General features: G+C 36.9%; 17 protein-coding genes across 21 annotated transcripts; 8 read left to right on the top strand and 9 right to left on the bottom strand.

Moving 5' to 3' along the window:
* Positions 1 to 14025: 14025 nt before the first annotated feature.
* nudt14 (nudix (nucleoside diphosphate linked moiety X)-type motif 14) lies at positions 14026 to 37185 on the bottom strand. Its single transcript, XM_014975160.2, has 5 exons — positions 37016 to 37185; positions 30254 to 30297; positions 24733 to 24797; positions 24175 to 24463; positions 14026 to 21691 (listed from the first exon to the last, which is right to left on the bottom strand). Exons 1-5 carry the CDS (start codon positions 37094 to 37096, stop codon positions 21442 to 21444), a joined length of 729 nt encoding a protein of 242 aa, XP_014830646.1. The 5' UTR covers positions 37097 to 37185; the 3' UTR covers positions 14026 to 21441.
* Positions 37186 to 50690: 13505 nt separating this feature from the next.
* On the bottom strand, positions 50691 to 52782 carry knstrn (kinetochore localized astrin (SPAG5) binding protein). Its single transcript, XM_014977011.2, has 9 exons — positions 52558 to 52782; positions 51961 to 52029; positions 51788 to 51866; positions 51680 to 51709; positions 51484 to 51583; positions 51296 to 51410; positions 51150 to 51211; positions 50977 to 51051; positions 50691 to 50893 (listed from the first exon to the last, which is right to left on the bottom strand). Exons 1-9 carry the CDS (start codon positions 52628 to 52630, stop codon positions 50765 to 50767), a joined length of 732 nt encoding a protein of 243 aa, XP_014832497.2. The 5' UTR covers positions 52631 to 52782; the 3' UTR covers positions 50691 to 50764.
* Positions 52783 to 52863: 81 nt separating this feature from the next.
* Positions 52864 to 70479, top strand: knl1 (kinetochore scaffold 1). Its single transcript, XM_014975156.2, has 32 exons — positions 52864 to 53006; positions 53732 to 53766; positions 54075 to 54111; positions 54388 to 54447; positions 54582 to 54664; positions 54743 to 54798; positions 54878 to 54899; positions 54977 to 55020; positions 55097 to 55149; positions 56255 to 56939; positions 57784 to 57836; positions 57961 to 58339; positions 59450 to 59499; positions 60293 to 60821; positions 61028 to 61074; positions 61172 to 63859; positions 64608 to 64716; positions 64810 to 64868; positions 64946 to 65044; positions 65132 to 65247; positions 65343 to 65433; positions 66008 to 66124; positions 66208 to 66295; positions 66516 to 66578; positions 66663 to 66702; positions 66814 to 66918; positions 66993 to 67102; positions 67850 to 67915; positions 68028 to 68137; positions 69229 to 69350; positions 69657 to 69782; positions 70263 to 70479. Exons 2-32 carry the CDS (start codon positions 53738 to 53740, stop codon positions 70357 to 70359), a joined length of 6333 nt encoding a protein of 2110 aa, XP_014830642.2. The 5' UTR covers positions 52864 to 53006; positions 53732 to 53737; the 3' UTR covers positions 70360 to 70479.
* A 1233-nt stretch (positions 70480 to 71712) lies between these two features.
* Positions 71713 to 83734, bottom strand: LOC106908899 (adhesion G protein-coupled receptor G5-like). Its single transcript, XM_088002150.1, has 17 exons — positions 83650 to 83734; positions 82871 to 82954; positions 82496 to 82561; positions 82081 to 82128; positions 81856 to 81981; positions 81629 to 81712; positions 80163 to 80313; positions 79736 to 79898; positions 79369 to 79503; positions 78594 to 78704; positions 78442 to 78481; positions 77847 to 77947; positions 77516 to 77637; positions 75442 to 75710; positions 74531 to 74624; positions 74168 to 74451; positions 71713 to 72559 (listed from the first exon to the last, which is right to left on the bottom strand). The coding sequence occupies exons 1-17, from the start codon at positions 83684 to 83686 to the stop codon at positions 72393 to 72395; spliced, it is 2082 nt and encodes a 693-aa protein (XP_087858276.1). The 5' UTR covers positions 83687 to 83734; the 3' UTR covers positions 71713 to 72392.
* Positions 83735 to 90703: 6969 nt separating this feature from the next.
* Positions 90704 to 94727, top strand: mtif3 (mitochondrial translational initiation factor 3). Its single transcript, XM_014975574.2, has 4 exons — positions 90704 to 90801; positions 91628 to 92093; positions 92393 to 92544; positions 93789 to 94727. The coding sequence occupies exons 2-4, from the start codon at positions 91631 to 91633 to the stop codon at positions 94014 to 94016; spliced, it is 843 nt and encodes a 280-aa protein (XP_014831060.2). The 5' UTR covers positions 90704 to 90801; positions 91628 to 91630; the 3' UTR covers positions 94017 to 94727.
* On the bottom strand, positions 94654 to 106048 carry heca (HECA ribonucleoprotein granule regulator). The gene is made up of 5 exons (XM_014975573.2): positions 105617 to 106048; positions 101069 to 102074; positions 99389 to 99555; positions 96323 to 96477; positions 94654 to 95105 (listed from the first exon to the last, which is right to left on the bottom strand). The coding sequence occupies exons 1-5, from the start codon at positions 105771 to 105773 to the stop codon at positions 94941 to 94943; spliced, it is 1650 nt and encodes a 549-aa protein (XP_014831059.1). The 5' UTR covers positions 105774 to 106048; the 3' UTR covers positions 94654 to 94940.
* A 566-nt stretch (positions 106049 to 106614) lies between these two features.
* On the bottom strand, positions 106615 to 113998 carry abracl (ABRA C-terminal like). Its single transcript, XM_014975572.2, has 3 exons — positions 113841 to 113998; positions 113253 to 113318; positions 106615 to 108314 (listed from the first exon to the last, which is right to left on the bottom strand). Exons 2-3 carry the CDS (start codon positions 113311 to 113313, stop codon positions 108130 to 108132), a joined length of 246 nt encoding a protein of 81 aa, XP_014831058.1. The 5' UTR covers positions 113314 to 113318; positions 113841 to 113998; the 3' UTR covers positions 106615 to 108129.
* A 2352-nt stretch (positions 113999 to 116350) lies between these two features.
* reps1 (RALBP1 associated Eps domain containing 1) lies at positions 116351 to 139077 on the top strand. Of its 3 annotated transcripts, none has more exons than XM_088001916.1 (19): positions 116351 to 117018; positions 121253 to 121376; positions 124670 to 124899; positions 126254 to 126416; positions 126521 to 126660; positions 128102 to 128264; positions 129075 to 129138; positions 129229 to 129383; positions 130989 to 131107; positions 131404 to 131484; positions 131793 to 131880; positions 132488 to 132589; positions 133614 to 133674; positions 133955 to 134153; positions 134250 to 134444; positions 134568 to 134657; positions 134942 to 135096; positions 135182 to 135287; positions 135875 to 139077. In XM_088001916.1, exons 1-19 carry the CDS (start codon positions 116866 to 116868, stop codon positions 135941 to 135943), a joined length of 2457 nt encoding a protein of 818 aa, XP_087858042.1. In that variant the 5' UTR covers positions 116351 to 116865; the 3' UTR covers positions 135944 to 139077. The 3 variants fall into 3 exon arrangements, with proteins under 3 accessions (XP_087858042.1, XP_014831055.1, XP_014831057.1); XM_014975569.2 differs by having other exon boundaries at positions 130986 to 131107; XM_014975571.2 differs by lacking the exon at positions 131404 to 131484 and having other exon boundaries at positions 130986 to 131107.
* Positions 139078 to 139943: 866 nt separating this feature from the next.
* clu (clusterin) lies at positions 139944 to 152364 on the bottom strand. Of its 2 annotated transcripts, XM_014977232.2 has the most exons (10): positions 152211 to 152364; positions 147868 to 148036; positions 147222 to 147370; positions 145949 to 146119; positions 145689 to 145859; positions 144210 to 144417; positions 143190 to 143330; positions 142080 to 142300; positions 140864 to 141054; positions 139944 to 140764 (listed from the first exon to the last, which is right to left on the bottom strand). In XM_014977232.2, the coding sequence occupies exons 2-10, from the start codon at positions 147986 to 147988 to the stop codon at positions 140752 to 140754; spliced, it is 1386 nt and encodes a 461-aa protein (XP_014832718.2). In that variant the 5' UTR covers positions 147989 to 148036; positions 152211 to 152364; the 3' UTR covers positions 139944 to 140751. The 2 variants fall into 2 exon arrangements, with proteins under 2 accessions (XP_014832718.2, XP_087858045.1); XM_088001919.1 differs by lacking the exon at positions 139944 to 140764 and having other exon boundaries at positions 140860 to 141054.
* Positions 149755 to 181480, top strand: scara3 (scavenger receptor class A, member 3). Of its 2 annotated transcripts, XM_088001918.1 has the most exons (13): positions 149755 to 149842; positions 161495 to 161547; positions 170353 to 170388; positions 171678 to 171722; positions 173082 to 173201; positions 174389 to 174469; positions 174695 to 174813; positions 174979 to 175223; positions 176301 to 176520; positions 177588 to 177676; positions 178188 to 178380; positions 179435 to 179612; positions 180313 to 181480. In XM_088001918.1, the coding sequence occupies exons 2-13, from the start codon at positions 161541 to 161543 to the stop codon at positions 180792 to 180794; spliced, it is 1815 nt and encodes a 604-aa protein (XP_087858044.1). In that variant the 5' UTR covers positions 149755 to 149842; positions 161495 to 161540; the 3' UTR covers positions 180795 to 181480. The 2 variants fall into 2 exon arrangements, with proteins under 2 accessions (XP_087858044.1, XP_087858043.1); XM_088001917.1 differs by lacking the exon at positions 149755 to 149842 and having other exon boundaries at positions 161175 to 161547.
* An 11679-nt stretch (positions 181481 to 193159) lies between these two features.
* Positions 193160 to 200573, bottom strand: LOC106907929 (adenylate kinase 7-like). Its single transcript, XM_014973846.2, has 18 exons — positions 200484 to 200573; positions 200257 to 200403; positions 199525 to 199639; positions 199319 to 199413; positions 199115 to 199225; positions 198905 to 198988; positions 198328 to 198416; positions 198149 to 198239; positions 197969 to 198046; positions 197646 to 197795; positions 197377 to 197505; positions 195520 to 195628; positions 194523 to 194651; positions 194359 to 194430; positions 194068 to 194265; positions 193692 to 193909; positions 193458 to 193616; positions 193160 to 193374 (listed from the first exon to the last, which is right to left on the bottom strand). The coding sequence occupies exons 1-18, from the start codon at positions 200571 to 200573 to the stop codon at positions 193339 to 193341; spliced, it is 2100 nt and encodes a 699-aa protein (XP_014829332.2). The 3' UTR covers positions 193160 to 193338.
* Positions 200574 to 205139: 4566 nt separating this feature from the next.
* On the top strand, positions 205140 to 210746 carry actc1a (actin alpha cardiac muscle 1a). Its single transcript, XM_014973854.2, has 8 exons — positions 205140 to 205237; positions 206245 to 206396; positions 207246 to 207374; positions 207454 to 207649; positions 207738 to 207899; positions 208852 to 209043; positions 210218 to 210399; positions 210481 to 210746. The coding sequence occupies exons 2-8, from the start codon at positions 206268 to 206270 to the stop codon at positions 210622 to 210624; spliced, it is 1134 nt and encodes a 377-aa protein (XP_014829340.1). The 5' UTR covers positions 205140 to 205237; positions 206245 to 206267; the 3' UTR covers positions 210625 to 210746.
* Positions 210747 to 212231: 1485 nt separating this feature from the next.
* LOC106907932 (inactive Rho GTPase-activating protein 11B) lies at positions 212232 to 215044 on the top strand. Its single transcript, XM_014973848.2, has 7 exons — positions 212232 to 212505; positions 212579 to 212675; positions 212793 to 213049; positions 214199 to 214350; positions 214430 to 214534; positions 214605 to 214778; positions 214849 to 215044. The coding sequence occupies exons 1-7, from the start codon at positions 212330 to 212332 to the stop codon at positions 214941 to 214943; spliced, it is 1056 nt and encodes a 351-aa protein (XP_014829334.2). The 5' UTR covers positions 212232 to 212329; the 3' UTR covers positions 214944 to 215044.
* Positions 215045 to 215920: 876 nt separating this feature from the next.
* scg5 (secretogranin V) lies at positions 215921 to 220108 on the top strand. Its single transcript, XM_014973849.2, has 6 exons — positions 215921 to 215977; positions 216324 to 216552; positions 216761 to 216910; positions 217454 to 217566; positions 217876 to 217929; positions 218722 to 220108. Exons 2-6 carry the CDS (start codon positions 216324 to 216326, stop codon positions 218842 to 218844), a joined length of 669 nt encoding a protein of 222 aa, XP_014829335.2. The 5' UTR covers positions 215921 to 215977; the 3' UTR covers positions 218845 to 220108.
* Positions 220109 to 220171: 63 nt separating this feature from the next.
* LOC106907935 (gremlin-1-like) lies at positions 220172 to 222619 on the top strand. Its single transcript, XM_014973851.2, has 2 exons — positions 220172 to 220281; positions 220805 to 222619. Exon 2 carries the CDS (start codon positions 220813 to 220815, stop codon positions 221329 to 221331), a length of 519 nt encoding a protein of 172 aa, XP_014829337.2. The 5' UTR covers positions 220172 to 220281; positions 220805 to 220812; the 3' UTR covers positions 221332 to 222619.
* Position 222620: 1 nt separating this feature from the next.
* On the bottom strand, positions 222621 to 242160 carry fmn1 (formin 1). Its single transcript, XM_088001903.1, has 17 exons — positions 240292 to 242160; positions 240013 to 240121; positions 238492 to 238553; positions 236873 to 237531; positions 235684 to 235819; positions 235223 to 235310; positions 234170 to 234231; positions 234003 to 234091; positions 233340 to 233469; positions 233114 to 233260; positions 232462 to 232521; positions 232095 to 232215; positions 224825 to 224917; positions 224096 to 224147; positions 223252 to 223401; positions 222990 to 223071; positions 222621 to 222909 (listed from the first exon to the last, which is right to left on the bottom strand). Exons 1-17 carry the CDS (start codon positions 241495 to 241497, stop codon positions 222865 to 222867), a joined length of 3291 nt encoding a protein of 1096 aa, XP_087858029.1. The 5' UTR covers positions 241498 to 242160; the 3' UTR covers positions 222621 to 222864.
* LOC148153075 (uncharacterized) lies at positions 241845 to 248595 on the bottom strand. Its single transcript, XM_088002274.1, has 3 exons — positions 247341 to 248595; positions 244600 to 244748; positions 241845 to 241877 (listed from the first exon to the last, which is right to left on the bottom strand). Exons 1-3 carry the CDS (start codon positions 248593 to 248595, stop codon positions 241845 to 241847), a joined length of 1437 nt encoding a protein of 478 aa, XP_087858400.1.
* Between the last annotated feature and the right edge of the window lie 4206 nt (positions 248596 to 252801).

Here is a 252801-nt window from a genome sequence, read left to right as displayed (position 1 = left end):
TAGTAGCAGTTTTTGTCCCCAGTGGGTTAATTCACACGCATATGTCCTTTGAAAGGGGCTGAATATTTAACAATATTTGCTTCTGACCTCTAAAATTCACTCACAAAATTTAATAAAGTTTTTCTGGTGCAAATATCTTAGTTTGCAAGAAATAAGTCAAAACTAATTCACAAGCAACTTTCCGGCAAGATACAGGAGCTTCTTAATTCCTTAAACTTAGTTTATAAATCACGGATTAAACAGCGACAACAGAACAGGAATCGAACATGGAGAACCAACACTTAGCTTCATGTTGTAAAATCTAGAACTTTACCGGAGAAATGGCTGAAATTCCAGGTGAAGCACTTTGGGGAGATGAAAACTGAACAACTGGAACCAACATTTAGTTTTATAATCAAACATAGAGAACCAACCAACATTTATACTTTTAACACTGGAGACCTGAAGAAACCCGTTAGTTTACAAATCTACAACAAATTTACCATCTACTTAACAACCAGAACAAGAATCAAACATGGAGAACCATATATGTTCCACTAAGAATTAATCTATTTTTGATCTTTAATTATGTATTTAAACATGTATGTAAACTTTCAATATCAAAAATAAACATACAAACCAAAATCTGAACATAGTTCTGATTCCCAAAGCCAAGCAAATAGTGCAGTCCTCAACTTCCAAAAGCTGTCAACCGAGTTCCTAACTTACCAAATATGCTGGAATATGAAACAAAACATGGATTAAAAATATGACAGAAAGAAGAGGCTTGATGCTAACGGAGCATCAAGTCCTTCTTGTTTCCTACATTCTTTTTCTGAATATTGCCATGTATCGGGATCAGGGCTGTGGAAATCACATTGCAACATTTTATGTTACTTTTGCCCTGATGTTGCTGTCTCCTTTTATTTTTACAGTTTTTTTCTATGTAAGTCAGAAATTAGCATCTAGAAATGAAATTTTATGGCTCTACAATTGCCTTCAAGTGGTCAAATAATGATTTGTGAAAAAAAATCAGAAAATATGATAATGCGGTCAGTTCCACTTTCAGATTGAGGAAAATGTATAAATGTCTGAATCAAACCACAAATTACTGCCAAAGCATAATCGAACTATTGTGATTTAAACATTTCAGTGAAACGGTTAAGAATGAGTACATGAATGAAAATAGTGCAAAGAGAAAAACATCAGCTGGATAAACTGAGTCCAAATCAACTTTCATGTTTTTATTTCTTCTTCTATCTTCACCTCAAGCTTTATTGCATTGGATTTTTAGATAAATTTACTTTACACATCTTTATTAGAGGGTGTCAGTGATGGTGGGGGTAAAAACTTTTAAATATTTATCATGATTTAACCTGAAAACATTTGATCAGACATTATAATCAGTAGGTTGTTGGTTGACTGCCAGCTCTAGCCTCTCACAGTGTTAAATATTACTTTAGTACTGCTGCATTATGTTGCATTTCCATTGGTTTATTTGGAGGTATAAGAGGTAAATTTATGATTTAACTGATAACTTCTGATTTATTTAACAAGCAACTCCGGTAATCTGCAAATGCAGATAAAAAACAGAAGTCATTCTGGCTTTATCCTCCTCTATGACCTCTGAAAAGAAAAAATGTATTGTAGCAACAACTGTTGGTCTAAGTTCAAAGAAACTCTTAATGAACGGTTTTAGAGCTTGGCGATAAAAAGCCAAGGTGTGCACCGTACCTGACAGCTGAGGAATGCAGCTTTTCCAGCACGGCTGCGGATAAACAACCCTGTCGACGCAAAGGTTGTTGGCCGGTCGCAACGATTCAGCGTGTTGTGGAGAAAGTGAACGCAGAAGAAGAGTTTTCCTGCAGCAGGTCTAATTAGCGCAACACGATGCGAGGAAGCCATGAAATTACAGTGATGATTACAGTTAACCCACGTTGTTTTAAATTTAATCTGTTTTCCATTATTACACATCAGCCATTTAAAATCTGGATCAGGTGTTAGATTTGCACATAGTAAAATCGCTAGGACAACTGAGATGTGATATTCTAAAGACCGGTTGGCAATGAATTATATTTAAGTGTTTATGAAAAGCTCGGATCCGACATAATGGGTGCGTTCACACTGCAGCCTGAAGTGACCCAATTCTGATTTTTTTGACGTAATGCGACCTGTATCCGATCTTTTCATGGCAGTGTGAACAGCACAGATCAGATTCTTTTTCGAATCTGACCCATATCCGATACGTATCTGATTCAAATGCGACCTAACATTCAGGCCGCATTCATCCAAACTGAACGTCACTGATCCTCAACAAATCTGACTATTCTGCGTCCTGATAAGCGCAAGTGGGAAGAAAAACAACAACCATGACGGATAATATGAGGATTAAGTTGTTAATATGCTGCTCCGGCCGGATAACAACTTCAAATATGTAAGCTAAGCTCCACCGTTAGCCTCCATGTTTACTTCCGCAAACACTGAGCACTTCTTCTTTTTATGGCGGTTGGCAGAACACTGAGAACGCTGACGCTATGGCGCCCTCTGCTGCGCATGCGGGACACTTTCAGGTCGTTTGCCCGTTTACACTGCAAACGGGCAAACGTTTGCAGTGTTTGCCCGTAAACACTGCAAACGTGTGTTTGCAGTGCAAACGTGCAGTGTGAACGGCCCAGGCAAAAAAATCGGAATTGCCAAAAAATCGGAATTGGGTCACTTCAGGCTGCAGTGTGAACGCACCCAATGAGTGTCGGTCCATTCTGACCCAATGGCAACTCAGGCTTTTGAACTTTAAATGACGCCACGGCACAATGGCTGCTTCCTTCCAACTGTTATCCGTTTGTTTTCACCTTGTTGACGTTTCATGCTCACATTATCAAACTGATGGTTTAACCGTTCTCTAATCTACTCAAAATCATCTGCAAAGAAATGTACAGGAGAGGATTAGGGCCAAAGAAGAAGAAGATGACTTTTACTCTGAGTTCAGACTGAGATCTCCTGAAATTAAAGTCAGATTTTTAAGATTAAATGTAGAAATTTTGAGGAAAAAGTCAAGAATTCTGAGAAAAAAAATTCAGAATTAAAGACAGCTTTTTTTCAGTGCTCTTGATCCTCTTCTGTAGAAAAGCGGTTGTGACAACCAGCAGAGTTTGAGGTTTTACCGAAATGCTTTTTCAGGCTCAAACATAAGGACTAGAATCCTGATGATAACAGGAGTTTACAGGATAACGTACAACTAAATTACAATAATTAAAATTTGAATTAAATTTACCAAAGTGATGCATCATCCTTCCACTGATCCCTCATATTCAGTTAACATGAATATGAGGGAAACAACTTATTGGTGCTAAAATTCAATGTTATGTCTGTAAAACATTTGGGTGCATTTGGGAATCATGTGTCAGAATCCAGATCAGGTTGTGTGAGGAAAGGCCGTTTCCGCCGTGTGAGACGTGCAGCCAACACAAACCCCTGTTTTACCCTCATGTTCTGCTCCGCTGGAAACACCGCGCGCGTTTTTGTCTCTGCTCAAGCTCAGACTTGGCCCAGTTCAAGCTGCTGCCGCTGCGACGAAAGAGAAAACTGAAAGACGTTTACAAACCGACTGGAAATGAGTCGCTGGGCTCTAGGAAACCTGAACCTCATCCTGTAACCACACACACAATTATTCATAAGAAAGGACAGAAATAAAGCAGAGTGGAGGTGTTAACCGGTAGGATGAGTTATTGACATTTTAAAGTGATGGTCTTGATTTTCCTGTTTAGGTTTGGGAACCTTTAGCCTTGCAGATAGCAAAGGAAAAATGACGAGTTCTCTGAAAATCACTGAGTTTAAGAGGGTATGGATATTTATGCATGTAAACGACATGAAAAGAAAATAAATGACTAAGATGCTTTGAGATTAAAAATACATTTTGAGAAAAAATTCAGAATTCTGAGAAAAAAATTCTGAATTTTGAGAAAAGAATCAGAAATCTGGGGAAAAAAGTCAGAATTATCAGATGAAAGACAGAATTTAATCCGACTTTAATTTCATAAATTTGACAGATTTCATATTGAATCTTTCAATTCCACTGATCTGGAAAAAAAACTCCAAAACAGCTGAAACACTGACTTTCTTTAAATGGAGGCTAAAATCTCCACCTGTTCAGTTAGTTTTGAACCATAATAATGTAAAACTGATCAACATATTTGACGTGTACTGATGGTTTTAGCGACAAAATGGAGTGACTGTCACTGGTTTTCACAGTTGTTGACTGTTTGGTGTATTTGTGATGTTTGTATGTCATCATAAAAATGTGAATAAACTTGATTTGACTTTTAAAAAATCCCTTTTGGCAAAAAAAGGCCAATATTTTAGGAAGGTTAACTAGTTGCCATATGTAAAAGCATATAAACCACATATGTTGATAAAGACATCCCAGGTTAAAACGCGCAGCCTCTTGCCTTGTGTTTAGGATCTGATTTGCATACAGATGGCGTGTGGCCGCTGGAATCGTCCCGGCTTTGTGCTTCTCGCTGCAAAGGTAGTTATTGGATCTTGACTTGAGCATCAAAGGGGCAGCAGGTTTTAGGCCCCACCTGTGAATGGAGCGCATTCAGAAGGAGAGGCCTGGTAATCCATCTGCTGCAGAGACACACTCACACACATCCAGATGGTCTCTGGAGGCCTCGGCCATCCCGTGTGTCCAGTTACAACATGAAAGCAGCGGAGAGGCAATTTAAAGAAAGACCCATCCGCCCATGTCCGCCGCCCACACAGGAACGACGCAAACTGTTGATCACCTCAGGGATGAGCCTCATTAGAGATGTAACAGAGTAAATGACCGGCTCTGCTTCGGAAATCAAACTCCATCCTGATGTTTGCTCTCTCTCTGAAATGCTCACCTTAAATCTGCTGCGATAAATATCTTCATGTTGGATCAGATGTGTTGCATGAAAGGCAGGCTGCAGTTTCATTCAGCTCCAAGGAGCGTATTAGTTTCAGCTCATTGATCACCAGCTGCCCTGCAGCAGCAAGAAGCAGGAAGGTAGCAGCAGAGCGGAGCGGAGCGCGGCGGCTGCCGCTCACCAGACAGATGAAGCCCTGAGGTGAACCATCCAGAGTTAGCTTTCACTCGTTCACACGAGAATACGACGGCGGGTTAAGGGGATGAGTTATGATACAAAAAACCAGGAGGACATATCCGCCAAAACATCCAATTAAAATTAAATAAAAAATCTCATTTTTCTGAGTGTGAAAAGTCAAACATTTGCTAGAAAAAGCAAATTTTCCACAAACAAAACATGGAAATTTCAGAGTTTGAAAAGTCAAAATGTTTTCAATTTTTGAAGCTCAGACAATTTCCAAAAGTAAATTTTTTTTCTACAACATTTCTGAGGTCAATCTCAAAATTTCTGAGTACATTTTTGGTAAATTTTCAACTTTTCAAATTGAAAAATTTTCCAAGTTTTTATTGAAAATTTCTGAAATTAATCTCCATTTTTTAAATTTTTATTAGCAAATGTTCAACTTTTTAGACGCAGAATTTTACGAGTTTGTTCTTGAAAATTTCTGAAATTAATCCAATTTTTTATTTTTTTCAATAAATTTTTCAACTTTTCAAACTCAGAAATGTCCAAGATTTTTCTGCAGTCATGCATGACCTCATACGCTGCTGTATGAGAACAACCTCATCATATCAAAGTATTTTATTTCCAGTCTTGCATGTAGAGAAAGCAGTAACAGCAATTATTATCTTCTCATGTGCACAAAAATAAAATATCTAAAAAATAAAACTTAATATTGAAGATAAAATTAAGTTTTAACTTCTTTTTTACACCAACTGGAGTAAATAATTGGTGTGAATTTCAACATCTTTCTTGTAATTTTTTAAATTATGATTATTTTTTAAGTAAAAAAAAACAAAAAACGCTCCAACTTTAGCCCGAACCTGTTGTTCCTGTTCACTTCTCGTCTTATTGACGATCAGTGGTGATGAGTTCAAAAGCTTCACGTGAACATAAAATAAAAACCTGCCATCTTGTCTGTTGTGTTTCGTCAAGTGTAGCATGACCAGCAAAACAAGTTTAGAAGTAGAAGAACGTTTATGCATGACCTTATCACTGTCAGGGCGTTGGGACTGCATGGAGGTGGTACATTTTAAAAGAGGTAGCTCAGAAAATCTTTTTTTATACTGGGAGAACAGGAAAAGTTGATAAACCTGGGCGTTTACATGCATTATTCAAGATTTTTCCACATTATTTTTTTAGATTATTGTGCAAGAAACTACAAAATATACATGCATCTACAGATATAAGCTTCATAATGCAATGTCAAAAATACTGCATTAACATGATGTAGGAATATTGCTGTCAATTTTCTGTACAGATTTCAATTCCAATGAGAAGAACTGAGGATAAAATGCACACGATCTTGGTGTTTTCCTGAATAATTGCTATAATTGTGTTTCCACAGGTGCAGATCTTGCTCTGCAAGTTGGTGGAGGCAAATCTGCATCAACAGGGAGGTAAAAGTTTTTTAGACAATGGCCGTTGAACAAGTAGGGCGGCTAAGAAAACATCTTGAGTTAAAAAAAACAACAAAACATCAAGGAAGGAATCTTCACACAGTTAAAGGACTGGACAAAGCAAGAGATAATGAAATGTATCCCTTCAAAAGTCTAAGCTGCACTAACAACTTCAACTTAGTTTTCTAAAAATTAATGAATGAGCAACAAATCGACACATTTTGGTTGAATTAAAGCTCCAGTGAGACAAGAAAGCGCCACCATCAGTTAGGATTTGGCCCAGATTGTGGCTTGTATCTTGTGCCAGAGTTATGAGGAAGAAAGATGAACAAAGACTTTTCTCATCAGTTTAGTTAATTAAAAGATAAAACCACAAAATGTTTGTGTAGCTGTCTAAACCTAAGTGAGTGCCGTGCCTTGCAAAAGTACTTTTCCTCATTTTGTCAAGTAAAACTAACACATTTTACAGTATTTACTTAAGGTTTTATGTGGCAAAGCAAAAAAATGCAAACTTGCTTGAAAAGTGTGCTGTAAATTTATTATGAAGTCATTTTAGTACTCTTAGAGAACAAAAAGCATCATGAACGTCATAAAGAAAAAAATATCTAATTATAATGCATTATAATCTAATTATTATTGTAAAGTTCAATCTATTATCTGGAAATGAAAATAACATGGCATAACTGCAAACCTACCAAGACGTGTTGGTCCATCTAACTGGAAGAAACATACGGCAAAAAGCTGTTATACAAAAAATTGACTGAAGTAAACACTCTCAACATTTTACGATCTTCGTTTGCTAAACATTCAGACCATAGACATAAATACGTAGACGCCTCATGGAGCGGCCCGGTGCTGCGATACGTCACAGCGTCCGCCATATTGAATGTGGAATATGTGCCAGTAAGCTAATACAGGTAATGGACCGAACTTCACAAAGTGCCGTTCTACAAAGTATTTTAAATTAATTCCTGTCATTGACACATTTTCTCACACACATTAATATATTTGGCAATCAAAGAAATTACTAAAGACAGAGTTTATAACTTTTGATGTAATTATTTAATTGTTTTGGGGCATTTCTGAAGAAAGAGCGCAATGTTTTTATTTGATAGAAATTATCCTGATAATTTTTATATCAACATTGATGAACAGACACACTGTTACAGGGTTTAATTAAAGAACATATTTACATAAATGAGCTTCCAAACGGAACAAATGGAACGCAACATTAGATTCCTTTGTTATTGGAAATCTCACATCTTCAACAAATAATTATGGTCTGTATTTTGTTGCTAAAAAACAAAGTAAAGTTGTTCAAGTTACGGTGAAAGAGAACGGCGTAGCAGCAAAAGCAGTGAGATCGCGAAATTGATGCAAAGTTTGGATACCGGAGCGATCGGTGGCATCCACTTGATTTGTTTTCAGCTTAGTGGTTTCGGTTCTGTATATAAAGGATTATGTGAAGAATGAACGCGCAGCAGGCAGCTCTGCTTTGAGTCGGAAGACGAAAAGCAGTCTGCGGGTTTCATTTTTCACTTTTCGGGCTCATTCAGTGAATGTTTTGTGACCAGGAAATGCTTGAATGCTATATGACGTCCATTTTTTTCGATTTCCTCAAATGTACCACATTTCTAAAACAGCCAATGAAAAGATGTCGGTATGTTTTGGGGGAGAGAGGAGACCTGTGGTGCGAGACGGGAAGAGACCGGAGCGCAGTGACGCTTTGGATTTTACTAGGAGTGTTTCGGATGAGTTTTTTAGATGATAAGTGTGTTAGTTGAAGTTTGAGTGTGTGTGCAGTGTTTGTAGTAGTTTTGTTGGTCTGTGTGTCAAAATAAGCCATCGCTACATGGCTGCAGAGCGAGCTCTGATGCACGGAAGAGGAGCAGGCAGGCTGCGGCCCTGTGTGCCAGTAAAATGGTCCCACAAGGCATCAAATACAGAACACACTCCCACACACAGTGGCTTTGATGTACCAGTGATGTCACTCATGCTCTATGACATCACTGATGACTTCCTTTAATTCCAACTCAGTTGCTGTACATATCAGAAGAAGAAAACTTGCTTTCAGTGAAGACTGCTAAGAAAAAGATTTGCAAAAAAGATGGAGAGAACACTGGAGAAAGAAAACCTGGAGCTCAAGCAGACCGTCGAAAACCTACGGAGTAAAATCGAGGAGTTAAAGTCTCGGCCTTGCAGGCCCAGTCGCCTGAAAGCTCAATATGACCTACTGGAAACCCAGAACAACGCTCTCCGTGGGCAGCTGGTGTCAGTTTATGAAGAGCTGGATCAGAAAGAGCACCGATATGAGGATGACTTAAAAGAAGTGCAGGCGTTAGAACATGTCCAAGGATTTCTGAGAGGAGAAGCCCAGGAGCTTCGGACGGAGCTGAAAACGGCAGAGGAGAAGGTGGATCATCAGGCCAGAGAGCTGGACGATCTTTGGGGACAGCTGGACAATCTGCGCAGCCAACAGCGCAGCAAAAGGCAAAAAATCAAGAAGCTGTCCAAGCAGAACGCAGAGCTGATGAACGAAAATGCTCTGCTTCAAGAAAGGCTGGCAGAACAGGAGAACCAGGAGCCAGGATCAGTTCTCAGAGAAGTCGGTACATGGGCAGGAACAGTTTTACGGACCATGTACCAGTCGGGAACTCTGAGATATTTTCTGCCATCATGGATGTTCTAGTTCCACTGGGTTGGTCTGTAAAACTGGTGCTTGCTCCAACTGCTGACTCGAGAGTCAACTGATGACTCAAGAGCAGTTGACTCTCGAGTCTGTAAAACTGGTGCTTGCTCCAACTGCTGACTCTCGAGTCAACTGCTGACTCTCGAGTCAACTGCTGACTCTCGAGTCAACTGCTGACTCTCGAGTCAACTGCTGACTCTCGAGCAGTTGACTCTCGAGTCTGTAAAACTAGTGCTTGCTCCAACTGCTGACTCGAGAGTCAACTGCTGACTCGAGAGCAGTTGACTCGAGAGTCTGTAAAACTGGTGCTTGCTCCAACTGCTGACTCGAGAGTCAACTGCTGACTCTCGTGTCAACTGCTGACTCGAGAGCAGTTGACTCTCGAGTCTGTAAAAGTGGTGCTTGCTCCAACTGCTGACTCTCGAGTCAACTGCTGACTCTCGAGCAGTTGACTCTCGAGTCTGTAAAACTAGTGCTTGCTCCAACTGCTGACTCGAGTCAACTGCTGACTCGAGAGCAGTTGACTCTCGAGTCTGTAAAACTGGTGCTTGCTCCAACTGCTGACTCGAGAGTCAACTGCTGACTCTCGTGTCAACTGCTGACTCGAGAGCAGTTGACTCTCGAGTCTGTAAAAGTGGTGCTTGCTCCAACTGCTGACTCTCGAGTCAACTGCTGACTCTCGAGTCAACTGCTGACTCTCGAGCAGTTGACTCTCGAGTCTGTAAAACTGGTGCTTGCTCCAACTGCTGACTCTAGAGTCAGCAGTTGACTCTCGAGTCTGTAAAACTGGTGCTTGCTCCAACTGCTGACTCTCGAGCAGTTGACTCTCGAGTCTGTAAAAGTGGCGCTTGCTCCAACTGCTGACTCTCGAGTCAACTGCTGACTCGAGAGCAGTTGACTCTCGAGTCTGTAAAACTGGTGCTTGCTCCAACTGCTGACTCTCGAGCAGTTGACTCTCGAGTCTGTAAAACTGGTGCTTGCTCCAACTGCTGACTCTCGAGCAGTTGACTCTCGAGTCTGTAAAAGTGGCGCTTGCTCCAACTGCTGACTCTCGAGTCTGTAAAACTGGTGCTTGCTCCAACTGCTGACTCTCGAGCAGTTGACTCTCGAGTCTGTAAAACTGGTGCTTACTCCAACTGCTGACTCAAGAGTCAACTGCTGACTCGAGAGCAGTTGACTCTCGAGTCAACTGCTCGAGAGTCTGTAAAACTGGTGCTTGCTCCAACTGCTGACTCGAGAGTCAACTGCTGACTCGAGAGTCTGTAAAAGTGGTGCTTGCTCCAACTGCTGACTCGAGAGTCAGCAGTTGACTCGAGAGTCTGTAAAAGTGGTGCTTGCTCCAACTGCTGACTCTCGAGTCAACTGCTGACTCGAGAGCAGTTGACTCGAGAGTCTGTAAAAGTGGTGCTTGCTCCAACTGCTGACTCGAGAGTCCGTAGTTTAATCCATAGTTTTCTGTTTATTTTGAGATTTTCTGTGTTTAGTCCTGTTTCCCTGAGTCTCTGTGTTGTCCTGTTAGCCCTTGATTGTTCCGAGGGGTGTCTCGTTCCCTTGATTACCCCGTGTGTATTTATGTCCACCTGTTGTCTCTGTCTCTTGTCGGGTCCTTGTCTAATGTCTGTTTGTTCGTCTGCCGGCACAGTTGAACTGTGAAGTCCTGTGTCGGCATTAGCTCATCGTGTCAGTCCTTGTTGTCAGTGCTACCAGGTTTTAGCTGTGTGCTAACTTCTCTGCTGTGCCGCCTGTTTTTGGACTGTTTGAGCATCTTTATCATTAAACTCTTCATCATCTTCATAATTATCTGGGTTTCTGCATCACTCCTCACCACCACCTACCACCCTTTATGACAAACTGGAGCTTAAAGTAGCGAACTTTCCAGATTACAGAATAGTTTTTAGTGAATTAAAAAAAACATTTTGGTGAATAAAGTGGAGTGGACTTGCTACTTGTCAGATGACAGAAAACGCTGAAGTATCGTTTACGCTTCAGCACGGAGTAGCGGTTTAAGCAGAGAGGTAATGAAATACAACAGACACTGACAGGCCTCTGCGTCTGCCTTTCTCTGAAGAACTACTGAACGGGAGGAGACAGCCAGGTGAGGAAAAACTGTTCTTATCTATCGATTCGGTATTTTTATCATACAGACATTAGGCTGTTGTTGTTGTGCTATTAGCTAGCTGCTAGCTAACGACTTTGCTTGCAAAGCTAGATAACTAAAAAGCTTCTTCCCTGTATCGTTAATGATATCAGTCATTCTTCAGTATCACTTATGCAATAGGGGCACATCGCCCGTTCAAAACATATCATTTCCTTTGCTGCATAATGTACATTGTATTTATTCTGGTGTTAGGTAAATGTATCTTGAAGGAGAATAGCACTTAAATAAAAGTCCAACAAGGATATTCATTTAGAATTAAAAATAACTCACCCTGAACTACCATGATAGATAAAATGTATGTACTAAAAGTGTCATTAATGAAGGGGAAAAACTCAATCCAGACTTTAAGTTTAGGGTCTGGTTCACAGAGTATGCAGTTAATTTTTTCCCCAATTCAATAAAAAAAAAAAAAGGAAAAGAAAAACTAACCTAAAATAAAATTGTAATCAAAACTTTTGGAATTGTAATGATTTCTTTTTTAAAAACAAAATGTTTTGTTTAAATAACTTTTTTCTAATTTAAATAACTAATTTTTGTCTCATGAACTTAAAAAGTTATTTGCCAAACATAAACTTTTATTTACACACATCAGAAATCTTTTGTTGCGAATTTGGGCCGGGCCCACGACGTCATGTGAGAGAAAAGTTTTTTAAGCAAAACTCAGTAGGCTTTTCTCATGGTGACATGCATTAACAATTACATTTTTATTTTTTTCGTTTTTCTGCAGTTCTACATTAAAGTTTGATGCAGATCTGCTTTCCTGAATGGACCATCTTCACCTCCACTGCAGTAGGAAACAGGCAGCTCTTTTTTATAGATTACAGTCCACTAAAAGGTTGCATTGTGCCCTTGTTTACATTTTAAATAGTGTAATTCTGTAAAGACAAATATGTCCGGTGGTCTAGCTCTGATTTACATATTTTGCTAAATTGCGGGTTTGAATATTGCAATACTTTCTTATAACAAAATAGACCTGCAGAAAGAAATTACTAATAAAATATCTTGCATATGCATAGTTGTATACTCTATATAGAGATTTACCTTAGCTTTGATTGTATATCTCACAATTTTATTTATCATTGTTTATTAAACTCTGAAAACTGTGTGGCTTTATTAATAATCTGTCCTAAAATGCGGTTAGATGTGCCCCTTTTTTTTTAGCACTTGCCCCTATAGTGGTCTCTGCACGGCCCTGGCAGGCTGCTTTGCTCCTCAAGCACAAAATGACCAAATTTCTGTCAAGTAAGCGACTGAAGGAACCATCCAGCAGCCTAGCTATGTAGCTCTCTGCTGCAAAAAAACCCCCTAAAAACTACTGGCTGACTAAATCAGAAGGCATGAGGCAATATTTTTGCTAACACATAAATATTGCGTAACAGTATTTAAAAAAGTGAGTAACAAACATTGTGCAATGGGGTTCCCCGGCCAGAAGCTAATGCTACATGCTAACTGTACCAACTTGAAAACATTTCATGTTGAACTCATAAATAAACTGTCCCTTTTTCCTGATCATGTTCTCAGAACATGATAGTCTTTTCTTGTGTTTGCTACAACGATGAGACTGATAACATTCTTCCAGACTAAATCCCCCTCTGGCCATATGAGTGAATCCCACTTTCAATTCTGGGAAAGTTATCAAGATGACTATCAAGACCTGGTTTTGCAGAACTTAAACTTGCACTGCCTTATCTTCGCGGTGGGATTCTTTGAGCGATTGAGTCGTCCCGTTTTTCCGATACACATCTTGCTTTTATCTGATCAGGTTGTTTCTTTAAGACACTTTCAGTGCCAACAGAGAAACCGCTGAAAGATGTATGTCAAAGCAGTGATGTGTTGAAGATCTTAACCACAGAAACCTCCAACTATCTTGTTCTCTTAGATGTTTATCTCTTTGATTCACATTTAGAGCTACACATCTTTTCCAGGATTCAAGCTGTATAATTGATTAGAAATTAGTTATAAGAAGGGAGTTTATTGGTTAAAATTGTTGTATTAATGTCACTTAATGCTAATTTTCACCACTTTTATATTTAGCTACTGAAAAAGAGTTACCATTGAATAATACACATTAGTCTTCAAAGGTTGTCCAATTTGGACGTTCAGGTAAGAGAGAAGAATTCAGGTCTTTTGTTTGTCCTTTAAAATACATTTTAAGATGGAGGTTTAAGTGGCTAGAGACAGATTTATTTTTTTTGTATTTAAAAGGCATTTATCGTATCGTTTATCATTTATCTCGATAAGAATTCTGATTTATTGTTGCCATGATAATTCCTAATTTTAAAAAAACAACAAATCCGTCCGTATTGTTAGTTGTAGTATTTTTTTTCCCACTGTTTATTCAACGACAGTATCAATAAATATCGATAAATGCAGTCAGTGTGATCAGTATAGTGATAAAAGTCATATTAATTTTTGGGACTGGGATCTTAAGAAGCGTATAACTAATGGGAATATTTTTCAACAGTATTTGTGGGGCTATGACTGCTGCGCCAATAAAAAAACTTAATAGTTCTTATTGTCATTTTTATTGTTATCACGATAGTACCACAAAATATCGGGATAAAAGTTTAAGTCCAAATCGCCCACCTCTAACACATGGAGTTCTTTCTCTTAGAAAAACAGAATATTCAGTGTTTGAAAACAATATCGAGACTTTCAGTAAATTATAAATAATGACAGGGCACACGGACATTTTGGGCATCAAACACATTTTATTTGAACTTATGCAGCTTATTTCAACACAGTTAGTGCACATGCAATGTTTAAATTATCACTATATGTTTGTACCAAGTTTTTTGTTTTATTTTGTTTTTTTATTTGAAATGTAAATATTTCAACATTTAGGTAATAAATTAACAAACGTAAGCATTACCAGAAACACCGCCCACAATGTGTGTACACTTTCAACAAAGCATAAAATTACAGAAATTAATAAATCAGCAATGTTTTGTATTTATAGCTTTTTTTTATGAAAATGTTTTTTCTTAAAAACACAAATTCAGTGAGACACCAGAAAAATGAGAAAAAAAAATAAAATCACATTTGACTCATGTTTACAATAAGACAAAAATCCAAACAGGTCTTTCACTTAAAGGTATTGTGTGTAGGATTTTTCGCTGGACATTATTTTACCAAACAGATTAACAAGTGCTACAACATGAAGTCACAATGAGCCACTTTAGAGTCGTTTTCTGGAAATTTGGCTTCCAGACAGCAAGAAAAGAGGCAAACGTGACCAACTTTGCACACTTCGTCCAACAATCAAAGTGCATTTTTCAGGATTCCTCAGCAAAGCCAGAACCATTGTTTTGTCTAATGACCAGAGGTAATTAACCACTGCTCAGGCCTGAACAGTGGTTTTATTTAAGACCAACACATATTCTCTTAGAGGATACTACACATAGCACCTTTAACATTTTTCCACCTCAAAACATCAGAAACACAGTAAGAAGTTGTGAAGAAAATGCACAAATCCTTAAAAACGCATCACAGATAAAGAAGCAAACAGAGCATGTACATTTATGAATGTATTGATGATTTTATTTTGTGACCACTGAGAACCACTGAGTGTCGACTTGTTATACGTGTGGTGGAGCATTAAGATGCAAAATAATGCCTTAAAAAACAAAAAAGGAAAACTTTAGTTGTGGGCCTGAGAGATGGAGGTAGAAACGCAGGGAAAGTGGCTAAAATCCAGCTCATACATGATTTATTTAGTATTAAGTACTGTATGTTTCAGTAGCGTAGATATATATGGCTTTCCTCTCTCTAAGCTGTCCAAAGTGCATTTAATGCCGTCATTAAGTAGGAAACGTAGGCGTCTGAAGGTGATATATGTCTTAGGAAGTAGATTTATTTGTTTTCTTGCCAAATGAGTCAACTATGTTCTTTATGCTGCACAAAAAACTGGGCAAATTTACAAGCATTCCTAAATTTATGTACTTAGTTTACGTCTGGTAAACCAAACTAGCAAAGAAAAAAAAGCAAATAAATTAAGATTACTCCTCAAAAGTTGCCAATTTTAGACAAATTTTGTGATTTTTTGACAGCTGACAAAATTTTCTTTGAAAATCAGCAAATGGTTTACATTTTTTGGTATTTATTATGTTTTAAGATTTACTTAAAGTCTAACTAACCCCCAAATCAATGGGCTTTTTTAACTGATAAACTGCCTATGTAGGTTGTTTAAAGTGCTATCTTTATTTTTCTTTGCAAATTTCGACATTTTTGTGTACATTTGTTTAGTTTTGTGTTACTTTGCCTACAACCATGTCAGCTGTAATCTGGCCATTGCTTTCCTTTACTTTTCCAGTCTTGCTTAACGAACCAAAGCGTAATTTGGTTCGTTGAAAACGGTGAAAATTTACAACCATTTCCAAATTTTACGTGAATAGTAAAATGTACCAGCAGGGAAAATAGTAAATATATAAATAAATAAAACACCCCCCAAAAGTTGTCAGTTGGACTGATTTTGTGAATTTTTGACAAAAACTGGAATTTTTTTTTTTTACACTTTTAACCCCCAAATCACCTTTAAAAAAAAATTGATAAATTGCCTAAATTGATTATATAGTGTTCTATTGTTATTTCTGTGCAAATTTAGACATTTTCATGTAAGTTTGTATAGTTTTGCCTAATACCATCTCGGTGCGCCTTTGCCATTGCTTTTCTACGCTGTTAAACTCGAAGCGAAGTGCAGCGAAGAACAACGGCTAATTTTTACCTGACTGCTGCTCAGATCCATTATTATACAAAAAACACCGTGAAAATTTCCACACACATTGATTTTAGATAGTTTACATCTGATAAACTGTTCCAGCAAAGACAGAAGTGCAAAAAAAAAAAAAACTAGAAAAGTTTTCAGTTAGACCAGTTTAGTGACTGTTTAACAAACCGACGATGCATTGGTTTTCATTAAATTGAAAGGAAAAATATGCTTTACACTTTTTTGTATTTATCATTTTTACAACTCCACATTTTATTTAAATAGCTTTCGTTTCCACTGGTTCTGCAAAACTATAATCCTGAAATACAGCCAAACATTTCGCTCAGATGCATAACTGCCTTCTTGGTGAATCAGGCTCAACCAGGCGAACCTGAAGTGCCACCATAATGCTCAAACGCCTTTTTCGAAATCTCATTCTTGCCAACAATTGACTCTCAGTTACATAACCTTCACACTGCAGATGCTTTGTCCTTTGATGATTGGATTATTTTTTAAACCGTCAGTACATCCGAACGCAGCTTTAAATCAACTTGAGTTCTGGTCATTATTTGCTGTATATCTATTTATAATCTGAACATATAAGTTTTTTAAAAGATGCACAAACTCGTCTTTTGGCTGTTCTGTTCTGCAAGCAAATCCACATTTCTTTGAATTGTGTTCACAAGATTTTCTATTAATATTTAAAAGTTGTTTTGAACTTAGCTGGTGTTTAGCTCTCACAGCATTAAAAACACATCCATAAAAATAATATCAACTTTGTCCACATTTGATAGGCACATTTAGTTACAGACTGGCCTTTGAATGGCTTTTATATGACTAGATTCTCAGCGTTAAACCAGAAGTAAACTTGCACTTTGAGGTGAATACTATTAAAATATTTTTCTTCTAATGGTTTATGGCTCTAGCTTTTCTTATTTATGTATTTTAATACGCTGCATAATTTTTCTAAAGTAAATTTTAGGTGAGATAAATATTTTGCTGGTTATAATGTAAAGTGAAGTAAAATTCACAGCTGCCTTGCGATTGTGACATCTTTGAACGCGTCGTGTTGTGGATTCTGATTGTGAAGTTTCTACAACATGTATCAGAAAGTTTGACTTATTAGTTGATCTGGCTTAAGAGTTTTAATTTTAAAGTTATTTTTAAAATCCTTTTTTAGAGAACATGAACAAACAAGTCATCAATTAAGAAAATTTATGCAAAATAATATCCTGATGGAAGCTCAGCGACTCAACGTATGGCTTTAAATGTAAATCCATGTATTTGCACAGTTTGGGAAGAAAATAAATCACTAACTGACGCTAGGAACTAATCAAACGTATAATTGCTATTGAGAAAAAAGTAAGACTTCAGGGCGGAGAAGCACTGCTATGTCTGTTAATAAGGCTAAACCAACGAGAATCTGAAAAAAAATTATGCAAAGCAAACATTTTGAAATCTGATGTCTGTTTTTCCCCATCCTACCAATGAGTTGGTAGTCCACTGGTCCGACAAATCAGAAACGCTTCTCTGTTGGCTTACAACTTGAGAGTGGACCAACTACAACTAAAACCACTTAGGCTGAGTTGGGAGTCGTTTGCTTGCAGTTAAAATGTAAAATCTATTCGTTGTAATCATCAATGTGAAGAGGATGAGAAAAAGTGCAAGCAGCTGCCTATGAGGTTGATAAACCTTTGTACGATAACCGGATCACAGCTTCTAAATAACAGTCAGCATTCAGAGTTATTGTGTGATCCGCTCAGCATGATTGGGAAAGAAAACAGATTTTGAGCACGAAATCCTGATTGGCAGTGTCGCTTTTGCTCGTCCAGAATATCAATCTACCTGCATCAATGCTGATAAGCCAACGATCCTGACGGAGTTTGCTCCTCCTCTTTGGGTCTGAAACTGATGGTGGAGGTGCGGAAACGTCCCACTTACAGCAAACACGCACGCAACCTGACTGCAGCAAGAGCCGGACAGCCTTTAAACTCACTGGTTTCCAAGGTACCTGCAATTATCTTGCCGTTTTAACATTAGCTAGCATGTTGTCAGCACACTACAAAGTTTTGCTACCAAATTTACATTAGTGAATGAGATGCGTCTTAAGGAGCCATAAGCATTAAATGCAGGTGAGGCGATAAATGGCGAGAGAAAACGGGACAAACGTCGGACATTACGATGACTACCATTGGTTTTAGCTGTTACGTTGTCAAAATAAGTGCTAAATCTTAAATGTATGCCTGATATATAAAAGAAAAAGGGACGCAGTGCTTTGCTACCAATTATCAACACTACAACAACTAGATAACAATGTTAGGAAAAAGTTTTAATCCCGAAAAAATGAGCGAAGGAGAAGCTAGCATAACTATTTCAGTTATGCTAGCTTGAGTTTGACGATCTTAATATGTGGATCCGACGCCAGACATCTGTGCGTTTTGGCTCAGTTACAAAATATTTTACAAAATAAAAAAGTGACATATCACAATAAAAACATAAAACTGTAACAGACTGAATGCTGTGTGTGAAATATTTGCGTGTTTTTTGGTGTTAAATTCTGAAACGTAAGGTGCCGTTGTTGTCGGTTGCTATGGCAAGAAAAAAAAGTGGTTCTGAGTTGTTCAACGGTTTTTCTGCATTATTTTCCCTTTGCTGTGGCGCACTACACCAAGTTAATAATACCCACATCGTCAGGTTTCATTTTCTTCTACCGCACCAACAATGGCATGTAAAAAAATCAATTTTTCGCCGTTAAGCGTTGGATGTAAACATACAAGGGGAAGTTAAGCACGCTGTTAAATTACATCCGAATGCCGAATGCTCAAAGTGATGAGACGACCAAGAAAGCAGCGGTAAAAAGCCAAAGCGGTTTTAATCCTGTGAAAATGGAGCCTAAACTTTATTTTTAAGTAGGGTTTAGTGGTCTGCTTTTCTAATTAATTGTGGACTCAGCTATCCTTTTATGTAAATAAAGAGAAATTTGTGCTGCATCAGCTGTTGCTAAAAAGCTGGAAACTCAATAAACAAAGCAGAAAAATATTTTAAAAAAACAATTGTTGAATTAAAATCAACATTAGGCTTAGCTAATGTTGATCTTGTTTTTGTGTACAACATCCTAGAAACACATTCACCAAATAAATGATTTCTAATGTGTTTTTAACGTTGCACTTCACACAGCCTTATATCTCCCAAGGCATTCTTGTGGCACCGTATTTAACAACATATCAGTTACTTGATTTTGCCTTTTTCCTCGTTTCGAGACGCGTCATCTGCTCTACACGAACATCGCTGTGTTGCACAAACACTATGGCCGTAGTTTCAGATCTTGCATATTATTTTAACACTTCTGTGTGGGAGTTATTTTGTTTTTACACATGAAATAATTAATGAAGTACCAGCCCTTCTTTAATGAAAATACAGAGGACACTCGGATGTCTCCGGATACACAAGCTGGAAGTGATTCTGAAATGGGATGCTTCAGGATTATAAATAATGACATGCTGGTCATTGTCACATTCAAAGGTTTGTTAAAAGTATAAGGTTGAAATAGTTGGACCTGAGATTTAGCAATTTGCTGATGTTCAGAGATTAGCTGTGTATTTATGAGAGTTTGAGGTTTTTCTTGTAACTTGTGAGTAGAAAGAATGTTCTTTTTGGAAATGCTAATTAATGTCTTCCTAAAGTTCACATGGAAAAGAAAAACGCTCCATTCATCTTACTAATCATCTACAAGGGTGGGTAACTTTTAAAACAAAGATGCTAAGAGTGGATCTGAGTGTTAATGAGCCTAATTTTATTAGAGCTTAAACTGCGTGTCATCAGCAAAGAAGGAAAGAAAAATACATATATAGCTTTTATTTTATTCAAAAAATTCTGCTGTACATAATTTTCTAGCATGATTGTGCTTCCGTACCCTCAGAGTAAAGTTGGGTGTGATATCCCTGTGTGATTGAGGGTTGATTAGATCTCAACTGGCACCAATTTCAAGGTCAATAAAAGGTTTTTCAGCATTGGGTAGTAGAACAGCTATTGCTTAAAGGACGGGGATCGAAGGAATTACATATGGCTTGCCTGAACGCCTCGGTGTTTTTGCATAACTGGGTGATTCTCTGCTGTCCGGTTCAGATTCAGGGTGAATGCCGGGTAAATGTGGCCTAAATTCATTGTTAAAATGTTGCTTTTTAGGTACTTATGAATGGGAAAGTGTTTCTAAATGGTGAGTCTTTGCATTATTGAGATGTTTAACTGCCTTCTACTGTAGGCATGGGCCAGTTATTGTTACCGTAATCCAAGGTTACACCATTTTTTCAGCAGAGGTTGAGCTAATGCAGCACTTCCCCTCCCCTACATGTTGCTAAAACACTGACAGTTAGCTTGACTTTTCTTCACATGCAACAAAATGTGGAAATGTTTCCAGTCGTGAAAAATAAACAGTTATTTTATGTATAAGAATCATCACTGTAATATTCAGTGTCATTTAAGAAGTTGTAACAGCCGTTGGTGTTTTTCAGTTTCAAGCGGAAGCAGTAAGATTTCTTTATACATTTTTGCTTTCAGTTTTGGCGAAAATACCATAAAACTGGTGGGAATCTCAAACCAGCCCATGCCTAACTTACAAAGGTGTTTAAAGTAGGCCTGTTGCAATAAATCAATGAATCACAAGACACAGTAAAGTGAGATCAATCATTTCCATTTTTATGGTTTATTGATCTTTCGACTAAATATTGGATGACAAAAGTATCGAGTCTGGTCTCAACTAATCTTTTTGTTGAAAAACAAGAGACTTTATAATTGATTTTATTTGGTATTTCAGTTTATTTATTTTGGATATTTAAAATATTTTCCATTTCTAGTGTTAAATGTTCATACAAAATTAAAGCTTAATGATATTTGCCATTATATTACTTGAAAATGGTCTCAAAAAACAATATTATCGTTTATCGCAATAACTTGTGGGGCGATTTATCGTCCAGCAAAATTTGTTATTGTGACAGGCCTAATTAAAATACCTTAAAAATGGCTACAATGATGTAAAATAGAAAACATCCAAAAGCGCCAGAGCCTTCCTTTAATTGTGCAGGCAAATATGAAGAGTGATATGAAGCCATAAACAAGAGATGGCACATGAAAAATAAATAATTAGCATATAAAAATTTGAATTTAAGAGAAGATGCACCAGCGCCAAACTGGTTCTTCACAGGAGAATTATTAAAATACATAAAAAATAATTTAAAAAAAATAAGTGATGAGGACAAAACAAGGAGCCCACCCTGCTTTGTGTACCAATAAGCAGAAAAGGCAACACAGGATGATGAGCAGTGAGGGAGCAGAGGGTGTGCCGGACCAGTGTGTTTGACTTTAATATGCAGTAAATGATAGAAATAGTGGCTAACGTACGTTAGTTACACATTGGTGGATATCTTGTACTTGGGAGACATGTTATTATGGAACCAGATGAAACTAAAAATGAGGCCCAGGGATTTGGGTATACGTTCGTCGTAGGCAAACGTCATGGCCTCGTGCAGCGGGACTTTGACGACCTCGATGAGTTCCCCCTCGCGCGGGTCGCCTCCGCCAGCGCTCACGCAGTTGTCGTCGGAAACCTCGGCGTAAAACATGGTCTGCTTTGAACCTATTACACCCACACTTGATCTGCAGAGGAAAAAACAAACTTGAAAATCAGTAGTTTGGAAAAACCCTTGAACTTTCCCACATTTCCTCAAAACTTAATGTGAATGAATGCTTTTCTACTTATTTTTTCATGCATAAAACTGTTAAAATTGGCTGGGCGTTTGTATTAAAGCCTCTTCGGCCTGGTGTAATATTTCTACAGGATTTCCCCAACAGAAAAACAATAATGTGATGAGAATTGAAACTGTGGCAAATACTTTTTCTTCCTCTTATTATTTTTCACAAATATGGAAAATACATCTTCACTTTTTCTATATGAAAACCTTATGTTATTTTCTTGGTCCTAAAACATAAAAGAAGAAATTAAATTAGCAAAGGAAAAATTAGCAAAAAGCAGAAGAAGGTGCTCTGCTTAGAAGAGAATGAAAGTTAGCTCGTTTTTTTGCTTGTTTATATGGAACATGCTTTAAAAACGGCCACTGCCTTTTTAAAACACGGTGGTGGCAGCATCATGTATTCTACTGTTTAGCTTGTCTGCAAATTAATAAGCTAAAATTTGCATGTATGCATGCGTTAAGTTAGTGCCAAGACATGCCCCAATTTTCAGATTTTTATTTCAAAATTTATGAAAATTTTTAAAAATATTATCTATTTAAAATTTTTTGTAAAAAGTATTGTTTATTTAAAAAATCAAATAAAATTATGTCTGGTTATGTCTGAGCTGCTCCAATTTTCAGATTTTTATGTAAAAAAAAAACCCCTATGCTCCAATTTTCTTTCAATTTAGTAATTAAGCTTGTTGCAATAAGCAATAAATCACATGATGAATTAAAATCATCTTAAAATGTGTGATTGTTTTTCTCTCTACCAAAAACTGGATGACATAAAACTTCGGTATCTATTTTATTTGCTTCATTTTGGAATTATAAAGTCTTCCAGTTCAAACGATAAACATGCATTAGAAATGAATGTTTGATGATCTTTGAAAAGGCTCTCAAAACAACAATATTATCATCACAACAAATCCATTTAAGCCAAATACAACAATGAATACTTTTCCAAGGAGCTGTAGAGTAAAATCCCATTAAGTATTGTTTGGGGATTTCCATTTCCTGAGCCGTGTTGCGTTTTTGTGCATGTTTGCCAAATGGAAAGAAGAAAAGAAAAAAAAAAAAGACCCTTATGGGCTTCATGTGGGTTAAGACGACACCATCCTACACAATGGAAGCCGCCCGCACATAACAATGGACCCAGACGACACCGACTCAGCTGCAGGAGGTTTTCAAGTCAAATCAAAAACATATTTTCGTTAGCGTTCAGTCACGCCTGTCCAGGTTTTACTGTCGGATATGGGGCTGCTCACATCCTGGCAGCGCCGGGCGGCCAACATGTTGACAGTGATGAATGGTTTCCCCTGATGTTTCCCCCCAACTCACTCACACTGCTTATTATTTTAAGAAGCTCCAGCAGATATTAGTTGGGTTTCATTTCAGAGGTTCCCCTGAAAACGGCTAGCATTAATATTTTATCTCGTTACACTTCCTCCTGTTTTACACTTCCCTCAGATTAGGGGAAAAAATTATTCCAAATACTAAAACTAAGAAAAATACTTACACCAAGAATAAAATCACCAAGTATTAAAAATAAAATGCTTCATTTCTCGTCTATTTTTGCACATTAAAATCATATTTTACACATATTAAATTTTAAGCTACAAAATGAACTAAATTGTTTATTTAGAATAATTTTTTCTTTTATGTATTTTTTTTACTAGCTTAAATGTGACCTGTGATGCTTCTTTGAATATGTTAGGCTAGCTCAGTGGGCGATAAAAACATTTTCATTACATTTTTTGCACCAAATCATACATGCTGGAGCTCAGCCTGGGTTGCTAGGTAACGGGCTGGGCTTCACTGGGGTTGCTAGGTAACGGCGCAGTGCCTGCTGATTTGTGACGTTCCGAAGCATTTACTGCCAAAAACAGGCTAGATGTCAAAATAAATGTACAGAAACGTGAATTTTGCATAACAGAGCCTCTTTAGATAGAAACTAGAGAAATGTTTTATTTGATTAGCACAATCGATAAGATGAATCGACTACTAACATAATAATTTACAACAGCTCTAATGATAGCTGATATATTGGTTAAATATTGTTTTACATCTTCCTATATATTCTGAGACACTTACAGAACCTGAACAATAGTCCAGCTGTTATTTAAAGTCTATAACTCTGCCTAGTTCAGAAGAATGGAAAGTCTATTTTTACGGCGTATAAAACTGTTTTTCCTTACACCAGGAAGCGACTCCTGAGCCATGAACAGGGGAATTGTTTTCCACTTTATTCACACGGCCTCCAACTTCTGGGTTGCATTTGTTAGGCTTGTCACCGTCTTTCACTCCGACGCGTCTTTGATGGCCAGCAGATTTACGGGAGGAGCTCGGAGGAAGCCGCAGGTGATTCCAAACCCTTATTTCTGAGGAAACGTCTAAAGCGGCGCTAACCTGAATGAAGTAATCCTCTTCAGCTTGGAGGCTGGTATATCATAGCCACACTCCTCCAGCACTTCCTGCCGGGCGATCTCCTCCAGCGACAGGTCCGGTTTGTCCACCAGGCCGGCGCAGAGCTCGTAGGTGACCCCCGCCGAGGCCGGGGGCCACGGGGACGAAGGAGAGCTCTCCTCGGCTGGGGCCGACTGGCCCTCTTGAGATTCGGAGGCGTCGCCCTCTTCGGCCTTCTCGGCGCCCTGAGAAGTCTTCGTCTTGGCCTTTTCCCACTCACACATGTAAACAGCTGCGAGACAGCAGAAGATTGATGGATATGAATTCATCAAACTGTGTTATATTTAAGGTTAGAAATGTAACCGTGTTCTCGGTTGTGGTTGTTTTTATCTAAACGAGATAAAAAGAGGGGATAAGTCACGGCCCAGACTTCCTTGAATTTAAAGCGCTGCTGCGATTTCTGATAAAAAAGCCGATTAAACATGTCGTTTTAAAAGCGAAAGTGCACACCGGATGCTCAAAAGTCCAAATTTAGATCATTGACAAAGAAATAAAAGGTACCTGGACGGAACTGCTTGACGAGGACAAAACAGTGAGAGGTGGTGTTGAAGAGCAGCACAGATACACTGCAAAGTACAGGAAAAGTCATCGTTAAACATGCCAACATTTCATTTCAGGAGCAGGGATTCATTATAAAAGCCAAAAGCATCTTATGTTATAACATCCCTTCAAAAACAGCTCAGCATTTCAGGCTTTTTCTTTGCAGTTTTTAGGGTTTAAATGTCATCTAAAGCCAAGTTTCCCACATATTTTGCATTTTCTTGTTGAATCTATTTGTTTACATCTGATTCCACGTTGGAAGCTCAAATTTTTGCAGCTGTAAGTCAGACTGAGGAGTTTTTTCTTTTCAGGATAACGATATTTAACCTGTCATGTCAAACCAACATGCAGGGATCATCAGATTTCAGGCTTGATTTTATCACACCGTACTTTATTCTCTTAAAGCAAGTTGTAGCCATTACAACTCCCTTTTAAAATGTAAATTTTAACATCAGGGGTGTCCAAGTAAGTAATAACTTGTTTTTAATCAATAATTTATTAATATTGTTGAATTTTTTTCTAGTTCCACTAGCAGATTATTTCACTTTTAATAAATTTTCCCCATGTTTTAAGCTAAATTATTGACTTAAAACAAGCTCCTATTTCTTCCTGAATGCAGTAGTTTTGACTGATTTCAAACGCACCAATATATTTGCATTAGAAACTAAACCAAGATGTAAGATTTAGTGCTTTCCAGTGTAAGATTGAATCCCAGAACTGGTATTTAAAAATAAAACAACTTGCATAAAACACTGCTCAGACAACAAACTTTATAAACGTCTTCATTAAGCTCCATCAGATGACAAAGGTTTCCAAATTTATCTTCATATTGGAGTTTTCCTGTTCTAAACTCCTAAAAATAAAAGCGATACTAAAATAAATGTCATTAGCCGGACTAACAATACTAAAATAAGAATCGGAATCTGGAGAGCAGCAGGTCACATCGCTGGGATTTCAACTCGTCGCAACCAGGATATGGAAATAAAACTAGAGCGAGGGTCAACGGTCACTGCCGTGTCTGTCTGTCTGTCTGTCCGTGTGTGTGTGTGTGTGTGTGTGTGTGTGTGTGTGTCGGTGAAAACTTGAAGCCTAGGGTCGGCGTTGGGAAAGCGGATGCGTCTGAGGTGGCAGGAAACCCTGCCCCGTCTTTCCCATGCTCAAAGGGAAACCAGGAGATTGCAGTGAAAAGTTTAACAATTCCTGAGACGATGATGAACTTCTCTTTGCATTTTTAAATTTCAGATGATGAAAAACACGTTTCGCGCTCAGTGCTCGCCAAAAATATACCTCATGTCAGCTAGATGTTTGTCTACAGGACAGATGGGTCTGCAGTTTGTGACACTGCCGTGGATAAGACAACAAAAAAGCGAGTGGGGGACTGCTGTGACTGAACAGACACTCAAACAGTCAGGAGATAATCTGCATTTTTATCTATACTAACTGAAACATGTGGAGACGTGTTTTAAAGTCCCAAAACAGACATGAAGAATAGCAGGTAATACTTGAACTATAAAGCTGTTTCCCTGCAGGTTTGTTTGCATCATGTTTGTCGCTTCACTGCAAAAACACAAAATCTAACCAAATACCTGTATCTAGTTTCTACTGGGAATATTTTAGTTCATTTAATATAAGACAAAACTAACTTAAAAGTACATTTTTAGCAAGACAAAAAAATCTTGTTTTAATTCAATAATTTCTTAATATTGTTGAAAAAGTACCAGATTATTTCACTCAAGACATTTTTACTGTATTATAAGTGAAATAATTTGCCAGTGGAACTAGAACTGGGTTGCTAGGTGACCAGCTGGGCCTGGCTGGCGTTGCTAGGTAACGGCACCAGTGGAACTCAAACTTTTTCATCAATATTAAGAACTTATTGAACTAAAACAAGCTCCTATTTCTTCAATTCAAATAAATTCAAATTCAAAAATAGTTATCAATTCCAAACAGAAATTAAATAATGATAATTTTCTTGCTGAATATCTACTTTTAAGTTAGTTCTGTTTTATTTCAAGTGTACCAAGATATGAGCACTAGAAACTGGACCAAAATATGTCTTTGCAGTGCATATCCATGTGTTTCAAATATCTCAATAAATGAAGACCTGAAAATAATAGTCGTCATGAAGAAAAAAGAAATAAATATAATTATGTTAGACAATAGATGATATTAGACAACATTCCGGTTCGGCCTGGACAGTTTTTACAGAATAGAAAAGGAAAACTTTGTCTCTGCTGATAATTGCGAAGCTTTTGATCCTTTTTAAAAGGGTTTCACACCAGCAGCTTCAGAAACTCGGCTTCTTGCTGCTCCACTTCCTCTCTCAATCACTTCTTTCCTCTCTGCCACCTCGCTGAAAGCACAGAAACACAAACAACCTTTTCCACTTTGCTGGCTTCCCAGAAGAACATGAGAGAGCTGCACATGTGACCAACGTTTTAGTTTTCTCTTCATAAAAATGTCGCTCGCTGATGGGAAGCAGCCAGAGAAACCCTTAAACTAACTTCCAAAAACACAACATATTGGAAAAATGTTATTGTTTTTATTAATATTTTGTTACATTGTAAACACAAACATCAATACATTTTCTTGGTATTTTTTAATTTTGTTTTACTGACATCATTGTGTTGCTTTTTCCTGAAGCTAATCAGAAATTTCTGGCCAGTTTCAGTTCAAACAGCAACCCGACGCACCACTCAGATCGCAGCTTCAGTGTTTCTCCTTGACTGAATAAAGGGCAACACTGGTGGTTGCCATGGTGATGCTCTACCCCTGACTGGGCCGGGATTGGATTTCTCAGATCAATATTTCCTCATTGATCTAATCGATTAGCCAAATATAGACACTGACAGACAGATGGACCATCTAGTCGCTTTAAAGTCTTTGTAGCTCAGATTTAGACTTTTATAAACGGGAGGTGCCGTCGCATAACTTATAAATTTTAACTTTAATTAGTTATTGATTAACTTTGGGCTCTGATGTCGTCTCCAATATATCCAAAGACTTTCTGCTTCAGCTTAAACGTGATTTAGGCAAATTTAATGCTTAATTTGGCCTAAACAAAGCACAGCTCTTGGACTTAATAGGAACTCAGCAAACAATTTGTTCAACTTAAAAAGAGAAATCTTTTATGATTAAGATAAAAATACATTTTTGTAAATCTCTTCAGTAACAGAAGAACGTGGGTCCATGTTTATTTTACTTATTAGGCCAAAAAGATGGAAAAAAGAAACCAAAGTCGACTCCAGGACCTGGAGAGTTTTGGATACATTTCCATTTTGCAAGTTTATCTAATTTATCCTGCAAAGATCTTCGTTTTGCAAGCCAAAACATTTCCAATGTTCCCTGCATCATGAGGTGACTTACTTTAAATGTCACATGTGTCACCTAAAGGTCAGTACAAGGACTGCAAGTAAATATTACACTGTCTTCATTTCTCCTAAAGCTTCACATATTGTATTAAATGATGCAAAATTCTGGAAAGGAAACTATTTTTAAAACCTTTACTTGCATAAACAGAGCTTTTATAATGAAAGTACACAAACAGGGAGCAATAGTTGTAACCAACATCTCCTTAAATAACAACCTGACATCACAGTTTAAAAAAAATACATGAAATAATGATTATGATCATATTTTTTAATTAAAAAAAAACACAAAGGTGTGACTCTGGTTGCTCTGGAAAACTAATAAGAATAAAGTCAAAATTTAAACATGTTGTAGTTTGATTGCAGGGGAACTAAAGCGTCTAAAACTGGGGTGTCCAAATTGCGGCTCGGGGGCCATTTGTGGTCGTTGGATTAATTTTGTGTGGCCCTGGTCTGCAATTCAATAATGGCACAAATTTGGCACTCCAACACTTATTGTAATTATTTTAGGATGAGATTTTCTGTTTCATGTTTATAAGTTCTTAAATACAACACAAATAATTTTTCTATTTTACATTTTTACTCAAAAACAGACCCATCCAGTACATTTGGCTGAAGAAAAGTCTTACTAAAAACATCTTATAGAGACTTAAGAAACGGAAATTAAAAATCCCAAAAAGGTAAATCACTGGAAATATTTAGGAAAACGTAAAATAGACAGAAATCATTTCTAATGGAAGAAAAAAAAAAGTAAAATTTTGGCCTCTGAATACTTTCAGTTTGGGGATTTCTACAAAATTTAAATACACAACTTTTAAATGCTTCTTCCTTTGAAAAAGACATTCCAGCACTGCAAACATAAATCAAACTCAATTCAACAGAAATCCAGAAACAATCCCAGGTTCCTTTCCCTGCAACAACCCGGCAGGATTTCCTCTTTGTGAATAGCTACCTGTCGCCAGGGGAAATCTTTTGTTAGAAACACAGGTTCGACATTTACCGCCTTTCTCTCAGGGGTGCCGTTTCTTTAACAACAATCTCTGTTTGGGGTCAGTAGTGCAGGAAAGAGGCTAGAAATGACCTGAGAGTGACCTCAGGGCATCACTGGGGCTTTGGCACCCAAGTGTCAGATTTCTGTTACAGTTTAGAGTTTTATTACCATTTTATTTCATGTAAAAAACACAAAAAAGCAGGTGCAACGTCCCCTGAAAACAACCATCTTTAACTCAACCATTCAGCCATAAAGGAGTAAAAATACCAGATTTATTAAAGTTGCATTTCAAAGAGAATCAGGATTTAAAAATGTTTTATTTAATAAACGGTGTAGCAGAAAAACTTTCTAAAATTAATCTAAACTAACAGGTATGTTTATTTCCAGATTACAGAGAGTTACATGGGGTTCCCAAAGTGAAGGCCGGGGGCCGTTTATGGCCCTGGCAGTGATTTGGCGCGGTCCACCAACTGCAATTCAGATATGATACAAATTTATAATTTGGGTAAATTTATATCGGGCGTGATTTTCTTATAACAGAAAGTGTTCATCTTTTTATAACTAAGCTTTTATAATAAGAAGAACCAAGTTCATCCAAAGACTTTTACTAGAAAAACCAACGTTCCTGCACACAAATCAGCTTTTATCTAAACTTGCCTAAATATAGCAAACGTTTTGAAAGAAAATGAACAAAATCCTGTTTTAATAACAGTGAATTTAATAATTTCAGCTAAAAGTCTTTTAATACAAAAACGTGCAAAATCCTGTTTAAATTTTGGATTTGGAATAAATAACACCCGTTTCCTACAAAAAAAAAAAATTATTTGCTTGATTTAATTTTGCTTTTGTACATTTTCTTAGCCTGTAAGTAGTTTAGACTATTATTTTTGATAAAAAAGTTTGAACACACTGTTTTAAAGTGAAGCTTGAAGAGCTTCTTTTAATTAATGTTTCTTAATTAAAAGAACAAGCATGTTTTAGAGCTTTACAAGCACCGACAGTGACATTTTCAGCACAATATTTAAACGGGACTCCAGCTTAGTCCCAAACATGGCCGACTCATTTCCATCTTTGCGAACCGAGGCAGCGTTGAGCATTCGACAGGAGAAAATTCAGATTTTACCTGTCGTGACTCTGCATAAAGTCCCAGGATTTCTTTGTGCCATTCTGTGAAGAAAGAAAAAAAAAAAACAAGAATTAAAGTTTATGAAGCAAAATAACAGATTTCTGAATTCAGCTCTTCATGGTCTTTTCTGCTTGTTTTATTGTTTGTAGTGAGTAACAGGATAGTTGTGGAAAAAGGAAGACTTGACGTTCAGATTGAGGTTAATTTCATTTTTCTGAGCGTAAATTAGAAATTCCTTGGAAAGTGAAACTTTTCATGTCTGGAAGTGGAAATGATAAATTCCTCATGACTGAAACGTGACGCGTCTCTTCCTGCCTGCAGCGACGGAGACATCAGCTTCTGTTTTAATAGTTTACAGTCACATCATCATCATCAAATCACAAGGCTGAAAGCAAACACTTATTTCTGTTGATTTCCAAGATGGCGCCTGCAAACTAAATATAAATGACGGAAAAACTATTTTATAAAACTATTATAGTTGTTTATATTTACAATTTTTGTCACTTTAACCACAAATTCAAGCAGCTTATCAATTAATACTATATGTAAGAAATGACTATAAAATAGAATTAGACAGTATCCACTTTTTGATACCATTAAAGCTCATTAAACTTAGTAACACTGGGGTTTACGGTATTACAATCTGCTTAGACATGTAGAATATGGGTTTTTACTAGTCCACATATTCAACTCAATATGATTATCCATTTCTAAATTTGTCTTAAGGCAAAAAGCCATCAAAAGTGTAAAATTCTGCAGTTTAACTTTGAGCAGTCCAGGTAACCCAGATTTTAAACTAGAGACGAAATAATTCATTAAAAGAGTCACAAAAAACAGAGAAACAGCCCTTTAGTTTAGCAAATGTAGGACACTAACCTAATCCTAACGTTAGCAGCTATTGGTACCAACAGTTCTAACTTGTTAGCATTGTTAAAAGCTATCGTTAGCATTTTTAGCAGCATCATTAGCATCTATTATTAGTAGTTATAATTAGCATTGTTAGCAGCTATAATTAGCATCGTTAGCAGATATTGTTGTTTCTCCATGTAAAACGAGGCATACTGCTACACAGCAGGCGTCAACAGGAAGTACTTTCTTGAATGTAAAGTATTTAATTTACCTACATACGTCTTACATCAGAGGTTTTTAATGATACAATTTGAAGCAACTGTGCTGCTATTTTTGGATTTCCTTCAAACACATTTAACATCAGACTGAAGGTGTTTGTACAATCTGCCACCTACACTGAATATTTAATATCAAGGAATATCATTAATTTATTTTCAGATTTAAAAAAACAAAATGGAAAAAAAACCTTTGTATTTGAAAATGCAATTAGCACAAACCACAGAGAGTTTACCTTTAAATATATGATGCATTAATAACCCTGTAGCTCCTGTAAATTCAACACTAATTTAGCCGATGTTGCTCTTTCCACATTGCATGCCATCATAAAAAGGGTAAGTTAGCCTACATTTTCAATGCCTAAGGAAATATGACCTTGATTCATATTTAGGCTACACCTCCTCTCCTCCCACAAGCTCAGTGAGACGCAGCGAAGAACGTTTTACCAGAGCAACACGAGACCCGGTGTGAGGCTGTGGTTCAGCGACACCTGAGAAAACGGCGCGAGTCGAGCTGAACGAGGCCAGAGTCGGATTTCTGCAGAGAATCAGCCTTCAAGGCTTCCAACAATGACTGAATCACATGAAGACGACGACACAGGACAAGCAGAGAGAGCAGTGAGCCCTCACTCCCAGCCATTAATCCAAGGACAAGACTGGAGTCTTAGCAGAACTACGGACTACCTACGTAATTACAATCCTAAAAATCCTGTCATGTCAAGAAGATGGTCCAATTCCTGCAGAGAACGTGAAGCCAAACCTCAGAAACCTGACATCAAAATGGATCTGAACCAAAACCATCAAGCATTTCAATGCATGAGTAACATGAGGTACATTGATACCAACAGAAGGAGTTTCATCCATCAAGCAAAACAACACACACACTCCAATTTAATGGCATTTTCAGAGATATTTGGGGGTCAGGAGTCAAACTCAAAAATAATTTACTTTCCCAGCATTTACTTAATTCAAATATGCTCAAGCTAATTTCACTTTTTTGTTTAAAAAAAAAGTTTTAGTTGTAAACTACATTTTTAATACAAAAATTATGACAACTTGACCAAAACTGCCAAGATATGAAATATTGAAGTGGCAAATGCACTTGCTACAAATTCCAGGTCTTCGTTGTCTTGAATATATTTTTTTATAACTCGGACTGCAGCTGAAAAAGTCCAACACAAACGAGTCGGAATCAAACCAAGTCAAGTTGATTAGTAAAGAAAATGTGATGAAAAATGACCAGAAATAGAAATTCAACTTGAACGGGTCAAATCCTTGTTTATACTGTTAAAAGAATCAGTTTTCCAATTAACTGATCAATCAAGTCCAAACACGTGTTTTTATCAGGTTTGTCAGTTTTCTGGTAAATCTTGTGGCTTGTTTTGGTATGCAGGAAATTGAAGCTTTATTTTATTTTTTTAGTAAAATGGTTTTCTACTAGTGAAAACGTTATAATAAATTATGTCTCTGATCTTTATAAAAACCCAGAGCCTTGGTAGTGTTTACTGCAGTATGAAAATAGCAGAGCTTACATTTTTCAGTTTTCGTTAAATTAGCCGTTTGTGTCAAACATTGATGCACAGATGGGAGTTTTGTTTCTCAGCATGGTGAGATTTCAAGACGTGAAGTCGACAGGATTGTAGAAATCTCCAACCAATCCAAATAATATCAATTGATCAGAATAAATCTAATAAGTGTGACTACATGTCTATTCCCAGGCAGGGTGTGAGGTGAAACCAACCCATTTCCTCTTCTTTCTCTGGTTTGCAGAGCACACAGATGGCGGGGTTTCCCTCATTACTTGGGCCACTTGCTGAGAGAGGAAGGGCGGGAAGAGCGCGAACGGCCCAGGGGAGACCGAGAGCCACGGCCGACATGGATTACGACAGAGAGATTAGCCCGTGGGGAGAGACGGAGGGAGAGACGGAGGGAGAGACGGAGGGAGAGACGGAGGGAGGACAGGCAGCATACATGGAAATAATGCAGCCTCTGAAAGGCACCTGTGAGAACGGCCACTGCAGGGAGGGATGCACAGGCTTGATCTTTAGGTACTTAAAGTTTAATTACCGTCTCAAACTCACCCACACACTCCTGACAGCCGTGGCAGAGAAAAACCCGAATGCTGTCCTCGAATACAACAGCACTTTAAATTTCTCCTCTCGTGTTTCGGCTTCAGTCTCATAAAAAGCTGTTGTAGATATATTTAAAAAATAAAAAGAGGAGTAAGTTTTTGCCAAAAAATCTCAGAGATATTCTAGATTTCTGATGTCAAAACTGACATCTGAAACTGAGAAATTTCAATTTCAATCAAAAGTTTTGATTTTAGCAGAATTTTGACATTTCAAACTCTGAAATTTTCAAGTTTTTTCAGAAAATTTCTGAGTTTTTTTTCTTGAATTTTTTTTTACTTCTCAAGGTCAGGCATTTCCTTGTTTTTGTAGAAAATGTCTTAGATTAATGTAAAAATTTCAGATTTTTTTCTTTTTTTGTGCAAAATTTCAACTTTTTAAACTCAGAAAATTTCAAGTTTTTCCAGAATATTGTTGAGGTTAATCTCAACATTTTTTAGATTTTTTTCTAACATTTTTTTTACTTAGCAAGTTCAGAAATGTCCTTGATTTTTCTATGCAATTTCTGGGATTATTCTGAAAAATGTCTGATTATATTTTTCAACTTTTGAAATATTTTAAGTTTTTTTCCCCAGAAATTTTCTGAAATTGATCTCAAAAAAATGTTCTAGCAACTTTTTTTTACTTCTCAACCTCAGAAATTTCCTTATTTTATTTAGAAAACCTCTGACTTTTTTTGGTGAAAATGACCTTTTTTAATCACAATGGCCCTGATATATACCATCATATTTATCACAGAATAGTTTTATCACTAGAGCTGCCTCACATAAACATCTACTTTTGTCTGAATACATCACTTTAGTTAAAAACTGATCACACATTCTCTGAAACAGACACACTATACCAGTTTTGTGCAGAACCTGTGCGTAGACAAACAGTTTCAGATGAATCACCGAAATCATTATGATGAATAAACTGGGGGCAATTATGCAGCTCTAAGTAGCAACTTGTGATTCTGCGACAGTGCCGGGTAAGACGGATAAGAGGGGTTTCCCGGAGTCAACGAGGGACAATCACCTGCTTTGTAGAGGGAGATGAGACAAAACACCTCTAGACATCAATGAATCAGAGAGCCTCTTGCACAAAGCATTACCCACTTCCACGGTTTGCGTGGAAGCGGGAGCAGATTTGGTCACCGGCTCAGCTGCAGATGTACAGGCGACGAGCATAAAAAGATTGGAGGACACACTCTGTAAAGGAGACAGAAAAGCGTTTGTCTCTGAACAGCTCTTCCTGAGCTCCAATGGGAAAACAATGAAGATGAAACGTTGGTAACAAGAGAGCCCAGCATCATCTCTCTGTTATCCAACTGCTGTCTTCTCATCATATTCAACCCTTACATCCTCTGTTTTAGCTCATCAAACTAAATATCTCCTCAAAAACCCTTTGCTTTGTGCATCAGTGACACAAAAAGACTTAAATCATCCCTGCTGAAGGCTACCAACTTAAACTTAACTGCCCTAAGCAGCTTTTTTTTGGGGGGGGGGCCAGACCAACATGTCATGATTTATCATTCCTAAGCTACTCACCTACAATCATTAGCATCATTTGTAATTAGCATGCAGCATGCCAGTGAAATTATGGCTATTGATTTTAATCTTACAGGAGTAACAAAGTAAAACAAAATCATTTAGATTTTGAAATGCAGAGTGGTATCTAATCGTTTCATTTCATTTTAACTATTTGAAAGTAACATTAGCTGATGACACTAAATTTAATATCTTATGTTTCCCCAACAGTGGCAGCAGCCATCAACAGGAACAGATGAATCATTATTATTTTATTATTTATCAAAACAATACAGAAATTGTTTTCCTATGTGTAGTAGCACTGAGTTTGTAATATTCAATGTTATTTAAAATGTATGTATATTTGTCTATCATGCTAGTTTGGTGCTCTTGGGGGCCCCTGGTGGCCCTGCCCCTCAATCACTCGAGGAAGATTTTTCTCAGCAGATTTTTTGTTGATGTGGTGAACACATTAAATAAATTAGGTTTTCAGATGGTCACCTCCAAATTAGATCTAATCGACTTGGTTTTTAGTGTGTAACCAACCAAACACCAAATGCAAGGACAATCCTGTTTCACTTTGGGCGCATGTCCCACATGGACATTTCAAAAAGCCACATGTTAGACTGCAGAGCTCAGCAAGTACGATTAGCCATCATTACTAACTACTTTAGTGTTACTTCATTTATCTCTTCATGCTTGCAAAGCAAAAACAGGGTTTCCCCCAGTGTATCATAAGCCTGGTGTGCCACCAGGCTTTTCCTGTGCCTCCACCAGGCTAAGCATTACTTATTTATTTAAGTCTTTTTAAAATGTTTGCATTTTTTAAGACTTCATAATTGGTGTTCAGGTGTAAGTCTTCCAATCTCTGAATAAGACATGATTATCAAGTGATATTTTCCAAGTCAACTTTAAACATTTTTAACTCAAAAGCACGATGGGCGCTGGATGAATGACTGCACTAGCACCCAACCACTGGGCTTAGCAAGTTTTATGGGGGGAACCCTGCAAAACTTTAGCATTCCTTCAGCCAGCTGACCGGCAGTAAGCAGCAACAGGAAGGGAATGACCAAAACTCTATTTTTCTATGCTTTATGTATTTGGAAATTTGAAAACTTAACCCTAAAGCCTTAATATGGACCTTGATGGACTCCCATCAATTCTTGTCCACAACCAAGATTTTTAAACTACAAAGAAATGAGAAATCCCCCGAGCTCAAAAGCAGAAAATTAGCTAACTTAATTTGTGACTTAAAAACAGATTTATCCTGGACAGCAGCCTGTGTTTGTGTTTGTCTACTTCTCGCTTTGTTTGAGACCATACGGACACACAGACTTGAACTTGGCTTTCTTTCAGTGAGAGCATTCATTATTATACTGTACTCTGCTGTAATCCAGTGGCATTAAACTAACACAACATACTTCACTGATGCTTTATTATGCATAAAGAGGGTAAAAACAAAAGGCAGGCTATCTGTAAACACTCAAAATACATGATAATCAAGTGAAAAAACGTGGAAAGTATTTGAGTTTTCAAACAAGACTGAGTTAGTTTGACATCTGAGATCAACAAGTCTCACCTGCGTCGAAATCCACATTTAAAACATTAAAAACAGCATCTGCTGCCGCATTAAACTGCAAAAACACTGAATTCAGCCAACTAATGTATAATGTAAAGCATGCGCTGCCGTTAACGTGATGCCTGGAAATTAAACAGCCCTCTGTGGGCTACCGTTAGCAATTAGCCTGTTAGCTTAACAGTCGCCAGTTTAAATCAAACAAACAAAAGGTGACAACTGAATCAACGCGAGTGCAACACTGAACAAAGGAGGTTGGATTTCCCCGGCCTTTTAATTTAATTTAATGAGAATGAGCAGAGATGCCAAAGGTCGGGTTTTTAGCCTTCCTCGTCTTAGCTTTGCTGTAGCTGCTAAATGAATGGGGGGTTGGGCTAGCCTCCAGCATCCTCCATCCTCCAACAAGACAACAGATAACTCACCTGATTGTAGAGCACCCGGAACGGCTTCAGGTATTCGGACTCTGTGCACGGAACGACTTCAACGTTATTAATCTCTTCCATAATGTACAGCTGGAGCAGGATTTGGGGGTTTACCGAAGCCGTCTCCGCACACTGACAGTGAAGGAATGCCTACGGAATCCGGGAAAGGACACACGAGCTCTGATTCGAGTAATCTAATTAAATCAAGTCAATTAGGTTGTCCTTGGATTATTGTTGATATTTTGGAAAGCGAGACGGTATTTAATTAGTTTTAGAAGTTATTAAGAAGAGGAAAACAAAAAACAATCGATCAAAATGTGTGAATTAAGCAGAATAATATGAAGCACATAATTTAATCCAGCTTGTAGCAGTTTGGTGGTTCGGTTATGTTTAATTTAGAACTGTTTGCCTGATAGCAGCATTTCTAAAATATATATATATATATATATATATATATATATATATATATATATATATATATATATATACATATATATTCTCCAAAAGCACCTTTATCTTTTATTTGTGGGTAAAAGTTTTCTTCATTTTATACATTAATTGAAAAATCCCAGTTTTTTGTGCAGAGACATAATTCAGTTTGCTCTAAATGTTCTCTGTCTTTGTATATAAAATGTCTGTATGGAAGCATTGGTGCCTCGCAACGAGAAGGTCGTGAGTTTGAATCCCAGCCAGGAGTCTGTCTGCTCTCCATGTGCTCCCACTGGGTCTCTCTTGGTACTCCAGTTCCTCCCACAGTTAAAAAAAACAACACAACAGCTTCATTAATTAGTCTATTCAAAATACTCTTAGGTGTGTGTGTGTATTGTTGTTTGTTTCTAAAATACAAGTACTTTGGTCCTGGTTGTTATCACACAGGTTTTCCTTTTTTTCCAGTAAATATTTACATCATTTTCCTCGTTTTTGTAACTTTGTGATTAAATTAAAAATATTTTCAAATCTTAAGAAGATCTGATTATTTTTTTATAAAACCTTATATATACAGCATGCTCTTTATTAGCATAGCTAATAATATCCATCCGTAAGTCTTACTAACATTGCCTGCAAAGGAAATATCTGTAAATATGTTTGAGAAAGGGGCATAATCAAAGCATGCCACTTAATTTGTAAACATGTCTTGTGTACGAAAAAAAAAAAAGAAAAGAAAAAATGAAACTTGTTAAATGTGTGTTTACAATGCACTTGTTTACCTGTAGAAATGACAGCTAGCAAACAACCAAACAGTTGAAGCTGCTGCATGTCACCATTGTGCTTCAGTGTATTCCCAAAGCATAAGTGAGTTTACAGGTCAAATTAAACAAGCACAACAATGACAAACAGTCCCAGGTGGCCTTTGTACTATTTATAGGCCACAATATTTCTGGTATGTGCAAGTGAAGATAAAGTAAAACTTACATGTCCGTAAGGAGAGGTTTTGTCTCCAGACAGGAGTCACATCAGGTTCAAACAACATGTCAAATAAATAAAAGAATAAAGCACAAACAATGAGATATTTGATAACAAAGTCCAATATTTAAAAACAGATCTCAGTATTTTACATGAGAAGTTGAAGGTGAAAGGTTAAGTTTTTCCAAGCATTTCTGTTTTGTTGCAAATTAAAAGAATTTTAGTATTGATCTGCAAATCTTCTGACTGTTACCAACCTGTGTGTACAACTGAATGTAATTTGAACAAAAAAAGTTTAAAGATATTATTAAAAGACTGAGAAACATCTGTTAGTTAAAGAATATAAAACAAAAATAATAATGGGCCAAGTACTGAGCCTTGTGGAACTCCAGGGGTTAAAAACAAAATTTTACTAAGAAACGTCTAAACAGGACGAACACCTGCCCAATCTACAGCCAGAAAATGTAATTTTTTTGCTTTTTTTTGTGAAAAAAAGCAAAATCAAGAGATGTTTTTACAAGTTAAAGGTGAAAGGTCATCTGTTTTTTCGATAGCTTTTTTCTGATTTACTGGACATTAAAATAATTGAATTAAGAATCTTCTACTTCTGCGGAGCTGATACGATTTAAGATAGATGTACAACTGAATGTGATACGAATATAAATGCTTAAATGTGAAAATGTTAGTGAAAGCATCAAAACGAAAATAATAATGGGCCAATTATTGAGGCCTGTGGAACTCCAGGGGTTAAAAATAGCTTTCACAGAAATGTACTTATCAAATTTTACTACGAAACGTCTAAAGAGCCCGAAATGTCAGCCAGATGAACCAGTCGGTAAGAAAACAACGTGCTCAGTGGTATTAAATGTCGGGTTAAGTGTCTTTCCTTAACATTTGAGGGATGTTAAAACTTAAAACTCAGGTCTTCTTGATGAAATTAGTTAACAAGCTGCTGTGATTTAGCAAATTTAAATCTCCTCCGTGACATTTCAGTGACCCCTCAAATCAAAGTCTCTCGTTAGATGAAACACGAACATAATTTCTGTCTCCCCGGTGTTAAATAATGAATAAGAGCTGGGTGTGGGACTTGTTTCTCACAAACCCAACCTTACGGGTGAGGCTACATGATGTCATCCTCTCATATCAATAACAGCCTGGAAAACAATCTTCAGAAACTCCAATCTCAATGGAGTGGACTTCCTCCAGCCCAGTACCAGCCCAGTCCGCCGCCCACTGCACAAGGACAGGACGTAACACTTTCGCAAACTGATTTACATCGAAATAAATAAAGGCCAAGACCAAACAATGTGCAGACCCAAAGGAGGAACCGGCGTCTCTCCGCTCAATCTATATCAGCCAATCCGGGCAAGCTGCAGGGCACGATAAGACGGGAGGGACCGCTGAGTCGAGGCATTGTGCTGCGGGTCGCCTCCTCTGGCTTGCTGGCACACTCTGAGGGGAACACAAAGAAACGGCAGCAGACCGAAAGGCAGATGAAGCAACAAGAAGTTATAAATACATGAGCGGAGACGAACAATCACCATTCTCAAATCAGGCATGGATTCGTCAGAAACGACTCTGAAGGTTCTGATGAAGATTGTTCTTCTGTTTGTTTGTTTTGTGAAAAAGTAACGTAAGCTTTCCTGAACTTTTCCATTTCGTCACCTTCCTGAAATAATGGCCTAAGGTCAGATTTTCCAAATATTACATAGGCAAAAAGAAACAAAATAAAAATAAAAATAAATGAAATGTCTTTTGAAACAAAAGAAGTTTTAGGCAATAATTTAAATTATTGTTTTAAATGAAGAAATGAAGAGCCAACTGCACTGAACCCGTTGAAAACCTCATGTGAACATCACCTACAAAGAGTTTTTTCCATGAGTTATCAGCCCTCAGTGAGAAACCGCGGCGCCCGTAACGTGCTAATCCCGTCCATGCGGGCGGCGGGTCCACAGCGGTCAGAACCAATTAGTGCTTCCACTCAGACGATGCAGCGCAGACGTCCATGGGATTCATCCAACGCCAAACCTGGAGCCTCTAAAAGCCACTTTATCTGTATTTTTGTCTTTCCTCAAAGTTTCTATTTATTCAATAGTCTAAATTATTGTAGCTTTAAAATGATTTTAAATGCTTTTAAAGTTAAAAACATAAAAATAAACAGCAGAAACTAATGTTTTTACATTTTCTCTGTAAAGATACTGTCAATTGTTTGTTTTTAGTATGTACTTTAAATGTTAGAACACAAAAGCTAAAACAATGATCTATAATTAAAGTATTAGTACTAATTTTAAAAATACATGTGTGAAACCTCAGAGTAGTAACTAGTTACATTTACTTGAGTAACGTTTTGCAAAAAATGTACTTTTACTGCGTTGTAGTAACTTTATTATGAAGTATCGCTTCTCTTTCTTGAGTACAATTTCTGGATACTCTACCCCAGGGGTGTCCAAAGTGCGGCCCGGGGGCCATTTGTGGCCCTTGGACTGAGTTTGTGTGGCCCCCAACAGCAGTTTGGCCCAATACAGTTTGAAGAAACCAACCAATCACAGACAGGAGGCGGGTCTTAGCGCTGCCAATCAATCTCATGAACATGCTGTTAAATGTGCTAATGGCGGAGAAACAATTTACATTAAAGAAAATGGTTTATCTCCCGTCATCGGTGGTCATGCTAACTAACTTTAGCATTCACAACAGGATCTGCTGATGAGGAAAAGCAGCATACACATGAGCATGATTGACAGCGATAAAACTCTTCTGGTTCTGAGTCACTGTTTCTAATTAGGAAGACAGAGAGAGAGGAGACAGAGGAGTTTGATTTTTTTCACAGATTATCTCAAGACAGTGACACTTTCAACAAAAATATTAAAATATACATATTTTTAATAAAAGTTACATACTGCAGCTTTAAATGAGGTTTTTCTACTAAATAGAAGAAATTTACCACAAAATATTTTGAATTTCCTCAGTTTACAGAAAATTCCAGCTTAATACTTGAAGTGTAAGGATGATCAAGCATGCTGTATTTCCCTACATCACCAAATTTGACAATGACCCAATCTGAATCTTCTGATCCCAGAACACAATAGTGCCGTAAAACCCATACAGCTAGTTTTAGAGGTGAAAACGCCTGCTGTGGTCTATCCATAGCAAAGTTTATCAGTCAGGGTCAAGCAGGGATTTAGGCCTGGGCTTTGGGGAATGCACTTAACCAAGGTGGCAGCTGCGTCTCTGTTAGCGGGCCCAGGGTGTGGGTCAAGGTGGCCGCTTTCCGCTCACCCAGCAGTCTGGACGCTCAGCCGCCTTGGGTCTTGTCCAGGAGATGCTCCTAAGTCCTAAATCCCACCACCAGCGCTTGGACTTCAAAATAGCACCCCACATCTACAGGGTGCTTGATAAGATCGCACAGATATGTGCACTTTGTGTCTTTGAGGTGTGTTGGGAGGTGATTGAGAAGCCGACATAGGCTATGCTCACACTGCAGCCTGAAGTGACCCAAATCCGATTTTTTGTGAAATCAGATTTTTTTTTGCGTGGTCGCTCACACTTCCAAAAAATTAGGAGACGACTTAAAATGCTCAATTTCTCTTATTTTACTTTTCATAAGTGTATGTTTGAGTAAAATGAACATTGTTCTTTTATTCTATGAACTACTGACATGTCTCCAAAATTACAAGCAAACATTTAGTATTTATTTGCAGAAAATGAGAAATGGTCAAAATTAGGAAAAAGATGCAGAGCTTTCAGACCTAAAATAATGCTAAGGCAACAAGTTCATATTCATTTATAAACAATACTAATGTTTTAACTCAGGAAGAGTTCAGGAATCAATGTTTGGTGGAATAACCAGGAGGTTTTCAATGGATTCCAATGAAGTGGGCTCTTTATTTTTTCCAGAGCTGTATCTGTTATCCAGTGTGAACTCCAAACAACCTGAAAGTGTCACGCATGCGCAGTGGAGGGCCCAATAGCGTCACACTTAGCGTGCTCAGTGTTTTGCCAACATCCCAAAAACCGGAAGAAGAAGAAGAAATACTCAGTGTTTGCGGAAGTAAACATAGATGCTAACGTTGGAGCATATTTTACGATTTTAACGTTGTTGTCCGACCGCAGCCAGCACAGTAACAATTTAATCCTCATTACCGTGTCCGCCTGGTGGTTGTTTTTCTCATAGACATCATATACGTAGACGCCTCATGGAGCGCTGAGTCGTACGTAAAAGCGTCCTCCATCTTCTATGTGGCAGCAGAGCGATCGGAGCTCCTTAAGTCCTGTGCTGTGTGGACATATTTCAACCGTTTTACGAAACAAACTGGATTCATTGCCATTACCTCTCACAGGTAAGGATGAAAGATCAGAATTACTTGACTTTGCAGCCAGAAATTCGCTTCTAAACAACCTAAAAATATTTCCTATGTAGTTTAATTGGCCTTAAGTAACTGCTGGTTGTTAGCGTAGCAGCTAACGTTTTCATACTGTTTTCTAATGAGAGACAGCTGATGAAAAACCACTTAGAGGAGAAGTTCATTAAAAACCAGAGGATTTAGTGAGGAAAGATCAGTCAGGATCAGAGCTGGAGCTGCTGTTCTTCAGTCTGTTTCCCAGCTCAGCTTCATCATGTCGGTATTTAGCTATAAAGATGCTACTTAATATTATTTTATTAAGTTAATAAAATAATAATTATTTTATTAACTTAAAATACTTTGTAGAACGGCACTTTATAAAGTTCGATCCATTCACTTGTATTAGCTTACTGGCACATATTCCACATTCAATATGGCGGACGCTGTTACGTATCACAGCAACGGGCCGACCCGCTCCATTTGAAAAGATCAGATACGTATCGGATATCCAAGTGTCCTGGGTCGCATTCGGAATAGAAATACAATCTTTGTTGTTCAGACTGTTATGAAAAGATCAGATACAGGTCGCATTAAGACAAAAAATAAAAAATCTTATTTGGGTCACTTCAGGCTTTAGTGTGATCGGAGCCTTAAAGGAGTGATGGCGACAGAACGGAGTTATTAACTGATCCACTGCAGGACTTTCTTGTCTTCAAATATATTACATTTAAAAACTAAATGTTGATTTAAACGAGCCAGCAGTTTTTTCACATCACTGGCTTTCTGTGAAAGTTGAAAACCTTCCATTTTGTACCCCTGTATTTTTAGAAAAAGCTGTTATTGTTTTCCTCTCCTGTGGCTTGCATGCCCCAGGATGTGTTCAAGGTCAGTATTCCTGTTTTGTCATCATTATTGTACAAGAGAATAGGCACCTCAGCCACAATGCTCAGGGTTTAGTGGGTTTCCTGGTACATGTTAGTCTTCTGCAGAAACAAACAGACCTGAGGGGGTTTCAGGGTGACGGAAAGTGAATGCTAAGGTGACTACAGATGTTTGAAATAACTCAAACTCAGCAGGAAGTTACAGTGAAGTAATCTACCTTAAAGATCTGAACCAAAATGGAGGTCAGCACTTGGTATGTTACAAAGTCTGGATGACAGCTTAAGTTTCTGTGGCGGTTGTTGGTCTTTTTATGGATAATCATTGAAAAATAAAATAATCTTGTTGATAAACTTACAAAAAACACAATAAGATTTTATCAACAAACCCCAATGAAAGAACCATCCATTAATTATATGTCTTATTTTTTCATTCCTTCTGTGTTACTATAACCATTATTAGTAGATTATTATTATTAAATGCCATTATTATCATAATTAGTTTTTAAATATATGTTTACTATATAACTAAGATCATGTAAGTACATTATATGGCATATACATTGGCAATAATGTATATATTATTGCCAATTTGGCAATTATATATTGGCAATAAGTTAATTATTTGCATGCCATATGTGCGATTGTTTTTTAACTATTAATATTATTATTATCACAATTATTATTCTTACTATTACTACTATTATGGGTCAGTAAATTTGATTGTCCTGCTATGAGACAGTTTGTAGTCATTTTGTTTGTTTTGTTGGTTCTATAGCACAGTAAATTAACTGGCATACGAATACCACAACATGTTTTTATTACATATTTCTGATCAATACCGATAATTAAATTGAGATAAGGGATAAGATTATATAAGTGTTCACTTCTTCCTGCTCTTTTTCAAACAGGAAAGTAGTTGTAAGCTTATTATTTTCAAAACGCTGCAACAATTTAAACAATTTGACTGAAAAGGTGCAGGCAGAAGCAAATGCCTTACATTAATGTCTCTCCTACTCATCAAACTGAACTAAATTATCCCTTTATCACTCATTACAATGTTTAAAAAAACCAAACATACCACTTCTTACATATGAATTACGAAACAGAGTCATAAAAGAAAACAATCCAAAACCAAAACAGATAAAAACAATATTTTTCTGTATTATTATTGTCTTTATATTTACACATTGCCCGTTTAGTGTTCAGATGGATATGGATGATTGATTGACGTTTAGTTTTTTATGGTATACCGATTTGACCTTTTCGTTCAAAACTTGTTTATGTCAATATGTAACATGCTCATTTTAAATTGTTAAATAATTAAATAAAGAAAACAAAACAAATAACAAACATTATATTTATAGGTTCATAGTAACTATCCTTATTTTTGTATAAGAACTATGTCATTTATTGTTGTTTTATGTGTGGATGTACAGTTATGTCACCCCACAGAGATTAAATAAAATCTTTTTGCGAGTGGAAGGCCTGTGTCGTTGTCTCTATCTTTGAAGTTTGACTCTCCGGGTCTCCCGCTGAGCAAAATCCTATTTTAACAAGTCAGAGCCGTTGTGTTTTACCTATAGGATGAGCAGAGAATGTGGCAACACACAGTCCTTAAATGTGTGTTGGAGAAATAGGGGCGAGTGGCGGGACGTGGACCCCCCACATCCACCCCTCTGGGAGCGCATGCCAGCAGAGCTAATTATCCGCCAGGGAAGTCCAATAATGACGCGCTCCAAAGCCCCCCGAACAGCATATACTCATTTACAGAGGACCTGAAGTACAGTTCAATATATTAGAGGTAGGGGTGATGGACACGATGGTAACAACAGTGAGGAGACATCGCTTCTGTTTAGCCACAAATATTCTAATTATATGGACCCCCTGCATGGTTACATCCGGAAATTTGACGCAGGCGCACAACGCTGGGGGTAAGAAGACGATTTTTCAACATGGCCTCCATAGCCGCGCTGCTGCGGTAACACAAACAGAAACCAGGAGCTGTAGTCATTATTAAATTAGTGCTAAAGAATAACTCAAAACCACTTTTTTTCTCTCGCTCTCCGTTTGTCTGTTTCGGCTACCCTACACGCAGGCTCGTTGTCATAGCAACTGACAACAACGCCACTTTGGTAGAGCTACCGCTGCTATTAGCTAAGCTAACAATGCGGTTGATTAGCTAATTTAAACTCTACTGAGGATCTGTCTTAGTCGGCCTTTTTTATTTTGTAACTGAACCGAAACACATACAATTTCACATCACATCTGCATGTTACTGTTGTCAAAGTCAACTGAGAATTACTAATGTACTTCCCAATCCCTCGCTATTTTTTTTCTTAAAAGTTTTTTCCTGACCTTGTTGTCAAAGCAGTATCACCTTCTTCTTTTATACAGCAGGCATACATCTTAAGATTTAGCGCTTTACATTGACAACTTACCAGCTAAAACCAATGGTAGTCATCGTCAGCCAACACCTTTTTGCCCTCCAACGTGGAGATGGGACGTGACGTCACGCTGCAAGGAGTCCATACTCTCCTATAACTGTAACCTCAGCAGTTAAATATAAAAGCAACGGTCAAAAATAAAAATAAATGGTCAGAGATCATTTCTATTTGTCATGATAAGGCATCAAATCATTTACACTTTATAAGATTGTTCTTAAAAATGTTCTCTCAAATTGTTTTAATTAATCAGAAATATTTATTTATTTAGTAGCAAACAATGTAAATATAACAGCTGAGCAAAAAATAAGTTAATGTTGAAAATCAAGTTAAGATTTGGTGAAAATAAAGTGAAGTTAAACCATAATCTGTGAATCTAACCCCCTTGGTAGCATCACACTTACTCTCATTTGGATATATTTTGATGGAAGAAGAGTCTAAAATGGAAATAGAGCAGGTATAAATTTAGAACCATGCCACTGATTACAAATTGACCTAGATGTTGGATGAGGATGAACTGATTAGCCCTTCTACGAGTTGCTTATCAGACTTTTTTTTGCCATCTTCTTACTCCTTTTACAATATGGTGATGCACAAATTATGCTTCATCATAAGGAAAACTATCTTCATAAGACTCAAATTTATACATGACTTATTTTCATTTTTTCCTATTATTTTAGCCATTTGGTACTATGATTGTTTTATTTAAGTCGTTTCCTTGCAGCCCAGCTTTGTTTGCACTGGACTGAAGCTGTCACAGTTGGACTGCAGCAGCACTCGGATAATTATCAGAAGACATGGATGAGTAGTTGGCTGGATGAATTACCTCACCAAGGTCAGAGCAGGAGACCTGAGGTGAATCACTGATCAGAGATATGCTAGGCACTCGTTACTGCAACAGGAGTGGTTGCAGTTTTATTCTAAATTAACGTTTCATGTAAAAGTGACAGTTTTTACATGAGGTTTGAAAACATTTACAATTTAAACTGTTTTTCTGTTGCGAATCACCTTCATTTTTGTGTGTTTTTTTTATCTCCATGTTGATTTAAATCATCAAACAAATAAAAAACTGTGTTGTTTTTGGTCATCCCAGTTTTAGATCCTCATTTCTTTTTGTTGTCAGCAGAAGACACTGATGTGGTTACTCAGGTGAAATACTGCACCTGGACAAGGATGTAAACAGATTTAAAACCTGTTTGCCGAAGGCTAAATGTCCCACTTTACAGGATTAAAGCTCTAAAGTGACAACATGCATGGCTAATTTACAAAAATAGTGATTTATTACACCTTACAAGACGTACAAAAACATATTACGTAGCACAAGAATAAACTTACTTTACATAATTAAGTCATATGAACATAAAATACATTTTTAAAGATCTGCTGTGGTTTGGATCAAACCTTTGCTACTCAGCACTTGACACAAAAATATTTCTTAATATTATGTTACAAGGGGTTGTTTTAGACCTAAATTACTTTAAAATTAAAATATAAAAAGGTTGATAGGAAGCAAAAATATCTCACTCCAAAAGAGATTTGAAGCATTTACAGCATGTGTGTCAAACTCAAGGCGCGCGGGACAAAACCGGCCCGCTATGGCTATTTCTGTGGCCCTCCAGAACCAAGAGAGACAGAAATAGAACTTCAATAGTTATGTGTTTAAATATTATTTTATCAGTCAAATTTAATTTGTTTTTGCTTGTAGAAACTACTTGACTGCTAAATATTAAATTTAGCATCCAAATGTAATCGAAATTTGATTAAAATTGCTACAACCATAGAGGGCTATAGTATTTTAAGTGTTTTAACTTTGTGTTTGTTTTATTCATAATAAATTATTAATAATTTCTACCTGAACCAACACTTTGAGTAGATTGGTGATGTGGCACAAAAATAAAGATAAGTTTGAGTTAAAGACTTCACGAGTCTTATTGTCTTTTTCTTAGCTAAGCTAAGTAAGTAAGATGCAACAGTATGCCAGAGATAATTGCTGCTAATTTTGAAAGGAAATTAAGCTGCTCTTTAAATTATTGGAACGTTTCTTGTTTATTCCATATGAAAACTTGAAATGAAGACACACTGCACCACAACCAGCTAATAGAGACGATGCTAATTCTTAATAGAAACACAGTTTTTCCAATATGTCTGCGATGAAAAACATTTAAAATGAAAATCAGACCGAATGAGTCTTTGAGCTGAAAAGGGTTTAACCTTGTTTGATTGACTCTGATGAAACAGAATCCATTAAACCCCCCGTATGGTTCTTACTAACAACTTGGCTGAAAATAATTGCTGCAGATCCTCAGTGATCTAATCTGGCCGTTTCAGTCTCTGTTTGCTGCTACTATGCGGGTCTTTCTTCTTCCATTTGCTCAAAAATCCCTGCAGAGCTTTAATGCATGGCTCGTGTTTTACTGCAGAGTGAAACACAGATCATAAAGCCGAGTTTGATCGAAAACAAAGAATAGAAATAAACACAATCAGAAATACTGACCAGATTTGCACCTGTTGATTTATAGTGATTTTATTGCACTTTAAAAGACATTTCCAACAAAACACTAATGCTAATTGGAAAACTGATCTTTTATGACTCTTGCAATGCAAATGCAAGTTTCACATTATTTGTGGAAGTCCCTTTAGCAAAGGATAATTATTGTATAGTTTCTCTTTATCAGGGAAAATATAATTATAAAAATTGTGATTTAACGTGGTAAACTTCAACTGATGATGTTTTCCAACCTCAAAAACTGAGTGCATGTCAGGAACTGTTAAACGTTTTTTCTACTGCTGGTTTCACGAGATCATCAATGAATATCAGAACATTTTGACCTTTTAATGACTGAGATTATCCTGTCCTGTTATTGTTTGGAGGTACAATTACACTATTTGATTATAGAAATATTTGTTTGGAAGAAGCCATTTGTGAAAGTGAAATAAAATAAAAATCATTTTAAAAAGCAGAATAAAAAAAAAATCAACATTTAGGGTTGCAGAAACTGGAGGTTTCCTTGGGGTAAGTATTTGATGAAGTAGATTTTGCCACTTTTGTTGTTACTTCATTAAATCTATATACAAAAAAAATAAGAATATTAATCTATTCTCTTATTCATCTATCATCCGTCTATTATTTTCACCTCATGTCAGCTGGTAATTGTGGTGGAGGATCTGTGATGCTGTGGGCCTTTTTCTCCACTAAATTTACTAAAATCCTATTTAAAGTGTCATTTTTTGTTTAATACCAGGAGACATTGATCTTTTTAGCAACTGTGAGTCAAGCGATACATTTCGTAATATCAAACTGTAGGTATGATGGAGTTATTTAACAAGAAATAAAGCAAAATACAGATAAGAGGTAAAAAGTTGTCTCTGTAATCGTGCTGTATTTAAATCAAACTGACATTTCAGCCACACTCTTCAATAAATGACAAATCTTTTCAGCTGATCGATTAAAATTAAATGGAGGTGACCTTATGAAGCTGCTGCTCTTCCATTTGGCAGCAGCCATTGTTCTCAGGAGAGGGAGGGATGAACGTGTCTCCCACAACGGCTCACTGGAGTGTGACGGTTTGGAAAGTGCACTTTGACCCCTGAGGCTGCAGCTCAGGGAGGGACCTTCACTGCCCACCCCCTGCCATCGTTTTTGGCTCCGTCCCTGTCAGACTGGTCCCGACTGGGATAAATCTCTTTGTGTCAATTAGTCTGGTCAGTCTGCTGCTATTTGATTGATAAGATAAATAAATTGTAAACTAGTTAATCTAAAAACAATGATAGTGGAGAGTGAGAGAATTAACTTCAAACTGAACTTTGTGCGCTAGAAACATGAATCTAAGTAATTTCTGCTTGACTGGATTTGATCTAAACAGAAATATGATGCAAGGTTTGCTGTTTGGGTTAATTATTCTTAAAAACAAAGCAAAGGAAAGTCAGTATGAGTTGTACGTCTTTCAGAAAAGGTAATGGATTAGTGATTTACAGCCTTATACTGCCCTCTAACGTTTAAACTCGGTATGACAAGCTGAGCAGAACTAATATGTGGCAGAGAAATGCAACAAACTGCTCGTCATTAAAGGAAATACAAAACGTGACATATGTGCAGAACTAAAAATAAAAGATATTTTAAAAAAAGAAATCTAAGGGAAAAATGAACAAAAAAATTTTAAAGATGCAATTATGTCAAAAAATTTAATAAACTGGAAGGCTGGAGACGCATTTTTGTTTTGATAAGTTAAAACAAATAATTTGAATGTTCACTCAGAATATTTAGTTTTAACAGAAACACTGAAATTATTTGACTTTCTAGCTTAGAAAGCAAACTATGCTCTTTTTATGTCATTAACGACGCCAACCTTTATATTTCATTACATTTTAGGAAAGATCTCTGTATGCTAGCCTGGCAGCTTTCTCCAAATCAATTTTGTTAGCATTTTATAATAATATTGTGATTTGGTTGGAATTGTTCCCTCCTGTTTGATTTTTATTTACATAGATGTGACATTTTGTACATTAAAAAAACCGACATTGTACAAACATCATTTTTGTTTTACGTTTTTGATGCTTTGAGGTTTAGAAACAGAAACATTTTAATGATCTGATCTTAAAGCAAAGTGAGTTACTGTAGACAAACATTAATCCTTTATTTCAACATAAAATCTCACATTAATATGTACAGATATATATTTTTAGTTATGCTAAGAGTTCTTCTGCCTCTTTTAGAGCTCTCTCCATTTCAGCAGCCTCCTGAGAGAAATTCTCTCTCTCTTGCTTCATAAGTTCTCGCGCTTTAGTGACGTCCTCCATTGTTGCTTGGATTTCCTAAAAATGACATTAAAACCTCAGCCGAGCTAAACAGAAACGTTGCAACAGGATCACAGAGGTGAGAGAAGACGATGACTTGCCTGTAGCTGAGTACGCTGTTGTGATGCAACGTCCCCAAAAGCCTTTAATTCCCTCAGCAGATCGGTGGAAACACTCTGAAATTTAAGCAGTTATGCGCCGTTGTGGGCATGTTGTCTTGTTTGTGAGACTACACACGCATAATAAAGTGAAAGGGAGATTAATAAAAACATACCATAACTTCTTTCCTTTCGTCTTCCTTCTGTCTCGCTGCATCTCCAACTCGTTCCCCTAAAACTAAAACATTAAACTCATGTTTATTACGACAGGCAACGTTACAAAGGGTAAAATTAAAGATTTAAACTGAAAGTTATCTTTCACCTGGGTCTATCTTGGCAGAAACTAGGAGCCTGTGACAGTCCTGCAGGTTTTTCTGAAACTCTACATTCTCCTTCTGAAGCTCGTCGAGTTGCAGCTCCAACTCTTCAACTCTTTGCTGTGATATAAAACGTATATTAAAAGAACACGAACTAATAGACGATGAATGTTTGTTTGGTTTATTTCTTTACCTGCTTCTCTGACAGGTTTTTCTGTAGCTCCTCCTTTGCAGCCACCAGGTTCTGATTTTGCTCCTTCAGCTCCACCTGTTGCCCATATCTGGTTGAAACTCTGCAGAAAAAAAGGGACATACAAATATGTTGAACACAATAAAAATCTCTAGTGTCTGCTGAACATTAATATAATGTAATATGATGCATCACTTACCCTTTGTGAACTTTAGGAGCAACGTTTTTCCTGAAACACAAAAGATTATCATAAATATGAAATGAAACTAACTGAATTTAGAGATTTTTTATTTAATTTTGATGTTACCTTGGGACATTTTCCCTTGAATTTTTCAGATTTGTGTCTGTTTTCTGAACGGTTCTTGCCTCTGGTGGTAAATGTGTGCCTGAAAATACGGATATCCATTAGCATTACTTCAACGAAAGCTAATTTAAACTTAAACATCAAAATATCCATGAAGAATATAATAAAAAGCTCACCTCTTGGAATTTTTGAAGACATTGCGTTTTCCTCACAGAGTGACTTAACGCCAGTGATAATAATAGCACCTGCATTAAGAGGCAACATAAAAATAAGCTTTAAAAAATTAGGATGATGGGAAAATATTTTTTTTTCTTTTGCTACTACCACACTTCAAAGAAAAAAACACAAATCCTAATTCTTAAAGGAATATCAGATTAGACAGACATTAAAAAAAAATACACTACCAATACAATTTCAAGATATTTCTGAGATACAGCAAAGATAGCCGTTAATACAAATAGTGCAGAAAAAAAGGACTCAACATACGTGTGCGGCACCAAAATAACACACTTTAATCCTCCAAAACGGCCATTTCTATCAGTTAAATATGTACCCTTTTACACTTTGCACAAATAATTTTATCCTAAAGTACACAATTAACGGCATGTTGCTCAAACCGAGTCAACTGACAGACATAAATGTAACATTTGCTGCTGCGATTTAAAAACGCCCGATCAGTTTACAGTTTGGCAGGTATAAAATAACCCTTAAACACTGTTAAAACATACAAAAACGTTCATTAACAAACAAAAAAAGAGACAATAAACAATTACCTGTTAGGAGACTCAGTAAGAGGCTTTCAACAACAGTCACGAATTTCAAATATGTCCCGCCCTCTATGATCATTTCCGATTTGGCAACAGTTTCCGGTGTAAATAAATTTCTTCAAGAGTTTTCTTTTTTCTTCTTCTTTTTTTTTAGAAATATTATTTCGGCTAAATAGTATGTGAACTTTTTTTTTAACATAATTTGCTATATTATATAATTTAAATATTTAAATTTAATAACTACAATAAAAAAAGAAGCCGCGAGACGAGCACTGTCAGAGCAAATGCGCATGCGTGGAGGCGGCTAAATTCAAAACTCTAGACGTTAGCTTTAGGTTGGAGAATCGCGCACTATCAAAAAACAAATGTCTCATAAAACTTTTTTACGATAGTTAGTAAGTATTAACACAGATGTATTTGGTGTAGAACGAAGAAGTTGATTTACAGTGAATAAGGTACGTGGCGTAATACTAGTTTGACGGGCAGTTTATCAATAGCTTGTTGACTTTAAAGCTAGTGACAACAACTGTTTCTGTTAATAATGTTAGCAATATTATGCATTCCTTTATGTATAAAAAATGAAGCCAAAGATTCTCCCAATGTTTTTCAGAAGGTCTATTTCATGTTTATGTTAATTATGTGTGATTCAACAATGACGCTAATGTTAGCATCCGACTCTTCAATTCAATGTTTTTAATGAATATACGTTATTTTGAAAGATCAATTTGATCTGAAGTTGATCTTTGGTTAGTAGGATGCTAACGTAGCTTAGCCTTTATACTGCGCTTCTATGTGAATAAAGACTGCACAAACTATAAGCGGTGTTTGGGAACATAATGTAATTTGAACCAGTTTTAAACAATCTGGGGAGTTTTAATAAAGCTAAATGATACAAACACTTAAAAACAGACTTCGTTGTATTTTCGCAAGGAGAGTAGGACTTTGCTAATCATAATCAAATAGTTCTCTTGTGAAGAATAACCTAGTCCAGGTGTGATCATTTGTAGCATTTCCTTAAAAGCTGTGAAATAACTTTATTAATGTACAGTAAAAGTCCCTTTTAAAATAAACGAGTTATCAGTTAATTTTTTTCTGGCCTTTTGTTCATGAACATGCCCATCCAAATCATTTAAATTTGTACATTTATGTTCTAGTTATTGATCTAATATTTTTTGTACAGGTGAAGATGGAACCTGTGGATCCAGGAAAGAATGTGTAAGTAAAAATATTATTGTTTAGAGTTTTATTTATGGTTGTTCCCTGAACTTTAAACAAGGTTCAAGATTTACAGTCTTTAAAAATACACACATGTAAAAGGAGTTCATTGATTGATTTTGTAAATAAGAATTTTTTTTATTTATTCGTCTACAATAAAAGATGAATCGAACATTTTAGCCATGATGTAGCTGCAGATTATCAAGCATATGTTGAATTTATTGTTTTTACATCACATTTTTCTGTACGAGTAAAGACTTAAATGGACAAAAACTGACCGAATAATAATTTGTGTTTTTTTGGTACAGTGAAGGCACCGGATGTTCCAAGCGACGCATTTCTTCTGTAAGTGTTACAAATAGTTTATTACAGAAAGTGCACATAATCCTTTTCAGGTTTTATTAGTTAAGACAAAAGAGAGAGTGTGAAACTTCCTGTTTCATCCATCTGACCTTTTATCCATTGATCTCTCAGTCATTCATCCATTTTTCCTGGTTCCTTGTTCACATCTTGACCACTGTAGAAATATCTGTAATAAGTTATGAGTGAACTCTTGTGTTTGTATTAAAAAAAAACATACATTTCACATATAAAATTAATTTCCTAAATTTAAACTTTCAGATTTTAAAGGCACCACGGAAATCATTATTACTGCGGGACTCAGAGCAACAAGAAAATGAGGTAATTGAAATGCTCAGGTTTTGTTTTTTCTGTTGCAACATGTTAAGTGGTTAAATGTCGTAAAATAATGATGATGCAAAGTGTTAAAAAAGACAGGTTTTGTTCAGTTATTTTTTATTTTTAATCTCCGCTAGGTGGAAACTGCCAAACCGGTTGAAAAGAGAAATTTGAGGAGAGTAAGTTTTGCTCCAGCCAACGACGTTCTGCTGTTTGCCAAGTGAGTGCAAGAAGAAAACTCCTCCTACGTTTCCAGTTGAAATCGTTTTTACCCAATCAGCTCGTTTGTTTTTAATAGGGATGCTAAGAATGCTTCGCCTGCACGTAACCCTCTTCAAGAGCTAATGGGACCAGGTAGGCAGGAAAATTATACATTATTCCCTTTTATTCACTTGAAGCATGTTTGTAATTGTTCTTCTGTTTTATATCACAGCCACTGCAACAACACAAAACAGGTAAAGAGACCAGTTTAATAATTATCAATTAATTTATTTGCGTCTGTTTGAGCGTACATTTTGTTGTTTTAATTAAGGGTTCAGGTGACGACAGCTGAGGACACAAGCCCACAGATCATGGGTAGGAATATTGTTTTATTTGTTAGTATTTTTTGTCTGTTTTTAGTATTTTTAGTAACTCAGCTCTCTGAATGTAGGCATAGACACCCTGCTGAATGCTCCTCTACATGCGTCTCAACAAAGAATAATGGTGAGTGTGAAATTCGGATGCTTAGTTTAGTTTGTAGTTTTGGTACTTCTAGAGATTTTTCATATCTCTCCTATCTACTCACAGTGTACTGTAAGGAAGTGAGGTAATGTAACTCCCGAGAAACATTATGAAGGCGATCGTAGTTGTTGTGATTCGATTAGGGGTTGTAATCTTTCTTTTTTTTTTTTTATTCAGTGAGTCGACTAGTTCGGGAAAAAAATGTCTTTTGTGTTCCCTTGCAATATTTACTGGTCTGTTTAGTATACAGACAAAACTTCACACATTTAAAGAGCCTCAGTGAAAATGTGTCTATTCTTAACTCTTAGGTCCAAAAAGCTGATTAAAAATCAAATTATTCTCTGCATGTTTATGTCTGTTTGTGTCAGGTTGAGAGGGAACGCCACATGAACACAAAAAGACACAATCAGTGCTGTCAGATATAACTTTAGTATCCTGTGAAAATAACTCAGAAATAGTCCAAATAGTTTGGATTTACTTTTTCTTCCTTTCCTTCTTATGGAAAGTTTCTGTTTCTATCTTAGAACATGGAAAGCGATGGAGAGCCCATGTTTGACCTGTTTTGCTTTTGCATTTTGCACGTAGGTTTGTGGTGCATTTCCATCATGGAAAAACCTCATGAAAACCTTATAATACAGCAGAAAATACCGTGGCCTCCGTAAGATGTTCAGTGTTCAATTATGCCACATGATCCTTTATTGCGAGAGAACACACAAAAAAAAGTGCTCCATGTCCCTTCTGGCGCTCCGTAGATTAGCATCAGAATTACACTATTTGTTTGATTTGAGGATTTTTGTTACTTTTTATCACCATAATTAATCAAAAAGTTATTTGAAGAAATAAGTTGATATGTACTTATTAATTACTTTGTGACAGAATAGTTTATTTGTTGATATGAAATGAATGAAGCTTAGGATGAACTAGAGGTTTGACTTGCTGTAATAAATTTGCTATTTTATTTTTGAAGCGGTATGTTTGCTACATTACAACAGCCACAAAATTGTTAAACTAAAAAACTAAATTTTTTCTTATTTTCTCATTTATTTTTGTTTAGTAATTATTCATTGAGTTAATTTGCTTTGACTAGGTCCACTTTGACAGCGGCAGTGGCATTGGGGAGAATACAGTCGTGTTTTCCACAGAGGACGCCGACATGGACATGACTCACAGTCACACCATAAACATCAACAGTGATGCAGATCTGCTTGGAGATCCAGACCATCAGAACTACGATCTGCTGCTCTCAGGAGGGGGGGACGAAGCTGATGTTTTCACAGAAGTGCCTCCCAGTCATTTTGCACAAGCAACAAATCAGGCGTCAGCATTACTGCTGGATAGAAAAACGGATTCAAGTGTGGAAACGAGAGCCGTTTCCACAGCTGCTCCTCTTTTGGATCCTGGCTTTAAAGACTTCCTCTCAAGCCTCTCCAAACTGAGTCCATCCAACACCGGGATGACACTTTTAACCTCCGACGACATAAAATCATCCCTGGCTGCAGATGTTGACAAAGAAAATCAGATGCCAAAATCTCTGAGCAGCAGCAGGAATACTGGAGAATCCTTTAATGGAAGTGGTTTCCGTCCAGACGATGATGTGAGCATGGACCTGACTGAAGCCCAGACCGGCTGTACTCTGGACGACAACGACGACGATCCTTTCCAGTGTCTCTTTCCAACTCAAGAGATGTACGAAAAGTCAGAAAGACAGTCGCAAGCCAGAGGAACGAACCAGCAACAGAGCTGTGAAAGCTTGGAGTCGAACGACCAAAAAGGTGAGAAATCTCACATCTCTGTCTTTCCAGAAGATTGACAATGAGTGTTTTTGCACATGATTGTGACAAAAAAACAAAATAGTAACAAACATGGGTCATTAGTCTGAATATAGAGCTCTGGAAAAGACTAAGAGCCCACTGCACTGAACCCCATTCAGAGGTCCAAATATTGACCTCTGAACTCTTCCTGAGTTAAAACATTAATATTGTTGTTTTTAAATGAATATGAACTTGTTTTCTTTGCATTATTTGAGCGCTGAAATCACTGCATCTTTTTGTTATTTTGACCATTTCTCATTTTCTGCACATAAATACTAATTTTTTGCTTGTAATTTCAGAGACATGCTGTCAGCAGTTCATAGAATAAAATAACAAAGTTCATTTTTCCCCAAACTTAAACCTATAAAGAGTAAAATCATTTTTAAATGGTCTCTCAAGTTTTTTCAGAGCTGCATATAGCTGGGCAAACATTATTTAAACTCATAGTTTCTTTATTTGTTTGTTTTTTTAAAACTATATTTCTTAATGTAAAAAGTTAGCCAAAGCTCATTTATGACCCCTATTGATGCTAGACTCAACATCCAACTTTAAAAGAGGAACAAATAACAGATATACATATCTACAATCGCCTAAAAATACAATTTTAAATTAAAATTACATAAAATTTAATAATAGACTCCACAGCTGGGAAAGATATTGCTGTTATGGTAAAATATAAATAACTATTTAAAAACATTTCAGTAAACTGAAAATGATACAAACAGTATCTACACTGTAAGTTGGTTAATCAGCTCAATAGTGGATTTCTAAACAGTTAATTTACTATTTTTATTTTCTTTTTCAGCCAAGAAATCTTTAATAAACCTTTCTGTGCTCACTCCTCTTGAAAGCCATGAGGTGAGTTTCAGAGATGCTCTCTGAAGTTTTTTTTTTTTAAAGAAGTTTAACATGTGGGTTTTTGGAAAGCAGTCTGACTTTAACATTTTGTCATTTCTGTGTTTTCTTGTTTAATTTTTTCCAGGTTTGCTCAGGTTTAAAAAACGACTTCAGAGAGAAAACGGTTGTGTTCACTGCAGATGATTTTATGGACATCACTCAGAATCTGACGGGAAGCATCGCCGGCGCCGACCGCTCCCTGCTGCAGCACAAAATCCCAACGAATGACGTCGGCCGAGAGAACTACCCAAACAGGAGCGGTGTCGACCCGGCAGCTCCTGTTAAACCTGGAGGGGATTTCATCACGAATATGACTGAAGCTCAAACAGCCCTGGGATCAGATGATGTTTTTCAGTTTCTCCTTCCTTCAGAAGAAATGCAGCCTCTCTGTCAAAGTCAGAAAAAGGAAATGTTTGCATTAGGACAGCAGCACAATGATGGAGCACAGTCATCCGATCATAAAGGTACAAAAAACCCTCTAATTTATTTTTAGTTTGGTTTTAGTATATATATATATATATATATATATATATATATATATATATACTATAACTTAAATTGTTGTGGTTGTAGTTGGGCCTGTCACAATAATCAATAAATCAATTATCACATGATAAATTAAAACAAACTCAATAATTTCCAATTTTATGATTTGCTGTTTCTCTCTTTCTACCAACAACTGGACGATAAACGTCTCCAGCTTGGAGTTTTGGTCTCAACTAAACGGTTTTTTGGAGGATAATCTTGTTTCCAGAGACTTAATAATTCATTTTATTAGTTGTTTCTGTTGTTTTGTTGATTTGTTTTGGATATTTAAATGTTTTCCAGTTCCAGTGTTTAAATGTTCAATAGAATTTAAAGTTTATTGATCTTTGTGAATGTTTTCTTGCATTATTATTCCATTATTATCATTATATTACTGACAAATTGTCTCAAAACAACAATATTATTGTTTATTGCGATAACTTCTGGGACGATTAATCGTCCAGAAACATTAGTTATTGTGACAGGCCTAGTTATACCATTAACTATACACTTCCTTAAAAATATAAACTAGTTTGTTTTAAAACAGTTGAAAAACTGTTTTTAATAAACAATATATTTTGACGAGTACCGTCAACGAAATCATACATATCAAATAAGTTGGTCAATGTTTCATTTATTTTGGTTCAAAAGCAACTAAACGGGATTTTAGTCTTGATTTAACTCAGAGTTTCAGCTGTTTTGTGGTTTTCTGGAAGTTTGTTCCAGATTTTTTAAATAAAATCTGAAACTTAAATAAAATTTTATCATTTTGGAAACCAGAAAGTTTAAACATTAAAATATCTCGATACTCATAACTGACAAATCTGGTAGAGATTAAACTTTAATGGGTTTTTTGATCCTCAAAATAGTTTTAAACATAAAACACTCTAAATGTTTATCATTTTAGTGCGTCTATTTCCGTCCTCTGCTGTTATACGTGGTTTTGCTGTTTATTTAATTGTACTTGTAGAAGAAGACGACGGTTGTCTCCCATTGTACATTCAGTGATAAAACAGATACAGTTGATGTGATTTATTTTACTTCTCCAGGTTTAAAAACCTCAAAGCTGAACATGGAGCCACAAAGGCATCAGTTGATGGTAAATAAGCTGATTTTTATTTTATTTGTCTAAATCCCAGAGTTTTAATTTGTATCTGTCAGCATAAAAGCTGTAACTTAAGGCAGAAATTCACTTTTTGAGAAAAACAGGTGTTTTGACATCTTGTATTTTCTCCGTAACCAGACTTTTATGCTGCCTGAATATTTCTGTTTTTTTAGCAAAATTAAGATTTATTGTGTTTTACGTCAGTAGTGATTTTAGAGGCACTACTTTATGTTCTCATGCATTTATAATTTGAATATTTATAAACAAATATTCACGAGTAACTGAATGAACACTCCACAAACACAAGATCTTACCAAGTCTACTTTCTAGTGCAAATATCTTAATACACTTGAAAGAAGGCAAAACTATCTTAACAGTAACTTAACATAGTTTTAATACTTGGGATATTTAATAAATGTATTTTATTTAATAAATCGTATTTTATAAGTCTTGTTACAAGTTAATTTGTCTTCCAATAGAACAAGTACTTTTCCATCAATATTAAGGAATTATTTACTTAAAACAAGCTGCTATATCTTACTAAAAAAGTTACTTTTCAGTTAGTTTTTAATTATTTCAAGTTCACTGAGATATTTTCACTAGAAACTAGACCAAATATATTTGGTAAGTTCTTGTGTTTTTGCAGTGCAGATATTTTTCAATAAATATTGTGTGATTAAAAAGCTGTAGTTGTACTGCTGGTATGCAAATTGTTAAATACTTCGATGTTTATGAGCTACAACTGTTAATATAAAATATCCATATTGCTGACTTTGCCTCTCTACAGGATAAAATTGCAGCTCCAGATGACTGCAGAGAAAAAACGTTGCCGTTTTCTGCTGATGACTGTTTGGACGTGACACAGAGTCGCACCGTACACATCTCCACTAACATCAAACCGAATCCGCTCCAAAACGTCAACATGGCGCCCTCATGCGAGGAGAAATCCATCAGATTCTATGCAGACGACGTCACAATGGATATGACTCAGTGCCTCACCACGAATATAGCCACAGATTTAGCATCAGACAAATTTACATCCTTACTCAGTTTATCAACACCAAACGATTGCGCCGCTGATTCAACAATGATGGCTGATGGATTTACAGTTTATCTGGAAGACAACATGGACATGACTGAAGCTCAGACAGGACGCATTTTGGAAGCTGAAGTGAACGAAGAAATGCTACATAAACACGAGTCCCTTCAGGCTGTTGTACCCACTGAAGCTACGCTCCGCCAAAGTGTTCATGGGAAGACAGAGAGGAACTTACATCAACAGCACAAAGAAGGATTCGGAGCATCAGATTATACAGGTGACGTAATGCAGACAGTTTTATATTTATTATTATTATTTGACCAAAACGTGTTTAGAACTAGCAAGTTCTAAAACATCTCCAGGCATATGAAATAACAAGGTAAACCACTAATTGTCAACATTAAAAGTGTTGACAATTAGTGGTGTAATCCAGTTTAATGTAAACTGGATTTCTGTTTAAATATTTTTTATGTTTACGTGCAGAAACTTCAACAAAGACCTCTCTCAAGACAATAATGCAAAGAAACCAGGTGAGATTAAAGTTTTAAGTAAAATATATTTGAGTGTCAACTTTTTTTAATGCAGTAATTTTCCATTAAAATTTAATGGAAAATTCTGTTTCCCCAGGTTGAGTTTGAGTCTAAAGATGACGGCAGAGAGAAAACCGTGAGATTTGACGCGGCTGATGTCTGCATGGATGTGACTCGATGCAACACAACGGACATTAGCAGTGATTTACCATTTCCAAACCAGGATTTGGCTGCAGATGAAGAGAAAACCGTAAGATTCGGTGCAAATGATGCAGAAATGGATGTGACCAAAAGCCTCACAGTAAATATTCTGAGCGATTTACCTCTGCAGTCTTTCACAAATGTGGCCTTACCGGCAAATGGCGAGAAAACGGTGAGGTTCAATGCAAATGACGCAGCAATGGATATAACGAGAAGTCACACGGTGGACATTGCTCATGATTTAAATGTGCTTGTACATAAAAAAGAGGATTTCTTACCTGCTGAAGGTGAGAGAACACAGAGGTTTGGTGCAAGTGATGCAGAAATGGATGTGACCAAATGCTACACGGTGAATATCATGAGGGATTTGCCTTTGCAGTCTTTCCCAAATGTGGCCATTCCTTCAAATGGAGAGAAAACGTTGAGGTTCAGTGCAAAGGATGCTGAAATGGATGTGACCAAAAGCCACACTGTAAATATTTTGAGGGATTTCCCAAATGTGGCCGTTCCTTCAAATGGAGAGAAAACTGAGCATTTCATTTCAAATGAAGCAGCAATGGATGTGACGAGAAGTCACACTGTCAAGATTTTCACCGATGCAAAAATGGCCTTAAACCAAAACGAGAACTTGCTGCCTGCTGGTGGAGACAAGACGGTGCGGTTCAATGCAAATGATGCAGCCATGGATATAACGAAAAGTCACACTGTGAACATCGTACACGATGTAGACCTGCTTCCACACCAAAACGTGGACGCTTTACCCGCTGATGGTGAGAGAACCGTAAGGTTTGGGGTAAACGACGCAGAAATGGACGTGACCAAAAGCCACACAGTAAATATTAGGAGGGATTTGACTCTGCGGTCTTTTCCAAATTTGACCATGCCTTCAAATGGAGAGAAAACGGTGCGGTTCAGTGCAAATGAGGCAGCCATGGATGTGACCAGAAGTCACACTGTGAACATCGTACACGATTTAGACCTGCTTCCACACCAAAACGTGGACGCTTTACCCGCTGATGGTGAGAGAACCGTAAGGTTTGGGGTAAACGACGTAGACATGGAATCGACAAAAAGTCTGACAGGGAAGGTTCTTGTGAATTCAAATGTGTTGTCAGACCAAATTGCTAACCCGCTGTCTGCTAAAGAAGAGAATCTGGCTTGGCTGGCAGCAAATGATGTTACTATGGATATTACCCGAAGCCACACTGTAAGCATCGTGACAGATTTCGACCAGATTACGGAGTCTTCTCCCACCGACACAGAGAGGATAAGCAACACCTTTGTGGATGAGACAGGAAGTGACACAAAAAGCATTTCGAAGAATTATAAGCTAGCGTCACGTCACAACGCCGAATTGTTGCCGAAATCAGGAGAGAAAACCACAAAATTCACAACAAATAATGCAACTTTGAATATGACTCACTGCCCTAGTGTAAATATTGTTAATAATCCCCTATTTCACCCTGTTATGTCAGATCAAAACTCTGAGAACATGAACGATACCCTCACTATAAAGGAAATGGACAGTGGGAACTGTGGTCTGGATTCAAATCCATCTCCATCAACACGTTCCGATCTGTTTCAGACGAGCTGTGCCCAGGTTGAGGCTAACAGAAACACACCATCATGTCCAGACTCAAGTCATTCCCTCCGTAAAACACAGGAACTTGACACTGGTCCTGAAAATGAATCCTCAAGCTTGGGCTCAGATGTGGACAAGCCGATAAATAAAACCAAAACCGACACTGAGGAAATCTGTGCAAGCGTGGATCAAACTGATCCGTTGGCGTCATCTACAGATGATCCACCTCAAGGTGTTTCTTCCGAACAAAACCCTCATTCAAAAAGTTTCAAGGAATCCGTGTCTGATGAACATCGACCTGGAGCAGAAACGCAGGCCGTATCACAGAAGATGGAAAGCTCACCCAGTAACGCAGATCAAAATGCCGTTGTTCCGTCTTCGCGGATGTCCAGACGAAAGAGTTTAGCCGATCTCCAGTCTAAAGTGAAACGCTTGAGCCAGTTGATAAATGCGGCTCCTGATCCTGCTGCTGTGGAAACCTGCACAGCTTCGTTGCTTCGTCCGGATCCCAATCTGGAAACAAATACCAATGATGCAGAAGCAGAACCACTTTCTGTTGCAACCAGTTCAACTCCTTTCAGCTTAAAGACGAAACAGCTGATGTCAAGGCTGTCAGTGGGAGGCTTTAAACCAAAACTCCCTAAAAGAAACACAGCGGATGAGTTGAATAAATCTGCTATTAAAGAACCTACAAAGACATTCACTGTCAGCGTTCCCAATCAGCTGAGCCAATTTGACAAATTCACTGATATTCACGATGAAGAACTGGTTGACTGCGAAGATTTTTCTGAAACGATTGACACAATGACTCCTGAGAAATTCTCTAAGAAGGACAACTCGTCCGATCAGTTCTCCACGTTTCAGCCTTTGGAGGAAGATTTTGCTTATATGGACGACTTCATGTCCAGCAGCCAGAGACAAAAGAGGTCTCTGCTGGAAAATGAAGACGAGACAGAGGAGGATGAGAAGAGGAAGAAGATGTGCACAGAGTTCACTGAACCGGTATGTCAGAAATAAATGAATATTTTTGTTTTTAGGTTCCTGAAATTGCCATTTAAATCTTTTAAGTTTTATATGTATATTATACTGTGCAACATTAATGAAGTCAAAGTGGCAATGAAAGCAAAATGCCTCAGAATATTTTCAGTTAAAATCTTAAATACTGTGAGGCTCCACAAAAGACTCAAAGTTCTTAAAGGGAACTGATTATGCTAGCAACCCAAGCAAATCTCCAGCACATTTGGTCAGCTGGTTTTACCACTGTATGCTGTACAATGGCTGCTGGAAAAGAGAAGTGTTTTGTTGTTTTAAAACAGAGAAACCTTGCTGGATTTTTGTTAGTTGTGAACGAGGCTCTACTTCTGCTTTTCAAAGTGCCTTTTTGCAGCCACTTTCAAGTGCGAGTGTAAATGTTGAGGGGGGCGTGGCCAGCAGCAGTTTTTTTTTTAATTTAAAGTGACAAGAGATCTTAGGAGGTCAAATAGGCAGAACTGAGCAGATGTGAGAACAATTTTGTACACAAAATGGAATGAACATGTTTTATATAGTCTCTAGACTGTTTAACAATGCATCCTTTGTAGAAATCAGATATTTTACCCTAGAAATCACCTCCAAAACAAGCATTTTCCCTACAAAAAAACAATGGTATTACAGGTTACAATAAAAAAAAGTCTTAGTCTGTTTTTCTTCTTCTACATCTTGTTGGTATAAAAATCACTTCTTGCTCGTTTCTTGTTTAATTTCTCTGCAGGCGTCTCAGTCTGATGTTGACGATGAAAGCAACATGGCCGCTGCTCGTACGCAGACCATCGGCTCCCCCAGCAACATAATTAGCAGATGTGAAATTGCATCAGAGTCAAGTAAGATGTCAGTTTAAAATGAAGGCATTGATATTCTTACTCATCTGTTGATTTTTTTTTTTTTGTAATTCTCACTTTTTAATGTTTTTCTAGCTTTCAAACACAGCCTGTTTGAATCCCAGCTTGAAGACTACAGCAGCGATGGACAAAAAGTATGTCCTTTAAGACAAATTCAAATTGAAAACGTGATTTGAAATCGTGTATACATCCGTTATTGTCTCGGTTTCAGAAACTCGAAGATGGCACAATTACAGTCTTGGAGTTCTTCAATCTCTTCAGCATAGATTTTGTCATCCATAATCCTCGGCAGAGCGTCCTTCCTGCCAGAGTACGGTTCATTTTTTTTGTATATTCACATTTACGTAATCCAAGCTAAATTTTGCTTTGATTGTTATTATTTATTTTGTTCTTGCAGCTTCTGGAAAACTCGGATGCAACGGCATTGGATTTATTAAAAGATAAACATATAAGCCGTCCTAAACAAACGGTTTATGAGGCAGATGTCAAGTCCCTCACAGAAAAAGTGGAAGGGTTTGTATTTTTATTATTATTATTTTTAATTTAGACAAAGTTAAACATACCACTTTGCTCAAGGTTCAATGTTTTTGTATTTGTCCCTTTTCCAGGCTGAAGTATCGAATGCAAGATTTAGGAAAACCTCTTAAGACTGTAAATAGATCTTTGTGGGAGGAAGTGAATCAATTCACAGAGAAAGAGGTATTAAAGAATGAATCTTATTTGTTTCATGGGTCCAATGGTGAACTTCCACAATTTAATCGTGTGTGTGCGTGTGTGTGTGCATGAAGGTTGACTTCATTACAGGTTCACTGTATTTATTTGAACAACAGAGGAAATCAAGTTATTGGTTAACGTCAGTCCAGCAGCTTCTGCCCCTAAACATTAAATAAAATATAATAAATAATCCTAAACAAACTACAAAACAATAGCTCTCAATAAGCAGTTAAGCTGTAAAATTTTAACTGTTAATAATGTTAACAGTTAAAACACAAAAATTTGCAAAATTACTCATGAAAAACACTACATATGATTGAATTTGTCTAAAATATATGCAAAAGACACAGAGCTGATCCTAATACTCAGCAGTTACAGAATGGCAACAGAAAGAGGGGGAGGAGCTAACACTTACCGGTTGCTACGGTAACCACTAACTGCCAAGAGCAGAACAGGGGAGGAGCTAACGCTTACCGGTTGCTACGGTAACCACTAACTGCCAAGCGCAGCCTAAAACCTTGTTCCATGTGTGACTTTTTTCCTTTGCTTTCGTCACCAGCTCAAATCTTTCGGCGCTAAGCTAAAGGAGAGAAACAACTTCTTCAGAAAAAACAGCAAAGTTCAGAGTCACGAAATGAAGGCGGAGCTCTACGCAAACCTTGTTCGAGTTAATCTGGTGAGGCTCTTTGCAACAATATCGTTAAGGTTGCGTGTTCAGAAGCTGTTTTTATTTTATTTCTTGTTTGTTTTTTTTTTCAGGAGGAACAGCAGAAACTGAGGGGAACAATCAGTCAGGCAGATGAGATGATTCAAACTCTGGACGGCTGCATCAGCGAACTGGAAGCAGGTACACATCTGAAAATAACAACCTGCAATTATTACGCTCCAAACAACATATTGTGAACTCTACTTAAATAATGAGAGTGTATTTAGTTTTTCACACACAGGTTTAGCTTTATTCTAGTAAAAATGAAATATTTAGTGTTTCATACACTGAAATTAGATAGACTATCAGGGAGAAAACAGCATTAGAAAGGACAGGTTGATGTGTTTTCCTTTTCCTACAGAACTGGATGCAGTTGTGGAAAAAGGCTCAGAAAACAAACCTAGTTTAAAATCACTACAGGAAGGTAATTTGTCATAAATCTCATCTACTTTACTTGTTTTTTTCTAATTTATTTGAACCTAAATAATGAAATTGTGTTTTCTTATAGAAATGTCAAAGGTCACTGAGACTTTGGCTGACCATGAAAGGTCAGTTAAGATTATTTTATTCCTCTTACCATGTTAGCTTCTTAGAAATTTTCTCATATTCAGTTTTAATGTTGTTTATTGAGTCTAACAAATACTTTTGGTTTGTTTTAGACAAACATCTGAACTGGATTTGGAGAAAAAGAAGAATTCCTGTGAACTAACGAAGCTGAAAGCTGAAGAGAGGAAGCTGGAAAACTACATCGACGCGCTGAACATGTCCGTTTGTTTTCAGGGGGGTTCATGCTTTTGTGTCAGAGAATATTGAAGATTAATTTGATTTATTTTATCAGGCTGAATGAATGGAGGCTTGAAGAGAAAGACGACAAGAAGGACAACTGTTCAGTTTTCACATTCCTCCATAAGACCTTGTTCCTGCGGTTGGTGTATGAAAAGACCAAAGGTGAGATTATTATTATTTTTTTTTTGTTATTTCATAGTCTGATGCGTAAATATTTAGTTAAATTATTACTAATTTGAAATGGGGTTACCATGACCAGTTGATAAAAATCTGTTGTTTGTTTTATTAAATGGATGGGTGTGAGAAAAGAAAACGAAGCTTGAAAATTTTGTAGGGCTGTAATATGCAAAATGTCACAAATTTGTGACAAACTGGGGGCCAAAACTGTTACGTTGAAAATAGTTGAGGGTTAGAATTTTTAATTCTAATTCTTCTTTTAATGAAAAATTAATTCTATTGGCAAAATTTCTTCTTTTTTCAGCTAAACACTAAACCAAATACACATTATGATACAACATTGTCTAACTTCAATAAATATATATATATATATATATATATATATATATATATATATATATATATATATATATATATATATATAAAATGAACTCTTGCTAACAAGATGTTTGTCATTCTTTCTTTAAAAAAATCTTTATTTAGCTAAATTTAACATAAATCTTCTTTTGATGTTTTGTCTTATTTACTGTCAGATTAAAGTAAAAGCAAACAAATGCTGAATAGCTTCTATTTTTAACATGAATTAAAATTAATTTTATCAATTTGTCCATCCATCTGATCATTCATACTTTCTTCCTCTTCTTTTCTTTACATTATTTGTATTTATTCTTACTAAAAACATTTTATTAGGAAGCTTCATCTAATATCTTTTTTTTTTTTTTTTTTTTTAAGGAAACGATGCTGACAGCAAATCTGAGAGGAAAATAACAAACATCAGCTTCAAGTTTAATCTCAGTGGTGAGAAAATAATCTTGTTTATCTCTAATCTGTCCCTGCATTAATTCAATCTGGCCATGATTGTGTTTGTTTCTAATTTTGTTTAAAGCTTTATTTTTTTCCCCCCTGCCAGATGAGAAGTCGCAGTGTCACGCTCGTCTAGTTCATAAACTAGTCTCACAGTTCATCGAGGGAGAGTCTGACTGGGTGGAGAAATATCCCAGCAGTGGGCACGTCCCAAAGGTTGGTGTGAAAACACACGTTTGTTTTTAAGAGTTACATTCAGCTGTTATAATTCCTGCTTAAACTTTAAGAACAGACTAAAGTAGGAAAAATCCGCTTTAGCTCACACTGTTCTGGTTATAGATGATTAGACTGATTAAAATAATAGCACATGAACCCCCTTGCATGATGGTGTGTATATCGGGAAATTTGGCGCATGCGCACAACGCTGAAGAAAAAAAAAAAGACGATTCTTTTACATGGACTTGGCCCAGTCCATTATCGTCGCGCTGCCGCGGTGGAACAAACTGAAACCTGGAGATGTAGGTATTATTAGTTTAGTGCAGTGCACCACAGGAAAAGAAATTAACGCAGAAAAACAACTCAAAACCACTTTTTTCTCTCGCTCTGTTTACTAAGTCGGCTACGCTATACGCAGACTCGTTGCCACAGCAACTGTCAACAACAACATTTTTCAGGATTCAGCACCGAAAACAAGAAACACTCAAACGTTTTCCGCACAAAGAACAGAACATTCAGTCCGTTACAGTACTATGTTTTCAGGCTTGATGCGATTAGCAATAAGTGAACTGTGGTAGATTAGCTATCGCTGCTGTTAGCTAAGCTAACACTGCGGTGTATGATTAGCTAAGCACGGAGATTGAGGGTGCGTTCACATTGCAGCCTGAAGTGACCCAATTCCGATTTTTTTGCCTGGGCCGTTCACATTGCCAGTAAATGCGACCTGTATGCGTTCTGCAGTCTGAACGGGCAAACGACCTGAAACGGCCCTCTACCGCATGCGCAGTAGAGGGCGCAATAGCGTCACAGTGTTTTGCCAACTGCCATAAAAAGAAGAAGTGCTCAGTGTTTGCGGAAGTAAACAAGGAGGCTAACGGTGGAGCTTAGCTTACATATTTGAAGTTGTTGTCCGACCGGAGCAGCATATTAACAACTTAATCCTCATATATTCCGTCATGGTTGTTGTTTTTCTTCCCACTTGTGCGTATCAGGACGCAAAATAGTGAGATTTGTTGAGAATCAGTGACGTTCAGTTCGGATGAAGGCGACCTAAAGTTGCAAGTTGACGTATTTTGTCCGTTTTCCTGCAGCTTCTCCAAGACGTCAGCTTGGTGGTGAGCCGCTGCCGCCTGGTTGGCGAGGAGCTGCGGCTCCTGAAGATGTGGGGAAATCTTCGCTTTGATATCCTCCACATCAGCTGCTCCCACACCCAGTAAGTCTCACCTCCATTACCAATCAGCATCAACCATTTAAACCCCAAGTTTACTGCAAACACCTACATGTATAGATTTCTTTTTTGTCGGACTGTAGAATTTGGCTATATGAAGAATTTTATTTTAAAAAAATGGACATGCTCAGTTTTACTTTATGCCATATTTTCTGTCTTGATGGATGAGTGTTTTGCATCATTTCAAAAGCAAAGTTGCGTTACATAATACCTCTAAACTTTGACCCGGTTCCTATACGTTCTGGAAACATCATCATAAACAGTTCTTTCTTTGTGTCTTTCTTCTTCTAGAATCCACGTTGTCTTCAGCAGTCTGAGAAAGCTTTCCAAGTTTGAGGTCGTCTTCGGTGTCAGGTTGACTGACCAGATCTGCGTCTTCCATGTGCAAAGCTTTAAAAACCTGATCGGAAACACAACGTAAGTGAAGCAGAGATGGAAATCAACAGGTCAAATTCAGTAAACTAGTAAAATGATGAAATAATTTATGGATAGAAATGACATTGAGAAAAGATTTTCAACCTGTGGCTTTTGTTCATTTTCCTTTTTCATCACAATTTTCCATTCCTTGGCTGGAAAAACAGTCTCATAGACTTTATTATTTAGAAAACTTCTTGATCAGAACTGATAAAAATGGTTATTGTCTCATCAATTAATTGTAAAGATTTGGTTATTCAAACATTTCAGTTAAAGTGCATTTATATTAAAAATCTAAATCAGAGCATTTTTTCAAGATTATTTCTTGCTTTAAAACTCCTGAATCTTCTCCACAACATTGATTCAGGTTTATTGAAGTAGGAAAAAACTTAAAATACAAATGATAACAACCCTTGATCTCACTGTAACATTTCAAACTCTGTCAGAACCAATTAATTTTTAATAATTGTGGTTTATTTGTAGGATCCAACAGATTGAGGAAGTTGTGGCTTCGCTCAGTCCAGGAAGGGACCTGTTTACCAGGATCATCAAGAAAATTCACGAAACTCTTCTTTCGTAACATCAAAATGTCTCAGATCGCATTTAGGTCCCAGGTTCTTGTAATCAAACATTGTAAATATAGAAATTAACGACATGATACTTTTGGCTACATTTTATAAATAAAGCAAATATAAATATGTTTCACTTACTTTTATTTCCACATTATCAAATAAGTCATAACTGTCTGTGTTTAAGTTTCTTTGTGAACAAAGCTTGGTGCATTGTGTTTAAAAATAATGTAAAAATTTGGCCGTTTCAGCACAAGCAGTGAAAACATGACATGTATTTTTAATGGTAGCATCTGAAAACTGTCAAGTATTATGAAAATTTAAAACAAAACTTAAAAATTATCCTAATAAAAATTGAGCTTTATTTAATTTTCCTTAGAGATTATACTTTGTTTCCACTTTCTCCTGTAGTCTGAAAACAGTCTAGTTTAGTTAGATGTTGAATATGTACATGTTACGCCTCTGCCAAAAAAACTCAGAAATTTTGAGATTAATTTCAAAAAATGTTCTGGGAAACAAACAAGGTAATGAGTTCAAAAAGTTAAAAATTTGCTAGAAAGAAACTCATAATTTGAGATTGTCAGAAATTTTCTAAGAAAAACGTGAAATTTCTAAGTTTGAGAAGTCTAAAGTTTGAAAAACTCAGATTTTGAGTCAGAATAAACTTGGAAATTTATAAGTTTCAAAAATGTTCAACTTTAAGATATTTTCTCAGTTTTAAAAGTTTAAAATTTTCATCAGTAATGGTAACCTTTTTTCTAGCAAATCTTTTGACTTTTCCTAGTGTCTGAAACCAGCTCTTAGTTTTACTGCATTTTGAGCTATAAGGAGCCTCCTGATGGAGGCAGGATAAAAATAACTACACATTAACATATTATTTACATGTTATTTCCTCTCAACAATGAAATATCCACTAAGAGTCACACGCAAGGGATTTCCTGGCTAATTTCCTTTGCTGATTCACATTTTGACTTCTGTTGGTTTCATTTGTGTGTCATAACTAGACCTGTTATTCAAAATTTATATTTTGCATGTTTATATACTTCCAATTGGTTTCCTACTACTTCTAAAAACAGCCGTAGCGTTTTAAAAAGAAAGGACAAAAAACAAGCAGTCCCAGCGGCACTCTGCCCGTTACCTAGCAACCCCCGAGGCGCTCTGCCGTCACCTAGCAACCCGAGCCAGAGCTCCTGCACGTTTGGACAGTTGTTTTTACCGTTGAACTGGAGCAAAACCTGACGGAACCGGATAAAGAAGCAAAGAAATGATATATAACTTTATATTTATAACTTTGATTGATTTCATGATTAATTTTTACAGGAAAGAGTTGGAGGATCTGCACAACAAACATGAGAGGAAAGAAGTTATGGAAGTATTTCTTTTATTATTTACACTGGAATATGCATAGAGTCACAGAAAGATTGAAACATACACTTATCCTAATACATATCTTAGCAATAATCTACACTACATTGCTCAGGATAAAAACAAAATTTTACTAAAAAAATACCATGAACCTTAGCTGCAACTTTCCCTATTAGGGTATCTGATGTTTCATTGCATTTTCAGAAAATTCAGAAAAGGCATTCTTACTGCAAAAGCATAAAAATAATATCCCATTTAAAATAAAAACTTTCTACATGTTGTTGGGCTTTAATACAGAGCCAGAGGTTCCTGGTTTTATTCAATTAAATTTCAAAAATACTTTATTGATCCCAAAGGGAAATTAAATATTGTTGTAGCTCAGTTTTTTCAAAGAGTTATTGTATATGGTGATTATGGCTGTTGGCAGGAAAGATCTCTTGTAGCAGTCTGTATTACAGCGAATCTGAGAAAGCCTCTGACTGAAGATACTGTTTTCCCAAGACAATGAAGAGGATGATTAAGATTAACCTGAAATCTTTAGAAATGTCTATCTTATCAAAATCTTTTTAATCCTAGTGTATAAAATCAGTATCAGGAGACAGAATTACAGTATTTTACATGGATACTCTGTACACGTTTTCTATTGGTTGCAGTTTTGATTTCTCTGTCCCACCACAGATCACATGCCTTTTTGTTTGTCAAAATTCACATACGGGTTCACAACACACTCCAGTCCAGTTTTAAGAGTACTGATACTGGTGTTGGAGCTTCCAGAGTTTCCCTTGGCCTTGGCGCTGCCTGGTCCGACTCGGGTTGTCTTGTAGTAGTAGATGAACAGGAAGAACCCTGGCAGACACAAAGACAGGACGATTCTCACCAAGTAAAAATATTAAGATGATCATGATACCTTTTATTTATAACCACCTTTTTAATACAAGTATGCTATCTCTGCAGGGCAAATTTAAAACAGTAGAAGTAAAATGATTGCATTTATGTGTTATGAAATTTGTCCAACTGAAGGGAGAAATCAAAAATATAAAGAAGCATTAAATTGCATAAAGCTATGCATGTAAACAGCAACATTTTTTCCAATTTCTTTTTCCTTGAGCTCTAGCTTCCCATGGACAACACAAGCAAACCTTCTGAATTTTGATTTAATAGAAAAGAAAGCTTCATTGCTTATTCCCTAACTTTGTCAGCTTTACTAAATTCATAGGTTGTTGAAATTTATACATTTTTATGCATTTATTAAAGTCAGCTTGTTCAGACCCAACAAACTGATAAATTTGTTGATGTTTCACCACTTTTTATTTTATCAATACTTTAAAAATCTGAGTAGTTTTTAATCTTTGGTTGTAAAATCCATTTTCTGCTTTATATTCTAAATGGAAACATTGAAACCAAACATGGGTTTCCAATCAAATATTCATTACATCTTCTGTAGATACCACTGTAGTGTTTATATTTAGCGAATACAACTTCCCCTTTATGTCTTGACAGTGTCGTAAAATGTTATCAAGTCCATAAATACCATTAAAAACTATAGTGGAACATATTAAATCCTTTTAGCTCTTCCCTATAGTTTAGAAAATATTTATTTCTCCACCACATTTTTAAAGGTCTGAAAAGGCTCCAAGTTCACCAACATGAAATTATTATTATTTTTTTTAAACTTCACATATTTTCTTCAATGTACTAGGGCTGGACAGTAAATCAATAACACTTTATATAGTGACAGACATATGATCAATATTAATAGATAATACGTCTCAATGAAATCCAATCCGATATCACGCAGCTTTCTGGGGGATTAAGTCAGAGAAAAGACCAAGATTGGTGGGAACTCACTCACTCTTTGGTTACCTAGCAACAACCTGTTGAGTAACTGCAACAGCAGCAGTTTAAGCTTTTGTCACTGTGCCTCATAACTGCTTAAAATAAAAACATTGAGTGGAAACTGTGAATAAAACAGGAAAAGACACACCACCAGTTTGATAATATGCGAAATATTTAAAACAAAAAACTAATGAATAATTATTGATATCGACTGATATGAAATTTTTACCATATACTTTTTTCAAATATATATGAAAATATGTCTTTCTCCTGCACATTTTTAAGGTATAAAACAACTTTAAGCTCTAACATTTGTAAGTTTATCTAATTAATTTATTTATTCTTCCATGTACCATTTACCACACACTCACCCGTTTTATGTACATTGTTAATTTTCCTATTTTAAATCTTAAAGTTTCTTTAAGTTCTATATTTTTCAAGTGTCAAGTGAATTTGTTTTACCAGTGAAAATAAAATAGTTAAAATTCTCCATTTACAGATAAAAAGACACATTTTACATATCTATCTTATAAAAGTGGCCGACTACCATTTTTATGAGCTAAAAATGTTGAATTTCATGCCCCGTGTAGAAATTAGCGACATGTTTCAGCTGAATACCTTGAAATGAGTTGAGGATTGTGAAAATGTAGGTGGCTATCATCTGAAAGGAACCGTAGGCGAAGAAGGCGAAGCCCCACGTGACGCCCAGCTGGCAGCACAGACCCAGAATGATCACTATTTTCCTGCCACTTCCTGTTTCCTGTTGGTTCGCTGCTTTGCTTCTCTTCATACAAAAGAGCCAGGATAACATGATGACGACTGTGGTGAAGGTGAAGAGGAAGACCACTGCATAGTAGCCAACGTTGACGATGTAATGGATGTTATTGTCGTTAATCCAGCACCTGTGAACAGTAAGATTAATCAGTTTGACATAATAATGTAAATAAGACTGTATGTCATTCAATGATGTTTTAGTCTCACATTGCCACGTCGTTTGCAGGATTATCAGTGTAGATGGTCTGTTTCCCATATTTCTTCAGGCTGCCGATGATAATCACCGCTATGCTTGGTAGAACTGGAAAAGCAGTCACATATAAAAATTAAGTAGCAAAATTCATCTCATAAATTGTGTATTTGGCTGTTTTACAAATAATCTTAAGTTATGACAAAGTGCTATATAATGATGCGATTGGTTTCCAGAAACTTTGATGGATCTTTCATAAATTTACCAAGTACTTTCCAGCAACTTTTCTGAAACTTACCAAGTACTTCAATGCGACTTTTATGAAACTTTACAAATATTTACCTTAAACTTACCAGGTACTTGTTAGGTTATAGCAAAGTTCTTGTAAAATAACCTCCAATTTGGACTGATTTGACATTCCCTAACCACAGTTGAAGAATTTGGCCTCCCAAATTGATTCAGATGGAAAATGTTAGGTACAACACAAAGTATTTATCTTTTAATAATGTTTTTTGCTTTCTTTTTGATTTCATAGTAAGTAGAACCACAAAAATCCATCAAATTTTACTCAAAATCCACCAAAAAAAGCCGCATTAAACTAATAAAAACTCAATACAACAAAGGTTTTCAAAGATAATAAGTAACAGTAAACAAGGTAATTTAAAAATAATAATAACTATAATTTGGTGAACCTTGACCTCTTTCGACATAACCATTTTGGCCCATGTGATAAAAAGTTTGGAGTTTGCTCAAACTACCATAACGGTAGCTGGTAAGTTTAATGGCAGATGAAGGAAAGTACCTGGTAAATTTAATCAAAGTTTCATGAAATCCATAAAAGTCCTAGAAAAGTAAAGCACATAATAATTCCTGTAGATTTCAGGTAAGTCCTGGAAGTTCAGGCTTTATTATCGAAGGATGAACTCACTCCAGGTGGTGACAGAAACTTTGAGCAGGTAGCGCTTTATTGCGATATTCCCTCCTCGGTACAGCTGCAGACAGAGGTGGAAGCCTTGTGCAGCAAACCAGCTGAAAGTGGCCAACATGGAGTAATGCATCACCGCTGCCATTATCTCACAACCCACATCGCTGTTCAGCTTCGCCACAAAGTGATTGATGACGAAGGTAAAATTCAGCAGGAACAAGGCACAAACCAGGTGGATGAGGATCTGTGTGGAAGTACTGGCCTTCGTCTTCCTGAAAAATTACCAAAAAATACAAGTGAGTGGTTATTTAAACTCCAGCTAAACAAGTGTAAATTACCTCCAAAAGTGGAACAAATAATATTATCTTGAAAAGGTTGTCCCTTGATGTCCAAATGTTTTGAAAGGGACTCAACAAGTCTTCACTTCACAAACCCTATTACAGTTTATTAGGTAAAATCTGAACCACTTCAATTCTAGTCTATAAAAGACAAAATGAAAGACGATTTTTGTTTAATTTGTACTTAATTTGTTTAAGTTGTCAATGACTTTGTGATAGTTTGATCTGGACAACATCAGTCTGACTGAAGTAAATTTGGTTTTACATGTTGTCACGTCGGCTTTGGACCAGCTGAATTGATTTACCATAATCTGGACAACAAATAAATTGTCTACATCTAACTTTTTACTTCTTGTTTTAGGTTGAACAATGTTATTTTGACTGAGTTTAGACAACAATAGACAGGACAAACTACACCAGACTTTTACTGCCATAATTAAAAATAGCTTGACTTTTGTCAATTTTTTAGTCTGACATTTCTTTTCCAACATTTTGATTAACACATAGGTTAAAAAAAGTCATGTTTTTCTTTTTCTGTCCTGAAGAGAGGAATAACATCCAGTGTTATGTTAAAAATATATATATTCTAAATTTTATAAGAAGCTTCAACATTTTTTCCAGGTGTACACACCGAAAGAAAAAATGCTTAAATGAGGTTATAACTGTGACTGTTTCATAAAATTGTTATTGTGTGGTGTTTCACAAAATATTAATTGCTGAAAGAGTACTTAAAATACATTTTTAAATAATGTAACAAACATTTGTATGTTTATATTTTTAGTCAGGCACAAAAGAGAAAACACAAAAATTGCAGTATAGAAAAATCTTGTAGATTAATATTAAATATGAATGTGTTAAATTTGGTTACAATGGACATTTATCTCCAGAAAGCCGATGTTTATAAATTTATAATTCTGCACAACACAAATTTAATGAAAATGTTGGTATAGTTTTGTTCGTAAATGGGACAAGAATTTATAACGTTACTTAGGAAAAAGAGAACATTCTTAAAACTTTAAGAACATATGACATTGATTTTTTTAAAATTGCTTTTAGTATGTGATGACCATTTTTGACGTGAATTATTTCAAAGTACTTTAAATGCATAAAAATAACTGTAAATATTCCTGAAAACGGGACAGACTTATAAAGAAGGTTGGTATATTTGCATGATATGCTGCTGCTGCTGTGCATACGGGAGTTTTCCGTTGGACTCCAACAACGCAGCCACTATTCAATATTTCCATGTGGCTGCTGTAAATAAGTCCGACTAGAACTCACTGCAGTGTTTTGCTAGCCTGAATGGCCGACTTATTTACATAAACTTTCCGTAAATCAACCGCAATGAAACAGCAACACTATTCAGCCAAATTCACGTAATTTGCCAGAATACTCTTATGGAGAAGTGTACTGATATCATTATGGGTAAATATTTAAGTTTCAGGTCAAACACAGTATGAGGAAATACAAAATGGAGTTTTAAGTGATTTCATTTGTAATTAGATAAATATTACCCAAATGAAAATGGGATATCTGGAAAGCAAATCACCCCAATTCTTGGAAATTAGGGTGCTAGCTACCTAGCTGGCAAACTTAAATTTTGCTAGCCAGCCAAACCACTTCAGAATAACAGAAAAGTCTGCCCTCATCGTGGGAAAGTAGATAAATGTGTTTTTATAAATGCATATTTTGCATTTTCATTGTAAATACCTACAAACAAAATTGTTTCTGACTCCTACCTTATCAGGCAGTACATGAAGAGGATTATGCCGAGGAAGAAAATGGACAATCCGCACCCAGCCTGCGTGATGATGGTGAGGATGTTCAGGTCAGAGCTGGAGATGGTTTCATTTATGGGAGTCTGTAAGTAGCAAAAAAAAAAAAAAAAAAAAACAGTGCTGCCTTTTTATAACATGATTTAGAAATGTTACAGGGATGATTTGTGTTATGACAACAAAAAGGAGATACTGTGAGGTGAGATGGTAACGATCACACAGAAACAACAGAGCGTTTTTCGGTCCAGATACTTACGATTGATTGATGAATAATGTAAAAATATAAAAAACGTACCAGTAAGACAGCAAAAAATGTCAAATGTGAACATTCACATCTGATGTTTTTTCCATCGACTATAGTTTCACATCCTTCATAAGTCCAGTTGGGTTTTTCTCCTGCAAGACAGGAACATGTAGCTTTATGGTTAGTAGAATAAAAACAAATATTACAAACATAGAATTTTTAATTTGTTAGTCATTTTTACACTATTTTATCAAAAGCAGTGCTTTTCTACAGTTTGTAGGGGAATGCCTAAAAAATATGCACACTATTAATGATTTAAATCAAGATTTTGTGTATGTGTCTGTGCAACTGACTGGAAAGCACATAGGATATTCTTTATTTGTCTCTGGAAAATGTTTTAAAGCGAGTTTTGTTTCAGAAATGATAAATGCTAATAAAATGTTTATTTATGGAGGGGAAGAAAGATCAGCAACAAATTGGTTTTATGCAGTAAAAGGATGAAAATTCAGGTTTTCAATACTTTTGCAAACTTTATTCCAAAAATAATGAATTATTGCTTTGTTGTTAGCCGCTGATGCTCCTCAGAATAGGCTGAATCTTTCAGGATAATTTAAATTTTATATATCAACTTATAGTAGGAAATTACCTTCACCGTTCCATGAGCTACAGTTTGGATAAAACTTTTTCTGAAAGTAAAAGAGAGCAACATTAAACATGTCTGTTGGAACAATAGAAGGGAATATCAAAAGATGCAAGAGATAATTAATTTAAAAATAAAATAAAATTATAAAAACTCACAAATTCTGCATTCTTGAAGTTGATGTTTATTTTGTCAGTGAGATTCTTGATCTCAACTCCCATCTCAACTGCAACAACCTCATCATAAAGAACAGTACTGTTCATCTCATCCTGGAGATAAAAACAGTAGCATTGACAACAAATGTTAACACATGTTTAAAGCTGCATTATGTAACTTTTATATTAAAAAATGTTTGTTACACATTTGTTGAAACTGTCACCAGACAGTGACAATATAATATGATACTGATAATTTGTGAAAAGATCAATCTCCTCCACTTCCCCCCTGAGGTATTATTGCTGTCTCAAGAAATGCACCTAGAACAACCAATCAGAACCAGGAGGAGGGTCTTACTGCTGCCAATCAATCTTGTGTACTCGCTGCTAAATGTGTTAATGGTGGAGAAACAATTCGGCGTTACAGGAAAACTGTTTATTCATCATTATTGTTGGCCATGCTAACTAGAATTAGCATGGTGGCCGGCTCTGCTAGCTGCAGCATAGCAGAGAGCAGGGAGAAGAGAAGGGGTGAGGGGTGTGCATGCAGCCATGATTGGCAACACTAAGGCCCACCTCCTGGTTCTGATTGGTTGTTTCTAGTTAGCACTGGGAGAAGGCAGAGGAGTTTGATTTTTTTTTTCCACAGATTGTCTCAGTGACAGTTTAAACAAATATGTAAAAATATATATATATTTTTTTTTTTTTCTAAAAGTTAAATTCTGCAGCTTTAAATGTAATGGAAAATGACAAAACATTTTTGGTTCCTTTTCCATACCCGAGTCAAGTTCAAAAACCGGAGAACAGCTGCGAATGGTAGAGAGGCGTTTGGACCAATGGCCTTTTCAAACGCTTCTTTAGACACGGAGACGGATCTCGAAAATGTTTGAAGAGCGCTAGAGTTTTCTATGATCTGTAGGTAGAAGAAAGGAACGGTTTTAGAGACTCTACAAAACACTAGAGATTCAGGGGAGTAAGATAAAATTGGCAGCTGGAAATAAGTAGAACTAAGATTACTTTAATGACAAAAGAAATCAGATGTGAGAAGTTTGGATATTAGTTTAACACGTAATCCTGCTCAATCTGACCTATAGAGCGAATGTGAGTTAAGTCAGAACATGTGAGAGGGAAATAAAAATACTCACTTTCAGCTTTTCAGTTGGAGTCTTGTAAGCAAAGGATATCTCATCCAGTTCTGCAGGATCGGTTTTTCTCACTATGACTCCCTCGATTCCTTTCGCCACTGACAGCTCAGCCGAAGTCCCATTCATTTTGGAGATTAAGTCTGCCATGCCACCCATAAACTCGCTGAAATATAAAGAATATCATGACCATAATCATGTAAAGCAATTGTTAATATTTTTCACCTAAAGATAGGATTTCACAAATCTCATCAAGCTTAATGTATTTTGCTCTACTGTAAAAGCGTAGAGTCGTACTTTTTGACAATTTAGCTGAACTAAAATAATCTCTTTTCAGTAAATCAACATGTATTGCCAGCTCAATTGTGATGCATCTGCAAGAAAGTCAAACATTTTCAAAAGCATTTATTTAATATTAAGCACGTCTTACGCAGCTTTGGTTGCATCAACTTCTCCTTCAACACTGTCAAAAGAAGTCGTGTTAATTTTAATAATCTCATCAGGCTCTTTTATTGGATTGTCGCAGTTGACACACTTGGGGACATTTCCTTGTATGTTTATTATGTACTTGTCTTTGTAGTCTGAAAGTCAATAAAATGGAGTGAATAAGTCATCAGTTCATTCATAATTATGTATACAAACAATTATCACAAAAATATCAATAGGCTATCGATTTCATGCATTTAACCTGTCAGTTTTTCCATTTTCCATACAACAACAAAATGTGAGCAATTTTTTTGACAAATCAGTATGGTGGCTCTTTACACTGTAAAAAGAAATTAGTTGAACCAACTTAATTGACTTGCTTCAATTGGTAACAAGTAATTCAATTAAGTTTTTCCAACTTGATTTATTAAGTTTAACAACATATCTATGAAAATCAATCTACCAAGCTTTTTTTTTAACTGAATTCATTAAATGTCTTTAAAATGACAAATTAAAGTCAGTTTTACTCAAATTATTTTAGTTTATGTCAAATAAAGAAGTAAGTATCTTTTTTAAAAGGGTGTTTTGGCTCAGGCTGCCTTTATTTGAGAGTAATTAGACAGGAAAGTGAGTAATGATAGAGAGGGACGACATGCAGCAGAGGTCATCAGGCCGGGAATCGAGCCTGCGACTGACGCGTCAAGGACTAAGGTCTCCTTATGAGTTGTACTTCCTCCCTGCACCACCACAGAACGCTGGTTGATGGCCATCACAGGTTCAATTCCCGGCCTGATGACTTTTGCTGCATATGTTCCCTCTTGTTTACCAAGTTAAACCAACTTATTACGTTAAGTGATTCAACTGAATTGAATTACTTGTTACCAATTGAAGCAATTCAATTAAGTTGGTTCTACTATATTATTTTTCTTTGAAAAACTAAGATAACATGTCAAAACATACATTTAAAATAATTTAAGTTATAGCTGTATTTTCAGTACAATGGATAATTTAGGATACTTTAGTAAAAAAAAATGTTTAAGTTAAATTAAGTTAGGTAGATTTGTAACCTTTAAGCTACTTGAAGACAAAAAGGTGAGTTGTCATCATTAAACCGAATGAATCAAGTGATATTAATGTAAATAAGTCCATAAAATGAACTTCAGCCAAAAACACTTTTTAGAGTGTAATGTCAATTTAGTAGTATAACTTATTTTGTCACGCCTTAATAAACAGTTGTGGTGCACTGACAACATGCTAGCTAATGTTAAAACAGCAGGATAAAGACGGTAACCATGGTAACCAGCGAGTTGCACGGCCATCTGCTGTGCTAACAGATAATCCCTAACTAGCAACTACTAACTAACCCTTTTAGCCATCACCAGGACACACTGCAGCCAAACTAAAGCAAATAATCAATAAAAGCTGAAATAATAGATACATAGTTATTAGATTGGTTTTAATCATACTCACCGCTGCTTTTGCAGGCGACTTCATTATATGCATCCGCTTTTGTACACACAGTATTTGTTGTCATATTCCCATATGTGCATGATTCTTATTGGTCCAGGCATTAATGAAAACCAAAAAGATTAAATGAAACATAACATTTGACAGCAATGCTTTTATCTTTAACTTCGATAATCTCTCATCAGCACCGACATGTACTGGGTAAAATAAAATCAAATTAAATTGTTTACCAGTTGAATTTAAGCATTTCTTTCCTTCCAGAGCACGAATTACCACAGGGTCCCTGGCAAGAGTTTTTGTAATGTATAGTGTAAAGTCTTGTATTTTCACTTGTGGCCACGTTTTCCACAATTTTTCTGCAAGTTAAAATAAACTCGTTTCAGCTTTTTACATTTATGATGTAAACTTTACTGCAAGATATAATTTGCAGGTCTGACATTCTAAGCTCAGCTTACTGTGTCTTGTTTCATTTTTCTGTAGGAATATCACGCAGTGCTGCCCTCCTATTAAAGACAATGCAAAAATGTTCTTTATTCAAGATTCAAGATACTTTATTGTCATTCACATCACGTATCACATGAGGTGGAACGAAATTGAGAGTCACAGCCCCAGTTACATCCAAATATAAAAATATAAATATAAAAATATAAAAATATAAAGTCGCTACAAGAGCACAATATTATAGGTAGGAAAAGTGTATAGCTAAGAGCAGTGTTTACTAACTTATGTTTACTAACATAAGTTAGTAAACACATAAAAAATTATGAATCTGTGCTTAAAACCTTCACCACATCATTTAAATGAAGTAAAATGAATACATCTACACTCATTAGTGATGTTTTTATAATAACTTTACCATGGTGTGCTTACCAGTTTCAGAAACAGTTGTGTTTATGGCCCAATTCAAAATATCAGTCATGTTGAAACTTTTCAAATCTGGTGACACATTACAAGAAAAAATGGTCAATCTCATTTTCTATTTTTTGGGAAAATACAAAAAAGGCAAAGCAAAGATTTAACAATTGGATATCATCATCATCATCATCCATCATCATCATCACCATCATCCCCCAGTTGATTCCACTGTTGGGGTCAAAAATTGTAATAAAGTGTAATAAAGCAGCAGCAATTTAAATAAAAACTTTAAGGAGCTTTCAGAAAACTTGAAGACGTATTAACATCAAAAGATCAAATGAAATGGAAAAAAATAAATTTACATTTTAATAATTGCATTTAGGATCTTACCAGAGTCCCCAGTGCTTGTGTTTAGAAATAGCTTGAACAGATCAGGAATATTCCCAAGTACACTTTGCACAACTCCATCATCGGCTGTGTGGTTAAAACCAAAAACAGAAAATTTAGGTTTGAAAACAGCATCTGCACCTCAGCATTTCTGTTCAGCTGTGTTTGATATTCTCACTCATCATCTAACATTCAAGACTATTCCCAAAATAATTTAGCTATTAGGTATTTTGGGGGAAATAACTCATTGCTGCTAGATGCCATAATCTGTCTGTCAGACTATTATCTCTTTTTAAATTGAGGGAAGCAACTTGTTTGTTTTGATGGTTGCAAGTTTTAATAAGATTTAGTAAGATTTAATTTAACATTGGTTATTTGTTAGGCGTTTTGTGTAAACACCACAACAGCTCATGGTGTCGGGATGATTTCTAGTTCGCATGGCTTCACAGACTAAGCAGCATTCATCTGAAAAAGGCCGAGTTTTGTAACAGTTAAAAAAATGATGAAAGACCTTCAGAGGATCTAAAGAGCGACAGATTTAGTTTTGAGTGGCTGGTTGCTTCGCAGCTGATTTTTAATGGAGCCTGATAATTTGTTAGCCATTTGGATTCCCAAGACAAATGATTAGCTCAATAATAAAAGTTAATTTGAGGTTAAAAACATATAATAAAAAAACTGACAAGACACTGTAGCTTCAAGTTATAACTAATTATATCTTAAACCTTAATACAGTGATAAAAACAACTTTACAGATAAAAATTCAGTATTGCATTTGTTCTTACCAGACTCCCAATTGGTCCTGTTTGTGAGTAGATCCATAAGAACAGGAACGCTCGCATGTAGAAAGTTAAAAACTGCCTGTTTTGGAGTTTCAGTTGCTTTAATTTGACAGAAAAAACCCCATTAACATTAACTCAACACATTTTTTTATATGAGCTGAAACTTTTACTGATTAAATATTTCATTAGACACAGTTAAGTGAACTGTGAAAAATGAAACAACATTCCTTTGAAAAAGATCGTGCACTGAACAGAAAAGGAAAGAAGAAGCAGCCACAGCTCTAAGGAAGCCTGAAGAAATCTTTTAAGGTATTATTGGCACTACTACGAGATTTATTCATTAGCAGATTGACAGGAAGAAGAACAGAGAGTTAAAGAGAGAACATGCAGTAAATGGCTCTGGGTTGGGAATCGAACCTTGCTCAGACGATTTTGTGGTTGTAGATTTTGGATTCCTGTCGAAGGCATCTTAAGCAAGACAACTTTTAATTATTACAAGAAGGTCTGAATGTGTTGAGATTTTTCATTGTACTATATGTTAGAAATGCATCACTTCCCCATGGTAACCCTCTGTTAGCCTACCTGTGCTTGTAGAATCAAGGTTTGTATTACAGAAAGCTACTGATATTGCATATCTGTGCTACTTTAAACAAATTATTTTTTAAACTTCCATACAGAAATTATATTATAATAATTTGTGACAAGCTTAAATGTTCTTACCAACGGCATTTCCGGAGTTTCTTATCTTTTCCAAAGACACGCCAAACTTATTACCGTTATTATCTTATAAAGAGAGCACAAAAGAGTTTCAAGCTACAAATTAAAATACAATACACACTACTGAAACTTAAAGAACAGTATTTCTGCTTAACAGGTAGTGAGAAACATTAGAAATTTCATGGCTCAACACAGCAATGAAATGCTTTAATACATTATAATACAAATTTATTACGTTGTAGTAATGTTCTTACCAAAGATTTTCTCATTTTTTTCCAGTATGTCTTTAACACCGTTAGATAATTGTTTCAGAAATGATGGCAGTTCCTCGGTGCCTGTTTTAATTTAAGAAAAGAAAAAAAAAGTTACACAGACAGACACTTTACCATAACATCAACATTTCATTTGGGCCCACAGACGGAAACTAACTGGAAACTTGCCTCATCTTAATTACTTGTCTGGGTTTGATGTAGGACATCTTGGGGTAAAAAGTTGGATTTATATATTTTGGCCAATTTCAACATATTCTCTTAATATTAACTGAACGAGATACCAGTCTGGCCTACATGAATGTTTCTAAAAGGATTTGGAGATTTGGGTTGTATTAAGTCAACCAAAGTGTGTCTGTTAAAAAAATTAGCTGGATCTGCTAAACATTCACATGTTGACTGAAAAATGTGCTATATGGATATAGATGTGTTATAGCTTATATACTATATACTGAATAGAGATTTAAAATTCAATTATTTGTCAGTTAAAGTCTTAGTAGACAATTTGAGACTGGTGATATTTGACCAAGGACTGGGTTAGCAGCTTAACCAAATTAATCAGCAGTTTACTCCACCGAGGAAAGTGAGAACATCTGTGTTGGTTTAAAATGCCAGAGAGGTGCATTTCAAATCTTAACTGAACAGTTAAATACAGTTTTACAGTGCATGACTCGTCTTACTGGTTGTCTTGTTGAGTTTCTTCAAGATCTCTTCAACAACTTTCGGTAACACGTCTGGAATTGGTCCATTCTTGCCTGTGATAATTTAACAGGAAATAAAACAATGTTTTGGTTTTTGTCTTTTCAAATATCACGTTTATCTTAACTTTTTGGTTCCAGTTTCTGTGGTTCATTTTCAGGCCCTAAATTTGCACAGTATGCGGTTTTAAGCATTAGCTTGATGCTTCTGAGTTTCACTGTGAATCAAACAAATCACAGCCCTAAGTTACGCATTTAAAAGTTTAAAGCATGGCAACAAAAGCCATTCAGCTAAATTTCTGTTTGACCACATTTAAGAAACACTGCAGGGATAAGCCCAAAATTATTCATACACCGTGTACATTTAGGTCTAAAGCAAGTCTGTCCTGGCTGACAGAAATATTTATATCATAGAGACCCAATTTGAATATATGGAAGAGGATTTGGGCCTCTGGAAAAAAGAAACATTTTCTGTGATTAAAAGTCAAAATTCTGCAAACAGAGACAAATTTTCATGGCTACAATCAAAATTAAAGTCAGAACTTTTTTTTTCTTTCCGGTGGCCCTAATCCTCTCCCGTAAGAAATACTAATGCGACTGTGAGTGAACTAAAGGTTAACACCAAATGAAGCTCTTAGAGAGAGCTGCTCCTCTAACGAAGGAAGCTGAAACTGTTTGGGCCGGTCTGGTGTCTGATCTTTAGCCAAGATAGATTGACAACAACGCAACTCAGACTGAAAAGCTTGTATTTGGTATGTTGTTGCTGCTGATAACATGCATAATATGACATCAAACAGGACGAGCTTTGAACTCACCTGAGAATTTAGCTGCAAAGTGATTTTCCGCACTGATGATACCGTAGAAGTTGTCAGCAACAACATAATTTATGTTTCCTTGGCTTAAGCAGTCTTTAAGTGTCTCCAATTGCTGAGAGCCAGGAAACGTAGTCCGTCTACCTGCTGTTGAAAGATTTTGTTGAGAGAAGACATTAAAATGATAGCAAATTAAATATCTGTGCCTCTCAATTTATCATAGCAGCAACTAGGATTCATATATTACATTAAAATAAACATTTTAAAACATTAAATACAGCTTTAGATTAAACCAATTTGAAATCCTTCACTGTAACTTTTTAAAAAAATTATGTTTACTTACAAACAGGAAAAATCCACAAAAAGCCGACGAGGAAAACCTGAATTATCCAACTTTGCCAAGGCATGTTGTTTTCCCGGCATTGAGTTTCAGTCTGGTTAAATGATCCGTTCTCAGCTACAGTTGATTTAAATAGCACAGACAGACCTGTATAATAATGATTAAAAATGCCCTGTAAGTTAATCAGTAGTTCTGGTTTTCACTCTTTGCTGATCAGAGTCAAGCAACCACAACCACCTGAGCCTTTTTGCCAAATGAAACTGCTAACAAACTTTGCATAGTTACCAGCGTCAAATATTTTGGCTTGCAAATTCTGAGACCCTCAATCTGTCATCAGCGGTGACTGTGCTGCTGTCCTATAAATGCAAAGTAGTAATAGGAAAAACATTTTTGCTTGAATAGCTCATTGATTCTTGAGACAAAAGTCTTTCCTCCAAACAGAACTTTATCATTATTGTTTACAATGTTTGCATTGCATGCATCAGAAATGTCAAAACAGAGATTAGGAAGTAAACACAACAGCTCCTAATCTTACAGACAAACTTTTAGAACTTTATTTTGTTATTTATTTCTTTTTTCAAGGTGAACTTGTAAGAAAACTACAAAGGCCCCCATTTTCATTCTCTGATAGATTTAAGGCACTGATTTACTAAAGGTGGGTACAATCGTATTCCTCAGTAAGACATTACTTGCATAAAAGATACTCCCAAAGTATTTTAAGTAAAAATATTTTGAAGTAGCAGTACGTTTTCATGCGTTTAATTTTTGGGTTCTCTGCCCACCTCTAAGTAATGTTTATCAGTGATTCTTGAGAATAGGGACAAAACAGGTCCTATGGATAAAGCATGAAATTTGAATAAAATATACACAAAATATATTTTTTTCAAATATCTAACTAAACTAACCTGGGTCATGTGAGCACAACAATGTATATTTTTCTTTTTTTTGCTGAATATTTTTTTATTTTAAACATTGTAGTCGGTGGATGATGCCTGTAAAAGCCCTTGTCCAGGAGCAGAACTCAACACATTCTTATAGTTTAAAACAATTAAAGAAATACTAAAATTATATATTATGACAATTAAGTATAAGTAGTCATATAAATAATTATAAAAGTATCGATAAATTGAATTAAAAATAATTTTTAGATATTTTCCAACTCCGTTGAAATTTGTCCTTAGTTTTTGTCAACACCGTCAGAAATGAAAAGAATGTAAAAAAATCAGGCATTATTGGGGGGCACCAGAACTTCTGAGGACCCCATGACGTTGTCTTTTCTCTTCCTTTGCTAGGAGGGCTAGTTAGCTCTGGTTAGCTTAAGTTATTCTTTAGTTTTTTCTTCTGTTTTATTCCTAAGTTGTTTGTCACAACCATGATGTGTCAACTCCATAACTGACAATTTACAAAACTTTGATGAAATTTTGAGAAATAAAAGCTTAATTTTGGTAAACTGTAAAGATTTCATGGACCTGACGAGCTACAATATGGCCTCCTTCAGAATAACATATAAATTGAGGTAGTTTGGCATTTCGTCAACTCCATCAGAGTTTTTCTGACTCTTTCAGTGAAATTGTTGTCAAATCTCACTTAATTGTGCAACTAATTCATTTTAATGTATTTTACATGAATTGCATTACTTCACATGTACCAAGTTTTTCATTTTACTCACTAGTTTGTCACCACCTTCAGTTCTGTGTCAACTCCGTCATGCACTGTCAACTCCATCAGATGGACTTTTTCTTGTTTTTTGTTTTAAATAATATTTATTTTATTTCTTGAGAAGCATTTGTCTGTAAATTGAGTAAAAATATCACTAATGGGGTATTTTAAAAATCATTTTAGATTTATTTTTGTCAGATGGTGATGACAAAGTTCTGGGTCAGGTCGCTTAAAAATGTAATTTTTTTTTAAAAAATTCGCAACTGGGAGCCTGTACCTTAGCATCTTCATGTTTTCTAAACATTATTTGTCATATTTGCATACATAAGGTTGAGAAATAATAAAAAAAAAATATGGGAAAATTAAAACCCATTTTGTCCCTATTCTCAAGAATCACTGTTATATTAAGAAAGAATGCAACTAAAGAAACTAAAGTTTATTGAAAGGAAAAGCAGAATAAATAATGATTCTGACTGAGGAAACCCAGTTTGCTTTGATCCTGTTTCCTTTAAGATACAAACATTTGGAATAACACCTGAAATCCAGTGGAAAATAAATAAATGACTAATTTTTGTTCTGGTCCAGGAAACGTGATCTTTTTTATTCTTTGTGTTATTTTTTGTAAGAACCAAAGCTCTTCTGGGTTCAGGTTCCTTTGAATTCTCTCAGTTATTCTCATTACCTCTTTATTATTTCACATAAACTCTATTTTATCTACTTAATTCATTAACTCCCCACCTCTGGATTTCTGATACTCTGAGTTCACTAATATCTGCATTACTCTAAATAGTTTCTGTTTAGAGTAAGTGTTAAAAACAGTTTTTAACACTTAAAAACTGTTTTTTTCAGTTTTTAAGTGTAAATTTGCTCTAAAAATATCAAATACCAGCTGGTGAAAAGGAAAATATGAATATATTGTTTTAGTCTAATGTATTTTCCCTGTAATAAACCATTTATTGTCATAAAATATAAGTTACAGAGTATAAATTCTGATGCCTAAGTTGTTTTTTTCCATCTTTCCAGCAGTTAAACTGGAACATAAAGTCCTCTTCTGTCAAACTTGAGGTATTTATAGTTCAGCCTGAGAGATGAAAATGTTTTCTAAAATATATTTCCACTTCATTCGTGGAGCTTTTTCCAGCCTCTCAACTGAACAGCATCATTTAAATCCACCATACATTTTCACTTTGCTGTTTCCTTTCTGGTTGCTGGTATCTACTGCTGTCTGTCCGTTTTCCAGGTAACAGTGTTGGATTCTCCGTCTGGTTTGCATGTGTTTATTTCTCAGATGCTAGCAGACGGAGCTGCTTTATCTCTGCTTAATTTGTTTATTTACAAGTTTTGTTTCTTTGACCGGACAGGTATGACAGAAAACCGGAGCTCTGACCTTTATTCCCATGAATTTTATTGACCTTTATTCCCAGGAATTTTCCTTCTGAGTGACATTAATGTATTTTGATTTACATGAGCTGATTGATATCTCACATAGAGGCACAAAATCAACTCTTTGTCTTTAAAGAGTCGTGGAAAATAAAAGGAAACTCCATTTAATTAGATATTTCAAGCAAGACTGCAACTTTTATTTCTATATTTTGAAACAGAAATGGAGCTAAAAACTACAATTCTTACGTCAGTATGGACAAAAAACAATCTTTTAATCTCATCTTATTTAATCAAATTATTATTTACTTTAAAAAGTTGGTGATATTTAAATAAATGCATTCAAAACAACAAACTGAAACAATGATTCTTAGCCAACTTTCTGTAATAAGAGACAAGAAACTAAACTGTTTCCTAAACCAGTCTTGATTTTAAAATACATTAGAAAATATCAAAGTTAAATAGCTATTTTTAAAATGTATTTTATTGTGATAATTCAAGGTAAAATATTTTATATTAAAAGTGTTGTAGTCATATTTGTGTTGGTAATACTTTAAAAACGAGCTAACTTCAGCTTTTGCACATCTGCTTGTAAATATTTGCATATTTCCAAGGATGATTTATAACATTTATTTTTATGAGGAAGCGTGGGCTTTTATTTGTGCAAAGGAGGAGTTTAACCCATTATAACATGTTTATTTTGCTTTAAAAACCCTCCAAAAATAAATAAATAAATAAAAATCAATTCACATTTGGTCCAGCCTTCAAGTTTCCAAAAGGAAACTAATTTTTAAAATATATTTTTAGTTTGGCTTTCATAAATGTGTATTAACTTCTGTAGTTGCACGTTGCAGTTAAAGTTGGAATAAAATATAAATATCTGCAAAAAATAAACATGAAGCTTTGTACTTTTTTTCTGTTTTAGCAACAAAGCTTATGTGTATGCTATTTAAACCCAGATCAAAACCAGTTAATCTCTTAAGGCAGCTTTTAAATGTGTCTCTGCTCTAACAAACCTGATTAAAATGGTAACATTCTTTATTCAGCAGTCTATTTTTGATCCACTTATTAAATCCTGAGCTGCTGAGGCAGGAAAACGTCTGAAACGTGCAGAACGTCCATCTGTTTTGCCAAGTTTGGATTCCGTTTCCGCGTCCTGACCGCCAGGGGGCAGCAGAGCGCTTTTATGACGCATGGTCCCGTGAAGTAGCACAAGGCGGAAGTAGACACAGTCACCCTGCAGCTGCTCACAGAGGACTGAAAAACAATCTACTAGTGAGGTAAAACGTGCAAATGTATTTAACAAACGGAGGGACGTAGTAGTAGTAGTAGTAGTTTATGTAAATTGGACAGATTATCCGCTTTTTAAACAGGGTTTGTTTGAAACGCTGTTTGTTATTTTTTCGAGGGTTTGCTGTAGGTCAATTTTAAGTGTTTGAGGACAATTAAAAAACAAAGTCTCCGTAAATAGACAGTTTTTATCATTTTGTTGACTATATATCGGTACAATTGCATTTAGAAATCAGACAGCTAATGTTAATTTTATAAAATTCAGTGGCGATTTTTATTTTTAAGTCAATTGGCGGATCAAACGATAAATAACTCGGTTAACCATCATAACCGGAACTGATAACTGGAAAAAATGTCCAAACCACTAAATCTGTCGCAATGAGCAGTTAATAACAAGGTAAATTAAAATGAGTCTAATGATTCATATTTTTTGAAGGGTAATTTTGTTTACAGAGATTTCCTAATCCATTTTATTTATGGTTTGGGGTGAGTGTGATTTTTTATTTCAGTTTTATTTCGGATATTTAAAATGTCTTCCAGTTCCAGTGTTGATTGTTCCTGTATTTGAGAGGGTGAGTTATGCCATTGACATTATATTACTTGAAAATGGCCCCAAAACAACAATGTTATCATTTATCACAATAATTATTGTGACAATTTATCAACCATATTATGATATTGTTTCCAAATGGAAACGATTGGAGTGAGAGATGAGTTTGGTTTGTCTTATTCTTCCACATCTTTATACTTTTAGCATTAATTTGCTCTTATTTTTGTTTTTCATTAATTACGTTTCACTGCGGTTGTTCTGCGCAGGAAATGTCTGCAGGCTGCGTGCGGTGGCTTCTGGGCCTCCCAGTGAGAGCTATGTGCGGCGGCAGCGGCGGGCCCGGCTACTGGACACCAGCTTTGAGATCAGCCGGACTCTGTGAAAGACACGGCATTGTCTCTTCATCCTGGAGACGATCTGCGTTCTCCACGGAGGTTCCTGAAGAAACACCGACTCCAGCAGTGAAGAAGAAGAAGCAGGATCCTCACGCCAACGCTTCCATCAGCAGCGTTGGGCGGAAAATCCCTCACAGAGAGATCCAGGTGATCGATGAGGACGGGGAGAACCTGGGGTTGATGCATCGCGCCGATGTGATCAGAATCATAAATGAGAAGAATCTGAAGCTGGTGCTGCTGAAGGAAAACAAAGAGCCGCCGCTGTACCAGCTGATGAGCGGGAAACATCTCCACGAGGAGCAGCTGAGACTCCGAGAGAAAAATAAGGCAAAAGCAAGTATGAAACCTAAATCACTTTAATGTCCAGAAGATCACAACTATTCACTTCATATGGGTAACAGGAACAACCCTCTGTTAAAACGATATGTTTATCTGACAACTAAGAAATCTAAAACTATTTCATAAAAATTACTTCCAGATTTTTATCAGCAGGGTTTCAGTTCCTCATCTATTTCACGTTCCTGTTACGAACCAAATTGGTGACAAGTTGAGATCAGTGGTAGTTTCACTAGAGTGAAGATGTCTGTAAGCTCAGTGAGCGTACTGAAGGTTTTCTGACTCAGGTTTTCTGTGCAGGTCCTACCCAGGTGAAGGAGCTCAGCTTCTCAGTCGGCATCGCGTCCCACGATCTGTCCACCAAGCTGAAACAAGCGGAGAGCTGGCTGGAGAAGAAACATCACGTCAGGCTGACGCTGCGCGGAAAACGCCACCAGCACAATGACAACCTGGTCAGCTTTACTGAGAAAAATAAATATTTATATTGTTTTAAAAGTTTGGGTTTAATTTATGGACTGACATGTTGAGTCTAAAGAAAAAAAAAATCTAATTTTTATTAGCAAATGGCTGTTTTTTTTTATTACTTATTGAATTTTTTTTCTTAAGGATAATTTATTTTGCTTTTAGCCTTTAAATCACAAAGATTAATTTTCACCCCCTTAAATGGATTACATCAGAAAAACATGTTTAATGTCAAACAAAGCAAGGATTTTATTAACATTGTGAAAATGAGCCTGATGTAAATAAGTTAGGAAAATGTTTTGTGACGCTTTCCAGGACTGCAAAAACATAAAATCTTATCAAGTATTTTTGGTTTAGTTTCTACTGCAAATTCTTAGTAAACAAAACGAACTTATGAGTAACTTTTCTTTTGTAACACATTTGTCCCATTTTACAAATCTGCCAATGGAACTGGAACGTTTTTTAATCCATATTTAGGAATTACTTATTTTCAAAAGCTCCTATCTTGCAGAAAAGTTGCTTGTAAGTTACTTTTGTTTTATTTCAAGTGTGATAACATTTTTGATAGTAACTGGATAATAAATACCTGGTAAGATTTTGCGTTTTTGCAGTGAGACTGACAGATTGGACTGTGATCTGTTACTTTATTATTATTTTACTTCTTCATGGTTATGCTTAGGTAAATTAATTTTCCACACAGTTTTTTTTCTGTAGCCAGCTTTTACCCCATGTAAAAACTTAATTTTACAAAACTTAACTTTGATCAGTTACTCAAGACATGAGTAACTGATCAAATTATCAATCATTTAATATTTAAAAATGACATCATCAGACAGACCACAATGTGAAGTTAAGTTAGAATTTTTGCTTTTTTAAGAACCGAAATGACAATAATTCATAAGTAACAAAAAATAACACAGTCAGGTAAAAGAAAAAATTCCAAATCAGTTACTTTCAATATAAAACTTTAATAAAAATCCAAGGTGTGTGTTTGTGTCGGGTAAATTTTTGGTTAAAACATGTTTGTTATTCATTCAGTAGGTAGAAAATCCAGAAATTTTACTCAAGAATAGAGATACTTCAAAATAAAATTACTGAAGTAAAAGTAAAAAGTACAGTGCAGTAAAAATACTCCTAAAAGTAAATTTTTTCAAAAAGTTACTCAAATAAAAGTAACCAGATCTCTGGCAGGAACACTTTCTGATGAGATCTAATGAAGTTTTTCTCTCTGCAGGACAAAACTCTGGAGGAGATGGTGGAGCAAATGAACGTGATGACGGCCTTCGTCTCCACGCCAAAGGTCACACGAGAAGGTCAGGTGGCCATGTGCGTCCTCCGACCGCCGTCCGCCAAGGAGCTGGCGCAGAAAGCAAAGACCAGAGCTGAGGAGCCGCAGCCTGAAGCCCGTAAAACGCTTCCTGTTAGCAACACGGACACAACGGAGGAAGTCGTGCAGCAGTGATGGGAGAGACGCCTTCACACAAACTAAACAGAGCCTGAATGTTACAGCAGCTTCAGAGTTTAAGGTCATATTTATCAATGCAGGCAGCTGGGTTCTCATGTTGGGAGGTCAGCGAGTCTTAAAATGACTGGAAAATACTGAACTCAAGCAGAGCAAACATGAAAACATTCGCATACGTCACATTAAGATGATACAGACCCACAAAGCAGCTGACAAGATGACCTCACAGCAAGATAAATCCACTACACACACATGCAAAATAACTAGAAATAGACTCAAACTGACCTAAAGGTGGCTGAACTGAATAATGTTTCAGTTAGCAGAGGCAGTAAGACGCTGCTGTAAGACGAGACGAGGATTACAGAGACGTGCAAGGACAAGAAGAGAGATAATGAAGCAGCAACTTCGACACTGGCAGAATAAAAGCTGTAAAAGAGTTGATGTTCCTGTAACCCAATAGCCTTGGGTGTGAACATATGGCTAGTTAGGTGAAAAAGCTGCAGATTACTCGTGGATCTACTCCATTTTTCCTAAATGTGATTGGCTTGTGGATGCTGATTTTAGTTTGTCAAACTGTGTGGAAATGAATGAAATGATTGCTAAAGGTTGAAGATGTAAAGAACGCTCCACAGCATCATCAGTGTGAATCTTTCTCTTTATTTTAAGATCGGTTTTGGTAAAAAATAAAAGCAAATTTGGCTTACAGATACATTCACTTGTCTCAGATAAATGTGTTTGCTCCACACTTTATCAACACTTTCCTCTCACACTTCAACTCTTTCTTCCATTGTATTTTTTTAAAAAAAGGGAGAACTTAAAATCATAAAACCACCTTTAAGGCCCCAGAAAATTAAAGATCTGTCCTAAATTGTGTTAGAAAATGAGAACAAAGAGCATCTGAACTAGCGTGTGTTGAAACGTTTGTCAATAAGCCTCTAGTACTTTGTAAGAGGAGAAGGGTTTAACGAAGTGATAGTCCAGGTTGCCGCAGTGAGGGCACTGCTGGACGTTGCTGTACTCTGAGAAATACTGCATCCCGACTCGGACGTCCACCACCGGCTTGCCGCAGTGCTTACAGTTGAGCCGGGCCTGAGGACAAACAGGAAATGGACACAAAGGTGAGCTAACACTGCTAGCAGATGTGTTAACAGTCTAGCTCAGGGGTCACCAACTCCAGTCCTCGAGGGCCACCATCCTGTAACTTTTAGATGCGTCTCTGCTCAAACACACCTGGATCAAATAAACTGCTCGTTTCCAGCCTATTGCAGAGATGAATGAATGCTGGTGAGGGAATTCAGACATTTTGGAGCAGAGGTGAATCTAAAAGTTGCAGGAGGACTGGAGTTGGTGACCCCTGGCTAAACAATTAGCCCGTTTAGCTTAGCGTGGCTAATTTGTAAACAAAGTGGATGCGCGCGCAACTCGACTGCAGCAAGACCGGAACTAGTGTTCTCACTGGTTGCCTTGGTTACCCGCAATAATCTAGCCGTTTTAGCATTAGCTAGCATGATGTCAGGGTACTACAACAGTTTATTACAGCTCCATGAAATAAGTTATGCTACATTAGTGAATCAAACTCTACTTTTAGCGCCTTTACGATAACTGGAGTCAACTTATCAACTTAAAGGGAAAATGATTTATTATAGACTACAAATTGCAAACGGCTTTTTCTTATTAAGCATCATGTGTGCAACGGGACTAAAGGTGGAAATTAGCCACTTTGTTATCATGTATTTGCATGTAAATGTTAATTAATATGGAATGTCCCATTAAAAAAAAACAACTTGAAACAATAAATAAAAAATTGTTAATGCTGGTTGTAAAACAACAAAAAAGAACCACATTTTTGTAGCTGTTTAGCTAAACAAATAGCCTGGCTTATCCTTATTTTTTGCGCCGTTATGCAAACTCTAGTCAATTTAAAGGGAAAATTATTTAACTATTGTAGACTACAAATTGCAAACAACTGTTTAATTACCCCCTTTTCCCCTTTATGGATAGTTTTTTTAAGTGCAGTAGTCTGAAGCTGTTTTTTTCTTATTATTAAAACAATAAGCCAACGGGACTAGACATGGAAATTAGCCTCTTTTCTATCATCTCATGTTTTTGCATGTAAATATTAAAATGCAATGTCCCATTTAAAAAAAATAAAAAATATTAATGGTATTGCAACAAAAGCAGCCTTTTTGTCATCTACTGATATGGAGTGTGGACAAAACTAATCTATGTATGACGGAAGTTACCAATCAGATTTCAAGGGTGGACGATGCATAAATATTAATTTGCTGTGTGGTCAGTTTACCCACCTGGCAGCAAGGTGAAGCAGCCAGTATATCGTAGGTATACATGGTGCCCAGCTGATGCCAGCTCCCGTCCCAGCGTGATTTGCACTTAATACAGACGATCTTGTGGACGCCCTCCAAGCAGTCCACACAGATGGCGTAGAGGTGCATTAATCGACCTGTTGATTAACAACAAAAATTATTAGAAAAATTAATCTGTAAAGTAATTACAAGTTATTATAGGAGAAGATGTTTAAAGTCGCTTTTCCACCATGTTTTATGTCATATTTGAAACATTTCTTGATGATTATTAAAGCTGTAGACCTAAGAAAACAGGAGAGATGATAATCAGAATCGATTCTCACTTTTTTATATTTCCGTAAAAAAAGCTCTAATTTCCTAAAATATCCCAACTGCAGTGTTGGGTGGTAACTAGTTACATTTACTCAATTATATTTACATGAGTAACCTTTTTTTGAGAAAAAAATGCACTTTTAGAAGTAATTTTATTACGCTTCACTTTTTACTTTTACTTGAGTAATTCTGGATTTTCTACCCACTGAATGAAAAACCAAGAACTCACCACATACATACGGAGCCTTCCAGGGGACATGGGAATTTTTTTTTACTTTTGCGTTCCCTCGCAATAATCTACTGATCAGTTCATGCAGCATAACTGAATACTGTAAGCTTTTCTTATGGTGGCCGCCGTACTTTCGGCACTGAAAGCAGCCATTTAAACCATTCAGACACGAACACAACAGAGACACAATCAGATGACTGATTACCCCGCGATAATAACTCAGAAATAGTCCATGGAAAAACCTTATAAGCTTGTATTAAAGCAGAAATTATGGCGGCCACCATAAGAAAGGCTTACAGTATTCAATTATGCCGCATGAACTGATCAGTAGATTATTGCGAGGGAACACAAAAGAAAGAAACTCCCCATGTCCCTCTGAGGGCTCCGTACTGGAGGGCTCCGTACCGTAGTAAAGTGCAAAAATTTTCACTTAACTTTATAATTTAGTCTGTCTCATGATGTAATTTTTAAATATTAAATGATTGATAATTTGATCAGAGTAGACTTTTTACCAAATACTTTTACTTGAGTAATTTCTTGGTCTGCTCGTTTTTACTTTTACTTCAGTAAAAATACAAAGTAATGCTACTTTTACTTAAGAACAATTTTTGGGTTTTCTACCCACCTCTGTCCAACAAAATGTTTAAAAGAAATAAATCTACAAAGCGGTGAGTAAATCCTGGTGATGCATTTCTCGGTTTTATTCACCTTTCCCTTTAAAAAAAAAAAAAAGGACCAAATTCAAGCATTTCTTGCTTGAAATGTGAAAAAATAGCGACATTATTCATACAACCACAGAGTGTTTTAGTTAAATTAGACCATAATAAATCTGTATGAAGCATTTTTCACATCTCCTTTGGTTCTGCAGACAGAAGGGTGACAAACCCTCTAATAAACAACCCTTCCATGCTTCTGCATATCAAAGACAAGAATATCAAAGCCTGTGGGTCAGCACATCAAAGACGCTGCATGCTGCAGCTGCGCTGATTCACATTCATGTTGGGACTGTGCAGAAGTCGGCAGAAAATCTTACATCTCCACACACAGCGCTGACTGATGGCTCAGTGTTTCCTTTTGTAGACAGTTTGAGTAATTTTATGATGCATGTTCTTATTCTGAGACTGTCCTGCAAGTGAAAGTTTATCTGAATACATGTTTTTTTTGTAGCTCTCCATTAAGTTTTGCTTTTCCATGAAAACTGTTGCCACCAGGGCAGAGTTTGCTTTTTAGGACAAGCAGGACAACAAAGAAGCAACTTCTATCTAAATAGAGAAACATGGTGCGCAGAGTGAGATTTTTCTGATAAATACAGCTTCATGTTTCTCCAAGGAACACCGGTATTAATTGATATGATTAATTGTAGATTGATAATTTATTAGATTAATATGCATTGAGAAAAATTGCGGCTCCAATAGATTAACCAGAATCGTCAGCTTAGACCAGCCTTTCTCAAACTGTGGTCCGCGACCGCCCCCTAGTGGCCCGCCAGGTACTGCATGTAAACGACCGTTTATTAGCCGTGACGTCAGCTCAAAGTGCGACGCTACAGCTAGTTTACCGGAGGATTGTGGTTAAGATTAACAAAGGAAAGTGGCTTAAAATCGGGTCACTGCAAAGAAAAACTGAAGATACCGATGGAAAGAAGACAACTCCAGGAGTACTTATAAGATCGGACGAAGCTAAGTTATAGCTGCTGCGAGTTTTGATATCGTTCACAAACGATTCAATTTGAGGTTTGTGAGTGTTTGTTAAATGGTTTGAACGTTTGAGAAACACTGGCTCAGTCCTTATTTTGGTGTTAGTTTGGCCGCCATCCAGCAGAGGGTGCCGCAGATAGAGCCAGTAGATACAGGATTAAAGATGGCGGATTACCCAGAACAGGAAACAGAAACGGTCCAAAAAGTGTCCGACGTGAGACACAAGTTGTACTTTATGCAGTAATGTTTTGAAATATAAACACTCAACAAACTCCTTTCTTAAGTTATAACCTTAACTTCTTATTAAAAATTTATTGATTTGCTACAACGGCAAAGATGTGATGACAGAAAAAAAACATGATACCAATAAGGAAGGTGATAAGGCAAAGATGGTATTGCTGTATGAACATCTCTGTTTTATTCTTTTCATCTTTTATTTTTCTATTCAGCAATAAAGAAGTTTCTCTTTTTTATATTTTATAAATATGAATAAGTTTAATAATGGGAGAAAACCACAATTTTCTGTTTATCCAGTCATGCAGCTGACACAAATGGTAAAATGTAAGTTTTTTATTTGAAATTCAGCCTATTACGAAAAATGTAACCCGTTTTTAAGAAATGACTGCTTATTAATTAATTGTTAGTTGATAGATAAGATTGATTAGCTTTAGATTAACTCATTAATGACAACTTGCAAACCTAACCAGCAAGAATAAAACGTTTTACTGGAGTTTCATCAAGTAAAAGTGACCAGGAAGTGGCAAAAATCAGGCTTTGTAACTGTACAGATTTGATACTCGTAAACCCGACCTTGAAGATGGCAGGGGACGTCGTACTCGATCTCGTCGTGGCGTGACGGACTGAGGAACAGCGTCCCGTCCACCAGGGGGAACTGCTCGAACACGGGCAGCGAGCGGTGGCACAGAGCGCAGTTGACCACGTTCCTCTGGCTCGCACTGAGAGCAGACAGGATAAACCTGCAGGACGGAAACGCCAAAGGGCAGAAAGAAAAACATAAATCAACCTCAAAGTTATTCTGGTATGAACTCATTCAATAAATTCATGTTGCTGCTGCAGCTTGGATACATACACACTGCGCACAAAAACCATGTGGACAATTTTCCCTGGCCCAAAAGCTGGTATTGATAAAAGGAGGAATGTGTAGAGAGGAAACAGGAAAGAAGCTGAAAAAATGTATACCGGAAAACAAAGAAAACGGGGTTTTGTTTTTGTTTAACACCTTAAGTTCCTTTGCTTTGAACCTGGCTGACTATGTCTCCCTGTCGTCTCCCAATCTTTTTTTGCTATTACTGACTCTACGTCTCCCTGTCGTCTCCCAAACTTTTTTTGCTATTGTAAGGGAGCAGCCTGTTAGAGGTAATTTCATAAGTGTCTAAAAAACTGTCAACAACTCATCAAACATACACAGAAGTACGAGCCCAGGAGTACTTTCTATGTTGAAGAGTAGAGTGAATTGCAGCACCAATTTAATCGTGCTGCAGTGTTTCTACACACCGAAGAGTCAGCAGGTACTCAGGTTCTTTAAAGGTGACCTATTGTGCATCCTTGAACATGTTAGGATAGATCTATGGACGATACAAAACATTTTCATTACATTTTATGCACAAAATCATTAGTAGACAATAAGATTTGAGTCTGGTTCTGGCTATTTTGAGCTTCTTTCAGAATGAGACGTTTTAGGGTGTCTGTCACTTTAAATTCAAATAAGCTGTTGCTGGCCACGCCCCCTAACCAACGTTTACACTCGCATGTGAAAATGGCTGCAAACAGATACGCAATTATACAAATGTACATTTTTGAAAAGCATCAGTAGAGCCTCCTGTACAACCAAAAAGAATGCACCAAATGGTTTATGGATGGTAAATCAACAACAGAACATGTGTTGCCTTTTCCAGCAGCCATTGTACAGCACACACAGTGTAAGGTTGGGTATTTATTGTATCATTTATCTTGATTAATTTCTTTTAATAATTTTGCTTTATTATTGTCACAACAAATTAAAATTAATCTCAGAAAGTTTCTAGAAAATAAACTTGTAAATATCTTAGTTTGAAAAGTTGAAAATTTGCTAGAAAAAGTTGAGAAACTGAGATTAATCTCTGAAATTTTCAAGAATTTTTTTTTTATGAATTTCTTCGACTTTTGAAACTCAGAAATTTCCATGTTTTTTTTCTCCAAAATTTATGAGGTTAATATTACAATTTATGAGGGTTTCTTGCTAATGTTTGACTTTTAAGCTCAGAAATTTCCTTGTTTTTGTAGAAAATTTCTGAGATTTTTGGCAGAAATATACTTCTATATTTCCTACTTAGAAAGGCATACTACACTATCTTCAATGCGTAGTGCAGCTATGAAAAGAAGTACATTTATTTATTTTTTCCTACCTACATTGTTAGTAGTATGCCGTCGTGTAAGGATGAGTTTAGAGTCGTTTTCTAACTGCGTTTCTTTAAGCCCTTTAGCCTTTACCTGCGCAGCTCCTCCCCCTGGCCGGCCTGGGCGTCGTCTTCCATGCGGACGTGGTACGTGTTGAGTTTGTGGCGCGGGACGTGGGTGAGGAGCTCCGAGAGGTCCAGCCTCCTCAGGAACTGCACCGGGTGAGGGTGGGCCCCGTCCCCTCCGCCGGTCAGCCGCGGGTGGAGCGGGAGGGCGAAGGACAGCTGCAGCGGGAAGACGGACCCGGGGTCCAGGTGAGGACCGCCAGCCGAACCGGCGGGGCGACTCAGAGCGCCGCTGGCCAGCAGGTGTTTCCTCTGGGGGTCCATGTGGACGGCCGATTTGAAGAACTCGCCCAGCTGGCGGGAACCCCGCAGCCCGGCTCCTCCGGACCCGAGAACAGGCGTTGGGGAGAAGTTAAACCCGCTGGGAGGGGACAGTCCTGGGGAGTCGCACGGGGATTTCTGAGGGGGACCCAGCGGAGACAGTCCTCCTGCCGCATGTCCCCCTCTTTCTATGGAGTTCTGGCGGTCCACTGATTGTCTACGAGGTAACTCCTGGCTGGAGGCCCTTTGGGATAACTTCCCCCCTGCTGCCCCTGCTGCTGGCTTGCTCTTCTTAGGCTCTTCAAACGGACCGTCCCCGGGCCCCATGGCGCCCCCGCTCGCCCCAGTCCTGCCGGCGCTCCGCTCCGACGGCTTCTTCTTGCGCTCGTCCTGCATGCGTTTCACCTGGTACCAGTCGGTGTCCTTCTTCAGGTGGCCCTGTCCGCAGCGGCAGGAGCAGAACCTGAAGGCCAGGTCGTAGCCCTTCTTGGTCCACATGTTCTGGCGGCACTGCTTCTCGTTCCAGGAGCGGGCGCGGCCGATGCAGTTGAACTGGACCAGGATGGAGCTCTCCCACTCGTAGAAGCACTGCAGGTGCATCCAGTTGCCGTACGGGCAGAGCTCGTTGTTGCAGAGCACCCGCTGGTGGTCGTCCTTCTCCAGGTCGATGGAGCGGCCCAGGCTGCAGCCCAGAGGGGAGGCGCACTGGACCTCTGAGGGGACAGACAGGAGAGCAGCCAGCTGGTAAAACATCTACAGTTCACATCCTGAGCCTGCATGACTCAAGAACTGACATTTTCAGGAAAAAGGTTTGATTAGGGCTGAAACGATTAATCGAGATAAATTGACTATTCTTCTGATGAACATCGTTGTTATTGTTCCGATGACGGATCACATAAAGCTCATACTGGGTGTCATTTTATCCTGAGTCTTTGAAGCAGATTTTTCATCACAAGCTGAATTAAAATAAAAACAGAAAATGGTGAAAATGTCACTAATAGCATCTATTTCTAGAATTGAATTAGGCCACTCAGGACTGTCAGCAGCTTTTTTAAAACAAGGCCAAGAAACATTGGCAGACGGCTTCAACGAGATGTCAACATGAGAGGGGTGTGTGTGTGTGTGTGTGTGTGTGTGTGTGTGTGTGTGTGTGTGTGTGTGTTTTCGTTGGGTTTCCTTCTTCCTTTTCCGGTGCGCTGTCAGCTCCGTCTTTGTTACACACCAGTGTTGTGTCGTCAGTGTTGTTCTTTTTTCTTAATGAACAAAACTTTAATGTGATCTCATTCAAACCTCAGACATCGTTTTGGGAGTTTCAGATGAATAATAAATGTCTTATAGTTATATTTATCTATGTATTAATCATTTATGGGGTTTAGTAAGTTGCCCAAGTGCGTTCATGCATAACTGTGGGAAGGTTTTAAATCAGCTAAATTTATGGTTTTGGTGGATTTGTCATTGTTTTTCTGTTTGTTGCAAACGCATTTAGATTATATAAATAAAGTAATGTTTTAAAACAAAAACAATCAAACTTGAATACAGGAGCAACTAACTCTTTTTCGTAAAGTATCCATTAGTCAGGGATGTCCAAACTTTTTGTCATGTTTTAAAAGAAAACTTTAAAAGTTAAAAAAGCAAATTAAGATTTCTTTTTTTTTTCCTCTTTGTTGCTAAGGGATATTGTTTATCGTAGATCCAAATTTTTAAAGGATTTTGCACGTTTGCAGAATTAAATTAAAAGAAAGGCTTTTAATTTACGAATCGTTTCATGCTGAGTTGAACAAATTTACTCTCAATTATAAGAACAGGATCTGAGTCACTTTCTTTCCAAACACTCACTGCATTTAGCCGAATTAAATAAGTTAAATAAAAGCCGATTTTGTTGAAGCAAAGTTGGCTTTTCAGTAAAAGTCTCCAGATAGAAACTTCGTTATAAAAAGACAAGTGCATTAGGTTATAATCAACAATTTCCATTGTAAAAATATGTTTACAAATAAAAAGTAATCTGCATTAACTACGATGTGTCACTGTTGAGCTGCAGTTTGGGGCCACAAAAATCAGCCCAGTGGCCAAAAATGGCCCTCGGACCGCACTTTGGTCACCCCTGACCTAAATATTTATACACCATGGAAGTGGTTAATGAATTTAAAACATTCTTAATGTAGATTTTTTTTAAAGTTGTGTATTTAATCAGTATTTTAGACTGCATAGAAGTATCTTAAAGTATTTAAACTTTTAACATGTGCACCTGGTATGGACACAAATAGACTGAATCATCAGTGTGGCAGATCAGATCATCAACACGCAGCAAAGGATGCTGGGAGATTTATACAAAAAGTAAACAAAACAAAAGCTCCAACAAATTGTTGCCATAAAGAGGAGTTTCTTACGCTTCCCTCTGGAAGTGGAGCAAATTTATAAAATTAATTTATCCCAAATTACTCAGAGTTGTTGTCAGGTTGTGTCTATTGTTGTTTTGTAGGTTTGTGATTTTGTTGTGGTCCTGTTTATTATGTATTGAGTGTTTTTAACCACCATGTGAAGCCAAACGCCAACATCATCTAATAAATGTTATTATTATGAACATGTTTTCCCTCCTATATCGTTACAATTGAGCTTTCAGGCAACAAACCAACTTCTTTAAAAAGTCTGAGGCATGTGACATGAAACCCAATGAAACCAATTGATTTCAAGTCGCTCAGTAAGTAAACAGAGTCAAACTGTGGATAAGTTATGAATCAGATGATCTGTGAAGATTGGAGATTTTTAGTGAACATTAGTAGTTAGCCGTGGAGAAGCTTAAAGCTGAATTAGGTGATATTATAATATAATCTCACTGAACGCTTATCAGTCCATCTGAAAATGCAAACATGCCAAGACTTGATTGTCCACTGACAGTGTCTTAGATAGAATAATACTAAACTATTAATAAACCCGTTCAGCCTTTAATAATTACAGCTTCATTCATTTTCAGGGTTTGTTTTATGTGTGGAAAAATATACATTTTCCAGACACATAGTGTGATTTTATGGCACAAGCAAGTAACTATGTTACCTTCTGTGCTTTATATGTCAAATATGACGGAAAATAAATTTGATTTTGTAATTTAACGCCTTGAAATTGGGGCTCTGTCTCTTTAAAAACTCCTGCTCTTTCTGAAACTCCGCCTCCAGGAAGTCATCACAACATGGCTCCCCTATTAACCCTTTAAGAACGTTTTATAACAAACTTAGCAGTTCCACCAGGTGTTTGCTAATTGCTTCTGGCTAGTCTGAAGGAGTTGGTGTGTTATGAGAAAGCTCAGAGGAGGAGCTGTGTCCTCGAAGGCGGAGCTAGGTCCAACCAGGCGTTTTTCACAGCTGAATGGTTGCCATGGAGATTAAAGGATTTCTCAGACATGAATGAAAGGATCAAGGCAACACTTTAGTTATGTTTCTGATGAGGGAATAACTTTATAACATAATGTAAAGCTACAAAAAGTAAAAATATATAAGAGCTCAATGAAAAAAAATATATTGAAGTTTGTGTTTCCAACGTGACAAAATGAGGAGAAAGTTTCAGAAATATCAACAAGTTGTGTTGCTGCACCTGTTTATCGTTTGGCCCCTGAGCTGAAAATCTGACGGCACAAATGACGCAAAGTTGCATTTTACTCCCTTTAATTCCGCTGTTTATGCGCTGATTTGTGGTTTTCCTCCGTCCTGCTGCAGCCCTCTAAAGGACAGCCATATTTGTGCGGCTTGCAGCGGGATGACTTCTCCAGCTGCTGTCAGTGGAGTTTGGCTGCGCACGCAAGCGGTGAGGTGTCAGCGTTACTGGCGAGGAAGAAGGCCACAAGCTTAACCTGAGTGCGGACAAGGTGTGCCCCAGGAAACACAGCTGAGGCCCGCAGGAGAGCTTTTTAAAGTTGTACATGGATTATGAGTCCAACTGGCCGCTTTCCTGTCCAATGTGCGCACTTTAATGTGATTTAAGCTTGTTTTGTTGGAGTCAAACAAGCCGCGGTGGCCTTAAAATCAGTGTCACCAGCTGAGTTTGAGGAACTGCGACTAGCTTATTTATAAAATCAAACAGTTCATGCAAGGCCTCGAGCAGTGACGCCTCTGTTTGCCTATAATCAATTTAGTTCATGCATTTGTGATCGGATGGGTGAAAACGTCGGCAGGGTCGCAGTGCATGAGTGCCTAAGCGGCGCAGATAAGCCAGAGTTTCTCCTGGAAGGACAGCAACATCTCCAAACTTCTCCAACATCTCTTACCGCTGGAGCGCTCCGTCCGAGGCGCAGCGGTCGCTGCAGCAGCCGCCGCCGCGGCCGCGCCTCCCGCTGCTGCCGCGCAGCCTCCATTTTCCTGCTCGTCCCCGCTGCTGTTCGTGCGTTTGCTCTTCTTCCCCTTGCTGCTCTTCTGGTTGGGCATTTTACGCGATTCGCAACGTCGGCGGCTGGGTTTTCGACCTCTATCAGCGCCTCCCGTCAGCGCCGTCTGGCATTTCTGTGGACTCCATTTGCGGACTTCGACGGAGCGTTTGCGCTTTCTGTTTTGCGCCTCGCTTGGCGGCGGAGGTTTCCTCCAGCCGCGGGCTTTGCTGCTTGCAGCAGGTAGAAGAAATAAGCTGCTATAACCTTTTAGAGCGAAGGCGTGTCCGTGTCTTGTTTTGATTCCTGCTCTGCTGTTTTCTTCCACCCCCTGACGTCCGCTGGTCCCGCCCCCTCCCCCCGCCGCTGGCCGTCAACGACGTGCCGCGTTCAAGTCCTCTCGGAAAACGTGGAACTACAAAGGTGACAGCAATTTGGAAAAGAAAAACGGAGTATTAATGGATAAAGCGGTGGTGTCCAAACGTTTTCCACCGAGGGTCAAAATTATTTTTTTCTACGGAAGAGGATTAGGGCCACTGAAAAAAAGAATCTGAAATTATACACACGCATATTTATGCATAAGTCATGCATTTGATTATTATTATTTTATTTTTTATATTCCATTAGTTTAAAATCATGCAAGGTAGAAGAAAAGTCAGTTTTGTCTTATATATTTGTTTTGTATGTTTTTTCATTAGTTTAATTAATGTATAAACCTTCCAAGTTGCACCAAGAACAAAAAAATATTTTAATTTAATGACTCTAATGCAACATGGTGCAAGTATTTCTAATCCCTTAAATGACCAAAAATCTCCTCTGATCCATAACAGAGGATTTAAGAGGCCAGAAGCAATTTATGAAAACAATTCAGAGATTTTGGAAAAACAATCACAACTCAAGTCTTCAAGTGTAAAGACTTTATTTTGTTCCACAGCAGAACCAACTTCAGTTCTGTTGGTAGTAATGGAGCCAAACATACAGTAACGTTGCACTTAAACGAACACAAACGGCATCATCATTCCCACAACTTTTAAGACTTTTCGGTGTCATTCACTCTGATAAGGTCTCCGCTTTTCTGGATTTTTTTTTTCCCAGCTGTTTTTGTCATTAAATAAACATCAAACTGAACCAAAACCAGAACGCAAAAAAGTGATGAAGTCGATTCAACAGCAGAGAAACGGGTCATGAAAAAATTACAGATCAGATGTATTTCATAATCCTTCTCAGTTACTTTTACAAACTGTTGTGCAACTGTTTTAGAGAAATAAATCAAAGGAATAAGATGCAATCAAATTTTATTTAAGGATTTATTTCCAAATAATTTCTTGAGCAAGGATTTAAAAAAGTAGTCACACCTGATCCAAAGGTTTCGTTGGACCAACAGCACAAGATTAATATCCTAAATCTCAGTTTCTAACACTAAATAAAGCCATGGGACAGTTATCAAGCACATTTTTGGTCCTGAGAATCATTATAAGTAAATTTTCCACCACTTAAGGATGCACTAGAAATACATTCTCCATCTGTTCATTACAAGATCCAACAGAAAAGGCAGTTTTTTTTTTTTTGGAGAAAATTCATTCGTGACATTTTTTAAAAACTGTTTTTGTTGTATTGAGTCAGAAGAGCAGCACTGAAATGCACTTTTAACTTTCCTTGTGGTCAAAGTTTGTATAAAAAGTCGCTGTGCTTTGAACAGTGTTTGTGAAAGTCCACAGGAGGTAGTAGAAGCGGCGCATGTAAACAGTAAGCAGAACCGCCGTTTGGTTGAAGCAACGCTGGGATTTAACAGATGATGCACAGGATTTTTCCGATCTGATGGGAAAACAGCTGCCTTTAGAGAACAAGAAGTCAGAACTATAAACAGGTTTTCTAAGGACTGAAACGCTCAAGAAAGGCATCTGGTTGGGATTTACTAACTTTATCCACAAAAAAAAGAAAGCAAAAGATGACGTAACCTAAAAAAAAGGTATGTTACATTCTTGGTTTGTGCATTTTTAATGTTAAATCCTAAATTATAGTAAAATATGTTTCTGTACTCAGCAGGATCAGATAGCAACAATCAAGACAGTGTAGGAGTCCGAAGCAGAAAGCTGATTTTCCAAATTGGAACATGCATCTTTTGAGATTTTAGAAACTTTATAGCTGAAGGGATAAAATGTGCAACGGAAAAATATAGAAATATTTGTCCGAAGAACCGATAACACTCCAAAGCTGCAGCGCTTAAAAATTTTGGCACAGTCAAGTGAAATAATGCAGAAATGCCAGCAAACTGTGACTGAATATTAGTTTGACGGATCTGGAAATGAAAAAGAGAGAGAAAAACTTGGACAGATTTGCTGCAGGGACGCAGCGTTCTCAGAGATTTTAGTCAGACCCTCGGCTCATTAAAGGGTCGTTAAATTCAAAATTTGGCTTCATTCCTTCAACAGGATGACATCCACGTCGTCATGGACACCCTGCAGGAGCAGCTCGCCCTGGAAGTCAATGATCTTCTTCTTCTTGGCCGCCTTCAGCGTCCCCACCAGCGCCTCGAAGATGTTGGCGCAGCGGTCGTCCCTAAATAAAACGCCGAACTTCACACTGGTCTGATCTTTGTCATCTGGAAGAGAATTGGTATAAAAGATTTTACAGGTACACATGATGGAATATTGAAAAATACAGTGAATAACCAGTGTTTTGAGCTTTTTTCATCCTGTGTCTTGTTATAAATACTAACATATATGTATTTCAATGGGATTTTATGCAATTTATCATCACAAAATGGAAAGCAGCAATCAGAGAATTTGAACTTTTTGGTTTACAAATAAAGCTTCCTGTTTAGTGGAAAACCAAGACTACGTATTGCTCTGAACACACCATAAAGATGGCAAAACATGGCGGTGGCAGCGGCATGTTGTGGGAAGTTGAATGAAGCTAAATAAAGAATACAGGGTAAAAATATGTTGGAGGTAAAGACTTGAGAATGAGGCAGAAAGAAACCTAATATACAGCCAGACATACAAAACGGTGGACTGTATTAAAGCAAGTTCATGTCCTAAAATGGCCTAATCAAAGTCAAGACATGTAGTAAGTTAGAAATCTTTGTCATGACATGAGAATTGGTGTTTACAGAAACTATTTTGCTAAACGAAATAGTAGGAGTTATCGCATTATCATTTATCGTGATAAAACATTTTATTCATTGTAGTCGGTATAAATTCCAATTAATGATGTTTAAAACCCCACAAAACTGTCCGTATTGCTGTGATTGTTATTTTTCTTTACTATTCTCCACTGTTTGTTCAATGAAAGAATGAATAAATATCAATGACTTTTGCAGTCACAACAATAGTTACGTAAAAAAGAGGTAATTATGATTATTACTTTTGTGTTTATCAAAATATTGTGATAAAACTTTAAATCCATATCGTTTACCCTTGCAGCGTAAAATTAGCTGACTAAACGTTCGGAGTTCTGCCTCGGTTGCTAGGTAACGGGCTGGAATTAGCTGGGGTTGCTAGGCAACGGGCTGGAATTATTTGTTTATTGGTTTTTTTCATTATATACACACATCAACAAAAGCAAACAAAAACAACCCACCCCAAACAAACAAGAAGCACAACAGTCTCAACACAAAAAAACAAACAAAAACAAAACAAAACAAAAAAAAAAAAAAAAAAAAAAAAAAAAAAAAAAAAAAACCTATACAAACAGCCCATATACACAAAGTACAGACAGACAATCCCAGGTAACATCTTAAATAGTCAAAGCTTCCAGACAACCAAGTGAACAATATATAGAATGTAAAGAAATAAAAAGAGAAAAAAGAAAAAACAAGTAAATTAATAAAATAAATAAAGATTACAGTCTCTGTAAGAAAGATTGTATTGGGTCCCAAATCCTCCAGAATCTGTCTGACCTTTGATGGAGATCATGAGTCAGCTTTTCAACTAAAACAATATCAGAGATTTGTGAAATCCACATATCAACAGTAGGGGCCTGCGGTGCTAACCATCTCAGTAAAATGCATTTTTTGGCCAGAAATAAGAGGGTTACAAGCAAATGTTTAGTATCTGCGTTATATAAAATTTCCGAAGTATGATTAAAAAGACAGAAAGAGGGAGTTAGTGGGAACCGTTTACCAAAGATCTCCTGTATCATCAGATGAACTGCTTTCCAGAAAACCTGAATACGGCTACAAGACCAAAACAGATGAATAAATGTGCCCCTATGTGTTTTACATTTACAACAAAGATCCGAAGTATCTGGAAACATCCTCCGAAGGCGAACAGGTGTATAATAAGTTCGGTAGAAAAATTTAAAGTTCTGCTCATGTATAGAAATTGAGGTGCAGCTGGGAAAAATCCCAATACAAATTTCCTCCCAATCTGCTAGATCAAATTTCAGCCCTAGATCATGTTCCCACACCAGCTTCATAGCATCATAAGCTGAGGAGTCAGAGCCAGATAATAAACTATATATCTTGGAGATAAGTCCCTTGGGAGATTTGGTCATGACAATTATATTTTCTAACTCTGACAATCTTGTGCGTAAGGCTCCTGTTCTCCTGAGAGAGTTCACAAAATGACGGATCTGTAGGTATTTATAAAAATCTCTATTAGAAATATTGAAATCGACCTTAATTTGTTCAAAGGATTTAACAGAGTCAGAATCCAGTATGTCCATAATAATTGACAGACCCCTAGATGACCATTCAGACAGGCCAATGTTTCTAATCTCCGCTGGTAAATCTGGGTTCAAGGTTAACGACGACCAAGAAGAGAGGATGGGAGAGATATTAAGATATTTCTTCACATCTCGCCAAGCCAGCAAAGTATTGTAAACAATAAAGTTGCTTCTGAGATGGGGTATTTGGTCAATGCCACTTATAAAGAAAAGAGAATTAAGTTTGCTGGGGAAACAGGATTGGGATTCCAGATCTAACCATAAAGAGTTACTTCTATTCATAAACCAATTTGAAATTATTTTAAGTTGTGCTGCCCAATAATAAAGTTGCAGGGATGGTAATGACAATCCTCCAAGATGTTTTGGCTTAGTTAGTGTAGAAAACTTAACTCTTGGGTGTTTGTAGTTCCAAACAAAGCGAGATAAATGAGAATTTAGAGACTTGAAGTGTGCAGGAGATAAATAGCAGGGAAGATTTTGATATAAATAGTTAAGTCGTGGGAGAATATTCATTTTTATAATATTGATTCTCCCTAAGAAAGAGGACGGCAAAGGAGCCCATTTTATTAAGTCATGTTTTATCTTCTGAATTAGAGGTGAATAATTAGCTCCAAAAAGATTATTCAGATCAGGTGTAACAAAAATACCCAGATACTTGAAGCCTCTCATAGACATTTGAAAGGGAGATTGCATGAACTTTTCTGGGGGGATGCCGAAAGGAGTGGCGACAGACTTTCCCAAGTTGATTTTGTATCCTGACAAAGCACTGAACGTGGCCATAGATTCCAAGATAGCTGGAATTGATTTCTCAGGATTGCACATATATAGAAGTACATCATCTGCGAATAGTGAAATTACATGATTTCTACCGCCTATATTGATTCCAGATACATCTGGATTAGTCCTGATAATCTCGGCTAGAGGTTCTATAAACAATGTAAACAGTAAGGGTGAGAGGGGGCACCCCTGCCTACAACCCCTATGAATCTTAAAGGGCTCAGACATCAAGCCATTTGTGTTAACTGAGGCTGTTGGGTCTGAATAAAAGCTTTTAACCAGATTGATGAAATTTGGGCCCAGGCCGAATTTATGTAACACCTGAAAAAGAAACTGCCATTCAACTCGGTCAAAGGCCTTCTCGGCATCCAGGGAAACAATTACTGCAGGTTTTTTATGAGTGTTAAGGTACTGAACAACATTAAGAGCGCGTCGTATATTGTCTGTGCCATATCTCATTTTTATAAAACCTGCCTGATCTGGGTTTATTATTTTAGGGAGGATATTTTCCAATCTCCGGGCCAATACTTTTGCTACAATTTTATAATCAACGTTAAGCAAACTGATAGGTCTGAAGGAGGAACAATCCAGGGGACTTTTACCTTCTTTTAAAAGAAGACTGATGGAAGCATGTCTCCACGAAGGGGGGATGCCGTTCCTCAAAATGTCATTAACAGCGGGCATTAATATTGGTTGAATCTCTGGCCAAAATGATTTAAAAAATTCCAATGGAAACCCGTCAGGTCCAGGACACTTTCCGTTTGGCATAGATTTAATTGCAGCCCAAACTTCCTCCGGGGTGATTGCAGCATCTAAAAAGGCCCGATCCTCTCCCGTGACAGAGGGTAGAGATATATTGCTCAAATAGGAGGTGATATCTTCCGGGTCAGCCATGTCTGTATTGTATAGAGATGTGTAAAAATCCCGGAAAGTGCTGTTAATAATTTTAGGGTCACATGAAACGTCTTCGTTTTGCGTTCTTATCATATTGATTAAGCGACTATTATTTTGGTTTTTCAATAAGTGAGAAAGCATGCGACTGGGCTTATTACCAAATTCATAGTATTTCTGTTTAGTATAAAGTAGTAGTTTCTGAACTTGGCGGGTGTAGTCTATATTAAGCTCAGATTTAACAGCCATTAGTGCCTTTAAATTTGATAATATTGGTGATTGTTTGTGTATTTGTTCTAGTCGAATCACCTCTTTTTCAAGGTTATTTCTTCTCTCCGCTCGAGTCGCTTTTTGGTGAGAGCAGTAAGAGATAAGATGGCCGCGCAAAGTAGCTTTTGCTGCATCCCAGATCATAGCAGAAGATACAGGAGATTCTTTGTTGTCAAGCCAGAACTGCAATAAGTTATTCCGGACAAAGTTGCGAAAGGGTTCATTATCTAAAAAGGAGGTATTGAATTTCCAAGTGAAAGTTCTAGACATACGTAATACTGGATCAACACTTAAAAATACTGGTGCATGATCTGACAAGACTATGGGGTCTAAGTTACAACTTTGAACTGAATGTAAAAGCGACTTGGGGATAAAAAAATAATCCAGCCTGGAATAAGAGTTATGGGGGACGGGCTGGAATTAGCTGGGGTTGCTAGGCAACGGGCTGGAATTAGCTGGGGTTGCTAGGTAATGCGCAGTGATCTTCCAATGTGACTTAACAATCGGGAGATTTTTGAAACGGCTCATTTAAAACATTAACTTATTACCAAGAAACGTTTAAGAGTTGAAGTTGATTTTTTTTTTTTTAAATGGGGATGCTTGATGCAGATCTTCCACTTTATAAATTCAAGTTTTTGTGTTAATCTCTCACACAAAACCATAATAAAATAAAATACAATGACATTTGTGCTTTTAATATGACAAAATGCGAAAAATATGTGTTAACACCACATGCTTTAGAGCTTGAGGCAAATAACTGACTAACGGGGTCAGTTTTTCGATCAGACAATCTTATCTCATTGTGTTTGCCAAATCTAGGAAAGGTTGAGTGTCACATGATTATATTATTTAACTTATTGTTTGTTATAGCAAACAACTTGCAGACGCAAAACATCAACATCCTGCCATGCCAGGGATCATAGTCTGGACTCACTTTTGCTGCCAAGTCGCTGAATCTCCTCCACAAGCAAATTTATTTCATGAGACACATTCATTGTTGCTGAAGGGGGGGGGAAAACACACAAAAAGGAAATAAATTAGTGAAAAAACATATGAATAAATTTTATTCGATTTTTATAGATGTGGATATGAGACATGAAATGCCCAGAGAAGTGCTACCCTGAACTGACTGCAGAGCTGAGATCAACGTTAACATGCTGCAACTTGAACTAACCAGGGCGGACTGTCACTAATGCGGAAATACAGGATTAGCACCCACAGCTAGCCAACACAAGACACAAATTCGTATTTTTACTCTTTAATTATCAAAGGTAAATATTAATTTTAAGGCGCGGCTTCATTCTCACAACCTGGTCCATTTTTCCCGTGACTTCCGGGTGCAAAACACGGATTTCTCCGCTCAGCACCTCAGACAAATGATCTGCCGGTGCGGATAAAGGAGGTTTTTTCTTTTTTTCTTTTCTTTTCTGTCGGTTGTACTGATTTTATGTCAGATACGAAATATTTTAAAATGTTTACACATAACAACCCCCAAACGTGACGGTAGTAAAAAGAGTTTTACCTTTTTAGGTGTTGTACGTTTTCCTGTAAGGAGATGATGCAGGACTTTCTGAAGAGTCGGCACCCGGTAAGAATGCTGTTGCGTTCAGCGGGTGCTCGGAATTTCCGCTTCTTGAAATCAAGTACAAAAAATGGGGTTTGTGTTTTACATTTTTATCCGTTTATCTGGGAACACATACAAAAAACCTTTAAGTTCAGTGATAAATTATGTACTACACTACATTGTAGCTTTTTCCATTTCCAATCCCAGTGGCAGGAAAAAGTAAAGTCAAGAAGAAATGCAACAAATTGGAATACATTTGCTGACTGAAGCGCTATGAAGAACCTCATAGTGCTGACTTGCGTAAATTTAACTACTTTTCACTGAAAAGCGTCAAAATTAACCTTTTTTTAATGGTTTGTTTCCATTCCGTACCGAATGTAACATGAAAGCATCACGATTACGGGTTGTAATGATGGGAATTCCGGCTCCTTTTTAAGATCCAAATCATTTGATTCAGATCTTCCGTGTGCGAAACATCAGTTTTACATTGGACTGCTACTCTGTTCCAAAAAGGCAGATTTTAATATTTATTGAACCAGGACTGGTCAATCGGAACAGTCAGAATTAGAAGGATTCTGACGGGGAAATTCACGGCAAGTAAAGAACTAGCACATTTGGCCGGCTCGGTCACAGCAAACACATCACCACTCATCTGACTTCGTTGTGACACACAGGATGCAATAATTTCACGATCTCTGGTTCATAATGGGCTAAAAGTTGGTTAAGTCTCATATTTATGCATTTGTCAACAAGAAAGAATTTATTTATTTTATTAAGAAAATTATATTAATGTAATACTTGATATTTTTTTGGCTACGAATTACTTTACATGGTTGAATCTGAAATGGTATGTATACATTTTAATTGTATACATTTCCATCTTGAATGAAAGTTCTACTCTATTTGCATATTTTTATGCTCAAAATGTGGTTTAATTTAGTTAATTATTTCACAATTGCCCTTTTGCATTTTGCGTTATGGTTTGTTCACCATACCAGAATTGCTACATGAAAAAGTTAAGCACATTAGGGTACAAGGAAAACCTTAATTACCACAACGTTAACAAGAATCTAAGTCAAATTATTAATATTTTATTTTTGCAGTGAACAAGGACAATCCTGGGTTATTTTTGTATCATTGATGCCTCTGACATCTTTCTGGAATAACTTCATGAAAACAGACAAAAATCCAGCATATTATTTATTTTTCCATAATAATTATAAAGTTAGGGGGAAAGCTACACTTTTTATTCTGAAATTACTCATCCGGGTCCCTACAGGCCAAACAGGAGCCCAGTAACGTTTGGGAACGTCAAGTTAAAGAGTAACATGCATAAAGTCAAGGCTCATACTGGAACTTGGCTCATTGTCCTTTCAAAACAAAAGCTCTTGTTCTCATTTATTTTTTATATGTCTGTGTTTAATTTGTTGAGTTATATTTAGTCAGATCTGTTTAACGTTACCCATAAAATTGTATGGGGCCCAAAGTAGAATTTGATTTTGGAGCCTAGTTAAAGCCCACCAAATTTATTAATTATTTAAACATTTGTATTATTCACCAAATCATGCTTTGTTGTTAACAGCTGACCCAACATTAGCACTTTAAGAACTTTTTGTGTGAATATTTAAAGTATGATGGTGTATTAGGGTTGCAGGACAAGACCGTTTCTATTTCTATATTTATTCTATTTAATTATTTATGATTTCTCTGATTTACTACTTTGGTCTGGCTGTGTTTAATTCATTGTACTTACAGAAAACCATGGAAATTTGTCCCTTGTCAAGATTTATTTGGTAAACAGCATGAAATATTACATACATAATTTCTACAGAAGCTGTAGAAATTATATTACTCAAAGTAGATTACAATTGTTTTGTTTGTATGATCATAACTGTTTGTAGCTCCTTAAAGTGCTATGTAAATAAAGTATGACAGCTTATTAGGGTCATTGTACATAGAAAAAAGAGGAGTACATTTCTACCAAAAAAGAGTCAGACATTATGAGATTAATCTCAGAAATTATCTAGAAAAGCTTTTCTGAGTTTGAAAAGTGAAAACAAAAAATTGCTGTAAAAAATCAGAAGTTTTGAGACTAATCTTAGAAATCTGTGTGGAAAAAACGTGGAATTTTTTCTGTTTGAAAAGTGGAAAAATTGTTATAGAAAATGCTGAGAATTTGAGATTAATTTCAGAAATCTTCATGAGATTTTGTTTTACATTTCTGAGTTTGAAAGTTGGAAATTTTCAACTAGAAATTTACATTTAATTTCTATAAAATTTCTGTTTTTTCTAGCAAAATTTCGACTTTCAAACTCAGACATTTCCACGTTTTCATCTAGAAAATTTGAGATTTTTTTGGCGGAAATTTACTCCTTTTTTGTAATAAAATCCAATGATATGCAAAACGGCCATTATTTTGAAGGGTAAACCGGAAGAAGCGCTCTTCCTCCGGGCCGGCTTGACAATGACGGCAGGAATGGCGGCTATGATTACCAGAGGAAGGAGCCCCAAGACCCTGAAACTTTACTTCTAACGGCCCAGCGGAGGAGTCTACCTCGGGCCAGGATCGGAACCACCATCCTGTCGCAGATCCGGGGGAGAAGAAGTCTTGTACCGCGAGATCAACGCGGCTGATGCTCACATCGAGGAGGCGGACGCACTTTGCTAGTTTAGCCTTCTGTTCGAGCCGCTGACTTTGATTCAAGGTAGCCGTGTTAGCGGTTGGCCACTTTGGCTTGGCTGCCCAACAAGTTAACTAACTGTGTGAAAGCTATCCTCGGCTGGGTAACCGTGCAGGGGTCAGCGTCGTTTACCGGGATTCAGTATTAGGGACGTTCGCGGAGCACAGTTTTACTGCTAACCTCACCGTTAGCCGACTTGGGATCCTGAAGTCTCATCCGTTTTCGGATCCTGCCCCAGCCATTGGCTAAGGGGGCTAATCAACGGCCAGCTAGTCCGCTTTCCTGCTTCACTCGGTACGACGATGGAAAGCTTAACGCTGAGTGATGTCGAGCAGAAATACTACTCGGAGCTTTTCGTCTACTGCGACACGGACAACACCAAAAAAGTGGCTTCTAATGGGAGAGTTCTTGACCTTTTCCGGGCGGCCCAGCTCCCCAGTGAAGTTGTCCTGCAGGTAAGCTAACCACAACCAGGTAGCAGTTTGCGTAAACTCCCAACCACCCCGCACGCCGCACAAATAGATGTTTATACGGAAGATGTATTAAACGGTGTTGCCTGTCAGAGTGATGACCTGAGGTTAGCCAGGCAGGTTAGCAAAGCTGCGCAGCGAGAGACACACCTTCCTCCGGCTAAAGTTAGCCAAACTACACGGCTGTGAATTAACTTCTCAGCTTCAGATCAACAAAATCAATCCTACACAGACCCGCGAACCTCAGTAACCCTACATGAAGTCAACAAACATGGCTGGTAATTAAAATTCAAAAGGATAAAATAGAAACACAAGCAGCTTTAATATCCCTTACATTTTATTCGTATCCATAGACGATCAAAACATTTTAAGGCCCCAAGCTGAACTTTATTAGGGGCCCCTTTTCCAGTAAAAGCCCATTTTCCACCATTATAAGTTGAAAAGAATCACTCAACTGCAAACAAGGAGCAGAAATAAGTAACGATTCTCATTATAAACATGGGTATTAAAGAATGCAACTATTTTATTTATTATAAGTAGTAGCTGTATTTGACAGTTTTTAAAATGCTTAAAAATTTGAACCACATTTACTATAGAAAATAAAGTGTACTAAATATCCCTTAAATTGATCATTTATAACTATTTTTCGTTTTTACATACTTATTTTGTGGAATAACATTATAATAAACCGATATAAGCTGGTTATTTATAACTGCCGTTTTCTGTAGTTTAATCTGAGTGATGCCTCTTCGGTAGCCACACCATGACTCTCCATATTTTTCCACACCTGGAAACATTTCCAAACTACCAAATTTATCTCTCTCACAGGTGAGAAAAGTGTAGGAACCGTCATTATTTTTATACCGTAAGAAGTTTTTTGATGAAGAATTGACACAAGTAACCAGTTAAGTCCTCATTTTTAGCAACAGTTGCTAAAGTTGTTCTTCAATTCCTTGATATCAACCTAATCTTGTCAAAATGAGTGCTACACAACAAAAAAATAATCTGTTAAGGTTTTCATCCGTTGTAAGATGTAATGTTCCCATCAGGCTTCGAGCTGACTGCTCAGTGTTTCCTCCCTTTTCCTTCCACTGATATCTGCCTCCCTGCTGTCAGGGTTGAGCTGACATACTGAACACATAGGCTTTATGTCACCGTGTGCACTTCTTAATGTAACAGCCAGCTGCAAGCTTAGAGTCTTCACCGCTGATCAACCCTCAAATACATTTTGGTTTTATGATCTAGTTGTGAAATTGTATGTATTCTGCTTAAAGGTAGCATTAATAAATGGGAAGATTAACTGGAACCAATCCTGTGAGATGTTTTAAAAGGTTTTAAGTCTGTAATATTCTTATCTTTCTTACTAAAAAACAATTTCATTGACTATACTAATATATTCCTTGCTTTTAAAACATGTTGGGATGTTTAGAGATGCGCAGATTATATCAATATTGAATTTAAATCATACAAAAACAATGTTTCTATTCATGATATGCATCAAAACTAATATTTCCAGTCCATGTGCATTGATTTAAGTTTAATTTAAAAAATAACTAATAATAATTGTATGGGATGATTAGTTTGAGGCATAAATATGGATATTTTTGTAATTTTATTTCTGATGGACTCCAATATAACAAAGAACATGCAGTAGATTTTTGCTTTTATTTGTTAAAGCCATTTAAAGAAATGTTTTAATCCTCAATCTAATCTCCCAAATTAAAACATCCTTTATGGACGTAATTTATTTTAACATCTTAAGATTTTATTTTTAATTGTTTCCCTTTGGGCATTCCATTTAATACACATAATTTTTGTGGTTTTAATTTTGAACAACCAAACAAAGTTGGTGTTGCAACGCTCTTTGGCAACAACTGCTTGGCTCTGCGGCCTCCACCCTGTCTGTTTCTATGCAAATAATGTTGAATTTCTGACCGCATGCATTTCTTTAAGAGCCCCTCAGTTTTCCTTTAGCTTAGTGGCGCCGCCTGACGATTTGCCGTGCGCTGGTGCAAACACGGCGATGTTGAGAGAGCATCTTCAGCTCCTGGTCTCTGTTAACTCTGACCGTTCTGGTGTGACTCGGCGTCGCTCAGCAGGCCAGTATTTGCCGTTTGTGAGTCAGCATCCTTCTCAAGGTCAACAAGGGGAGGCTGTGTGGTGGAAGAATTGTAATCCCTCTCTAGTTCGAAAATCCACACTGGGCACAGTGTTGATGCTGCAGTGTCATGTTGTAACAGGCTGAGAAAAGTGGCTGGTGCTTTATATGCACACACACACACACACACACACACACACACACACACACACACACACACACACACAGAGACTTAGATTAGGTCCTTTGTCAGCAGGAGCGGGATCGGTCAGCTGTGGCAGTTCCCAGTCCTGAAGGACTCCCACTTGAAGGCTTGTTCTAACGTTACGAAGCTGAACTCTCCTGATATCAGGCGGCTACAGTTTGCATTTCTGGTTGTGTGTATCCACGCTGTTTCTGGTGAAAGGCATTTCAAACATTTTTCAGATTTCTCCTTATCTGCCCACCCTGAAGGACTTTCAGAACAACAAAGTTTGGACACGATAACCAGTTTTACTGGACGATAAATTGTCCCAGAAGTTTTTGCGATAAACGATAATGTTGTTTTGAAACCAGTTTGAAGTAATACAATGGTAATGGCATAATAATGCAAGAACACGTTCTCAAAGATGAATAAACGTTATATTCTAATGAACATTTAACAATAGATAAACAAAACAACAAAAACGGCAAATAAAATGAGTTATAAAGTCTTTGTAAACAAAATTGTCCCCCAAAAAAGAGACCAAAGCACCAAACTGAAGATTTTAATCATCCAGTTTTTGGTAGAGAATAGGGCTGTTGTAAAGAAATATTTTAGTGTTTGATTATTTTATCAATTATTCTTATGATTAATTGAGTAATTGGATAAAAAAATGGCTAAAATTGGTAAATCTAACATAACAGCAGTATCACTATGGTATACAAACATCAGTCCAATTTTTCATATTTGAGCATCCCTAACAATTAATGTTCTCCAGTTTAGAAAATTTACCTCCAAGAGTAATATCTCACTTTCTAAGTTAACCTGAAGAAAAGTTACACAAAAATATGAAATTATATTCAATTTAATAATAAAGAGGCAGCCTCACAAATAAACTTATTGACCATGTCTATACTCCAGCTTTTAGTTTATGTATTCATTTTCAGTCAATTTTAATGGGTGAATTCTCACTTTGCCAGCCATTTATTGCTTTTGTGTCCTTGTTAGCGACTGGATTTAGTTCCTTAGTCACACAGAAACTCATCTACCAGCTCTGTACCGCCATGATGCGCTCTGCCACCCATTTGTTGAGACCGAGGTGATATGAAATTAATTTTCCGGTTCGTCCGTAAAGCTACACTTACGTTAAGCATCAACTACAACACCGGGCTGTAGTTGATGTGTTCAGTTTATCTGCTCACCTGTATAAATGCACCCGCTGCGCTCTTCACCGCCACTAGGCAGCAGGTCTGGGAGGAGAAAGGCTGCCGTACTCCAGGCGTCGCACCAGTTATTTTAAGGATGCTTATTGGTCCCCCAAAAAAACGATAAAAACCGACATTATGCTGCTAACACTTAGCTTTTGTCAACAACTCGGAGACGGAAGTGAGAGCATAAATAATCACCCGACCGCAACACGGTACGCAAAATAATAAACATAACTTAACGAAGCTTCGAGGCAGATAATTTTCCTTGAAGAATTTTAATAATCAAGTTACTCGAATCATTCAAGGAATCGTTTCAGCCCTTGTAGAAAGAGAAAAACAATAAATCACGCAAATGGAAATTATTGCGCTTGTTTTAATTTTTCATGCGATTGATTTATTGCTTATTGTAACAGGCGTAATCAGGTTTATGACATCTGATCATCTGCTAGCGAGAGCGCTAACAAATAAGAGAGTCGCTGTTCGACAAAAAAAAAAGTGCGATACTGTTTGGACAGTCATTTGGGTAGAAACAGAAGTTAAATCGTTGAAGGTGTGGATTCTGAGAGGGAAGTCCTGCTGAATACAGTGTTGACTCTTCCTCCTTATCTCTCTCTGTCTGTCTGTGTGTGTGTGTGTGTGTGTGTGTGTGTGTGTGTGTGTGTGTGTGTGTGTGTGTGTGTGTGTGTGTGTGTGTGTGTGTGTGTGTGTGTGTGTGTGTGTGTGTGTGTTCAGATCACAGAGTTGTGTGGAGCCACTCGGCTGGGTCACTTCGGACGGAGCCAGTTCTACATTGCGTTGAAGCTCATCGCCATCGCCCAGTCTGGGCTGCCCCTCAGGGTGGAAAGCCTCAATTCAGGTGAGTCCAAACCTGAATATTCTCATTGTCAGTGCGGCGCCTTTTATTAAAGCCTCTGTTGTTTGCATATGGAGCAGGAATACAGTAAACATTGACGTTTACTTTGAACGTAAACTGCTTGTGGAAAATAAAATCTCCTAGTTTGTAAGTAGAGTCGCGCTGGTTTGTTTTGAAACGGCCGGTAGCGTTTAAATTCAGAGTTTTATAGGGAATGGTTGTAATTTTCATCAATAAAAAGAGAAAATTGATCTATCGTCAAACATGATGACTGGCAATTTGTTTATAGAAACATCATAATCCATTTTATTTATGGTTTCTGTTATAAGTGGTTTTTATTTCTGTTTATTTTGGTCATGTTTGTCTTGGATATTTGAAATATCTTCCAGTTCTAGTGTGAATGTTCTTTACAAAATTACACTTAGTTATGATATTATAACTTGAAAATGGTCTCAAAACAATTATAATTTATTGCAATAAGTATCATCCAGCTGAATGTGTTATTGTGACAGGTATAGCTGCAATTAAGTGATTTTAGTTATCAATTTATTCTATCAATTATTCTGACGACTCTGGGGAAAAAATATTTGCACATCTTTCATTTAAGCCTTTTTTATACAATATTAAAAATACATTAAGAGATGCAAATAAACAATTCAATTCCTTTTTTAAATAAGAAAATAAACATTTTATTGCCTAAAATGCAGCAGCACAATATTCCTTTAGTTCATGCTTTATCATTTGTAGCAAAGGTTGCGTCTGCAACTAAATAAATATTTCTACCAACAACGTGAAAAGCTCAGCAGATCTGGTGGTTATTTTATTTGATTAATAGTTGAACATCAGAAGCTTCTTAGATTTTTTACAGTAATTTTCACTGGGTGAAGCTAAAAGAACGACATTTGAGTCTTTTGATGGAAAATATTTACAAACAAAAGTTTTTTTTTATCTTAAATGCAAAATATTTATATTTTCTGTACAGTTTTGGCTTAATTTCTGCTCTGAATCTGCTGCTGTTTCAACTTTTTTGGAGTGTATGGACCCCTCTCAACGTTTCTCAATGTTCGGTTGAATGCTAGGGCAGTCATTCATTCAGCGGCCCATCGTGTTCTTGAGTTAAAAATGTTTAAAGTTGACATGAAATTTAAAAATATTCCTTGATAATTATGTGTTATTGGAAGATTAACACCTGAACACCAGCTATAAAGTCTTAAAAAATGCAAACACTTTATAAAGAGTTAAATAAATAAGCAATGTTTAGCCTGTTGGGGGCACAAGAAAAGCCTGGTGGCCCGCCAGGCTTATAAAACACTGAGGGAAACCCTGCCTCTGTCATTCCTGTTTGCAATTATGCACTACTTTATGTTCAGATATAAATTTGAATAAAATATATGAAACGTTGTTACTGTAGCATGTATGAACGTGGCTTCCTGTTTGATTAAAGCACCCAAAGTTTTCACTCTTACTCTGAGTTGCATGTTGGGCCCTGAAATGTTGCAACATGCGCCGATGATTTCATAATTTGAACATTTGAGGAAGCGAAGCGACCACTTCCTTTTGCTATAAAAGGACACATTGTACCTCATGAAGGTTATTAACTTTGTTGGCCTTTTGAAGTTAAGTTTCCTGATTCAGTTGATATTGAATAAAGGAGTTCTGGTTAAAAAAGTTACTTTTGTTCCTCAGTAATTGAATGTTTGGCATTCCAGAAAACAGCAGAAGCCCGGAAGCATCCAGCCTCTCCAACTGTTTCAACTGGTTTATTTTTCAAGTTTTACAGAAAATACTTCTTTAGACATTTCTTTATATCATAAACTAAGATGCATATATTTTTAACAACTAGAGGCAACAGAATGCATCATAGATATATATAAATATATATATATATTTCTAAATTAAATTTGGCTCTTCAAGAGCGGAAAGAGACATGATTTGATTTGCACATGTACAGTAGGAGGTCTGCTGGGTTTATTCAGTTTATTTCTATAATCAGATCATCAGAATAGTTGTCCAGACTGATAATGGAGCAGAAATTTAAGCCTGAATTTAACCTCTTAAATTAAATCTGCACAATATCAGGAATATCAGCCATTTCTGAAAAACGTGATGATAATATAGATTATGTTCAGTCTCTCACCTATAATATTCAAATAGGTAGAGGTAATACGAACTCCGGTTATTTCATTAATGCAACTTTTTTACTTTATTAACATTAATTTAATAAAGTCAATCCAGCCGATACAGTCTCTTTTTTTCTAGAGAAAAACTTCCCAACCAGATTCTCCAAATGAAAAAATTTGTTATGATTAACCCACATTTTTCTGATTCTATATTTTCATTACAATTACACGATGCCACCTACCACTTTCAGTTAGAGTGAAATCTGTTGCAGTTTGAACGCCAAGCGAACTGCAAATCATTCCAAAATCAGGAAGTGGACTATAGAGCAGGGCATTCTGGGTAAATAAAACCAAAACAAACTCCTTGTGAGTCATCTTTTACTAAACATAAGAAAAACCCTACAACCGCTAAACGCTGATGCTACTCCATTGTAGTTGCGCTTATTCCTTCTTCAAAAGTTTTCATGTTGTTTCCTTCAGTAGCTTTCGGTACAGCGCCCCCACAGGCGAGGAGGGGAAGAGGTTTTTCAAAAGTTTTTGGTTCGTTTGACTCGGTGCAGTGAGAAAGCGAACCGCACCAACTGAAACATGAGTCAAATGTTGTAATTATGATCTCCACTTGAGCCGATGTAGCTCAATTTTTGTGAATTCTAAGATTTTATGTTCAATTTATTTAATGCTTCTCACTTTATCATCCAAAGGTTAACTATGTTTGATTCGTTTCACTCGTTTATGGTCACTTTTAACACGTTTATGGTTCACCGGGTTTTGCCCTCCTCTTTTCATTCTCCTCCTGTTTTATTGCTGTTTCTATTTAAAGACTAAAACACTTAAGATGTAGCTCTGAACACTTCAGAGCAAATATTAGCTCCCATATTTTACTGTAATCTTTTAATTTCGCACAAATAAGCCAAGCTGTGCTGAACAGATCAGTGCGTTTTATTTTGAGGAAACAAAAAATCTCCACACTGCTCCCATTTTATGGCTTTCCCTAATTTTACAAGCTATAATATTGTCAGCTGATGCCTACAACTGTATGACTCAGCTCAACGTGTAGACAGACTAGTTACAGACACATTTTCAGCGCCTGTGGAAAGAGACTGGATCATCGCTTTTCGTATTAAAATGCCTGGATTTGGTTTGATTTAATTCATTTTTTCCTTTACTTCTTGACAGTCAAAGATCTGCCGCTGCCCAGGTTCGTGGTGGGGAAGAACGAGGCAGAAGCGAGGCACGCTGCCCTTTACCAAGACGCAGACAGCCAAGGCTTGTACCCGGCGCCCGGAACTGCTTTAATACCCAGACCGCCAGGCCGGGGTCACCAGAACAAGAAAGGCCCCCCTTCCTCCACTTCACTTCCTGCCCACGAGGTCATCCAGCCCCTGGCGCCCAGCATAGAAGCTCAGGTTGGTAACCAGGCAGCAAATACTCTTATTTCTCAAGCTGTTTGCCAACGAAACCACTCAGATAGTAAATCTGGATGACTTTTACTAGTGTGGTCTTCATTTTGAAGAGTGATATACAACATTTCAAGCCTGCAGCTGCTACAGATAAGCTTCTGAAGTATTACTACTTTATTTTCCTGTGGGTGTTTGATGATTTGTTGCTCAAATTGCTTTCTCAGTGTTTTGACTTTCCAATCAGCCAAGTAGATCTTTTACACGCCGGTTATCTCTTCTCGTTTTGAAATTCATTCACTGGTTGCTTTAACATCCTACATCTGAAATGAAGCAGATAATTCACTTTGATCTGATTTGAATGCCCTAAAGGGGAGCTGTTATGCAAATTTCACATTTGCATGTTTTTGTACTTTCATTTCACTGCAAAAATGCAAAATCTTACCAAGTATTTCTGGTCTAGTTTTTAGTGCAAATATCGTATCGCACTTAAAATAAGACAAACTAACTTAAAAGTAACTTTTCAGCAAAATATTGAGGCTTGTTGTGAGTAAATAATTCCTTAATATTGATGGAAAACAATGCTTGTTCTGTTCGCAGATAATTGAACTAATAACCTGTGAAAAATGTCTTACAAGTTAAATAATCTGCCAATGGAACTGGTACCTTGGCATCAATATTAAGGAATTATTTACCTAAAATAAGTTTCTGTAACTTGCTAAAAAGTTTCTTGTGAGTTAGTTTTGTCTTATTTGAAGTTTGCTAAAGTATTTGCACTAAAAACTAGACAAAACAAACTTGGTAAGATTTTGCATTTTTGCATTGATGGGTTTCTGCTGCTTCTAAAAAATACCCATGTTTTTTGGTGTCTGGAAAATTAGCTGTTTCAAAAAAAAAAAAAAAAAAAAACTCCAGAATGCAATGTCACAAATTAGCAGGCGCTGCCTCGTTACCTAGCAACCCCAGCAGAGCTCCAGCTCGTTGCCTAGCAACCCAGGTGGGATTCCAGCACTACTGTAAGCACTGGAAGAGTGTTTGCTTTAACACAAAACAGTTAAGTTAGTTCAATTAACTTCTCTTTTGTCAATCTGAAGTGATTTGAAGTAGTTGGGTTAACTCGTTAATTTTATCTTAGTTGAACATAAAATCATAATGTTAGATTACTATATCTCTTTTGCTTTCAATTAACATAGTACAATTATGTGGAACCTGTTGAAATAAAAATAATTATGTTAAGTCATCCTTCACTATGTAGTATAGTCGATTAAATCACTTCAAATAGTGTTTTTAACTACAGATTACATAGATTTTTATCATTTTGTCAGCTAAAGATGTGTCCGATTTGCTTCCATATGATTCCCAGCCCGAACCGACGTCGCCGGTCATCTCCCCGCACCAGTCTCCCCCCACGTCCCCTCACTCTTGGAGAAAGCACAAACGGCAACACAGCGGAGGGAACGCAGACAGGCAACAAGTGGTGGCTGCAGCCGGAGCTGTGTGGACGCAGTTCAGAGAACCACAAACAGGTGACGGCTGCAGAACTCCGTCTTCAGCCGCCTGTGTGTTAATCTGAGCGTGGGAGGATTTTTCTTTTTTTTAAACGTCCTTTCCTGTGGTTCCTCCCTGCCAGGGCCAGTGACCGGTGATGGCATGTGGTCGTCTCACTCGCCCCCTCCTCCACTTCCCCCAAGCCAGGAAAGCTGGGTCAGTTTCACAGCAGACACCCCGCCCTCCAGCACGCTCCCAGCAATGCACCCGTCATCGGTCCAGGTAGGGCAGCGGCGCGAGACACGCCACTCATCTGACAGACCCAGCCGTCACTTTACATGATGTTGGGATCCTTCGATGTTGTTTAAATCTGTGTAGAAATCGTCTCTGAGAAGATTTGGAACCCAGTCAGTATATAACTAGCTTCAGTGTGTTAAAAAAACAAACAAAACTCTATTTTGACTCTTTAAAAATAGCACTGTATCCATAGCTAATTTTTTTTATTGTCATGTTTTTAATTTATTTTGCATATTATTACAATGTTATTACTATCTCACCCCCTAATATCCATTAGATATATTGTTTAGAAAAAATAAAATTCAAATTAGCTCATGCTATTAGCACCATGATGCAGGCAAACAGGACTGCTGTTATATTGAGTTTATCTTACTGTGTATCTAATGAATAAATAGATACAAGTGCATAAATTAATTCAATTTAAGGCCTTAAAATGTAATTTGGCCTTAAGTATATCTTACATTTTGTTGTGGCAGGTCTATTTAATTTTATATATATTATGTAGTATGTAAGTTTGTGTTCACACTTTTTATTCATTTTTCTTAAGTCTTATCTCCACAGAGACATTAACCAATATTAACGCATATAGTATTGTTTTTCAATATTGTGCAGCCCTACTGGGTTTTCTCTATATATAGAAAACTAAATCCATTCTATTAAATAATTTTTATTTGTATATTTGAACAAAGTCTCTATATGAAAGGGTTTTTGTATTGTGTAATTTTATCTGTAAAGGCAAAATGTCTTTAATAATTATAAAACAAATCAAAATAGATCTCTAGTAAAATCCAAATCCTTCCAGAACTTTTTGTTCATTGGAAAATAAAATAAAGTAAAGAAAGAATATTTGTTTCTTGAACCACAACACGCGTTTAAAACCAACTGATATCCAACCAGGACTGTTGTGTCCTTTTATCTTTTTTCTATTCATATTTAAAACCTGGTCACTGTAGGAATAATTTCCATAAATTCATAAGACAAAGCAGAGAAATTTGAATCTAAAAATGCAATATGTACAGAGAAATGTATAGGAACTCTTGATATAAAATGTATTTGAAACTAAAATATCTGCAGATATAGTGATGCAGCTCAGACGTCTTCCATCAGATTAGCCGGCGGCAGCAGTTGCTGCAAACATAAAACAAGAGAAATGCAAACCACAGTTGTGCCTTTAAAGATCAGTCAGCGTTTTTTGGCTCTGCCTTGTCAGCTGGCGCTGCTGAACTGGGACTTCAGCAGCTATTTTAACTCTTCAAATAAAAGCTTGTATCTAATTTTAGGCAGACTTCACTTCTATTTTAGTTTTTGAGACATAAAAAAACATCTCCATGTTTCAAGGCACTGACACTTTTTTGAAATTTCTCTTCAGTGTTGACTTTAAAATAAAAAGTTTTTGCTGGTTTTTAACTACAGTTGTCGCCTGTAGGAAAGCACAACGATACGAACCGTGGCCTCGGCTGCGACGACCAACGAGATCCAGCGACAGTCCAGCGGCTACGACGATCCCTGGAAAATCACAGACGAGCAGAGACAGTATTACATCAACCAGTTCAAAACTATTCAACCAGACCTCACTGGCTTAATACCTGGTAGGGAAAAACATATAAACTCTCAAATAAAGTTTGTTACAGAGCCCCATAGGGGACATGGAGGACTTTTTCTTTTGTGTTAATTCTCAATACTTTTGCCTTCTCTGCCTTCTCTCTCAATACTTTTCTGTTCTCTCAGTAGTTTTGCATTCTCTCTCTCAATACTTTTGCCTTCTCTCTCAATACGTTTGCCTTCTCTCTCAATACGTTTGCCTTCTCTCCCAGTAATGTCCTGATCGGTTCATGCTGCATAGTTGAATACTGAAAGTCTTTCTTATGGTGGCCACCGTAATTTCTGCTAGATTTTTCCATCTTCGTTATTATCTTGTTTGTGAAATATCTGAAGTTTTATATATTTTCCTTTAGGGTAGAAATTCACCACACACCTATGATATAAACAGAAACTTTCTGTAAGAAGGAAAGAAATAATACATTCAAACTATTTGGACTATTTCTGAGTTATTTTCGTGGAGTAATAAAGTCATCTGACAGTTTTTATTGTGTCTTTTTGTGTTGGTCGTCTGAATGGTTACTAATGCTCAACCTTACTCAAACAGACATAAACATGCAGTTTATTAATTGATTTTCAGTCAGTATTTTGCACCAAACAGTTAAGAATATATAAGCACGTTTTCACTGAGGCGCTTTAAATGTGTATATATTTGAAATTTTATATTGACATTTGTGACTGCATAAAAAATAGACCAGATTTGCTTAACGCAAAGGAAACATTTTCCCCCATGTCCCTTATGGGGCTCCGTAGGTTGTAACAGAAAAAGTGTTTTAAACGTCACTTTTTGTGTGTTTCAGGCTCAGCCGCGAAAGAGTTCTTCACTAAGTCAAAGCTACCGATTTTAGAGCTGTCACATATTTGGTGAGTTATCATTATTGCTGATGCTTCCTGCAGCGTTGCACTCAACCTCAGGGCCCTAAAACCGAAAAGCTTTTTTCCTGTTATTTGAAGGGAGCTGTCGGACTTCGATAAAGACGGAGCTCTGACCCTGGACGAGTTCTGCGCGGCCTTTCACCTCGTCGTGGCCAGAAAAAACGGCTACGACCTTCCAGAGAAACTTCCAGAGAGCCTCATGCCGAAGCTGATTGATCTGGATGACTCAGCAGGTTTGCTCATATTCTGCGGACTCGTCTGTTTAAGCTGATGTGCATTTTTATAAGCAAAGACTCGATGAAATGCTAAGGCAAGGGTGTCCAAATTTTTTACCAAGTGAGCCAAAGTTGTCGACTCAAAAGTAGTCGCGGACCGAAAAAGCAACATAAAATCAAGCGAATAAAGTAGCTTTCTATATTTGGAGTTATTGGAAATCCAAATATAGAAAGTGATTTTTACATATTGGGGCCATTGCAGATAAGAAAAAAGGAGTAAAATTCCATCAAAAAGCAGAAATTTTATGAGTAGTCTCAGAAATTTTCTAGAAAATATTTCATTTGAAATTCAGAAATTTCCATGTTTTTTTTGTTTTTTTTTAGACAATTTCTTAGTCTAAACAAAATTCTAGAAAAAAAGGAGTAAATTTATGTCAAAAAGCAAACATTTTGTGCGTAATCTGAGAAATGTTCTAGAAAATTTCTAAATTTCATTTGAAATTCAGAAATGTCCACGTTTTTTTCTTTTTTAATTCTTGATATTAATCTATGAAAGTTTTTATCTAAAAAAAATGTCTAAGATTGAGTTTTTTGGCTTAAATCAACTATTTACTACTACTGTTGCCTATTTGCTGTATTAGAAGAAACATTTAGTTTTGATAGAATCAATTTACCTTCAGTAATAAGAACAGGATTTGGGTCACTTTCCTTCACAACGCTTGCTGCGTTGATTTTAACTTTTGTTAAAACTTGGTTATAAAAAGACAAATACTTTGTGTTGTACTTTACATTTCCCTGTGTAAGAAACTTATGTTGATAATTTTCACCCTGATTTCAAATTAAGTCTCCATCTGCATCGACGAGCATGCATCATTTTCGATTTATGGTTGTGGGCCGCAAAAAATCAGTCCAAGGGCCACAAATGGCCCCTGGACCGCACTTTGGCCACCTCTGTGCTAAGAGATTAAAGGAGCCCCTTTCATTTGCATTAAAGAAATTATTGAAAACAAAAGCCAGCGGTGTTGTAGTTGTGTTGTTACTTGAACCGAATTCTAGTTTGTAGCGGACTACAGCGCAGGGCATTCTGGGTAAATACAACCAAAACTGCCTAGCCTAGCACAAAGGGGAGAAATGCCTCATGGATTTTAAAAAAAAATCAAAACAGAAATCATACAAACCGCTACAATCTGAAGCTACTCCATTTTTGTTTACATTTTGTGAAGAAGGAAGTTGCGCTTGTTTTCATGTCGTTTCCTTCAGTAGTTCTTTGTGCAGCGCCCCCACAGGCGAGGAGGGAAACAGGTTTTTAAATTAGTTTGGGACTCGATGCAGAGTGAAAACGAACAGCAGCAGCTGAAAATGTAACAAATGTTGTAACTTTACTTGTACCTGTTGATGACCTAAATATGTGATTCAGTGTTTTTTTGGTAGCTGGAGTTTAGATTTTATAGCTATTTATGATTTTATTCATATGAAGGACAAGGAAGACAGAAACCTCCGTTTTATGTGATTTGTTTTATAAGTTAAATGTTTTAAACACTTAAATTGTCTTGCTGTATCCCAGGAAATGAGGGTTTTAATTTCATCGAGTTTTTCTCCTCCTGGTTTTTTTGTGTCCAGAAGTTCCTGAGCCGGCGGCTGAAGTCGGGTACTCGGCTTCGCCGGTGGAGGTCACCCCCAACAAATCGCCCTCCATGCCTTCGCTCAACCAGGCCTGGCCAGAGATGAACCAGAGCAACGAGGTTCAACCATCACACCTCTGCATTTTTACACTTTTAAACTCAAACCTCTGTTTGCTCTTTGCTTGGTTTGCATTTGATTCATCCTAATTGCTCAAGATTTCATCTCTTCTTCCTCATCATTAAACATAATTATTGCTAATTCAGCACCTCTTCCCGCCCTCTTTGGGACCGTGACGGCAGTTTAGCCTCCACAGTCGCGCCCAAACGCGAGGATTTTTCAATAAAAGTGTGATGTCACTGTTTCCGGCTGACTGACATGTTTGTTGTTTTTTTTTCTTGCTGTCTGTCTCCTGCAGCAGTGGGAGACGTTTAGCGAGCGCTCCTCCAGCTCACAAACTCTGACCCAATTTGACTCTAACATTGCACCAGCTGACCCTGTAAGTCAATCACTTGGCATGCACGGTTTCACAGAGTAATGCACAGACATTAACCCTTCCTGGATCTTTTTCTGTCTGTATCATCCTCTCTGCGCATGTTGATTTCTGATTCAACTTCTGCAGGAAATCGGCTCGTTTTCCTCCAGCAAACCGGATATTCCTTAAATACTTGAAAAATAAATCTTGTGCTTGAACATTGATGCTCGTAAAATGACACTTTGCGTCTGAAATGGATGTTATAATCGATTAAATTGAAACAAACTGCCTGTTTTAGCCTGGAGTTCATTATGTGGATGCGTGTCTTTCAGGACACGGCCATCGTCCACCCAGTTCCCATCCGGATGACTCCTAGTAAGATTCACATGCAGGAGATGGAGCTGAAGAGGACGGGCAGCGGTACGACTGTTTTCTGGCTTCTGGTTTTGTTTCCCTGCTTTCCAAGGATAAAATTGTGATTAAATTTACATTTTCTGGCTCAAGTTTGAAGCTTTTTCAATGGAGGAAATGGTTTTGAAGGCTCTTTTTTTGGGGATTGGTGGTCACAGTTCAGGTATTATTTGGACTCATTGTTGCCACGGTTACATGTGACAGCTGTCCAACAGTAAAAAAAGAAAAGAAGCAAAAATCCTTAAAGTTGCACATCTGCAACTAGAGTGAATAATTGCTCCAAAAAGCAATGCAGCATCCAGAAAAGTTAAGAGCAAATTATGATGCTGCTCTGCCGCGATGCTGCCTTTCTTTATTATAGAGACTTGAACTCTGACCTTAACTGAGGAAAGTGAAACTTGCCAAGAAACATCTAAACGGATGTCAATAATTTTCTCATGTGTATTAAATTTAATCAGACATTAGCTTTAATATTTGTTGCTTATTTGACCTAATTCCTTATCCGTCTGTCTAAACATTTGTGTTCGACAAAAACAGAACAAAAGAGAGCAAATACTACTTTACAGCATTTCTTGAATTTATCGTTTTATGAAAACTTTTCTTTGTATTTTTCCAGATCACAATCATCCTACCAGTCCGCTGCTGGCAAAACCCCCAGAACTGTCCGAAGAAACCAAACTGCCTCCTTCCATGAAGTTTGTAGCTGCCAACACCGTCGGTGAGTGGCCAAAAGGTGGCGCTAAAGCTCCTCAGGAAGGATCCAGACTTTAGAGAGAAATTAAAAGAGGCAACTTTTATTTCTTAATGTTTTAGTCATTATTCTTAATCTGACTAATTAATTGTAGTTCTGGTTAAAAATTGTACTTTATGGGCTTGTTGAGTCATTTTAACTAGAGGTGAAATTGATGACAAATCTGGTTAAAATCAAAACAGATTTGTGGATTTAACTAAATTTAGTCATCCAAAAAGAAGTCAAACGGATTAAAAAATTATTTATTTATACTGAAACTACGATTAACAACACAGATTAACTCTATTTACTAATTATGGGATTGAAAAGTCAAACTGGTTTTGAAACAAAGGGATCAGTGGTGTGGTTATTTATTGTTTTTCAGGGTTTGTGCAGGTGCTTAAAATCCTTAAAAATGCTTGAATTAGGTATTTTCAAGGTTTGGAAAGTGCTTGATATTCACATATTTTGTAACAAAGTGAAATCTATTGTTTGATTAAAGACCTAAACTACATATTTTCATTCACCTTATAATAAAGACATTTTTTTCTCACTGTCTAAGTTTAAATGAAACTAAACTTGTTTTAGGTCAATTAAAATCAACAAAATTATTTCTATTTACTAACTGCCAGAAAATATGGTGAGAAAATTTTTTAGTGATTGTTTTTTTTTTACTTTTTCTGTATATTTTGTTTTTATGCATTTAATTTGATCATTCATTTGTTTTGTTTCATGAGTTATTCGTTTTAACATTTGAAATAAAAGGTCGACTTATATTTTATATGTTAATTATTAAAATTGGGTTTTTTTTGTTAGTGTTTTTGTTCTCATCAGTCTGCAGGGTTTGTCAGACGTTTCAGAAAATGACATTTTGTTGCGTTTTAGTTACTTTATACCATCACAAGACATCATTAATAACAGTAATAAATCATAACATATAATAATGAGTTGAAACTCTTGTTTCAACCTGTGGGAAACGTGTTTTACTGATTATTATTTTCCTCTTTTATAGGTGATGGTTACAGCAGCTCCGACTCGTTCACGTCAGATCAGGAGCCAATCACCAGGCAAAGGTTTGTTTTTCTTATTTTATAGCTTAGAACAAAACTTTCAGTTATTCTGTCATTTACAATAATTTAATTTTGTTGGCATAATTTCACGCAAGTAATTTAGCAAAATCTCATCTGTAATTGTCAATAAATACATTTATTTAGAGGTGGGAGAGAATAATTGAGGGTTAGTATCACTTATGGACCTCAAGTAAGGCTTTATTTCTGGTTTCTGTTTGGATTGGTGCTAATTGAAGGATAAAATGTAAATATTTTATCCCTTAAGTGAGCTGTTTGCGTTCAGGTCTCAGTCGGGTGCGTCTCCAGAGGCGCTGAAGGTCGTAGCCCCACCCCCTCCGCCTCCTCGCCCCCAGCAGTCCCACTCTCGCTCGTCGTCTTTGGACATGAATCGCACCTTCGCTGCCCCGGCGGCACCAGGCCAGCCCCAGCCGTCTGCGATCGCGTTTCCTCCTGCGGTGCCGCCTCGACCGCTGCCCACACAGGTAACCGCGCTGAAAGACCAAAAACAAACTGGTTTTACTTCCTGCTAACGTTACAAAAGCCTCCGCTGATCCATTTCCTGTCCCGCCTGCTTGCAGTCGTCGGTACCGCTCACTGGGCATCGTGTGGAGGCAGAGGGTGTCCCTGCAGGGGGCGCTGTTCTCACCACCACCTCCCCGCAGCAGATTCCTCAGCAACCCAACTTCGCCGACTTCAGCCAGTTTCAGGCGTTTGCTGCGTCTGAGCAGCCGTCCAGCCTGCCGGACATCGACAAGCACAGCGAGGCGGGACAGGTACGCTCGCACCTGGCCGCAACTATTCTGATTCTTTGCTTTGTTATGAAAATGTTTTAAGTAGTGTTTCAATTTCCTGTGTAATTACTGAAAGTACTGATTTTGTTGTGTTTGCACCAACAGGCAGACAAGATATCAGAGGGAGCCGGCCCTTTAAGAGCAGTGAAAAGTGACGGCCCAGCAGATGAGAGAACATCGGCTACAGTCAACTCTGTAAGTCGATTCTTAAACTCTATGGCGTGGCCAACAGCAGCTTATTTTGATTAAAGTGACAGAGGCTCTAAAACAGCTCAGTGAGCAGAATAAAATCTCATCATTTAAGAAGAATTTTGTAATCAACATGTTTTGTATACATAATCAATTACCTATAAAGTTCAAATAAAAGCTACAAACGCTTTAATAAGATACTTACACTGTTGTGTGTATTTGATTTAAGACACAGTGCTTTAACTAGACCGTTAATCCCAGTCAGTGACGGTGCTTTATTCTCCCTAAAGGCCAAGGGTTCGTCGGGCCCTCTGGCTCCGCCACCAAAGCCCGTTCGGCGGCGGTTGAAGTCTGAGGACGAGCTCCGACCCGAAGACGAGCAGATCGGACCCCAGAAAGCCGGCGCCATCGCTGCACCCCTCACCTCTCAGCCCTCCATCCCCAGGTCTGAACCCTCCGTCTGATAAAAGGCTTCCAGTGCTGCAGCTTGGAAAGTTTAGTGGAAGAAAAAAAAATTTCTGTATTTTTAGATCGATTGGAAAGGACAAAAAGGCAATTCAAGCTTCCATCAGAAGAAACAAGGAGACAAACACAGTATTGGCTCGACTCAACAGTGAACTACAGCAACAACTGAAGGTAAAAACATTACAAAAAATAACTGGGTGATCAATTTTCCTACAAATTATTCGATAAACGATAATATAGTCATTTTGAGACTGTTGTCATGAAGCGTTATTCGGTAAATAAATACACTTTTAATGCGACTTTGCATTAAAAGTGTATTTATTTACTAAATAATACAAAGTTGAGATTTTAATGGACATTTAAAGCAAATTTTAGTGCAGCTTTGCATTAAAAGCGCCTTATTTACCCAACGATGCTTCATGACAACAGTTGTAATCTGGTTTATGTTCTTAACTTGTTATATCACGTTTATTACAGTGTCGTCAGTCTTATTCACACCCTTTCTAATAAAGTGTTGCCGACATTTTAAACGTCTAAAATAAATAAAACGAGTGAAACTGATTATGAAATCTCAACAAAACAAGGCTTCTGGTAAAACTGCCAGTTAGGACTTCTGCAACGAAAAGTTTCCAAAATGGCGGCTTTTCAGTCATAATGAGCGTTATTACTGATGCGAATCCAAAAACATCTTTCTTTAGTGTCTTCACTGCTTGTTGTGGCGATCCTAAGTGTTTGCTGATTCCTGTCGATGTTTCCAGGATCTGCTGGAGGAGAGGATATCCCTGGAAGTGCAGCTGGAGCAGCTCCGGCCTTTCTCCCACCTCTAGCCGAACACGCGGAGCAGAACTCGGCCGTAGCTCCGCGGCTCTCCTTCCCTCCGCTCCTCTCGCCTTCCATCGTCATTTCCCCGGTCGGAGGCCGCCGGGCGTCCCGTTAAACGAAACCCTCTCCCTCTGATCTGTCGCACAGTCTTAGCAACAAATGGAGAAGAGAGGAGCAGATTTCACCACCCGGCACTTTTCACATCTCTTTTTTTCTTTTCTTTGTTTTTCTGAAGAGGATGACGAAAAAACGGCGAAACGTGAAGACGAAGCACCTGGTTTCTGACGATGGAAACGCCGTCTTCAGGAACAAATCGTTGTGTTGGTGTGACTGGTTTTGTTTTTGTTCCTCTTAAAGCAGCTTAATTAGAGGCTCGCACCAGTAAGTCCAAATTGCCGTTGAAAATTTGGTTAATTTAAGGAAACAAAAACATTTGTTTACCTTTTGAGGGAAACGGTAAAAAATAAATAAATAAATCTGGTCAGTAATATTCAGAAATAGTTTAAAATCTGATCCGTTTTATTCTAAATAAAATAAAACTTTGACCAAAGAAAAAATTAAAGTTGGAGTAAGGTTCTGTGGAAACACCTTAAGCAGTTAATATCTTACTGTCGGTAGATAACTCTCTTGGCGTCTTCATTTAGTATAAATCTGGATTAGCTACTAGCACTTAAAAATGCTATTTTTATTTCCTTTTACCAGTTGTCAGGTTTACATTTGACGGTTATTTACACAGAAATGGGTGTTAATTCACAAAACAAATCCATGTTGGAGGTGGTGCGCCACCAATAGACTTCCTATGTGTAACACGCTCTGAAAATGCCACATGTAATTTATTACCAGTCAGAGAAACTGTAACTAAGCTGCATTAACTAGCAAGATAATATATCAGTTTGAGTTGATGCAGTTTTATTTTAGGTAACAAAATGAACCACAAATGCTTTACATGTTCTGTTCTCGGGGAAGATAATAGGTGACGGACTGCCTCCAACATAAATTTTCTACTTGACAAATTTAGAGGTTCAGAAAATAGTTTTTGATAAAACATTGACTTCAGCTCCAACTAATCTGCATTTACCCTAAATAAAGACACAAAGAGAGTCGGCTGCAGCCTGTAAGATATAAAATACTCGCATTGTTTTAACTGAACTTCACTTCAAAAAATCCAAAACGATTATTTTAAACACACCTGCTGTAGATTTAGGCAGAATTAAGAGAACTGACTGTTTTTATATAAAGACTGAAAATTGGACCACCCAAAGTTTATCTTATTGCTTTTTCATCAAATTGAGGAATGTGGTGTGAGCAGCTTTGTATTTGATTTATAAGAGCCGAATAAAAGAAGGTTTCCCAAGCGAGCTGGTTTCTACGACAGCGTGTCAGGGTCACTGTAGACGGAACAAAAAAAGAAATCTCAGAAAATTTCTAGAAAGACAGAAAAGTTTGAATTTGCTTGAAAAAAAAACTGAAAGTTTGAGATAAATCTCAGAAATTTTCTTGAAAAAACGTGGAAATTTCTAAGTTTCGAAAGTCAAAAATGGAGTTTTGAAACTCAGAAAATTTCCAAAAATCACAAATTAAAATTTTTTAATCTCAAAATTTGAGTTGTTTTTTTTTTTTTCCAAGTTTTCATACTTTTTTGTTTTTACTCCTGTATTTTTTTCTATCTACAGCGGCACTGAAACACTTCTGTAAATTTGAGAGGAAAGCTGCGTCTCATCCTGTGATTATGAATTCAGTCCTTCCTGCTGCTGCCAGTCAGCTGTGTGTGTGTGTGTGTGTGTGTGTGTGTGTGTGTGTGTGTGTGTGTGTGTGTGTGTGTGTGTGTGTGTGTGTGTTTGTGCGTTTTCCCTTCGTGTTTTCAGGTTTTTTGTGACTGAATGCTTCGACTCTTGAAGACTGAACTGTTGCTCCTTCACTTTTTCTGGTTTGAAGACGAGAACTGCACATCCTCTTCTTTTTTCATACTTTTTTGTTTTCTATCTAAAACATTTCAGCTTTTTTTATTATTTTTCTCCTCAAGCTGCAGGTTTTTGGGAAGTCGTTTGTAGCAGGACCAGACGTTCTGTTTTGAAGATTTTTTATTTTATTGTTTGGTTTATGAAGAAACGCGTTCGCAGATCTGATTGGGAGTTGAGTCGTGTTTGTAAAATAGACGTAAAATAAAAATGAGCTGTTTTCCAATCGGCCGAAGCAGCGCTATGCAACTATGTGTGAATCATTTCCACAGAGCGACTTTAGCTGTTTGTTCTCCGGTCGTAGCAGCTGTGTGACCCGGTTTTGTATCGTAGCTCTTCCAGAACTCCATCTGCTGTATGTTTGTGGTATTTGTCTGCCTTTTTCTGTTGGTACTGATGAGCTTCCTTCCTCACTGTGTTCCTCGGCTCCAGAGGAGAATTAATTTTATTTTTTTCTGTGAAATGTGACCCTTTCCTGGTGGAGACCAGTTGGCCATATGGGAGACCTGAACGACCAAAATGCACTTTGAACTCATCCACTTTGATTTTGATTTATTTCTAACCAGCTTCTTCTTGTCTTTATTTTTTTTTTTAAACTTGGAGCATCCTGAAATGTCTCATTTTCTGAATGTTTTGTAGGTGAAGCATTGTTTTCTAAAGCCTTACTCGCCCTGATTGGATTGGTGTTCAGGTTTCCATAGCGACTGATTGAGCTCTCGTTCTTTTTTTGTTTTTTCCTCCTGCTGTTGTGGATGATGGTGTACTTCTCGTGTGTGTTTGTGCGCGCGCATCGTTTGGAAACCAGATTAAAAACCTTCCAGGAATATTTAATGTTTGCTCGCACAATGGCTCCCTCCTCGTTCAACCCAAAAACAAAAAGCAAAATAAAAAAAGGCAATCCAGACAGGCAGAAGCAATCAGTCTCATATGAAGTCTGTGAACTTTCAGATGCCATTTTCTCCCCAGATCTGTGTTGTATATTGTATATGATACACACTTTTGGACTCATGTAAATTTGCATTAATTGCTGGCTAACAGCAGAAGAATATTCTATTTAATTCCTTCTCTCTTGGCTGTGGGATCCTAGATGTTTAACTGCATGGATGTACTGTATCTCTGCAGAATTAACTAGCAGCTGTGTGATTTTTACACAAAAATAAAAAACGGCACAATATTTTAAACATGGCTCCTTCTGATCATTTGTTGCATCATCCAGAAATTTTGAGGACAATTGCAAGCTGCTGATTTAAATTATGGCGTCTTTCTCAGAATGGGAAGAGGCAAATTTTTGACCTGGAAAATTCAAAATTCACGACTTTTCAAACTCATTGATTTTTCTATAAAATCTCTGAGAAAAGAAAATTCTCAAAATTTGATTTTGTTTTTCTGGCAATTTTTTTACTTGTAAAATTCAGAACTTTCTATGTTCTAGAAAATTTCAGGAATCTCAAAATTTTAAGTTTTCCTGTCAATTTTTGAGTTTTTTTCTAGAAAATTTCACAAATTAAGCTCAATTTGTGCTTTTCTGGCATTTTTTTTTACTTTTCAAGCTCAATTTTTATTTTTCTAGATTTTGTTGAAATCTACCAAATTTTAAACTTCTCAAATAAAAATTCTAGAACATTTCTGAAATGAAGCTCAATTTGAGCTTCTCTAGCAAATTGCTGTTTTTTTTTAAACTCAGAAAATTCCTTTTTTTCTAGAAAGTTTGAGATAAATCTCAATTTTTTTCCTACAAATTTTCAGACTCAACTTTTTTTTAAATTTGAGATCTCAAATTTTGAGATTTTCTAGCAAATTTCCAACATTTCAAACTCATAACTTTTTTTTCCTATAGAAAATTTCTGTGCTTAATTCTGAAATTTGAGTTTTTTGGAGAAAATTCGGTTTTTTTTTCTATCTACAATTGGCCTAATTTCCAGTGACAAAAACTTAACTTTTTTCTTTTGCTTTAATCCAGTGGCTGAAAATTTGTCATTCCTCTTAAATATTAAATGCTTTTGCTAAGAATCTGTTCAGAGAAGCAGAAACCATGTCAAAAACCAAATATGTTTTAGCACATTTTATTAAATGTCTTTATTGCTATCTTAAGAGCAGCTGAAAAGAAATCACTTAAAATTTTTAATCTGAAATTACTGAGTTAACTCACAAAAGTAACCACTTCGTCCTTTTTTAGAAACCTATCTGAGCACAGTAGCAATAAAGATCTGGAGCTTTTTCACAAAACCTTGATTAAGATGCGATTTTTCATTCATTCATAAAAGCAGTGATGCACTCAGCATCTCTAAACTACTCACCAGATAAGGTTATTTAAAATATTTAATCTTTCCATCCAGTGCTGTGCAATTCTTTTCATTTATTTAGCATCAAAATGCAGTAAAATGGCAATTAATTAAGAAATCAGACCCAGCTTCTCCTCTTATCCTGCATTTCTGTTTTTGTGAAACAGCCCCCAGATTTATACAAAGTCTCTAAAACACATGAACAGCAGAAGTAAATATGGACATTTATGTCCTACTAACACAGAAAGTATTGGCACGAAACACTTACTGTAGCATGGGCCTTGCTAGCTAGCATAAAATGTAAGGCCTTCCTGGATGTAGGAGGGACTACAGATAAACGTAGGACTGTTTTCTACTGAACATCTTCTCTTACAGCAGGACTAATGATACCGTAAACCTTACAGGTTTTACGTTGTCTTTCATTTTTATTTTTTGCAAAAGCAGCGCAGGACTGGAAGAGGAAGCTTGGGATCGGAGCGTTAGCTTTGGGAGCGTTAGCTTCCAGGTGTGTTTCCATGGATTCAGAGCGTTTTTCTCGTCGAAGACCCAGGCAGGCAGGAATGCAGCTGAAACTTATTTAGCGAGACTGAAAAAACGAAATGAAGAGAAATTAGAATTTTACAGGTGTGGATTTTCCATTTACTTTATAAAAAAAATAACATGTTGGTCAAGTCACGCCACTCACACGCTGGTTGCTTTGTAGCGGTCCAGCGCTTTCTGAGCCACCTCCTCGGAGAACTTCGGGTCGGTCCAGGGAATGTCGCCGCGCACGGTGACGTTCATGGGCGGAGAGTCAAACAGTTGCACGGTCACTTTGGTGTCAGCATCCTTCGTCTTTCCGCTTTGCCTCTCCTCGGTGTCGCCTTTGGAGATCACCTGCAGCACCAACAGAGCAAGGTGACATCTGGCTTTTCTTGTTTTTATCTTTACTGCAGATGAAACATGAGGCAGTTACCTCACCAATCAACTGGGAATATAATGAAATAGTGACTCAGGCAGAAAAAGACGGATTCGTGGTGCAGATTGGATTCAACTGGTGAACAAAATTGCAACCTTTGTTAAATTTTCAGCTGCACTGTGTCAAACCATCCAAACTCAGAAAATCCTGTTGCCCTCCTCACCTGTAGGGCGCGCTGCACCAAGAACTACTCAAGGAAACGACACAAAAATCTCAGAAGACATGCACACAACATTTGTCTTTGTAAAAAGTAAAAAAAAAAAAAAGAAAAAAAAAAGGATTTTAGTGGTTGTACGTCTTCGGCAAAAGACCACGAGCCATTTCTCCCGATAGCATTAGGCTAGCGCATTTATTTTGTTTGAATTTACCCAGAATGCCTTGCGCTGTAGTCCGCTGCCTGCTTTTGGAGCTTTCTCTGGTCCCAAACAAACTAGAACTTGACTTAAGTGGGCTAAACAGGCTGGTGTGAATGCTTCTTTAATGATAGAGCTGAACAAATCAATCAATAACGATATATATGGCTATTGGCATGTGACCAATTTCAGTAGATAATACGTCTGATAGTATTTTCAATAATTTCACTGAACTCTGATCCAGAATTTGCGCAGCATTCTCAGCATAGCTTAGCTAAGCAAAGTTGGTGGAATTAACTTTGGTTACCTAGCAACAACTTGTGGTTACCTAGCAACAACTTGTTGAGTAACATGCAGAGTGGCAGTTTAAGATTCCACCACTGTGGCTCATAACTGCTTTAAAATAAACATGGAATGAAAACTGGAAAAAACAGGAAATATTACACCACTAACTTGGGAGTATTTTACATATTTAAAACAAAAAAAACAAAGTATTGTCTTATAAACGTTGACTGACATGAAAGGCTTATATGGTGATGCATTTTTCAGCCATGTTGTCCTGCTTGATGAAGCATCAGAAAGCTCCATACCCCCTTTACGCTGAAGATGCCGTCCTTGGTGTTGTTTGCCAGGGAGGACACCCAGCCGAACTGCCTGTTAAGCATGTCGAGGAGGGAGGAGGTGTTGAACACGCGCTCCTCGAACCTCTTCAGGAGGGAGTTGTACTGCTGCGTGAAGCGTTCGGCCATGGCCAGCGCCTCCTCCAGCTCCTCCTTCAGCGGGCCCTCCAGGGGTCTGTTCCCAGAGCAGTCTGTGAGAGGATAAACAGGAAAAAATCAGCCAAAAACCATGGAAATTATTGGAGTTTTATTAAACCCTTTGTGAATTTTACTGATTTAAAACGAGATCCAGATGAGAAAACTGTTTTAGCTGCTGTTTATTATTGTAAATTTGTAGGAGTACTGATTTTGAGAATAGATTTCTATTTTTATTAAGTTTAGAAAAGGAAAGGCTTACATGGGCGGTGGCCCAGAGCGTCAATTCTTTTGGGCTGGACCCCACAGAATTTTTTTATTTTACTAAATTCCTCTTTTACAAAATTGCATATGGGAACTTTTAAAGGTATTTTAATGTGAATTTTATCCTATGCCTTTGTACTGTTTTATAATTTCTATAGTGTTGCTAATGTGCACCTTGATCTTCCTATGAAATTTTCCTTTCCCACCAAGTCATTATTGTAAATAAGAGTTTGTTAAAACTAACTCTCCTAGTTAAATAAATTATAAGAAGGAGTCATAGAACCATATCAGGTGAGTTGTAAAAGCATTTTGGGATTTTTGTGAATATAAACATTGAAATATTTAAAAATTATAAACTTGCACTAATTTTTTGAGTTCCTCCCCAGGACATAATTTGAGCGTACCATTATTAGTTAGTTTCATCAGTTTATATGTATAGAACCACCTATTAATGTATTGTAATTTGCATTTGTAATATTTTTTTCTTTAGTGGGTAGGGCACCAAAACAGTTTCCAGCCCAGGGCCCACATCCTTGTAAATCCGGCCCTGCTCAGGACCACAAATCCTAATTTTTGTGTTTTAACTTAAACACAAGTCATATTCAGCTCTAATTTCTGATTATTTAATGCAGATATTCCGATCTATTTACAGGTGTATTAAAAGTTTTGTCGTTTTCTCACCCAGATGCTGGATCTCTTTGCATTTCTCGCATTCGTTGCGGAACTTGATGCAGCCGGCCGAGTTGCGTCGGATCTCCCTGCAGGTCATCTTGCCGTTGCCGAAGGGCCTCGTGATAATCACGTCCTCGTTTACATTGCCGTCTGCAGCCGACAAACGCAGGGCAGATTTTAAAATGTCAGCAGTAAAGCTCAGCAACCTGACTTTTCGTTCATATTAGATAAACTTCTGAAGCTGACAGTGCAGTAGATCAAAACAAATATAAATAATTTTCAAAAACTGGACACTGCATGAACTAGTAGTAAAATATTTCACTAAATTTGAACAAGAAAACATAAAATGTGTATCTGACCTCCAATTTGAAGCTTCTTAGTCAAACTCATTTTAATTTTGAACCATATAAAGATCATGAATGGTCTTAAAGGGCCGGTTGTGCAAAACCCATTTACTAACAGTTGAAATATCAATAACAGACACCCATAAACTTTGTTGAAATTCTTTCAAACATTTTAAAAGGAAGAACCACAAAAACACCTAAAATGTTGGAAGGTTGATTTATGAATCTTAAATAATAAAAAGTATCAATATCAGTATCAGTAACGGCAATATTTGTTCCTGTATTTAGTTTATATTATATTAACACCAAAATGTTAATGGTACAGATAAGCAGTTCATATTTATAATATAAATATTTAGCTATTTGGTCGCCAGCTAAATAGATATCTGTTATCTGTTTAACTAAAACTAATATTTAACTAATAGCTATTATTTTTAGCTATCAGCTATTTAAATACAGCTAAATAGGTATATAAGAAATAATGAAGGGTTTAGTTAAATATCTTTGTAATAATTCATGAAAACTGTAGAAATAGAATAAAACTAGATTAACAAAACAATTTTGTTTCAGTTTATAATATCATTGTCTGCATCCTTTTTTATTTGAGTCCCTCCTACAGGAAAGCACATCGAAAACAATCTCTAGACCCTCCGTCCTTTCTGAGAACCAGCGTGTGAAAACGTACCTTCGTTTGGGGCGGCGTCGGAGTCCAGGTCCATCATAGAGTCCATCGGGCCGAACAGGTTCCTGCCCATTCCCATCATGGGGGAGAACAAGCTCCGGAAGTTGTGGAACGGATCGTGGAAAAGCAGGTGGATGCTTCTGGCGCGGCGAATGGCCGGAGCCAGGAAATTGGGAAAGAAGAAAACGGGAGGGTTGATGTGATCGGCAACCTGGAACGAACACAGGTTTTTGCTTAATTTTTGTGAATCTGGCAAATGCATTTCAGGTGAACTGAAACAAGGCTTCAATGGATTTCTTCTGACATGATCACAAATCTCTCCTGCACCTCTACACTGCAAAAACACAAAATCTTACCAAGTATTTTGTCTAGTTTCTGGTGCAAATATCTTAGTACACTTGAAATAAGAAAAACCTAACATACAAGTAACTTTCTGCAAGATGTAGGAGCTTGTTTAAGTAAAATTGTTTTAATATTGATTAAAAATTACTTGTTCCATCGGCAGATTATTTCACTTATAGTAAGACATTTTTATTATTTACTTAAAACAAGCGTCTGAATCTTGCTGAAGTTACTTTTTAGTTAGTTTAGTCGTTTTTCAAAAGTGTTCAGATATTTGCACAAGAAACAAAATTACTTGCTAAGATCAAATCTTCACTCAGTATCATTTTCTTGCGTTTTTGTGGGAAAAGTTACATTTTACGTTTTTCCAAAAGGTGCCTGGGTGGAAAAAATTAAATTGTATAATTTTAATTTTAGCTAAATGTTCCTGGCAGAAATTTTTCTCCTCTATGTTTAACAATTTTCCTTCCCAAATATTCAGGATTCCAACTTTACTTTTACTTTACTTTTTTTAATTTATTTTAATTTTTTAAAATAAATTTTGAACATTTATTTTAAAAAATAAATTAGATAACAGTAAATTAGATAACAAAATTTGTACATTTTTGCCAAACAAATAATTGTAAACTCAAATGTTGAGATTATTGTCAGAAACTTTCTCGGAAGACAACCTGAAAATTCATGAACTTCAAAAGTCAAAAATTTGCAAGAAAAAAAACTAAAAAAAACTTAGGTTAATGTCAGAAATTTTCTATAAAAAAAATAATGTCTGAGTTTAGAAGTAAAAAAAATTAACTTTGAGTTTGAAAAGTCAATTTTTTTCGACATTTCAAACTGAAATTTCCAAGTTTTCTCCAGAAAATTTCTGAGATTAATCTCAAATTTTCTGATTTTTTTTTTTCGGTGGAAATTTACTCCACTTATTTTTCTAATGCCCCCGTTGTACTACACTGTAAAACATTTTGTTCAACTAGTTTCTTTTTAATGTGGCACAGACATGACTTTGAATCTTATTGGTCATAAACTAATAAGACTGTTTCTATCAGGCAATGCATTACATTGATAAATATTGATAATTTCATATGTTGCCATTGGAGATCTGTATTCCTGTCTGTGTGATTCTGAGACATAAACAAGCACCTTCATGCTGTCTGAGAAGATGCTATCCACTCCGTCTGCCATCTCTGAGTATCTTTCTTCCAGGTTCCTGAACTCCTTGTTCTGCCGCTGGCCCTCCTGCTCCAGAGAGTCGATCCTCTCCCCGTTGATCCAGATGGAGAACGGAGACGTTCTGTTCAGCACATCCTCCAGCTGAACAGCCCAGAATAGCGGGTCAGACATTTTAACCTACCAACCCAACTAGTTTCAGTCTCACAGTGTTGATCTGTTAAGTGTCCAACCTGACGGCCAACCAGTCCGGATCCGCTGCTGCAGGTTCTGGAGTAATATTTGACGCAGGTCTTCTTCAGGCAGGGCTTGCACTCTTCCCACAGAGCCTTCATGGTGTCGTTGCAAACCTCCTCCTCCTTTGCCAGCTTGGCCTCCATTTCCTCAGCTACACGGATCGCCTCCTGCAGTGAAGGCGACTTGTTATGCTTCCTAGAACAGGTTAGGGTAGATCTACAGCCCAAACTAAACGTGATTGTTACATGTTTTACACAAAATCATTCTTGGATAATGAGATTTTAGTCTGGTCAACTCAATGTTTACACTCGCATGTGAAAATGGCATTTGAAAAGCATTAGCAGAGCCTCCTGCACAACCAACAAGAATGATGTGGTTTCTGGATGGCAAGCCAACAACTAAACACTTGTCTATTCCAGCAGCCATTGTATAGCGCATACAGCAGTAAAACCAGCTCACCAAACATGCTGGAACTAGAAGTCTATAAATAATATTGATACAAAGTCGGTATCTGTATCGGATCAATGCTGTAGCTTCAGATTCTCTCTTGATATTTTATTTTACTTTTGTTTTATATTTTTTGCACTTTGTTTATTTAGAGAACAATGTACTCAAAGTGTTTTGTCTTCTAAACTGTTTCTGTTAATAATATAAAAATCATATTAAAGTATTTTGTAGACACTTATAAACTTTATCGACATTCTGTCTTTTAAATAAAGGACATAATTTATTTAATTAATTTTAATTATTTTGGTTTTAACAAAATAATTGAAAGGAAAATCACAAAAACGCCTTAAGACCAGAGGCCTGATGATTGGTATTGGTAGAACCAGTTTTATGTTTACCTAGTATTGGAGCAATACTACAATATGCAGTATCACACAAATCTAGCTGGTGCTCTACTTAGGTTGCTAGGTAACGAGGCTGGGTTCCACCGGGGTTGCTAGGTAACGGCGCAGGGCCTGTGGAATGTGACTTAACACTAGTGGGATTTTTGAAACGGCTCATTTTCTAAACAAAAATATTAATTTATGACCAAAAAATGGATGGGTGGATTTTTTTAAGCGCTTAAACTATTTTTAGAAGCAGCAGAAACCCAAATGGAAGTAAAAAAGAAAAACAATAAAATATGAATGGCTGATAAGATGTAGTGGGCGTAATACTCCTCACTGAAAAGATATTTTAAGGAGGTGTTTTTGTTATTTTTAAAAATTAAGTCAAAAAGTCTGCTTGATAGGAAAGAAACTCCCCAGAAATTTGTCTCTTTACCTCTTTCTGCAGCTTCGTTTTCTCCAGATCATCCAAAAACTTCTTGTGGTCCTCGGAGGATTTCTGCATCACGGTCTTCATCTCCTTCACGCCATCGATGGCGTTTTCAATCTGTTTATCCAGATACTTCTCACCCTGGAGGGAAATCTCTGTGAACAACAACCAACATGCGAAATGTGTTCAACCTCTGACCTCGTGTGGATTTTATTTAAACCTCGTCCTGCTCTGGGCACCTTCAGCAATTTGGCTAGGTTGCCATCTAGTGGGCAGAAATGTCAAATACAGACTGCTAAAACATTATCTTTACTAATTATTTTTGTCTGGTTTCTAGTGCAAATATGTTGGTTGAGTTGAAATAAGAAAAGGGCCGCACAAAATCACTCTGAGGGCCACAATTGGCCCCCGGGCCACACTTTGGACTCCCTCATCCTTGTTTACCATAATATGAAAGTAATAATTTACAGCTATTTATTAGGACCAATCATTGATGCCAAGGAAATCAACTTTTACGCAGGTATTCAACATACATTTCACTAATCCAATAAATATATAGTATAAATATAACTTTTAAATTAAATATAAGTATTTAAAAGTAAAATTAGTCCGTTTTGGTAAATTAACATTAAAGTTAAATCTGTAAACGTACTGTTCAGTTCCTCAGTGGACGGAGGCAGGATGCAGTTGGCGGAGGCCAGAAAAAGGGCCAACAAAGCCAGTGTCTCTTTGGACCCCTTCTTCTTCTTCATCATCATCATCATCATTAACATCCTCTCTGACCCTCAGAGGGAGCAGGATATAATGAGAAAGAGAGAGACCTGGAAACAAATGTTATTTTTAATGCAAAGTGTCCCTTACCGCATTGAAAACATGGTGTAGTTACTCTAAGTCTCCAGCAGAGGGCGACCTGACAGAGACCTACGCAGCAGAAAAACGAGCTTTCTAAGTCAGCAAAGTATAAAAATAACTGATGCTTGATTTTATCTCGAGTTTCTGAGATGATGTGACCAAACTGACCTCTAATCAGCCCTTCCTGTGACTCCGACCAGGCTTGAAAAAGCATTACATAAGGAGAACAGCAGGGCCTTTCTCTGTTTACCATCTTCTTCTCCCTCTGATGTGTGCTTGGTCAGCTGCCCATTTATTAACAATGACAGATTCAGCAGAGCGAGGCTGTGTGTCTTTGCTTTTTCTCTCATATTCCTGCAGCTTTTTCAGTGCAGCTTCTTTTTGCATGCATGACTTTCTTTATTGCCTCCATCAGAACGAAAAACACACAGTAGAAATGCTCCTTTTTAAGACAACTGCACATTTTTAGAAACCCACAGTTACTTTTTCCAGCCTGGCACATGGTATTAACAAGGAAAATAAATAGTTTTATGATTATAATTGGTTTAAAAGCAGGACTGGTTGTTTTGCAAAACAGAATTCAACACTTCATTATCCTGCCTAAAGGTTGTTATTCCTTTACTCCCTCTTGTGCAGAACCTGTTCAAGAATATTACCTACAAATAGTCTTATTGTTTTGTAAAAATGCAATACAACTATTTGTCTTACTGCATTTACAGGCTAGAAGAAAAATATGGATTTGAAAGTGAGGAAACATTAAGTTTTGTGGCTGCAGGGATTAGTTTCCATTGCTTGGATAGAGCGTTGTTCCAGGACATTCTGCCATGCCGCTGTCAAATTTACACACACAGGAACCAGAGAGGAAAAAAATCTTTCATGCACAGGCAGCAGAACTTGGGAGACTAAAAATTTACACAAAAATGCACTTACTATTTCTCTTTCTTAAATTTCGGCTTTGTCGAAAAACATGAGTTTCTCAAAATTGGAGTTTTTCCATTAAGCAAATTTATTTTTGTAATTCCAATTTGAGCCTATGGTCAATGCTAGACACACAGCTATTGATAAAACTGGACGAAATACTAAAATCTGTGAGGAAATATTGAAAGTTCCTAACTTCTACCCTATTAAAAAGTTAGACGGTTGAAACTTAGACAGAGTTGGAAGCGCCAGCAGGTCAATTGATCCAAAAATATGTAAAACAAAATTGACAACTAGCTAACAACTTAGAATAGAATAGAATATACTTTATTGATCCCCAAAGGGAAATTGCTTATTTGTTGAAAGCTACTCCATCTTGGGTAATAAATACAAAGTTTGTAAAATATATATATACCTAACTTCTGGCCTGATCTGCCTGAACTCAACCTTACTGAAAATTTAAGAACAGGCAATGAACAACACCAGTTCTGCCAAGAAGAGTGGTCAAATATCCAGCCAGAAGTTTCCAGGAAACCTCTATATTGATCCCTTACTGGTGACGTCACTCTCATCTGCCATGATGGAAGTCAAAACAACCAATGCGCTCCTGCGAACCCCGTCAAAAAACGCACATCTGTAACCTAATATCACTTTTATTTAGTTGATTTCGCAGTAAAAATGGTCACAGGGTGCTGCGTGGTCGGCTGCACAAACAGGACTCATGGAAAGCAAACTTGTCATTTTATTGTATAACTTTTAACGAGGAAAAATGCGGCGGCGATGGATAGAAGCCGTCAATCACAATGACTGGCAGCCCTCGGTGTAACCGCGGATTTGCAGCGAACACTTTTTACAAGGTAAGAAAATTAACGTTGATATACTTTATAAGTAAGTATGATTAGAAATATATGAAATATTGCATTATGGCGAAGGTACCCGTCTAACCGTTGGTAACCATGGAGACAATGTTCCACCGTCATGTAGCCTAGCATGTATGGAAAAGGCTGGTTAGCGTCTCGTCTTCTGTACGTCTTTAATGCTGCTCCGGTTTAAGGGGAAACGCTGTTTATGACATAAATCATGTGGTGTGAATTCAGGGAGAGTCGGTAATTTGATCAACACGTCAGGGGGGAGAAGATATGGGTCGGTTTCTAAGCTAGCTATGTCCAACTTTTGTAAATACCTCCATCTGTGAGCCTGAACTAGGTGTGTTACGTTCACAGACAAATTAGCCTGACTTGAACAAGCAGAAGCCATGAAAAAAATGGCAAAAACAACTTTGGAAAACAACGTAAGTCGCTCTGTTTAATACTCCCTGTTTAATACTCCCGTCCCTCACTTCCGACGTCCATCATGGCGCCTCAAATGATAAATTGTTGCAAAGGGTCAATACATTTAAATTAGCCCTCTTAATTGTCGTTTTAAAAATCTATTAAGAGAATAGTTCAAAGCTTCTCAGTAACATTGTTTTTGCTCAATTTATGTAACCAAGTGCTGTGTTACTATTTTTTTCCACAGTCGTTTTCTCGCCCACGACCGTCTCAGGTTTCTATGGTAATGAGAAAAGTACAAAATGTGCAGCATGTTGTTGTTGCATAGGGTGACATTTAAATCTCTTCATTTGATACAAAATATACAAAAAAAAAAGATATTTTCAGTAACTTTTAGGCATAAACTCTAACTACATATTTCAGTTGCTTTCTTATTGATATCTTTGAATTGTGATATATTTTAGTACAGATGACAGAACATCTGTACTAAACATCTGTTTATGTGATTTGTTTAATCTGCAGTTGGAAAGGCACTGGGAATGTTCAAATCTCCCAGTTTCTTTACCCCGTTTGTCCATTCAGGACTTCAAACCAGTTCATTATTCACAAAATCATAAACCTCTTGCAAGAAAGAAGAAGTCTAATCAAAGAAACTGCTGCTGAAACCCAGTAAATGTTTATGGGACAGAAGCAGCAAAATTACACATCAAGGTGAAAAATGTTAAAATGCTGAAATAAAAGCTTAAAGCTTAAGCACCGTAACAATCACTAATATTTTTTTCCGACTTGCAGCTGCAGCCGTTCTGGTTGCACAATCAAAATACCGACACTCTTCCGCTCCAGATGTTGCCTCCAAGGTCTTCTAGAAAGTTCATCTTAACCTTTAAAACACCACCACAGCACTGAACAGGAACTTTAAATTCACAAGTTTCCTCAGGAAACAAGAAATAACTTTATTTATCCTGATAAAACAGTTTGTTAGTTTTAGAGGAAACTCGGTCTAGTTGAACCATTTCTCTCATAAGTGTTAAAAAAAAGGATGATAAAATAAGATGTCTTAGGGGAAAAAAAATTACTAATAATGTATTGCTATCAAAGGTAAAATGTGACTTACTTAAATTTCAAACTTAAAGTTGCACTAGTTAAACCTGATTTCATGTTTTAATACATACTTTCCATGCAATGCTACTTAAATTGAAGGATTAGTTTTGCCATTATTAAATTTTTATGTCATAATTCACTTTAAAATGTAGTTGCATTATAAAATAAAAAAGCCAAGAGTTTGTTTTGGTTTTTGCTTTTAATTTATATATGGGTTCACGTTCTCATCCTGGTGATACTTGTTTAAGAAATAAGAATCTAGTAATCCTGTAAGATCTGAGCTCCATTTTATTAAAAAAAAAAAAAGGGACAGCAGCAGATGTGCCCTCATTTCCACCTTATTTTAATGCTTTGGGGATTTGTGCACCCTGAGGATGTACTTCTTATAGAGTAACCGAGAACAGGGTCACGTCTTATCAAGAAAATATGACGACTGTTTGCACACAAGGCTGGGATACATTGTAGCAAAAGAAAACTGATACCATCCTTTGTTATCTCTCCGAATGCAACTTTGAAAAGAAAAATATCTAAAATGTTTGATGTTTATACTCTAAATGACCTTCTAAAGGCTACATTACAGGTAAATCAACAACAGGGTGACGTCATCTGCTCTAATCCCGTTGTTTTTATCCAGAGATGCAGGTCACACCCACAATTATATGTGCAGACATAAAGTCAGCATTTTTACACCAAACTACAGATTAAGCCTTAGGAAAACTGTTGCACAATTCTTTTCTAACTGAATGCAACAAAACAGCACCAAGTAGGATGTAATGTTTAAGAACAACAGACATCGTGCAGTGCAGTAGTTTGCTGCAGACTCATGAAATGCCTGAAAGCCTCTCGGACTCACCTGTGTTGGTAGTTTTGCTGGGACTGTGCCGCCTCTGAAGCTGCAGCAGCAACAGCGCTGCAGCCCGTATTTATATCCAACCCGGATAACGGGACTGTGCAGACATGTGATTCAGAGAGAAAGCACGCTGCTGCAGCATCCTCTGCGTCAAAAACCCCCAGGAGAGAGCACACTTCCTGCAGAACCCTTCAAAATAAAACTCCAGTGTTTTATAATTTGGGTCAACAGAAGGGAAATTTAGTAAATTTCTTTGTAAAATGTTTGACTTATAATTAATTTTTTTTAAATATATGTTTCAAATTGTAATTATATATATGTAGGATTGTTGCCATGTTTATCCTAGAATTTTAAAAAACAAAATTAATCTCAGTTGGGGTTTTTTTTTTATCTACATTGGCCCTAAGAAAATTTTGTAACAAACTGAGATTATAATGTGTAACAGTTGTTGGTGGAAACAGCCTAAATTAAACTCTGTTTTCTTTCTTATCACTGTGACTATACCTTCTAAACTCTGATGTACAAATAATACTAAGTTTAAATTGAAAATCAAAGTATTAACCATATTGTCATTTTAATACATGATAAATATGAGCCCAGAAAAATTGAGGCAAAACAGCAAACATCTAACTTAAGTTGTTTCAATATATAATTTCCACAAAAATTGATATTTAATTAGCTGTTTTCATATTACAAACAATACAAGGTGATTCCTCCACATAAATAAAACACAAATGATAATTTTAATAAAGTAACTGTGAAGGAATAATATTTGACTGTAATACTAATAAAGTCCATCCTAATAATTATTATGAGCTATTTTTCAAAATCAGGTATTTTCTGCCAATATGTTTGAATTCCTCTTTGATAAAACGCCCCATTCAGACTAAACCAAGCTTTTATTTTGAAATGTAAGTTCCTTTTCCTGTACCTACGGCATCTATCTCCAGCGACTTGACAGACATGAAGCTTGAGGACGTTTCCAGAAGTTTTTTTAGATTTATTGGCAGGAGCTGATGCTGCTGAGCAGCGAGACAAAACATCTGATTCACTCTGACTCATCATTTAAAAAACGTTTCTGTTTTCTTCTCACTCCACTTTAAACAGGCTGTTTCAGTGTTTTACACAGTGAAAATATGCAATATTTATTCATATATTTGACATGCAGCACAAATAAAAAGAGCTTTGCTGGTAATTCACAAATATTATGCAGTTTTATAATGTTAGAATTTAATATAACAGGAATGTTTTTCTACTCAGTATATATTAGAAAAAAATTATAATAAAGAAAATGCATCAAAGAAAGAAGAAATCTGTTAAAAATGGATACAGATCAATTATAACTTGAAAATTACATGTGGTAAAAACACATTTTGTTTTAAAACATATTTTTTATTAGTTTGATATAATATTAAAATCCTAAATGTCATGTTTTTGTTCATCATAAATCATCATAAATAACAGAAATTAAGTTTTTAAAACATCATCTTGTTTAATTTATTCATATATTGTATTACTAAAATAAATTAACTTTTCAATATTTTTCTAACTTATTAAATACAGGAGGCACTGGTAAACAAATATATTGATTATTTATCATATTTATTAATATATTTTACATTTTAATATGATTTTTGAAAAGTTCAAAATGTTTTCCCAGGCAGATGTCATGCTATGATTTTCTGTTTTATGTAAGCAGGTAAACGCACCCAAAAATAATTTACATGTACAGAAACATATTAGAAGAGAGGAAAACAGAAAATATATATTCACTTCAGTAACAACAAGAATAGTTTTTAAAAGCCAATTGGGGAGTAAACACACTGCTCACAGGAAGTGACATAAATATGTTTAAATAGTTGCTCTATAAATGAGCAAAAATATTTAAACCTATTGTTAATTGTGACACATCTGTTCATAGACTCCTGAAAACAACGTGAACAGAAGAAGCTAATAACAATAATAATAACTGAAGTACTTTGAGTCCTATTTTCAAATGTCTCTGGAAGGTTTTTTAGGTTTAGGACAAAATAAATGGAAGCAATGATGTGTTAAAATACAAAACGGAGGCACATTCCTACCAGCTGATTACTAGTTGTTGTAGCTGTCTCTTTAAGGAGGGGGAAAAATCCTTTAATTCAAATAACCACCACATTCAGGCTGTGTCATCCCACAGGCTGGACTTTCCTGTAAATAACACACCAGTACGGGTGAACACACACAGATAACAAAGCAACACATTGTTTCACAATGTGTCAGCTGCAGTCATGTTTCTGCACAGCTGGGATCTGTGGTTCAGAAGCTCATTGCCACGGATCCATGATTGTATATTTAAGCTTTAATGCTGATTCTGCACAACATGTGTAACCTCTGTTCGTCTCAGATCCAGTAGGTTGACAGACACACTCACGTTCAGTGGATTTGTCCTAACAAATGAGGAACTCAAGTTGGTGGTTTCTGCCCTTGTTTCACAATGTGTCGGCTCCAGTCGTGTTTTGGGTTATTTAATACAATAAATAACCCAAAAACAAACTACAAAGCAATAGCTCCCAATGAGCAGTTTGTCACAGTTAACTTTAGCAGCAGTTAACATGTGTAACTGCAAAATGCACAACATTAATAATAATAATAACTGGTAAAAAGGTAAACAAATTTTTTTATCATGAAACACTGTATATGATTAAATTGGTCTAAAGTATAATACTTGTAAAGAAAACACAGAGCTGATCCTGATGGCACAGTTACAGAACAGCAAAAGAAAAAGGGGGCGGAGCTGTCTGTTACTGGTTGCTATGGTAACCACCAACCGTCAAGAGTGTTGTGATCTGTGTTTTTCTGTGTAGTTATTTTGAGATTTTCTGTGTTAAATCCTGTTTCCCTGTGAGTCTCTGTCCTGTCGTCCCCGTTGATTGCTTCCAGGTGTGTCTCATTCCTTGATTACTCTCCCTGTGTATTTAAGTCCACCTGTTGTCTTTGGGTTCGTTCACACTGCAGCCTGAAGTGACTCAATTCCGATTTTTTGGCAATTCCGACTTTTTTGCCAGGTCCGTTCACACTGCCAGTAAATGCGACCTGTATGCGTTCTGCAGTGTAAACGGGCAAACGACCTGAAAGTGTCCCGCATGCGCAGTAGAGGGCGCAATAGCGTCAGCGTTCTCAGTGTTCTGCCAACCGCCATAAAAAGAAGAAGAAGTGCTCAATGTTTGCGGAAGTAAACATGGAGGCTAACGGTGGAGCTTAGCTTACATATTTGAAGTTGTTATCCGGCCGGAGCAACATATTAACAACTTAATCCTCATATATTCCGTCATGGTTGTTGTTTTTCTTCCCACTTGCGCGTATCAGGACGCAGAATAGTGAGATTTGTTGAGAAATAGTGACGTTCAGTTTGGATGAATACGACCTGAATGTTAGGTCGCATTTGAATCGGATACATATCGGATATGGGTCAGATTCGAAAAAGAATCCGACCTGTGCTGTTCACACTGCCTTTAAAAGATCGGATACAGGTTGCATTACGTCAAAAAAATCGGAATTGAGTCACTTCAGGCTGCAGTGTGAACGCACCCTTTGTCTCTTGCCAGATCCTAGTCGTGTGTACCAGTCTGTTTCTCTGCGTCCTTTGTGCTCCCCATTGTTCTGTACCTCGACATTTAACGTTAAATTTATCATCATCGTCATCCTGGGTCCTCCCTGCGTTCTCCCTCACCACTTCAAATCTTGACAAAGAGCAGCGTAACGGAACGTAAAACGCCAAGAAATGTGTAGGAGCCATTAATCCTTTTTGGTGTTTATCGCCACCAGGGGGCATCTTTAATTTTGAGTTCTGAGTGTCTGATGGGGGGATGGGTTATTTAAGGTCAATCGTGATTCTGTTCAGGTGTTGTTAATAGGTAGAGGCAAACAGTTTTCTACTGTGCTTGGTTTGAATGTATGTCGAATTTATGTGGATCTTAAGGAAAACAGTAAGACAATGGACATTGTACTGAAAATAAATGACTTTATTTTATGTCAAACGGAAGATTGGCGAGCGCACTTAAAACCAATGCCTTTCAACAACAACCACCAGTAGCCTAAAATATAGGATTTTAGCCGCTACAAAATGTTTGGAGAAACACCTTCTTGATGTAACAAAATACATTCAAAGAATAAATAGACAAAGTTTGACAAACTTTATTTATTTTTGGTTCCCTCATCTTTTTAAAGGCAAAATGTAAGAAAAATAGAAATAAAACAAAGTTAAAATCCAATAAACTGTAGATAGTGGAATATTACGGAAGAAGATTGGGGCCAAAAAAGGAATGAAAGGCAGAATTCTGAAATAAAACTCAGATTTTTTTTGTGTGTGTTCCTTATCCTCCTCAGTGGAATACACCTGACTGAATTTATAATTTATAACTGAAAGTATAATAAATGTTTCACTTATAAAAAATGTTAAAAAACCTGGATAATTTTCCTTCCACTTTATAATTATGCTCTACTCCATGTTGCCTGTCATGTAAAATACCTCAAAAATCCATTGAAGTTTGTGGTTGTAACTCGAAAATATGTGAAAAAGTTCAATATGTTCAAGTATATTTGAGAGGGAGTTTTCCTTATTTCACAAGTGCATTTATGGAGATATCCTTCCACACAAAAGATTGTTTCTTTCACATATTGTTACACAATATAAATTAAGATTATGTAATGCTAAATGTTGGGAAACAAAAGTCATTTGCTCTTGCACAGTGATTACAAGAAACAAAGTACTTTTTAACATTATTTTACAAACTTAAAGCATCATATTCGTGTTTCTTGATGAACTAATTTTTAAAAACTTAGTTTAATTGTAACTGTGTCCGAAAGCTGCAACAGTGGCTGTGTGTTTTTTCTAAGAACATGCTACATGAGTCAGTGTTGCTCATATTTTCCGACTGTGGAATGAGCCAAATGCACGTAGTTAACAGAGAGGCGGTTCAGGAAAATGTTTTTCGATGAGCTGCTTGTAAAGTGAAATATCTGTGCAAAAAGAACCGTTTCTTTGGCATTAACGCTGTTGTTTTGCCACAAATGCTCTGCTGAAGTGGATCATTATCTGTTTGTTATACTTGCTCCTTTTCAATGTTTTTGCAGAGAAATGAACAACTGAACAAGCTTGTAGATTTGATCACGAATTCAGGGTAAAAAAAAAATTCAATGTTTGGCAGCGCTATACACCACTTTACCACCAGGTGGCAGAAAATCCATTCTTGAAAATTCTCATTTTAACTTATTTAATGTTCATATTTCCTCTCACTGTCACTTGGAGTATATTCAGATAAATAATACATACTCAGATTGAGTTTTTATTCCTAATTTGATCTGTTGCTTTAATCTGTAATTTTAGTTAGGCTGAAATGGAAGAAATGTATTTTCTCATATATATATATATATATATATATATATATATATATATATAACTAAATGACTGAAACCTTACACTGAAAGCATACCAAATTATTAAATGTTTTGTTTAACTTGGAGTGTCAAAGATAAATAATATGTTTTTTTTATTTATGTTTATTAGCTATATTCATAAAGAAATATCGGGTTATAATCAATCTGATGTTGAGTTTTTGTTGAAATAAATGGTGCCGCAGTTAAAGCTGGATCTCAGTGTTGGCGTCTCTGTGTTTCTTTTTTTTTGGCTAGATTTTGAGTGTGTGGAAATGTTTGTGTTGTGATCACAACAGATCAGTTGCTTTCTGTTTTTAGTCCGGTGTTAATGACTCACCCGTTTAGCTTGTGGTTGTTTGTGACAACACTGAGCTCCACTTTATATTTGCTTCAGGTCAAGATGTGTTTAGGACTTAAGATCCATGTGACTTTCACCACAATTCAGTGATATTTTTGACAAGTTTTGCTCATGTTTTTACATAAATATAGCTTTTTTATAGCACTTTCTGAGTCTATGTTTGCATGCAATGTTTGCACACTTTTTAATGTTGAGAAACTCAATTTAGTTGTAAAATAATGAAATGAATTCTGCAGAATACAGATTCTTGTTCTCTCTTCTAGCACCTCCTGCAGACTAATTCTATTTCAGTCTTTCTCTGTCAAAAATCCAAGATTTTTAGGCTTTATTACACTTTCTCCCAGTTTACAAGGTGATAAAGGGTGTTTAAAAATACAGAAAATAAAGCATACTTGAATTAAAAACAAACAAATTAAAACTCCATGACAGTGGTTTTAATGTTCGGTTTTATGCCTCAAAGGACAAATTGTGCTTTTTTTTTTTTACACAATGTAACAACCAGCTGAAACACACTGCAAAAACACAAAATCTTACCAAGTGCTTTTGGTTTAGTTTCTAATGCAAATATCTTAGTACAGTTTAAATAAGATAAATTGTACTTTTAAACAAGAAACAGAAGATTGTTTTAAGTAAATAATTCCATAATATTTTACACAGTTAACATGTGTAAAATTAAACATAGCTAAAATGGAGAACATTAATAATAACAGTTAAAAACGTATACAAAACACATCAAAATTACTCGTGTAACGATGTATAAAATTAAATTTGTCTATAGTATAATGTTTGTAAAGAAAACAGAGCTACAGCACAGTTACAAACAGCAACTGTAAAAAGGGGGCGGAGCTGTCGGTTACTGGTTGCTATGGTAACCACCAACCGTCAAGAGCAGCGAAAAACGTAAAACACCAATAAACGTCTGACTGGAGAAACAACGTCTTAACTAAACAAAAGAGATTTAAAGAATAAATAAGCAAATTTGGACAAACTTAACATCTATAATATTGTTTAATGAAAACTGTCAGAGTTTTTATTAAACAATAATGAAAACTTTTACTGGGAGGTTTTAATGTAGCTATACGATATGATTTGTTTTATTCTGTTTTGTGGTATTTGTTCTTCATTCTGATTTACAGCATCATTATCTATTTTTTTGTTATTTTCTATTCTTACCTGAGCACACTCAGTTACATACAAGTCGCACATGAAGGACATATGCAGATTATTTGTATGTATGTTAAGAAGTCTAACATATGAATTTATGAATGTTTGGGTTTAAGGTCGTCATTGTATGTTGAGGCTACGTCATGATATTTGCAAACTCGTCATTCACGCCAATAGATATGTAAATAAATGTAAAATGATTTGTTGTTCAGCAACAGCTAACTGCAATAAAGCTAATTATCTATTCAGTGAATGAAAGTTTGTGTTGTTTCACCTAAAAATGTTGTTAGATGTGGAAAAGCTTTTGAAAAAACTTGGTTTGTTTGCTTCTAACAAAATGGCATCAAAGCTTTGCAGTCCAAGCACCACTGAGGCTCAGATTCCAACATTTACAAGGGATTCTGGGATCAATTTGAATGAAATCTGTGTCACTTCGGGAATGCAGATCTATTAGTCTGCTGGAATGTGTGCAAACAAAGCAGCTCCAGAAACGTCAAGTTGTAATCAAAAGCTAGAGGCTTTATAATTAAAGCCAGGCAGAGAAATGTTGGTCATTAAATTCCCTCATGGATTCCCAGTTTTTAGAAACTCAACTCAAAATGGTTGTACTTATTTAACAAAGCAAAAGAGGCCAGATAGTTTAATTACTCTGACTACACAAAGTCCTTACATTATTGTATTTAGCTGAGGACCCTGGTGAATTTCTGCTTCAGTAAAAAGTTTGTTTGAATTGTGTTGAACTGTTCCTTTAGATTTGTCTAAAGGGATTTTTTGTCTTTCAGGATGTTTATGTTGTAGTTTATAAAGAAGCTAATAAATTGGATGTTAATTATTAGAGCATGAACAATGCAGCTCCGCATTTTATTAATGAAAATGTGTTAAACATCTAAATGACAAAAAATAACTAAATTTATGCAAACAATTTCAATGATGCCACGTTTGCCCTGAACTCAAAGTTTGAAAAAGGTTGATAATTTTAGACTTTTGAAACTTTCACGATTGTATTTTAGTGATGTCTGATCACAACACAAAGGTTGTTACTAAAGAAATACTCCAATTTAATTCAGCTTTTTGTGACCATTCAATGAATAAAAACTTTTGAAATGGAAAACTTTAAGAGTACAATGTATTTTAATGTTCAAGAAAAGATCTTAACCAGATTTTAAATTGTGCTGGAGAAAAGTGGGATTTCTTTATTTTGTTTTTAACAAACTTGAAGCAAACAGAAACTGATTTAAAAACATTTTCTTTTGCCTGATTTTATTGTATTTATTTTTTTGTCATTTTGGTCCTTAAAATACCAAAATTTCCACTTGCCTTTATAATTTGGTCCGTCTGATGACATCATTTTTAAATATTAAATGATTGAGCATTTCTTCAGTTAGTAATTTTACCAAATACTTTTTTTACTTCTGGATGTCTACTTTTCAAAAATGCGTTGGAGTCGTGCTGCTCTTTTTGGGTTCTCCACCCACCTCTGATTTCGTGTTTAACAAACTGGGAGCAAACATTTCCAAACTGTTTCACTGACGTATTACAGCAAAAGAAAGAAATGAGTGGAAGTGAGAAGTGGCCAGACGGCCGGTGAAGCTGCTTCGTCAGCCGCCCGGCCGGATGTGAGCGTACGTCGGTGCGGGAATAACACCTGCCAGTATTCCAACACGCCGGGAGCGGAGGCAACCTGAGAAGAGTGGTACCATGCAGGGATAATCGCTTAGACATGTGTCACCCTGTGTGTGCGTGTGTGTGTGCACACGCGTGTTCACAGAAGCCCTTTTTTTCCATCACAGAGGCCAAGGCCGCGGGTTTTCAAGGTGCTCACCCTGCAACATTTGTTAGCAATTAGCCTCGGCCACAAACCTGACTTTCAACAAAACACATGGACCCTCCCTGTTCTCCTCCCACTCCCATTCTTTCACCCTGTCCCCTTTCTGCTCCCTCCCTTCTTCTCTACTTCCTTTGTTCCCCTCCCACATTTCTCTCTTTCTCTCTGTTCACTCCTTGTTTTTATTAAACTACTCTTCTTTTTTCGCTCTCCTTCCCTCCTCTTCAGTAGTTGCTCAGGGAGTTTGTGTTTTCAGACTCTGAACACATGCTCAGACGTTAGAGCAGCCTTTATCCATTTTATTTTAAAAAATGAAAACGATTTAACTTGTATGCATTAATATTTTTTTAATTAGGAATACTTTTATCCAGTTTGGATGCAGATGAACGCCTCTTTTCATGTTTTTTGCATAAATGCACTTTGGGACGTTTAAGTTGCATGTTTGGGAATACAAATGAGCACAAATTTGTTGGATAAAAGGTAAAAAAAGGACGACATTTTCATCATCCTCATCCTTGTCCTCAGGCAAACTGGAACAGCATCACCTGGCAGGCATCCAAGGACAGAAACCATGAAAGGTAAAGCTGCTCTTTTTCCTCTTTTTTTTATTAAACTTTGGTGGGATTTCTTTGTTAATCGTGTTAAGAGAAGCCATGTTTGTCACTGTGGGATGCAGGTCAGCACCTGCACTGGGCACCAGCCAACATGTGCTTCTCATCAGCACCGAAACTTGGCAGCTTGTATCCTGAGAAAGTGTGCAGTTGTTGTAGTTGGACATGACTCTTATATCCGTCAGCTTTAAAACTGTGTGTGAGTGCAAAACACGGCAGTTTCTGCAGAGCACAAAATCTGCTTTTCCTCTGCCAGATTCCCACAAACTGAGTTAGTGTTCCTCCCAAAACGTGGGCGAGTGAATTTAGGTGTGTTTTATCACAACAGGGCATGAAAGAAGAACCTGCAGTGGCTTTGAAATGTGCTGACGTTCTTATAAGACACACGGTCTTACAGTACAAGAACAAAAATGCTAAATAAGGCAAGAAATTAGTAATTTATCTTAAATTTTTTTGACCTGTTTAGGCCATGATCAAAGGGTTCTTAAAGGGGATGTATTGTAGAAAATTTGCATTTTGCATGTGTTTGTACTTCCATTTGGGTCTCAACTGCTCCTAAAAGCAACCCAAGTCCTTTAAAAAAAAAATCAGACAACAATTCTTTGGCAATAAGTTACTGTTTTTTGGTGTCTAGAAAATGAGCCATTTAAAAAAAAAAAATCAAATGTAACGTCACAAATCAGTGACTGCCACTCACCTATCAACCCCAGCAAAGTCTGTCTCGTTCCCTAGCAACTCCAGTGGAGTTCCGCCATCTAACATTGTACAGCTAACCCAATTGAGCTGTACAATGGCTGCTGGAAAATACAAGTTGTTTTGTTCTTGACTTAATAAATGTTAAAACATGCAAAAATGCATCAAATCTATCTCCTGGCTCATTGTTAATGATAATAATTAAGTACACCATTGGAGGAGCTTTGGCAGTTTGCTGGTTGGGTTACAAATTAACACCTTACGAAGCTAAAAACACATCAACAGTGACCCCAGAGCAGCAAATATTTCTACCTGTCAATTTGGAAGGAGTTATAAAAACATTTTCAAACATTTTGAAGCCCCATCAGAAGATCAGTCACCAGTGGAAGGCACCAATAGGAGGTGGTATCCTCCTGGAAAGCTAAACTTTTTAACCTGTAGCATGTTAATTATTAGTGTTCATGACAGGACAGTTAAAAAAAGACTGAACAAGTAAGTGATGTTTGCAGAAGTTACCAAGAAAAAATTTAATCTGAATCAACCACAAAAACAAAATACTTTGGACAAATGAGACTTTAACTATCTGAACTCAACTATCCAGATTCTTTCGCTGCTATCCACAGTGGTTTGCTTGAAAAAAATGATAACATGCGGAGAATGATTCACAACAACTTTACTTGAGAAAGCATTTAATCAATCTGCACAAGAATCTTAAGACTGAGCCCAAAATGCCTGGCAAACAATTCCTGCACGTTGTTCTGGAAAATGTTGTCTAGTTTTTCCTATTTGGTTTGCATTCTCTGAAATCACAAACAGATCCACGATCTTGCTGAATTAATTTGCATGTGAAAGACAAAGTGGTTCATAATGGGATGTCTGTGGCTGCATATTTATTGCAGAACAATGATTTCAAACGGGGTATTGAGTTGATTAATGTATATGAAAGTGTCAACAAGAAACAAATTCCAAGTAAAAAGGCAAAAATTGAAGTCTTAAAATGACTCAGTCGAAGTCCAGACCTCAACTTGATTGAAATGCTGTGGAATGAGCTTAAAAGAGAAGTTCAAGACTCCATGAGCAGGGTTAGTGTTGATGAGTGGGTAAATATGAGTCGAATAAAGCCGCACTAACAACAGCTTTTTCAAAAGATAAATGCTAATGGTGGTTCTTAAAAGGGACATATTATGCAAATTTCGTATTTTGAACATTTTTATACTCCCGTTTGGGTTTCTACCACTTCTAAAAACAAACGAAGTGATTTTAAAAAATGAAACATCCAGCCATTTTTTGGCAATAGCTTTATGTTTTGTGGTGTCTGGAAAATGAGCCATTTCAAAAATCTTCCAAAACTAAGTGGGTGGCAGCAAAGTCTAGCCCGTTACCTAGCAACCGCAGAGGACTCTGCCGTCACGCAGCACCTAATTGAAGCTTTACAATGGCTGCTGGAAAAGACAACTGTTTTGTTGTTGGCTTATCATCCAGAAACCACTTGCTGCATTCTTGTTCGTTGTGAAGGAGGCTCCACTTCTGTTTTTCAGGTGTGAATAATGTGCATAAAATGTAATGAATGTACACTAACCTCTTCAAGGAAGCGTAATAAATGACCTTTACAGCATTTCACTCATGCAGTACTTAGTTTTCCGCATAACTGTGACTTAGAAAAAGCCACAAATAAAGATAAAAAGGATTTATTGTACATTAAGCAAGACCATAAGCTGGGGCGAGCTTGGTGAGAGTCAAACTGAAACCAAAAGAATGTCATAAATTAACTCCATTAAAGCACATCTAAGGCGCTCTTCCCAGCCAAATGGAGCAGGAGGACTCGTAATGGTTTCCAGCCTCTTCCAAGCAGAATAAAACTTGCTGCTTCACAGATTCCTCTCTGGGTTGTTGAAGACACAGAGGCAGGTGGCTGCGAAGGAAAGACTCGCAGAAAGGCGATTCGGATTGATAAACTCGTGGTAATTTTTGTTCTTTGAGACGTTTTCTGTCAGCCAATCAGTTTAGGAGTTTTTTATTTACGATATCAGAGGTTTGTGGCCTCAAAAAACATTCCTCTGACTTTATTCAGTTATTGCCAGAAACTTGACCTTAATTTTATTACCAGGACAAACCCCAAATTTTCTCCTTGATGGAGTTGGAGACCAAAAATCCTGGTTTTATAATTACAGTTCTTGCATTCCACAGCTCTTAATGATCATTGCGTGAAAATGAAGGCCAGTAATTGTGTCATACACACCCTTTAGCCTTGTAAAATCTGACCAGGCTTGTCTTTCTGTCTCCTTCTGGCAGTCCAGACCAGTTAAGTCCTGAGAAAGCAAGCACAGGATGGAAACCATCCTGATTCACTGTAGAGGAAAAAACGAGAAGTCTCTTTCTTGTCTATAGTTTTGCAGACTGCAGCAGTGCATACCAGAGAGCTCTGTGAAGAGACCACACATTCCAGTCAGAGGGCACCCAAACGGCTGAGATGTCAGAAAATGTTTGAAGAGGGAGCATTGTAATTTTTATGAGCTGTGGTTCAGACCTCCAGTCAGGTCTGGAGAGGATCCCGTCTTCTGACTTTGTGGATGTCCTTCTTTGCAGGAAGAATTGTTTTGCCAGAACATAGTGCCTTGCAAAAACTTTTAAACATTTTGACATGTTATGAATACAAACTTCAATATTCTTTAATGGGATTTTGCTGGTAGATCAACACAAACTGGCACATCATTTTGAAGTGAAGGGAAATGAATGCATAGACTGCACAAACAAAAACTGTCACCAAGTATTTTTGTGCAAATATCTTAGTGCGCTTAAAATAAGACAAAACTAACTTAAACATAACATTTCAACATGATATAGGAGCTTGATTTAAGTCAATAAATCATGAAGAAGTACTGGTTGCACTTATAACAAGACATTTTTTCCAATGTTATGAGTATTTTTCATACATATTGATTGATGAATTGTTTACTTCATGTGTGCGCAAATCTTCGTCACTATTCTCCCAATGTCGAAAAAACACTTTAACAATTGCAGTGTTTCCATTAAGTAAGAAATTAAATGAAAATCACTCGTGAATAAGCTTGTTTACACAGTAAATCATTACAAATCATGATAGTGACGAATGTAAACATTTACGTGAGATAATGTCACGCAGACGAGACGTCGGCGTCTTATTCAGGAAATTGTAACCTCAATTCTACAGAAGAGCTATGAATGACACACAACTTCTGTGTGATGCTACGAGATGCACATTGTCCGACAAAAAAGCAACACACACAGGCATTCTCCTACCACTTCCTGTCGTCTTCTTCGTGGTTTTCGTCAGTAGCGACGTCTGCCAGTTGATCACGTGACTCGTGTGAGTTGAAAAAGTATTTCCACTGCAGTTTTGTCAAATATGTCAATTTAGATCTCATCCTATCAAAAAACATGAGATTTTTCTAAACTGACATGTTTCCATTAAACACATTTATTTTCGTAATTTCAATTTGAGCAGTTTTACTGTTAATGGAAACGCGGCAAGTAATAAAATCATACATTTATCTCGTTTTTTATTCAATCCTTCCTCTTTCGTTTCTCTGTCCTTGAAGGATAAGTCCCTTTTTGCAACATTGTTTTGCTAATTTATCTTCCACTGGACCTTTGGAGGTTTGGATGCGCGCGCAGCTCATATGACCAGTGAAGCGTGACTTACCTCGGCCAGAAGGGGGCCCCCAAGAGCAATTTATTTTTTCTTTTTACCTGCATAAACAACGATTTCCACATGATCGAATATATATATATATATATATATATCTAAAGAAATTCACAACTTTATTATGAGACTGTGCTTTCACATAGACAGAAAAATCAGCTGCTTTGTACAGATTTCCTAGAATCTTTTTATGACTGACATGGTGAGGTCAGACATGTTTCTTACATGTTAGTTTAAAGCAACACCCTTAGTTAAAAAATGTAATGTTTAGCATTTTCTTTTTTCAGAACCATCTGTTCACCTGCAGATATCTGTCAGGCATGAAGGACAGAAACAGGAGATGTTTGTAGAAGCACGCTTTCACAGCCTGTTACATGTCGGCCTTTTTCTGCTCTTGTAACCTGCTGCTTGGCTCAATATTTTCATAGCTGCTGGAACTGCTTTCTACAACATCTGGGCCCGAGGCCACAGGCAGAAACATGAACAGTTACATATTCATATGTTATTGCCATAAAATTTTGCCTTGTTCTGCAAAGACTCTTGTCTTGTACTTTAAATCCAACAACTGTATGAAACTCCTTACCTCAGGGGCGTCCAAAGTTTTTGTCACGCAGGCCAAAGCCATTGAGTCTAAAGGACAAGAGGGCCAAAGAAAAGGTTTTATCCGCTCAATAATAATCTAAACTTGTAATACTTAAATTAAGGAATCAGATTTGTTGCTGAAAAAGAATGTAGGAATTATTCCAGATTCAAAACTTGCTCATTTTCTAGGTACCAATTGGAAAGCAATAGGTCACAATTCAATCAGTTCTGGTGAATAAAATCGGGATTTAATTCAGTCTTTCTTTGAAAATGCTTGCTGTATTTAGGTTTATTAAATTAATGAAAAGCAGATTTGGGTTTAGCAAAGCTTGCTTTTGAGTAAAAGTCAAATACAGCAAATGTTCACATATGGGGACATACAGGCAGGAATTAAGTTGAAAAATAAAAAATGGGCCTCAGATTGACTTGTCTTACTTTAATTCATAGGAAAATCTCCCAATAATTTCCAATAAATGTAGATACTTTTGATTTTTATAAGCTTTAAGATTTGTAGAATAAATTTTATGCAAATACTTTGTTTTATTTTTGATGTTTGTGGTCAGAAATCTTTCCGTGTACCTAACGTCTGCCCTTTTATTTTGTCAGCTAATGAAGCCAACCAAAGTTTAAACAACTTTTCCACTGAACCAAATTTATTTCTAAGTATTTCACAGTTCTTTTTTCCTGACTGGGAAGGTGTGACCTGGTCAAGCTGTGCTGCAGTCAGATTAGCTTAGTTCTGCTCTGTGTGTTTTGGACCGGTCCACTTCCTCACTAACGAGACGGACATTAGTTTTTTCCAACATGGCGCAGTCAAAACCCATAAGGGTGGCAGAAAGAAGGTGAAAAGTTTGGCTGTAAACATGAAACTAGTGGAAGAAGTAGCCCAGATAATGACTTTGAATTTATTTTCAAATAGAAAAATGAACCAAAAAAAACAAATTTAACCCCCCAAAATCTCAATATGCTTGTTTAAAACTTCTAAAGCTTTAGTATTATTCAGTGCAAACTAATATATTCTTACGATACACTTTACTTACTGCATATTTATAAATAACTGTGTTTTTTTCTCTTCTTTTCTGTGTTTTTCCTCCCTCCTCCCTGTTTCGTTATGTAAGCTGGGCTATTTTGTGGCCTCAGATGTTCCACCTCTGTCTCATGTAAACTTGGACTTTTATGCAATGTTTCCAGAACAATAACAATTTATATATATTTTTAGATTTATCTTGTGATGTCGTGTTGTCTTTGTTTGGTTCTGTTCTCTAATTTTCCTCCAGCTGAGACCATTTTGTTTATCCACCTGTCAAATTATGTTGTTTGAACTTGTTTACTTGAAATAAAACAGTTTGGAGTAGTTTAAGAATTTGGTGAAAATGTTTGTTTTAAAGCAAAATACTCAGTTATGTTTTGTACCTAAAGACCTCTGCTGGTATTCTCATGCCACCCATTTTTTTTGTTTTGTTTCTTTATTACAAAATTTAGACCTCTGCTCATAGAGTAGAACAGAATATTTGTAGCAAAACTGAACCAAACAAATACAAAAAAATATTTATTTTGTATTTTCTAGGTACCAATTGGAAAGCAATTGGTACCTAGAACCAATTGCTTTGGTTCTAGGTACCAATTGCCTAGAACCAAAGCAATTGATTTGGTTCTAGGCAATTGGTTCTAGGCAAACCAATTCCCTAGTTGCAAACGAAACTGAGTTTCATTTGCAAACTCAGTTTCCATTTGAGTTTGCAAATGAAGATGAGGATAAAAAGCTCTTTAAGTTCCCATTATCTTGCTTTTGGTGACTTTCCCCCCAAATATTTAAAATTTTAATCAGTTGTGTTGCCACAAACGGCATCATAATTACTATGAATTATGTAGTAATTAACACATATTTAGCTGTGCATTTCCAGTTAAACCCAACATCATTTATGTTGCACTTTTCAAATCTACTTACATATTTGTTCAGGCTGGAAGTAAAATTAACAGTTCTAGTGTGGCCCAGATAGAGTCGCAACTTTAATCTGAGTTAAAGATTAGGGCAATTGAGAGATTATGACCAAAGATAAATAATCAAAATAGCAACAATCTTCTGGGTTTGTTTGCTGAAATGCCAGTAAAGGTTTTTCCACTTATTGTTCAGAAGGATATGAATAATTTTTAGCATTTTATTAAAATAATAAAAAAAAGAAATTATTCTGATTTTTTTTAAGCTTTATTATCCTTTGAGGGAAGTCTTCTTGTGTATTTATGACTAAATCTGTCCAGTAATATGATTATGCTGCAAACAGCTCCATTCAGAAGATATTTTAATCCAGCAGGAACAGATTGTTTATATTCTCAGTCACTCTTTATTTACATTAGCCGCCTAGCCTGTAAATTCTCCAAATATCTGCTTCTGATTGGCTGAGCAGAACCTCATGACGGCTCCTTCCCTGGAAGGTTCAACTCCTGATAGCCAAGCAAAGCTGCTGTTTTTATTTATTTTAATAATTCTAATAGACATCAGCTTAATTAGAAATAAATTTAAAGAATTAATTAACAGTTTATATTTTTTAGACTCTAAAATTAGTGTAATTGTTTTTTATTAACCTCTAATCTGAGAAATATACTTATTAAAATATTGTATTAATAACTTATGTAATTTGTTTGCTACTTTTTATTACTATTATTGTTATTATTTCAGTTAATGACAGTATCAGTAGTATTAATGGTATTATTAATATTCAGGGTTGTTTTTTTTTTGCATTTTTTCTATCCAGTCTCTTTAATATGTAATAAAGTTAATTTGCAATAAGCGGGGAAAAAAGAATGGATGTGAAAAAATTTTACTTTCTGACACAATTTCTTCTAATGTTCTGATAAATTATGAATGCTTTATTTATTGACAGTAATATTGTCAATAAATAATAATAATAATAATACATTAACCGTAACAAATACACAGCTCTAGAAAAATGAAGAGCCCACAGCACTGAACCTCGTTGAAAACCTTGTGGTTTTTCCACCAAATTCCTGAGTTAAAACGTTAGTATTGTTGTTTCCAAATGGAAAAGAACAATGTTCATTTTACTCAAACATAAACCTATGAAAAGTAAAATCAGAAAAGCTTGTAAGTTTAAGTGGTCTCTTAATTATTTTAAAAGCTGTATCTGTGGTTTCTGAACAAGTAAAATGCCAAATTTACCTCAGAAACATGACTCCAAAGTCAAACATTTCAGATTCAAACCATAAAAAAATACTTTGATTACTAACACATTTCCAGCAGTCTGGTAGCCCATTGTGACGTTGTTTACATAAAGATCAGGTCTAGCCAGGCTGTAGTATCCAAATATCTCTCATCAGGTGCTTGTCAAACTGAATATTTGTGAGTTTTGCTGTTCTGTTCATTCACACACTCCCCTGTTGTTTAACTGTGTGTTTCCAAACCACCATTACAGCCTCAGGTGTGGCGTTGGAGAACGTCCAGCTGATGACATGTTTTATAAAGTCTGCAGCTATAAAAACATGAAGTCAACCCTTTTGTGGGATCCCTAATAAAAACTGACTTTACGCAGTTTATTAGCGCTATTGGTTTTTACAATGGTTGTGATGACAGCCTCCTCAGACTCTGAACACACACAAAAATCCCACAAGCATCAGCACTCACAACCAACAGCTGTTTTCCTGATTTCTGCTCACAGAAAGCCTTTAATAACCACATGCTGTGTTGTAGGAGAGAGCGATAGGGAGGCAGATGCTTAGGGTCAAACTAATTAAACCTGTTAGAGGTAGAAAAACTTTAGGCTTTAACTTTGCTGTGTCTCTTTGTCTCTGTTCTTCAGACAACAACGGTGGATACGAGAACCAGCTATTCAAAGGTAATAGTCTTCGAGGCTATGAATTTAAATTACTAACTTTCTGCAGAAAATATGAAACTTAATTGCTTAAAATAACTATCATACTTTTTCTGTGTCCTTTTTTTTTTAAGGCAGTTGATGTTATAAGGCCCATGTGTCAAACTCAAGGCGCGGGGGCCAAATCTGGCCTGTCGTAGATTTTTATGAGGCCCTCAAGACTCCAAGTTACTTCAATTAGTCCCTCCAGTTTTTTGCTAATACGCAAAATTCACACAAAATCAACAAAACCTCGCATTTCTTCTGATTTTTCTGATTGGGCTTAAGTGTCTGCTGCCTCAGCCTTACTTGACGTCAAGTTATAGTCCGTGATTGATATGGCGAGTAATAAAAAGTCATATCAAACCTTGCAAATATTGTAAAAATTTCTTACAAATATTTCTAAATTAGCACCACAAAATCCGTGATTTTGATTGGAGAAAAACAAAACACAAAAAAACAATCAGAAAATCCTGGAGGGACTGCTCAGTGTGAAAAGATGTTCAATATTTAATTTTAAGAAACACAAACAGCTACATACATTGTGGCACAACCGGCCCTTTAAGAACGTTCAGATTTTTTAGCTCAATATGACAGCGCTGCCATAAGGAGGCGCTAATAGTGTCACCAGAAAGTATTGACACCCATTCACTTTTTCAACAGTTTCATTTTTCAAAAAAAAGAGGGAAAAAAGCCGACCCTGCAAAAACCCAAATCTTACCAACTGTTTTGGTCTAGTTTCTAGTTCAAATGGCTTAGTACACTTGAAATAAGACAAAACTTATTTTACAAGTAACATTTTAGCAAGATAAAGGAGCTTGTTTTAAGTCAATAATTCCTTAATAGTGGTGAACATTTTCTAGCTCCATTTGCAGATTATTCCACTTACAACATGGGAAAAATGTCTTGTTATAAGTGAAACCGTTTGTCGATGCGACTAGCACTTTTTCACCAATATTAAGGCATTATTGCTCCTGAAATTTTTACATCTTCTTTTACAAAATTACCATAATGTCCAAAAACTTTATTAGTATGGACTTTATTTTTTGAAAGACAACAAACGGAAAATGATCAACAACATAATATAAAAACAATGAAGAGGTGACAATAGTTTCTTGTAGATTTAAGTTTTTGTTAATGGATGTATTTGTGAATCCCAGCTTTGTTGCTGTGTCTCAAACTCACACGGTTGTGTAAACCAGAGTTCTTTGTATTATTATTATCAAAATATTAAAACCTAAACCCGTGTTATCCATATTTTATTCACTCTTCAGATGAGGACTTCTTGGGAGAGGAGGAAGAAATGCCTTCATTTAGAGGTAAGCTTCATACTATAATAATGCTACTGACTCCTGTTTGCAGTGTGTGATTTAAAAATAGATGATATAACCACTTTACTATTTAAACTGTATTGTTTCAAATAATAGAAGTACTACCAAACTGCTGTCATGACATTTCCTGTTGTAGCCACAGTTTTCACAAGTAGTTAGGAGGAACAGAGGCGAAGCCAGCTAAGCTAACTATTTAGCCGGGGGTTGCTAGGTAACCAAGGAACGAATGAGTTGCTAGGTAACCAGAGTGAGATAGATGGGACCTGTATCTGATCTTTTTATGACAGTCTAAAACAACACAGATCGGGATTTTTTTTTTAATGCGACCCTAGATACCTGTATATCTGAAATCAGATACATATTTGATATTTTCAAATAAGACGTGAGTCTGTACAGCCAGGTCGCGTTCATCCGACCCCAACTCATTGATACTCGGAAAAACGTTACTATTCTGCGCCATGACACTCGCAAGCTGGAAGAAAAACAACAACAACTATGACAGACTATAATGAGGATTAAGCTGTTAATATGCTGGTGCGTTCAGACAACTTCAAAATCGTAAGCTATGCTCCACCGTTAGTCTCCATGTTTACTTCCGCAAACACGAAACACTTCTGGCGGTTGGCAAAACACTGAGCACGCTCTCTAGGCGTGACGTAATTGCGCCCTCTACTGCGCATGCGGGATACTTTCAGGTCGTTTGCATTTCACACTGGAGAACACATACAAGTCGCATATTTGTGTGAACGACCACACACACACACAAAATAAAAAATCAGAATTGAGCTTTAAGACCTGCAGTGTGAGCGTATCCTTAGGTGATGCCACCAACTTAGCTTAGCTCACTGTCTGCCTACATCTCCCAGAATGCTGCACGGTTCTAAATCAGAGTTTAGTGAATATTTTGAATGTTCTAACATATGTTAATAATTAACCCGTGCCTATGGCAATATATATTTATTTACTGTCCAGCCTCAGTTGATGCTCTTCTACTTCAGACATGCTAGCTACTTCCCATCTCCAAGAAACAAACAAAACATTCTGCAAACACAACCACCTCAGTTAAATCTGCTGTAATGGGAGAGGCATGGAGCTTAGCAATAGTTTAATGGAGCATGTAGAACAACGAGCCAACCACCGCTGCTTAATGTTGCAACCAATCAGAAGGTTTAAAGTCAACAAAATGTTAAACACACTGATAACCCTTGTGTTTACAAATTGGGTCCAACTGACTCCACACCCGTATCACTTGTATAACTTTCCTTAGTCCTCATACGTTTACCTCAGTCCTCCCACGCACAAGGGTTAAGCCTCATTTCTTTATTCATTTTCCCATTGTGTCTTCAGGTCGTTCAAGAGTTGGCTGTGTGAGATGCCAGCAAAGCCACTCTCTCCAGCTGGCTGTCAAGGTCCTCTATGGTTTTGTTGCTTTCCTCATCATAACTGTTGCAGTTCTGGCATCACTGGGTGAGCTCTGGTTTACTTTTATTTACCCCTGATTCTCTCTTTGCACAACGAATTGCATGCAAAAACATAAGAAAATATTTAATTTAAGGTTGACTTGGATTATGTATCCCTGAATTATTCTAGATCTACAACGGTGTATTTGGGCCACTGTAGACTGGGGGAAAAAGTGGAGTAAATAGTTATTTTTTTAGATTGTTGTTCGTAAGTTAAGAGCATACACCAGTTGACAAGCCACAAATATCTAATAGTAATCTATAAAGTCAGATAAACTTCCAACAGCAGCAGCTTTGGAGAGTGTTCGTAAAAATGTTTATTTCCTTACTTATACGGATAAACAGATTATTTTAATGAAATTTACTCTTGATTTCACACAAATAAATAAAATTCTAATAAACTGTAGATGTATTTTTGAATTAAAAAGATCAACTGTCGCATTTTGTTCGATTTACCTGATTATTTTTCAAATATGCTGGCGTACTGAGAGTAGGAGATGTTATGTTGCTTGCAAGTAATTTTTTTTTATTATAAAGAAGACATTGAAGATGGAACAGTTAATTTCATGAAAGATTTTAGCACTTTACAGTGGAAATAAACTAATAAATATTCAAAAATGAAACAAAACTTACATACAAACACTATGTGTCACTTCCTCTGAGTATCTGCATAAGAAAATAACACTATGTTATTGAATAAATTAAAATATGTCATCTTGAGGTCTAATACAACTGACAGTTGATAAATGACAGGAGCTGAACATGTGGGACCATTTATCCATATTCCCTCTGGGTCAGAGCTTAAATGGGCAGAATAGCATGAAAACACACACCACACATCATTGCATTCTCCCTAATGTAAACTCACACACACAAAACGCTCACACTCCCTAAACTGTTAGCTCTCTCCTGGGAAATATGTGAGGGGCCAAGACCTGGCCAGCTAGTAAAACAATAACTTCTCCATGTTTTGTAAATTAATGAAAACTTGATGTGTTTTGGGTTGATTTACAACCTTCTCTGTGCTTTTTCAAATATTTCCCTTTTCCTGTTTACACTGAAGGTCAGTTGGTTTTTCGTACATGTTTTTGTCTAACTCGTCTGATTCTCTCTTGTAAGGATGCAAAATAAATGCGTGAATATGTACATACTTTTGTGACATTCGTTAATTTAAAACAATATTTGTGTCTTTAGTGTTTAAAAAGGTGGACAATTTGTCTGAAGAGGAATCAGCGCACAACAAGAAGATTGCAAAAGTTCAAGAAGGAATAGAGGGTAAACTAAAATATTTTGGAAATAGTTGTTTGTAAACTTTATAAAGAATAAAAAATGTTTTGTATATCCCATAATATATCCCACCTTTAAAACTATAATGCTCTTTTTTACTGAGTTATTGTTTAAACATTTACCGTCCAACCCATATGGTCTTTCTAAAGTCTGTAATGTTCTCTTAGCGATTGCTGTTATTAATTTTCTCTCTTGCCTCCTTTCTTATCTCAGATCTGCGGTCTGTGTCGAACAGTTCAGACTGCCTGGACGTCTCATTCTACAGTGAAGAGATCAACAGGCTAAAGAGAGAATTTGAAGAGATTCAGAAGATGATACTGGGTCAAGAGCAGGTATGATCAATCTCAAGCTAAATCCACAGTGAGAAAGGTTTTCCATTTTGTCTAAACTGCATTTAAAACCAAGAGATACACTATGAAATATATAAAGCAGGATTGTGCTAAACTCCTATTCATTCTGAGTGTAATGAATCTCTCTTTGATTTCTGAACTATCCAGTTTCTGGATCAGGCGTCCCAAACCCAAACCACCATAAAAGCAACAAGCAACCAGCTAACATGGGAAGTCCAAAACCACCTCATGTCGCTCAAACTCCTCAACCAATCTCTGGAGAGATTCACCAATCAGGTGCAGGGTTGGAAGGAGGTGATTGATGAAACGGAAGAACAGATGAAAACTATAACGGAGGATCAGTATGACGTAAAAGCAACGGCGCAACAAGTCAACACAACAGTAGCACTAAGGTGAATGAACAGAAGAGATACTGCATATTAATCAACATTTACTTGTAAATACATGAGTTTAAACCCAAATCCCATTTCATTTCTTGTGAATATTTGGAAGTGTAGTTCCCAAATATGCGACTTGTACGTGATCTCCAGTGTGAAGTGGAAACGGCCTGAAAGTTTCCCGCATGCGCAGTAGAGGGCGCTATAATGTCACGCATAGAGAGCGTGCTCGTGTTTTGCCCGGAGACATGAGACCTATTTATGTCTATGGTTTTGGCAACCGCCATAAAAAAAGAAGAAGAAGAAGTGCTCAGTGTTTGCGGAAGTAAACATGGATGCTAACGGTGGAGCTTAGCTTAAGATTTTGAAGTTGTTGTCCAACCGGAGCAGCACATTAACAACTTAATCCTCGTTATAGTCCGCCATTGTTGTTTTTCTTCCCGCTTGTCCGTATCAGGACGCAGAATGCTGACGTTTGTCGAGTATCAATGACGTGTAGGTTGGCTGAGCTAAATCATAAACATGAATACAGATCGCATTCATGTCTATGGGCTGAACGCGATCTGGCCGTTCAGATTCAGGTCACATTAAGACAAAAAAAAAAACCGGATTTGGGTCACTTCAGGTCTGGACATAGTCTAATTTTCATTTTTAGTCCTATTGGCACATTGATGTGTATGATGTTTATTAATAATAAGAAAAAGCCGCTTTGGACTATTGCACAACTTCGTAAAGGAGAAACGGGTAATTTGTAGTCTATAATGACTCAATAATTTTCACTTTAAGTTGATAAGTTGAATAAAGTTAGAATAACAGCGCTAAAAATAGAGTGGCTAAGCTGTGCTAACCTAAAAAGGCTAATCGTGTGATTAGAAAAGCTAGCCTGTGTCCTCCTAACCACTGTAACAAAATGAAATTCTGCATAGTTCTTGCATGCTAAACAGATATGTGGGTAAATAAATATTTTGTTATTCAAGTTTTGTTTATTATAATCTAAGACTACAGTGTGTTTAAGATGAAATCGCAGTTTTAGGGCCCAATTAGAAAGTAAAGTTAAATGTTCCACAATGCTCTCCTCTCTCCGTTGATCAGCACAATGTGGATCGATGCCCTCCAAAAAAAAGCGGATGAAGAGACTGCTGTCCTACAGACGTTGACGAGTAATTTGCAGAACTACAGTCGAGTTCTCAGCGCTATCAAATCCAACACCAGCAACACCTCCCAAAAAATGCGCTCGCTTCAGAGCACCATCATAATAGATCAGCAGAAAATGGCCATGTTCTCGGATGTGATCCACGACCTCACACAACAGGTAAGATTCAAAGTCGATCGATTTGATTAAAATATTTTTGTTTGGAGGAAAAGGTCATTTTTAAAATTCAAATTATTTTACCTTTTTGCCACTTACACTATAAACGCACATTTTCAAGGTTAAAATAATACTTTTTGGTACCTTAATGGAGCATTATAATGTCATTCCCTCATCAAAAACATACCTGAGGTGTTGTCTTGATTCTTTCATTCATGTTTGAGAAATCTTTTAATCTCCCACGGCGGACATTCAGCCTGGGTGCTGCAGTTTCCAAGCACTCAGCTCCTTCAGACTAGCCAGCAACAATTAGCAAACACCTGGTGGAACTGCTCACCTGCTGAGCTCATTATAAGAGCTACTTCTTAGTGCAACGCTGGTAAAAACATTGTTGAAGGTTTAGTAGAGGAGCAAGGCGAAGTCTCAAAAGGAACAAGAATTTTTAAAGAGATAAGAAGCCCAATTAGGAAGTACATTTTATTTTAAGACATATTTGATGTAACAACTGAAGTTAGTATGATTACTTGATTATGCTGCAAAATTGCACTGGAAAACACTTAATATTTCCCTTTAAGAGTTTAATATTTAAAAAAAAATCTGGTGTCTGCTTCCTTAAATTCACCTGGAAACCAACACAAAGCAGCTACATTTTCAAATGAACCACCAGTCATTTTTAAATCACCAATCAAGCTGCACAGATGTTTTCTTTTCTTTGCTCCATGACTCTAAGTCAGTGTTTTATTTACATTTATCACAATTTAGGCATATCATGTTACAACATAGCAGTTTCACATTTTTGTGTGCAGACTGTCTATCATCACCACATGTTACCACTGACTCATGAAACTGGCATACCTTGGTAAAGGTCAACCATTGCTGCATTTCCCTGGTGGGTCAGCAGCTTCATGCTGACTTAATTTACCCTTGGCGCCTTGATTGTTTTAGAAACCAAACAGAAAGACGAAGAAGCCATTTTGTAAAAGAGGCTAGTTAAAGGTGGAGCAGTAGTGTTTTTTTTTTCTTAATTGATACCATTCCAGGTTGTAAACCTGTTTGATTCATTCCTGCAGGTTATGAACCTCCAGATGCAGCTCGACAACGTGACGTCGCTAATGGATGAAAACGAGGAGAACATGCACGATCTTCAGTATCACTCCAGGTGATATAAATAAACATTTTATTCCTTCAGAGATCTCCTTTTTATTAACTGCACTGTCAGAATCTTGCAACCATTCTTTAGTATTTATCATATATTAAACATAAGTATCACTTTACAATAAGGCTGAGGTTATTAATTCATCTGTAAGCACTTCATAAATCATTAATAACTTCTTATTATGCAATAATTAAGGGTGTGAAAGAGACAGAATCTTTTCTTGCCAAATAGTGAGCCACATCTGTTCACCCACATATTTTATCTAAAGTTGTTGTATTAAACATTTCAGACTAACTTCTAGCCAAAATAAGCATTTCTAAATTGCATAATGAACAGTTATTAATGATTTATAAAGTGTTTATAGAGCAGCGGATAAAATATCTATAAACTGTTTATTAGCCTTATTGTAAAGTGTTTTTCCCCCCCCAAATTAATATTTTCTAATCGTATATGTTCACAGATTGGTAAGAAATACTTTGATCAACTCAGACTAAATGTAAACTGTTTATTTTAGGTACTACGAGAACCGGACAGGTGAGCGTTTCTCGGCTCTAGATGGCCGTCTGAACTCCATCGAGATGGAGATCGAAACCATCGCCTCAAGCATCAACGCCACGGTCAGCCACGTCCAGAGCATGTACAAGTACATCAACGTGGAGAGCTCCTCCTGCAAGAGTCGCCTGGGCAGACACACCGAAGACCTACAGGTGCTAAAAATGGCAAAAATACGTCAGGAATTTTACAAAAATAGATATAAACACATAAGATCTCTGATTTCATTATCATAATTATCAAAAGCATTGAATCTTTTTTTTTTTTTGGATTCTAAGTTGTTTTTGACTTATTTTAATTTGCTTGCTTAGAAAATGAATGGCAGCAATGTCTCCATCCATAAAACCTGGAGTAAGTGTCAAAAATAGCTGTAAACAACACAAAAGAAAAATATTTTCCTTCTGAAGGAAAGAAAGAAATGCACAAATTATCTGAAAAAAATAATAATAATAAAGAAACTGGGGCTGCACAGTGGCGCAGTTGGTAGAGCTGTTGCCGTGCAGCAAGAAGGTTCTGGGTTTGATTCCCGGCCCCGGTCTTTCTGCATGGAGTTTGCATGTTCTCCCTGTGCATGCGTGGGTTTTCTCCGGGTACTCCGGTTTCCTCCCACAGTCCCAAAAACATGACTGTTAGGTTAATTGGTCTGTCTAAAATTGCCCCTAGGTGTGTGTGTGTGTGCGCATGGCTGTGTGTCTGTGTTGCCCTGCGACAGACTGGCGACCTGTCCAGGGTGTACCCCGCCTCTCGCCCGGAACGTTAGCTGGAGATAGGCACCAGCACCCCTCCCGACCCCACTGAGGGACAAGGGTGTTCAGAAAATGGATGGATGGATAAAGAAACTGCTTTCTAAGAGGATGGAAAACATTGATTATTTAACTGGATTTATTCCACTGTCAATGACTAAATGCAAGAAAAACACAAAGTGAAACGTAGAAGGTGTGGGAAAGGTAATCTTCATGAATTTAAAAAACCCTGAAAAATGAAAGAGAACACGAAATGTGTGTTTAAATACACAGAATCAGTGAGCTAGGAATATTTACTGTGTGGATAAAAAGCAAAGTTAATTGCAGCAAAAGCTCCATTGTTGACTCACGGAGCAGAAAGTTTAAAATGACTGATGTTAGTAAGGACATGTATTCAGTTTGTATCTTTTTCCAGTTGTCCCTGTATTATAGTATTGCTCTATGTTGTGTTCTCTTCTTTATGCAGAACATGAACACCACCGTTTTCTTACTGCTCAACTTGGCCAGCACTCTGAAGCAGCAGAACCTGCTGCTGAATGTTCGTCTAGACATGGATGTGAGGAATCTGTCAATGGTGATGGAGGAGATGAAGCTGGTTGATGTTTTTCACTCCAACCTCATAAATAATTTCACTATTCTTAAAGGTATGTCAGGAAAATCAGAACTACGGAGGAAGATTAGGGCCACTTAAAAAAAACGAGTTCAGATTTTTGATCTCAGAAGATTAAAGTCAGAAAAATGTCTGGGGAAAAAAAGTCATGATTCTGAGATGAAAGCCAGAGCGGTTCTGGTTTTCTCAGATTATGCTTTTTTAAAAATCTCACTTTCTTTTTTGGAATTCTGATTTCTTTTTCTCAGAATTTTGACTTTTCACTTGAGACGATTTATGTCAGAATTTTGAGATTAAAAACAAAATTCTGAGAAAAAAGCCAAAATTCAGACATTAAAAAAGATTTTTTTAAAGTCAAAATTCCAAGAAAAAGACAGAATTTGGGGATTAAAATAAAAATTGAGATTAAAGCCAGATTTTTAAAAAAAAAAGTCAGAATTCTGTTATTAAAGTCAAAAAATTGAGAAAAATGTCAAAATTTTGAGAAAAAAGTCTGAATTCTGAGGTTAAAGTCAGAATTTCGATATTAAAACCAACATTTTAATTCCAGAATTAAAATCAGAATTCTGGAAAAAAAAGTCTAAAATCTGAAAAATGAAAATCAAATTTCTGAATTTTTTTTTTAAAAAATTCTGAATTCTCTTTATTTCCCAGTGTCCCTAATCCTTTTCCGAACCAGAACATTGTGGCTCCACTTTAATTCTCAAATTAACATCCTGATGTTTTCTTTTCAGGCGTCCCTGGGCCACCTGGGCCCAAAGGAAACCGTGGTGAGACTGGCCCAAAAGGACCCATGGGCCTTACTGGCAGTAAAGGTGACAGAGGCCCAATAGGAGGCCGTGGAACCATTGGCGTGAAGGGTGCGCTTGGTGTTAGAGGATCACCAGGAGAACCGGGCCCTATTGGCAGCAGAGGGCCCCCAGGTTTAAAAGGAGCCAAGGGGTCAATCGGTCTTCCAGGCCAGAAAGGGGAAAGGGGCCAGAAAGGGGATATGGGGCCCTCTGGTTCTGATGGCATCCCTGGGGTTGAAGGACCTCCAGGAATCCAGGGCCATGTAGGACTACCAGGTATCACCGGACCTCCAGGACCGAGAGGAAAACCTGGGCCAACAGGGCCACCTGGACCACCAGGTACACCTGGACCTCCTGGCTTACCGTACAGGCATGAGCCTCAGCAACAAACCATGACTCCTGCTGCTGGCTCCAAGAGACAGTAACTCTGAGTAAAGAGTCTGAGTGCCATGTTTTCATATGGAGAAGCTGAGGAATGACCATCCTGGAACTAAAATACTGATTTTAATTGAAGACACACAAGAATTCATTCATTGGATTGTGCAAAGCCATGAAGACTAAAAAAAATGCAACACACCGGCTTCACGATGGAATTTGACAAAATGTGGTGATGAATGGAATAAGGAAGACCAAAGCAGCCTTCTATGGACTCAACTATTGAGTGAAATTTTATCTTTTTCGATTTGTAGCTTGAGTTTTTCATATGGCACATGTGTATCAACCAGATTAACTAAAAATGATAATCTTAATAGGTTTTTATTTCAGAATGTACCAGAATAAAAGGATGTGACATAGAGGTTTGTTAAGTCAAAAAAACCTTTTAAAGTAGGATGGTAACCACAAATTTGGAAATTATCAAAGTGTCTACTTATTTACTATACACAGAAAGATGTCCAATTTGAAGCACTTTATTATCTCTAAAACGTGAAACCTAAAAGAGATTTCAGAGCGGGAACTCTGAAAACATTTTTATTAACTTGCTGGTTTGTAAAGAAAATGAAGAAATCACATTATTCAGTTTGTTTTCTTTTTTAAGATGTATTTTTCATATATTACAGCTTGTGAGGTGACACTGACTAACAATAAATAATCGGGTTTCTCATGGAAACAACATGTTATGTGATGCATTTCATGTGCCAACTGAAATCTTCCCACAAGTACAAGAACGTTTTAGGTGTTCACAGGAATGTACCACGTTATGATCCGATATCTTCTCGTTGTGAATTTGTTTAATGGCTGCACAATGACATCAGACTTCCAGAAAACATTAGACAATTGGTAATGTGATCTAAAATGTCAAACATAACAAGGTAAACAGCAAGAGTTCGAGTTGGACACCACTGAATAATGCGGTTTTTCCGCGTAAACTGTGAACAAAGAAATGGCAGTGATGAGTAGTGGTATATTGAGGAAACAGCTGATTTTATTTTAGGTTGATCGGAGCGCTGGAAGCTAAAGACACGTCATCTTCACTACTGCCTAGTAAGCGCTCCCCCCTACAAACGTAACTTTTATGACAAGTTCCTCTGTTGGGGATCAGTTGAAAGGTCTGTGGATTGTTAAATTAAAGGAAAATACGTAAACAAAGACGTAACGAGAACAGCTTAGCTAGCTCCGCCATCTTGCTCCAGTGACGTGTGGCTTAATAAGTAAAAATAAGAAAATACATTTTTCCACTTGAATTTTCCATAAAATGCTTTTCTTATTTTCTTATTCAACATTTTTGGGGTCAAAATTGCTGAATTTACGCATTGCCTGTTGAAATACATGAAAAAAAGACCCGGATGAGGCAATGCAGTGCGGTGCCTCACCTCTGGGGGCAGTGCTGAGTCCCATGGACAACGAGCAAACTGCTTTTTCTACGCATCGAAAAGACTGAAAACAGTCGTAGAAATAAAATACAGACGGAGCAGAACCGTCGAAGGCCGCTCTCTGGCTGCCAGATTTTTGAAAATTAAAGAAAGATGAGGAACAGGGACGTTGTTTTTTTGTGTGTTTTTTTTATATTTGTGGAGAAGGATAGAGGCATGGACGTCATATTACATACAGGTAAGATCACACACGATTTTCAATTTAAATTAGAAACGAGAGGTCAGCCAAACAAAACACTAAAATAACTAAATATTATTTTATCTTCCTTGCTATTGTATTGTTGGAATATTTAATTAGTTATGGCCAAAGTTAAAATATAGCTTCTGTTTTGGATTTTGTCTGTCATGAACCTCACCGTACGTCACCGGCCAGCTCTTAACAAGGCACTGAGGTTTGAAGACACCAAAACAGTTAAAGAGATAGTTGTTTTGGTATAAAAAGCCTAATAGTGTGTACTCCAACCCATATGATGATTCTTTTTCAAAAGGTGACTAAATCTAGCTACTTCCTTTGCCATTATTGACCATTTACAACTACGTCACTCTCCATGATGGACGTCAGAAGTGAGGGACGGGAGCAGATAAAACATTGTTAAATCTAACTTAACAGCAGTGTTACTATCGGATATCAACATCAGTCCAGTTTTTTTTAAATATTTGAGATTACCTAACAATTACTTTTCTGTAGTTTATAAAATGAACCTGTAACAATAATAGCTCATTTTCTAAGTTAACTGAAGAGAAGTTATACAAAAGTCTGAAATTATGTTCAATTTAACAATAAAGAGGCAAGCTCAAAAACATGCTTATAAAAATGTCTATAGACCAGCTTTTCGTTTATGTATTCACAAACAAATAAACTCACCTGGACCAGCCACTTATAGCTTTTGTGTTCCTGTTAGCGACGGGATTTGATACTTTCGTTCGGCACACACAGAAACATCTACCAGCTGCCTGCCGCCATGATGCACTCCACCACCCATTTGTTGAGACCAGGATGATACCACATTAATTTTCTGGTTCGTCTGTAAAGCTACACATCTAAAGCACAGCTGCAGTGTTCAGTCTATCCGCTCACCTGTATAAATACACCTGCAGCGCTCGTCCCCACCGTTCACGCTGAACGCCGGACACCAGGCAGCAGCTATGCTCCAGACATCACGCCAGTTATTTTAAGGATGCTTATTGGTCCCCCGAAAAACGATAAAAACCTGGACATTATCATTCAATAAAATCCTCCCAGACCGAACTTGAAAACTGGACGCTATGCTGCTAACACTTGGCTTTCGTCAACAACTCAGGCAGAAGTGAGAGCGCTGCGCAACAGAAATAATAAACCGACCGGAACACAGTACAGAAAAATAATCAAAATTAATTAACGAAGCTTCAAGGCAGATAGATTTTCTCGAGGAATTTTAATAATTTAGGTACTCTAATCATTCAAGGAATTGTTTCAGCCCTAATCTGAACTTTAATCTTGTTTGCTGCAAATCTGCAGTTACACTGAGGGCTGCCAGTCATGATTAGCGGCTGCTATCCATCGCAGCCATATCTTTCCTCATTAAAAGTTATACAAAAAAAAATGACAAGTTTGGTTTGCATCCTGTCTGTATGTGCAGCCAACCGCGCAGCACCCTATAACTAAATAAAAGTGATTTTAGGTTACCAGCTGCCTGTTTTTTGATAGGCTTTAAAGAAGTTCATTGGCTGTTTTGACGCTTGTCATGGCAGAGCAGCCGATTTCTGAAGAGCATGATGTCACGTGCAAAGGGTCAATCTGAAGTTTGGAAACGTATGTATTGCTCTTAATCTTCTCAACAATTACCACATCCTACCATAACGCTCCACCTCCCAAAAAAAAAACACTCACCAGAAGCCTGGTCCTCTTACAGCTATCCCTCCCAGCTCCACTGCGTAAAGTCGCTGTTGGTTGATCACATCTTGGAAATAAAATAAATGAAAGTACTTTACAAATTTCCAAAAACATGAAACATAAAAAGACAAATGTGCCACGAACCTGTATATCTGTAACTATATGATGCAACAAACATCTAAGTATCAATTATTGGTTAATGTGTGACAGTAAAATATCTGTGTTGTTTATTCATTTATATCTTAAAAAAATGTTTTAAAACTGTAATCTATTGTTGTGATGAAATGCGACTGGTTTGCATTGAACTTCAATAAAAAGTTTTTTTTTTCAGCATGACTTGAAAGCATGTAGCGCTCGTGGGAGGGGGTGAATTTGCTAATAATCAAAAGCACATGCCACCTCTTCCCGTTAGGCTCTGGTTATATTTAGCTTGTTGTTATAACTTACTGCGTGCAGTCAAAAATGTGGCCCATGATTTACTTTAAGTTCACGGTACTGCATTGCTTTTGCATGCAAAATATCATCTGGTTTATGTTCCAGTAAAACAAATGATCTAAACTTGGTAGGATCTGTGAATGCTTGTATTAAGACAGACTTTAAAACAGATGTGGAAGAAAACAAACAAATGTCTTGTTTGCAGAAGACTTTCCCTATTCCCCCTTGAATTTTTGGTATTTCCCTCTTTTTCTCTGTATTGCAACATGACAATCCATGTAGAGTAAGAAATCTGAACCAAAACAAAAATGTTTCCTTTTTTTTTTCTGAAGTTGTGAGACTTTTCTCTGCTTGAATAACTTGTTCTGAATCCCTTTCTGTTTTTACAAGAGGCAGAAATGAACTAAAAATATTGTGGTTTTAGATTTATTAGCACTAGAATAATTTCAGGGAGCAGCACTGTGTTTGGTGTGAATATCTCAGCAAACTTCAAGTAAGTCAAACTAACTTACAAGAGTCTTTTTAGCAAACTATAGAGATTTGTTTTAAGTTGATAATTTCTTAATATTGATGAAAAAGTACTTTTTCTATTGGCAGATTATTTAACTTATAACAAGACATTTTTCCCATGTTATAAGTTAATTTATCTGCCAATACAACAAGTACTTTTTCATCAATATTAAGGAATTATTGACTCAAAACAAATCTCTATATCTTGTCGAAAAGTTACTTCTAAGTTAGTTTGTCTTCTTTCAAGTGTAACAAGATATTTGCAGTAGAAAATTGACCAAAATTACTTGGTAAGATTTTGTTTTTGCACATTGTTTGCAAAACAGAGGAGCCATTTAATTATGGTTTTCCAGTCGTGACTCGTCATCATTCTGACACAAGTAAACATAATAATTCACAGAGGAAAACAACTACAATGTATTATGTTAAAGCTCCTGAAACCTGGTTTTATTTTTATATGTGAACGAAAAGTACAACCTTGAGTTAAACGACAAAAAATCTCCAGCAAGTATTTAAAGTTGGAACGGTTCCTTCGGCCGAGCCAGCATAAATCTTGCCATTAGGTGTGTTCGTTGGAACATCTGACAAGCCTGAATTTACTTAGAGGGATACATGAAAGCTTTTTTTGTGTGTGCAGACTTTTTCCACTGACAAAAAAACAGTTTCATAATGTCCTTTTTTCCATTTGAAAGTAATTATTTAATGGATGTAGCACCTCTGCCCGCTTGATCATGTGATTGCTCCCAGGCTGAGTGAACTTTGCAGCTAACATCTGATACGTTTTTGCTGCCGAAGTTGAGGATTGCTGCCTGTTTCCGAATCGGTTATGTAATGTCGTGTTTGCACTTGGATTAACTGAGATGTGATACTGTAATTGTCTGTTGCCGGTTCTAAACAAAAACAGTGCTGTCACATGTTTACAGAGGATTACATCAGAGAATAATTTGGATCTGACCACGAAGACGTTGGTTTAGACCAACGTTTCTCAAACCTTTTCAGGCCGAGGATCACTAAACCTGTTCAACAAACATTCACGGCCCAGCTAATTTAAAATTGCCCCGCAATAAAACCACATCTTAATATAGACAGCCTGGAATTAAAATATTAGTCTCTTAACTTATTGTCTTTGTTCGTCCTAATGTGAAGGATTAGGACGAACAACCGGCTCTATAATTGCTTTGATTCAGTTGAGCTTAGAAAGAAAAAAATATTGGCTTCAACTAAACCTCCAACTTGCAAGTTGGACCAAATCCTGTCCAAATTATTCAAAAAAGGCGTTTCTTTTGGTTATTGCCCCCATTTGAGATACGATTAATCTGACCGCAGTAAAAAACGTAGCTGTAATTACACCTAAGAAACCTTCTCTCCATCAAGATGATGTAATAAATTACAAATGTATCTCGTATTTCTTTCTTAAATAAAATCCTTGATCAGTTGATAATCAATTGTGCAGCCATGTAGACATTGACCAAAACCTCTAAGGAACGCTACTGACAACTAAAGCAGTAGCACTGAAGTATTTCAAGAAATTATTTGTTTTGTTGCCTTTTTTAATTATTTGTTTTGTTGCGTACTTTTAGCTAATCTCATTGACATTATGCATTAGAAACTTTCACTAAATTGATAGTTAATTGACTAGTTTCAGTGATTAAAAACTATTTCCAAGCCAGTGTGACAGCTGCTGTTTATTCTGTGGGATTTCAGTCATCAGACCTGCAGAAGAAGGAATGTGACGCATTGAGACATTACCTAACCTCCAAACATACACAACCTGAGACGTTAGCTAAGCATTGACTTTGACAGGCCCCCAAAGAGCTCATTGCATGCACAGCTGTACAAACAGCCTGGGAGCTTCAGTCAGGCTCAGGTAACCAAGAGTGAAGTCGCACCTGCTCCAAAGTGAGTCAGCAAGTAACGCAGAAAATAAAAAAAACCTGACTTTTAACATGTTATTTTTATATCAGTAGGATAAGTTTATCTATTAACCCTTTGCCAGCGTGAGTGCACACGCGTCGAACTTGAAGCATCGGATGCGTTTTTGAGGCGCTAAACGCGTTTGGTTTGAGCGCAGCACCAGTTCTACATGCAAACATTTTACAAACAGGAAACAACAACTGAGGAACCATGTTCCTCCCATCCCAGTGGAGGGAACTTGTCCCACATTTCCAATTGTGAGTTAAAAGACGATAAAACTGGATCCAGTTAAAGAGATTTGTTTGCTGCTCACATGTGGGAGAGCTGTTTACCTGCAGCGACTTGGGTTTTGTAATTACAGTGGAAGATGATCTGCCCTCCTGTTTAGCTTCCCTGCTTCTCCAAACAGCTCATTTGAATGTAATTGCTGAATCTTTTTGGTGCTGGGAACCATCTCTGCTGTTTGGGAGCGATGCAGTGGTGGGCTTGTTGCAGGTTGGTGGATTTTCTCTCGCTGCTAAACATGCCACGTTCTGTCAAAGCCTGTAAGATTGAAGGTTTTCATTATGAGCTTCGGCGGTAAAAACAAGGAATCTGGTGGTTTAAATTTCATTTAAACTCCTCTTTATGGGGATACATCTTATTTTATAAACACTCATTAGACCAGTTTGACAACTTTGGCTGCTCTTATACCGTTTTCATTCAGGTCAAAGTTATTTCTTCATATATTGCGGGACAAAATAAGTTTTTTCTCTTATTACACGTTCTAATTCCAGTTTCTGGACAGATGACAGGACAGTAACAGTGTTCAAGCTTTCTTCACATCTGTATCTGATTTTCCCAGGATAGATCGGAGGTGTTACCGGGCTTTACGAGGAGATGGGCCTCAGTATCATCTGTGCAGCAAAGGGAAGCAAAACCCTTTAAAAATTGTGAGAATAAACCATGCCAAAGCCTTCCAAGGCTGGGGAATAACTCATTTAAAACCTCACTAAAATGAGGTCTGGTTCTTTAAAAACTTGGCCCACCACATGACCCAGTCCAGACAAGTTCTCTTACCCAAAGCTAAGCCTCGTCCAGCGTTTTTGGGAGGAGTTGCAAATATAAAATTCTGTCTCCTTTTCCGTGCCCGTGTTTAGATTAACTGAAATCCAGCTGCTCTGGATGGAAAGTGCAGCTCTCAGACACTTTGCTCTACCTCTGTGCTGTCTGCTTTTTGTCCTTTACACTCTTTTTTTTTTTCTTCTTCTTCTTGTGAGTTGACTCAGCAGCCGTTAAGCACATGGGAGAAAGGCTGGTCAGTTCACATTAAAACAGCCTCGGTTTCATACATAAGCTGCTGCTCATGTCCTGGTTTTACTCAGTAAACAACCACAGACACGCACATTAACTGTCAACATAAAGTATAGTTGTGGCGTTATGTAAAGTCATTTGGAGGTCAGTGTCATAAATCAACCAGGCGTCTTTAACCAGACAGATATATCAACCTTCCCTTCACACTGATTTTAGACAGCGACTTAACTAAAGCTGCATACTCTGACTGTATTCTGCATGGAGGAGCGTAAAAGCTCCCAAAATGTTTTCAAAATACAGAAACCTTCTCGATCCAGTGGAGGTGGACCCGGGTGCTAAAGCATCTAATCCAGCTGTGTCGAACTCATTTTCGTTTTGTGCCAAATCCAGATCGTAAACGCTCTTAAAGGGCCGGTTGTTCCAGAATGTGATAAAACCTGATCACAAACTGCTAAAATATCAACAAATCCTTCAAATTAAATACTATTATTGAACATATTTTCACTCCCTCCAGGATTTCAGTTCCTCGTGATTCTTTTTGTGATTTTTCTCCAATAAAAATCAAAGTGTTTGTGGTACTAATTTGGAAATATTTGCAATATTTGCGCTTATTTATGACTTTTTATAACTCGCTGTATAGATCATGGACTATAATTTGACATCAATTAAGGCTGAAGCAGCTGTTTAGCACAAGTAAGAAAGATTTTGACAATTTTTGACAAAAATCTGGAATAAACTCCCAATTATTTATTAGTGCAAAAAAGTGTGGGAATTTGTTGATTTAGCATGAATTTCCATGATAATTCTCAAGAAACTGGAGGGACTGATTGATATAATTTGGCAGTAAACAGATAAAAACTGCATTGATTTGATTGATAACATCATATTTAATCACACTTAATGTTTAATCCAGAATCTAGAGGGCCACATAAAAAACTATGGCAGGCCAGATTTGGCCTACGGGCCTTGAGTTTGACACCTGTGCATTAATCTGTGGCCTGACACACTGGTGTGTGTTGATTGTCGTAAAATTGCGGTTTCACAAACCATGCTAACCTCCTGCCCAAAATGCAACCTCGTCACAGCAGGTTGGTAGCGCTCCAAATTATTTATTTTTAGGTTCTAATTTTTAAACTGCACACACAAACAAATGTCTGCCAGACGGAGCAGCAGGATCCCACATGCTTTAAAAAAAGGATAAAAAATGATCTGACAGACCTTCACAGCCCCAGAGGAACTGCTATGAGTTAGCTGCTCACTCCTAATAAGACTGCCATCTGATCTTAAACCCAAAAAGAAAAAGTTACTGGATGAGGTAAAGCATGTGTGATGAACTGATCTGGATGGGGTTCTGAAGAATATCAACATTATAATACAGTGGAGAAGCTGTTTGAAGTAAAGCTGGAATAAAGATTTATTTGAGTAGACAGTTTTATTTTTGCAATAGAGGAAATTTTTTATTGTTTTTCTGCAAAGTTATAAAAAATCAGGGGAGTTCAACTGGAAGGAGAACTATTTAATAACACAATAAAACTCAGAATAAATGGAAAGTGTCTTTCTTGCTAACAGATCAACTAGACTTTTAAGCTTAGCATTCAGAGCTTGTTATTGCAACGCTTATTACATCCTATTACAAGTTATTACAACAGGAAGTCCAGAAGCGTTTACGCATGGGGCTGTATGCAAGAGAAACTGCAGTAAGAAATGGACATTTCTGAGTTTGAAAAGTGAAAAATTTGCAAGAAAAAAAACGGAATTTATGATCTTAAAAAGTTGAAAATCATCTAGAACAAAAACTTTTTTCTCAAATTTTGAACTTTTCAAACCCAGAAGTTTCTCAAGGTTTTTTTCAAAAAAAATTTCTGGGATTAATCTAAAAATTTAGTGGAAATTTACTCCTCTTGTCTTTTTTAATATGGCGTCATACGTGGAATCGTTACTTTGTAGTATTTTGAATTTTAAATTGAAATCTGATGGACTGTGCTCAACTTCAATGAGGAAACTATCAAAAACACTTTTCCCCTGACAACACAGTGAACATGTTGTCTCCTAAAGGTCAAACACATGAGGTTTGACCTTTGGGGCCTAGTTATGGTTGAATGCTTTGCATGCACACTAAAGCATGCCTGTATTCAGAAGCTCACACTGACACAGGGCCAGCTTCTATCCTCCAACAAATGCAAATTATGCTGTCAAACTCAGGTTATTAGTTGTTGCTTGATGGAGTCTGTATGCATGTGTATCCCCTCTATGTTAATCTCAGATCCAGTATTTATTCACTGTATTTATTCTAACAAAAGAAGAAGTCAAGTTGGTGGCTAGCGTCAGTGCAGCAGCTTCTGCCACTAAACATTAAATAAAATATAGTAAATAACCCTAAACTACAAAGCAGTAGCTCCCAATGAGTAGCTAATAGCAGTTAGCAGTTGTAAAATTAAACACAGCTGAAATGCACATCATTAATACTGATAACAGTTAAAAACGTATAGAAAACACAGCAAAATTACTCATGAAACACTGTAAACGATTAAAATAATCTAAAATATATGTTATAGTATAATACTTGTAAAGAAAACACAGAGCTGATCCTAATGTAGCAGTTACCAACGGCAACAGAAAAAGGGGGGGCGGAGCTGTCGGTTACTGGTTGCTATGGTAACCACCAACAGTCAAGAGCAGCTAAATTCAAGGAGTAAATAAACAACTTTTGACAAACTTCACTTCGACAATAATGTTAAAATTAAACAGAATGATTTAGGACTTTATTCTTAAATGCGTGAAGACTAGATATAATGTGTGTGTGACGCAACAAGAAACACTGAGAGAGTTCACTGCTCTCCTCAGTGTGTGTGTGTGTGTGTGTGTGTGTGTGTGTGTGTGTGTGTGTGTGGTCCTCCTCCAGCATTTTCACCGCCGGCTCATGTTTGGGTGACCACCACAGGCGTGGTGGTGCAGGCCATTTCCAACGTGTGTGTGTGAGTATTTTTGTGACCACCACTGGGGCGTTAGAGGCTGTTGTGACTGGAACCGTAGCAAATAAACCCACATGGTCAGGACCACCGCCGGCTCACCGGCTCTTCCACAGGGATAGACACACACACACTACATCTGCTCCACAACTCCTCTCTTCTTTCTTGGACATTATTCAAAAGTAGGGTGAAAATGGAAAGATTTTTGTCCACTAAATGAGAGTACAGTCTTCATGCCATGCATACAGACTGCAGGGCACTGTTGGTAATTTTGCCAGCTCACAGGAATCAACAGCAAAAAATAAATCCTTTATTTGCACCAGATGGTACATTGGAGAAAATTACAATGCATTTCCTACAAAGACACATACAAACGCAGAGTCTTTACTTTCTGTTAACACTTACTTTTACCAACTGACACAAACCATGATGGCAGTGGCACAATTGTTATTGTTGAAACAATAACCAACCACTGCCATAAGCTCCACTTAATATCTTTATAAATCCTTATTAAAAATGTATTTGGGTTTATTTTAATTGTCTGGGTTAACCTCCAAGATCTGTGACTTTTATGAGAAGATCTTAGGTAAGATGTACACAAACACACATGAACGTTTTGTAAAAATTATTGTACTCAGTTGCACTATTTTATGTTGTAATTTTGCCCTTATGTGCAGTATGTTTGTGAATCTACAACTTTTTTTTTTTTTTGCTTCTACACCATAATTTCCCCACTTTGAAACATTAAAAGGATATTTCTATTCTATTCCAAAGAAAATCTTTCTGCGCCACCTAGTGTTGAACTGGAGGCTTTACCAGTGGAATGCCTGAGGTTTGACCTCTTGCATCTGTGGTATTTATGGTTGTTGCCAAGAACAGGCAGATAATTTCACCTTTGTTCCTCTTGCTTTGGTGATAACGCACACATACATCCAGTATACTGCATTATATTTCTGCTCAGCTGGAAAATACAGTATTTAGTTGATTGTTTTTCTGAGCTATAGAACTTCATACATTATTACATCTTTACTGGAAACACTGGGGGAATACTCCTCCTTCCAGTAAGTGTTGGCTCTGCAGCTCAGTCCGAACTGAGTCATTCACCATCTGCAGCCACAAAGTGTATTTTAGTCACTTAGTGTTCATATTATTTGTACAATCTGCTTGGAAGTTTGGGGTTTTGCTTTTACAGTGCCATGAACATTTACTAAAATGCTGCAAGTTTTGAAGGTTTTTTTTTTTTTTTACCTCCTTTAACATCTTCACTACTTTGCCTTATGGCAAGCTAAACATTTATTCATTAATTTAGCACAGTTCCAGCTGTTTTGTCATTTTTAACTAAGAACCCTGGAAAATATTTCATGTTTCGCTTAAACATAAATTATTGCTCTGACTCCAGAATTAGGCAGATTTTAGGCAAGCAGCCATTTTCTTATAGCCGTGTCCCGAGTCATGCACATCAGCTTACATCTGTCTTATGTTCTCTTGTCTTTTTTCTTTTGAAGAGTGGCAAGAATAACACTAATCAACAAAAGAAAAGAAAAGCTAAGTGTATGTAAAATACATTAATTTTGTAGGAATGGTCAGAGTAGATGCTGGAAGTAATAAGCACTAATGTTAAAGGTTATATTTAAAAATATATATTTTATGCAACTGAAAGTAAAAATGGTGCCATTTTGTTAAGTTTTCACTTTTTTTTTTTGTTTTGTTTTTTTAATTAGACCAATCATATTTTTTCCTTGCATTTTGTCTCTTTCATCCCCTGGACATTGCTGCTTCCCTTGTTATTTAAACTGTTTATTTAGTTCAGTAGCTTGTAATTTTGAGTTCAAAGGTTTAGTCAAATATCTCTAATTGGTTTTCTCTAAATGCAGAATGTCAAACTTTCACAACTAAGAGTTAATAAGGAAACTTACAAAGACAAGTTCCTTAATCTGCCATTTAATTAACATTTACAAATGCAGATGTCACATTTTTGCAAAAATGTGACACTTTCCATTGCATAAAACTTGCTTTTATTGAATTTAGATTAGAGGATTAAGTGCTGCACTTTTTATCATAACATCTTAAGATTTTGAGTGACGGCGTTTAGATCTGATGTCATTCAGTCTTCTGTGCTGTTCCGTAAAAGATGTTCAGCCTGCGAGAAGCAGAACAGACCTTAGAAAAGGACAGATTGATCAACAAGCTGACCAGCTTTGTGACGGGCTGCGGCGTAAGCACCAGGAAGTCGACGGGGTCTTCCGGTTTGACCTTGGAGCACTCCAGCATGGCCTCGCCCAGCGAAGGCATCACGTACTTCATCAGGTAGTTTCTGAGAGGAAGAGCTTTGGCTTCCAACATTTCAGACTCCTGCTCCACCACCATCCCCAGGTTCTTCTTCTGCAAAAAGCACACTCACAGGCTTTAAGCAATCTTTATTTGGTGTTTTTTAAAGCTCCTAGTTTCTGAGCTCACCCAGTCCTCGTAGTGACCCGTCATCTCAGCCAGAGTAACCGCCTTCCTCTCCTTCCTCTCTGCTGCCTCTGCCGCCAGCTTCTGCTTCCTCTCTTCCTCCTTCCTTCTCTTCTGCTCCGCCTGCTCCTCTGGAGTCCCGCCGTAGTTCTTGGGCTCCCCTATAATCTCAATAATCTTCTTCATAGAAGATGTGTACTCCGAATCATCTGAGCTGATGTCTGGGAAAAGAAGAACATTATATTTTCCCCTAATATTCCAAGGGCGTAATTTTTGTTTTCTTTATACAAGCAGCTTCTTCTTTTACATAAATATATATGAGGTACAAAAAGACTTGCTGTGGTGACCCCTTGTGGTCAATTATGGTTTTGCAGACTACCTAAATATTCTGGATGGAGTTCCCGGTGATCAAAAAAGTCCAACAAAGTTACTGGAGCTCTGCATCGTTGCCGGTATGCACCCAGACGAGACTTGAATTCGTCCTGGGTGTAGCGCATCTTCTCAGCTACGCACTCTGGAAGCTCCTGCACTCGCTTGAACAAGAAATCATCTGGTGCTTCGAGGGAAAAAATGTACTCTAATGCAGATACGGAAGAAGAAAAAACACACTTGAGCAATTGTGAGTTGATGCATTTTAACTACAGCGACTAGTTGATGCTGTGAGCAGAACCTGGGGTCACGCTCTTGTTGTACCGCGGCATCTTGGACAGTACATCTACATCCTGGTTCTCCTGACTCTCATCTGAACAGAATGAAAATCACCATTTCACTCATAACACTGATGCGTTTTCAATCATTAATTTGACAAAAGCTGTATTGACGGATAAAACATACCAGCAAAAACCATATTTGCCTGATCCAGAGTCTCAGGGAAGCCGTCCAGAACAAACCCTTGGTTCATGGATCCTTTGGAGTAAAGCTTTTCACGCAGAACCTCAAAAATCAGGTCCTCAGTCACAACACCTGAAAAAACAAGGAAAAACAGCAAAAATCAAACGACATCAAAGCTTTTTAAAGTCAAATTTAATTCAAGGACATTTCCGTACACTGTAAAACATTTGAGCCGCATTTAGTTATTTTCTACTTTTTAAGTCAAATAAATTGGTCAAGTTTTAGATTTTGAACCTGAATGTGTGAGTTTGTGAAAGATAAACTTACAGCAGTAAGTTGTGTTAACATTTGTTCAGTTATGTCAAGCCTACAAGAGTTGAATAAACTGGAGTTTTTAGGTTAACACTTAAAAAACTGAAAGAAGAAAAAGACAGGAGTGGGAATTATTTCCCAGAATGCTTAGCGGCATGTTTTTATGGAGGTGCGTTACATTGATCTGACTCGTTTATTAGTTTGAGGATAATGTCCTGTTCACACTAAATGTTTTTGAGCTGAATTTAATAAAATTCATTATCAGATCAGAAATGTTGTTCTTGCAATTTGAAACAATAATTTTAATTATTTTAATATACAATAAGTAGTTGTTTTAACTTGATATTACGAGTGAAATAATAGAGAAATTAGGTGAGGGCAGTTTTTTTTTCTTTTTATTGTGAAATAACTATTTGGTTTAAATTGCAGCATTAAGTTAAAACTCACAATTCAAGATTAATGAACTTAAAAAACAACGTTGTCTCTTGTTAAATCAACTTGATGAACTTTAATTTCTGAGTTAAAACCAAAACAATTTTCTGGTTGACTTAAGTTGGATTTTCCAGGCAGCAGGTGGACTTTCATTTTCAAGTTATGTTTTACAGTGCGTGAATTAGGATTTGGGATTTATCAGCCTCCGTTGACTGAAAACTCTCTTTGCTGTTGTGTTTTTATTTTGTCGACTCGCCTTCGTTGTCCTCCAGAGTCCTCTGGATGTATTCCAGCTGGTCGTGAGCAGCAGCTTGAGCTTCTTCGGCAACTTCTTCTTCATACTCCTCGGTAGCTATTATTGTCTCCTGCGAAACGTAGAAACAAACATGGTGAACAGAAAACACCTCTTTATGTTTGTCATGGAGCTGCAGCTGCTCTACAGCATAATAGTAAAGTGGAAAGTCGACAACGTTTATAACTTACGGAGCTATTTTACTCTCAGGCCAGCCAAAAACAAAAAACTTGTTTACAGTCCCAAATGTCACAAGATTTGGAAAGATTATTTTTTAAAATAATCCCCATTTTATGTCTATTTTTAGGATTTAAAATGAATAAAAACCTCAAATTTTATTTAAAAAAAGAGGTTAGTTTTTTTTCTGTGTGATGGAAAATGATATAAAACTTAAAGGACAAGAAAACCAAACCTAGGACCATGTTATTGGTTCTTTTAAATGGAAATATTGCAGAAAAAATAAAAACATTTATAACATATACATTTAGAATATTAGCTGGTGTTTTTTATTACAATTTTTCCCAGCCACTGTGGCAGGTCCAAAGTTAAGGCCGATGTGAAAACCACAAATTTCTGTTTATTCAGTCAGTATTAAAAACAACAAACACTAAATAATGTTAAAATTGAACCATGTGCTTTTTTTATTTAACATATTATGAAAAAATTATCCCTTCATTTTATGAATACAAGAGAAAAGTCAAGTTTTTTTTAAAAATGACCACTTATTAATGAATCATTTGTTGATCAATAATAACTTATTGACGGATGACTTTCATCCTTAGTACAAATCCTAATATATTCACTGAAAACACAAAATATTTTCAAGTATCTTTGGTCTAGTTTCTGGTGAAAATATCTTAGTGCACTAACTTACTAAAACTAACTTACAAGCCATCTTTCAGCAAGAAATAGGAGCTGGTTTTAAGTCAATAATTCCTTAATATTAATGAAAAAATACTAGTTCCAATGGCAAATTAATTCACTTATAACACCTGTCAAACTGAAGGCCCGTGGGCCAAATGTGGCCCACCACAGCTTTTTATGTGGCCTTGAGATTCTTGAGAATTATCATGGAAATTCACACAAATATCACTTTTATGCTGATAACTGGCAAATTGTGCTAACTGGAGTTTATTGTAGATTTTTCTCAAAAATTGTCAAAAACTTTCTTACTTGTACTAAACAGCTGCCTCAGCTTCAATTGATGTCAGATTATAGTCCAGGATCTATGATACAGATCTCCTATACAGCAAGTAATAAAAAGTCACATTTACCTTCATAAATAAGTGCAAATATTTCCAAATTAGAGCCACAAACACAAAAAAAATCACAAAAGGAATCACGAAATCCTGGAGGAACTGAAAAGCTGTTCAATAGGATTCATTGATATTTTAACAGTTTGTGATCAGGTTTATCAACACATTCTGGTACAACCGGCCCTTTAAGAGCATTCATGATCTGGATTTGGCTCAAAACGAAAATTATTTTTGACACCCCTGGATTATATATGAGAAAAATGTCGTGGTATAAATGAGATAATCTATCCCATGGAACAAATACATTTTCATCAATATTACTTAAAACAATCTCCTATTTCTTACTGAAAAGTTACTTGTCATTACTTTTATCTTATTTCAAGTGTACCAAGATATTTGCACTAGAAACTAGACCAAAAAAACTTGATAAGATTTTGTTTGTCACATAAACTCACAATACAACACTTTGACTTTTGGGTTTAACAAAATGTGCAAACGCTTAATCATTTCCACAAGGGGGCAGTATACACTGAGTATCTCTGTTGCATTTTGTGTTTCCACTGACCAGCTGAGTAATTTTCTCATCAAACATGCTTTTGACGTTGATGTAATGAAGTTTGTAGTACTGGCAGAGCTTCATGGCAAGAGTCGTCTTCCCAACCGCCGGAGGGCCAATCAGGCAGATCTTAATCGGCTACAGAAAATAAAGATATAACCCACTGCTGTCATTTGAAAACAAGCTTAGTATCAAAGAGGGATTCTAATCTATCAAATGTTTAGATAAAGACGGATTTGACACAAACAACACTCTGATTTGAAGGGTTAAATACTTACGAGAAGCTGTCTTGCGAGTTTGTACTCCTTCACGATGTTCTTGATGTTTTTCACCAGTCCTTCTTCACTCGTCCAGTCAAAGGTCAAAGAGTCGCTGACTATAGAAGCTTCCACTTGCAGGTTGACATTGAGACAGTCCAGTTCTTCCGGCTGTTACCAGAAACAAACTGAACTGTTGAATCAATATTAAATTCATCTGATTTTTCTTTTTTTGCAGGTTTGATTTTACATCTCATGTTTTGGGATTTTTTGGGGGAAAACAATTAGAGGGTAAAGAGCATTGAAAATAAGATTTGTTTTGAGTTTGTTTATACAAGTTGTACCTTAAAAGCGTTCATTCTGATGGCGTCTTCTGGAAGTAATTTGCTGATTTTTTCTGGTCCGAGCACATCACTAATAGTCTAAAGAGTTAAAAGATAAGAGGCTAAATAAACATTTTATGACGTTTTATTGGTCTACACACGATATTGTTATTATAGCTTAATTCTGACATAAAATGCTACCTTGACAACCTCCTCTAACGTGTTCTTGGACTCATCAATGGCAAGGATGTACCTTGAACTTGGCTTCACCTTAATGATGCCTTGGACCACTCTGCAATAAATTAGAAGTCTGTTCACTTTTGATCCAATTTTTACCCAAATAACAAACAACAACACTACACATCGATAAATAAATTTACCTTCCAAGGTCACGAACATGAATCATGGGAATAAAATTTTCACCACTTCCAAATATGGGAACCTTTGGCTCCTCCATCGACCATGAAACCTAAAAAAAAATGCAAATGACAAAAAAATGTAAAATACACTGCAAAAACACAAAATCTTACCAAGTAATTTTAGTCCAGTTTCTACTGCAAATATCTTATTACACTTGAAATAACGTTTTAGCAAGCGGTACGGGTTTGTTTTAAGTCAATAATTTCTTAATATTGTTTAAAAAAACACATTGGCAGATAAATTAACTTATAAAATGGGAAAATGTCTTGTTAGAAGTGAAATAATCTGTCAATGCAACTAGAACTGGGTTGCTAGGTGACGGGGATGGCGTTGCTAGGTAACGGCACCAATAGAATTAGAACTCTTAATCTATTAAGAGATTATTGACTTAAAACAAGCTCTTATGTCCTGTTGAAAAGTTATTTATAAGTTAGTTTTCTCTCATTTCAAGAGCAGTAAGATATTTGCACTAAAATACTTGGTAAGATTTTTTTTTTAATACAAATTATGTGTTCATAAGGGATTTATTATATTTACCTTAAAAAAGTAGTGGAAGAGATTTTCTCCCATCCCGTACTGAAATCCAGCACATACGACATAACCTTTGAGCTTAGATGCTTTCTGCAAAATGAGAATATATATATATATTTACAGTTCTATCAATGCTTTCTTAATTGTCTCCATTGTTGTGGTGTAATTTGCTTTGTGGGACAGTGAAATATCCATCATAACAGTGAAATCACGTACACCTCGGGGCAACTTGAGCACAAGTTTCTCCAGCTCATTGTGTTTCCTGAACTTGGGATGAGGCCTTCTTCGGAGAAAATCTTCTTCTAAAAACGGAACAACTGGGTTATTCTGAAATAAAAATTAATAACTTTATATTAGAAAAATGTAAAGATTAGAATTAAATGATGTTATTTTTTTAGATTTAGATTTTTTGTGATTTACTGGGTCTGAAACCCTGAAATTCGTCCAAGTCATCAGTGTAGAGACGAGGATGAAATATCTCCGGGTTTTGAAGTTTTCCATCTCATCCCGAAGGACTGTTTGTAAAAAGACCACAAAAAAAAAACAAAAAAAACAGGCAGTGTTGATTTGTGAACGATATCAGAAAGCCAGTCGGTAACACTATTGTTGTGTTTTGTAACTCTTGCCTGCTAATGCCCATGTTGCTTCTTCAATCTGCTGTTGAGCTGCACTTTCAGTGACGCAGTAAACCACAACATCACACTCCAGCAGCAGCTCCTGCAGCTCCGCTCTGCTTGGGGACTGGCAAAAAACACAACAGGATATTAGTAACACTCATAGTAATGATTTATTTAAACTGTTCACTCAAATTTAAAAGCTATTGTTTGGTGAATTAGTTTGAATTTATTGTGGATTTACACTGATTCGTAAAATGTTGCTATGATTAAAAGTTAAATATTAAAACAAAACTGTTTATTTTGTACCTAACATTTTCCATCTAGGAAAATATACATTACTCACTACAAAATCCTCAAAATTTGGCCAAGATTGTATCAATTTGCACTTGTGGTTGGGGGCTACAAAAATTATTCTATGGGTCACAAATGGCCCCCGGGCCTCATGTTGAAAACTCCTGATCTAAAAGTAACAGTTGACAATTATCCCAAAAAACAACTGTGTTTATAATTATTACATTATGCCATAATATAATAATTTGAGGGCTATGATTAAAATCTAAATTAAAAAATTAGTGTTCCAATACATCACTAACACATGATGTGCTGACGGCTTCCGTCATTTTTATGAGCCATCAGCAACTATTCGGTATTTATTAGCATAATTCTTTTTTGTTTACACAATAGTTTGCATTTATGACGTGATCTTTAAATAAATAGGAGCAAATGAAGCAGTTGACTCACCACATACAGTTGGTGTAGATTCTGTACTTTCTCCTCATTGATGGACGTTCCTACCACCTGAAAAGCAGGTTCGTCCAGGGGAGTCGGTGTCTCGTCTCCTGTGTCATCATCGTCCGACTCATCAGGAGCTTCAATCTCTCCTATAATCTTCCCAGGTAAAATAAAGTCAGAGTACGTACCACAGCTATCTGACTTTAACTGGTACCGAAACTTTGTTCACCCCTTACCTCGGCGACGTGCTTTGAAACATACGTGTGGACGTCGTTCACGAAAATCTGCTGAACTGGAGGCGGTGACTTCTTCCCGTCCTCCTCCATGACAGAAACTGTCACTGTAGATGCACAGAATAATAACCGCCGTTAAAAGGAAAACTGCTGAGACGAAAACAGCTCGGGTCCGCGAGTCTTAACGGTTGCTATGGACTCGAAAACGGTTGGTAGGGTTCAGCCAGAGAAACGTTGAATACGTAAGCTACGTCAAAATGGAGGCCAGGGACGGTTCTACAATCCTTAAACATTGGGGCCTTCCACCCATTTAAAAAAACTTTACATATATTGTTTGCTTATTTTTTATTATTATTTTTTTTAACTTGACATACAAGTGAATTAAGTTAGCTTAGCTTAATTTGTTATTTGGTGCCACCTAATTTGAAAATCTGGAATAAAACTAAAAAAATATCCTCTTTTTTTTATTTTTTTTAATACTGCTGCTTTCCTGGGTTGAGTGAGCATGCAGATTTTCCTACCACAAATAAATAAATACAAGTGCCAGTCGGTTTATTTCAAAGTCATTTGAGGCCTTAACCAGAACTTGATTTGGAGCCTGACCTCCAGACTCTAACAGATACACATAACAAGAGACTTCAGTTGTGTACCTAAATTATTTTAGTAATCAAATTAAAGCAGTTTTTTATCTGTATTCTGCCAAATTACATTTGTGTGAAAAAAACCTTATCTAACTTTAAGGACTCATCGAATGCTGAGACACTTATTTATTCATATTTTATCACCTTAAGAGGGTAGTTTAACAGCATTTCAGTACAGATGTGGTACAATCAGGGATAATTGGCTATTATTTGCTGAAATGTGATTATAGACAAACTCAAAACTGAAATATTAAAATTGTGGCCATCAATCAAACTATGAAGATTATTTTTTACACTTTTACCCAGTAAAAATGTAAAGATACGAGGCAATTTTTTCTTTCTCTCTCCTACTTTTGGAGGTTAAATGTGAGAATCCCATTCTGATGATGTAACTGGCTTCTTCCTGCAGGGAATACCAAATTAACACCCTGCAGACAGAGCAGCATGCCACTCTGGGCTCCTTATTTGCACAAACAAGCCCCGTCTGTGGTCCAGTCGATCCCCTCGTTGTGCAGGACAATGGAGTGCTGACATGGAAACTTTCAAAGCACCCCATTTATTTATAGGGCTGACTTTATCAGCTCTTCACGGCGTCTGCTTCGCACAGATCTGGGCACTCAGTGAAACACGCCAGTCATTTATTCAAAGCATAATGACTCTGAATGAGGACTGATTGGTTGGGTTTTACCATGTATAGTTATCGGTTCTCAATAAGGCAATAAGAGGCTGTCTGGTTTAAAGTGTTTAATAATTATCCTGTAGGTTATTTAAGAATTGTAAAGGGTTGAAATATTTAAATCAACACAGAATTATCGCTTTGTATAATAATCACAATAAAAAGTAAATCAAATACAGTAAACTGTTTATATCTATAATAAAAAAATGGGGGGATTTGTTGATTTTGTGTGAATTTCCACAATAATTCTCAAGAAACTGGAGGGACTGATTGATATAATTTGGCAGTAAATAGATAAAAACTGCATTGATTGGATTAACATCATATTTAAGCATATTTATTGTTTAGTCTTGAATCTAGAGGGCCACATAAAACATGGTGGGCCGGATTTGGCCCATAGGCCTTGAGTTTGACACCTGTGTAATAGAATATCTGTTTGTTAAAAACTCTCAGCTGTTTGCAACAGGCAGGTGTGAGCTTTAAAACTTCTGCTGATTTCATCAGAATGACTACAATGAATCATTTCAACACTGTTAGATGAGTTTCCCTTCAATTTATTTATTGATTGAACAAATTATTGCATCAAATCCACAGTAAAACATAGTTATGCTGTGGGTTAAGTTTGCACAAAACATATAATCCTGTCTGTGCTGGACAACAGTTGATCTCAGCAGCTGCCTGAGTGTGTTTATGTGTGTGAGGCTGAAATGCAGAGGAGGCAGCTGTCAAGACAGAGGGACTTCCTGCTTTACCTTATAAGGACGAAGGTCCCTCAGCGCCGTGACCCATTTAGGAGCGATCAGCTTCCTCCTCAAGCTGCAGGGATTCTGCCAAAAAGTGCTTCTTTGACTTGAACAGAGGTGTTGACTAAACAAAGCGCTGGTTTCTTCCACCAGTCGAAGTTTCAGGAATTTAAATCTGAACTCTTATGCTATCTCTGATGATGCTGCTGCTGTAAAAACGTAAACGTAGAAGCTTCGCTGCAACCTGATTATAGGTTCAAACTATGTGTGGAACATCCAACATATATAAATGTTTATCTTGGCAGCAACTCTCCACAATTATTGGAATCCATTGTGTTAAAATATTATATTACTGCATAAATTGACTCAAAAATCTCTACAATTCTCTTATCATATTCTTCCTCCCTGCATGTGAAAGTAAGTAGCCCCGTTTTTCACGATTTCATTTGTTTCAAACATTTTAATTCTTCCAAATACAGAAAAAGGAAAATGTTTTTACTCTTTTTATGCAAGATAAAGCATGTTAGCTGAATAAAAACGCAAAGGTTTGAGTGAAATCTTTTAGAAACGCAGTGTGAATGTAAACGATAACTGAAAACGTGTCAAACTCAAGGCCTGTGGGCCAAATCTGGCCCGCCATAGCTTTTTACATGGCCCTCTAGATTCTAGACTAAACACTAAGTGTTATCAATTGAATCAATGCAGTTTTTATCTGTTTACTGCCAAATTATATCAATCAGTCCCTCCAGTTTCTTGAAAATTATCATGAAAATTCACACAAAATCAACAAATCCCTGCACTTTTTTGCACTAATATATAATTGGGAGTTTATTACAGATTTTTCTCAAAAATTGTCAAAAACCTTCTTACTTGTATTAAACAGCTGCCTCAGCTTTAATTGATGTCAGATTATACAGATCAGATCAATACAGCGAGTAATAAAAAGTCACATTTACCGTAAATAAATAATTAGTACCACATACACTTTGATTTTTATTGGAAAAATCACAAAAAGAATCACGAAATCCTGGAGGGACTGAAAAGATGCTCAATAATATTTCATTTTAAGGATTCACTCATATTTTAACAGTTTGTGATCAGGTTTGATCAATACATTCTGGCACAACCGTCCCTTTAAGAATACTTATGATGGTGTGGCTCAGAATGAAGATGAGTTTTCATTCAAACGGGTTAGTAGTGTTTCTTCCTGCACATGTCTACAAATGGAGTACCTCAGGGCGCTCGTAGAGTAACGGGGAGGCAGGCGGGGGGTATTTACATTCCTCCTGCCCTCACCGAGGCCTGATAGGGCTTCAGGGGGAGAACACAGGCTCTCTGCAGGCGGTACAAGGTGACGAATAAGGATCCTGAGCTGCCATCTTTCTACCTTCAGTGTGTGCAGCTACTGGCACGGGCCACACTCCATTCCCCTAAAAGGAGACACTGGAGCCAATGAGAACTGAGGAGCGTCAGCCGTCGCTCCCCACATGTCGCCTCGGCTCTCTGGAGGTCTGCAGCCCCCCTCCCCATCTCACAACGCTGCGTTTCAGCTGTTGGGCTGCAAACCCCCCCACCGCTCCGTCCCCTCTCACTCAGCACACACACCATGACATGACACAAGCAGCCTGTCTCTGGCAACTGAATTACTCAGACATGTTCTCACATTACAGTCATTTCCTGCACACATCCTCATCCCCAATTAAAGCGATATTACTTAATTCACAAGGATCTGAGTAGAAGCACAAACTGAAGAAATGATTTGGTAACATTTTATTTTAAGGGGTGTGCAGAAGACTGACATGACATAACATCTGTTATAAATATGAAAGAGTCTTCAGCAATGTTGTCATGAGGTGATATTTAATAAATAATGACAATTTTAATACAAGGTTGCACTACAACTTGGATTAAAAGTCCATTAAAATCGACAACTTTGCATTATCTGGTAAATAATGACACTTTTAATGTAATGTTCTATTATATCTTGCATTAAAAGTCCATTAACAGTGTCAACTTTGCATTATTTGGTAAATAATGACACTTTTAATGTAATGTTCTATTATATCTTGCATTAAAAGTCCATTAAAAGTGTCAACTTTGCATTATTTGGTAAATAATGACACTTTTTTAATGCAAAATTGTACTAAAAGTTGCATTAAAGTCAATTAAAATTGCCAATGTTGCACTAAGTATCATTATTTATTGAATAACACTTCATAACGTGTTATTTTTATGAAAGTATATCCGTCTTATGCACACTCCTTCAAATAAAGTGTTACCAATGATATTTTGTTCATAAATCCAAGTAATTATAAGGATTATGACATCCAAACCTGTTTAAAAACCAGACCCCTGCATTAAAAGTACACATTTACCCTAAATCATCATAAATTCTTGTCACACCCCATAAAAGCTGCTATTTAACGGTTTATTGGGACCGTAAAAAGTGCTGCTGTTTATGTCTCATCCAGGACCTTTAAACTGTTGAAGGAAATATCTCTCCACTCTGGAGGCATCCCTGACACGGGATCCACTTTACGCTGCCTTTTTGCTGAGCAACACTTAATTTGGACTTGCGTGAAGTGCTGAGCCCACCCACCGGCCCCCAGCCTCAGCAGGCTAAATCATATTTAAGGAGGCCCTCACACCCTGGCCCCCGAATCCCAGAGGAAACTCCAGCCCACTGGTTACAGCTTGGTGAGTATCTTTAATAATCTGGGTCAGAAGATGCTGAACTTCTGTTTTCTTGCTGCCGGTTTTGTTTGTTGAATTAGATCGTTTGTGAAAGAAGCTGAGGAAATATTTGGATGGTAATTCAGTTTTAGGATGTGGGATGTTGATACAACATCTTAAAAACTGACTAAATAACAACTAAATAAGTAAGTAGCGTTCCTGATACACATTTATTAAAATCTATTATCAAGATTTTATCATTTTGAAAACAAGGGAGTGAATTTTATATACAACATTAAACCCCAACTTTATGTATTCTTTTTCGATTATTTATTTCACACAACGGTGAATTATTATAATAACCTTTACAAGGAGAATGTTTACTTTTATACAACTATGATGTCAATTGTGCTGCATAAAATTAAATACATTTAAAGATTTCTAATTTACTATAAAAATAAAGGAAATTTTGCTAACCGAACAGGAATAGCTGAACATTTAAGACAAAGAGGGAATGATTTTGGACAAAATGTAAAATAACTTGAAGCTAAAAGCAATGTTAGGTCACATTTGGAGTTTAAAAGTTTTGGTTTGCTTCAAGCATCCAGCATCAGTCAATAGATGCTTTGTGTAATTTGGAAGTCTAAAACAAGGGCTGGCACTTTGGATGTGTTTCAGAAATCCTAGAAAGATCTGAGCATATGTTTGGATCCAAACAGGAGTTTATTATTCGTGACAGCTGAGAGGAGACCCAGACCTCCTGCCACTTGTCTAAAGACTCACTGCATCAGCTGTTAACTGGCCCTGGCTTAACAATGAGACACTGAGCAGGAGTTGGGCTGCTGAGGCTTAAAATATACGTGTTAGTTTGTTTGAGTGGACTGGGCCAAGTCCAGTTTTAGCTTTTCACAAAGCGGAAGAGCTTAAAGAGGAGAATCAACTTAAGGGTGTCTGCATATCAAAAATAGCGCCAGATTGCTTCACAGAACCGAGCTATTTCTGAGTATGTTCCCATGTTTTGGGTTTTGCAGAAGGCCAACACAACAGACCAAACATGTGTGACGATGATGAGACCACCGCACTGGTGTGCGACAACGGTTCTGGTTTGGTCAAGGCGGGGTTTGCTGGTGATGATGCCCCCCGCGCAGTCTTTCCGTCCATTGTGGGACGCCCCCGTCACCAGGTGAGGCAACTACTAATGACCCTTTGCACGTGACGTCACTTAATCAATCAAGGCGCCATGACGGAAGTGAGGAACGTGGATATTGAAGCTCATGGACGTTGGAAATGATGGGCGGGAGTGTTGAACAGAGCGACTGAAAATGTCTTCTGTCTGTGAACGTAACACACCTGGTTGGGGCTCATAGGCGGCAAAAGTTAGCAGCTAGCTTTTAACACATCCCTCCTGATGCGTTAATCAAATTACCGACTTTTCCTGAATACACACCACATTATTTATATCACTATGTCATAAACAGCGTTTCTCCTTGCACCGGTACAGTCGTACAAATTACTAGATACTAACCTCCCCCCCACCCCCTCCATACATGCTAAGCTACGTGACGGTGGGGCGTTGTTTCCATGGTTACTCATGGTTAGACGCACCTATAATGCGAGATTTGATATCTTTCTAATCATAATTACTTATAAAGTAAATAAACATCAATTATCTTACCCTGTACAAAGTGTTCGCTGCAAATCCACGATTACACCGAGGGCTCACAGTTATTATGATAGACAGCAGCTCATTAAATGTCACGCAAAAAAATTACAATGTTGGTTTTCCATCCTTGTCTGTTTGTGCAGCCGAGCATTTCTAAAGTGAAATCAACTAAATAAAAGCAATATTAGGTTACATATCTATGTTTTTAGACAAGTTTTAAAGGAGCGCATTGGTTATTTTGACGCCTGTCATGGCGGAGCGGGCGGAGTTCTGAAGAGCGTGACGTCACGCGCAAAGAGTCAGTAACTAAAAAGTTGATTTTTCGTATCTTCATCCTGAGTATCTGAAATGAATTTGTGTCCCTGGCAGGGTGTGATGGTGGGTATGGGTCAGAAGGACAGCTACGTGGGAGATGAGGCCCAGAGCAAGAGGGGCATCCTGACTCTGAAGTACCCGATTGAGCATGGCATTATCACCAACTGGGATGACATGGAGAAGGTGAGAAATGGAAGCGAATCAGCAGTAAATGTGAGGTGAAACATCAAAATCAATCCATGACATTTTTTAATGTTTCTAGATCTGGCATCACACTTTCTACAATGAGCTCCGTGTGGCTCCAGAGGAGCATCCCACCCTGCTGACTGAAGCCCCTCTCAACCCAAAAGCCAACAGAGAGAAGATGACTCAGATCATGTTTGAAACCTTCAATGTCCCTGCCATGTATGTTGCCATCCAGGCTGTCCTGTCCCTCTATGCCTCTGGACGTACCACTGGTGAGACTCTACCATTGTTTGCGCTACAACATCACAGTTAAAGAAAACTTTTTGGTTAAGAAAATTTTGTTGTTTTTTTTCTCAATAGGTATTGTATTGGACTCTGGGGATGGTGTGACACACAATGTACCGATTTACGAGGGTTACGCTCTGCCGCATGCCATCATGCGTCTTGATCTGGCTGGACGGGACCTCACTGACTATCTGATGAAAATCCTGACTGAGCGTGGCTACTCTTTTGTTACCACAGGTACTATAGTTTTACCAATTATAAAAGTAAAACTAAAATATTACTCTAAAATGCATCTAGTATTAGCAAGTTGCTTAGTTTAGCTAAAAATCGACTATTGGATGATACATTTTTAGAAATAGTTTTAAAAAGTTAAAAACAATGTCTATAAAATATAAATTTCTTGCAAATAAAAACTAATATAGCTTAGTATAAGCTTTACACTAAACATCTAACTTTTAAGTTTAAAACATTATGTACTTAAAAGAAAACAAATTGATGTTTTTGCTAATGCCACCATACGTAGCATTAGCAAACTTTTTTCTTAACACATTAATAAACCAAAAAAAATTCATTTATCTGAAGCACCTTTTAAATTACACGTATGCACTATAATGTAAAAAAATAAGTGTTAACTTATTAGTTGACTCTTGAGATGAAGCTAGTAAATCTGTGCTAAGCTAAATGCCTGTGAGGTTTGCTTGAAAAATAATAAGTACTTAATTGTCAAGTGTGATTTCAGTTTGTTCAATTTAAATGCAACCTCTAGTTAAAATGATGAAAAGTTTATTGCTGATTAAATAATTATACATTTACAACCACCGGATTAAACCAGTTTTGAATGATTAGCTTGAGATTAAGCTAGCAAACTTGTGCTAAGCTAATAATTATAGCTGATTCTGTATGCTTGAAAAAACAATCAAAAACAAATTAAGTCTGATTACATTTGTTCAATTTAAACACAACCTCTACTTAAGAAAATTAAAAATTGATTGGTGAGTAAATAATCGTATATTTACAACCACTGGAATAAACTACCTGCAGCAAACTTGTGCTAAGCTAATGAATACAGCTAATTTGTTTGTTTGAGAAACAATATATGTTATCATGTGATTATCTAGTTCATCTGAGTTTCACATGTTGAATGTCTGGTGATACTTTTTGACTGAACTGAGATAATTTTTCTCTCCAGCTGAGCGTGAGATTGTGCGAGACATCAAGGAGAAGCTGTGCTATGTAGCACTGGACTTTGAGAACGAGATGGCGACCGCCGCCTCCTCCTCCTCCCTGGAGAAGAGCTACGAGCTTCCCGACGGGCAGGTCATCACCATCGGCAACGAGCGTTTCCGCTGCCCAGAGACTCTGTTCCAGCCGTCCTTCATCGGTGAGCCACGACCCACAGCAACAAAAAAAGACCAAAACAAAAGAAACCTTTTACAAAAACACTGACGAGGAGAAAATTAAGTTATTTTACTGACATGGTGAAAAAGTTTTTGGAGATAACCACAATCTGTTATTATTTTGATCACTACTGTCATTTTACATATACACGTAAGTTTTCAGTTGTAATTTTTTGTTTTTATGTATCCATGAATTCTATGTCATGTATTAGCGCCACTATGGATAAAAAACAAAGGAGTATACTTCTGCCAGAAAAAATTCTGACATTTTCTGGAAAAAGGATGAAAAGGTTTGAGTTTGAAAAATCAAAAATGTGCTAGAGGGAAAGCAAGAAATTTTGAGATCTCAGAAGTTTTGTAGAAAAATATTGGAAATCTCTGATGTTGGAAAAGTTGCAAATTTGCTAGAATAACTAAAATTTTCTAGAAAAGACTTCAAAATGTCTGACTTTCAAAAGTTAAAAAATTTCAGCTTTTGAAACTTAGTTTTTAAAAGTTTTAGATTTTTGACTTTTGAAGCCCAGAAATTTCCATGTTTTTTATAGAGAATATTACATTTTTAAAGCAAATTTGCAACTTTTAAATCTCAGTTAAAAAATATCAAAAATTGCTGACTTTTCAAAGTTTCGAAAGTTAAAAATGTTCAACTTTTAAGACATAGAGAATTTCCAAAAATGAAAAATGTTTTACTTTTCAAACTCAGAAATTTCCATGTATTTTCTAGAGAATTTTTCAGTTTTTTTTCTATCAAATTTACAACTTTTCAAACTCAGATAATTTCCAAATATTTAAAATTGTTTACTTTTCACAAAATTTAAGCTTAATCTCAAAATTTCTCTTTTCTTCTGTCGCATCTTAATTTTTTTCAAACTCAGAAGTTGCCACAATTTTTTCTAGAAAATTTCTGATATTAATCTAAATATTTCTGATTTTTCTGGTGGAAATTTACTCCTTTTATTCTGTGTACAATAACCCTAAAACGCCATTGTAGAATTCAGGGGCCTCGGTTGGACTGAAATATTACATATTTAAAACAAAAAGAAAGAATATTAGCTGTTTAGGTCTTGAACTATTGTAAATTATCTTATTTCAAATATTTTCTATAAACTTCACATTTTATTGTAAATCCATAAAACATTTGTTGTGTAACTTTCTCAGGTATGGAGTCTGCAGGCATCCATGAAACCGCTTACAACAGCATCATGAAGTGTGACATTGACATTCGTAAGGACCTTTATGCCAACAACGTGTTGTCTGGTGGAACCACCATGTACCCTGGTATTGCCGACCGTATGCAGAAAGAAATCACCGCCTTGGCCCCAAGCACCATGAAAATCAAGGTGAGCATGACTCTTTGTGGGAAGCCATAAATTGGTCTGATGTCCTTTTTGTAAAAACCTTTCTCTCTTCTCTCCTTGCAGATCATTGCTCCTCCTGAGAGGAAATATTCGGTTTGGATCGGTGGCTCCATCTTGGCATCTCTGTCCACTTTCCAGCAGATGTGGATCAGCAAGCAGGAGTATGATGAGGCTGGTCCCTCCATCGTCCACAGGAAGTGCTTCTAAATCGCCAACCAAAACCAGAACCAACAACCAAACTAGCTTACTTTCCATAACTTTATTTCTACTGTGTCTTGTGATGTATATACATGTACTGTTGTAATAATAAATAGTTTTTTAACATGCAATTCAAAGGTTTGGAGATTTGTTTTGATAAAATTACATTTAATGCTATTCCAAGTATTTGGTGGGTTTGGTAACAAACCATTTTATTTTTTAAAAAAGTCATTTAAAAAGACTAAAAGCACAAATAAACACAAAAAGAATACACTGTCAGCAGTCATTTATTATTATTTACTTTGAGTTTTGGAGATTATTTTACAGCAAACTAAATGGTTTGGCTGTTATGCTTTTATAACCCAAAACTGTATCTGAAATTAAACTTCCTAAATAGTTCCCTTCCCCTGAAAAAAAAAAAATTATAACTAATAAGACTGCTGCACCATATATTTATGTGTTGTGTCAAAAGAAAAACAGTTCTGTCATCAGATAATTGTTAGTTTGAAGCCATGTTAGTACAAAATTTGCAGAGGTTCTCAAAAATGTATGTTATTGCAGTGATATAAAAGAAACCTCCTGTAAAAATCAAAATTATGAGTTCTATCAATTATGGCATTAGACTAGGAGAAAATGTAAACACAATGTTGATTGAAAGGCTTCAGAAAACATGGTATTTAAAAAAAATAATTTTAAGTGAAATAGTTCATTTATTAATTGAATAATAAAATTGTTTTATAAATTCCACTGGCTGTTTTCTTTGGTTTAACGGTTTTACACATCATTTCCTCAAAGTGATACAATCTGTTTCTCTTTCCAAAAACTATATGAATTACAATGTAAAAAAACCCAACAAAAATTAACTGATTAGCTAACTCTGGAGATGAAGCTAGCACTTGTGCTAAGCTAATGGTTATATCTAATTAAGTTTTCTTGAACAGTAATGTGTAATCAAGCTTTAAATCTGATTACATTTATGTTAAATTTAAGAACAACCTCGAGTTGAGGTGAAAAGCAATTCAGTATTGTTACATAAATACATATAGAGGGATTATCAGTCAACGTCACGTTGTCAGCAGCCACTCGACTGCGCATGCGGAAATTGCTTTAATATTGCTAGTTTGTAATATTCGACTTTGTGCCATTTTCTTTATCAACTCACTCGCATTTAATGCTTACAGGTCGCAAAGAGGCATCTCATTTACTAATGTTAATTAGGTAGAATAACTTATTTTATCCCGCTGTGATAAACAGTTGTAGTACAGTGACTGCAACATGCTAGCTAATGTTAAAACCATAGACACGAATACGGTCAAAACAGTAAGATTAATGCGGGTAACCATGGCAACCAGTGGCCTCCCAATCTCTTCCTGCGTTCAAGTTGCGCGCGCATCCGCTATTTACAAATAAATAATCCCTTTTTATATTTAAAACATTAGTGAAGTCCTCCCTTAATAGAAGAACAGTTTCCCCCCCAAATTGGAGATGTAATATTGAAAATTGAGTGTAAAATGTTGAGCAAGATAAAAACTCATTTCAACTATCTTCCCTTTGTCACCTGAATGCAACACGTTTCTTCTGCTGTGTCCCAGGTGAAACGAATCAGTATAATTAGCATAATAAAGCCTTCTTCTATGTCTGCAGGTTCATTTTCTTAGTTTTTTTCCCAGGTCAACTGAAAACTGCTGGCTGCTTTTGGATTATTGTTTTTGCAATGAAGATTACAGACAGTAACGTGATTCGATTTCACCTCCAAGTTCTTTACGGGATTTCTGTAAAGAACTTTGCGAAGAAGAAAGGGAAACTGGTGTACACTGGAGCTAAGATGTTTGGGGTCCCTCTGGAAAATTTGCCCAGACGATACATTCATGAATTTGGTCTTGTACCCTGGTAAGTGAATGCAGAAAGTAAACACTGATTAGCTTGATTGACTCTAGAGCTTTAGCTTTGGTTTCTATCTTAGCTTTTTAGTGGATGGTTGCTCTCTTCTGTTGGACCGTGTTGGTACTGTGGGCCTGTTCAGAAAACCAGGCTCCCTTCCTCGCGTTAAGATCCTCAGAGTAAGATTTATCCTCCCTTTAAACCATATTAAATGGTCATATGCAGTACTTTTTATCTGTTTTCTATGTTTACAGCTATCATGCATCAAATTGAACGTTCTTTTTTGCCTGGTTTAGGAGAAATTGAATCGTGGGGACGATGCCCTGTCCACTGCTTCCCCCTATGATACCGCTACCCTTGTCAAACAGTTTTGTAGGGAGCTTCCTGAGCTGCTGTTCCCCTCTGAGCTTCATGCAGCCCTGCTGAAAGCGCAGGCCCTCCCCGACCTGCAGGACAAGATGGCCGCCCTTCAGTTACTCTCCTGTTTGCTTCCAGCCAAAAACTCGTCCTGCCTGCAGTATCTGTTTGACTTCCTTCACAAAGTTTCTCAGAGGTATGAATGAATATACAGAGTGGAAAATATTGGACCCATAGACACAGAAAATAGTTTTTTTTTGTATTACTACTGGGACACATTTATAGGAAAGTTTCAGACATTTTTTCTATCAGTTAGCAATTCACTCTTATGAATTTTGCAACAATTTCTCTCAAACGTGTTTGAACGATGACATCACAGGCTTTAAAACTGGCTAGTTTGACCCATACAGTTGTGCAACAAAAGGATTGACACAATTAAAGAGTGCAAATATAATTTAAAAGCATTTACAAACATTATATTCTCTGAAAGCAGTTCAAATTCGTTTAGTCGTGAGCTACAAATTTCAGTTGGGAATCAAACATGCATTTGAAATTATCTACTTTTTGAATTTTACCAGTTATTGCACAACACAATTTGCATTAGATTAAGACAGTTTTGGTACAATTCAAAAATATGGGAAATTTTCCTTAGACCACAGTTGGTCTCCCATCATTTGTTCATAGATCTGCATCCAGCTGTTGAATCTTTTTAGCATTGTCTATGACAGCATCATTTGCATAAAGGATATTTTTTATACTCAATGATTTGGTCAACTTTAATTTCCTTTACGGTTCTTTAGTGCAGCGAAAGGGGCAAATAATTGATGCCAGAACTAATCAGAAACCTGGTTGGACTTTCAGCTGGATTTGCTTGGATATTCGGCACCCTGAGTGAGATCAGCATTAGCTACGTCTCCATTGACTGCAACATTGTACAAATTGGAATTACAAAAATAAACTGGTTTAATTGAAACGTGACAATTTTAAGATAAGCTTTATTTTGCACTAGGATCGGGTTTTTTGGCTGTATTTAAAGCGAAAATGACAGGAAAGGTAGGATGATGATGTAGAGCTTTTTTTATTTAAAAGACACATTCATGTCATTTTTAAATGCTGCAACATTTTGAGTCAATTTTATTACTTCCTGATTCTTTATTTTAGAGTTTTAGTTTGCAAGAAGACCATGTTGACATAAATATGTTCTTTTTTGGGCCATTTTGTTTTTTCAGTGCTTTCAAACTGAGATTGAAACTAGTCAACTTTTGGGGCTTGACATGGAAGATGTCATTGTACCAAAGAGTTTCATACATTTTCATGTGATCAACAGATTTTTTCCTTTTCTCAGATGCTCTGACAACTTGATGACCAGCTCCAATCTGGCCACAGTCTTTGTCCCATGCCTCTTACCGCCGCCAAACAAAACCGAAATGTCAGAAGAACGCCTTGAACTTCGAGTTCTTGTCCTGCGCACTTTCATAGAGTTTCCTCATGTTTTTGGTAATAAATTAATCATATTGGTTGAATATCAATTTAAAATATCTTTAGCTGACTTTCTTCTAAATGCATCATATTTTAGGTGTGATTCCTAAAACTATTATGGACAGCATGAAATATTTTGTGAACTTTGCTCATCTGGAGGATGTGTTCAAGAAAAGAAACCAAAAGATATGCAGCTTAAAGGGTAAAATAAAAGCAATTATTCCTGAGAAATTTAAATTTTACTTGATTAAAGTTGCTTTTTTTTATCTCAGTAAAACGATCTGAGAAGACCGTGCTCTGGATTCAGAGTAAGCTAAAGATCAGGCCTGCAGTTTCTGATCAGACTCTTGTCTGCATAACGAGAGGCGACCCAAAGCTGAGGAGAAGCGTTGGTCTGGAAACCTTCCCCAACATCCGGCTCTTCAGGACCTGCATGCCTAATGAAGGTAGAAATGATTTTAAAATGGACAATGCTTCTGTTTTTGTGGAAAGAATAATTAATACACATGTTTGTAGATCAAAGTTTCAGATCTGCAAACAAAACTTCTGTTCTGACTGCCATGGAGAGACTGCAGCACAAAAACTGGAGGAGACGTTCTTCACCCATCTAAGTTTTACTAGTTGTCCCGCATCTGTCAATTTCTGAAAAATATTTGAACAGATTTTGTTGTATCAGACTTTTTTCTTTTAAATAAATGTTGTTTTTATGTGACTGTTGCTTTTCTGTACTTCATCAGTCAAAAAGACTTGACTTCTTAGGATTACAACTTTTGTCATGTTACATCAACAAACTTCAGTACATTTAATGCACTGATGCAAAGCGGCATATTGTGAAGTAAAACTTTTAAACAAATCTGAAAAGTGTCATGCATTCCCCTAAAAATCAGCTGTTGGATCCACCTCTGAGTGCAACTGAAACAAATCTTACTAGGTTTCAAGTTGCTATTCACTTCCACTTTAAAAATATTGAACATTGCTCTGTGAAATGTTCAAATCCTAAGATTTTTAAAATCTAAACATTGTTAAAACTAAAACTTCCTGGTAGTGTCCCTTTATTTCTTCACTCATTCAGAAAATTTCAGTATTTAAAGTTTGAATTGTGAACATTTTGTTTTGACTGTTCTGCATTGAATTATCTGGGGGTTTTAAGGCCTGATGTCATATAGAAGCAATTTAACTTAAGCTTTTAATTTAAAATACCAGCATTTTGAATTTCTGAATCATTTCTAAATTGAACAGTTAATAAAAATGAAATTCTAAACAAAATGGCATAAATGTTAACGGCTCTATGTGCCACCAATGAGAAAATGGGAACTCTGGTTTCCTAGCAACTGCATCTGATCCGTGAAACGGTTTCACAACACCGGAAATGTGAAATTTTCTTTCAAAATTAAGCACCACGATATAGATGGTTGCAACAGTTCTGCGTTTAACGAGTTTGCGTATCAATTGTTGCAACCTGAGTGAAGCATAAATGTTGCAATTTTCTGTATATAACATCGATTGAAAGTGGTCAGAAATTCGTTTTTGTGCGAGTTACTGACAAATGGACCAATGTATTTTATTTTGAAAGAAAAACGAAAGTCCTGTTTTCATGGTGACTTACTTGATGGAGTAGGCAGGTTCCTCCGTCTGCGCATTCAAGGTAAAGAAAAACATTTATTTACCATTTTAGTGCCATTTTTAATGCGTTTCTTTTTCAAATGTACATAAAATAAAGGCTATTAAAACGAACAGAGCATGTGGTTGAATTTAACGTGTGATCTGATTATTTTGGCTATATACGGGCTGTTTACAGAGTGGCGCATCATAAATGTGTTTCTCCATTTTATAATTTGCTACAGTTTAGATAACAGCTTGCTCCATTCAATCTGTTATGGTTATGGGTCAAAGTTCAGGCTAATTATTTACTGATTAAGTAAAAACAGCTGTTAGTTGGTGACTATGTGCCCTTTGTCCAAAGATGCTTAGTGTACGCTTCACCCCCGCAGATGACAGAAATTGGATCCTCGGCGCGGCTCTCTCTGCTCGGACTGCTGCTGTGCCTGCAGCTCGGCAGAGCTCCAGCCCGCAGTCCCCGCACGGCGGTGGACCAGGTGTCCGAGGCCGACATCCAGCGGCTGCTGCACGGCGTCATGGAGCAGCTGGGCATCGCTCGACCCCGGGTGGAGTACCCTGCACATCAGGCCACGAACATCATCGGGCCTCAGAGCATACAAGGTAATCAAAACTACTTTTTTTTTCTTTCTCATTTTAATAAAATATTTTCCCTATTTTTCACCAGTCTGTGGTCTTATTCTAGAATAACTCAGAATACGATTAAGAACACTTAAATTAATATTGTTTAGATATTTCAGTGTAAGTAGTAAGATGTTTATTTAATTGTAGGAAAAAGGTTGATGATTGCAATGTCTCTTCCGCCCACCAGGTGGTGCTCATGAAGGCCTGCAGCACCTCGGTCCTTACGGAAACATCCCAAACATTGTGGCTGAGCTGACAGGCGACAATGTTCCCAAAGACTTTAGCGATGACCACAGCTACCCAGACCCTCCGAACCCCTGCCCCCTGGGAAAAACGGGTAGAAACTTTAAATATAACCTCTGTTTTTATTTTCTGAACCACCAATGTAAATATACAGGCAGACAATGACTTTTAAAAGCAATAAATGTCAAAATAGATAAACTGAAGGTTTAGGTTTTGTTTTTGTTGCTTTGTTCAACTTAAGAGGATGACTGTGTCTTTTATTGGCAGATAAATTACCTTAAACGTGGAAAAATGTCTGCCAATGGTACATGTACTTTTTCATCAATATTAGGAGTTATTTACTTAAAACAAGCCTCTGTATCTTGCTGAAAAGTTACTTGTAAGTTAGTTTGTCTTATTTCAAGCTTACTATAAACTAGACCAAAAATATTTGGTAATATTTTGTTTTTACAGTGTAGAAGTAACTTTTAAAACAGGAAACGTCTGATTTAGTCTGTCAGTGAGAAAAAAACGGTTGCAATTATTTAGATTTACATTAGAAGGTATAAAGAAGGAATCACAAATAATGCATTAAATGTCTCTATTATTCTCTGACAACACTTTAATTCATAAAAGTATCTTATTTTTTTACTCACAGCAGGAGATGGGTGCTTGGAAAATGCTCCGGACACGGCCGAGTTCAGCAGGGAGTTTCAGAAACACCAGCACCTCTTCGACCCAGAGCATGACTACCCCGCTCTGGGAAAGTGGGTGAGGGAATCAACAGACACCATAAACGCTTACAATTATTTTTAAACATAGTTTAATATAATGTTTCTTATCAGAAGCTTCAAACTGATTGTTTTGTCTAAAATGTGGCAATGATTTAGGATCTTTGAGCTTCTTTGTTTTAGGTTCTTTATCTCCATTTGGGCAAAACATGGACTTTATTTTAAATTGACATCTTGTCCAACATTTTTATCTCCTGCAAAATGTGGTTATATATTTGGTCTTTGATTTGAAAACATGTGAACTACAACTTTGTGTTTTGTTAAATAATGTTTTGGTGTTTTCTTTCAGAACAAGGAGCTTTTATACCAAAAGCTGAAGGGAGGACCAAAGAGAAGGAAAAGGGTAAAATATTTACCTCTAGTTTTTAAAAATACTTTTTCCTTTGACATTTTTTCATTTGTAGGATTAAGTGTGAGAAATGTCTTGATTTTTAGATACGCTGCAGGGTTTCCCCCAGTGTATCGTAAGCCTGGCGGGCCACCAGGCTTTACTGGTGCCCCCACCAGGTTAAGCATTGCTTATTTAAGTTTTTATTAAATGTTTGCATTTTTAAGATTTTAGGTGATAATCTTTCAATAACACATAATAATCAAGTGATATTTTCAAAATTTCTGTCAACTTTTAAACATTTTTTAACTTAAAAACACAACGGGTAAATGACTGTCGAGCGCCCGACCACCAGGCTTAGCAAGTTTTCTGGGGGAAACCTTGCGCTTGTTTTAGAATTTCCCCTTAAATATATATATATTTTTTACTTAAAAATATGTTTTAATTTTATAAACATGCTCTTTTCAGGGCAGATACTTGGATAGATTCATCTCTGTTTCCAGGGTGAAATGATTATACAACAAAACAACTTTAGTAATTAAAAAAAAAATAAATTGTGTCTCCAAATTTAATTTCTTGTAGATTTGCTCTAAATCCACACATGCAGCATTTAAATGCATTGGTGCATCTTAGAGTGCAGATGGAATAATGAAGACGAATGACAATTTAAGGTGAAATGTAAAAGTTTCACAGTTTTTGGTGTCAATAAGAACCAGTTCATCCTGAATAAATGAATTTTTCTAATAAACCAATATGAAACCAATATGTATGAAGTTGCGTAAACATTCCTCCTGTCTGTTTCCACAGAGCATCAACCCTTATTTACAGGGTCAAAGGTTGGACAATGTGGTCGCCAAGAAATCTGTTCCCCATTTCTCAGAAGAAGAAGAAGCATCGACCACCGCGGCTCCCAGCAAACTTGCAATCTGAAATTTGGGAAACGTTGGGAAATGTTTTCCTCTCGGATAAATGTTTGTAGGCTGCACATTCAAGGATTTGTTTCATTGTATCACTGGGACGGTGTTTTCAGCAGAAACGCTGCATTTTCATTGACTTAAACGTAAAAATCTGAAAAGATCTATTTGGTGATTCGCCTAAAGCACATGTGTCCAACTCGAGGTTCGGGGACCAAATCTGGCCCTCCCGTAGCGTTTTATGTGGCCCTCTACAAATTACATCAATTAGTCCCTCCAATTTTTCACAAATCTGCAAAATTCATACAAAATCTACAGATTCCCACTTTTTTTTTTTTTCAGATTTTTACAGCAAAGTTTTCTCAAAATTGGCCAAAAACATTAAGTTTAAGTGACTGCTGCCTCAGCTTTACCTGATGTTGAGCTACAGTCCAGGACCGGCATGGCGAGTAATGAAAATCTACATTTAGCATCATAAATATTAAAACTTCTTACAAATATTTCTAAATTAGCACCACATAAACAATCTCAAAATCCTGGATGAATTGATCAGTGTGAAAGATGCTAAATATTTCATTTTAAGAAACAAATGGCTATTTATTGACATTTTAACGCTTTAGTGGGTTTTATTGATACATTGACCCTTTTATAACATTCAGACTTTTGATTTGACTCAAAATGAAAATAAGTTTGAGAGCTAAAGTATCTAAATGTTTATATCTGAAGCTCAAAAATAAACAAGTGGCCGTAAAAACAGAATCTTTTGGAAAGATGATGCTAAAGTCATCTGCAACTTTGCATTAGAAATTTGGTAACAGGAAATGGAATCTGTGTTAAAACTGTTTTGGTAAATACTCAAAACTAAATTTAAAAGGAAAGGAAGTGATTCAAGTATCCTTAAGCTGATGGATTACAATTGATGCCATTAAAGCTGTTGCTAATCTAAGATCCCATAATTACAGACTCGATCCAGAAAAACTGTGTTAAGTTTTATTAAAGATCTGGAGGTTAAATTATTGCTTATTTATTCACAGCAATACAGAGAACAACTTTACTCACATTTTGTTAAAATTGTATGATTCATGTCTCTTGAACATCCATAAATCTCCTTTTATTTAAAATCTGCTTATGAACATCTTCAGTGCTCCATTACAAATATTCTGAGCTTTTTCTCTTCAGGCTGCAGCGACTCTTATCTTGTTTTCCGCATCTTGTTAAAATGTTTGTCTTCTGTTTTTGCTGTTTTTGTTCTGTAAAGTCAAATAAACGACTTATCTGCATTGACAAAGTCTGGAAGTTTTTTCCCCGTTTACAGAAAGATAAAGTGAGGATCGGGGCGGGAGGTGTGTTCTTCTGCTGAAACTTAAAGCTGCTTCAGAGAAGCCAGGACTAGCAGAGGAAGAACATCCTGTTGACAGAACAAAGTGTTTTAGGGGGATTTAACACACAGCAGGTAAATGGAGTTACACTGACAGACTTTATTTCCTGAATTAGCGCTTAGACAGCTCTGGAGAAAATGAAGAGACCGCTCAAAATGCTCAGTTTCTCTGATTTTACCTTTTATAGGTTTATGTTTTAGTAGAATGAACATTGTTATTGAACTACTGACATGTCTCTGAAATTACAAGCAAAAACTTAGCATTTATTTGCAGAAAATAACGGAAAAGACGCAGAGCTTTCAGAGCTCAAATAATGCAAAGAAAACTTCATATTCATTTGGTAACAATGTTTTAACTCGAGAAGAGTTCAGAAATCCATGTTTGGAGGAATAACCAGGAGGTTTTCAGTGGGGTTCACTGCAGTGGGCTCTTCAGAGCTTTATGTCAAGTTTTGGATTTAAAAATAAGGAAATAATACGGAAAATCTGCGTGACAGAGGGGTAAAATACGGTGGTTTCCCGGCCAAAACCGGAGGCTTTACGGGTAGCTTGTGCGTAAAAGCTGTGCGTAAAATGCTCTCCATTGTTCTCCTTTCAGCTTCAGCGATGCATTCCCATTCGGGGCTGATCTTTAAAGCCGTCCTGGCTCTTCTACTCCCGCGGCCGAGCAGCGCCGAGTCCGACCCATTTCAAGCCGTCAACCCGAACGAATTGGACGGATGCCTCCAGCCTCCTCTCTCCGCGCTTCTCTCCCGCGGCGCCGCGTCCGCAGCCGCGACAGAGGAGATCCTGGAGTCCAGCCAGGAAGCGCTGCTTGTCACGGAGCGCCGCTACCTGCGGACAGACTGGTGCAAGACGCAGATGCTGAAGCAGACCATCCAGGAGGAGGGCTGCCTGAGCCGCACCATCACCAACCGCTTCTGCTACGGACAGTGCAACTCCTTCTACATCCCGCGGCACACTTACCAGGACGGCGGCGTGTTCCAGGCCTGCTCCGCCTGCAGACCGAAAACGTTCAGCACCATCACCCTGACGCTGTTTTGTCCGGGTCAGACGCCCAGCACGCGGAGGAAGCGGGTCCAGCGCGTGAAGCAGTGCCGCTGCGTAAACATCAACACGGACTGAAGCTCAGCTGGATGACCGGACCGTTAACAAATAATCAAGACAACGGCGTCAGGGTGCCAGAGTGAGGACATCTTGATGAAACCTGACTGAACTGCTGCAGACTCCAAAGCCGGCCCAAGGCATATGCGAGTTACGCGGCCGCTTTGGGCCCCAACACCACCAGGGGGCCCCCTAGAGCATCATTTGATTTTATTATGTAGTGATGAATTGCACATTTTTCACTATCTACACTTTCTGTTCCAAATTTTAGAAACAAAAGATATTAAAGTTGCTATCTTTATTGTAAATTCAATTTTACTTTCAAATAGTTAAATTAATATGCCACACTTACAGTAAATACCACTCTCTATTTCAAAATGCAAATTAATTAGAGCATCTTTACTCGTTTGCTTCTCCTGTAAGATTAAAATCAAGAACCATAATAACACCAGTATGATGTACACTGCAAAAAAGTTATATCAAGTATTCTTGGTCTAGTTTCAAGTGTAAATGTCTTAGTTTTGTCTTATTTCAAGTGTGCTAAAAGTATCTCTTCAGGAAGATATAGGAGCTTGTTTAAAGTCAATAATTCCTTAATACTGATTAATATTCCTAAGTACAAACAATCTGCCATACCTGCTAAAAATTTGTTTGTAAATTAATTTTATATTATTTCAAGTGTGCTAAGATCGTTCTCTAGAAACTAAACTAAAATTACTTGGTAATATTTTGTGTTTTTGCAGTATGAGCTAATAATAGTAGTTTTTGTACATACATAGTGTAGCCTACCAATGATGAAGTATCTGGCAACATTTTGACTTTCATCTGTTCTGGAAGATTGTTCAGAAATCTGAACCTCCCCAAAAACCATGAATGGTCTTCACTTAAACAAGGCTGTGGTTTCATGTCTTCCTTCCACTCAACTTTCCACCAATAAATTTGCATCCAGCACTAAAATAAGCTAGCTTCTTTAGCACTGACTTTTTGTGGCTTATTTTCTTCTGCCTGCTGGACATTATTTTGCACGTCGTAACATAACCTTTCTGTATGAAAATGTAATTTTGTTGCTTTCTAAGACACTTTATTTTGGGATTCATTACTTCTATACTGTTATCATAAAAACTAAATAGATATAAATGCTTACAATTGATTATTCTCTGTGTATAAGTTTCACTTTCAGTTTAACTACTAAAAAGTAGTTTAAAATGGTCTTCTAATTTATTGATCTGTTTTTATGCTCCTTTTCTTTTTTCCCTGATGCTACTCGATTTTTGTATTCTGCTACTTAAATAAAGAAAATACACCGTGACTTTGTCATGATATTGTTTTATTTTTGAAAAAAATACAGTGAGAATCCATGCAAGTTGTTTGTTTTTGTAAAAGTAATTATACATTTTTAAAAAGTCTAATAGACATGAACCAACCACATTTTTAATACTTAAATTACATTAAAGAACAAACATTTTGGTCGACTGATGAAAATGTTCTGGTCTCTTTGAATCAGCTCCAGATTTCTGGGGATGTTTAAATATCAGGAGCCAAAAGTTTTCATTTTTAAGGTGAAGTAACTTGAGCTTCTTTCTGGCGCAGCCGCTCCTTCTGTTGGAAGCAAAATATTGGATCAGAAGTCAGAACAAGCAAATAAGACATTAATAAATGTCATAAAGTTGACGTCGTACCAGACTGTTGGGGTTTATCTTCCTCGTTTCTACTTTCTTCTCTCCAGTGATCCTCTTCACTGTCAGCTGAGCCTCTTTTAATCTATCGGATCAAAACCGGAGCATTCAGAAAGTGGACACAGAACAAACAGAGCGAAGCTGCTGGAGATTTTCCAGATGTGGAAGAAATCAGAGTCAAAGGAAAACTCTCCTCTGAGGTTAGTGGATAACTTAATAAAATCCAGAAAGTAATTGTGGAAATGACGCGTTCAGACACACAGACCTTTCTTTTGAGATGTTTTTGTTCTCCCTCTTCCATCGGGCCTTGAAGTCGGCGCTGAACTCAAACCACAGCATGAAGAGGTGACCCGTCGTCACCTCCTTCTCTCCGGGTTTGGGTTTGAGTCCGAAGTACAGAGCAACATCCTGAAAACTGAGAACAGGAAGGCGCAGACTTTAAAATAAATTTGAAGGATCTCACACTGAAAAATGTAGAAACATCACATCTTTTATTTGAATTATTTATAGAACTCCACAAAATTTCACTGGAGATATCTTTATTTTTTATCATTCTTAAAATTAAATCAATTAGTAATCCTCTGGTGCAGATATTTGTTGATTTTCACAACATAAAAAACATTTAAAAGAAAATAAACATTTAATTCACTCCGCTGCAAAAACTTACAGTTAAATAACTACATATTGAGCATAAAACGACTGTAATAATTAATAAATTTGTCATCAATTGATTCTGAATATTACATTGGAGAATAATTTCTCTAATAAATTTGTTCACCTAAAATATTGCCATTAAGTTATAATAAACTGTATTTCATTGAGTTACATGTAAATCTGAGAGAACTTTCCTTTTAATTGTTGCTAAATAAGAAAAGTCACCAAATTAGAAAAATAAATCTAAATACAAAGAATTACATAAAAAACACAGATATTGCAAACCAGAGGTAAATTTAAACTTAAATAAAACATAATGTTAACAAAAAACAGTCAAAAACAACAAAGATTGTGTATTTGCATCCTGAAATTTAAACAAAAAATTGTATTTTTTAAAAATGTCTGCATAAACACTGCTTTAGTAAGAATTGCATTGAGTGGTTTAATTTTCTCACGTTTTTTGCACAGTCATCAGCTTATAGGAAGCTTCTGCATGCTCCTTTCGAGCTGCAAAGAAAAATAGAAAGAAGCATTTAATTCAATCTCCTCGTCAGGCTGTATTCTGCTGCAAGCCTTATAAAAATAGGAGAACAGGGAATGATGAAATGTCTGTCTAATAGAGCCAGACGACCATTTAGCCTCTGAGAAACTTTAATTACGCAGTCATTCCTCAAACAGTGAGGCCATTGTTCAGACTGCGGTGCTGTTATGATAAAATAAGTCATTCTAGTTATTATCTGTGGCTGTCTCTTACTAAATGTTCTGGCAATCTGCTGCAGACCTCAGAAAAATGTCTGATCAAGTCAAAGCCAAAACATTGTTTGGATTGATTCTGACAAGAAAAAAACTGCAAAAGAAGAAAGCTGACTTAAATACTGCACCTAAAATTGATTGAAATAATAATTTTGAAGTAAATAAAATTAACAGATGTAAACTTTGCAAATCTCAGCGATAAAAATGATTGTTTCCTGTTTTTAAAAGAGCTCAGGACTACAACTAATGAGAGAAAACACAAAATGAAAAGATAAGAAAGATGTGAACAGATTTTCTTAGACAAAACAAACATATTTAAATTGACATTTTGTTATTCAGTTTCCTCATTCTGAAGCATTTGTTCCTTAACAACCCCTTTTAACATGCACATATAAAAATATAATTTAATTTTATTGTATGTATATTCTCACCAGTTAGAACAAAAACTTCCATCTTGTCCTTAAACGGCTGCAGATGTTCTTCAGAAGACTCTGAAGAAACTTTCTGAACATTTTTCTCGCATCCTAAAGTAAAATTAAAAACAAAAAGTACAACTTATTATACCAGAACAATATTAATTTCTTAGAGTATAAAGAAAACAATGAGGCAGAAAAACAGTGGCGGCGCCAGGTGAGCGATAGGGGGCGCTATGGTAACCTCTGGAAATATTTCGGGGTTTTTTTCCATCTAATTTTAAATTTTTATGATGTAGCTGTTGTGGCATTTTTCTCAAAAGACATAAAATTTTCAATAAAAATTTATATATATATATAAAAAAAAAAAAAAATTCCCCTCTCACCCTCCGTGGGTGGTCTCTTTCATCCTCTGAGCTCGGGTCCTCTACCAGAGGCCTGGGAGCTTGAGGGTTCTGCGCAGTATCTTGGCTGTGCCTAGAACTGCACATTTCTGGACTGAGATGTCTGATGTTGTTCCTGGGATCTGTTTGAGCCACTGCTCCAGTTTGGGGGTGACTGCCCCGAGGGCCCCGATGACCACAGGCACCACTGTGGTCTTCACCTTCCAGGCCTTCTCCAGTTCCTCTCTGAGGCCCTGGTATTTCTCCAGTTTCTCATGCTCCTTTTTCCTGATGTTGTGGTCACTTGGTATTGCTACATCCACCACAACGGCTTTCCTCTGTTCTTTATCCACCACCACAATGTCCGGTTGGTTCGACATTACCATCTTGTCTGTCTGGATCTGGAAGTCCCACAGGATCTTAGCTCGGTCATTCTCCACCACCTTTGGGGGTGTCCCCCATTTTGACCTCGGGGCTTCCAGTCCATATTCTGCACAGATGTTCCTGTACACTATGCCCGCCACTTGGTTATGTCGTTCCATGTACGCTTTCCCTGCCAGCATCTTGCACCCTGCTGTTATGTGCTGGACTGTCTCAGAGGCCTCCTTGCACAACCTACACCTTGGGTCTTGTCTGGTGTGGTAGATCTGAGCTTCTATTGCTCTGGTGTTTAGGGCCTGTTCCTGGGCGGCCAGGATGAGGGCCTCCGTGCTGTCCTTGAGTCCAGCTTTCTCCAGCCATTGGTAGGATTTCCTGATATCAGCCACTTCAGTTATTTGTCGGTGGTACATCCCATGTAGGGGCTTGTCTTCCCATGATGGTTCCTCCAGCACCTCGTCCTCTGTTCCCCATTGCCTGAGACATTCGCTGAGCACATCGTCCGTTGAGGCTTTGTCCTTGATGTATTTATGGATCTTAGATGTTTCATCCTGGACAGTGGCTCTCACACTCACTAGTCCTCTGCCTCCTTCCTTACGGCTCGTGTACAGTCTCAGGGTGCTGGATTTGGGGTGGAACCCTCCATGCATGGTTAGTAGCTTCCGAGTCTTAACATCCGTGGCCTTCATCTCTTCCATTGGCCAGCTAATTATTCCGGCAGGGTATCTGATTACTGGTAAGGCATAGCTGTTTATTGCACGGATCTTGTTCTTGCCATTGAGCTGGCTTCTCAGGACTTGCCTTATTCGTTGGAGGTATTTGGCTGTGGCTCCTTTCCTTGTGACCTCATCGAGGTTGCCATTTGCTTGTGGTATTCCCAGGTACTTGTAGCTGTGCTCTATGTCTGCTATCGTTCCCTCTGGGAGTGAGACCCCTTCTGTGCGGACGACCTTCCCTCTCTTTGTAACCATCCGGCCACACTTCTCTAGTCCGAATGACATCCCAATGTCAGTGCTGTAGATCCTGGTGGTGTGGATCAGTGAGTCGATGTCTCGCTCGCTCTTGGCGTACAGCTTGATGTCATCCATGTAGAGGAGGTGACTGATTGTGGCCCCATTCTTAAGTCGGTATCCGTAGCCAGTCTTGTTGATGATTTGGCTGAGGGGGTTCAGGCCTATGCAGAACAGCAGTGGGGACAGAGCATCTCCTTGGTATATGCCACATTTGATGGACACTTGTGCAAGCGGTTTGCAGTTGGCTTCAAGGGTGGTTTTCCACAGCCCCATCGAGTTTGCAATGAGTCCTATTGATGTTGTACATCTCTAAGCATTCAATGATCCAGGTGTGTGGCATTGAGTCATAGGCTTTCTTGTAATCAATCCAATTGTCGGGTTTTGCAGTCTCGGGCGACTGTGTGGTCTACAAGGAGTTGGTGTTTGGCTCCTCTACTATTTATGCCGATGCCCTTCTGTGCCGTGCTCATGTATTTATCCATGTATATATATATATATATATATATATATATATATATATATATATATATATATATATATATATATATGTATATATATATATATATATATATATATATATATATATATATATATATATATATATATATATTTTTTTTTTATTTTTTTTATTTTTTTTTTTTTAACTCATCTTGTGACGCAACAGGATTTGAACTTTGTGTATGCGCATTATCACTTCCGGAATACGTTACCTGAATATCGATCGTTTTTTTGTTTAACAAAAAGTTCCACAAATGGAATCACAGAAGGATGATTTTTCGTTACCAGACTCCGACCAACAAATAAACATTAATCTGGATGAAGGAGACCAACTGTGCAGCAGCTATCCTTCCACCGCTGCTGAAGATGCTAACAGTGTTAGCACCGGACAGCTAGCGGAGCTAAGCGGAAGTCCTCAACATGGACCAACCATAGACACCACCACTTGCAAAAATACCCGTCCCGCTTATTGGGAGTGCAACAGAGAAGTTTTAGCAAAGGCTGGCTAGATGAACACTGGTGGTTGGAGTACAACGTGAGTAAAGACGCCGTGTTTTGCTTCTCTTGTCACCATTTTCTAAAAGGAAGACAGATTTAACAAGACTGGACACAAGAATGCAGAAGCTTCTATTAAAGTAAACCAAAATTAAAAATCACAGATGAAATAGCTGCATTAAACCATCTGAACATTGTAATGAAGCCATAAAATTATTCCAAAAGCAACAGGAAGCCTGACTACACAACTGATAATGATTGACATTAAATTTTAACATATTTGTAGCTTAAGAATGATAAAGTTGATGTTTTTGAGTTACTGTCAATAGTCAAAACATTTAACACAAAATCATATTATTTAGAAAGCAATATACTACCAAATAGTAAAGTATTTTTCACTAAAAATACTTTTAAAATGATGTCTGAGTTATTGTTTTTCATGACTGGTTTATTCTGCAAGTAGGTATAATTCTGGTAATCAAAAATAAACTAAAACAGAAAATATTTAGTCTAATTTAATGGATGACAGCAAGACAGAAATAGTCATAAAGTAAAACTATGTATTCTGCTATGATTTGCCAGTATCAGCTTTTCAGTGCTAATATTTTGGATTAAATTAGGAAGTTTTTGAAATCTAGAAATTTGACTCAAGTAAGAAGGAATTACTCAAGAGTAAAAAAGTATTTGGTAAAATGTTTACTCAACTACTGAGTAACTTATCAGTTACATTATCAATCATTTAACATTTAAAAATTACACCAAATATTAAAGTTAAGTAGAAATTTTGGTATTTTAAGGACCAAAATGACAATAATTCATATAAGTAACAAAAATAACAAAATCAGGCAAAAGAAAAATGTTTCCAAATCAGTTTCTTTAAATAAAAAATATGAAACTTTAACAAAATCTACAGGTGTGTGTCTGTGTCTGGTGAATTTTTGGTTAAAATGTTCATTCAGTGGGAAGAAAACACAAGTAAGAGTAGAAATACTTTATAATAAAATTACAGAAGTAAAAGTAAAAAGTTCAGCATAGTAAAAATACTCCTAAAAGTAAATTTTTTTCAAAGAAGTAGATGTAAGTGAGTAAATGTAACTAGTTACTGCCCAGCTCTGATTACTCTGTCCCTGCTTCTGAGCCGTCTGGGTCCAATCTGTGGATCAGCGGAGCCAGTCTCCGGAGCCAGCCATAATGGAGCCGGGCTCCCCGGCCCTGGCGCTTGATCCGCATCTCCCAGATAAGGTTACAAAAGAGAATAGTGTTTTCATTTAGGATTTGTGTAAACTGTCAAGGCGGCCTATCTCCGCGTTTCTTTTTGTCTGAATTTTGGTTCCGACTAAAAAGTTTTCTTCTGTCAGACTGAAGAGGTCACATAAACTTCACATAAACACAGACGGATGATAAAAATAAGGGCGTTGTTTGATGCGAGATGCATTTACACAAACTGTGACTCTGTGGGAAAAGTAGCAAAGGAACTTGTGGGTTGCCAGGCAACACACTTAACCCCAAATTCTAGGCTGCGTTCACACTGCAGCCTGAAGTGACCCAAGTCCAATTTTTATTTGTCATTTTTGCCGTAATGTGACCCGTATCTTATCGTTTCATGACAGTTTGAACAACACCTGTCGGATTTTTTTCGAATGTGATGCAGGACAGGTATCAAGTCTTTTCAAATGTGACCTGAATCCTATCGGCCAGGTCCTGAATGTCACTGATACGCGACAAACGTCACTATTCTGCATCCTGATGCGCTAAACCAGGAAGAAAAACAACAACCATGGCGGACAATAATGAGGATGAAGTTGTTACTGTACTGGTTCCGGTCGGACAGCAACTTCAAAATCGTAAGCTATGCTTCACCTTTAGCATCTATGTTTACTTCACTGAGCACTTCTTCTTCTTCTTCTTCTTCTTCCTTTTTTTGGCGGTTGGAAAAACACTGAGCTCGTTCTTGTGTTATTGCGCCCTCTACTGCGCATGCGGGCCACTTTCAGGTTGTTTGCAGTTCACGTAACTTTTCAGCCAGATACAGGAGCTTGTTTTACTCAATAAAAGTAAAAGATGGAAAAGTACTGGTTCCACTAGTAGGTTATTTCATTTGCAACATGGGAAAAATGTCTTCCACATGAAATAATCTGGCAGTGGAAATAAATCAAAAGGTGCTTCTGCAAAGTTTCGGTTGTTTTTTTACCCCCTAAATCAGGGATGTAAAACTCATTTTGATTTCTAGCCACAAGAGCCAGAATGTATTGATGAAACCCATTAATACACTTTTAAATTATTAATAAATAACTGTCTGAGTTTGAAAAATACTTATTCAAATTAAATAATATTGAACATTTTTCCACATTGATCAGTCATCCAGGATTTTGTGATTTTTTTTTTTTGCAATTAAAATTGCAGATTTGTTGGTGCTAATTTCAAAATATTTACAGTAAATTTTATGATTCTTGCCCGTATGCAAGACAGTAACTTTGACTTTTGACATCGGTGATGGAATATAACTTGACATTGAGTAAGGCTAAGGAAGCAGTGTAGTAGAACTAAGACATACTGCCACCTACAGGTGGGAGTTAGTCATTTAAACCCAATGTTTTTGAACATTTTTGCAGAAAATGTGTAATTAGTGCAAAAAAAGTGATTGATTTTGGATTAATTTCCATGAAAAGAGGAGGGATTTGGTTGCTGTAATTTGGCAGCAAATAGATAAAAAAACTGCTTTTATTTGATTGAAAAAATAATATTTAATTTCACAACTGTTATCTTTATGGCTCTGGTGTATATGGGGCAAATTTAAAGCAATGGTGGGCCTGATTCGGCCCCCGGGCCTTGAGTTTAGTTTAATTGTACAGTAAATATTTTACATTAGAAGTACAAAAAGTTTGTAATTTCTAAAAATATCTAAAGTTTTTGTTTTCAAAGCCTGAAATTCAAACAGTTTATCAAGCCGGTATATGTCTTGACGTAAGGGTGTTTCGTCAGAAAATGGGGTCAAGATGAATGATTTAAGAGAAACTAAACCACAACAAAAGCGTCCGTTTCCAAACAGGGAGAGTGAAGAAAGACAAAAGCGTAGCTGGTAACCAGGCATGAGGGCAGTTCAAACAGACTGAACAAAAGGAAGCTGCCACTGCAGATCTAGATCCTTCGGTAGTTTGGGTTGAGACAAAGCTGTGTTGAGAGGAAGAGAAAGCTATCTGCTGCGCACATCTCAGGGCCACACGGGCGCCCAGGAGAAACAACGGAGCAGGTTAAGGATGCATGCTTCTCTGCAGAGATGCTGCAGATACTGAAGGTCTGGAGATTACATAAGCAGAAGGCAACAGTCTCCCTGCGCTGGCGACATGGGCACAAAAGGCACAACAATGGGAGATCTGATGGGCAGAGGGATTAGGAGCTGGATCTGGAAGGCGCCAGGCCAGTATATCAGAAACGCAGAAACTCACAGGGACACAACAAAGCAGTCAATCATAATCGTGCACCGCGAGCATTGTCTTCAGAGTGGCTGACTGGCATGCAGGATGGCGTCATGGGGGATAAGGAAGAGGAGAGGAAATCTTTTGTTCTGTCATCAAACTTTGCAGACTTTTAGTCCAGAGTAAAAACAGATCCTCAGTGGGAAACCAGGCCGAGCAGAGGTTTGGTTGGCACACTGTAAAACATTTGAAGGTGGTTTAAGTTGAAAATGAAAGTCCACCTGCTGCCTTGAACATACAACTAAAGTCAGCAATAAAATTGTTTTGGTTTTAACTCAGAAATGTAAGTTTATGAAGTTGATTTAATAACAAGAGACAAGTTGTCTAAACTTTGTTTTTTAAGTTCATTAATCTTGAATTGTGAGTTTTAACTTAATGGTGCAATTTAAATCAAATAATTATTTCACAATATGCAAGAAAGAAACTGTCCTCACCTAGTTAAAGAGCCACATTTCTCTATTATTTTACTCACAATATCAAGTTAAAATAACAACTTATTTTCCTTTAGAATAATTTAAATTCTTGTTTCAAATTGCATGAACAAAATTTCTGATTTCATAATGAATTTTATTAAACCATGCTCAAAAACATTCAGTGTGAACAGGACATTAGCCTCAAGTTTTGCGTTAAAATAAACATTTATTTAAAATAAAACATGAGAGTCAGATCAATGTGACGCACTTCCATCTCAGGATACAAAAACCTGCCGCTAAGCATTCTGGGAAATAACTCCCACTCGTCTTTTTCTTCTTTCAGTTTTTTAAGTGCTAACCTAAAAACTCTAGTTTATTCAACAATTAATAAAAAGTTAACACAACTCACTACTGTGAGTTTATCCTTCACAAACTCACACATTTAGGTTCAAAATCTAAAACTTGATCAATTTATTTGCCGTAAAGAGTAGAAGACAGTAGACACAACTAAATGCGGCTCAAATGTTTTGCAGTGTAGGAACATGTGCTGTGATGCGTTTGTTGTCATGTTTTAACCTCAGATATCATGATTAAAGTCATATTTTTACATTTTACATGTTAGCGCCACGTACTTGTCAGGTCTTGTTCAAGCTGCCTCAGATCTCGGCTGAGGTCATCAAATTTGACCTGAGCCGCCATGAAGACGTCATGAGGCTCAGGGAGAGGAAACATGGACTTTTCTGTTCCCGCGTTCTGAGGGAACACAAACAAAACATTAGCTTTCAATGTCCCTGCTCGGTTAATAATAATAAATAGCATTTAGCTTAGTAAATTGTTACTTTTAAGTCTCCACCTGGTCTCTGTCAATCGTCATTTCAAAAAGCTTGAAACTTTAGTTTTGCCATTTTTGACCATTTTCCATAGAAAACACACAAATACAAATGTTTAATTTAAAGCAACCTGTACAAATAACTAGAAAAATAGTTTAATTTCCAATACCTTGTCCACGTTGTGAAGGTAGAACGATACTACGTAGTCCACCAGGCTGATCCGGTTGTCCTGAGAGGAAATGTTGGAGCCACATCAGAAATATAAATACAATATAGAACATTTGTTCTTTATCAGATGACATACCTAATTTAAAGATACAAGTATCTTAGTGTAATCTGAGCTATTATGTCTAAATATCTTTTTTGAAGCCGACTATTGTCAATCAGTCTACCTTATTGTTTGTGATTTACTATGAAATATTCTGTGTTTATATAGATATACTGCAATTATGTTTGTTGTTCTGTAAACATCATTAGCCATGCATCTAATCTTTTTTATTGCACACATATAATATAATTGAATCCAGAAGGCTTTGTTGAAAAATGTAATAAATATGTAACAACTGAATTGATTTACAGTTTCGTAAAACAAACTATTATGTTTGTTTTGTTCTCAAGAGATTCCAAATAAAGTTAAAATTGTTGGTTTATATATAATAATATTCAAAAGACCTCAAAAGTTTTTTTTTTTAGGTCTTCTAATACCACCAGCATTAGAAGTTTCCAGACCGTTTTGCTGCACTGTTCACTGTAAAACATGTGAAATGAGTTAAAGCATGCAGGAAAAGAGTCCTTGTTCATCTGCAGATATCGGCGCTCACCCTGCTTTTGACGTCTTTCAGTTTTGGGAGGATTTCCAGACCAAATCCGTCGGCCTGGCCTCTGATCCTGCTGCCTCCGTTCATGTGGTTTCCCAGCGCCAGCACCAGTCCCATCACCTCCCTGACACTGCTGCTCTCCAGCAGAACCTGTAAACCAGATGCACTCATTTGACTGGGAGCTGATGTTTACTGAAGTTCTCCGTTAAGGCTTTTTTCTGATGCCCACCTTGCAGACACATGAGACGGAGCTCAGCTTGCGTTTGATTGAGGAAATCCCATCGGTGAAGGTCGACTGGAAGATCATGCAGCAAGCTCTCCCAGGAAAGTCTGGAATCTGAGACAGTTCATACAGGAACCTGGAGAACATTCATAGAAATTATCTTCTGATACATTTCATGTCAGCATAGTATGGGGAAAGTTTTTCTGCCATAATCCGAGAGCACAGAGTTTCAGTCTGAAAGCAGGGCTTCGTGTCTTTCTTCTCAAAACTTGTAATGCCCACACTCAAAACTTCTGCTCTCTCTCAAATATTCACTCTCAATAGTAACCTGCAGCACTATTGATTGTGCTGCAGGTTGCTACAATCAGTAGTAGCCACACAGGCACACCCACTAGAAGGAAATAAACGCATCCAGTACAACACTTGGATTCTATTGGCTGAGAGGTTGCCAGGCGACAATACTTTTCTGTTCCAAGTGCAAGCGAGCAGAGATGAGGAAAAAGGTTTGAGAGAGCACAGTGAATATTTCAAAGAGAGCAGACGTTTTGAGTACAAGTATTAAATATTTTGAGAACAAAGACATGAAGTCCTGCTTTCAAACTGAAAATGTGCTCTTGGATTATGTCATAGTTGATTTTGACCACAAAACGAGTGAACATAAAAACTGACTGCTCAGGTTTGTCCAGCAGTTTAACATCATCTTCCTCAGACGATTCGTAGTGTTTCCTGATCTTCTCCAACTCATCCGGTTGAGCTCTCTATCAGCAAAATCACATTTTAAAACAAAACTCTGAATATTTGCTTAAGATTCAGAAAGCTTTGTGTGTAGTACAAACATTTTCATAAAGGGCTTCGATGGCGTCCAGGTCCACCACAGAATGATCCACAGTGAGAACAGCTGAAAGAATGAAAAATATATTTTAGATGCACAATAAGCAGGTCATGAAATCCACATTAACCTTTAAAAGTATTTGTTACTGTCAGCTTATTGACACAGTTTGGTGGGAAAACTTCACGTATTTTCTCCTACTACTCTCCAATATTGTTTTTCCTTTGTTTTTTCTTTCATACGTATTTAAAGCATATTTGCTTTTATTTCCTATAGAAAAGATTTGGTAGTTAATACTTGCTAAATTAATTCAGAAAATAAATAACACAGTGGATAAAATCATAACTACTCCTATGAAGCCCAAATTTATTCATACCTTAGGATTGTTTAGATTTAAAGTTGCATTTTATTTTATCTTTTTAATCTGTCTGGACTGTTCCAAGCTGCTAATATTACGGATCAGAAAAAAAAAATCAAAACATTTTGGCAAAATTAAAAGATAAATTGTCAAAATGTCAATTTAAACATCAACAATTATGAGATTTTTAGATTTATTATTGAGAAGGGTATGGATACTTTTGACAAACCAGCTTTCAATAAAATGTAAATAAAGGCAGAGTATTCATCTTTTCTACATTTATACTTCTTTAGCATCGTTTTAACATTCTCAGAGATGCCTCTCTTATTTCCAATAAAAAACTAACTTTTTGGTTGAACAAAAATTGTTTTTAATCTATTCCTGCTAACGATATGAATAATCTTTACTATAATCTCCATATAATGCAAACAGTATTTAATTGTAGTATTAATTCACATCTACATCATATTCAATGCCTTCAGATTTAAGGTATCTTTTGAAAATAACTTTTAAGCCCACGTTGCAGAATAAAAATAGTTTTTCTTATTCTTCTGATGTAATATTCTAATTTTAAATGTGACGTTTTCTTTATCTAAAAGAGGAAAAATCATCATAATTAACAAAAATAAAGGCTTTCAAACCTCCAAATCTACATGATTCCAGTTTATAAAACTGGTGTTTAAATGAGTAAAATCCACCGACCTTGCTGAATATCTTTCATCTCCAAGTGGAGGCTGGATATGAGGATGCCCACAGCCTGAGAGCGTTTGCTGTCCAGCAGCTTAATGATCTGAAAACAAACGGTTACCATGACAACCTGGCCATCAGAAACCATCAATGAGGCGTTAGTAACGAATACAGATCATGTTACAGCGTTTCCTTCTACTTGTCAGTATCATATTTTGCTATTTTGAATCATGAATTTAGTTTTAATTATGTGTTGGTGAAAATCAATGTTAAATGAAAAATTATTCCAGTTAACAAATTATAATTATTAAAACCTAAAACCACGAGGATTTTAACTAACTTTTGTTGGTAAGAACTGAAACGTTCAGAAATTGGTTCCCAAAAGTATTGGTATTGTCTCCCTCTAGTGGAGAAACAGTATATTTTCAGTAAGTTTCTGGAAGCTGAGTGTTTTATGTTTGAAGGAAGCTTCATACCTTTTTGGCTTTGGCTTTCCTCTCATAGGCCTGAGACAGCGGCTTCCTTTTCTCCATCGTTGTTTTAGCAAAGAGATCCTCAAACTCATTGGCATTTATTTGTGGTTCCTCTAACATGTTCCACAGCGAGTAGTTACTAAAGGACGGAAAAGTAAATCAGTCATATTAACTTAAGAAGTTAGTTTCCAATATGCCCCATGTATTAGCCTTTTGGAATATTATTTGACTCAACCTGAAAACATTCTTGAATGTCGTTATTTATTAGAGAAAAACTGCAACATGCCAAAGCTACATTATTATTATTAATCCTGTTTTAATATATTGTTTTTAACACTTTAACTTTTCTGTGTAAACTCTTAGAAATGATGCTTATTCTATTCTATTTTGTGGTGCACATTTATTTTGGTTGTTTTATATTTTTTAAATATGTTTAGATATAATTTATTGTGTTTTTTTTCCCCAAATATGAATTAATTATATTTTGTTTGCATTTTGGCCTGTTAATCTGTCTGCATTAATGCTTTTCTGAGGTTGAGATGGGAGCAATAGTGGCGAAGCGGAACCTATATTTGGCTGGCGTTGCTTCCGGGTTCGCTTTAGGACGAACTTCCTATTTGCTTCAGACGCCAACGGCAGCGCTTCGGCCGTCATTACTGAATCCTGTTTTAATATTCTTCAGGTCAGTAAACTGTGAAAATAGCCAAAACTACTCTGTAAGATATTTACCTCTTATTTGATCAGCAGGTAGCATTGTGTTTCGGTTTCTGTGCATCTTTCTGCTAATAGCTGAAAGTTTTATCAGGTGAGGTTTAGATTAGCACCATGCTAACCTACACCTGGGAAGTCTTGCGGGTCTAGCTGATTGAAAGACCGTGATGTCTTACTAATTTCGGGTTTTATGAGTTTTATTTTGCGTTTGTTTGAATAACTTTAAGTGAATGTTGCTTGGTGACTCATAAGGTAGCTCAGACCCTGAGAGTGTGGTTGACGTTGAAGGAAGAGAAACTATTCTTTATTTATGAAGTGTGAGAATTCTGACGTTAAAGTTGGAACAATTTTATTTTTGGGTCTTATTTTATTTTTTATCATTATTAACTTAAAATCAGTTTATTTGATAAACTGATAAAAATAAATATTGAATATTCAAAATAAACTTACAATCAATTTAGTTTTAAGTGCTCAAACCTACTTGTCTTCTTGGATCTGGATTCTGGTCCAGTAAAGCGGCTTCATGGCTCGGGAAGGTTCCACTGCTGGTTTCCTTGGAGGTTTTTCTGCAATGACGCCCCCTGCTGGTGGAGGAGGTGGCGGGTGAGCGACACCTGGTGGTGGTGGAGGTGGCGGGTGAGCGACACCTGGTGGTGGTGGAGGTGGCGGGTGAGCGACACCTGGTGGTGGTGGAGGTGGTGGGTGAGCGACACCTGGTGGTGGTGGAGGCGGAGGAGGCGGTGGAGGAGGAGACAAACTGTCTTGTTTCTGAGAACTAGAGGGATGACTCTGAGGTAACGTTGAAACCACAGAAGAAGACAAAACTTCTCCTGTGGAAACCATGTCTGGATTTTTGGAGGCTCCCATTGACTGCCGAAGATTCAAGCAGGTTGTCGTGGTAACGTCACCATCTTGAGGACTCGTGATGAGGTTTTCTCGGTCAGTCTGGATGCTGACATTGCGGAAGCATTTGTCTAACAAGCTGTCGGTTGTGGAAACGGCAACATCTTTGAGCCCCTCTGGATGCTGGCTCCAAACATGTGAGACTTTAGCTTGTAGCTCCTCAAGCATCAACTCCAGGCGAGCAACATTGTCTCTGTTTTCGTCCCTCAGTTTGCAGAGCTGACGCTCATAATCCTCCTGTTATAATGTTCGTAAAAGAAGAAAATAGCATGGTCACTCACTTTGGCAATCAAACATTTATTTTTTTCTTGGACCAAGAGCAGAAAACTGAAGACGGTTGTGGAATGAAAAACTTTGTTGAGCTGAGTCCCAAACTACTACCTAATTAATTATTATTTTAAAAATCTTTTTAAAGAAATTTTCTTTGAATTTTTTGGAGAAAAAGTCTTAATGAGAATAAGAGCGATGATAGCAGAAAATAGAAAAGCTGTCAGAAGGGAGAATTGAGTTGCAAAAAGCTGCAATAAGTATTTCTAAAAAAGAAAACGAAAAATACTTTATCATCATGGATGTTATGTTCTCAACTTATTTTCAAATAGTTTTTATTTGTTATCTGTGCTAGCCACATACTAAAGTAAAAAAAAGGCTTAAATGTAGTCATTAATGCTATTTTAACATTCATAGACATATTGATTTTATGCTATGTTTTAATATTTGGGCATTAAACCAATCTGTCCTATTAGAAAGGGTTTTATTGATTTGAACATATTTTTACAGCATATTGTATTGTAGATCGAATAAATGTAGTAAATCTTCCAAAAAAATCTGAAAACTTTGATTGATCTACAATACAATATGTATTGTATCTCAGGAATCTCAGAAATATTCTAGAAAAAATGTGGACATTTTTCTGAGTTTCAAAAGTAGAAATTTTTCAACTTTTCAAAGTCAGAAATTTTCTTGTTTTTTTGTTTTGTAGAAAATTTGTGAGAATTTTTTTTTTGTCAGAAATTTACTTTTTCTTTTTCTCTATCTGCAAAAGCCTAAAAACTGTCGTAGACTTTGGACCTTTTATAAATTGGAAATGTTTATTTTCTAATGAGTCTTGAGATTCTATTTGTTGCAATTATGTGCAATCTGAAACTAAGAATTGAGAATTTTTAGAAAATCTTAAAAATGTAGAAATCTAATACTGACCTGTAGCTTCTCCTGCTCCTGTTTGCATTCTCTTTTCAGCTGCAGGAGAGCGGCCTGATGCTCTAACAGGAAATAGAACAGCATACAATAACAAAATACAGCTTTAGCTTCCCAGAAATAAAACTAAACAAGACCTCTCAAAATGTCAACATTTCTCTGGAGCCAAAGAAATAATTGGAAAAAAACCACAACAATCAAACATCTATATGTGACCAGATGATTGCTGCAGAAGCCTAAAGATCCAAGAAGACAACTTTCTTGCAAATGGCAAAAAGATGGCCGCTCACTTGTATCTTGAGCAAACAGCTTAAGCAAACATTCATCTGCTAATAGATGACTAGAATTACTGAAAGGTAAATTAAAAAGTGTGTTTACTGTCGTCTTTCTGTTTGCAGAGATGTGGGTGTGTACAGTGAAGCTCAGTTTCACCACTGCTCAGACATTTTATAAATTCCCTCAAGTCATGAAAAATATTAAACTAATGATGATAATGTACTGGAGAAAATCTTGCTTAATGAAGGAAAATTTAAACGTTTAGTTTTTTATGCCTATAAAATACAACAAATTAAATTTTAACAGTGACAAGTGAAAATCCAAGACTTTTTTGCAGGGCCTCCTACTCTAATAAGATTTAATAGCAAACATATTTTTACCTGATAATTCGGCAGACTCGGTTCGATTGGGAACCAAAATTGCAACATTTGTTAGATTTTCATTTGCTTTGGTTCGTTTCACACTGAAAAACCTGCCCCACCTACCCGTCGCCTGTGGGGGCGCTGCAGCAAGAACTACTGAAGGAATCGACACAAAACCTCTGAAGAAGGCCATGAAATGCAAACAAAAATGGAGCGGCGTCTGATTTTAGTGGATGTAGAATTTCTCCACTGGTATACATTACTAGTTTGGATATCGCATTTTAGCCGCTAACGCTAGCGACGCTCCGGTAGGCGCCATTACTGTGAGTCATTGAGTCACATCCACAAAACCGTACTGTTCCAATGCTCTTATTTCTTACCTGATTTGCAATAAAAATCAAAGTGTTTGTACTATTCTGGAAATATTTGCGATATTTGAGCTTATTTATGATGGTAAATGTGACTTTTTACTCACTGTATAGATCATGGACTATAATCTGACATCAATTAAAGCTGAGGCAGCTGTTTAGCACAAGTAAGAAAGTTCTTGACAACTTTTGAGAAAAATCTGCAATAAACTTCCTATTATGTATTAATGCAAAGAAAGGCAGGGAATTTCCACGATAATTCTCAAGAAACTGGACGGATTGATATAATTTGGCAGTAAACAAATAAAAACTGCATTGATTTAATTGATAACATGATATTTAAACACATTTAGTGTTTAGTCTAGAATCTAGAGGGCCACATAAAAAGCTACGGCGGGCTGGATTTGGCCCACGGGCCTTGAGTTTGACACCTGTTCTGATTAAAACGGATTAAACAGGGCTGGACTGAATGGACCCTAAAATAGGCAAAAACATCACCGTTAAAAACTGATCAGTACCTGCTTCTGTATACTTCAGGCCAACCTTTTCTTCCTTGAAAGGTGGCCACACGGCTTGCAGGCGACCAGGAGTTTTTTCCTCTCCTTCTCCTGCTGTGGGCGTCTCCGACTGTAAGTTAACCACAGAGTTATTTTGACTCTTAAAATACCGTCTCTGCTTCCTGTAGCCATAATCAGAAGCTATGCAAAGTTTTTAAGCATGCATTTATCATTCTAAAAGGATTTTGCATGAGTTTCTGCCAAGAGTTTCTGCATGAAACATAAACGATGCTTTCTTACTTTTTCATCACATGCATCGTTCTTCTCTAGTGTTTTTTTGGAGGTTCTCTCAAAAATTGTTCTCAGCACATCTTTATCGTTTCTCATCTTTTTCCTCACTGCGTCCAGGTCGATCCTCTCTGTCGAGTCTTTCTTCAGAGGTTTTGGTGTGAAAAAGGCCTTGAAGGCATCAAAAGCAGCTTCCGCGCTCGACAGAGGTCTGGTTGGCTCGACTGGTTTTGTATCTTCTTCTACTTCAGGTTCTGGACGTTCTTCATTTCCATCCAACTGGGTTCTGATTTCATCTTGATGTGGTTCAGTCACCAAATCTTCATCTTCTTTATCCCCAGGAGTTATCTGGTCCAGAAATCCGTTCTGGGTCTTTGTGTCACTCTGTTTTTCTGTGGGAACTGGACTTTTTGCAAACGGAGGACTCTGTTTGATTTGAGCGGATGTGCCGTTCTCAGCCCCACCGATTCCCTTCCTCAAGACCCGCAGGCCGCTGAACAGAGCCGGGAGCGTGACCTTTTTGTCTGTTGGGCATCCTGGAGAGAAAGTAGCTCTAGTCAGAGTTGATCCAATCGGAGGATTAACAGTTTGTTTATTAATATAAAGTGGAACGTCATTTGGGCTGGAAAGGAGACGTGCAGATGCATCTTCTTCATATTCCGAATATTTCCTCTTCTCTTTACCTTCAGTATCCTCCAACTCTTGTTCCTGTCCTTCAACAGCGCAAGTCAAACGCTTCACAATTATCACAGGATGTTTGGTTTCCACCGCAGAATGCACGAGTGGGAAACAGTCTTCCTGAAAATGTACACCATTATTTTCAGTCTCTTTTACGTCATCCTGCTTATCGTTTTGGGGACATTTTGGGGAAGTAGCTTCATTTATTCCGAATTTGTCCAGTAACAGATCAACTTCCTTGCAGCTATTAACTTTGTCTTCAACTGCTGAGTTAATCTGATGGTTATTCGGCGTCCAACTCTCTGTATCTGAAGCAATTTCAGAGATTTCAACCCAAGCTTTCAGTTCCTCTAGGCTGCACTGTTTGCTTGTTTGGTTTTCTGTAAAAGACGCATCGCTTTGCAGAGATTTTGTGAAATAGCATCCAGAGCCATTAAACGGGTTAGAAGCGTCTTCAGACTTTATTTTGCCGTTAACGTTTGTCAGCATGTCTTCATTTTCTGCCTCCATTGGGCTACTTAAAGTTCTTGGCTTTTCCATTTGATTCAATCTGAGATTTCAGAGAGGATTTTTAGTCATTTGTTAAATTATTTCATTGTTTCCAGCAACTTTAAAGGATCGTTAGCAAGGAAACTTCACTTTCCTGTTTCAGTCTTTTCCTCCAGTTTGGCGAAAGTGAACCAATGAATCCTTTCCACAAGTTGCTCCTACAAGTGGGAGCAGCTCTCAGCGATTCAGATGAGCCGCAGAAATCCACAGAAGGAATGGAAAATTTCCCAACTCCTTTTCCATGGCGCTGCTGGTTGGAGTGACTCAGCTCTGCCACATGCCGTTAAAATCCCATCCGAGTCCCGGTTTCAGCCTCTGATCCCTGGCCGGTTTCCTCCTCATTGCTGGTTGTTTACCTCCTGGTCGCCGTCCTGCAGACCGGAGCGCAGACAGATGGCGTCTCCAGCTGAGCCCGTCTCTTACGACACCCTGACATCCTAAAGGGAGTCACGCAGAGCAGATGGAGCAGCGCCACACCCACAGCAGAGGGAGGGCAAACAAGACGGCCAGGGATCCCTTGTTAAACATTTGGTAGGTAAATGCAATGCCAACTGGAGCTGGCTGGCTGTGCAGTGGTCCAGTGAAAAGTTTTAAAATTAATTAATTACATCTTGCATTCTGAACCAAACTGAATATCTAACTTTCACTTCACTTGAATATTAAAGAAATGCTAACATTTAATGAGGTTTTGCACAAAAAAGTCAAGAAAAGTAGAAAAATAATTCAAATAAAGCTGCAAATAATCATAATTATTGTGATTTAAAATGCCAAACAAAACAAAAAACATCTTAAACAGTAACCAGATACATAGTGTAAATATACAATATATAAATAAATTTCTTAAATGATCTTGTATTACACTCAAGTTATTTTGATTAAAAATATATATAAAATGGTTACAAATGTAACAAAATTAAAACAAATGCATTTTTAAAAAACATCTAAAAAATGAATTGCCTTAATATGAAAACGATTCCCAAATAATTACAAAAATAATTGGAGATTTATTTTTAAATTCTCAGAAATCAATTAAATGATAGGAGGGAAAAATGTTTTTAAAGTGCCAAAATGTTACACAAGGAGCCAAAAGATTCCCACTTTCTACTCCACTGAAATAATCATTAATAAACAGTTTTATTAATATAAAAACATAAAAATGCAAATGTAAACGTCTTGTTTTCTTATCTAGCTTTTGTTTGAGTTGCTCTTCCTTCTCAGGCTCCACCTTTGTTTGCCAGCAGGTTAGAGGCAGAGGAGTGATAACAGGATTTTATTACAATGTTTACGTTTCTCTACATGGGAGCAGCTTTAATGAGCTGCACTTTAGATTTCTAATCTAATGGAGCTAAACTTTGATGTTTATGTAAATTCATGAAAGAATGCATGAATATGATCCTCCATTTTATCCAGCATAAGAAAAGTAGTGATGTGCTGCAGCAAAAAAGTTTTATATGGTACTTTAGTGCTGTAGTTAATATAAGATGACAACTTTTTTCTTTATTTTGCAACAATCAGTTTAATTTACCACAATTGCATGAAAATGACCAGATTAAAAAGATGATATAAAGGTAATAGAACACATTTTTATTGAAAATTTTAAAATTGGCATTATCATCTACAAAAGTAACTTCAAGTAATGACTTTTTCTAGTTATTTCTTTAAATTTAATTTTGAAATATAAATATTGTCTTCTAAAAGTTGGTGGTAATAAGAAAAATTAAAAAAAAGTTGGATAAATAAAGAAAGCTAGGGTTTCCCCCAGTGTATTATAAGCCTGGCGGGCCACCAGGCTTTACTTGTGCCCCCACCAGGCTTAGCATCGCTTATTTATCTAAGTTTTTTTTTTTGCATTTTTAAGACTTTATAGTTGGTGTCAAGGTATTAATCTTCCAGTCTTTCAGTAATACATAAGTGATATTTTCAAATTTCCTGTCAACTTAAAAAAGAAAAATTAACTCAAAAAAACAACAGGTCTCTGGATGAATGACTGCCTTAGCGCCCAGCCACCGGGCTTTCCAGGTTTTCTGGGGGAAACCTTGAAAGCTGTTTAAGTAATGTTCATAATTTAAATCCAACATCTTGTTTCGAAATCTGTTATTGTGGAAGTTAAAAAGGGATTGCTTCACAAGCAGAAGTCGGATTCATTCGGTCTGTAAATGAGATCCATCCTCATTGTGCAACAGGCCTGCGGCTCACTGAGGAATCTGCTCAGTTTTTCCTCTGGGGGTCAAATGAGGTCACGAGCAAACAAACAGCGTCCTATAATATGAACTGTAGACGTATATTATTTAATTTTCTGTTTCATTCTGACAGTACATCATAAATCGGTGCAGTACAAATCCTACTTAATGTATTCGGCTCATGTTTCTACATTTTTAGTGCATCAGGAGCTTCATGTCAGAAAATGTAAACATGTTTTTATACAGATACAGCTCTGGAAAAAATTAAGAAACCATTTAAAATGATCAGTTTCTCTTATTTTACTTTTTATAGTTAAATGATTGAGTAAAGTGAACATTGTTCTTTTATTCTATGAACTACTGACATGTCTCTGAAATTACAAGCAAAGATTTTGTATTTGCAGAAAATGAGAAATGGTCATAACAAAAAAGATGCAGAGCTTCCAGACTTCAAATACTGCAAAGAAAACAAGTTAATCTTCATTTAGAAACAACAATACTAATGTTTTAGCTCAGGAAGAGTTCAGGAATCAACATTTGGTGGAAAAACCAGGATGTTTTCAACGGGGTTCACTGCAGTGGGCTCCTAATTTTTTCCAGAGTTGCATATATGTTTGTTTTCCAGTTCATCAGACAGTGAAAAATTAGAGAATTTTGTGGTGCAAATATGTAATGTCAAGGAATATTTTTCATCAAATCCTGAGACTAATGCAATAAAGAGGTTCAATTGTTGGCTCAATAGATGTAGGGTGAATTTAGACGGCATTTTGGTTCAAGGTATTTAAGAATTTTTGTACAAAATGTCCACATTTTGAACTTGCAACTTATTTAAATATTTTCTCCTTCCTAACAAAGCATTGTAAGAACCAGAAACTTTTTTTTTTTTTGAAGTGATAAGTTTTATTTGACTCACCGTCAGATGGGAGAGTTCATCATCAGGAGCAGTGATGTGCAGGAAGTCGACATGTTTTGGTCGTGATGGATGAAAGAGAGACCTGCAGCGGGACAGGGACTCCTCCACTTCCTGCTGCCAGATCTCCTCCTGCCTCTGCAGGGCTTCATCTGCAGACAACAACATGCAATCCATCTTATACACATCATTATTTCAGAGATTTTTCATTAGCTATTTTATTTTTCAGGGGAAAAAGGCACAAATATTGCACAATATTATTTTGAAACTCCAAACTCTGATAGAGGTACTCTTGTTGGATAGTACTTTGCTTTCTGTGTTTTTACCAAACCCCAAAATTTTAGGTTAGTCAATGTTGATTTTAGGATTGTAAATTGCAACCAGTTGCGTTTCCATTTACCATATAATTGTACAATTTGATACTTTCAAAATAAATTTGCTTAATGAAAGAAGAAACTAATTTGTTTTAAAATATAGTTTTGGTGCTAGGATGAGGTGTGCTTTATGGCCATGTGGAAATGGGTTTATTTCGCAAAACTGCAATAAAATTACTTTTTTTGTGTCACGTGATCAACTGGATGTCGCCTCTGGCACAAGCCACGAAAAAGAAGGCAAGAAATGGCAGACGTATGTTTTTTAATGATTTATTGCGTTAAGAAAGTTATTCGTGTGTTTTTTAATTGTTTCTAATTTAATATAAAGACCGCAATTGTGAAACTGTGTTTTTTCAACATTGGCATAATATTTGCGCACATTTGTAATGGAAACGCAGCTACGATAAGTAAAAAGACGTTTCTTTCTTTAAACTGTACTGTTACTGTGGGCAAAAATCGTAACTATAGTGAAATAAAATTAGGAGTAGGTTACATTCATTCCACTACATAAGAGCTCACTGATGAATTTTCATTACGGATGTCCTTCACCTCATGCATGCAATTAACTTTACCCGGAACCATCAAAGTGATGCTTGAACCCATTTATCCTCAAAATAAAACCTAAGCCAAAACGTTCAATCACTCCTGAGGCATAAAACAACTTTATTTTTGCCTGATCCAGGTCAAATCTAAACCTGCACGAGTTTTCATATCACGATTTAAGAGGTAATTCAACACGCACTTTAATAGGGATGTCAAACAGTAAGGGGTGATTATTCTCAGACTGCTACACATCCCCCGGTAAGAGCATTCAGCGACCCAGAGGAGACTGCAGCAGATAGCCAGGCTTCAGTCTGAGCTTTAAAGGCAGCGTGTTTTAAATCGATGTGTAAATCTGACAGTCAGGGCTCAGCATGGTGCTGCTCTTTCCTCTGATGTTCACTCAACTGATCAACCATTAAAAGTCAGTCACGTTGTTTCCCCCGCGCTGTACCACCAGGGAAGACTTTTTAAATATTTGGTTTCCTCCATGCTTCTTTACTGTACTCTATTCAGGGTGAGTAATGTGGGAATCATTACAATGTGACTTTGAAAAATAAAGACTTCATTCTCGTTTCATTTAGGTCAAAAATCCTGCCCACCGTAGCTTTTTACGTAAACGTCTGCACACTTAAGAGGAACAGTGAAGAGTCCTGTGCTCAAATATTATTTTATCTATCAGATCTAAGCAGTTTTAAAACTATACTGGCAATTTACATTAATCAGTTCATCCAATTTTTCGTGGAAATTCACCCAAAATCAACAGATCCGCGCATTTTTCGCACCAATTCATAATTGTGAGTTTATTGCTAATTTTCCCACATAAAATGTCATAAAGTTAGCTTCGGTTAAGCTAACCGAGTTAGCATCACTTAACGATGCTAACCGTATGCTAACTCGGTTAGTTAACCGAGTTAGCTTACGTTAGCATAGGTTGGTTTAACCGAGCGGTGAAACTAACCTATAATTTAACTCTGTTAAATTATTCTAATTTAACCGAGTTAGCATTGTGTATGCTAACTCCCACCTGCAGGTGGCACTGTTTCTTCTGCTACACTGTTTCATCATCTTACTTGAATTTAATTTAAAATGTTAATCTATGGTTTGACCAACAATGTACAAAACTTTACATTTACTTCATTAATTAAAGTAATTAATGAAGTATTTAACTTCTGTAATACTATCTTCTGTAAAAGATAATTTAACTCTGTTAAATTATCTTAATTTAACCGAGTTAGCATCGTGTATGCTATCTCCCACCTGCAGGTGGCACTGTTTCTTCTGCTACACTGCTTCATCATCTTACTTGAATTTAATTTATAGTCCGTGATCGAAGCACAAATGAAAAATTTCTTGGAAATCTTTCTAAATTAGCTCCCGTAAATCTGTGATTTTGATTGCAACAAATAAAAAAGTGATATTCTAGATTGATTATCAATGTAAAAAATTTTCAATATTTAATATTTAAGAGAACTTATCAAATGCAGAAAACTAATTTGTGAATATTTTAACAATTTGTTCATGGGTTCTTTTAACACATTCTGGCACAAGCGGATATGTGCAACATTTAAAAATAAGATGCATAATTATGCTAAACATGAGTTGAAAGCTTTTGACTTCTAAAATTGCAAAGCAACATTAAACCTAACTTTTTTGTGTTTAAAATTTTAATTAAAAATGTTATATTTTGATATATTTAATGAAGTAAATGTAAAGTTTTGTACAATGTTGGTCAAACCATAGATTAACGTTTTAAATTAATATTAATTAATCTTAAAGGTAAATTTTTCATGGAGCTGTTCATTTGTAAAGTACTGGAGGCATTTTTACCAGAAGATAACAGATAATCTTCCTTCAGCTGCAGAGTTGACCAGATTAGCTTCTCATCATTTTTCGCTCCTCCTGGGTTTGTGGCGTCCCTTTTGCAGCAACTACCCAAAGCATCCAGTGAACCTTTTTCTGACTTGATCCAAACTTTCTTCTTCTCAGATTCTTGCCAGTCTGTCATGTCGGTCAGGCTTAATGTGAGAGGAGAAGACAGGAGGGGGGACAAAGTTCCTGAGCTGCTGGATGCAGAGGGGATTGGAGAGACGCCCTCTCTTCCCGGTAGACTGTGCGACGTTAACGGAAAGGTTAAGTGATGAGAATGTGACGTTGGATTCATCTCAGTCGGATCTTCTGGTTTTCCTAAAACTTTAGATACTCTGTTCTGATCTTCCAGCCATCTTGTAACCTGTTGCAAAGCGTCTAAAGGTGCCAAATTGCTGCCATCTTCGTTCTCGCTTGTTTCTCTGATCCAGTCTGAGCTGGTAAGACTGACGCGGCGCAGAATCCCCTCCACCTCCCTGATCTTTCCCATCACTCTCTCTGCCGCGACTACAACTTCAGTTTCCTCTCTCTCGTGTTTCTGGTCTGCAGTTTTACTGCTAGGACTTAACATCTCGTTATCGTATTCGGAAAGCTCGGTGTCAGAGTCGGCCTGGTTTGCAGAGAAGACCTCCCATCTCTGGGAACGTCCAGGAGAAGCAGCTGGCAGCTTCACTCTCCAAACCGGCTTCAGCAGCTCAGAGGAAGAAGTCCTTATGTGCTCCATTTCCCCTTCTGCTGCTCTTCGTCTTCTTTCTGTTGCTTCATGATCAACTGTTTGGCATTTTCTCCATCTTGCTTGGCCTGGCATCGCTCTGAAGTTATACGTCGACGCCTCTTCTGCTCTCTGCCTTCTTTTATGGGGAATTTGGATTCCATGTGATATTTGTAAGGCATCCCAGCTCTCTGTGTAGTAATTTGGCTTCAGTTGTGTTGCTTGTTGGTTGCCCATCCTCATAAAGGCCTGGCACTCGGGGCAGGAGTTTACCCCGTAGTCCTCCAACGATTCATCTAAGGCATCTAGGGTTTCTCTGAAGTCTGCGAGGCTGAATTTATCTGCCTGATTGTGCTTTACTGGTTCAGCTGAACCCTCCTCTTCATGCTGAGAGGTTGGCATTTGTTGGGTGCATGAATGAGCATCAGAGACTGTAGATGAACTCTGACAGATCTTCTCTTTTAGAAGTTTGTAAAAGCTTAGGGAAGAATAGGTGCTCTCCATGCTGGTGTTTGTAGGTGACGATTGTTAGACCTGAAATAAGAAATAAGACTTATGTTTTTGCGCTTTTTTAGCTGTCAATTTAGTTTCTTTTTACTGCAAAAAAAAGAAGCAAAATCTTACCAAATATTTTTGGTCTAGTTTCAAGTGCAAATATCTTAGGCTGCATTCACACTGCAGCCTGAAGTGACCCAATTCCGATTTATTTTGTTTTAATGTGACCTGGATCTGATCTTTTCATGACAGTCTGAACAACAGAAGATTTATTTTGAATGTGACCCAAGACACTTGGATATCCGATACTATCTGATCTTGTCGCATTCATCCGACCTGAAAGTCATCGATACTCGGCAAACGTCAATATTCTGCGTCCTGATACGCGGAAACGGGAAGAAAACAACCATGGCGGACGATAATGAGGATTAGGTTGTTAATATGTTGACTTCGTTGGATAACAACTTTAAAACTGTACGCTATGCTCCACCGTTAGCATTCATGTTTACTTCTGCAAACACTGAGCACTCCTTCTTCTTCTTTATGGCGGTTGGAAAAACACTCTCTATGTGTGACGTTATTGCGCCCTCTACTGTGCATGCGGGTCACTTTCAGTTCGATTGCAATTCACACTGAATTGCAATTCAGTGTGAACACAAGTGATGTGAACACAAGTCACTTGTGTTCACATCACACAAGAGATGTGGAATGTGAACAACCAAAAAGAAAACAAGAACAAATCAGATTAAACAAAAACTTGGAATTGGGTCACTTCAGGTTGCAATGTGAACGTGTAGTTCACTTGAAATAAAAATAACAAAACTACCTTAAAAGTAACCTTGTAGCCAGTTTGTCTTAATTAAATGACTTATTTATATTGATGAACTATTGCTTGTTCCAATCTGCAGATTAATGCTCTTACAATACATTTTCCTCATGTTTTAAGTTAATTTATCTGCTATAGAACTAGTATTTTTTCATCAATATTAAGGAATTATTGACTTTAAACAAGTGAGTACATCTTGCTGAACAGTTTATTTTCAGTTAGTTTGTCTTATTCCAAGATATTTGCACTAGAAACTAGACCAAACCAAAGATATCTGGTAAGATTTTGTTTTTGCAATGCAAGAGTAAAAAGTTGCAAGGCTCCCAGTCTTGGTTGTCCAGGTTCTTATTAAATCAAACTGCACAATACCAGTGTAGTTACCCTGAATCACCAGTTTACAAAGAAGCTTCTCCATAACTCATTTACAAAATTATTTAAATAATAATGGCATACCTTTGGACTTACCTTCAGCCAAATAGCATCCCTACTTGCAGAAGCAGGTCACTCCTTTGTTGTACCTGCTGTGATGCTCAGGTGACCGAGGACGTGTGTCCACCTTCTGTTGGGAAGCTTTTGGCCAATCACCAACTCAGGATGTAAACTCAAACATCTCCCATTGGTTCGTCTCCCAAAGCTCACTGGAAGCTAATCTCCCCAAAGGGGAGAAAAGAAGCAGACGGAGGGGATTTGCTCTAATTAGTTTAATCTTTTGGACTTGAATCAATGCCTTAGTAATAAGTCGGTCAATGTCTATTCCACCAGAATCCATAAAGTTAATCTTACAGAAATATTGTTTTTTTTAGGAGCAAACTTTGAGAAAAGGATGGCTAACGTTTTGGCTGTAAGTCACATCTGTTTGGCTGAAGTTCACTGACCATTGGCTCTATTAAGGTCAGCTGTGCACCATGCTGTGCTGCACAGAAAGCTAATCTGACCACAGACCAGCTGCCACAGCGCGATCGCTGTCATTTAAACCAAACAAACAACTGCTCATGTGTCCTAATGCAACAACCAAAACGTCAGAGGCTGCAAGAGGAGAAAATGGAGGATTTAGATGAAAAGAAATGCGGTAACACTTTATTTGAAGGGGGGTGAATAAGACTGTCATGACACTGTCATAAACACCTGTCATGAACATGAATAAGCCTTCATGAATATTTATGACACTTTTAATACAAAGTTGACATTATTCACAATGTCTTTATGACAACTTGACATTAACCAGGAAATCATTACTGATATAAATTTGTTATAAAAGTATTACTGATTGCACTTTAAAAATTAGGTAACTTTATGTTATTAAAGGTAAAGTTTAAACAGTAATGATTTCTTGGTTAATGTCAAGTTGTCATAACAAAGACATTTTGAATAATGTCAACTTTGTATTAAAGTGTCATAATTTACCGAATGACGCTTTATGACAACAGTCATAAATATTCATGAAGGCTTATTCATGTTTATGACAGGTGTTATGTCATGTTTATGACAGTGTCATGACAGTCTTATTTCATCCCCTTCAAATAAAGTGTTACCAAGAAATGCTAAAAACCGCTTTAGAAATGTTAACGTTTTCACAAATCTTCTATCACTTGGATCAATTCGGACACAAGTAACTTTAGATAAATATGAACTGAAAATATAAACATAACTTTTTGGTCCATTTTTTTGCAGCAGAAATAAAAGTGAAGCTATAAAAGCATAGATTAATTCTACTTTCATGAAAACACCCAACAGTTCATGGATCATAAGATGTTTATTTTCACCTGAAATACGCCGCGCGGCCGCTAGGTGGCAGTGACGTATAGACAAACATGATTTGAAGGCCGTTTCCTTTTCCAGTCACCTGACTGATGACTGGCGCCTACAGGACGATAATTACTATATTTTCATGTTTTAGTTAATATTATGTATTATTTTACCATACAAAATACTATGTATTATGTATGGTCAAGAAATTTATATATTTTGTTTTGTCTTTTTCTACAAGTGTCCGCAACAGGAATGTCTGTAGGGTTAAAATAAATCCAAATCCAAGGAAAGTGGCCACAATCAGATGTTTCTAATGCAGCAAAATAACAATTTATGTGCGACTGAATGTAGATTTAACATAAAACGGACCAGAAAAATATACATCTCCAAAGCAGACACTCAGTAAATCTTCTTCATGTCTTTTTCAGAATCAGAGCGTCATGTTTGATAAAATAAAATAATTTAAATATTTGACTACATTTTAGCAACAGGAAGTAATCATTTAGTTGTCTGCATTCCTCACGGTGGCATTTCCAGCTCTGCAGTCACTAAAAACAACCAACATATTTATTAAATGTGAATGTAACATGCCTTTTAGATGAATTACTGCAGCAATGAATGCATTGTAGCTGCTGATAATTCAATGAAACTGGTTTCAAAAGCAGATCTAATGTTGAAGCATCTTCCTCTTGGCAAATACTTAGCAGATTCTCTGTGGGGTTTCATTGAGGAGCGTTAACAGAACTATTAATAAATAAAATATTACGGTCATAAAAACAGGCATTGCTACTTCTGGAAGTCTGAGCTTGTCAACAAAGCTAAAGATGAAAAGTTCTAAAGTTAATTGGTTCACGGTTGCAGTGACTTTCAGCTTGATATGGATCAACAGTATTGCTATCTGCGCCTTTTTCCTTTCACTTAACTCTCAATTAATGTAATGGCATTCTCTAAAAGTCCAACTTTTAGAGGTTTATTCTTCCTCCATATGCTGTCAGTGACTTTCTGCTGGACAACCAGATAACCAGTCGTTCTCACGAGTGTTTAGGCGAATCAGAAGAAAGTAGAGTTCCCAAAAGTTGTACTCTATTAAGACTAGTACTCCTTAAAGAAACGACTCAAGTAAAAGTAAAAAAAGTATCTGATGTAATATTTACAAATGACGTAATCAGACAGACATAAAACGTAAAGCTACGCTGAAATTCTGGTACTTTAAAATAACAGATTCAGGCAACTCTTTTACAAATCATTAAAAACTATTAAACTAAGGCAAATAGAACCGGGTGAAGTATTTCCGGTGCCAAATGGCACACAGCCGGGTCAGCCGGTAGAAAATATTAGAAAAACAAAGCTTGTGAACAAACAGGAAGTCTCACTTCAACATAAACTGTAGGTGTGCCTGTGTGTCATTTTTTTCTATTCAAGAGTAGCGATACTTTATAAAAATATTACTAATGTAAAAATAAAACTGCTCCTGTAAGTACATTTCGAAATATCTAAATATGATCAACAACCGGATGTTGCTACTGGCGGAAGCGACGAACAAGACGACAGGAAGTGGTAGGAGGAAGTGTTTTTAATGACCTGCGTGAACAAACTTAATCACGCGAGATTTTTTATCGCGACTCTTATTTATTGGAAAC

The sequence above is a fragment of the Poecilia mexicana genome, unplaced genomic scaffold, assembly GCF_051168715.1.
Source record: "Poecilia mexicana isolate PSO_F unplaced genomic scaffold, ASM5116871v1 scaffold_21, whole genome shotgun sequence".
NCBI classification, from domain to species: Eukaryota; Metazoa; Chordata; class Actinopteri; order Cyprinodontiformes; family Poeciliidae; genus Poecilia; species Poecilia mexicana.
The sequence above is the reverse complement of the archived record's forward strand: the minus strand, read 5'-3'. Positions and strand labels throughout refer to the sequence as shown.

Excerpts from the sequence above, each read along its gene's own strand:
- nudt14 (XM_014975160.2), bottom strand. The coding sequence starts at position 37,096 with ATGGAAGAGATTAATAACGTTGAAGTCGTTCCGTGCACAGAGTCCGAA. Across the intron at positions 24,464-24,732 it reads CGTCAAGCAGTTCCGTCCAG|CTGTTTACATGTGTGAGTGG; the intron begins GTACCTTTTATT and ends GCTGTCTCGCAG. Across the intron at positions 21,692-24,174 it reads AAGAGGATTACTTCATTCAG|ATCAAGTGTGGGTGTAATAG; the intron begins GTTAGCGCCGCT and ends TTTCCTCTGCAG.
- knstrn (XM_014977011.2), bottom strand. The coding sequence starts at position 52,630 with ATGATCATAGAGGGCGGGACATATTTGAAATTCGTGACTGTTGTTGAA. Across the intron at positions 51,584-51,679 it reads GCTCCTAAAGTTCACAAAGG|AGTTTCAACCAGATATGGGC; the intron begins GTAAGTGATGCA and ends TTTTTTCTGCAG. Across the intron at positions 51,212-51,295 it reads TTCTGCCAAGATAGACCCAG|TTTTAGGGGAACGAGTTGGA; the intron begins GTGAAAGATAAC and ends TTAATGTTTTAG.
- knl1 (XM_014975156.2), top strand. The coding sequence starts at position 53,738 with ATGGAACCTGTGGATCCAGGAAAGAATGT. Across the intron at positions 55,150-56,254 it reads CGTCTCAACAAAGAATAATG|GTCCACTTTGACAGCGGCAG; the intron begins GTGAGTGTGAAA and ends TGCTTTGACTAG. Across the intron at positions 64,717-64,809 it reads TGAAATTGCATCAGAGTCAA|CTTTCAAACACAGCCTGTTT; the intron begins GTAAGATGTCAG and ends ATGTTTTTCTAG.
- LOC106908899 (XM_088002150.1), bottom strand. The coding sequence starts at position 83,686 with ATGGATCTACTCACAAACAGGACCAATTGGGAGTCTG. Across the intron at positions 81,713-81,855 it reads GAAATGCTTAAATTCAACTG|AATCATGCACATATGGGAAT; the intron begins GTAAACAATTTA and ends TGGACCAATAAG. Across the intron at positions 78,482-78,593 it reads ACTTCAAGAATGCAGAATTT|AAAAAGTTTTATCCAAACTG; the intron begins GTGAGTTTTTAT and ends TTTTACTTTCAG.
- mtif3 (XM_014975574.2), top strand. The coding sequence starts at position 91,631 with ATGTCTGCAGGCTGCGTGCGGTGGCTTCTGGGCCTCCCAGTGAGAGCT. Across the intron at positions 92,094-92,392 it reads GAAAAATAAGGCAAAAGCAA|GTCCTACCCAGGTGAAGGAG; the intron begins GTATGAAACCTA and ends TTTTCTGTGCAG. Across the intron at positions 92,545-93,788 it reads ACCAGCACAATGACAACCTG|GACAAAACTCTGGAGGAGAT; the intron begins GTCAGCTTTACT and ends TTCTCTCTGCAG.
- heca (XM_014975573.2), bottom strand. The coding sequence starts at position 105,773 with ATGCCCAACCAGAAGAGCAGCAAGGGGAAGAAGAGCAAACGCACGAAC. Across the intron at positions 99,556-101,068 it reads CAGGGGGAGGAGCTGCGCAG|GTTTATCCTGTCTGCTCTCA; the intron begins GTAAAGGCTAAA and ends TCCGTCCTGCAG. Across the intron at positions 96,478-99,388 it reads CGTCCCCTGCCATCTTCAAG|GTCGATTAATGCACCTCTAC; the intron begins GTCGGGTTTACG and ends GTTAATCAACAG.
- abracl (XM_014975572.2), bottom strand. The coding sequence starts at position 113,313 with ATGAATGTGTCTCATGAAATAAATTTGCTTGTGGAGGAGATTCAGCGA. Across the intron at positions 108,315-113,252 it reads TCAGCGACTTGGCAGCAAAA|ATGACAAAGATCAGACCAGT; the intron begins GTGAGTCCAGAC and ends ATTCTCTTCCAG.
- reps1 (XM_014975569.2), top strand. The coding sequence starts at position 116,866 with ATGGAAAGCTTAACGCTGAGTGATGTCGAGCAGAAATACTACTCGGAG. Across the intron at positions 124,900-126,253 it reads CGCCCAGCATAGAAGCTCAG|CCCGAACCGACGTCGCCGGT; the intron begins GTTGGTAACCAG and ends TATGATTCCCAG. Across the intron at positions 126,661-128,101 it reads TGCACCCGTCATCGGTCCAG|GAAAGCACAACGATACGAAC; the intron begins GTAGGGCAGCGG and ends TGTCGCCTGTAG.
- clu (XM_014977232.2), bottom strand. The coding sequence starts at position 147,988 with ATGTTAATGATGATGATGATGATGAAGAAGAAGAAGGGGTCCAAAGAG. Across the intron at positions 143,331-144,209 it reads CGACGCCGCCCCAAACGAAG|ACGGCAATGTAAACGAGGAC; the intron begins GTACGTTTTCAC and ends TGTCGGCTGCAG. Across the intron at positions 141,055-142,079 it reads GCATCTTCAGCGTAAAGGGG|GTGATCTCCAAAGGCGACAC; the intron begins GTATGGAGCTTT and ends TTGGTGCTGCAG.
- scara3 (XM_088001918.1), top strand. Across the intron at positions 176,521-177,587 it reads TCCACGACCTCACACAACAG|GTTATGAACCTCCAGATGCA; the intron begins GTAAGATTCAAA and ends TCATTCCTGCAG. Across the intron at positions 177,677-178,187 it reads GATCTTCAGTATCACTCCAG|GTACTACGAGAACCGGACAG; the intron begins GTGATATAAATA and ends TGTTTATTTTAG.
- LOC106907929 (XM_014973846.2), bottom strand. The coding sequence starts at position 200,573 with ATGGAGGAGGACGGGAAGAAGTCACCGCCTCCAGTTCAGCAGATTTTC. Across the intron at positions 200,404-200,483 it reads TTTCAAAGCACGTCGCCGAG|ATTATAGGAGAGATTGAAGC; the intron begins GTAAGGGGTGAA and ends TTACCTGGGAAG. Across the intron at positions 199,640-200,256 it reads ATCTACACCAACTGTATGTG|TCCCCAAGCAGAGCGGAGCT; the intron begins GTGAGTCAACTG and ends GTTTTTTGCCAG.
- actc1a (XM_014973854.2), top strand. The coding sequence starts at position 206,268 with ATGTGTGACGATGATGAGACCACCGCACTGGTGTGCGACAACGGTTCT. Across the intron at positions 206,397-207,245 it reads TGGGACGCCCCCGTCACCAG|GGTGTGATGGTGGGTATGGG; the intron begins GTGAGGCAACTA and ends TGTCCCTGGCAG. Across the intron at positions 207,650-207,737 it reads TGCCTCTGGACGTACCACTG|GTATTGTATTGGACTCTGGG; the intron begins GTGAGACTCTAC and ends TTTTCTCAATAG.
- LOC106907932 (XM_014973848.2), top strand. The coding sequence starts at position 212,330 with ATGAAGATTACAGACAGTAACGTGATTCGATTTCACCTCCAAGTTCTT. Across the intron at positions 212,506-212,578 it reads GAATTTGGTCTTGTACCCTG|CTTTTTAGTGGATGGTTGCT; the intron begins GTAAGTGAATGC and ends TTTCTATCTTAG. Across the intron at positions 214,351-214,429 it reads AGAGTTTCCTCATGTTTTTG|GTGTGATTCCTAAAACTATT; the intron begins GTAATAAATTAA and ends ATCATATTTTAG.
- scg5 (XM_014973849.2), top strand. The coding sequence starts at position 216,324 with ATGACAGAAATTGGATCCTCGGCGCGGCTCTCTCTGCTCGGACTGCTG. Across the intron at positions 216,553-216,760 it reads CGGGCCTCAGAGCATACAAG|GTGGTGCTCATGAAGGCCTG; the intron begins GTAATCAAAACT and ends TCCGCCCACCAG. Across the intron at positions 217,930-218,721 it reads GACCAAAGAGAAGGAAAAGG|AGCATCAACCCTTATTTACA; the intron begins GTAAAATATTTA and ends CTGTTTCCACAG.
- LOC106907935 (XM_014973851.2), top strand. The coding sequence starts at position 220,813 with ATGCATTCCCATTCGGGGCTGATCTTTAAAGCCGTCCTGGCTCTTCTA.
- fmn1 (XM_088001903.1), bottom strand. The coding sequence starts at position 241,497 with ATGGAAAAGCCAAGAACTTTAAGTAGCCCAATGGAGGCAGAAAATGAA. Across the intron at positions 233,261-233,339 it reads CCGTCTCATGTGTCTGCAAG|GTTCTGCTGGAGAGCAGCAG; the intron begins GTGGGCATCAGA and ends TCTGGTTTACAG. Across the intron at positions 224,148-224,824 it reads GGAAGTTTTTGTTCTAACTG|CTCGAAAGGAGCATGCAGAA; the intron begins GTGAGAATATAC and ends TTTTCTTTGCAG.
- LOC148153075 (XM_088002274.1), bottom strand. The coding sequence starts at position 248,595 with ATGGAGAGCACCTATTCTTCCCTAAGCTTTTACAAACTTCTAAAAGAG. Across the intron at positions 244,749-247,340 it reads AGATTATCTGTTATCTTCTG|ATGAAGCCCTGCAGAGGCAG; the intron begins GTAAAAATGCCT and ends TGTTGTCTGCAG. Across the intron at positions 241,878-244,599 it reads ATGAACTCTCCCATCTGACG|GACGGCGACCAGGAGGTAAA; the intron begins GTGAGTCAAATA and ends TCCGGTCTGCAG.